General features: G+C 40.1%; 4 protein-coding genes and 1 long non-coding RNA gene across 6 annotated transcripts; all 5 read right to left on the bottom strand.

The window, feature by feature from the left end:
* Positions 1-37,543: 37,543 nt before the first annotated feature.
* LOC110017125 lies at positions 37,544-38,941 on the bottom strand. Its single transcript, XR_002292435.2, has 4 exons — positions 38,519-38,941; positions 38,297-38,442; positions 38,070-38,180; positions 37,544-37,982 (listed from the first exon to the last, which is right to left on the bottom strand). It is a non-coding gene; the product is annotated as an uncharacterized LOC110017125 (long non-coding RNA).
* A 7,074-nt stretch (positions 38,942-46,015) lies between these two features.
* LOC111946770 lies at positions 46,016-85,952 on the bottom strand. Its single transcript, XM_023951026.1, has 5 exons — positions 84,871-85,952; positions 83,248-83,363; positions 64,609-64,866; positions 46,256-46,454; positions 46,016-46,152 (listed from the first exon to the last, which is right to left on the bottom strand). The coding sequence occupies exons 1-5, from the start codon at positions 85,094-85,096 to the stop codon at positions 46,016-46,018; spliced, it is 936 nt and encodes a 311-aa protein (XP_023806794.1). The 5' UTR covers positions 85,097-85,952.
* Positions 85,953-110,125: 24,173 nt separating this feature from the next.
* slc6a5 (solute carrier family 6 member 5) lies at positions 110,126-139,035 on the bottom strand. Its single transcript, XM_011487398.3, has 16 exons — positions 138,681-139,035; positions 137,465-137,923; positions 136,197-136,347; positions 135,809-135,940; positions 135,527-135,700; positions 131,490-131,640; positions 129,916-130,048; positions 128,347-128,481; positions 128,153-128,256; positions 127,743-127,867; positions 127,484-127,596; positions 120,859-120,990; positions 120,629-120,728; positions 119,523-119,623; positions 117,860-118,027; positions 110,126-114,005 (listed from the first exon to the last, which is right to left on the bottom strand). The coding sequence occupies exons 1-16, from the start codon at positions 138,681-138,683 to the stop codon at positions 113,850-113,852; spliced, it is 2,337 nt and encodes a 778-aa protein (XP_011485700.2). The 5' UTR covers positions 138,684-139,035; the 3' UTR covers positions 110,126-113,849.
* A 4,289-nt stretch (positions 139,036-143,324) lies between these two features.
* prmt3 (protein arginine methyltransferase 3) lies at positions 143,325-226,432 on the bottom strand. The gene is made up of 16 exons (XM_004066823.4): positions 226,355-226,432; positions 226,035-226,149; positions 225,592-225,674; positions 225,468-225,517; positions 224,307-224,412; positions 220,245-220,410; positions 219,633-219,774; positions 217,688-217,753; positions 214,504-214,625; positions 205,585-205,684; positions 194,694-194,772; positions 180,550-180,737; positions 176,937-177,023; positions 164,031-164,081; positions 160,827-160,914; positions 143,325-143,576 (listed from the first exon to the last, which is right to left on the bottom strand). Exons 1-16 carry the CDS (start codon positions 226,374-226,376, stop codon positions 143,467-143,469), a joined length of 1,575 nt encoding a protein of 524 aa, XP_004066871.1. The 5' UTR covers positions 226,377-226,432; the 3' UTR covers positions 143,325-143,466.
* Positions 226,433-230,661: 4,229 nt separating this feature from the next.
* On the bottom strand, positions 230,662-238,651 carry htatip2 (HIV-1 Tat interactive protein 2). Of its 2 annotated transcripts, none has more exons than XM_004066822.4 (6): positions 238,312-238,650; positions 237,447-237,636; positions 237,263-237,370; positions 233,525-233,662; positions 233,348-233,409; positions 230,662-232,564 (listed from the first exon to the last, which is right to left on the bottom strand). In XM_004066822.4, exons 1-6 carry the CDS (start codon positions 238,431-238,433, stop codon positions 232,348-232,350), a joined length of 837 nt encoding a protein of 278 aa, XP_004066870.1. In that variant the 5' UTR covers positions 238,434-238,650; the 3' UTR covers positions 230,662-232,347. The 2 variants fall into 2 exon arrangements, with proteins under 2 accessions (XP_004066870.1, XP_011485685.1); XM_011487383.3 differs by having other exon boundaries at positions 232,326-232,564; positions 233,348-233,353; positions 238,312-238,651.
* Between the last annotated feature and the right edge of the window lie 49,707 nt (positions 238,652-288,358).

The following is a 288,358-nucleotide window of genomic DNA, read 5'->3' as shown; positions in this document are numbered from 1 at the left end:
CACCAAAAAGTTAGAGGCTGCCAAAGCTACCGAGAGCAGCCCCGGCTCGTCGGATACAGCTAAGCTAATGGATGCTATCACGAACTCGGAGAAAACAGTACTGGCTAAGATTGCTACGCTGGATATCAAAATTTAATCTAAATGCCAAATGCTAAACGAAAATATGGAGTCGCTCCGACGGGATTTCAAAGATCAACTCGAAGGTCTGAGAAGCAAATTTAATGCTAAGCTAAGTCCACTGGATGCTAGCATTGCAGAAAATCGGGCCCAGATAGCTAGCTTGGAGAATGCTACAAACAACTACTCCGACAGAGTGGTGAACATGGAGGAAGAAATGTGCCGCTTAAAAGCTACTGTGACGGCCCTGATGGAGAAGACAGAGGACCTGGAGGGAAGGCAACGCCGCTGCAATATTCGCATTCTCGGGGTAAAGGAGCAGTTTGAAGTTGGCACGCGGCCTGTTGACTCGGTGGCTAAGCTACTTCAGGATGTTTTGGGCATGGATTCGGCCCCCACGCTGGATAGAGCGCACCGCAGCCTGCAGTCTACCCCGGCCAAAGGAAAGCAACCCCGGCCACTGATAGTGAAGTTTCACTACTATCAAGAAAAGCTGGATGTGCTTCGCAGAGCTGCTAGGAAAGAGTCTCTGGAGTATGATGGCAACAAGATCCTTATTTTTCCTGATCTTCCAGCCACAGTGGCAAAGAGAAGAGGAGCCTTTAAAGAGGTTAAAGAGCTGCTGCGAGGATGCCAGGGTGTGAAATATGGGATGCTGTACCCTGCGAGGCTGAGAATTTCTTCAAGCTTGGGTGAGAAAATATTCCTAGATCCCGCTGCAGCCAAAGACTACACCCAGAAACATCTGATGCAGAACAACCAGCAGGAAGACTGAGAAAAATGAAGGAGAGTGTTCTGGAGAGGGAGGTTTGTTACATTTTAGTTTAGATTCTGTTAGACGGGAATATTTTGTATCCTAGGTATTTTCTGTAATGAGCATTGTGGTTGGTGAATATAGTGGTTGGACAGGTTTACATGGTACACCAGCTCATTGGGGGGGAGGGGGGGAGATTCGGGTTTATTGTGTTTAATATGTGTGTTAATTTTTTGGTTTGTAGATTTTGTTTTGTTTTTGTTACAGCTCCAAATATATATACCTCATCCTTGTGTGGGTGTGCACCTTTCCGAGAGGATGAAACCTAAGTAAACTTACTAATCTAAGGCAAACAGTGGGGCCCAACTCAGTGACATTTATTACATGGAACGTAAAGGGGCTTAATAATCTGGTCAAACGGAGGAGAGTCTTTACACATTTGCTGAGTTTCAAACCAGATATAGTCTTTCTCCAGGAAACGCATCTGCGTTCCGCTGATGCTCATAAGTTAACACACAGCTTTTTTTCACAGACACATCACTCTGCTTTTGACACAAAGGCAAGAGGGGTTGCCATACTTATTAGAAAAAAACTTTCATTTGTCTGTACAAATGTGATTCAGGATGCTAATGGTCGTTTTGTTATTGTGGCTGGTAAATTGTATAACACCCCTGTTCTTTTGGTTAATGTCTATGCCCCTAATTGGGACAACCCACAATTTTTCACAAGGCTTATTGCCAAGTTGACAGGTTTAGACACTCATCACCTCATTATGGGTGGAGATCTGAACTTAGTTCTTGATCCGATTCTTGACAGATCAAGCACACGTCAGTCAGCAGCGATACCTAAATCAGTTTCTGTTCTCAACACATTCATTCAAAACTATGGTGTCTCTGACCCGCTGCGTATTATTGAGCCATCAGCAAAACATTACTCTTTCTTTTCTCCAGTACATCATTCATACTCAAGGATCGATTACTTTTTGGTAGATAATATTTTTACTTCTCGGATCACTAATTGTAAATATCATGCTATTGTTATTTCGGACCATGCTCCTGTACAATTAGACCTTTCATTTCCCACGGCTCATGCCCCGCAACAACGGGTATGGAGATTTGACTCAACCTTGTTATCAGATGAAGAATTTTGCAAATATATTTCCTCCCACATTGATCTCTTTTTGGAAATAAACGACACACCCGATGTTTCTAAAACTCTAATATGGGAGTCTCTTAAAGCATATTTACGCGGGCAAATAATCTCTTTTACAGCTCAAAAGAACAAAAAGTGTGGTGAGAGACTTAGGGAATAAACCAAGCTCATAGCAAATCTGGACGTGCAGTATGCCAGCAACCCAACACCTGATTTATACAAACAAAAGCTTTTGCTGCAATCTGAATTTGAAACATTATCAATTAAAGCAACAGAGAAGTTACTACTCAGAACAAGGCAAAAAGTATATGAGCATGGGGAAAAACCAAGCAGATTGCTCTCACACCAGTTGCGACAATCAATTTCTAATCATTCAATAACAGAGATCAAAACGGACTCAACTCAAATAGTGACGGACCCCAAACAAATTAATACAGCTTTTAAGAACTACTATCAAAGTCTCTATGCCAGTCAAAGTACATGTAATTCCGATGAAATTGAAGCTTTTTTGGAAAAACTAAATATTCCTTCGATGGAATCAGATCAACAACAGACACTTGAGAGACATATTTCTGTGGCTGAAATATTGACGGCAATTGGTTCATTACAGAAGGGCAAAGCTCCAGCTCCTGATGGATTTCCATCAGACTTTTACAAGGTGTTTTCTAACAAACTTGCCTCTCTACTCTGCATGATGTTTGCAGAAATTCATGCATCGTCTAAACTGCCTCAAACATTATCCCAAGCCACGATTTCAGTAATCTTAAAAAAAGGCCGGGACCCCCAGAAGTGCGAATCATATCGACCAATTAGTCTACTTAATGTGGACTACAAGATTTTAACCAAAGTCCTAGCGCTTCGCCTGGAAAAAATAGCCCCCAGTGTTATTCACGAAGACCAGACAGGCTTTATTGCTGGCCGCCAGTCATATTTTAACACCAGGCGTTTGTTTAATATTTTATATTCCGCCCACTCAGTTGATTCTCCAGAGCTAATTGTCTCACTTGATGCTGAGAAGGCCTTCGACTGTGTGGAGTGGGGATATCTGCTGGCTGTACTGCGCAAGTTTGGCTTTGGTTCAGGGTTCATATCCTGGATTAAAACTTTGTATTCAATGCCCCTCTCATCTGTTCGCACTAATAGTACCGTCTCTGAGTATTTCGCCTTACATAGAGGCACCCGTCAGGGATGCCCGTTGAGCCCACTACTTTTTGATTTTGCAATTGAGCCGCTGGCAATAGCCCTACGAACAGACAAGGGAATTAATGGGATTAGTCGGGGTGGAGAGGTACACAAAACTTCATTGTATGCTGACGACTTACTTTTATACATTACGAACCCAGAGGAGTCTATTCCGAGGATGTTAGAATTACTTAGCTCCTTTGGATCTTTATCAGGGTACAAACTGAATTTAGGAAAAAGTATCCTTTTTCCTATTAACCAACTGGCAAGAGACTTGGATTATTCAAAATTTCCACTTACAGTGGAAAATAAATCATTGGCTTATCTTGGAATTCAAATTACTAATAATTATAATACTCTTTTTAAATACAACTTTTCCTCACTTTTGGAGAAAACAAAGGCAGATCTGGCCAGATGGTCAGCTATACCAGTTTCTCTAGCAGGGCGAATTAACACGATCAAAATGGCAGTTCTGCCTAAATTTATGTATTTTTTCCAGATGATTCCCCTTTTTCTCCCTAAGGTGTTCTTTATGAAGTTAGATGGACTCATATCTTCATTTATATGGAATAAAAAATGCCCAAGAATACGTAGGTCCACATTGCAACGTTCTAAATCTGAAGGTGGTTTTGGCTTGCCAAATTTTAAATATTATTACTGGTCAGCAAATATTATAAAACTATCAATTTGGCTCCGCACTTTTAAAGAAAACAGAGGACCCCTTTGGTCCACCATGGAAATCACCTCTGATCTCCCCGCGTCACCAGTGTCATTTATGTGTGCCTCATTGCCAATAACTGAAAAAATTAGCTTCAGAAACCCAGTGATTATAAACACCCTTAAGATCTGGTTCCAATGTCGTCGCCACTTTGGGTTTAAGCGGACTCTCATTTACTCACCAATCTCCTCTAATCCATTTTTCCCACCTGCCCTAAATGATTTTGGTTTTAAAACATAGCATAAAAAAGGAGTAGTCCTTTTTACTGATTTATTTGTTGATGGTTCATTTATGTCTTTTGAAAGCATCTGTAAAAATTTTGATATCCCCAAGTCTCATTTTTTTAGATACCTACAGGTCCGCAGTTTTGCAGGGAAACACTTTACTAGTTATCCAATACAACCACTCCCCGGTACTCTCGAAAATTGCCTGCAATCTCAACCCACCACCAGAGGTCAGATCTCGCAAATATATAACCAACTACATCACATTGACACTACATCACTAAGTCAGTTGAAAAACTCCTGGGAGCAAGACCTGAATTCTGAGATTCCAGAGGAAATCTGAAACACAAGATTTACCCTCATACATTCAACATCCATCTGCATTAGACACAGTTTGACACAATTCAAAGTTTTTCATCGCTAATACTTAACGAAGGCTAAGCTGGCAAGGATATACAACAGCAGTGACGATCGATGCCCAAGATGTAACCATTCACCTGCTACGATGAGTCACATGTTTTGGTCATGCACTGCCTTAGATAAGATCTGGGATTCTGTTTTTAAAACATTTTCAAATCTGTGTGGGAGGAAAATAGATCCCAATCCATTCACAACAGTGTTTGGTGCTCTCCCGAATACAGATGGACTAAATTCATATCAAACGAACGCAATAGCTTTTCTATCTCTCCTGGCACGTAGACTAATTCTAGTGAAGTGGAAGGATGAACAGCCCCCTTCCTTTGTCCAATGGGTGAGAGAAGCCATGATGTGTTTACAAATGGAATACCTTAGGTATAATATACAGGGCTCAACGGGCAAATATTATAAAATGTGGGCACCTTTCATAACATATATTGAGGGTCTGCCATTTACATGAGGTAAGGGGTTTTAAAGAATAGATCAGCGATTTTAAGAGGGAGCTGCAGTGTATGTGTATTTAAGTGTGTTTTTGTTCTGTTTTGTTGTTGTTTATTTTCCCTATAAGAGTATGTTTGTGTATTTATACAAATATATATATATATATATATATATATATATATGGACCATTTCTGACTTATATATGTCGTAACATTTGTTATTTTTGGTCTATTTCGTTGACTTATTTGGGTTTTTGTTGTTGTCTGTTTTATAAAAAATTTACTAAGGGAATCTATAAGCAAGCTGTGTTTCACATGCCACTGGTTGGCAGGTTTAATGTTACTCTCATTTGTATAGATCTGTATATGTACGTATATATGTATATACTTGGTTCTTACTTATTTCACCTTCTACGACTGTACAGTTTTAAAGCTGTTTTTTTTTATGTATGTGTGTTTCTATAAAAAATTGAAAATCTTTAAATAAAGAGTTAAAAAAAAAAAAGACTACACTTAACACACCTACCGCTATATTCACTAAAGGAGGCAGGATCATCACTAAACATATGGCACATGGGGCAGGAGAGAGGAGGAGAGGTGGAAAGAGTGGTGGCCATGCTAGGTTCTAAGCTAAGGCTAGCGGTGTTTAGGTAAAGAGAAGTGGTTTATTTAGCAAAAATAGAAAGTGAACAGCAAGCGGTTTAACAGTGGTGTATTCGCTAATAAAAGGTACTAGATGTGAATTTTAACCCAGATAACCCTTAGAGTAAGCAATAGTAGTCAAGCTAATGCCAAACAAGAGGACAGCAGTCAGACACGACTAGTACTGGGAATAGCTCACCCGGAAATGACGTCACAGGAAACAGCGCCACCGCTGTTTGGAAGCACACGCAGCAGCTGCTCCAGAATGATGATCTCCCCGATCTGATCCTTCGTGTGTTGCTCTGGTCGGATCCAGCGCATAGTGGCCCTCCAGTCGGTGGTACATCTCGGTTGGATTCTCCCCGGATGGCACCACAACAGACCGGAATTGCTGATGATAAGTCTCTGGCGAGATGTCAAATTGAGATGTCAAATTCACCAGGAGTGCTTCTTTCAGGTCTTTGTAGATGTGGGCTTGCTGCTCGTCCATTGCCGTGTAGGCCTCCACCACCTTCCCGGACAGCAGTGGTACCAGGCGACATGCCCCATCATCTGGCCATCTCCATGTTCTGACAATCCATTAACAGCGTAGCAGATAATCTTCTATGTCCTCACCTGTCTAATATTGAGTGACCTTTGGCTCCATGTAAGGTCTCCAATCAGGTGACTGTAGACTGGCGCCGCCCTGCGGTTGGTCTGACCAGCTGGAGTCCTACTGTGCCACTGGATGCCGTGGATGGGACGTTGCAGCTGGTGTTGGCAGATCCAACACCTCACTGTGGCTACTCACTGTGGATGAGCTTGGTACAGCGGCATGGGGACTGGCGTTCTGCCGCCAACCAGAATGGCGCTCTTACTGGGAAATAGAGGCTTGCAAACCTTGGAGTGCAGCAATGAAGCGGTCTTCTCGCTGATTCTGTCCGTGAAGAAAGTCTCTTATCATGGCGGCCAAGTTGCTTTTTGAGCCTTTGGTCGGGCCTGAAGAACCAGCAGAGGCACCAGGATCCACCTCCTCTTCCTCCGAGGATGAATGGAACGAAGGAGGGACTGTGTCTGATGTTGCATCCATCTCTTCCTTCTGGGAACGCAGACCTTTGTGTCTCACCATTTTGTGGCCGGCCATCTGCAAATCCCACTTCTGACACCAATTATGTCATGGGTCCCTCAGGGAAATAAAGGCAGAGGAGCCAAAGTGAGAGTTTCTGGGTTTTAATTTCAGGAACAGGCCAACATTAATAGAACAGAACACAAGGACACATCAGCATGTGACTTCCTCTATTCAACTCCCTGTTTCCTGTAACAGTTCCTCTTTTTAAATCATAAGCGTGGCTCTTCATTAGTCCAAAAATAAGGAGTTTTACATTGTTCTGCAAAACATAAGTAAACATACAGAAATAAAAAGTTTCATCCAAAAAAACATCATCTCTTAATTACAAAGGATCAAATCAATCTCCTTTAAAATAAAATACAAATGACCGATGCGTCAAATAAACCGGTGTGTCGGTGACTACTTCCGGGTAAACAAACGAACTCTAATGATGGTGGCGTGTGAGCTTTGTGTACGTGTATGCGTGAGGATAAACAGTCGGCAACCCAGTGTGCACCCAGGGCCACCTGTAGGGGAACAGGGATCAAAAGAAAAAGGTAAGTCAACGTAAATGAATGACGTGTTTGCAGGTCCGTGTGTCACTGTATGCGTGTCAATGCGCACATGGGTGTGTTTGCGCACGTGTGCATGTGTGTGTGCGAACGCAGCAGCTGATGGTGCTACTAGAGCTGTGACGGTGTCGAATTTTTCATCACCGCGGTGATGAACCACCAGGGGGCGCGGTGTCGCGGTTAACCGCAGCCCCCCCCAAAAAAAAAAAAACACAAAATCCCCCGGCGGCCGCATCGGAAATAAATACAGTTACAACGTACTATTCTTTGTTAACAATGACAACAAATGACAACAACTAACAACTACATATCTAACTTGTGAACTTACTATAGGTGTTGTAGATTGACTGTGTGTGAGCGCGGAGCGTCTTGTGTAGGAATAGGAGGAAGGTGCGCACACGTGTGTTGGGGGTGTGTGTTGATTCTTCTGCAGCGGACCGCTCTGGAGCTGCACACAAGTTTCACCTGTGCTCTCTGGTACAGACATCTTCTCAGAATATTATTTATTGCCCAGTAATAAACAGACTGCAGACACTTTGTCACCTCTCCGGTTGCCATGAAGCCTTACACCCATGAAGAAGGCGGGGCAGGAGGCTCCGCTTTTGTTTATATAGACACGTAACGTTACGCTGCAAAAAATAGTTCCCAAACAAAACATGTAGTGATTTTCATGGAAATCTAACAGCGCGCGTTCATGTTTGGTGTTACGGATTGAAGGAGGACAGTAACACCCCCCCCCCCAACACAAAATCCTCCGGTGGGCGGCCGTGTCGCGCACTTAGGAACGCACGCAGCTTGTAATGGAAATGAATACAATGGAAATTAATAATTAGAAAGCAGTAAATGTGTCGTATTCCCTCACGAGACGGAAACTTCTGTTGTAGAATAAGGATGTTTGCTTCTGAAAGCACGCGCCTGTTTGTGTAAACGGAGCCGCGTGCCACGTGCAGCGCGAAGGCAGACACTGAGAGCACGAGCGCCGTGGGAGAAAAGGAGACAACAGTCTGAAAGAAAGAAAGTCTGAACACAGGACTAGCAGAAAAAGGAAATTATCAGCAAAGATGAATGTGTTTATTATAGTTCCAAACACGCACCATATGCAAAACGTAAAAAAAAAAAAAAAAAAAGTGCGTAAAAAAAGTGCGGTGATGCGGTTATCGTCACAGCCCTAGGTGCTACACCGTCACAGTAGACTTTAACCACTTCTGCTTGATCAGACTGATGACATAGGATTAAGCCTCCAAGAATGATTGGTGGAGACAGTTAAAGGGGCGGGACTTTTCCGAAAACAGCTGTAGCTGCAGCTAAATCACCGTCATTCTTATCAAAATGTATTTAATAGAATCAAATAAACACAAAGAAAAAATTATTTTACGATCTTTCATATTCCTAACTACTCAGTGTTTTATCAGGACCTGTTTGGATGAACACAGAGCTGATATCCTGGAGATGGTAAATGTTTTTAGATCAGTGAAAATGGGTAATTTCCCACGGCACACCTGACCATCTCCCACGGCACACTAGTGTGCCGCGGAACACCAGTTGAAAAACACTGCTATAGAAAATGTATAGATAAAGCTGAAGGTCAGAGTTTCAAGCAGCAGCCACCAAATCTTAATGATCATTTGAAGTCATTGGCAGAGTGAGTGGACCACACTCAAACCACACCACAGAAGAGTGGACCAAAATTCCTCCTGAAATGTGCAGAAACCTGATAATCAACTACAGGAAACCTCTAACCTCGGTGTTTGCTAAAGGATTTTGCCACAAAGTACGGGTCGGTGTAAATACTTATTTCTTTCAATGAAATGCAATTAAGTTTTTTTTAAATCTTTACAGTTCTGGTTCTGCCTTTCTCTGTTAAAATTAAATTCTATCTCTCAAGCTTTCCTTTTTCACAAGATATTGTTTTTTCAAGGCAAACCCATGAAGCAATAGGGGTAAAAAATCACAGTTTTCACTATTATTATCTTCATGGTAAATCTGGTATTTGGACTGCATCCCAGTAAAATAGAATTGTTCTTAATGATGTCAGTTTCCCTTTCTTGTTTGAGGTATTTTTCTTCCCTCTCTTTCCAGCAGTCACACTGCATTGGACTCTGATAAACATGGTGACAGCTCAGTGGTTTGAACAGAAATGCACCCTTAGATTCCAACACAAGTCATGTCTGACAACCACATTTAGTTACCCAGTGTGACATCTGCGATATGACTGGCTGGCTTCTACCTGGATTAATCGTAATTAAAGGAGTGCTGCTTTCTCCCTGGGAATGACAGCTTCCCGATAAGACCCTGCCATCCTACTGGTCACACCAGCCAGTCAACTGTCATTCACAGCAGGTATGTCCTGCCCTGATATCAGAAATATCTAGGACTTCTTGAACGGGGCTTACTGAGTTTTTTCATGGAGGAAAATATGGACTTATCACCTACGCTCTTGGGATGTGTGATCTGAAAATCAAAGAGTAACAGCAGTGGTGTGGAAGAAGGAGATAAGCAATAAAATATTTCTGTAAATGTTCTGGCAGTGCTTTTTGGAATGTATTTTTAATCCATAAATATTAAAGGAAAGCCATAGTTTCTTACTTGGCCCGATGCATTATTGATCGTGCTGATGATCGTAATAATTGATCTCAATCAATCATTTCTAAAATCACTCGATCTTGCTAATAAAGTTATAGTGGTAAACAAACATTGTGGAACATCCCAAGGACCATAATTGAGAACCCATGGCCGAAACTCATCTGATTTTTACGATAACGTACCACAATAAACAATTTCTTTTTTTGGATATAGTTTTACGACCTCCCCAGTGTGTTAACTGCTGCTGGCCAAAAGTGTAAAGGCTCCAGCAGCCCCGTGCCTCCAAGACGGATTAATGACCCACTAAGCTGAAAATTGGGTAACACTTTATATTAAGTGTATAAAAGTTATTCCTTAACAAGCTTTGTTCCCACGCTAACATGCATTATAAATTAATTTATAGGGTGTTAGTAAGACATTTATTAGTACAATAAGTCTAATAAGGTTTATTAAATTACTTAGTTAACACATTTACAAGCATTATTATTAGAATGTTTTTAAGATGCTGATGATGCATTTATTGATATTATAGGTGCCTAACAAATCTGTCAGTGTTAATAAGCTTAATAAGATTTATTAACAACCTTTGTTAACAAATTAAGAAGTATTATTATTGTTTGGGGTTCCAGTAAGATATTTATTAGCATTATAGATGTCTGACACAAGCCTAAGTGTTCATATAATAAGTTATATTGACTAACTTAACAATTTAATAGGCTTTATTAATGTGTCAGATGCTAGTAAGATATTTATTAGCATTATGGATGTCTTGCAAATACCTGAAAGTGTTAATAAGATTTATTAACATCTAAAGTCAGACCATTGTCTTCAAAATCCATATTACTAAACTGCTTATAAGCTTTGCAATTGTATCAATTAACTTTGTTAACATTTTATTAATGGTTTTGCAGCAGTGAGCTCCCCCAGGGGATGGGTGCTCAGAAAACCATTTGGTGGATTAACCCCCACAATCCAACCCCTTGATGCTGAGTGTCAAGCAGGGAAGAATGGGGTCCCATTTTTAGAGTAAAAAAGTCCAAGAAATAGTTACAAACACAAGATTTAAAGCAGCTTAAATTAAGAGTCACAAATCTTGACCGAAGAACGTCCTCGCCCAGCCGGACTTCGTCCCCAGAGCCGGCTGTTCCAGTTGATGGTCAGAAATCTCTTCCGTCACATGCATCAGGACCTGCAGGCAAAAGCACCTGCCAGTACCAGAAGCTACCAAAGCTGCCATAGGCTATCCTGAGGAGCGTGGCTACACTTTCATTTACTCACACGGAAGGCAGAGCCCCCCGTCTGCCTCTGCATGTATCCAGGGTCACACACTCCTTCGCCGAGTCACTTCTGGCAGGCCTTCCTCTAACGCGCTGAGACCCCTGCATGGAAAAACCAGTCTGCCACCAGCCTTCTTACTTATTACAACCAGTCTGCAGTGTTGCTTTGCTTACTAACACAACAGGCAAGGTCCTGACCTTGAGTGTAGATTGCATTGCAGATCTGGCAACCCCAGAAGTCCAATCGCTCCCGGGACCCGCATGCCCAATAGCTCCCCGGTGCCCTGCTTCCGGAGAGGGACGTTCTGTGTTTTCTTCCTCTGGTTCCTTATATTTCCTCTTAATCAGGGTCAGGTGCTACTCATCAAAGGGGCATGTCCACTCGCATCATGCAAAAAGTTTGTGATAGAAGGGGGGGGTAGATGGCCACAGTGATGGAATAACCGATGCGTTTGGGCTCCTGCCTTAATCACTTTTACCTTTACAGGGCTCCAGACTAACTTTTTTCACTAGGAGCACAGTGGCCCCCAACTGAAAATTTTAGGGGCACAACCAGAAAATTTAGGGGCGCATACCGTAAATCAACATGCTAACCAAATCTACTAATTTCCACTGTATTACTAATAAATACTTTAATAATATATGCAAAAATTACAATGTGCTGTTTCTAATTCAGTGTCACATTTTAATCTGCACTTTTGAAGATGCAACAACAAGGTAAACTGACAAAAGCATCGCTGTCATGACAGTACAAATAAGTAAAGAAAACGGATGGAAATGTATGATGGTGACACCAAATAAGTGCAGCCAATATGCACAATAAGCGTGTTTGAGATCACCCAGGTGGACTCAACGCTGCACAGATCACCTGGTGTGTGACGTATATTTTTGTTTTTGCTCAAACATCTCCTGTCAATCAATCACAAGAAAGGGGCGGGAGCAAGGCCCCAGCCTGAGCGAACGCAGCTGGAAATTTAGTACTGCACTGACTGAAAGCTGCCCTGATGACTACAAAACAATGCATTATGGGACATGTGTCCTGATGATTTTTGTAGTTCAGTGATCAATCAAAATAATTTAAAATACCAATTGATTAAAAAAAGGCTACATACATTACAAAACATTCAAATAAGTAGCAATCAAAGCCATAAAACTAAATTGAATGGTAAGGACAACTCCAATTTCCTGTTGTCCTTCATTCGCCTTCACCCCCCACCCCCCCTGCCTGGTCTCCCCAACGATCCAGGTGCGGCGCTGGTTCATCTTAAACACGTCTATCGTTGCATTTTCCCCAACGTGTTTTCAGTGTGTCTAAGACTAAATTTTGTCATTCGCACATATTTAAAGTTCAAGCCCCGTTAGCTGTCACGCATGTGGGTGTGGGACATTTATTCTCCTCAGCTGACCCGACTCCCGCGGGAGCGGTGAGCTGCCCTAACAGCCGTGTATAAACCGTTTGTGGTCGGGGGTTACACGCCGCCGCGCGCTTAACCAAAACCCTAAACGTTCCTCCGGGTCTGTGCGACCCAGAGAAAAGTTCAGCTCTGACTGCATGTATTTATAAAATTACGAGCGAATAAATACGTTCTAAAGGAAAGTATGGAACTCCTTAATGTGGTCCGGGGAGGGGGCTGTCAGGTTTCCTGCTTTCAAACCCTGTCATTGTCACGCCCCCCAAGAGTCATATACCCCACTGTGATTGGTTGGTCAGCTCCGCGCACGACAAGGAAAAAGTGTCATTCATACAAACTGGCGGGCCGCATTAAAATTGAACTTTCATATTAAGGCGGGGGCCGCAAAATATCATCTTGGGGGCCGCGAGTTTAAGACCCCTGCTGTAGACTCTGGCCCTGGTACACTAGTCGCAGGTCGGAAGAACGAATCAATAGTTTGTTTGCTCATAGCTCAGACGTGCGCACATATCAGGTTGTGATGATATTTGTCTCTGTTTCCTTCCCATATTCCTTCGCGAATATTTCTAGGCCCCTCCCCCTACACGCATTTTAGCCACTCACAGACAGGTATCACGCGAGTGTGTGCTCGCGTTTCATGAATATGTGTGCGGGTGTGTGTGTCTGCCTGCGTGCGTGTGGGCTCGCGTCTCATTGATTATTTAATTGATCATTGACGTGCCCCTTCTACGTTTGGTGTATTAAAAATACGAAGGGTGGGGGAGGCAAATTTACTGGTAGCACATGTGCGACTGGATGTAAAATTTAGTCGCACACTCTCAAATTTTGGTTGCAAAATGTGACCATTTGGTCGCAGTCTGGAGCCCTGCTTTAAATTTCTCACTCTCCACTAAAATAAGTGCAGGGAACTGTGACTCAATATTTTCTAAACAACCTCTGACTAAAAAAAATGACAACAAGATCGCGAACAGAACAACAAAACAAGGATGATACCATCAACGATCCTGTCATGGCTATGCTAAAAGCTATACTAGAAGACCACAGAGCGTCTTTTTCAGCGGATTTCAATGACTCCATTGCATGGCTGGAATCAAAGTTTGATAACATCCAGTCTGCTATTGAAGACCACCATCAAAGACTCTCCTCGCTGGAAGACGCGGCCACCGATTCACGCAAGGATATACACGACATGGAAGCAAAGCTAGCGGTGGTGATGGAGGATAATGCTAAGCTAAAGGCGAAGCTTGTTGACTTTGAGAGCAGGAGCCGCCGCAACGTTTGAATAATCGGGATCCCTGAAAATGCAGAAGGACCTCGCCCCACTACATTCTTCTCAGAAATTATGCTGGAGGTGTTTGGTAAAGAAGTCCTGAAAACTGCTCCGGAGTTGGACAGAGCTCATCGCGTGCTGCTGCCTAAGCCGGGGCCTGCTGCTAGGCCCCGGGCCGTGGTAGCATGCTTTCACAATTACCAGACCGCGAGCTCTTGGTGCGAAAGGCTCGAGAGCAGAGAGGGAAACTGCGGTACGAGGACTCGCCTCTTCACATTGTGGAAGACTACTGCCCAGAGGTCCTTGAGGAACGTTCTGCCTATCGTGGAGTAAAGAAAGAGCTGTACAACTTGGGCCTCAGGCCCAGTCTCCACTACAGGCTTTTCCCTATGACCAAAGAGGGGGACTGGAAGCGGCTAACTTCACCCGAAGACGCCAACAACCACATTAAACTGCACCAGCCAGCTAGCTAAGAAACTTTGACTGTTTTTTCAGGAGATTTTCGGTCCCTACTTTACAAATGGTGTATTATTTCACAAGTTCTGCGTTTTGCAATTTGTTCATTTAACAGTAAAGTTTCTTGCCTTGACATATATACATAATTTACATTCTGGAGGATGTTTATTTTTTATTTATTTCTCTCTCTCTTCTCTTTTTATTGGATTGCATCTGCATACAGTAATATATCCTTAATCACTTTAGTGAGTCTTTATTGACAGGAAGCCCTTTTTCAGTTTGTCTCTTCCCTTTACTATTTTGCTATGTTTATAAGGCTGGGTGAAAGCCCCGCCCCGCAGTGCAATGGACACTGAAGATGTTTTATTTTTTTTCTAAGGTGATCCAGGTCCAGTGTCAGTGCCAGTATGTCTGGGTTTGTGTGTATGTTGCATTTTTTTCTTTTCTTTTATCTTTCATTTTCCAGTGCCGGAATATCACAGACTTGTTTAAAGGCAAGTCAACACATCATAAGGTATGGCTAACACTATGGCTAATTTATATCTTGGAATGTGAGAGGTGTCGGAACTCCAATTCAATCCAACAATGTCTTAACTCATTTGCAACAGCTGAAAGGTGACAGTATTTTTCTCCAGGAGACCCACCTGCGTAAAAAAGAAGTAATGGGTTTAAAAAGAAACTGGATTACCCAAATATATCATTCAAAATTCAATGCTAAGGCTAGAGGATCTGCTATACTTATCCGGAGTAACGTTTAATTTTGAACAACACAAAATCATAGCAGATACATATGAGGTCGACGTTTTTCCGAATTAGCATTCATAAACACATATGAAATCTCTCATACACACTAGTGAAATCTTGCACACACACCAGTGAAATGCTTGTATACATAAAACTGAAAATATTTTCATTCACATACACGTGAAATATCTCACATGCACATGTGAAATCTCTCACATACACATGTGAAAATCCTCTTACACACACTACCGAAATCCTCTCACACACACTACCGAAAATCCTCTCACACATACTATCATAAATCCTCTCACACACACTACCGAAATCCTCTCACACACACTATCGTAAACCCTCTCACACACACTATCGAAAATCCTCTCACACACACTATCGAAAATCCTCTCACACACACTACTGAAATCCTCTCACACACACACTATCGAAAATCCTCTCACACACACACTATCGAAAATCCTCTCACACATACTACTGAAAATTTGGATAGAAACGGAAGGCATTTTAGTAGAAACGGAAGTGGGCTGATTATCGCAAGATTTAACGGCAGTCAAAAGTGTTGCTCTGGTGATGTGTATAAGCAGCCTAAAACAACTCGGACCAAAGTAACAACTTTAAACTATATTAGACTGGCTAAGGCAGAGATTGTTTGCACCTGAGGGAAAACATGGTCTGGGTCTGGGTATACATTTTTATTTTCGACTTCCAGAGTCCACTCTGCGTCATCATGAGCGGGCTCAGCGGACTGCTCCACCAACACATCCATGTTCTGAGATAGATGTGCAGATGACACTTACAATGAATCGTCATACTTAAAGGCTTAGAAAAGGGTAAACAATGCGCCTGTAATTGCAGCTACAGTTGCGAAACGTCCTGGAATCTTTTCCGGATTATACCGTAACTGGAGATAGTACCCCGTTTAGTACACAGCTGTCAAAACATGGGCTGTGTCCGAATTCCTACCCTAATCCCTAACTACTAAAACCCTATATAGTGCAGCACCATATAGTACTCTATATAGTTCTGTGAATTTTAAAAGCAATTCGGACACCCATGCTCACTACTTTTTTCTTTCGGGTGTATTTCATAAGGCGCTTGACACGAAAACAAAGTGGCGCATTACTGCCACCACCTGGTCTGGAGGCGAACTACTTCTATTTAACGCGGAGAATGACACCAATTTGTTAAAGTAAAGACATAATAAATATGAACATTTTACGAAGACTATTTACAAATCTGCTGTGTTCTAAACATGGAAAACGTGGCCGATTTATAAATAATTAAATTACAAACACATTGGTGTTGATTTAATGTATTTGTTCATAAATAAACCAAGTTATTAGTCCATGCCAATATTTATTTTTTATTTTTGTGCCGCTGAACGATTTACGGGCTCTTGCGAGGAGGCATTTTTTTCTGTAGTTTTCTTACACCTTACTGAAAATGGCTTTGAATATGAATTTGCCTGTGTTCCTGGCAATAATTCAACCGTTTTTTGTGAGATCAAATAGAAAACGAGCAGATAGGTAGCATCACAGGGCGGCAAGGAGAAGCAGAGGTCTCAGAAGATTTCCTCTGGATGCCCAGGCCAGACAAGAACAACTTGTGAGCTAAACTTAATTTTTTTTTTAGTTAAACTTAATTATTTGTTACTAATCGTGCTCAAGGTTACACAGTCTGCTGGGTAAGAGTTTAACATTTTTCTAACATTGGATTATGAGTTGTATAGTCTAATTATATGAAACACTTGTGAGTTCAAAGTTTAGTATTTTTTATTTAGAGTCAAACCATATTACTTGTTTTATACAAATACTTTCATTTTTAAAAATTTAAATGAAAATCCATAAACCCAGCCAAAAAAAAAAAAAAAAACATGAGATTTTCCAGCATTCATAAATACTTCATAAACTAAAATGTAAGACATCAAAATAAATAGAAACAGTCAAAAATTAGAATTAATTTCCTCAATGAAATAATGTTGCATTTTACAGGGTCTTCCACGTCTCTACTGCTTTGCCAACATAAGGGTGTCTGTCCTGGCCCTTTACGCTAACGGTCAGTCAGACATAAGACCAGATTTTCGGTTGACCCGCAGGACCATCGAGCATCTGGTGGAGCAGCTTCGAGTTCCTCACACTCTGGGGGGTCACAGGAGACTGAGGTCCTGGTATTTTTTTTTTCTGGCTGGCGTGTGGCACATCTTACAGTGTAGTAGCCAGGGCCTTTGACATGACACGGTCCACTGTGAGGGACATTGTCCACAGGACAGCAGACCACATCCTCAAGCTGATGAGCAGGGTCATCCAGCTTCCCAGTGGGAATGAACTGCCATTAGTTACCTCTGATTTTGAGCAGCTCGCTTGGTCTTCCCCCTTCCAAAAGGTTGTGTGGAGCATCGATGGCTGCCACATAAGAATAAAGCCCCTAAAGGAAAATGCAGCTTGTTATTTTAAGAGGAAGCTTTTTTATTCCATTCAGATGCAGGCTCCATGTGACTCTAATGCCAAATTTATAGATATTTTTGTTGGGAATCCTGGATCAATCCATGATTCACGGGTTCTACGTAAAAGCCCAATTTTTGTAAATCAAACATTACCCACGGATCTTTTTGGGTGATGGTGGGTATCTCTGCATCGCACATCCCATCATGCTGCTGACACCCTACAGGGAACCCATGAGGAATGTGGTTGAGGCCCGTTACAAACAGCACCACTCCAGAAGACGCTCTGTGGTGGAGAGAGAGCATTTGGCATGATAAAGATGAGGAGGAGAGCAATATTTCTGGGGGCACTGGAAGTAAAACCAACCGTTGCAATGAAAATCATTGCCTGCAGTTCAATTCTGCACAATCTGCGCATCAGCGAAGGGGACTGCTTGGAGCCACAGATGTTGGGCCACAGCAGGACGACACCAGGAACATGCAGGACAAGCAAAGTGGCGTCTGTCTGCGAGGAAAAATCTCTGCTTTCCTTTCAGCTCCAACTGTGACACACATGACTCTGGAGGACCACAATTATTGTTAACATGTAGAAAAGTAAATGTTAACATATAAAACGAAATTGTAAATCTGTTCATTTGATATTTATGTGAAAATCCTTGTGAGATTGTTAAAAATGGCTCAGATTTAAATAATACATGTAAATAATTCCTTTTTGTTCTTGCATTTATTAAACAAATTGCAAAAACAACGATGACGTTACATTTTTTTAAACAATGTTGTCAACTTATGTAAGCTTAACAGACTCTCCTGTCGCTCTTCGTCCCTTCTTGCTCTTTCCTCCTCTCCTGTCTCCTCTCTTTCAACAAAAACATTTACCCCAACATGACAACAATTTCAGTTTAATGATAAATAAATACAAATCTGATCAAGTGTCGGCCCCCACCCTTGCCAAATAGGGGGGCCTACTAAATGAATACTGCAAAAGGTTCAGGACCAGGGGAAGAGCACCACACAGCAAACGCCAGAAAGGAATTAAGGGTTCAATTGCAATTTAATCAAGTAAAAACCATGCGAATCACAGCAAGCCCAGTAAAACACTTAAAACCACGACAAATAAAATCCTTTGTTTAAAAAGGATTAAAAAAAGCAATTAAAACCAATAAAAGAGAACCCTACAAAAATGTTTTGACAAAAATAAAAATGAATGGAAAAACTGTCCATAAAACACCAGGGGAGGCAGATCCTGCAGGTGGCCACAGTCCTCTCTTGGTCTTCCTGAGCCACCACTGTCCACTCAAAGGTGCAGCAGGTTAGTCCTTAAAACAGCCACCTGCAATATAAAAACAGATCCTGCCAGTATCCACGTACTTTGAAGAAGACCGAGCCAAACTTTATGTTGCTTTGGGGTGCCATTAGACAGGAGGGCGGTACTCACACTCCGGCAGAGCTCCTCGCCCTGCCTCTGAGTACATGTCGCTTTGTAGCACCCTTTTGCTGGGGAAAACCCATTCGGCTGGTTACACCACCGGCTCCAGTGTCGTCTGCCTCTGTTGTCACCCACAGCCGGCGTCTCTGCTCTCCCTCCTCTCACTGCCAGTTGTTAAATAGGATGGCCAATTTGCTGATTGGACACCCAGGTGCGTCCAGTCTCAGGTGTGTCCAGTCTGGGAGTTAATGTTAGTGAGGTGGAACAACAGCAAGAAAAACACACACAAAAGCATGCAACTAAAACACCTAAAAGGGTTCCACCTCACAACATCAGTGTGATCTCTTACTCCCATCCGGCACGAGCTTGCCGAGCATTTAAAAAATGTGTTAAAAACCTATGACTACGGTTAAAACTCACTGCTTTTTGATGTAATATCAACAGCGTTTGTTTGAGCCTTCGACGCTAATTCGCGTTAGCGTTAGCTTTAGCATAACCGAAATTGATGAGCTTCAAAACAATGTAGGTTGTCGATTGAGGAATATAACATATTACAAGTGTCATATTACATATTTACAAATATGTTTTACAAAAGACACTTGGTACTTTTTAATATACTTACATTTTTAAGTCCTCTTTTTTGCGCAACCGTCCGCCATCTTCAAATAATTCAACCGCAAAGCATTGTGGCTCATACGCAATGCATTCTGGTATGCCACGGGGACGTCTCCGTCCATTCAACAGGACTCAGTTGTCGTAACGCTGCGAATACGAGTGCATTAAAAATTGAAGAGGGGCCAATTTGACCACGCAAATCCGTGTTTACTGCTGTTAAACACCAAGGCGGATAGTGGCAGTGTTCTATAATGTCTGCTCGTTTGGCCCTCTTTTTTTCTTTTTTATTTGTATCAATATTTTTTACATCCAGAAGCAATGAAGAAGAGGTGGAACGTTTTTTCATTAGTGCCCTACAATTTATCGAGTCTTTCCAAAGGCAGGATCCCAACGATTTCACACGGGAGAGACTTTATAGGCAGCTTGATGAGTATACTCGAATTTTATTATCATTTCTTGTTGAGTTATCTAGATTTGACCCTAACAATAGGGAAGTCATAGATCTTCTAGAATCACTGTATTGCAGCTTTCGTTCCTTGGTGCTTGAAAATGAAGCTAGACAGGAATCCCCTGGGGGATATTCCAGGAAGCATGTTTAAACTACCCTGACTTTAAGCCTGAACTCTGGCTGAAATCCGCCTGAACTTGCTTACTCTGGGTATGTCGGTTCCAAAAGACCGGATATGAGTTGGCGTAATTACGCTCGATTTCGTAACACTGGGTTAATGGACGTGCACAGCAGGTAGATTATATTTATTATTATAGATTCTCAATGGATCGCCGATTTCTGGAGTCACCATGGAAACGAAAAAGGAAAAAGAAAGCGCTACATTTCAGTGAGACGGAATCTGAGGTTTTAATGACGGCGTATGAAGATTGTACATCCATCAAAAAAATAACACGGCTGCATCATCAAAAGAAAGAGTTTCTTCTTGTAGTAGAAGAACAGACAAAGTAAACGCACGAGTTTCTGATCTTGTTTCGATTTTCCGTGTGACTCATCCAATTTTGCCAACTTAAATGAATTACTTATTGGTAACAAGTAATTGAGTTAAATTTATTCAACTTAATTTCTTACGTCTATAAAACTCAATAATTGTTTATACAACTCAAATTTACGTATGTATCTAAATAAATGTCATATCACTCCATAGAATAGAATATCTTTATTTCTATAGCACTTTTCCCGGAACGAATCACAAAGTGCATTACAAAGAGCATAAAATCATATAAGAACACCAAAAAGTAATAAAATAAAATAATAATAATAATAATAATAATAAAACACATTAAAACGTGGTAAAACAAGGAATAAAATTAACTAAAAGCTCTCCTGAATAAAAACGTTTCTTTACCTTAGATTTAAAACACTCAACGGAGTCGATCTGACGCAACGACAGTGGGAGGGAGTTCCAAAAACGAGAACCAGCGGCTTGAGATGACAGATCTCCTCTAGTCTTAAAGCGGGTTTTTGGAATGTTTAAAATATTCTGGTTGGAAGACCTCAAGGATCTGGCCGAAGAGTATGTGGTTAAAAGGTCAGATAATTACGTCGGAGCTTTACCATGCAAGGCTCTAAAGCAGGGGTGTCCAATTCCAAGCCTCAAGAGCCGGTGTCCTATATGTTTTCCAATCAACCTGCTGTTGAAGATTCTTATTTGCTAAACACAGTTGATCCAGGTAATCAACAGCAGATGAGGCAGAGTTTCTGTAAAACCAGCAGGACGCCGGCCCTTGAGGCCTGGATTTGGACACCCCTGCTCTAAAACCTAAAAGTAGTATTTTAAATTCAATTTGAAATTTGACAAGTAACCAATCTAAAGCAGACAACAGAGGAGTGACGTGTGTCCGATTACTGGTTCCTGTTAAAAGCCTCGCTGCAGAGTTTTGGACAAGCTGAAGACGGTTTAGTGAAAGTTTGCTAAAACAGGTAAAAAGAGAGTTGCAATAATCTAAACGAGAGGAAATAAAAGCGTGGATGATTGTTTACAGGTCATATCGAAACAAAATACTTTTTAATTTTGCCACGTTCCTCAGATGATAAAAACAGTTTTTTACCATCTTTTTTGAGTGACCTTCCAGGGACATAGAACTGTCAACAACACCCAGATTGCAGTTCAGATTGCAATCAGATTTCTGAGGCTTGACTGGACGGAGGAGCTCAGAGACCCAAGGTGTTGTCTGATGGAAGGGATTTTATGTTCAGGGGCAAAAATCAGCGTCTCGGTTTTTCTGGGTATTTAGGACTAAATGATTACTGTTCAGCCATGTTTTAATGCTCGTTAAGCAATTCAGCAAATTTTGTAGTTTGTAGTAATCATTTTCCGTGAAAGAACAGTAGAGCGGGATATCGTCTGCATAGAAATGATATGAGATGTGGCTGAATTTATTAATAAGTTTCCAGAGAGGAATCATATATATAATGAATAAAATAGGACCAAATACAGAACCCTGGGGAACGCCACAAGTTATTTTTTTAATTTCAGAGCTTGAAGAAACCGACGGCCTAATCAAAAGTGCTTCCACTAAGATACAATATAAACCAATTTAAAACTGACCCAGAGAGACCGTAGTCATGTGAAGACATTCAATTAAAATGTTATGATCCACAGTGTCAAAAGCAGATTTCAAGTCTAAAAGCACGAGGACAGTATACTGGCCTGAATCAGCTGCCATAAGCACATCATTTGAAACTCTTAGGAGAGCAGTCTTTGTGGAATGGTTCTTCTTAAAGCCAGACTGAAAAGAATCTGATATATTGTGTCCTTCCAGATACATATTTAGTTGGACAGCGACCACTTTCTCCAAGATTTTAGAAAGAAAAGGAAGCTTTGAGATTGGTCTGAAATTTTTTGGATCCGACTGGTCTAAATTGGGCTTTTTCAGAACTGGATTTATTAAAGCATGCTTAAAGAGCTTAGGGACTAATCCTGAAGTCAAAGAAAGATTAATGAGGTTAACAACAGTAGAACCTATACTCTGGAACACTTTCAGAAAGACAGGTGGGAATTGTGTCAAGAGGTTAGGATGAGGGTTTGATCCTTTTCAGCAGAGAATGAACATCCTCCACTGTCACAGGAGAGAAATTAGACCAAGACTGCAAACTATGAAGGCTCTGATAGAGCCGAATACTGGCTAAAGGAGGGATGTTTGTTCCAACATCCAAAACCTTAGCAAAGAAACCTTAAAGAAATAAACTGCAGTCAGGCTGAGAAAGCTTTGGGAATTTAGAGGCACAAGGTGCAACTAGAGAATCTAGAGTGTTGAATACAACCTTAAAATTTTTCCTATTTGTAGAAATACGTTTGGAAAAGTAAGCTGATCTGGCCAGTCTTATCATTTCATTTAGAGCACAGATCAGATCTTTAAGATGCAACCTGTGTATTTCCAAATTATTTGATTTCCATTAACGCTCCACCTTGCGACAAAGCCTTCTGGAGCAGCGGATTTCTTGATTTATCCATGGAAAGCCATTTTAGAAGAGGCAATTTTCAATCTGACTGGAGCAACCTCGTTCAAAATCGACTCACAATGACAATTAAAAGAGTGCATAAAAGAATCAATATCATAAAAACTTTTAAAAGAATTCATGTCAAACAGGTCAATAAAACCATCAGCAACATTCTGACCTAGAACACGATGGTGAGATATAAGAGGAGACTGAGAGGGTGGAAGAGGGAATGTCATATTAAAAGAGATCCAACTGTGGTTACTTACATGACTGTCTTTCACACAGAGCTGATCGATATCTATGCCTAGAGAAAAGATCAGGTCCAAAGTGTGACCTTTGATATGGGTGGGACCTGTAACATGCTGAATACAATTAAATAACTCAGTTAAAATGGATAATTCTGATGCAAAAACACAAGAAGAATCATCAATATGAATATTAAAATCACCCACTAAAAGCACTTTATCAAATATGATAATACTAGATAAAAACTCAGCAAACTCATCCAAGAAAACTCGTGCAGGGCCAGGAGGTCAGTAAATTATAATGCAATAAAACAGGGGGTTAGATCCAACCTTGATGATCTGAAGTTCGAATGAGCCAAACGAGTCGTAGTTAAGTTTGGTGCTGGGGAAAAGGTCCCGATGGATGAGAGCCAGTCCAACCCCACCCTGTCCAGAGGTGGGGGGTGCTCAGCGCGGAGCAGTCGGGGGGGCACAGTTCGTTCAGGGCGATGTGGTCCGTCTCCCGCTGACATGTCTCCGTGAGGCACAGGAAGTCCAATCACTCTAATGTGAAAGTATCATTCAAATTAAACGACTTGTTTGAAATGGACCCCGAGTAGCGCAAACCTGAGTGTGTCAATGGTGATTCTTAAAGGCCCAGACCGCCGGGATCCCCTAACATCTTGGCACAGAGGTCGTAGATTGCGGGGGTTGATTCCTCGGCGGCAAAGGACAGAGGGAGCAGGCCCTGCGAGCGTTTGACAGCTCCTCGAAACCGATGACAGGTGTCAGCAAGCTGATCGCAGGCTCCAGCGAGCGGCGTGATGGGCAAAAACTTTTAAGCGCAGGAAGCTTTGCCTTTGTGTGTCCAGTAAAACGACCTAAACAAGTCTTTAGGTACACGATTTTGCCGCTTCTTTTACCGGGACGACGGTGGCGTCTTTTCCACGGTGAAGGGGCCCCGGCGGAAGAGCGGCAGAGGAATGCTGGAATTCCCTCCAGAAACAGTGGTAAAGATGTTTATCCACCGGAATGATGTGAATCCAAAACGTTCATTAAAGACTGGAAATCCAGAAGCGACTGTCGTTCATATACCAGTAGGGAGGTTGTCATATGTGTAAAGCTTATCAAAAAGATCAGAATCATACAAACACCAATAAGGGACAGAAGGCAGGCCACACACACCGGCGGCATGTTTTCACTCTCTTTAATCACTCTCTCAATCAGGATCGATTATCGCCTCATTGAGCGCCGCAGTTCTCGGTACTACAAGTCCCTACCAGCCTTCCCGAGAACCATGCCACGTCCGGCCATGCCCCCTTCCAGCCTTCCTCTGGCCGAATTTGCGGCCCATGCATTAACCCCTGAGGAGCCGATGTGGCTAGGAAGAACATGTTTAGCACCTAAGGAAAGACAGGAGCATTGGACAAGAGGAGAATGTTTCTACTGTGGAAACAAAGATCATCAAGTGGTAGTCTGCCCCCTCAAGCCAAAAGAGAGGGCCCTTCAGTGATTATGGAGACACTGAAGGGTACTGGTGCTGTTCCCCAATCCTTGTCAAGTACTGAATTTTTTGTCTCCCTTTCAGGTTCCTGGTCATGTTCAGTTGTCGCTCTCATTGACTCTGGGGCTGAGGGAAATTTCATTAATAAAGATTTAGCCATTGAAGCCGGGCTTACACTCATCCCCTGGATCCCTGCTTAAAGGCTAGTGGAGCTAATGGACAACCTCTTAAATTAATCCAGTGACTCAATGTTTTTCTGGCAACCATCATGAAACCCTCCAGTTCTATGTTTTTCAGGCCACTTCCTGCCAGATCATTTTGGGTCGCCCTTGGCTTTGTTTACACAACCCTCACATTGACTGGCAGTCTAACTGTATTCTGAGTTGGAGTCCCTATTGTCACTCTACCTGTCTGCGTTTCGCCCTTCCTGATCTGCAGACTACTAGTTTGCCACCAGACCCCCCCTGAAGGAGAGACGCTTCGGCCCTTTCACCTCACAGACCCTACAATATTGCTCCCGGGTGCAACCCTACCCTCCTCCCGGCTTTTCAGTCTTTCCAAACCCGAACTAAAAGCCATGGAACAAAATATCAAAGAGTCCCTAGCTGCCGGCATAATCAGACCATCTTCTTCTCCCCTGGCAGCTGGCTTCTTCTTTGTAGAAAAGAAGGACAAAACACTTTGTCCCTGCATTGATTACCGTCAACTCAATAACATTACTATTAAGAACAAATACCCCTTAGCGTTGTTTGCTTTTGAATATCTCCAAGGTGCTTCAATGTTTACCAAACTAGACCTCCGTAACGCCTTTCACCTCGTGCGTGTTCGGGAGGGGGATGAATGAAAGACGGGTTTCAACACCTCCTTAGGTCACTTTGAATATCTGGTTATGCCGTTTGGGTTAACCAATGCTCCAGCAGTATTTCAGGCCCTGGTAAACGATGTGTTAAGAGATTTCCCTAACCGATTTGTGTTTGTCTACTTGGATGACATTCTAGTCTACTCCCCCTCTCTGGAATCACATGTTCAGCATGTTCATCAGGTTCTCCAAAGACTCCTGGAGAATGAACTCTATATTAAGGCTGAGAAATGTGAGTTTCATGTCTTCAAAGTCTCGTTCTTGGGGTTCGTCAATGAAAAGGTTCATGTAATCATGGATCCTGCTAAGGTCTCTGCCATTAAGGAATGGCCTCGACCTAAGTCACAAAAAGACCTTCAGAGGTTTCTCGGGATTGCCAATTTTTATCGGCGTTTTACGCGTAAATATAGTACCATAGCATGTCCATTGACTAGTGTGGATGCTTTTAACCTCCTCAAGAACCGGTTCACGTCAACACCTGTATTGGCTCAGGCCGATCCTTCCCGACAGTTTGTGGTGGAAGTGGATGCCTCTGACACTGGGGCGGGAGTGGTCCTCTCCCAACGCACTTGATAATGGGAAGCTCCACCCATGCGCCTTCCTTTCCCGTAAACTGTCAGCTCCTGAACGTAATTACGATGTAGGGAATAGGGAGTTGCCGGCCATTAAATTGGCTCTAAAAGAATGGCGCCACTGGTTGATGGGTGCAGAACATCCCTTCCTAGTCTGGACAGACCACAAGAACCTTGAATACATCAGTACAGCCAAGAGACTCAATCCTCGTCAGGCTTGTTGGGCCTTGTTCTTCAGCAGAGTCAACTTCACTGTTTCCTTTCGCCCAGTGTCACGCAATATTAAACCAGACGCTCTCTCCTGTTTACATACTGTACCTCCGAAGACCCCGTCATCCCCTCTGTTCCAATCCTCTCTTCCTCTTGTGTGCTAGCTAGCCTCTCCTGGGAGATCAGGACCGTTATCCAACAAGCCCTGGCCACTGATCCGGACCCCAGACATTGACCAGCAGATCACCAATACGTTACAGCGTCGGTCTGGTCACAGGTCTTGACCTGGGTCCATGCCTCAAGGTTTTCTTGCCATCCTGGTTTCCGTTGCACTCTGCTCCAAGTCAAACGCGATTTCTGGTGGCCCTCCATGATCGCTGACACTAAGGAATTCGTTGCTGCCTGTACCATTTGCGCCACCAGTAAACCAACTCATCAGGCTCCCGCTGGTCTTTTTTCAATTCACTTCCCATCCCTTCTAGGCCTTGGACTCATATTGCATTAGACTTTGTTGCCGGACTCCCGACTTCTAAAGGCAACACCATCATCCACCGTCATTGTGGACAGGTTTTCTAAGGCTGATCACTTCATAGTTTTGCCCAAACTGCCCACAGCTACGGAGACTGCCAGATGCCTTGTAGACTATGTGTTTTGTCTCCATGGTATCCCCTCAGATATTGTTTCGGATCGAGGCCCCCAATTCACTTCCCAGGTGTGGAAATGTTTTTACCAGGGATTGGGCGCCACATCCAGCTTGTCTTCTGGTTCGAAGCCTCCTTGGGCTATCAGCCTCCTCTGTTCCCCTCTGAAAAGGCTTACTTGGCAGTTCCCTCTGTGGTGGCTCATGTCGGCCGTTGTCACAGGGTCTGGCCTGCAACTAGGCAGTCACTGCTCCATGCTTCCCAACGTGCCATGACCACTGCTGACAGGCGTCGTTCCCCAGCCCCTGTTTACTCTCCTGGACAGAAGGTTTGGCTGTCTACCCAAGACCTTCTGCTTCGCACTGAGTCACGGAAATTGACCCCCACTACATAGGACCTTTTGTTGTGGATTCGATCATCAATCCTGCCAGTGTCAGACTACACCTGCCACGCTCTATGAGGGTTCATCCTGTTTTCCACGTTTCCCGCCTCAAGCCTGTGGTACCCAGTCCTTTGTGCCCTCTTTCCTTGCCCCCTCCACCCGCCCGGTTTGTGGACGGGAATCCGGTCTTCACTGTCCGCCGCCCCCCTGATGTGCGCCGGCGGGTTATGGCCCGGGGGGATCCTGGGCGCATCATCGCACCTGCCACCACAGTTCATTCCGAACATCAAGACAAGTTCATCTCTTCTTCAGTCATCCGCCCAGGCATTCTCTTGGAGACACACAAGGCCTACATGAAGGGTCAGCTTATAAGCTTTGTTTCCAAATTGAAAAAAGAGGAGTCATCTCAAAAGACCAACTTACTAAATAATATTAAAGATATTGACAGTAAACACTCATCTAACCCAAATCCCAATCTCTATACTGAACGAGTGAAACTTCAGACCAATCTTAATTTGATAACCACCACAGCGGCTATGACTCAGCTGGTGAAGACTAGACAGAATTTTTTTGAATCCGGTGATAAAGCGGGGAAACATTTGGCCCATCAAGCTCGGGCTAAAGCAACTTTCAAATTAATATCAAGCATGATTTGGGCGAAATCATTTCCGATCGCAGGGAAATAAATGAAGCATTTGCAAACTTCTACTCTAAGCTATACACTTCCAACTCACCACCTAGCGCTCAAGAGATGTTTCAAATGACGGAATTCGCACAGATAGATGAGGAGAATGCAAAAAGCTTGGGGGAATCGATCACAATAGTTGAAATTTAACTAGCCATCAAATCTTTAAATTCAGGTAAATCACCCGGTCCAGATGGCTTCTCTGTTGAGTTTTAAAGCCGATTCAGATCTTCTGGCACCAGTCTTAAAAGAAATGTACAATGAGGCCTTTTTGAAATCATCTCTTCCAAATACTCTGTTTGAAGCAAGCATTTTCTTGATTCTACAAAAAGATAAAGATCCCCTCCTTTGCAGTAGCTACAGGCCCATCTCGCTGCTTATTGTAGTTTTTAAAATCCTTTCTAAAGTTCTTGCCTCTCGTCTTCAACAGGTGTTGCCAAAATTAATCTCTCTAGACCAGACAGGCTTCATGACTGGGCGCCACTCTTACCATAACACCAGACGGCTCTTGAACATTATCCATTCACCTTGCCGCTTAGCACCAGAAGTCATAGTGTCAGTTGATGCAGAGAAGGCTTTTGATGGCGTTGAGTGGACCTTTCTATATGAAGCAATGCACAGGTTTGGCCTGGGCAATGACTTTATTGAGTGGGTCAAGCTGCTTTACTCGTCTCCAATGGCATCAGTTTGGACAAATAACTATCACCTCCCTTTCCTCTCAGGAGGGGTACGAGACAGGGATGCCCTCTTTCGCCTGCGCTATTTGCCATCTTGATAGAGCCGCTTGCTATCTGTTTGTGTGCAGACGATGTTCTCCTTTATATTTCTGACCCACTGAACTCTCTACCCGTACTATTGGACATTTTGGATCAATGCTGATCACTTTTAGGGTTGTAAGGTTAATAACAGAAAAGTGAACAATTTCCTTTAAAGCCCCCAGCCAGAGAGATGCCTCATTCAGTAGCCCCCTTTAAACGAGTGGAAACTGGCTTTAAATATTTAGGCAGATATATATTTATTTATTTTAACTCACAATGCAAAAGATAACCTTTGCACATTTTTTTATTATCTCTTTATTTAGTTGTTTTCTATTTTGCACATTTCTTTTGCACATCTTTTTACTTGCACTGTTCTGTAAATAGCTTTTTAAATTATAATACCTTGATGTCTGTATTTATGCTACATTTTCTTGTTCTTGCTTTTTTTTAACTTAATTCTAAGTCTTTTTTCCCCTCTGCTGTCAGTTGCTATGGTGACAAACAAATTTCCCACGTGTGGGATCAATAAAGTATCTCTGATTCTCTGATACTGATTATATCTTCCTGCACGGTGGCGCAGTGGTTAGCGCTCTTGCCTCACAGCAAGAAGGCCCCCGGTTCAAGACCCGGCTGGGGGACATGAAAAACAACATCAATGGGGGACCTTTCTGTGTGGAGTTTGCATGTTCTCCCTGTGCATGCGTGGGTTCTCTCCAGGATCTCTGGCTTCCTCCCACCGTCCAAAAACATGCTTCATAGGTTGATTGGCAACTCTAAATTGACCATAGGTATGGCTCTGAGAGTGAATGGATGTGTGATTGTTGGACATTGTACCCTGCGACAGACTGGTGACCTGTCCAGGGTGTCCCCTGCCTTCGCCCACAAGTGGCCGGGATAGGCTCCGGCAGCCCCATGACCCCAGAAGGGACAAAATTGTATAGAAAAAGAATGAATGAATGAATATATCTTCTTCCACTACCGAGATGAAAAGATGCAACTTTGAATCCCTTTTGGAGATAATTGGGGAAGACATTGATCGTTGGTCAGTTTTATCTCTGTCACTGATTGGGCGGGTGAATCTCATCAAAATGACTATCCTTCCTAAATTCTTGTATCTCATCCAGCACATCCCTATACTAATTATCAAAGCTTTTTTCGACAAGCTGGAAAAACGAATCTCTCACTTCCTATGGAGTGGGAAAACACCTAGAGTCTGCAAATCTGTATTACAGTCACCTAAGAACAAAGGAGGTCTTGGCCTCTCCAACTTTGGACAATATTACTGGGCAGCAAATATACAGAAGCTCCTATACTGGATGTGTGATAATGATACCTCCCTGCCTCTCTGGGTGCAAATGGAGAAGGGATCTGGTCCTTACTCACTGCCCTCAGTTCTCTGCTCGCAATTTCCATTGACATAATCTCTTGTTAAAACAACATAATTGTAAAGGAAACGGTTGCCATCTGGACAGAAAACATCAAGTCTGCATGGTCCTTCAATACTATCTCCCCTAAAGAATTGTAATTTCACCCCCCCCCCCCCCCTCACTGATGCGGTATTTAAAATTTGGCATAGCAAAGGACTTAACAAAGTTAAGGACCTATATACTAATGATATCTTCCCAACCTTTGCTAATCTTTCAGCCAGGTATAAGTTGCCTGGCTCAGATTTTTTCCATTTCCTCTAGGCAAGAGATTTTGTAAAGAAACAATTCCCTCATTACCCTAACCACCCCCCTGAAACCTTTTTAGATACCTTATTGGAGGTGGACCTACAGCAGAAGAATTGTATTTCAGTTCTAACTGGAATGATTGATACAATAGTCAGTAAGTCAATTTCCTTCATGAAAACCACCTGGGAAGAGGAATTACAGGTGACTTTATCTGAACAACAATGGGACACAGCCTTAAAGTGAACACATTCGTCCTCTATATGTGCCCGACATGTCTTGATCCAGTGCAAAGTATTTTACATTACACAAATGCAAAACTATCCAGAATTTACACATCCGTCTCTGATTAGTGCAACCATTGTGGACACTCGCCAGCAAACCATACCCATATGTTTTGGGCCTGTTCCAAATGAAGAAGTTTCTGGGCACATGTTTTTAACACGCTCAGCCAGGCATGTGGAACAACACTACTGCCTAATCCAGTGTCTGCTATCTTTGGTTTTTGCGGTTGATATGAAGCTCTTTGTACCTTGCACATGTGCTCTGGCATTCACTACCTTGTTGGCCAGACGATTGATTCTGCTTAGATGGAAGCTCTCTGACCCCCCCTCACATGACTACTGGGTAAAGGACCTGCAGAAACCTTAAACTGGAAAAGCTGAGGTTCTCACTCAAAGGATCTCTGAGTAAGTTTAAAGAGACATGGCATCCATTTTTATCACTGGCTGGCAGATACACTTACATTACTCCCAGAGGCAGAAACTGACTGACCCCCCCCCCCCCACCCACACACACACACACACACAATTTTTATTATTGACCTTTTTTTTCTCTGTGTCTTATCTTATCTTAACATCATAATCGTATCTTATCATCTTTTTGTTTGTTCTCCCTTCAGATGTGAGCATTTCAAATTCAAATTCAACAATCATACAAATACCCCCCCCCCCCCCTTTTTTGTGTGTGTGCTTGTACATGTGAACATGAGTAGAGACTGGATCTCTATTATGTCCTGTGTGTATGTGTGCATGTGTGTGAAAGAGTGTGTATACGCATGACCTGGATATGGGAATATTCTGTGTCTGGGTTGGGAGGGAGCCCAGAGCTGTGTTGTCGTTCGAACACGCTTTCTTTTTGAAATTATGCTCTGTACGTTAATGTTTCTTAAAAACTCAATAAAAAAAAATGGAATAAAAAGTTTATGAAAGAAAATACAGCAAAGCATGCAAAAACCACTCATAAAATCATGCATTTTGGCAATCCCTGTCCCACATGCTCACATGCTGTATGTGTCATGGGATTTTTGATTGGCTGTTCTGCATAACGCACTTCTTTTTTATTTAAAATTTATTTAAATTTTTTGTTTTCTGTTTATTTATTTTTAACGGCCCGCAATATATCCAATTTCTGAACTATTGATTAACAAACAATAAAACTATAGCAAATCCTATCTCAGATAGTAAAAGCCATTTGAACACTTTTAATCCAATTTTGTCACTGAAGTTTCCCAATCTTGTTACTGTTAATATGAATTTGGCCTTCATGCTCTCAGGCAGTGGCGTGCTACACTTTTCAGGGTGTTTTATTGCAGGGAGTCATTTGCCGTTTCAGATTTTGTTTAGGGATTAAAAAGCAAGACTGGCACTGTGATTACCTCTGTGTGATTGCATTCGTGCTTTGTAATAACCTTGAAATGATTAGCAACAGTGGGTTGTAAGAAACTCAGGGAAGTGAAAAAGCTGAACTGATTTGAAAACAGGGTGAAACTGTTTGATATTTCCCTTCTTCTGCATCAACACCATCAGTGGCAACATAATGTAGTTTTGCAATGCATATTGCCTGCATCAAAAAAGAAGACATGTTGTCTATGTTTTCATGAAAAAGACTGCAATATCATAAAGGAAGTCCCTAGTTTTTTAAACCACATGTGCAAAACTAATATTAGAGCAGTTTAGGCCTGAAAATACATGTTTTTTCACTAAATCAATAGAATGGCAGCTTTTTTCAAATGTTATGTTTTTTTTCTTATAAGGCTTGGTTCAAAATCTATAGAGCCATTGACTCAATACTTTTGTCATTTAGCAATTTTTCTAGTGTTTTTAATTCCAAAACGACAACAATCATTCTGTTTTTCGACCTCACTTATCCCTTTTATTTATTTGTAATAAAAACAATGTTTTCTACTTTTCTGCTAAAGGGAGTTTTTATGAAGAATTATTTTTGAAGAAAATTATCGTAACACGTATGTTTAAACAACAGTAAACCACATTTCCGTTAATATATAAGAGCATTTTTAAAGCATTTCATTCAAAATAAACCGTGAATGATACTTACCAAATTAAATCAGGGCTGAAGACAAGACGCCGCTGAGGAAAACAACATCGATGAGGCTGATGGAAAAAAATAGAGGTTGGGAGCATCTTGAAGCGGGACGAAATCACAACGCATTGCAGAAAAATAAAATGCTCAACTTTCAATTTCAAACGTCGCATACTCGCATTCGGTAAGTCCAACATGGCCACCTGAGCTAACGTTGAGAAGACGAAAAACCCTCCCACCAGAACTTGATGACGTCAGGACGATACTTCAGGGCTCCTAAAATTTTTGAGTGATGGACACAAATAAGCTTTAAAATATTGAGCACTGTTGAGTTAAATTTGAATAAATGTTGATAGAGCTTAATACTTTATAGTTGAATCAACTACAAAATTATATTTAAGTTGTGTAACCTTAATAGTTATGAGCCAGTACAACTGTTGAAACCATGAAAACTCATCTGTCAAGATCTGAAATGGATTTATGTAGAGTAGATGCAGTCAGAGGAAATTGTGCAGTTTTTACATGTTTGTGCAACTTAAAGCTGCCTGGGACTCCTGATTGGAAGGAGCGGGAACCTTTTTGTTTACCTTTTCTGCTCCTGATCCATCATTATTTGAATAAAGAAAAATGAAGCTTTAGTCTTAAATTATTTTATAAATGTTCTCCATTTTCAGAAAAATGCTAAAGAACTTTTTAAAAACACAATTTTAATTGGAGTTGGTCATTAAAGCATCACAGCCAGTAGACTAAAAGCTAACAGAATGTTAGCATGAAAAGATTCACATTGACAGGTGGCAGGAATGTTACTTTTGGACATTAGTGTGATAAATATCTTTGAGAATCTGAACTCATCTGTGTTTTTGTTTTGCATATTCCAGAATACTAATCTAGAATAATAATCTAGAATTAAGTTCAAAATCCTCTTGCAAACCTAAAAGGCCCTACATGGTATGACCCTATCCTATATCAAAGACCTCATAGTGCCTTACCACCCAAACAGAACACTTTGCTTACAAAATGCAGGACTGCTTGTGGTTCCTAGGATTTGTAAAAGCACAGTCTAAATTAAACTTAACAATAACAATAAAGTTGTTAGTAGGCTGCTAGAAGTTTGAGGCTGGGGAAAGTATGGTGCACTGGGGTTCTGTCCTCTATTCTCTTCTACTTCTGCTCTCCAAACACCTCTATTCTTGATCATTATTTATCATTTAGTTTTCCATGCCTCTGTTTGGTGCAATGCGATTTATGTACTGTCCCTCTTTCCCACTCCCCTCCGTGGGAGTGCTTCCAGAGTCCAGTGCTCCTGTACCTGACCAAGTAGCTCGTCTCTGGCTTGCCTCTATACTGCTTCTACACTTTGCTGTTGATCCTGCCTCTGGCTCGTCTCTCGCCCCCAGCCGTCCCCCAACTTCATCTGGATGAAGCTCATATGCTGGTTTTTAAATATGTAGTTGTAGAATTAGATAAGTTAATTCTTCTCTATGAGTTCTGGTTCATCGCCGGATCCCTCCTTCATGTGCACCCCTAAGGTTTCTTCCGGAATCCATTTTTTTAGGAGTTTTTCCTTACTGCGAAAGAGGGTCTAAGAGAGGGACGCCCAGTTTAGTTTAGTCTTTTTAGTTAGTTAAGTTTAGTATTCTCCTAATGAATTCTATGCATTTATGTTCCTTTTGATTATATGTTTACTTCACAATTACCAGTACGAAGCCCATTGAGACGACTGTTGTTTTGAATTTGGGCTATGGAAATAAAATTGGATTGAATTGAATTGAATCAAGAGTCACTGGTCAGCCACATTAGCACGGAGCTGCTAGCGCTTGGAAATAAATAACATCAGTTTTATAACTTTAAAAAGTCACACTAAAACAAAAAGTCATTACTTACTTAAATGTAAACTTCTGTGCATCGGAGCACACCCTTGTGAAGAAAAGCGTTCTCTACGCCGTGCGGAACAGCCTTGCGCCAGAGGGCTTGGCAGCTCCTTAAAAAAACGTTTTCAAACAACTGTACTCCTCCAAATGCCCCTACAATTGGAGGGCTAGGGAGAAGTCGTAGGAGTAGGGGAAGACTTTTGATTAAGCCCAAGCCTTTCATGTATCGGAATCGAGCAGTGAAAGAAAAAGCCTGGAGCATGATTGGCGTGATTTTGCACCTTGCGTCTTCATATTGTTGGTGGCGGAAACAGGAAAAGAAGCCGCACCCTGCTTATTCGGTGTGAACGTCTTGTGCTAAATGTGTGTTCAAGAACCTGCATTTTTGGCCTTCATAAACACATGTCAAATGTCCATTGCTCAAGACATACATCACTGCACTTTTAAACAGATTAGACATGATTCTTAACTAACTTAGCTTTACTTGTTTTGTTTTTGTTGTGATGTTTCCATTGTTTTGTTGATCTTATTATGTGTGGCAGGATGAATTAATCAAGCTCCCAGGTGTAGCCATCCTGGTGCTGCTAATGAGCACCAGGCAACTTATAAAATGGGAATGAGCTGGCTTTCGCGCATTCCTGCCTGAGACTGCCTCCCTGGCTGGGTTCCTGCAACAGTCAGTGCAGGTATAGTGGCCGGTCTTGCTGCCTGTACATTCTCCCTCTGTTTTGCTGCATTCGTGGTGCATGATATCACCACTCCATGTCACACAGCATGTTGGCTTGTGACTGGAGTGAAGGTGAAATAGGAATGGAGCGCAATGGAGCCTTGCTTGGCGCTGAAAGGCTCGAAGCTACTGTCGTTAAACTGCACTGTTCTCTCCCCTTCATGTCTGTGGAAGGATTCGATCAAACTCTGAAGTTCTGGTGGGCAGCCAATCTTGTGAGGATTTTGAAAAGTTGGTCCACTCTTCTTCAATGGCTGTGCGAAGTTGCTGGATATTGGCAGGAACTGGAACACGCTGTCATATACACCGATCCAGAGCATCCCAAACATGCTCAATGGGTGACATGTCCGGTGAGTATGCTGGCCATGTAAGAACTGGGATGTTTTCAGCTTCCAAGAATTGTGTACAGATCCTTGCAACATGGGGCCGTGCATTATCATGCTGCAAAATGAGGTGATGTTGTTGGATGTACGGCACAACAATGGGCCCCAGGATCTCGTCACGGTATCTCTGTGCATTCAAAAGGCCATCAATGAAATGCACCTGTGTTCTTCGCCCATAACATATGCCTGCCCATACCATAACCCCACAACCACAATAGACAACCAGATCAACTCTATGTGAAGGAGATGTGTCGCACTCCATGAGGCAAATGGTGGTCACACCAGATACTGACTGGTTGTCTGGGCCCCCTGACCCCCCCCAATAAAACAAAACTGAAGATTTCAGAGTGGCCACTTCTTGTGGCCAGTCTAAGGCACACCTGTGCAATAATTATGCTGTCTAATCAGCATCTTGATATGGCACACCTGTGAGGTGGGATGGATTTTCTTGGCAAAGGAGAAGTGCTCACTATCACATATTTAGACAGATTTGTAAATATTTCAGAGAAGTGGTTATTTTGTGTATGTGGAAAATATTTCGCATCTTTGAGTTCATACCATAAAAAATGGGAGCAATAACAAAAGTATTGCGTTTATATTTTTGTTCAGTGTACTTTACCTATGATGCTAAGAAGGCAGATGCCTCTGTAGTTGTTGCAAACACTTTTCCGGCTCTTATTCTTGTAGAGGGTGATGATCTTGGCTTCCTGCATATCCTGCGGTAAAGCTGCTTCTTTCTATCACTGACAGAGCACTTCGTGAAGAGGGTGCAATAGGGAACACTTGAACTTATTGAGTAGGACTGGAGGAATCCCGTCGCTGCCTGGGGATTTTCTTGAGGCCAGTTTATCAACAGCCTTGCTGAGCTCTTTTACTGTTGGCTCTGCATCAAGTTATTCCATGGTTGGCAGGGATTCAATGGCTTCTAATGCTGTGGAGGTCACCGTGTTCCATCTGGAGTAGAGGTCGGAGTAGTATTCCACCCATCTCCCCAGCTGTTGTTGCTTGTCGGAGATTATTTCTCTAGTTGATGTCTTGAGGCGTGCTGTTTTGCTCTGATTAGGGCCCAGCACTTTCTTGATGCTGTCGTACATGCCTCTTGTGTTCCCTGATATGGATGTTTTCTGGATGTTGTTGCTGAGCTGCTGCCAATATTCGTTTGCACAGTGTCTGGCAACCGGTTGAGCCTTGCTCCAAATAGCCCTAAGAATTTGTAGGTTCCTCTGGCTTGGTGGCCAATTGTATTCTGCCAAGACGGCACACTTGGCTTATATGACTGGAATTATCACAGAGGACTTTGCTTAAAACCAGTCGTGCGTCTTTGTGGTCCTCTTTCTGAAGGTTACCAGGGCAGTGCGATGCATTGTGTTTCACAGAGTTTCCCACTTTTCTAAGGCAGTCTCCTGCACTGCAAAAAACAACCATCTTAATTCTAGAAAAATGTATTTTTTTAGTAGAAATTGTCTAGAAATAAGTCAAATTATCTGTCCATGCAGCTAGTAAATTTTACTTAACAAGATGTCTTGATTTAAGTAAAAATATATAAGCCATCTTATATATTAAAATATATAAATCTTGAAATTAGGCAAAAACACTAATATAGAGCAGTAAAGAAACTAGAATATAAGATCTTGTTTAAAATTTAGTGTCTACTGAAATGCAGAAAATAAATCTTGAAATAAGCTATGGCAGAGTTTTTTTCTCGTTTCAATACTAAAAAGAATGAAAACAAATTCACTTTCGATTCTTTTATTCAACTTACAAACTGAGATTTGTGTTACAAATTTACCCAACGGCACTAGGAATACAACTGTTTCTTTAACAACACAATTAGAATACTCATCTAGAGAGCAGACATAAACATTAAACTGCAAAAGCAGTTTATCTTCCAACAAATGCTTTACTTTAATGCTCTTTCATGTGGTGATGCTGTCCCGCTTGTGTATTGTATCCTGAAAGATCTCTGTTTGAATGACAGAAGGATGGCCACGCATTTGGTGTAGGTCAGATGTAGTGTGTTAAAATACGCCATTTAGAAAATCAAACCGTGGTGAAGCTTTTCTTTTTCAAATAGAACTGGCATCAAACCAATAGCAACGATGCATCTGCTGCATTTGAACACCAAGACTTGACTCGACAAGCCTTTATTTTGGATGAAGACGTTGGGGATCTTCTGTTGGCTATAAAGCAGACAAAACCGTTTTTACTTTAGTATCTCCAATGTAGTCATTTCTTTGTATCTGCTTAGGGCAAAAATAAAAATTTACCTCCAGAACATGCAGTAAAGCTTCACTAGCACACCCCAGTTTCTCTTGATGGAGGTGCCACCGAGGGAAAGAGAATGGAGAGGGCCTTCACCAGAGCAAAGTTGGCTTCTACTGAAACACAATAAATTAAATTTTACTTCTTGAAGAAGAAACACATAGAACCTAGTGTTTTCTGAGGAGAAGCATTCACACACCTAACTACATGTATCAAAAAGGGATAAACTTACTTTTATCCCTGTTGATTGGTGGCTTTATTGCCTTCTTTCATACTCCATAAAATGACCCTGGCGCAGCAATCCTCCCATCTCATTCTGACTTCCTCGAATAATTCATCATTGTGGGGAGCAAGGACTCTTTGCATTTTTCCAAGCACCTGCAATGACAAACCAAGTGGTGAAAAATATATATACATTTAAAATTTTACTTTATACTTTTTACATAATACTTACATGATGCAGTTCTCTGGATAAACATTCAAGATGGATGAAGCTCTGGTATCTTCTCTTATGGCTCCACAATCAATGTAAGCTTGTCTGGCCTGAAACTCCAGATCAAAAAACTGGTATACATCATCTAGGTTGGGCTTCTGCTTTATGTACATTTCCTGCATTGTTAATATGCCTGGCTTGTACTTGCATACTATCCTTATTCACTAGAAGTGATCAAAAATTGTGTTTTAATTTCTGCTAACAATAGTTACTCACAAACTTTAAAATTTTAAAGTCACAATTTTTAATACAATAACAGCCAGTTTTTATTCAAACATTAAGATCATCAAGCATACATGACAAACAGTCTTTGAAACTGGCCGATTTGGGTGGGAAACTGCCCAATCTGGCAACCCTAGCATAAAACTGGCCCTGTGTTCGAATTACCGCCCTAACCCCTATATAGTGCGGTCGCCATTTTGTAGTGCTGTCCGAATCTACAGTTCAAAAATCCAGTGCACTAGAAATTTCCCAGAAGTCTCTATGAAAAACTAGTGTGGATCGATGCTCACTCGATTGGCGAATATTGACCAGAATGGACTGCGTTCAGACCAGAATGCAATGCGTATGACCCACGATGTGTTTGAATTATTCGAAAATGGCAGCCGGTTGCGCAAGGAAAACAACCGAAACATGAAAGTATATTAAAAAGTATCTTGTATCTGTTGTAAAATATACTTGTAAATACGTAAGATGATGTGTGTAATATGTTATATTCCTCAATCGACAACCTACATTGTTTTGAAGCTCATCAATTTCGGTAATGCCAAAGCTAACGCTAGCGCGGATTAGCGCCGAAGGCTAAAAACAAATGCTATATATGATTTTACATCAAAAAGCAGTGACTTCTAAACGTAGTCATAAGTTATTAACACGTGTTTTAAATGTGTTTATATATGTAGGGACAGACGAGGATGAGGAAAATCTGATCCATCTCTGGATGGAGAAAGATAGCCTGTTTGTTTTCAGGCAAGCTCGTGCCGGATGGGTAGAGAGTAGACACTTGATCAGGATTAGATTTGTCTTCATTTGTTAATAAACGGTTAATCGTTGTCATATTGGGGTAAAGGTTTTTGTTGAAAGAGGAGAGGAGGAAAGAGCAAGAAGGGAGGAAGAGCGACAGGAGAGTCTGTTAAGCTTACTTGAGTTGAAAATATTGTTCAAAAAAGGTAATGTTGCCATAGTTTTTCCAATTTGTTTAATAAATGCATAAACAAAAATGAAAAATTTACATGTATTATTTAAATCTGACCCATTTTTAACAATCTCAAAAGGATTTTCATATAAATATTAAATGTACATATTTACAATTTTGTTTTATATGTTAACATTTATTTTTACACATGTTAACAATAATTGTGGTCCTCCAGAGTCATGTGTGTCACAGTTGGATCTGAAAGGAGAGCAGAGATTTGTCCTCGCAGACGGAAGTCACTTTGCTTGTCCTGCTGGTTCCTGGTGTTGTCCTGCTGGTTCCTGGTGTCGTCCTGGTGTGGCTCAACATCTGACGGGCCTCAACCACATTTCTCATGGGTTCCCTGTAGGTTGTCAGCAGCGTGATGGGATGTGCAATGAGGGATAACCACCATCACCCAAAAGGATCCTTCAGGTGGGTAATGTTTGATTTACATAAATTTGGCTTTTATGTAGAACCAGTGAATCATGGATTGATCCAGGATTCCCAACAAAAATATCTATAAATTTGGCATTAGAGTTACATACAGCCTCCATTTGAATGGAATAAAAAAGCTTCTTGTTAAAATAACAACCTGAATTTTCTCTTAGGGCCTTTATTCTTATGTGGCAGCCATCAGTGTTCCCCACGACCTTTTGGAAGGTGGAAGACCAAGCGAGCTGCTAAAAAACCAGGGGTGATTAATGGCAGTTCATTCCAACTGGGAAGCTGGATGACCCTGCTCATCAGCTTGAGGATGTGGTCTGCCGTCCTGTGGACAATGTCACTCACAGTGGACCGTGTCATGTCAAAGGCCCTGGCTACTACACTGTAAGATGTGCCACACGCCAGCCAGAAAAAAAAAATACCAGGACCTCAGTCTCCTGTTACCCCCCAGAGTGTGAGGAACCCGAAGCTGCTCCACCAGATGCTCGATGGTCCTGCGGGTCAACCGAAAATCTGGTCTTATGTCTGACTGACCGTTAGCGTAAAGGGCCAGGACAGACACCTTTATGTTGGCAAAGCAGTAGAGACGTGGAAGATCCTGTAAAATGGAACATTAATATATTTCATTGAGGAAATTAAATCTCATTTTTTGAATGTTTCTATTTATTTTTGATGTCTTACATTTTAGTTTATGAAGTATTTATGAATGCTGAAAAATCTCGTGTTTTTTTTTTACTGGGTGAAAAATGAAAGTATTTAAAAAATTAAAGTATTTTTGTATAAAACAAGTGATATGGTTTGACTCTGAATAAAAAATACTAAACTTTGAACTCACAAGTGTTTCATGTAGTTAGACTATACAACTCATAATCCAATGTTGAAAAAGAATGTTAAAGTCTTACCCAGCAGATTGTGTAACCTTGAGCACAATTAGTGACAAATGCTTAAGTTTGACTAAATAAAAACTTTAAGTTTGACTCACAGTTTGTTCATGTCTGGCCAGGGAATCCAGAGGAAATCTGAGACGTCTGCTTCTCCTTGCCGCCCTGTGATGCTGCAAATCTGCTCGTTTTCGGTTTGATCTCACAAAAAACCGTTGAATTATTGCCAACAGGAAAACGGACAAATTCATATTCAAAGCTATTTTCAGTAAGGTGGAAGAGAAAACTACTGAAAAATGCCTCCTCACAAGACCCCGTAAATCGTTCAGCGGCAAAAAAATAAATATTGCCATAGACTAATGACTTGAGGGTTTATTTCTGAACAAATACATTAAATCACCACCAATGTGTTTGTATTTTTATTATTTATGAATCAGCCACGTTTTCCATGATCAAAACACAGCAGATTCATAAATAGTCTTCGTAAAATGTTCATATTTATTATGTTTGTACTTTGACAAATAGGTGTCATTCTCCGCGTTAAATAGTAGTAGTTCCCCTCCAGACCAGGTAGTGGCGGTGATGCGCCACTTTGTTTTCGTGTCAAGCGCAATATAAAAACACCCGAAAGAGAAAAGTAGTGAGAATGGGTGTCTGAATTGCTATGAAAATTCAGTGAACTATATAGAGAACTATGTAGTGCCGCACTATATAGGTTTTTAGTAGTTAGGGGTTAGGGTAGGAATTTGGACACAGCCTGAGATACAGTTGAGCAGTATTGGGCTAGCAGTAACTCAAATTAGCTTACTACAATAGCATACTTCTTAAACACTGAAATACATTTTAACTAAACGAAAATTAAATTTAACATGTTTAAACAGAACCAAAATCTCATTAATTGTATTTTAAAATATATTAATGATGTATAAAGCATACTTACAAAAACGTGACGAAGCAAGTAGTGCTAGCGCAAGCTAGCTAGTTGCTCCGTTAGCCTGCTTCTCAAGATGTTTAAACCCACTTCATAATCTTTACCAGCTGCGTGGGGCGTACTGGTGATTTATTCTATGTCATATAATTTAATATTGCTTACCTCCTTATTTTATCTTGTCCACCGAATATTGTATTGCTAATTTGTTTTTCCTGTTTGTCCACGTCATGTTCTGGATCATCAGATGTACGTCGCAAATGTGACAAGATGGCGCTGGGTCGGTCAGAATATGAAAATACTCTATGGGTATCCCAAAAATGCAATAAATGGAATTCATTTTTTGTGTTACAGTTCATTATGCCATCATTATGAAAAGACATACGTTATAAAACAGCATATGACGTGTTTGCTCTACCAGTTAAGCTTAAGCGAGTCTTCTGAACATATTAATCCCCCTTCATCTGGTCACAATGGATTTTCCATTCTTGCTTGTGCCCGCCGGAATGTTCCATTGAAAAAAAATTACGCAAATACATGAAAAATACATATTTTAAAAGATCAACTATTCTACGTAAACCTTGGTTGATATAACAAGTAACTTATTTGATTAAGGAAGATAATCATTGTTTGATTTGAACAATCTTTCGATTCAAAATAGATCTTTGCACAAAATCTTGAGTAGGTATTGCCCAAACCAAGCGCGGTAGAATTATGATTGCGTCATCTGTGGATTGCAAAGTACTGTTTAATTTTAATTTAAATCAGATCACCATGCTGTTAAAATGAAGGGGCTTGTTCTCAATCTTAACAAATATGTCTGTGAAAGGTCTCTAATTATCATTTCTGCAAATAAAACAATACTTACTTTTGGACTTACAAAAAAGATTTTGTGGTAAACAATGTATTGTTGACAATACATACAACAATTTATTGAAGCCAGGTTTATGAAACACTGTTTTAACAGAGACCTTCTTGCTTATGCAATATCTATACCTAATCTTGCTTACCTTTGTCGAGGACGGACGCTTTTCTTCTCGCTCCTCCTGTATCAGCCCCCCCCCCAGCTTTTGTCTGTCTTCCCTGGAGCTGCATCTTTCTGCCTGCTGCGACTCCTGCTCTTTTTACACTCTAAAGATGGATCTGATCAGCTGGTCTTTGAATTCGATCGACAGAGTTTTTTCCACACTAAGGTACGGGAAAGCGGACCCTTCCTGCCCAGACGGCACCCACGCGGCTGGATACACCAACGATCCATGGGGCAAGTGGAGGCTGGTGTGCCTGGCCCAGCTGTCTGTGGAAGACGTTGAGGATGTGTACCTCTTTGGATTCATGATAATTGGATTCCTCATCATTGGGATCGGAGGATTTCTGATCTATCAGGCAGTCTGGGAGCAGAAGACGGAGAGAGGCGATTCGTCTGAGCTCTGGAATAGGATTCTTCGGGGAGGGGAGACTCAGTACGAGAAACTTTCACAAGTGGATCAAAAGCTCTGTGCTTGTCTTGCCCACTTAAGCAGGATGCTCTCGATCTTTGAACTTGTGCAGAAGATGGATACCAACTTGGAGCGCGTTTCTGCCCGAATTGAGGCTAGACTGGTCTAAATTGCCCACATTTTGGATCAAATCTGCCTCTTAGTGCAAGACCAGTCAAGGACACAGCCAGCAGAGCAAACAACCTGCTGGCGCCGGAAAATCTAATCTAATCGGACCCCCCCCGAGCTGAGACTCCTTGGCTCCAACCAAAACATCATTCGCTCTCAGAGTGTGAAAACTGCCGCTGTGCTGAAGGCCGATGCTGCTGCCCTGCCCCCCCCCTCGACCTCGACATTCCTCGGAACTCACCCCCCCGCCCCCGAGTGAGCACTCCTGGAGACGCGAGAGCCCGTGAGGAGCAGCTGCGACCGGAGTGGAACACGGGGGGGGGGGGGGCACCCCCCTATCCAACCTTCCCAGTGATCCTTGTGTACTGCGTTGTCGTGATAATATGTGCTTTTTGTGTTTAGACGGTGTACTTTTTTTTCTTGTATCTACACATTGTAACAACAGTGTTGAGATACGACTTTTTTTCTGTCACCAATGACCCAGACCCTCCCCATTGGTAACCCATCTACACCCATCCTAGTAAGGCAGCGCATTTATTGCTGCAGCCTCAGTCAACTCTGAACTGTATATGTGTATCTGTTGTATGTTTGATCTTGTTCAGGTTGTACTGGAACTAATTTCATATGTCGGTGTAAGCTGTGCATATGACAATAAACGAATTCTGAATTCTGAATTTATAATTTGGGGCGGCCGTGGTGCAGCGGTAGGGCGGTCGACCCATGATCGTAAGATTGCAGGTTCGATTCCCGCCTTGCATGCCCATGAGTCGAAGTGTCCTTGGGCAAGACACTGAACCCCACCTTGCCTCTGGTGGTAGGCGGGCGCCTGTGTTTGGCAGCGGAGCGGCCACCAGTGTGTAAATGTGTGAGTGAATGTGTGTGTGACTGGGTGAATGGGTCCGTGATTGTAAAGCGCTTTGTCCTTGTAGGAAGAAAGGCGCTATATAAGTATACGCCATTTACCATTTATAAATGCTAAAAACATGCTTGGTTATCATGTCATTTCAAAATCAGTGTTTTGATCAAATATACTGTTGATAATGATATTGCAGTAAAAAACAAAATATATTTATCTATTGTTTATCCTATTAATATTGTATGAGCTATTAAACATCAGTATTCAAATACATTTTTTGATATCAGGATATATGTGGTAACATCTAAAATAAACTTAAATTAAGACCTTAACCTGTGCTTAAATCAGGCCTGCAGTATTTTTTCTTGTTTTGCATGTAAAATGACTTATTTCGAGATTTATAAACTGATCAAGAAAGTGACCTTGAGACAGGGCTTCTTGAATGTAGTTCTCCATGGATACCCTTTCTGGTCCAGAGAGATTATATAATTTTCCCTTGGAGAGAGGAGCACCGTTTAACAGCTCAATGGAGCAATCGTACGGTCGGTGAGGCGGGAGTGAACTAGCCTTAGCCTTACTGAAATCAGTACGAAGATCGTGATAACAAGCAGGAACATTAGACAGATCCATTTCTTTCTCATGAGCGGGATCAGGAGGGTTAGGAATGGGCAAGGCAGATTGAAGACAATTAGCTAAGCAGTAGGTGCTCCAGTTAGCGATACGGGGCGAGCTCCACTCAATGCACGGATTATGGAGCTGGAGCCAGGAGAACCCCAGAATTATAGGGGTCTGTTGACACTGAGTAATGAAGAACTGATGATATTCCCGGTGCTTACCTGAGGTAAGAAGGAGAACGGGGCTGGTGCGCTTAGTAATGCGAGTGAGTTGTTTGCCTCCTAGGCCGGCAGCTTTGACAGGATTGACGAGAGTTTCAACAGGAAGGGAGAGTTCTTGAACGAGACGTTGGTCGATAAGATTATGTTCTGCCCCGGAGTCTATGAGGGCTTTGAGTTCGATAACCTGATTTCTGTGGCTGATCTTGACAGGAACAAATAAAAACTTGGAACTGGGAAGCAGTCCTGCAACTTCCCCCCGTGGCCTGTCATCTAACGGGGGTTCAGGAGTTTAAACGAGCGCGGAAATCGGAGACCATATGACCGGCTTGGCCACAATAGAAACATAAGCCCTCGTCCCGTCGTTTTAAACGTTCCTCGGGGTTAGTTTTGAATGACCGATCTGCATAGGTTCATCGGGGACATTGACAAGAGTTTCACGGCTAGAAGGTTGAACCAAATACACAGGGGGAGATGGATTAACCGGAGGAGGCGGAGGCTTACGTTCTTGTTCTGCGAGCCGTTCTCGTAACCTGACGTCAGACCTTAAGGCTGCGGTGACTAGGTCTTCCAATGAGTCCGCCTCTGGCTGAGAACATAAATGATCCTTGATAGGTTCGTTAAGTGACTGATAAAATATCCCTTTTAGAGCAGGGTCTGGCCAACCCGCTTCGACCGCTAAAATGCGGAAGTCAATCAGATGGTCGCTTACCGGGCGGATACCTTTTTTGAGACTCAGTAACCGCCGGACTGCTTCTTCCTGCTTTTGGGGCTGATCGAAGACGAGTCGGAATTCTCCAATGAAATGGTCGAATGGGAGGTGATTGATCGGATGGGAAGCCAGAAAAGCTTGGGCCCATTGTAGCGCCTTACTGCGGAGAGAGTTCACAATTAATGACATTTTGCTGTGGTCGGCTTGGTAATTCCTGGGAGCCTCCTGGAAAATGAGTTAGCACTGTAGTAGGAACCCTCCACAGGTTTCAACATCGCCGTAGAAAGGTTCCGGCTGGAGACGGACATTTTCCGGTGAGTAGGTGGAAACGGAAGCGGCATTGTTGCCGGAAACGGGAGCTTGAACCGCGGCTACAGGATTAGCCGATTGACCGGTTAGTTTCATGAGAGTCTGCGTGATGCTATCAAGGTGGCGGAAAAGGTCCTGTTGGGCTGAAGACATCTGGGACAGAGCGTCAGCTTGACGACTTAGGAGGGTACCTTGGAGTGAGATGGCGTGGCGAAGCCCTTCTGGGTCAGCTGGGTCAGGTGTGTGGCCAGTTCGTTCTGTCATGGTCGGACAATAGTTCAGAGTGACCCAGATGCTGTAACCCAGAAGGATACTCGGACAACAAGGTGAGTTTAGAAGTCTTTATATAGAAAGGTGAGTTTTGGCTTCTTTCCAACAGATGCGCGGCAGCTGCCTGGAGGAGAGCAGCAGCAGGATTCCAGAGGTGAGACGGCGTGAGATCTAAGGACAACGACCAGGTGAGAACCAGAGTTGATTATTCCTGAGGCAAAAACGAGAAGAGCAATTAGTAATACGAAGCTTGGCAAACAAAACAGGAACATGAGCGAGCCAGACTAAGCACCGTGGGAGGAACAACGAACTGGCGTCGAGTGGAGGTCCAGGAGCTCCTTAAGAGGCAACAGCGGTGATGAAGGTAAGGGGAGACAGCTGGTCGCGTCAGGAATAGAGCAGGCAGGGGAGGGGGAGAGTAGCTGGCAGAGGCACCATGTCAGGTAGTTTAGAGCCTAGACTATGTTAAAAATCTGCACATTTTTGTTGGAGCTTCTCCGTTTAAGAAATCCTGTAACACTGCATGGTGTTAACAATCTCTTTGGTTTGTTATTTCGCCAATACATTTTACAATATGTGAACTGTATCAGGTTAATATTAATATTTTCTAAACATATATAGATGTATTTCTATTGAAATATGTTTAAATGTGTTAACCGTGTAAATTCAAAATTGAATTGAATCAAATTGAATCAAGAGGATTGAAAGAAAAGAATGATCCAAGCTCTGTTGAATCAAAGGAAAAGATTTTTGAAATTATTGGTGATACCCAGTCTCATTGCTACAGACAGCAATAAAGAAGAAGCACCATCCAAAACAGAGAGAAGAATCTATATGTTCTCCCTCTGAACTCTTAAGATATTTTACTTGTCTAGAGACAATAATAAAAAGGTCATTTAACTTTATTCTTGTTTTTTCCCTCATTAGACTAAAGCTGGATAGCAAGTCATCTAACTGGGTCATAGAGACACAGAAAGCAGACGTCATTTAGACGCAGCCCCCGCAGCAGGAGTGAACCTCACCATAGTGGAAGAATCTCTGAATGATCTCATGAACCCAGACTTGGAGACATGATTATCGATATTTTTGTAGATCTTTTTAAAATAAATAGATAAATCTGATCTCTAAACTTCATCCGTGTCTTCCATGCATTATAAAAATAAACACAGACACTGCTCCATGAAGCAAACGGGCCAAAAACATTCATGTGTCTGAGGTGTGAAGCCTATGAACATATTTTGGACAGGTGTCGAGCAGTGAACTGGTTGCACATGGAAATAAAGGCCGCCGGGGCAAATCTGATGCGTAACTTTTTTTTTTATTTATTTATTTGTTCCTTTCATGAAAATTGATGTTCAAAATGTTTACATGTTTCTCTTACATATTGAACATTGTCATGATTGGAAGGGAGCAGAATTGAAGAACACAATTCTTATAATTATCTGCTCCCTTTTAAACATTACATTTACATTTCTCACACCATCACCTGTGCTCAGATTTCACAATGTACAGTTCCACTACACAGTAAATACATTCCATTCATTTAATACATACATTCCAAAAACTGCATTCAACAGTCAAGTTTGTACAAACTAATTTGTTTAGCTTTATACATGCGTTTAAATTTAATAATATTTTTGACAACTTTTTAACTGATTCTCCTGGGAATTCCACATTTTTCACATTTTTACCCCTGCTATAGACAAACACTTTTGCTTTAATGTTGTTCGAGCAATCTGTTGTTTGAAATCAAATTTTCTCCTATGATTTTCTTCTCCTGTGGTAAAAATAAAAAGCTTTTGTAGGTAAATCTCTGTTTCTGGCTTTAAACATAACTAATAAGGTCTGCAATTCAGTTAATTTTTTAAGTTTTAATAAGCCTGATTTAATAAAAAGTTCATTTGTGTGATCTCTAAAATTAGCTTTGTGAATAATTCGAATAGCTCTCTTCTGTAGTAGAATTAAGGGCATTATATTAGTTTCATATGTATTTCCCCACACTTCAATACAATATGTAAAATAAGGTAAAACCAAAGAGCAATATAACATGTGCATAATATGACATGGTAAAACATATTTAGATTTGTTCAGAACAAAAAGGCTCTTGGCTACTTTATTTTTCACATAAAATATATGAGATTTCAATGTTAATTTGTCGTCCAACATAACCCCTAAAAATTTAAATTCAGACACCTGTACTATTTTTATGTTGTCAATGGACAAAGTCACTTCTGTTCTGTTTTTATTACCAAATACCATAAACTTTGTTTTTGTTAGATTCAAAGATAGTTTATTGTAGTCAAACCACATTTTGAGTTTTATCATTTCCATTTCAATAATTTTAGCTAAGGTTTTCAGATTATCCCCAGAACAGAAAAAATTAGTATCATCAGCAAATATCACAAATATCATTTATATATAAAATAAAAAGTTTAGGTCCTACAATTGAGCCTTGTGGGAGTCCACAAATAATATTCATAAGATCAGACTTCTTACCTCCAAACTGCACATATTGTTGTCTGTTTTTTAAATAACTGGTGATCCAGTTCAGGGCGATTCCTCTAACCCCATATGCATATAATTTAGAAATAAAGATAGAATGATCTATGGTGTCAAAAGCCTTCTTTAAATCCATGAAAACTCCTATTGTGTATTTCTTTTTGTCAATTGCTGTTGAAATTTCTTCAACTATTTTCATTATAGCCAAACCAGTGGACCTATTAGAATGAAACCCAAACTGATTCTCACTTAACAATTTATTTTTTCAATAAAGCTGTCTAGTTTGTTAACATACAACTTTTTCTAAAACTTTAGAAAATTGAGAAAGTAATGATACTGGTCTGTAATTATTAAAAGTATGTCTGTCTCCATTTTTAAAAAAAGGAATAACTTTAGCTATTTTCATCTTTTCAGGAAAAATTCCTAATTTAAGTGAAAGATTAAAGATATGATGTAGTGGTTTTAAAACACAATCTATGGTCATTTTTATTAATTTCATGTCAATCCCGTCACTGTCCTTTGAGGTCTTGTTTTTTAGTTTGTATACTGTAGTCAAAATGCCATTTTCAGTCACATCAGATAAATACATAGATTGGGAAATCCAATTTTTATTTTTAATAATATCTTTTGATTGTATATTGCATGTAATATTTTCTGCTAAATTGTGTCCTATATTTACAAAAAATGAATTGAATTCATTTGCCATGTCCTCTTGCTTTTTGATGACCACATTGTCTTTAAGGAAGAAGTGAGGTAGTTCTATTGATCCTGACTTATTTCCTATGACCTTATTCAGAATATTCCACGTAGCCTTTAAGTTATGTTTATTTTCATACAGAATCCTATGATAATATTTCTTTTCAGCTTGTCTCAATACATTTGTTGACTTGTTTTTGTAAACCTTATAACGTTTTTCAGCTGCTGCTGTTCTTAAGTTTAAAAAGTCCTTATAGAGTTTGTTTTTCTTTTTACAAGCATTCTGTAGGCCATTTGTTATCCAGGGTTTTCTTTTATTTTTAGATTTAGGTATACTTAGAACTTCTGGACAGTGTCTATTGTAAAGATCTAAATAACATTTCAGAAAAGCCTCATATGCACCGTTTACATCATTTGTATAAATTTCATTCCAGTCTTGATTTATGAGATCATTTCTGAAAGCGTTCAGAGTTTCATCATTCCTTATTCTTTTGTATATTTGGTGGATTTCTGCTGACTTTTTTTGCAACCTGGTCAAATATAGCAAAGACAGGCAATTGGTAATTAATGATATGTCATTAATTACCAACCCACAATTTCTTTGAGTTTCCAAAATATTGGTAAAAATGTTGTCTATTAAAGTTGCACTAGTTGTTGTTATTCTGCTAGGCTTTGTAATCAAAGGATACAGTCCTTTACTGTATAATGAATCGAAAAAATCAGATGTTTGTAAATGTGAATCTAGCTTTATGAGATCTATATTGAAGTCTCCACAAATTATTAATTGTTTATGATGGTTTAGATTACTTAACATATCTTCTAAATTTTCCTTAAAAGTCTCAATTTTTGATCCTGGTTTCCTATATACACATCCAACAGTCATATTTTTGTTTTTTTGTAACTCTATTTCCACAGCAACACTTTCCATTAAATCATCAATAGTAGATGTCATGCATTTTACCGGTTTCCATTTTAAACCGTTGTCAATATAAAGGGCAACTCCCCCTCCAATCCTATTTGTTCTGCTATTGAAATACAAATCATAACCTTCAACTTTCAAATTATTTTCCTTCCCTTTAATTATCCATGTCTCTGACAGAGCAATTACTTTAAATTTTCCTTTAAATGTGTCCAAAAAAGATTTAATTTTATCAAAATTTCTTGGTAGACTTCTACAATTGAAATGAATAACAGAAAATTTTCCCTCAGTTTTAACTTCACTGAGTTGTTCCTCGCAGTAATATCTGCAGGTATCCTTGAACTTATTAAACACATGAGTCTCTGGATCCACATCATTATCAAAATCATAAAGTCCATGCTCTGTATAATCAAACTTAGAAGTGTTTTCACTCACCACTGAGTCAGTCATTTGTGCTGAAAATAAAGTCCTGCTCTCTACAGAAGAGGTCCACAGTCTGATTCTGTCAGTAGAGTCTAAACAAAATAGAACTTTAGAGTTTTTCATTTGTACTGATCCAGGTCTTTCAGTTGTCTCACTACTACCACTTTAGCTTGCTCTGGTGATCCATTCAGTTTTATGAACACTTTTCCATTCCTGGTCCAGGTGGCTTGTATTTTATGTTGCTTTTTCAGGATACGACATGTCCAAGCAATTTCTGAGTTTTTCTTGGTCAGGTGCTCATTTAAATAAACTCCAGTGCCCTTCAGTTTCTTTGCCTCCTTTAGGATTTCCACTTTGTGCTTTCTGCTTACAAATCTTATAATGATCGTAGGCTTCTTTTTTTTATCCTTACTTGGCAGAGTGTGGCATGCTGAGATGTGTCGACTATCCAGATGAATGTCTTTACTTCTCATATAGTGGATCACTTGTTGCTCCAGGGTGTGCTGCTCCTCAGATCTTCACCTTCTTGATCACTTTTTGGGCCAGCAGCCCGGCCATAACTTTGATGTCTGGTCTCTAGCCCTGTGAGCAGAAGGTCATCTGCTCTGGAATTCTGCTCCAAGTCATCCACCTTTTGCTCCAGGATTTCAATCCTTAGATCCTTTTGTTTGATGACAGCCTTTAACTCCTGGATCTCTTTTTCCATGAGACCTGTCAGTGTTTTCTGATTTTTTACCACTTCACTGATGTCCCTTGACAAGAAGTTCAGAGATTCCTTCATTTCTGCAATTTCAGCAGCTAACTTAGTATTACTGGACATCTTGCTCCGAGTCCCAATAGAGGATGACATGCACTGCACGGTAGTTCTCTTCTTTCTGGATACAATAACTACTACTTGTCAAAATTATCAAGTAGAATAAAGTGGATACATAAAGCAGAAATACCAATGTCTTGACTTTTGATGGATGTCATCATATTTTAGTGATTTTTGATGGATTGAATCAGGCCTTTAGGCTGAGAAAAGCATTGGCAGCCACTTGAATGTGGTGTGAATGTAGCTTCATACTCCAGCTTGACTTGTATATTTCTTCTTTATTATGTATTTTTTGTTGTTGTTGCGACTTATAGGACAGAAAATATGGTACATGGTTTTTAGAGAGAGAAAACAAAAACAAAGAGAGGTTTAAGAAAGTTTTTTTTCTCATTCTCACTGAACTACATTCAAGAAACATCTGCTTCTTGTCGCCACACCAAATAACAAATGTTTTCTCATACCTAATGGCTTGTAACTGCTCTTGAAACATAGTAGAGAAGATGTACATTTATAGCGGTTTAAATAAAAATTGTCTTAAAAAATTGAAAAAGTACACAATTAAAGATGTGCATATGTAGCCATTTCTTGTGAAAAGACCAAGGAAGAAATCTTTTCAAGTCAATCTTTAAGATTAACTCCCAAAAAGCAATAGTGATTCTCATTCCTTTTTACCTTCAGCACTACATACAAATACAAGCAATCTGGCTTTGTGAAGGTGGGCCAACAAACTAAACTGACTTCATTCTCACTGAAAAATATTTAGTATACAAAAATTGTAGAAACATCCGTTGAAATTTGCATTTGCATTATACAGCTTTGTTGTTGACTGAACACTCCAGCTTATCTGTAAGTGCAGGCTCGTGAGGTCTGCACCTGCAATGAGAGGCTGCTAGGGCTTCCTGCAGCTTGGGAGCTCCAATAACCCTGACCCTGCAAAAGCAAAAACTGCTTCCATTCCAATATTCACTGGCACCTCACACACACACACGCGCGCACCCACACACGCATGCACACCCACACACACACACACACACACACACACACACACACAGATTCATCCTCCCTTGTGCCAAAAGATGCACAAAGAAACATTTCTGTCTTGGTGAGTGGACCTACGTTAGTATGTTTAATTGATAAAGTGTTTTTTGAAAGTTAAATAGCCTCAAAAAGCTTGTCCAAATTGCATTAAAAACACGTGTTGAAGCTCTAGTAGTTAGTTTCTACTAATGTAGAAACCTTAGATGAATTGCCTAACATTCTGGTGGCATCATCTTTTTAACAATTATACAGTGATAAATGGGTACAACGATTACATTTGGGCCATTAAGTCTGTCTCCGGTGATCAAACTGAAGTTGTATCTCTCTCAACAGTATAATCTGCTTTTAGAGTGATTATGTATATATTATGTATATATATCCAATAAATAAACCATTAAGACCAGAGAGACCCGCCTCAATCATCTTTCCATTAACTGTAAAAGCTATCCCAGTGGTCTTTTAATTATGATCATGCCATTTTTAGCCAAAATCTAAAAACCTGTCATTTTCTAGTATATAGTTTCTCTAAAGTGGCGGGAGTCCATCAGAAATTCTCGCTAAATTAAGGGCGGGGCTATTGGCACAGAGTAAACCTGTCCTTACTTCCTGTCATCCATCAGTTTGCATGCTCTCCCGCTTGCTTACAGCCCAACAATACCAATCTAAAAAATATGACACGCAATATTGGAGCTACCCAGCCGTATAGTATGATCCAGATTCCATCTCAGACAAAGAAAACAAAGACGAACATGGATCAATTTATCTGCAAGTAGATGAATCAGGATTTAGCGAAGCAGGGGAGTTTGTTGCTTGCCGATTGTAGGTCGTATCCCTACCCATATGGTTTCTCTCTACCCCTACATTTATCCCTCCAAACGGATGACAGAAATTCGTACGACACTACCCCTCAATGACATCATGATATGTCGCCGATGAGCTACATTAGCGTGTAGCTGCCAGTGCTCAGAAAATACATAACATTGGTTTCATAATTTTTCAGTGAGCATGAATTATCAGGACAAAAAGGAGAAAGCAAAAAAGGACCTCTAGATGCTGTTAGTTTATCAGCCAGTATGTGGACATCCATTAATATGGAGGCATATCTTGAGGGTAATTGCCACTGGACAAAGAAAGCAACAAACTTCATTCAGTCTTCAGGTTGCATCATTATCCTCAGAAACACTGCAGACAAAATTAGGCAAAGTAGGACCGGTCAGGTGTAATGTTCCCGCTAATTTTTTGTGTGTTTGAGCAAACACAGATTCTCAATGAGCTCTCCCTGGACTATTGAGCACAACACTGGGGATTCACTATGTAGTCACGTCTATAGTTCACATTTCTAAAATCTGAGATCTCCTAAGAAGTCATGCAGCTTATTAAATTAATCAAACCATGCCAAGAATTTTAATCAAATTATGTTGAATGTCAGGGATTTGGAACACTAACAATGAAATGTCTAAAAGTTTGTTTTTTACAAGTTCTGTGGTCAGGGAAATAAGCCATTCTGTGAATTGGATAATTATGTGCGCCCGTTCAAAATGCGAAATAATATGGAGGAAAGACTAATTGATGTTGTGTGCTCGGTGCTAATTGTACGAGAATTGAACCAAAAGAAGAAAGAGTAGGACTTTATGTCCGAGAAGACGCCGGACTCATTCCCCGCTCTCAGGTAAAAGTCTGTTGTTCATTTGAACAACTGAGATCATGTGCATTGATATGAACTCAGCTTTGTATACTGGACACTCGTCTTTATCCTTTTCATCATTTTTGGTCACCTGTCACTCACTGAATTGCACTGAATTTGATTTTCTCCGAAAAAAGAGAGCTGACCATGGCCCGAAGAAAAACCAAGCAACAGATGACTATGATGACCTTAAAAAAATAGTTGACGACATTCAAGCTACGTTACATCCTTTCATGGAACGAGTGAACGAGATCCAGGCTACGCTAACTCCTCTCATAGAGCTAGTGGAAGAGTTCAGAAGACTCCAAGCGATGTGGAACAAGAAGCAAGAATGTCATTCTCACTGGCTTACAGATCAAACCTCTGGCAAAGCTAACTGCGGCTGGAGCTGGCACTGCTAATGCTAATAGCGCTAGCATTGCTAGCAATTCTTCTGAAACGGGGAGTGATGGAGTCTTTGGAACATCAAGTGGAATAATTTCTCACGTCTGAAGGGATTTCCCTGTATCTAAATACCATATAGACCTGCCACTTGCTTCCCAGGAGAAAGGAGACGGATAAACCAGCGATCCTCATCAGGTTTTTGAATCAGAAACACAAGCTAGCTTTGATGAATTAAAAGAAAAATCTCAAAGGATCTGCCATTTATTTGAATGACTATCTGACCAGTAGAAATGCTGAAATTGCCAAAAATGCCAGGCTTCTCAGGTATTGTAAGCAGATTCTGAACACTTGGGTTTAAGGTTGCAGGATCTTCGTTAGACCACTCGGTCCACCGGATCGGTCGAAGGTTCTGGTTGTTACCAACAAGAAGGACTTTGAGAAGTGTTTGATCACAGACTTATGAGCCAACAAATGCAGTAATAAATTAAAGAGTCAAATATAATTTCAAGAAATAAGGCGCCTGGGATCTGCGCTCTCTCTAAAAGTCTAAGTCACCCTGATTTTCAGCAGAGAGTTCTGACCTGCAGACAACCTGACCTCAATTTTCATCGGTGCTGAGAACAGCTGCTGAAGGAAAAGGACCTTAATCTAACTTTGCAGACATAACAGCGAAATTAATTTATAAACTCTGTTAAAACCAGAAGGATGGCTGTCAATCAGGCAGGAGAAGATGGAATACCAACCTTGGACCATGCAGAATATGGACCCTTTTATTTCACAGCATTACCTTATAATGATAATAAAAATGATTGATCAATTATTGACAATGGTTAAAATGATTGATCCCTAATTTTATCACTTCATTTGCTCCAAAAATTGATTCTTGATTTTTCCTAATGAAAAATAATTTGCACATATTTTTAACTTTTGATACTTGATCAATATATGCTATGAAGATTTTTGAAACAGTGTTGTCTATGCTTTCTGATATAGTGTTATTTTTAATCATATACATTATTTTTTCTAATGAATATAATCTGCATATGTTTTATATAACTCATCAGGATTTGCAATGATTTCTAAAATAGTTATGTCTATTTTTACATAATTAAGTAATCCATCTTTGTCATGTGCTTTATTGATACTAAGGATTCTTAATTCTGTCTGAAAATATATAGGAACCGGATAATGCAGACATGCTTACGGTAGAACAGGGGTGGGATTATAAATTCGCTTCCTTTTACTCCCTTTCAATCAATCTTTAATTTTATGTCTAATTATCCTAAGTTTGATACATATTTGTATGAATGTATAACTGCTGATTGTATTGTTTTGTGCATTATTCTTATTTGATTGCTTGAAATAAACTATTTTAAAATAAAAATAAAAAATTTGATATTGTGCGCAGGACAGATTTATTGTGCGCAAAGGGTGTAGGAGTAGTGTGTTCATGCACAGCTTATGGGGAACAGTGGTCAGATGTCTCATCATTGGTGCAGCACCAAACATGATGCCATGTGCTCGATTGTTGCAAGTATGGCAAACCAATTTGTATTGACCAATTTAGTTGTAAAAAGAATTATGTGATCAAGTAGCAACTGTAACAAAAATGTACAACAAAACACTGCAAATGGTGACACTTTCAATCAAGCACCATGGAAAAAGGCTGTCTCACTTAAATGCAGCAACCATTGGGAACACCATTCCACAAATTAATAGGTGCCGACACAACAGCTAGTTTGTCCTCTCAGGTTGGGTAGATTGTGCCTGTTGGTCCATTTTAGTGAAGAGAGAGGTGAGCCAGAACGCAAATTACCCAGTAAATCTTTGTTCCATTACTCACCTATGTTCATTACCTCTGAGTCATGACCGAATGTGTGAGGTCTCAAATAAAAGCTATCGAAATGAACTTCCTCCGAAGGATGGCTGGTTAATCCCGGATGAGAAGCCTGGTCACCCGGAAAAGTTCTGCTGCTCCTCCTTCCAGTTACAAAGAGAGTTGCTCAAGAGTGGTTAAGCCTGGGTAGCAACAATGTTGACCTGCATTTACCTTTGGATCGGTACATAAAAATACTGGTGCTACTGTGTGGTTTCAGTAACTTACAGTCCCTCTCATGTGAACTCCAATCCATAAGCCAACCACCTTCACAACCAAGATAATAAGAAAGTATGCATCTCTGGGGAGGCATGGCTCTCTTCTCTTAACTTTATTTAAAAAATGATAAATTGATAGAAAACAACCCCCTTTATCAGTAATTCACTCACTAGCATCTCTTTGGCTGTCAATTGGAAGTGGATCAATGTTCAAAATAAGAATCACTCTTTTATCAATAGTCAGATGTTGAATGGTGCATGTTAACATCTTGAGAATACTTAACGAAAGTTTGTAATACACCAATCAGGTTTATTACAAGCTTATTTTACACTAAAAAAGCAACTAAAAGAGTCAGGCTAAAAGCAAGTGGACTCTTACAATATTGCATTTATAAGGTTTTGATTAAGACCAGCTGTCACAGTTGATCTATGATACAGTATGGGTGAAATTCACCCCTAGGTTTTTTTTTCTTTCTCAAATTGAGAGAACATAAAAGGCACAGAAAAAATTACCAAAAGGCTGAAAGTCAAGGAAAAAGCTCAATTTGAGATCAGTGTGCCTTGATAGAGATAGTAAAAATGCAAACAACTAATCCTTTTCACAATCAGATTATCTAGGCCACATGTGTCAAACTCAAGGCCTGGGGGTCAAATGTGGCCCGCCATGTCCCTTCATGTGGCTCACGAGAGCATAAAAGTTTTTAATTTCTTAATTTTTTTCTCTTTTTGATTACATATTATTTATGTGTAGCTGCTGTTTTAATTATTTAACGTTTGCAGGTCCTATTTGTGCATGCAGACAAATTGTCATCCAACCATCAGTTGGATGCAAGACTGTGTGCAGGCTTTTTTGTAAAATGTTACACATCTAATACATGTTCTTTCTAGCTCAGTTTTATGTTATTTTTCTTTATTCACTTGAACAGTTTGATCCTTCATTAATGGAGTTATGTGGGTTTTAATAAACGGACAGAATTTAAAGGATTTATGCCAGAGTAACAAGCAAACATTTGTTTTCTATGCAACTGTTATTGTCTCTTTAAAAAGTTATTATAAATAAAGAATGAGTTATTTAACATTACTGAGTAGTTACATTTATTTTTCATTACATTTAGTTACATGTATAAGTCATGTCTGGCCCTTTGAGGACAACCCCTATGCTGATGTGGCCCACGGTGAAAATGAGTTTGACACCCCTGATCTAGGCCAAGATAACACTCACACACACTCACAACACTTAGAAGAAATCAAAAGCACAATGTTCTGTTCATAAATGTCCCTGCATGAACTGCAGCATAGTGCTGAAATTATACCGCTGATGATTGCAAATTACAGTAATCAGTTTGATAATTAATAAGACCCCATTTCTCAGGAGTTCCTGTACAGTTCAAGAGTAATGTGAAAACTTGGATGATAAAAGCAAGCGGACATATGTGACTTATTGCAAGTATTTCAGGGTCTATCAACAGGCCCTCAAATAATAGTGTTTATGTGCTTTCGCTTTTAGAGGCAAACTAAAACAGCTACACTGCCAAGAAAAAATGGATGGAGTCATATGTTTCCCACCTAAAACTCAGATATTTTGATTTCCAGAAGAAATGCAAAATAATCCAATGTGAAAAATTTCATTAACATATACACTTTGCTCTTTGGATGTCAGGACAGTCCTACAGAAACAATTGAAATGTAACCAAAGCCTGCCACAAAAACTGCATGCAATGAGAATGTTTATGGATCTAAGAAAAGCGGGCATTGCCAAAAACTAACAATTTTATTGTAGAAGGGGAAATTAAATCTGTAGGATTAGAATGGGTGTGGCACTCCCTGAAAAAAAGGAAACAGTTTGCAAGAATGAAGATATTTTTAAATGTTTGAACATCTAAATGTTACACGTGGGATCCCCCTAAGGTCGGTGTTGGGAGCCAAACTATTTATTTTTCTCCTCACTGTCAAACGGAGAAAGTGTTAAAATCTATTTAGTTTGCTGACAACACAGGTCAATTTTGCTGTTGCACTGCCTTAAATAACATTACTAGAGATGCGACTATTTAATTCAACCAAGTCATAATTAAACATGGAAAAAACCAAAAGAATGTATTTTGGATAATGAATAAGGGATGGATAGAGCAAAATCTTCTTTAGAGGCGTAAACCTTTCATAATTTTTTAACCATTTTTCAAACATATAAAATCAACAAACGACAAATCAATACAATTTGTAGCGGCTGCGGGCTTATGAGCCGCTAGAGAGGCTGCGGCAGGTCCTGTTTGCGACGCGCTCCACAAAAAACTATGACCATGAAATCCACTTTTCTTGTGTGTCGTGATTTATTCCACTTCATTATTGCCTCAGATGACACATGTGGTACGATCCATGCAGGTAATGCAAATCCTCCATAACATTGCAACAGCTTCTGAGAAAAAGACTATAATCTTGAAGAGCCTTAGTATCTTCTGTTTTAATTGAAGGCCATGAAAGAACCTTGTCCATGTAAGCTGCTGCCACCTTGTGTTCATTTCCAAAGTGTTCTTTGAGTAAGGCTTTAGCTTTGAAATAACCTCTGTCTGAACTTATGTATTGGCAGCTCCGAACCAGTTCCTTAGACAAACCTTTGGTATACTGTTCCAAGAAATAAAGTCGATCACTGTTATTATCAGTCTTTTTCTCTACGTTGTTCTCAAATGCTCTCATGAACATGTGGTACTGTAGTGGATCTCCGTCAAACATGGGTACATCTCGCTTCGGCAAAGATGAAACACGTTGCTGAGTCATCAGAAGCATTGTTATTTCATTTTGATTTCTCATTATGTCCAACATTGATTGTTGATTGTCCATCACAGTGTTTGTGTTTCTTGTGTCTTGGATATGGAAACTTGGATGGACTGAGGGAACTGTTTCTTTTCCATGTCTTTGGTCTTTAATCATTGTAGTTTCAGCCCCCACAGCTTTCTCTTTAGGCTTTGTCCCTGTAACCTGATGATCCCGTTGAGCTGTTTGATGTGAAAATGGTACGAATGGGTCAGCTTTCCAATCCAGAGTTTTTTGTTTTGTTGTTTGTCTGTCCAAATAGGAGTTCATTCCATCTGATGCTTTAGAAAGCCTTTGACTTGCAATACTTTGTGATTTCAGCACTTTCAGTTTGGCCTTGTGTGCACAGATTTCCTCTTCCAATTTAAGTTGTTCTTTTCTTTGACGAAGTCGTTCTTCTTCCTCTTCCAGTTGATGTCTTTGTTTTAAAACCTCTTGTTTTGCCATTAAAGCAGCCAGATCTGCTTCTGTTTTAATGCATGATGAAGTTGTAGAGGACGTTATTGACTTTCCAGAATGTGATCTTGTTGATTTTTGCTCCACGTTTGACACACTGTCACTGGGTTTTATGTCATCATTTTCCTCCATTTCTTGATTCGTGACTTGATGTATGTTTATGTTTGAGAGCAAATTATATGTTGCAGCAGAAACATCCTTTTGTTCCTTAACGTCACCAAGCCATTGTGTCACACCTACTATGAAAGCATTGCTGTGATCCCGAATATTAGAAAACCACTCATCTTGACTATTTTGTTCATCCTGTGGTAAAAGAGGGAGTAACGTTGCATGTGATTCACCAGCCTTTGCGCACAGTTCTGTCAAGTCCACAATGAGAGACTGAACATTTTCAGCATTCTTTTCGTTTGTCATAAGTTTCTTTATTTCTGGAATAAGGCCCTTTATTTTATTCACAGCAAATTTGCGTTCCTTTTGAAGCCTTTCAATTTTATTACTGAGAGCTTTCACAGTCAGTTTAATTTGTCTTTTTTCATTCGTTTCCATCGCAGAGCACTCATTCTCTGGTTCACCCATTCTCCCTTCGTCACTTGCGTGGTGTTGCGCAATACTTTCATTCATTCGACTCCGTTGTTTGTGCAGCTTTACAAATCCTGCAATGACTTGCTCAGCGCAGCATTCGTGCGGGGATCGCCATACAATCTTGACTTAGTTAAACATACACTGTATGATTTTTCGTTTTTCACCAGATAGCGGTTCAGAGTTTCACTAAGCTGGATTCCTGACCGAGCGCCCGTCGCTTCCGGGTGCTTACCTCCGCTTGGATGACACTGACAGAGGCGCTTTGATTGCAATCCATCCCGCGGTTGTCGCGCTGTCTTTGTGGCGTCCGGAATTCTTGCGCTGTGTGGAGTGTCCTTTTCTTTCTGTCGTTGTCTTTTTATTTTTTGTTGACAAAGTTGTAGCGGCTGCGGGCTTATGAGCCGCTAGAGAGGCTGCGGCAGGTCCTGTTTGCGACGCGCTCCACAAAAAACCATGACCATGAAATCCACTTTTCTTGTGTGTCGTGATTTATTCCACTTCATTATTGCCTCAGATGACACATGTGGTACGATCCATTTGAAAAGTATTGTACATGATCAAGTGTAAAAGCGGTCAACAAAAAATACTGGGCCCTGTGCAACCTCTCTGTGTCAAACCAACAAACCAAACTAACACAGGTGACAGGTGCGCCTAAATGAGATCTTAACTAGTCACGTGACCAAAAAAGGGAATTATATACAAACATGATAATGGTGCCTACACAATTGATGATAACAGCTGACATAAATTGATTAAATAATTTTCAGTTTAGGAAATAAAATGAAGGAGAACATAAAAAAGGGAAAGAAAAAAAGTCTCCTTTTGGCTGACCTTGAGAAAAATAAATATATTTTTGATAAGAATTTGTAGCTTATTCAAACCTACTCCTTCAGACTCATAACAATGACTAATATATTTGTATACTGTGAATATATGTGGCTGGTTAGCTCAGTTGACAAGGTGTGGGAAATAAGGGTTAAAGTCTCAGGGGGGCGAACAATGAATATGATGTTTATGCTACTGCCTACCTGATAACCAATGAGTGATAATGAAACTTGTGTCCTGCCAGCTCTCAGACATCACCCAACCAGACAAGATTTGGGTCAAGTGCTGGGGAACCATAGAACCCTGATGGAATGTGGGAACTACTGGAACGAAATGGAAATAGATTAATGTGAGAACAAGGTTCTGTTGGAGTGCTACTACTCAAGTAAACCTACTCAGAGAGGTTACATGCAGAGAATGTGGAGTGAATGGGTGCTTCGGAACTTGCAGTAAAAGCAAATAGTTGCACGATACTCCAAAATCCACAAAAGGCAACTGCTATCATAACTTGTCTTGACATTGAACAGGTACAACACAAATGCAATACCACAGGAGAGCCAGAACTCCAGGTCAGAGAGATGGCCGTATCAGACTTCGGAACATCGCTCCATTAAACACCTTTGCGCTAAGTAAGGCAGCAACTGACCTGAAAATTAAGATCATGGCTAGAGTTAACACTAAGAAATCTACTACAACACTTAAATTACCACCTGAAAGTCTCCTGGAAACTGTGAAAACGTTGAGGGGAATTCCTACCACAACAATCACAAAACCAATGAACTGTTTTACACTTCAGCAGCATTGATCCTTGAGATGCTTGGCTAAAAGAGCAACCTTGGAAGAAAACAATACCCACCGTGTAAGCAACTGTTGGAGGCTAAAATCAAGGTAGCTCGGAGGGATGTGAGTCAGCTCACTGAGGTGCAATGAAAAAGCAAGTGTCTAAGAGATACAGCCAGATGCCCATACCTGAAGCACTGGAAACTGCCAAACAAAGACTCCTGGCCTTGAGCTGCCGCCTAAAGAGACAATGAAGCCAGACAGATAATCAGGCTGTTCGCAGGTCAACCTGTGAAAATGTACGCTCAGTGGCAGGGTCAAAACAGCAGAGCAGACCCACCAAGGCTGGAAACTGAACAGTACTGGAAAAGTATATCGGGAGAAAGAAACATTCAAGAAAGAGTCTCAGGTATGATGAACTGGACAGCACCAGGCCCTGACATGATACAAGCCTACTGGCTAAAGCACTGCACTCCATAAGTGCCTGGCAGCACAAATGAACCAGCTGAACTTACCCCGGGACTCACCCCAAATGACTAACGGAAGGGCAAACAATCCTGTCTGCAAGCGAATGCATCAAAATAGAGCAGTGCAGGGAGCGTATGGCCTGTCCAGTGCATTTTCTACATGTTGGGCTTTGTGGAGAAGCTGGGCGGAGCATTTGACCTCCTGGTTTGCCTCCCTGCCTCTACCTCACCTGTAACCCATTCTCCTTCATCGGGACTCCAATTTGTAAGCCTCACCCTTTTCTTTGAAGAGCTGCCAGATTGTTTGCATACTGAAACTATCTTCAGCCTCCTGGATTCTCGGGTTCTAAAATCTCCAGCCAGGCTGCCTACTGGCCAGCCAATATAAAAGTTTGCTACAGTCATCCACCAGACCTATTCTGTCCAACACTATGGCTACGTTCAGACTGCATGGCCTCATGCTCAGTTCCGATTTTTTGAAAAAAAAATATTTGCAAGGCCATTCACATTTCCAATAAAATGCAATGTGATCTCCTGTGTGACCGTGAAATGAACCCAGAAGAGTACTCAATGGTGAATGACATCACTATTGTTTGCGGAAGTGGCTAACGTTAACAATGAATGTCAACAACAGCGTTGTCAACAGCGGAGCTCTTTTTGCATTACATTTATTTTCACAAAGGAGCCAACACAATTACAATCTTCTCATTTTAAGAAGGCATTGGAGCCAGGATCGTCTGTACCCACTGTTGTGGAATGGAGATGTGTATGTGTTGGGGCCGCACACGTGTGTGTGTGTGTAAGAGACAAGAGACAGCGCGTGCAGCGAGTTAGAGAATGAGGGGCAGTGTTAGGGAGGAAGGAGAATGGTAACAAAAGAAGGCTCCCCCCAGAATAAATGCTATGGACTCCTTATTAACCCGTTCTGGAGAATCCTGGAGAATCTAAGGGTCCGAACGGGGAAGTGAACCCCGGAGGAGGATCCGCCTTGGGTCCCCCGTGCTTCTGACCATGGTCGGAAAAAAGTAATTGTGGGGAAGGTTCAACACCACGCTCAGCCATTTCGCTGGAAAAAATTTTAAAAACCACCCGGTTGCAATAAGAGCCATCGAGTTTGGCCTGAATAGAGCTGTCACCCCAAATGTTAATCCAATTGGGGACTTCGCTTCCCTTCCACTGACTGGTCTCAGCAGCATCGTGTGCCATGGTTGATGTTTATGTTGTAGTTCCCGGCTACTTCAACGCAGAATTATGACTTTTGTTGCATATCGATGACGTAAGGGTCGGATTAATGTGGCCTGGCCGGTCAGACGGCGGTCGCATTTTAAAAGATCGGATACGTATCGGATTCAGGACCACATACCCAAGTGGCCTTGAAAAGATCTGATCTGTGTCCTTCAGACTGTCATGAAAAGATCAGATACAGGTCGCATAGGGGCAAAAAAATCTGAATAGGGTCGTTTCATCCTGCGGTGTCACAAATAAGGTCTTTTTCAAATTGCAACTTTCGTCTGCTTCTAATTCACAACAGTTTGAATAAATATTCTGAAATGCAATTTTGAGCTTACTGTGTCATGGTCGAACTCTATGGAGACCCAGATGCTGGAACCCGGAAGAAACTCAGGAGACGAGGCAGAGTCAGAAGTTTTAATCAGAGAGGGGATGAGAGTCGTGGATGAAGAGAAGCGCCGAGGACGGCGTAGATAGCCTGTGACGAGGAGGAGCGCCGAGGACGGCGAGCACAGCTTGGAGCGAGTGATGGAGCCGAGGACGGCGTAGACAGCCTGTGACGAGGAGGAACCAGCGGCACCCGTGGAGGAACGGACCTGAAGGCGTAAACAAGGCAAGGTAAGTACGTGGCTTAACTTGGCAGAAACTAGACTAAACTAGAGACCAGGCGTAGGCACCGGAGAGAGTGTAACGGACTGGCGTAGTATGCTGGGATGGATCTCCTTAAGAAGGTCTGCTAGTGATGAGGTGATGAGGTGCAGCTGGTTCCAATGAGGAGTAGGGAGGAGGGAGGCAGCTGACGGCGGACCCGTGACATACTGTTTTTTTTATATGTCCTCCATCATCAGAAGATTGTACAACAACATATTAAAAACACAAAAAACGGGGTCACAACATGTTACAAGAAACTTGGGACTTAAGAAAATTAAATTTATGTTAAGAAAAAAGGTCTATAGGAGGTGTAGTTTTCTTTTTTTAATTTTTATTTGATTGTGTTAAATATTATTTGAAGAACCCAAAAGAATCTTGATAACAAACATTTAAATTAAGTAGTGTTTGTTTCAGTGTAGCTGGTCAATGAACATCACCTTAATCAAGCATGCTACCTTTAGTAGCATTCTAGAATTAATGAAATGATTCTCAAAGGCACTGAAATGTTTTTAATATAAATGGTTCTATTGATAAAAGTATAAAGGAAACTTGGTCGGTACTCATACAGCACCTAACTCAGTCCCTAGCCCCAACGCTGCCTGTAGTCCTGTCTCCTTTGTTTTCCACTTCCTTCCTGCAGAAACTTTAGGAGCTGTGCCTGACACAACTGTATCACTTGATTGTAATAAGGTCATTGTCTTACCAATGCACATTTAAACCCCAGCATCCCTCTTCCAAACAAAGCAACGTGAAAAACACATTATTTTCTCTTGTTTCTCAACCTTAGTTATAGAAATAGATCAAAGACTGTAAACAGCCGCATGGCAAAAGACCAAACTGCAAGTATTAGTATATATTATATATTACCATCTTTCTTTTTCTTTTCAAAAACCGGGCCCTTCTACCCGGTTGAAAATCTAGTTTGTCGCAGTTAGTCTGTCACAAACCAGTCACAAACCTTCTCTAAACAAGGGGACCAAAACTGTCCACATCAAGTTTCTAAACCTTTCAATGGACTTTTACAAAAGAAGATATTCCACAGTTGTTCGAACCTAGATCATATTCAAATCAAACATGGATTTCACATGGAACAACTACAGCAGAAAACAGATCTGCAGTGATGTGCAGTATAGTTGAAACCATTCATCATCCTTCTTCAGAACGTGTTTAATTGCTTTTGGAGTCATGGGTTGCCAAAGCCTGTCCTGGCTACTGTTAGGTGAGAGTGCCAGTCTGTTGCAGGAATAGACACACTCATATTAACAACTATGGGGTAAATTAGAAACACCAATAAACATAAGAAACATGTTTCTGGACTGAGGGAGCAAGCAGGAGAGCCTGGAAAAAACCCAGGCATGCACAGAAAGAACACATCCACACAGAACGGTTCCAGACAGGATTTGGACCAGGGCCTTCTCTCTGTGAGGAAAGAGCGCTAACCACTGCACTTGATTCAATTTATGAATGAAGCCTTACAGGATAATTGAAAATGGCTGTCCTTTAACTCCTAGGTGATCAATTTAAGTTGCAAAAGGGCAATTTTTTCCTACCAGGTCTTCAAAAGAAAGAATCTTTTCACAGTTTTTAACGCTGGAGCCATAAATAACCAACATTGATCCAAAAATGCACCAATAAACAATATATTTCACATAATCAACAGACAAAAATCAAAGGCTTGCATCTATTTAGTCAGCAAGATTAAAAAGTAAAAGTAGAAAATCCTGAAATCAGAGCTTAAGTTGGTGTTCTAAAAAGGAAACATGGTGTTGCTGCAAGATGAAGAGGCCCAATTGACAAGCGAGAGCATGCAAAGTTAAAAGCAAAACTTGTTGTTTCTGAAGCAGAGATGAAATCTCTGCAGTACGAGTTTGTGGACATCTGTACTGATGGAATTAATATGACAAGTCTCAAAAATTAATGTAAAACAAGACAAGAGCAACATTTTTTGTTCAAGAAGATAGGGTAACCCAGGTATATGTTGCTGATGTTAAAAAAAGAATGACACAAAGAAAGAATTTGTTAGTGAATAACCCAACTTAAATATCCCACCAGACAGATCATAGGAACAAATCAACTCACAGTTGAGTTCAAGAAACAGATTTTTGGATAATTCAATGTTACATGTTGAATTTTTTAACAGCAAAGTGACGTTGCTCAGCTGATGGTTTTTTCAGCAAAAATTGTCAATATTGTTTGCTAGAGACCTCACGGTGTTCAATTGTGTCCCTTAAGCTACAGACACACTGACATGTAGAGCATGTTCAAGAATGCAATCAACATGCATTCTTGAATGCGCATTTGACCTATGGTGTTCACAGAGGAAAAGCTTCTTCTTCTTTTTCTACTGTGTACTAGCACATGTATTTAGGAAGCAATTATGTAGCATAATTAAAAATAAAAGTCAAAACCGGAAATGCTTTTTCATTTTCAAAATGAAGCTGCATTTTTTGACTCAAAATTAAAATGAAAAAAAATCCACCAAAATGCTTTTTTATTTTCTTCCTCAACACTGCTTATTCTGTCACTTAATTAAAATGATAATGAAAATAGTATTTGACATTTCATTTTCAAAAAGTTCTCTTGTAAATGTGTACCAAAATTAATTTAGAAATGTTGAATTTGACAAAAAAAATGGACTAATAAAAATGCTTTTAAATTTTCAAAATGAAGCTGCATCAAATGACTCAAAATTAAAATGAAAAAGCATTTCTTCAAAATGCTTTTTCATTTCTACTTAAAAACCGCTTATTCTGTGTCATAATTAAAACGAAAATGCAAAGAGGGGATTGCATTTTCGTTTTAACATCCACCCTGCGAACATTGTCGCAATATTCATTTCAAAAAAAGCATTTCCAGCGGGGAGGCGGGGCGATGACGTCAGTGCTTTCTCTGTGTGTCCGGCTGCTAACAGACACATGCTAGGAGCAGTGTAAGCTTTGTGTTAGCGGCAGAGAAAAGGGCTTTGTGATGGTTCTGAACTTCTGATGATTTTACACAGCTTCTCAGGACTACATAGCAGCATTTCCGCCTTCTGCGGTCCTCCTTCGGACGCACCGCGGACAAGCTATTTTTCTCTGGACCGGGCACCAGCAGCTGCCTTCGCATAGCGGAGCGCGAAGCTCCCGATCATGATCGCCGAAGGCGGAAATGCTGCTACAATTTGAGAAACCATCATATGAATTTGTGTTTCCAGTCGTGTCCAGAACAAAATAAAGGATAATGTAATTCCCACGTATTTACATCCGAGATTCTCATTGCCCGTTCAGAGTTTGAAGTACCTCCACAGAGTTCGGTAAAGTTAGAAAGATAGAGAGAGGAATCATAATTTAAGTGATCAATAGCTCTGAAAGTGCTTAAGCTAGAGTCACCAAACTTTCTGTACTGACTAATCACGACCTTATTGTCCAACTACAACAAAGATTTTGGTCAGATATTCACTTTGTGTATTTTTGGAGATTTTTATATTAAAATATGTGGTCAAAAATCCCCAATAGCTCTGAAGATGCTTAGATTATTGTCACCAAAATCTCTCTACTGACTAATCATGACCTTATTGTCCAACTGCAACAAAGGATCCCGCAGATCTCTAGACATTTTATTTTTACAGCTCTGTCCCTATAAATTGTCGTCTTGAAGTCATATTTATCCGGCCGGTCACAAACCGCAATTATTAAAGTCTCCTTCGCGATCAGGTTTACAACGGTTGGTACTTCTGTGTTTTAAAACGAATGCCACCTAGGAAGGAAGACATGAGACCTCTGTCAATGGTTGAAGAGGATAGATTTAAAGACATGATAGGGGTGCTCCACCACCTAAGTAAGTTTTTTGCAAACTGATGAAAGAAAAATTATTTTTGTTCATAAAAATATTTTTTGCTTACCGTTTCTGAGAGGTTTATACAGTAATTGAGTGCAGGGATAAGGAACCCTATAGCTTTCAAGCCAATTATGGCTTTTTTTTTGCTTGCATATAACTTACCTGGGACCTTAGACTTTTTATCTTTTATAAGTGGAAATCTAAATTCATCAACTATACATGTAAAATTTCAATTTTTTTGAATGCACCATACATGATGATAACCTCCGTGGACTTAGTAACAACACTATCACCTCCTGTAAAAAAATTGCCCATCACTTTATGTAAACAATAACTATTGACTAGTATACTAATCAAAAAATAATCGTTGACTAATCGACTACTAAAATAATTGTTATCTGACAGGCTCCACTAACATCTATATCTCACAGTAATGATGATAAATGTCCAGCAACTTATTGTATTATGATTTATCCCCTCCCCCAAACTTCTTTTATGATCCCCCAACTTACTTAAACTCCCTCTTTCTCCTCTTTCTCTTGTACCCTTGAAGGCCGTTGTCAGGTTTCGAGGCCGCCCTCGCACACTTGCCTTATGTTCTCGCACCTGTTCTACATCTAATTAGTCTGCCTTTATAAGTCCTTCACTCCCTCCGGCCATTGTCTGTTCGTCTGTTTTCGTCTATAGAAGAGACCACTGATCCCTGCTGGTTAAAGCCAAGCAAAGCCAAGCCAAGCCAAGCAGCACAAGACCAAGCAAAGCCAAGCCAAGCCAAGCAGCACAAATCCAAGCCTAGCAAATCAAGACCGACCTCAGCCAAGCCAAGTCAAACTCCTTAAGCCAAGCTGTCAAGCCTCGTCTTTCTAGTTCTGGATTTGTCCCCTCTTAATCATCTAAAGTTGATATCTGGATCTACTGCCAGTTGCCTCTCCTGAAGATTCCATCCTCTTTTCAATAAACAACTTGTTTCAATAAACAACTAGGATCAAATAGGGATCAGAGGATCTGCTCTCCAGTGGCTTAAATCCTATCTGTCCGATAGGTATCAGTTCGTTAATGTAAATGGCCATTCCTCTCAGTGCACTCGAGTCAACTATGGAGTCCCACAGGGCTCAGTCTTGGGACCGATCCTGTTTACGCTTTATATGCTACCCCTAGGAAACAATCAGGAAACACAGCATTAATTTTCATTGTTATGCGACGATACGCAGTTGTATTTATCCATGAAGCCTGACCAGAATGACCAGATAGAGAAACTGAACGCCTGCATCAGTGACATCAAGACCTGGATGACAATTAATTACCTCCTCTTGAACCCAGAAAAAACTGAGGTCATTATACTTGGTCCTAAAAACCTCAGAGATGCTCTGTCTGCTCAGATAGTCTCCCTGGATGGCATAAGTATAGCCCCCAATTCCACAGTTAGAAACCTTGGGGTTTTGTTTGACCAAGATTTATCATTTAAGGCTCACATATCTCAGGCGTGTAGAACTGCCTTTTTTCACCTGCGGAATATTGCTAAGATCAGAAATATACTTTCTAAGAGTGATGCTGAAAAACTCATCCATGCATTTGTTACGTCATTTACATTAGTAAAAGTACGGTTGGAGGTAGCGCGTTTAGCCACCAAGCCCCTGTCTTATGGAATAAGCTCCCAGCTCATGTAAGAGAGGCCGATTCAGTTTCTACATTCAAAGTTAGACTGAAAACATTCCTCTTTGGACAGGCTTATTATCAGACTAGTTAGTATTCAGAGATTATTTAACTTAATGTTAATTTGTTTAAATTAAACTTAATAGTAACTATTTGTTTTAAAAGGCTGCTAGAAGTTGAAGCTGGGGTAACTATGGTGCTCCGGGGTTCTGTCCTCTTTTCTCTTCTACTTCTACCCTTCCTCTCTTCTCCATTCTTGATCATTATTCATCATTTTGTTCTCCATGCCTCTGTTTGGTACAGTGCGATTCATGTATTGTCCCTCTTTTCCTCTCCCCTCCTGGGGAGTGGGAGTGCTTCCAGACTCCTGTTGGCTCATCCGTGCTCCAGTTGCTGACCGTCTACCTCGCCTTTGCTCCCGCTTCTACACCTGGCTGTGGATCCTGCGTCTGGCTCGTCTCTGGCTCGTCTCTGCTCTGTACCTGACCGAGTACCTCGTCTCTGCTCCTGCTCCTACACCTGGCTGTGGTTCCTGTCTCCGGCTCGACTCGCGCCTTTGACTGTCCCCACAACCACGGCTGGATGAAGCTCGTCTACTGGACTTTTATATATGTAGTTGTAGATTTAGATAAGTTAATTCTTCTCTAAGAGTTCTGGTAAATCGCCTGTCCGTCTTGGGGGAGGATCCCTCCTTCATGTGGGCACCCCTGAGGTTTCTTCGTTTTTTCCGGAATCCGTTTTTTTGGGGAGTTTTTCCTTACCGCGAAGGGGGGGTCTAAGGGCAGGGATGCCAGTATAGCTTAGTCAGTTTGTTAGTTCATTTTTAGTATTTTCCTACTGAACTCTTTGTATTCGTGATCCTTTTGAGTTCATGTTTTACTTCGAAGCCCATCGAGACGACTGTTGTTGTGATTTTGGGCTATACAAATAAAATTGAATTGAATTGAATTGAATTGAATTGAATAAACTGGTTCTAGTCTGCATTTGGGTCCAGCTTATTCAAAACCTGACAGCCGTGGTCTGATGGTATCTTATTTACAACAAAAATTGCTGGATCCCTCATGCAAACTCTCCAGATTACAAGACTCAGTGTCTTTTGCAGACATTTGAAATCAGAACAAAAAAAAAAAGAAAAATGGCTGATTGGAATGAAGACTGCATCAACCCCAGTCTACTTAGTCAAGTGACTACTTCGGCCCCAATGAGGTAAAACAAAGGCAACTAAATCATCCTATAAATTTGGAAACAGCCCACTAGGCTGTAGACTCCCACATGTGATTAATAGATTCACATGCAGAAAGGACCAATTCTAAGCATTAGAACAGACTGTGAAACTAATTTTATAGATGTCCATAGAGAGTATACAGATGGGATTAAATTATGAAAAATTCAAGATCTCTGATGATGTGAAATTGACCTTTAATCTTCTTTTTGAAGCACATAAATAGCGAAGTCTGGCAAAGGAAAATTAGATTACCGTAATTTAAAAGATTGTGCACTCAGTTCTGAAGCAGCAATAATTGGATAATGAAACTCTACTGTCTGTAGTACTATATGAGTTTAAGCAGTCTTGATAAATAAACAATCACATCTGTTTCTAAAATATTTCAAGGCTTTGTAGCCATTAACCAAAAAGCCTGTAAATTTGTTCAATTTGCCATTAAAATTTCTATTAATTCAAATATTTTCTTTTTGCTAAAAACTTTAGCAAGTGGAGGATTGCAGGAAAATTACTGCCAATGTGTCAAAGTGTCATTGGGCAAGGCGCTGAACCCAACATCGCTCCTGGTAGTTATACTATACGTTGGCGCCTTGTATGGCTGTGGAGCCGCCATCAGTGTGTGAATGTGTGTGTGCGCATGTACATGCATGGGTGTATGGGACTGGTTGTAAAGCACTTCTGACCTTAATTACAGTTGGAAAATTTCTATATAAGATTATGCCACTTACCAATTGCAACATTTATAGTTTAGAAAGTCAAAGGTACCTTCAACATCAGACAAACAAATTTAAAATATTTGGTAAAGGGGTAAGACATTGAAATATAAATCGTTATTGGAAAGGAATTTATGTTGAGTTATGATTTAAGATATTGCTATGGAGACATTTGGAGGTGTGTAGCTTAGCGACATTTGAGGAAACGAGGTCAAGTGGATGCGTTAACAGTGGCTGAAGATGGAATGTTTACTGGTAGTAAAAGAACACTGGTAAACTTCTTTAGTCTATAAAATTGACAATAATTTACAGGTACTATTTAAATATCTATGTGCAGAGATTACTTTTAAAAGTGCATATAATGGATTAAATCATGTTTTGTGGAAAAATACTGTTAACCAAAAAATGTTGTTCCTTTCTTTAAATCTTTGTCTGCTTAACCATCTAAAAGCCAGGTAGAGACACGCTGGAGTCTAGGATGTGCTCTTGAAGCCACACTTCAGTAAAATACAAAACCCTGTATTACCAAACTCTACTGGGTTAGAGTTCCAAACTCATTTATCTCACCACATATTATCATGAGGGATGGGAGAGAAAGTCTAAACTTCCTAATTTTCCACCTGCTCCTTCCAACCTCCCACATCCATATCTTTTTTTTAAAACTCAGTAGGAACCTCATTTAAAAACACTTTTGCACATAGAAGTTGCATCAACCTCAGCAGCAAATGTTGAGTAACCTGAAAACCTAATGCAAAAGTTTGTACATATAGAAGTAAAAGGTTTTAAAAAGGTAATCTGGATTTAGTTTATCAACTGAAAGACTTTTGCCTCATTTCTAAGAACCATTAAAGGCCCATACACACCGGGACGAATATTTGCCAGCCGTTATTCGCCAGCGTTTTTCAACAGGATTTTTGTGTTCACACCCAGGCGATTTTCACTGACGATGAGCCGAGCAAACATGCAATTTCATTCCCTGACATTAGATGGCGCTTAATGTAAAACAGAAATACCCCTGTACACAAGGTGGCGCTGCGCAACTTTATGCTTCTTAAAGTCGCTTTTCACTCAGAAGAGAAGAGCAAGTATTTACGCGCTTGTCAGAATCAAACAAAAAAAAACATGAATATTTCCAGCACCAGTAGCTCTAGCTCCAGTTCCAGCGATGAAGAAATGATTGTTCTGTTGAATGATGAAAGACGTCGGTTTTGGGTACATCCCATACTTACGAGAAGAGAAGAAAATGGGGAGTTTTATCGACTGGTACAAGAGCTGGAAATGTATCATCAGCGTTTTCGGGGATATTTTAGAATGTCCGTCAGTGAGTGCATCTTCTTCGTCTTATTTCTTCGCGGCAGTGTAGACGCTACTTGCCGTATATCTTCTTCGCCGTGACGTATGTGTGCTCAGCAAGACAGTTTTGTGTTTGAGCGCCCCCAAGTTGTGTTTTACTGTAACCTCAGAAGCTCCAGACACGTGTGCAAAAGTGCCATTCTCATTGGTCGTATAGTTTTTAACGCGGCGCGTCAAACCAAAAAAACGAACAGCGTTTTTTTAAAAATGAGGCTTTTACGAGTGGCGTTTTTCACGTCGGTGTGCACACTTAGTCACGAGGCGTTAAACGTCGGCGAATATCGCGCGCGAAATTCGCCCCGGTGTGTACGGGCCTTAAGTCATGGTAACCCGTTTGAAAACTTTTTCTGCATTGGAAATATCATGGAGGAATAAGTACCTTCACAGATATTTAGTCTACAGTACATATAGAAAATCATACATGAAGATATGCTCATTCATATACATCTTCATTTAGACCTTATGTAAGACTCCAAAGTTTTTCACAGCACAATTGGGGACATTTTTAAAAAAGGAAAAAAATACACTACATCACGAGGTGTGATTCACATAGACAGAGATGACAACGCGGGTTTTTTTGTCCCCATCTAGTAAGCAAAAAGGAAGCATGTGTTGCACAATCTTTTTGTATGTATGATTTCACACATTCACGAATTTTCGGACTAAGGTGCATGCTATGTGTTACACTGCAATCCACACAATATTATACTTTTGGTCTCAATGTGGGTAGTGCTTCATCTTTATTATTGTCCATTAGCAGCTCAATCTCGTAAAGCACTCCCTTGTTGCTATGATTACACATCATAACTCAAAAGTGACAAACTAATAACAAAACAAGTTCACATGTTCTTGGAGCATTTTTCTCATGATGGAGGATATTAGTAAAGAAAATTAAGCTTATAATTGCATTTCTCATTAGTTCTTTATGGAGCAGACATAAAAAAAAATGTAGTTTGTAAAAACGAGTTCGGTAGTTGTTACGTACAAACTACAATCAGCCATAGGCTCCACGGCCGAGCTGGCATCCAGCTCATAATTGTACAGCTGATTGCTCCAGTATTGCTCGCCATTTTTGTTGTACCAGTAATGTTAGGTTGGAGTTCTGTGGGGCTGTAAGCTAGGGGGAGAGTGTGTAAACAGATGCATGATGGGAAGACTTGCCGTGTGCAAACAATCCCGCCGACAACTCAGAAGTGAATTTCTAATGAATTTCAATTTGAATTTGGCTAAAAGCAGAGTTACTGTTCCGTTTTTAATGCATTGCTTCCAGCAGTGGCTGTTTTTCAATTTTCCCATCAAGTGTTCAACCTAATTTTTTCTTCAGGACACAGATCAACTTTTCATTATGTCAGTGGACTGCACATGGCCACACTTGCAGGCCTTACTTTTTTTTTTTAGATGTTTTAGATTCAAAAATGCGCATTTAGCATAAGATGTTTGCAATGGACTTTCACTACCCGATACAAGCGCATGCCCACCACATACAGTTGGAAGTTTCTTGGTGTAAAATGTTAAAGCAGTGCAAATCATGCTCCAGGCATTTACTTTCACAGGTATATTCTAATATATGAAAAACTTATTGTCATATAATTCTGTCTGGGCACAAAACGCTAATATTAATTTCTTCTGCTGTCAGGACCAGATCATATTTTGTTAACATGTGGGAGCAAAGATTCTCCTTTACCCGCCATCCATTTTAAACAAAAGAAAAACTGCAAAAAAATAAGGACAATTCTAAAATGTGTTCATGACTTTGTAAAAAAAATACAAAGCACAGGGGTAATAAAAGGTTAAGTCAATGCTTTGTATCCTGGATGGAGGAAAGACTTTAACCCATCCATCATTTCAGAGCATTGTTGTTCATGCTGACAGTTGATATGTTCTGAAGGGAGCAAAGTGGGCTGCTGCTGCTTGTGATTCATTTGTTGTTGTTTTGCATTAAAATTCTGCAGAGGGGTTGCAAAGCAATTGCTTTGTTTAAATATCAGCAGCTTAGATAGACAGAGACTGAAGGGCCTACAGTGCTACATACAGTATTTAGCTATGGTTATGATGGATTGTCCTTTTCAAGTGCACATCTATGAAAGCTTAGAGAACACCTTATTCAAAACAGATGTTTTGAAAGTAAGACTGTCACAAGGAACACTCCTATGTGGACAACAATCCCGCATTTTATATGTTAATTTCTATAAATATGCCCCATCATAAACAACATATTATTATTATTATTATTATTTTATTTTAACCCATTAATGAAAATGTGTAATGGGCCTAAATTATGCTTTTCTTAGGCTTCTCAGAGTAAACTATTTCCATATATATGATAATATATTACTTTTTATAAAACATTTGTTATTTTCACAGCTAATTTTCCTACCTGGAAGCGTGTGACAAAATTAGCGGTTTACAATCTGGAAATTACGGTAATTAGTGCTGTCATACAATACATTTTTTGGTGCAATTAATTAATCGTGACCTGAAATAAATCAATATTATTAATCTATTTTTAACCACCATTATTTTTAACCCAATAATTGCTGTAAAAAGCCTCACATTGAGGTATTTTAATTTAAACTTGTGACATTGTGGTGCGGTAAATATGACAGAGTTTTTGGGCCACCCTAAAAAAAAAGAAGTAAAATTACAAGATTAAAAGTCGTGAATTTACGAGAAAAAAGATGTCTTCATCAACAGGTGCAGCCCGTTGATGAAGACATCGGTATCCCTGCAGCTGACACTTCAGTCCTTTCTTTCTCCGTGAAAGACAAGATCTCTAAGGCTGCATTTACACTGCAGGTTTTGATGCCCAAATCCGATTTTCTGACCATATCTGATTTTTTTGACGACCCGCATACCTCATCTTTTAAAAGTAACCCGTATCTGATTTTTGCATTTACACTATACAATGCTGAAACTATCAAACATTGACGTTCTGAGGACTACATAAACGAAGCAGCATTTCCGCCTTCCGCGGACCTGAGCACTGACCGCACGGATTTAAAAAAATTATGTGCGACCACCCTTAATAATAATCATGACAGTAATAAAAGCACATTTAGAAGATGCGTGTTGGTCCAAACGACAAACGGCTTATGTGCTATCTCTGAGTTTTGAATGAGGAAGTGTTTGCAGAAGTTGTGCTGGACTAACAGTTTGATCCAAGGAAAGAAATAAACGGCTTCTAGCCTGTTCCAGAGCAACGGTGTCCTGCTTCATTAGTTACCGTTCACGTCCCGACCGGGACCGGACCGAAAATAACAGCGGTTTCCGACTATGGTTTGAAGCCTGAGGCTGAAAGGTAACACGCTGATGGGGCTCCAGCTGATGGGGCTCCAGCTGTCCTCGAACAGCAAAATCAGCGCACAAAAGCACCTTAATAAGTCATGTGATCTCAGTTGGTGCTGTCCTGAGATTACGTCACTGTCGTTCGACTCGCCTTTACTGGGGCATATCCGATTTGTCTGCTCACATGGCACACGCAAATGCACGTATCCGATTCGTATTCGTATTGTCAGTGTAGCCGGAATGCCGGCTACACTGACAATAATCTGATTTTAGGTCACCAAAAGGTTCAGAATTTATTGGTTTTTGAAACCTATCTGGAACTAAAACTTTACAAAAATCTCCACATCTTCTTTAAGCCAGACTCCGATAAACAGACAGCTTTGGTGTTTTTTTCTTGTTAATCTATGTCTTTTTCTTGTAAATTTTCAACTAAAAATCTCGTCATTTAACAGTATTGACTTTTTGTCTCGTAAATTTAAGACTTAAAAGTCAAAATAAAAAAAAAAATATTTGTAAACTTTCCCTAAAACTGTGCTGTACAGTAAAAGATCAAATTACAACTAAAAATTGGCTTTGTGATCTTTCCATAATATAACAGATGTTCAACCTTTAATCTAGCCACAGGGGTTGCAAGCCAGTTGCCTCTGTGGCGGTCCCAAGCCCGGATAAATAGAGAGGGTTGCGTCAGGAAGGGCATCCGGCGTAAATATTGCCAAAATAACCATGCGAATCATCCAGAACACTTTAGACATACCGGATCGGTCGAGGCCCGGGTTAACAACGACCGCCACCGATGCTGTTAACCTACAGGGTGTCGGTGGAAATTTGACTACTGTTGGTCGAAGAAAGAGGGGAGGCAGAAGGGTCCGTTGCCAGAGAGAGAAGGGAAAAGGCAGGAACATAGGTTTGAGAATAGGGACTCTTAACGTTGGCACAATGACAGGGAAAGGCAGAGAGCTGGCAGACATGATGGAGAGAAGGAAGGTAGATGTACTGTGTGTGCAGGAGACAAGGTGGAAGGGCAGCAAGGCACGTAGTATTGGAGGAGGATACAAACTGTTCTATCATGGTGTTGATAGGAAGAGAAACGGGGTAGGAGTGATTCTGAAGGGGGAGTTTGTAAACAGTGTTCTAGAGGTGAAAAGAGTCTCAGACAGGATGATGAGCTTAAAGTTAGAAATCGAAGGGGTGATGGTGAATGTAGTCAGTGGGTATGCGCCACAGGTTGGCTGTGAGTTAGAAGTGAAGGAGAGATTCTGGAGTGAGTTGGATGAGGTCATACAGAGTTTCCCCAGAGGAGAGAGAGTTGTTATTGGAGCAGACTTTAATGGGCATGTTGGTGAGGGCAATAGAGGTGATGAGGAGGTGATGGGCAGGTTTGGTGTGAAGGAAAGGAATCTGGAGGGACAGATGGTGGTGGACTTTGCGAAGAGGATGGAAATGGCTGTAGTCAACACTTACTTCCAGAAGAGAGAGGAACATAGAGTGACATACAGAAGTGGAGGTAGGAGTACCCAGGTGGACTACATCCTATGTAGACAAGGTCATTTGAGAGAGGTTATTGACTGCAAAGTGGTGGTAGGAGAGAGTGTAGCCAGACAGCACCGCATGGTGGTGTGTAAGATGACTCTGGAGGTCAGGAAGAAGAAGAGAGGGAAAACAGAAAAGAAGACCAAGTGGTGGAAGCTACAGAATGAAGAAACTTGTGAGGAATTTAGGCAGAAGTTGAGACAGGGTCTGGGTGGTCAGGATGAGCTTCCAGATGACTGGGAAACTACAGCAGAAATTATCAGGGAAACAGGTAGGAAGGTGCTAGGTGTGTCATCTGGAAAGAGGAAAGACGGTAAAGAGACTTGGTGGTGGAATGAGGAAGTACAGGAATGCGTCCAGAGGAAGAGGTTGGCTAAAAGGAAGTGGGATGTAGAAAGGACTGAGGAAGGTAGACAGGAGTACAAGGAAGCGCAGCGTAGAGTGAAGAGAGAGGTGGCAAAGGCCAAACAGAAGGCTTACGATGAGCTATATGACAGGTTAGACACAAAGGAAGGAGAGAAGGACTTGTACAGGCTAGCCAGACAGAGAGACAGAGATGGGAAGGACGTGCAACAGATAAGGGTGATTAAGGACAGAGATGGAAAGGTGCTAACAACCCAGGAGAGTGTACAGAAAAGATGGAAGGAGTATTTTGAGGAGCTGATGAACGTGGAAAATGACAGGGAAAGAAGGGAGGAAGATGTGGTTGTTGTGGAGCAGGAAGTAGCAGAGATTGGAAAGGATGAGGTTAGGAAGGCTCTGAAAAGGATGAAGAGCGGAAAGGCCGTTGGTCCTGATGACGTTCCTGTGGAGGTATGGAAGTGCCTAGGAGAGACAGCAGTGGAATTTCTAACAAGGTTGTTCAATAGGATTTTAGAGAGTGAGAAGATGCCTGAGGAATGGAGGAGAAGCGTTCTGGTTCCGATCTTTAAGAACAAGGGTGACACGCAGAACTGCAGCAACTATAGAGGAATAAAGTTGATGAGCCACACAATGAAGCTGTGGGAAAGAGTAGTGGAAGCCAGGCTTAGGAAGAAGGTGGAGATCTGTGAGCAGCAGTATGGTTTCATGCCCCGTAAGAGCACCACTGATGCCATTTTTGCTTTGAGAATGTTGATGGAAAAGTACAGAGAAGGTCAGAAGGAGCTGCATTGTGTGTTCGTAGATTTAGAGAAGGCGTATGACAGGGTGCCGAGGGAGGAGCTGTGGTACTGTATGAGGTCGTCTGGAGTGGCAGAGAAGTATGTCAGAGTAGTTCAGGACATGTATGAGAGAAGTATGACGGTGGTGAGATGTGCTGTAGGTCAGACAGAGGAGTTCAAGGTGGAGGTGGGACTACACCAAGGATCAGCTTTGAGCCCTTTTTTGTTTGCTATGCTGATGGACAGGCTGACAGACAAGGTAAGACAGGAATCTCCCTGGACAATGATGTTTGCGGATGACATTGTAATTTGCAGTGAGAGTAGAGAGCAGGTGGAGGAACAGCTAGAGAGGTGGAGGTTTGCTCTGGAAAGAAGAGGCATGAAGGTCAGTCGTAGTAAGACAGAATACATGTGTCTGAACGAGAGGGATCAAGGTAGAAGCGTTAGGTTACAGGGGGCTGAGGTGAAGAAGGTGCAGGAGTTTAAGTACTTGGGGTCAACAGTTCAGTGTGATGGGGAGTGTGGAAAAGAGGTGAAGAGGCGAGTGCAGGCAGGTTGGAGCGGTTGGAGGAAAGTGTCAGGAGTGTTGTGTGACAGAAGAGTGCCAGCAAGACTCAAAGGAAAGGTGTACAAGACAGTGGTGAGACCAGCTCTGCTCTATGGGTTAGAGACGGTAGCAGTGAGACAGAGACAAGAGGCTGATATGGAGGTAGCGGAGATGAAGATGTTGAGGTTCTCCTTAGGAGTGACCAGGTTAGACAGGATAAGGAACGAGTACATCAGAGGGACGGCTCATGTTGCCTGTGTTAGCGACAAAGTCAGAGAAGCCAGACTGAGATGGTTTGGACATGTTCAGAGGAGGGATAGTGGATATATTGGTAGAAGGATGTTGGAGATGGAGCTGCCTGGCAGGAGGGCAAGAGGACGGCCAAAGAGGAGATACATGGATGTCTTAACAGAGGACATGAAGTTGGCTAATGTTAGGGTAGAAGATGTCCATGATAGAGTGAGGTGGAAAAGGATGATTCGCTGTGGCGACCCCTGATGGGAAAAGCCGAAAGAGAAAGAAGAAGAACAGATGTTCAACCTTTACTTTTACACCAACAAGGGTTTTTTTTTTTTAATTTTTGAAAGGTAAGGAAAAACAACAACAAAAAACCAAAGAACAAAACATCCAATCCAGAGTGATTAAATTTAACACAATCTTAAGATCTAATTTAGAGACAAAACCAGACAAGAGAATCTACCCTGCAAGATTGTTTTAAGAAACGTATTCAGTAGTTTCTTACTATTTTTGAAGTGAAGAAGGAAGCTAGGGTGTCACAGAAGTGAGAGGTGTACAGGTGAGGTGGTAATAGGTTCACAGCCTGTGTAATTTTGAAAAAAAAAAGAGGGTAAAAAGGGCCTTAGAATTCTTTATTAACCCAGAGCTGGTTAATAAATAATCAATGTGGGCACATGGAGCTTATAGACAGGTGCGTATTATGTATATACAAAATTGTTTATCCTTTAAAAATATAATGGGTGCGGCTTATAATCGGGTGCGCTCTATAGTCCGGAAATTATGGTATATTGCGTTATTCCCAAATAGTTAATTGCAGTTTCCTGCCATCTTAACAAGATCACTCATTTCATAATACGTTGGTTTTGTGGAGGTCTATGGAGTGTTAACAAGATCCTCGCAGCTAACCATAGCAGCTGTTGTGTTGTAGTGTTATCATCAGAAAATAATGAGGCTTGTAAGAGAGCAGAAACTGTAATTGTAAGAAAAATTACTAGAAAGTGGAAACACAACTGCTTGAAATTGTGTCAAGCTCATTTGCAAACTAAAATTCCAGAATGTTGGCATGCTGCTATAATCCTTGAAAGGTCTTGGCACTTCTTCATGTTCCAGTAGGAACATCAACACTTTTGCCTCATACACGTAGAGGCCCATACTCAGAGAGCTTACAGCCATTATCCATTTCCAAATTCACACAGCGGAGCAAACGCAACAGCTCCTGGTCCTCGGCAAATGTGTGATGAATGAAAATGGAAGAAGACTGAAGTGTCCCTGACCTTTAGGAAATGTAAGTGCACCCTACCAGATCATTTATCATTTTCTAATTAAGTTATATAGCAAAAGCATGTCTTGTATGCCCAAAATCTGTGGTAAAAAAAAGGTCTGTATCAGTATGAAATTATTATAAAGCTATGTTTAATTAATGAAAGTGTGGTCCATTTGTCAGAGCTAATTTATCAAAGAGAATAAGTTCGTCTGTGAACTTATTCTGTGATAAAGGAGAGGGAGAAAAAGAACTGTACTCGTAAAAAAGATATATATACATAAGAGTTTTGTTTGTTTGTTTTACAATATCTTTAGAAATATCACAAGTGAATGTGTAAGATTTTTAAATTTGAATATCTGGAGATTGTTTTCATTAAAGCAATGTTTCATTTTTCTGACGGTTCAAAATCTTATTTTGTATTAACATTTTCAGATATGTGTACCTGATTAAGTAAAATAATGATGAGAAAATATAACAAGTATGTAGTTTTGTAATTTACAAAACATACCACCTGCTGTTCTGTAACCCTTGTGCTATCCTAGGCACTTTAACGTTGGGAGTTGGGTCATCTAGACCCACTAGACAGTGCGCTGAACCTTTTTTCTTCCATGATTTGTGAACCTCACTGGTGTCCACGGATTACATGAAATCTTTCCACCTTTACCCACCTTTGTCATGGTAGGGAGAACACGTCAATGCAAGGTTGGGGTCATCTAAGATAGCACAAGGGTTAAAGCAAGTGTAAAACTAAATTAAGTTTTGTTTTTATTTATTTTTTCATTTCTTTTATTATATATATATATATATATATATATATATATATATATATATATATATATATATATATATATATATATATATATATTGAAGCCAATAGGAAGCCTCTTGCACAAGTGTCCATCAAATGTGGGATATACCAAGGTGATGCTCTGTCCCCACTGCTGTTCTGCATAGGTCTGAACCCCCTCAGCCAAATAATCAACAAGACTGGCTAAAGAAAACTGTTTAGTTGGTGTGGGTCATCGAACATCTTAGGTGGGGTGCACATTCAAACACTGAACTCCCAAATCTCCACAGGCATCTTATTTATTTGGATTGAGCTGATGAGTTGTGGATGAACAGGTGTTCAATTGTATCACCCACTATCAGCTCAATAGTGAACAGGTGTTCACTATTGAGCTGATAGTGGGTGTGGCCTGCTGGTGGTGCTGGATGACAACTAGTATTTTTAACAGCCGCCCCTTCAAATGGGACATTTGAATATATTAAATACAAGTTGTCTTAAAGTCACTCAAAACTGGTAAGGACAACCAGCTTAGCCACAGGTCTCACCAGTTTCTTGCCTTTGTAAGAAATCTCTGCAGTGAGGATTCTTCCGTCAGGGCTTGGAATACAACGTGTCAGTTTGGCAACAGGCCACAATCCTCGAGGAAGTTTGGGGGTCCATTAACAGTACGACTGTTCCTTCTGTCAGACACTGAGTGTCCCTTTGCCACTTATTCCGTAACTGTAAGTCAGGAAGGTACTTTCTTATGAATGAAAACCAAAATTGATCCACTAATACCTGGCTGTGTCTCCACTTCCTCCGTCCCAGTAAGCCCGTGTCTGCATAAACAGCTTGTGGTAAAGAAGCATCTCGCCGCCCCATCAACAGGAGGTTTGGTGTAACTGGATCAGGGTCTGCAATATCAGATGATGCATAGCCAATGGGTTTAGAGTTCAAAATTCCCTCTATTTCCACTAGAACGGTATGCAATACTTCTTCCGGTAGGGTCTGGCTTCCCACTGCTACTTTGAGAGCCGCTTTAACAGATCTAATTTCTCTTTCCCACACACCTCCGAAATGAGGGGCGTTTAGAGGATTAAACTGGAAATTAATCTGGTATTCACTCAGCTGTTCTTTTAGTTGCAAGTTCATGGCTGCAAAGGCTTCTCTTAACTCCTTGTCTCCCCCTTTAAAGTTAGTGCCACAGTCAGAAAGGAGTTCATGGGGACGGCCTCGGCGCGCGATGAAACGTCTGGTTGCCAAGAGGAAGCTGTCAGTATCAAGACTGTGTAAGAGTTCAATATGAGTACATCTGGTAGTCATACATTTGAACAAAATACCCCATCTCTTCTCCACACGATGTCCAAGCTTGATTTGTAGTGGTCCAAAACAGTCCACACCAGTGGACCAAAAGGGGGGGTTTCCATAGACGTAACCGAGAGGGTGGTAGGTCAGCCATTTTAGGGATGACAGGTTTGGCTCGCCACTTTCTACAGTCAGTACATAACCACTGATGTTTTCTGACAGCTTGTCTACCTCGAAGGACCCAATATGCTCGACGTATTTCTGCAAATACTCTATGAGGCCCAGGATGTAAAAGACGCTGGTCATAATCCTTAATGAGCAGTTGTGTTAGAGGATGCTTAGGATCCAGTACAATTGGGTGAATTGTATCAAGTTCGAGGTTGTTAGTTTGTCTCAGCCTGCCACCCACTCTTATTATTTCACATTCATCATCAAACTCAGGTGACAAAGGTAGGAGACGACTGTGATGAGAGATTTCCTTTCCATTTTTCAATGCTTGGAATTCCTCTGGGAAGCTATCAGATTGTGCATGGGAAATGAGTTTGATCTCTGCTTCTCTTTTTTGTAGACTAGGGGTATTAGATTTCAAGGTTTCCTGAGTGGCATCTACAAGAGCTGACCAGGTGTTGTAGTCACGAGGATCTGGAAGTAACTGGTCATTCAGTGCTTGGCCTTGATAGGTAAAGGAGCAATTAAATACAGCACGATGTTTACCATTATGTTCCACTAGGTGATGTGGGATATACCATGACTCCTCTGATTCTGAAACTTGCTCTGGGCTGAGTTTATACGTCTCAGCCAATTCAGGGGTTTTCTCTAGCTTGCGTTCAGATCTCCGAAGAAGGGGCATCACTGATTCCATTGGTACTTTCAACTTTGGGGCATCTTTCTTCCTTAATAATGGGGTAGCAAGGCGCTTGGTTCCATCTACATCCACCCTTATGGTTTTAGTTTGTAACAGATCCATTGCCTCCTGATCCTGCTTTGACCTAGTGTGCAGCCTCTTATTTCTGAATGGAAGTGTATCGACCTGCCATAACAACTTAACATGTCTCTTTAATTCCGTAAAGGGGTTTTCTTGTGAGGTAAATAGACACTGGATAGAATCAGACTCACATGTAAAAGTAGGTCCTTGCAGTGCCCATCCTGGTCTGGTCTTTACAGCTGCTGGAGATCCCTTTGGACCATACCTGACCTGTTCAGTTGGGGTTATGAGAAATGGATTATCTGAACCGATAAGAATATGGGGTTGAACCTTAGAAAAGGAGTTCACTGGAACATCATGCAGGTATGAGTACCGTTGCTTCAGTTTATCTACCGGGTAACTCTGTTCAACTAGCATTATTTTATCTGATGTAAATGCACCTTCTATTGAGAACCTTTTCTCTGGGTTTGAAGCAGCTGAAATCTTAAGGTTTACAGCTCTGTCTCACTGTACATAACTTAAGGTTTTCTGGTTCTCCCTTCAACCCAAGATACTTAGCTGCACCTGGCAACAACATAGTACGCTCAGATCCATCATCTAAAATGGCATATGTGTCAAAGGTTCGATCCTTATTACTCAATCTCACTTTCACTACTTTTAGCAGTACTTTGGGTGATAGGCTCTGTGGATTCATATACAGAACTCTCGATGTTTGAGCCTGGTTCGCGTCATGCAATATTCCTAGATGTTGGCCATTACACTTAGGACATGGCTTTCTCAAAGTACAATCTACAGCTTTATGGGTTCTCCCACACTTCCAACATCTGTTCTGCTCCTTTAACCATTTTTTAACTTCATCTGCACTCAAACTTTTGAAATTATGACAGTTTGTGAGATTGTGTGTGGTAGATATACAATAAACATACGAAAAGCTTATTTGCTGTTGAGATTCCTTTTCCTGAGCAGGACACACACCTGAAACCTTTCCATCAGCTCCATGAAGAATGTTTGCAAATGGCATCTTTTGTCTTTGGCTCACTTCCTTCCTATGCATTTGAGGTACAACATGCAAGGTACTCGTTTGTGCTACAACAGCCTAACATTCAGCTTCAACTTCAAGCCATGCAGCAAAATCTACCAAATTATAATGAACAACGGGCATCGTTGAACGAGCATGCCGAACAAAGTTGGAAACTATCTCTGTAGGGAGTGTCATGTTTTGAGTTTGTTGTGTCTTGTTTTTCGTCTTGGTTCTTGTTCTGTCTTGTTTGGTTCTGTTTCCTGTTTTATTTTGAAAGGTTTTCTGTCTTGTCTTGTTTCTTGAGTTTTACTTCCTTTGGTGCCCATCTGCCCTGATCATTTTCACCTGTGTCTTGTCTGCCCTGTCTGTATTTAAGTCTTGTCTCTGCCTTCCTCCTGTGCTGGTCCATTACCTTTTGTCATGGTGTTCATGTCTCCATGTTTCTAGTCACGCTCACGTTCCATGTTTCTAGCCACGCCACAGTAAGTTTTGTTTTCTTTGTGATCCTGCTCGGCAGCGCCTTTTGTTTGTTTGTTATTAAACCCCCTTGTCCTTGAACCGTGTGCCTCCGCCTCTGCATCTGGGTCCTACCGGCTCTCGAGCCAACCCCTCACCGTGACAGGGAGCTTACTTAAAAGACGTACATGTGAAGCGCATGCCAACTCTGCATTACCTTCTCCTGTTCCAAGAGACTGTAACAGACCAACCAATGACCTCACTCTAACAGCAAAGTTCTGAAACCCTTCTGCATCTCCAGGAGCAACTCTAGGAAGACTCAAAATAGTTTGAATCTCTTTTAGTGCTAATTGATGCGGTTGGCCAAACTGTTGCTCCAAAGCAACTAAAGCTCTGGTATAAGGTTGGGGATGATGAGCATAAGACAGTGCAATGTGCCGTGCAGCAGGATAACGGAAATTGTTTTAACAAAATATGGTATTTGTACATTTCTGACTCGTCAGCTGGTAGTAAGTTCATAAGAGCCATTTTTAACAGTATAAATTCATAGGGGTCATCATGACTGAAATAAGGAAATGAAGGGCCCTCAACACGCATTGAATATCCAGAGCCTATCATTTGCTGCTGCATAGGATGCTGTACATATGGAGCCACATTACCTGTTGAGGAAACATTTGGTGGCAAACTAGAGGAAACTTGAGGTACTGCAATGGATGGTGGTTGCATTGCTTGCATAGGTGCAAACATCCTCTGTGGTGGTGGTTGCTGGCTGGTAAGAGCATAGTTTGCATGGACTGCATTTAATCCTTGGCTTGGAAATTGTGGCCTTTGATCCAATGTTAAATAATGCTGTGGTGCCTGAGTTGCAGGCACGTACCAAGGAGGTTGGTTTAGTGGAACATAAGGAGTGACAGCTGACGCCAAATGTACACTTGTAGATGTAGAGGTAACAATTCCATGAGGTGATACTGAAGTAGAAGAGGTGTATGGAACAGCAGCTGGATTTAATGACAGAAATTGTTGGGAGGGATGATGCGTTAACTTGAGTTTGTGTAACATGGGGAACTGCAGCCGGTTCCTTCGGTTTGTATGGTAGAAAGGCTGTGTGAGCATGGCTACAGGGATAGAGTGTTTGAGCAGACTGGGATATTTTCCCAGTATCTGGGATAGCAGCCATTTCAGATATAGTGAGCTCAGAGTGGACTTTCTCATATGGGATATCACTGGCATGACTTACTTGGTCTGATGCAGGCTGAGGTTCTTGGGGTCTGTCGCTCTCCACCTCTGATTCACTTTCAGTTGAGGTGTGCTCATACTGCTTAACCCTACCAATCAGGTCTCTGACCATGCCCTTTAACTCGGCCACTTCATTCCTCAATGCACGAGTCTCTGCGGCCTCTGCAGCAAGTTCCATCTCCTCTTTGGTTTGCTTTGAGGTTTGTCCATAGAATTCAGTTCGATAGTCTTGTAGGTACTTTGGTGGTCTCCTGACTCGTCTAGGTCTCTCTTTATGCTGCTCATCCTGCCATGGGTATTTGGAAGCCATAGTCCACCATAGATGTTACTTCCGGCTCGAAGGACCATAAAGAAAACTGTTTAGTTGGTGTGGGTCATCGAACATCTTAGGTGGGGTGCACATTCAAACACTGAACTCCCAAATCTCCACAGGCATCTTATTTATTTGGATTGAGCTGATGAGTTGTGGATGATTTTTCCTGTAATTAAATGCAGAAACAAATGAATACAATGACACATCATTCATTGTTGGTTGAAGATAATAAAACATACGTCTATGATGCATCCACTTAGCTGGACATGGACTGATCTGTGGTAGCATTTGGCTGGGACTGCTTTTTCTCCTGGTAGAGGTTGGAGGGGGGAAGGGAATGCAAGCTGGCTGAGTTAAGTAAGTTCCTGGTTGAGTCTCACAGGTGCTCACTATTGAGCTGATAGTGGGTGTGGCCTGCTGGTGGTGCTGGATGACAACTAGTATTTTTAACACTGGCTATGGATACAGACTCAGAAATGGGGCCAACATCAGTCACCTCCTCTACATGGATGACATCCAGCTATATGCTAAGAGCGAGCGTGACATTGACTCCCTGATCCACACCACCAGGAGCTACAGTACTGACATTGGGATGTCATTTGGGCTCGAGAAATGCAGCCGGCTGGTGATGAAGAGAGGCTAGGTAGTCCACACAGGAGGGGTCTCACTCCCAGAAGGAACAATAGCAGACATCGAGGACAGTTACAAGTACCTTGGAATTCCGCAGGCAAATGGCAACCTGGAGCAGGCAACAAGGAAAGCTGCAACAGCTTAATACCTCCAACGAGTAAGGCAAGTCCTGAGACGCCAGCTCAATGGCAAAAATAAGACCCGAGCAATAAACAGCCACGCACTGCCAGTTATCAGATATCCTGCAGGAATAATAAGATGGCCAAAGGAAGAGATACAGACCACGGATGTTAAAACACGAAAGATTCTCACCATGCATGTAGGGCTCCATCCCAAATCCAGCACCCTGAGACTGTATGCTAGCCGCAAGGAAGGACGCCGAGGACTAGTGAGCGTAGAAGCCACTATCCAGGATGAAACATCCAGATGCATGAATACATCAAGCTCAAGGCCCCAACTGACAGTGTGCTCAGTGAATGTCTCAGGCAATGGAGAGCAGAGGATACAGTGCTGGAGGACAGATCCTCATGGGAGGACAAACCCCTGCATGGGATGTACCACCGGACCATAACTGAAGTGGCTGATATCAAGAAGTCCTACCAATGGCTAGAAAGGGCAGGCCTACAGGACAGCTGTGAAGCGCTCATCCTGGCAGCTCAGGAACAAGCCCTGAGCACCAGAGCGATAGAAGCTCAGATCTACCACACCAGACAAGACCCAAGGTGTAGGCTGTGCAAAGAGGCGCCTGAAACAATCCAGCACATAACTGCAGGATGTAAGATGCTGGCAGGTAAAGCATACGTGGAGCGCCAAAATCAAGTGGCTGGAATAATATACAGGAACATGTGTGCAGAATATGAACTGGAAACCCCAAGGTCAAAATGGGAAACACCTCCGAAGGTAGTAGTAAATGAGAGGGCAAAGATCCTGTGGGACTTCCAGATCCAAACTGATAGGATGGTAATGGCGAACCAACCAGACATTGTAGTAGTGGATAAAGAACAGAGGAAAGCCGTTGTGGTGGATATGGCAGTGCCAAGCGATGGGAATATCAGGAAGAAGGAACCCGAGAAACTGGACAAATACCAGGGACTCAGAGAAGAACTGGAGAAAGCCTGGAAAGTGAAGGTGACAGTGGTGCCTATGGTCATTGGAGCACTCGGGGCAGTAACCCCCAAGCTGGAGGAGTGGCTACAACAGATGCTTAAATGTCTATGTTTTAAAAAAAAGTATTTTCTATGAGCAACCATTTATTTTGCACCTCAGTTTTAGACAAAGTAACAATTTTTACATTTTTGGATAAAAAAAATCTTTTTTTTTCTTTTTTTTAACTTGTCCTGTCCAACAACTGGGCAAATAGATGAGAGCTGAAGGCCTCTTGTGTTGTACATATTTTACTTTAACAAGGGGGGGGTTATGGATCTTCTGACAAACCAGAGGTATGTCTGAATAAACCCCTTTTGTAATCGAGGCCAGACTTTATTAATTTTAATAACATTTGAAAATCTTTTGTGTGTTGGACCGGACGGAAAAGAAAAGGAGGGAAGAAGAGAGAGGGATGTTAGAGAGGGGGGATAGGAGGGTGATTATAGAAGGGGGAGGGGACCATGAAGCAGTATAAAGCAACAAGTTGCTGGATGGTTACAATCACTACGGTGAGGTTCAGATGTAATACAAGTCTAGAAGGGTGGAGCCTGTCCACACACACACTCAAATGTCACAAACATAACTGTTGGCATGAGCACAATACAAATAATGTTCACACACGCATACCTATGCATTTCAACCAACTAGTGTGAAATATTTAATTCAATCACACAAAGTAATTGTGCAAAGGTGAGCTAACACCTGTGCTCGGGCAATTGTTTATGTTCTTCTAAAAGGGATGATGGAATGTAAAAAGAAGGAGGGAGAGTGCCCAGTCATCCCCACACCGAGCACCAAGGCCACCGCCACAGCAGCTAGGATCTAGCAAATAGAGAACAACCGCCCCCTGGGCTATCACACAGCCACCCAGGCCAGGGCCAGCAGGACCGCCACAGGGCCCGCCAAAGACAGAGAACAGGGAGGGATATATCGGTTGAGCATAAGTATCGGCTACAAGAGGCAGGAAAATATCGGGTATCGGTTGTAAAAAGTTATTATCGTGCATTTCTAGTTTTATCCTGGTGTAAATGAAAGGAGAATTGGAGTAGGAGTGATCCTGAAGGAAGAGTTTGCTAAGATTGTTCTGGAGGTGACAAGAGTGTCAGATAAAAGGAGGATTCTGAGACTGGAAGTTGAATGTTGTCAGAATCTGAATTCCTTCCCTAGCCCTCTGGCTCCTCCCTATTGCTCGAATTGTAGGCGTTTTTGAAGCTTAAGCGGTGTCCGAACTTGTATATTTTTTTTGATAAGCCGTTGTGGGTACCATAACCATTCGGCCTGCAACAACGTTCGGGGTCCTTCGACTAATGCTGACGTCACATTATGTGATTGGCTGTCCATTGGTCCGATGACGTATCAGATAGTGATTGGTCTGGACCAATTACGATACTACCTTAGAAGAAGATATTATGCGGTCCGTTTTAAAAAAACAGAGCTACGACATAGAGCGAGATTATCTTCTAAACGTGCTTTTATTATTGTTATGATTATTATTTAGTGCATTGCAGCCGAACGGACTGTGTTCCGAACCCTTCTCAGGACCGCACACTTTAACAAAGCACCTTTCCTGCCTGCGAACATAACCACGAGACTCCAGCTGCTATGATCAGAGACATGGTTCGCTTGTGAGGGCAGCAGGTTCATTCTAACAGCCACAGATCTTTTTACAAAGTGGGTTGTGGCAAAATCTTTCTATAAACATCACAAAGAATAATGTCAGACACAACTTATGAGCTAAAAAACTTTGGGTTTCAAAAGGAAACGTTAAAGGAAAATATGTAGAGCCCGAGCAGATCTCCACGCTATGTAGTGGGGTTACTGTAGTGTGACATTACCCTCAGTCGAAAGGACAGTTATTACAGGCCGATTGGTTATGGTACCTACTTGAGACTGGGTATTCCTCTGCCAGTAGGGTAATCCGAGTTGTTCGTACTTGTGATGTAAGTAATGACTTTTTATTTTTGCATGACCTTTTTAAGTCATGCAAAAGTAACAAAATATTTTCATTAAGTTATAAAGTTGATGTTATGTATTTTCCAAGCATCTATGGGCAATGTAGATGACTGGTGACTATTCATGATGTAATCGAGTGGCAGAAACGTCCGAATTTATTTTTTGATAACTCTCCGTTTGGAGGACTAAAGGTAGGGGTAGAGACAAGCCGTAGGGGTAGGGGAAAGATTTGGATACGGCCTAAGTCTGGAGGGAGATGGGTTAAGTCAGTGTTTTTCAACCTTTTTTGAGCCAAGGCACACTTTATCCTTGACAAAAATCCTGCGGCACACCAGCATCCAAAAATGAAAAAGAATGAGAAACTCATAGTCATAGTCTCAAATGCATTTTTGTGATAATTGTGATAAAGGCTGGAAGTTGCAGCTGTTTTTTCTAAAACTTGTAATAAAAGTTAAGTTAGTTTTCAGTAATAATGTTCAACAAAATTGTTTGAAATTTTACCCTGCTAAGTGTTTTTTCCCTCCAGTTTATTACCATGCAATTTTATGTAACCTCACAGAAAAACAAATATATTCTTTCTAAATAGTGATTTATTTTTTAAATATATTTTTAGATGTTGGTGCAAAGGCAACTATAACTTTTGAACAGTATGATCACAATATGTTTGATAAATTTTACACAAAAAAACTAACATTATCTCGGCAATGTTGTCATCTAAAATAGATCAGTGATTGCAAAGTTTTAGTTAGTGAAAATGTAGCCAGACAGGATAGAATGTTGGTGTGTAGGATAACTAAAGGCCAGCAAGATGAAGAGAAAAAGGGCAGAGGAGAGCACCAAGTGACTAAAGTTAAAAAAGGCAAAGTGCAGTGTGTTTTTTATAGGGAGGAGTTGAAAAAGACTTTGGGAGACTGGGAGGTGATCAGGAGACAGGAAGGAAGATACTTGATGTGTCAGCTGGAATGAGAAAAGCAGATAAAGAGGCTTGATGTTCAACAAATGAGCGAGTGGGAATGGTAGGACAAATAAAGTTGATGGAGTACACAAGATAAGAACAGTATAAAGCACAACTTTAGTGTTTTGACATTCAAACCTTTCCTGGACCAAACTTCCTCTTTAATGATTTACTAATTAATTGATGTTGTACCCACAGATGTTTATTAGCTTATCTTTTGTTTGTCCTACAGGAAGTCCCTGTCTTTGGATCACAGCCTGAGCGATTTGTTGTTGCGGCATTTACTGTGCGAAATCAGGAAGCGTGACTGGCCATCTGCACCAAGAACAAATCAAAGAGCTCATTATACAACAGACAGATGTTGTCCTCTGTTTGACCATACACCTCTCATATAAACATGCAGACAAATGTTGGATTTGACTCACATATTCTGCCTTTATTTACTCAGACAATGTGACAAATCACAATATAATTGGAAAATTGTATACCTTACGCACTGGACCCATAATGTTGATTTCTACAAGTTGTCCTCTAGAATATAAATGTACATATTGAATTTAATATGTACTGTGTGTATTTAATATGAAAGAATTTAATACTTAGCTTTTATACTTTTTGCTTGGTCTTAAATTAACTTTTTTAACCAAGTTAGGAACAAATTCTTAAAATATTGAGAAATTTGGTCAAGAGGTATCTTTATCCACACATACTATGAAAACAAAAATGTTTGGAGTTGCAGATATAATTCCATTTATACCACCTGGGTGATCTAAAGAATGATCCATTTTACCCACTTAATTCACTCCGTAAGGGTAATTCTGTCAGGACCAGGTCTTGAGGACCAAAAATATGACAGACCCAAGAGTAATACTTCAGAGTTTATTTGAGGATCAGAGCAGGCAGGACAATGGCTGGAACTTGACACCAGAGGGCGCTGAGGCAGACTTGTGGGTAATGAGGAATGAGAGGAGGAGGGGAACAGAGCAGAGTCCAAAGCAGGTATTGGAATGAGGAAGTCCGTGAACACAGTTTGCAGAAGAGGAAAGTCTTACTGCTTGGTATCTTGAGAGAGGACTTGGCAAAGTAAATGGAGGTCACAGGCAGGTAAGTTGATAATTGAAAACTTGGAACCACAAGTAGAGTAGAGAGGCTGGGATATCGGCTGGCTGGCGGGCTGGCGGGCTGGAGGTCTGAGATCTTGGGAGCGTGGAGCAAAAGGAAGGGCTTGCAGACAGGCTAAAGACTGAAAACACAGAGCATGAGTAAGCTCGGAATCAGGCAGAAGACTTGACGTTCCAGCAGCGAGTGGAGCTGCATGGCAGTGATATATACTCAGGCAAACAGGTGGAGTGAATCAGAGGTGACGAGCAGTCGCAGGAGGGCAGGGCGGCTGCTGTCATGACAAATTCAATTGTGTTTCCCTGTTGTTGCTTCTGAACTATGTGAGTGTGATGGCAGCATACCCTGCCACACCCACAAACAAAATGGCGGTAACCTCCCCCCAGCATTGCACATTTTATTTTTAATTTTATTATTTCAGATTCTTTATTCTTAAATAAATGCACACATTTCTTTGAGTTAAAACTATACATGTATTATCTATTTTCAATAATTTCTAGCACATGTATATTTGTTTAGTTTACTTATTTTGGTTTGTTTAATTAATGTCACCTGTTTTTTGAGTTGCCAGGGCTGAGGGTGCTACTGGTCGCTACGGATGTGGCTGAGGTTCTGCTCCTGGAGCTGTGCTGTGAGGACTGGCAAAGGAGGAGGTCAAGTCTTCAGAGCCTTTAAATACTCCAGTCAGGCAATTGGGCAGACACCATCGACAGAAGCCTCCAGGGGAGAAACTAATGGACTTATTTAATGTTTATTTGCTTTGCTTCTGTTGGTCAGTAGTCATTTTGTTCCACTTTTGATGATTTTTCTCTTCCACTAAGAGACCAAGTTTTGTGTTAAGTCTTGTCTTTATAGTCTTTGTTAAATGTTTGTGTAGTCATGTTAGTTCCCCCCCATGTTTCTTAAGTGGTCTGATCAGCCACTATATATGTTCCCCTGTTGTGTCTTTGGTTAGGTCAGTTTGTTTCTGTTACTTGGTCTGTTTAGTTGGTTAAGTTAAAGTTATTGCCTGAGTTAATGTTTCTGTTGACCTCTTTTAGAAAAGGCACTCACCCCTAAGTAAGTAAGTAAGTAAGTGAGTAAGTACATTTGAATCATAAAGCACCTTTCACAGAACAAAAGTCACAAGGTGCTTGTCATGGGTTTTTCAGGGAAAAGCTTGTCAGGCCACACAATGAATGCAGAGGAGCCAAGGTTAGTTTTCTTCTTTATTTAGAGGAAAGGGAGCATATCCACTGCTCCTCACAAAGGCCACATCATCCCAAGACGCAGCAAATCATTTCCTGTCTCACTTCCCTTTTTAAATCATATGCCCCTCCTACTGGGTATTGCTCTTCATGAGCTCAGGGTCCGGCAAAAAGTTTACAATGTCTTAAAAAAACAACAACAAACATTTTCAATTTTCTCCTCAAAGATCATAATCTGTTATTTACAAAGATTACAATGATCTACCTTAAAAATAAAATCCAAACTCAATGTCAGGTGAGTCACATGAAGGTTGGTCACTAACTTCCGGGTAAACAAACAAACTAATTATTGCGAGCTGTGTGAGTGTTTGTGTGGGGAATAAGAATCAGCAAAAAACATAAAAACATAAAGACAAAAACATGTACCACGTAAAACAATAATCCCAAGCCCAAAGAAAAACAGTTTAGTTAAAATGCTTTGCAAAATAAAGTTTTAAGTTGGCTTTGAAAATAATTCACAGAGTCCAGGGAACGCGGGGAGAACTGGAGCTCATTCCAGAGTTTAGGAGCAACAGCCTGGAAGAATCTGTCTGTTCACAAATCATTGAAGAAAAATGGTTCAGCGCACTGTCTAGTGGGTCTAGATGACCCAACTCCCAATGTTAAATTGCCAAGGATAGCACAAGGGATAAAGGAGCTTGATGGAGTGGCCTAAATGTCAGCACTAATATTTCATACTGAGAGCGTTAAGCAACCAGGAGACAATAAAGAACTCTGAGGATAGGGGAGATGTGATCTCTTCTCTTAGTGTATGTCAAGATCTCTTTTAAACCCTCTAAGACACACACATTGCACTCTCTGATGATCTTCGCAGCAGAGTTTTGGATCAACTTCAGGCGAGACAGTTCCTTCTTATTCTGACAGGAAAACAGACTATTACAGTAGTCTAACCGTGTAGACACAAAGGCATGAATAAGTGGTTCTAGATCTTCATATGACACAATTTTCAAGAGCTTAAAAATATTCCTGAACTGGCAGAAACAGTTCTTGATCAGCTGTTTGGAATGCTGCTCCAGGACTTTGTCAAAAGTTACACACAAGTTTCTAAGACTGGGTTTGACAGCCTGGCCAATAGAATCCAAATGCTGCTTAATCCCTGGTATGGCATCATAAGTTGCAATAACTAGTGTTTCTGCTTTCTTTGAGTTTTTACAGAGCCATTGTTTTATCTGCATAAGGCAGTTCATCACAGAGTCCAGTTTGTGTGTCTTAGAGGGCTTAAAAGAGAAATATAGCTGGATATCATCAGCAAAGAAGTGGTAGGAGACATCACTAAACCCCTGGATAAACTTTCTGAGGGGGATCATTTATAACAGAAATGGGACAGGACCCAAAACTGAGCCTTGAGGAACAACACACAGTTAGTCTGCTGATGTACAGTACAGACCTAAAGCTTGGACACACCTTCTCATTTAAATGAATGGGAAAGTGTGTCCAAACTTTTGGTACTGTAGATATTATGTTGTTAGCCATGGCACTGAAACGCTGACCAGATAAGAGGAAAACCAGTGGAGAACTTACTGACAAACCAATTAGATCCCTCAATCTTTCCAATCAGATCAGATGGTCAACCACGTCAAATGCTGATGAAAGATGTGGTAAAACTAGAACTTAACAGAATCAGCAGGCATTAAAATGTCCCTCAGTAAAGCTACAGGCCTTAGGGAACAAAATATAGGATGATATGGCTTAACCCTTGTTCTATCTTAGATGACCCCACCCTTGCATTGACGTGTTCTCCCTACCATGACAAAGGTGGAAAGATTTCATGTAATTGTAGCCGGGGCACAGTATGCTGCGGGGTGCATGCAGCCCCGGCTAAGATCTTCTGTGTTGTGTTTTCAGATGAATAACAAGTCTCACACAGGAATTGCCATCCAGAATGAGGGATTTTACTGCGTTAAAGCAAAACAAAACAAAAAACAGCACATGTGTTTTATTTCTGGTCTCGCACCAACACACACGTTCCCTCGGCAGTCCTCACGGAGATTCAGGTACATATGACAAAAATACATTAAATAATAATTACAGCGTGATCGTATAATTTACTTTAGCACACTCCCCTCACTAAATGCCATTTTTACATTATTTTAAATCACAAAACACTGATACAAATAACAACTCAATAATACTCAAAGCAAATAGAAATAAATAATACAATCAAAAAGTAATAAAATATTTCTGATCAAAATAAATGCTCACAAACCTGTGTTAAAGCAATAAACAAATACAGCACGTGTTTTATTTCTGGTCTCGCTCCAACACACACCTGAAGGAAGGCAGAGAAAAAAAACCACAGACACACGAGACCATACTGCTTGTTAGCTTGAGTCCTGCTAACACTAACATACTTCTGAGTGCTGCATTTACCTTTAACAACATTTTTCATACGATTGGCAAAAACAAAAAGGGTGTGAGAAGAGTTTTAACTTATAAACATAGTTTTTCTATGTTTTAAACTTTATCTAAACTCTCTTTTTACCCCAACTATTACAAGCAAAGTCCACTGCTTACCTCCTCTCGGCAGTCCTCACGGAGACAGAGGGGAATGCCGCGAAAGAACAGGAAGTAGTGAACCATCAAAATAAAAGTCTCTGCTTAGAACATTCTTTTACAAATGTCAAATTAAAGATAAAAAAAAGCAACATTTTGGTGAAATTAACACAACTAATATTACATGGGCTACATCCTCCCCACCTAGATTTTGCCAAAATCTATCTAATAGAAAACAAAACCTCAATACACGGCGATGGCTCAAAGAAAGCTCTCAGCTTCACAGTCAATTAGAAAATTACCCGCTATACAGGTTCAGAGTCAGCTTAAGGTTGATCAGACCTTAGTATCACTTAGATTTATATGATGCCGTCTACACCATACGAGTACCTTGCCACCAAAACTCGTAGATTCTGAGGGTTACTTAAATACCATGTACCAAAAAAAACAAAGCTATCCTCTGAACTTTCAGAATAATGTCAACAATGACTGAGACTTCCTACTAAGAGAATTTGCACATCCTTTTAAACCCAAAGGCCTCTGAACCATAGTTTGGATAAGTCTGTTGACCTTTTTACTAACTCTCCCTACTCGAGTCGTGACTTCACATTCCTCATTTTTCACTGGATTTGCATGAGTCAGCACTTCAGGAGTGTCCTTATCAGAGTCTGGGTGAACTAGTTGTAGGGAACCATCAAAATAAAAGTATCTGCTTAGAACATTCTTTTACAAATGTCAAATTAAAGATAATAAAAAAAGCAACATTTTGGTGAAATAAACAAAACAAATATTACATTGGCTACATAATCCATGGACACCAGTGATGTTCACAAATCATTGAAGAAAAAAGGTTTAGCGCACTGTCTAGTGGGTCTAGATGACCCAACTCCAAATGTTAAAATGCCTAAGATAGCACAAGGGTTGCGGACTCTTATTATTAAGCGTTACCATTTTATGTCACGAGGTGACAAGAAAGTGGGTCTAGATGACCCAGCTCCCAATGTTAAAGTGCCTAGGATAGCACAAGGGTTACCCTGGCTTTCAGCAAATTTTTTACTACTACTATTTATGTTTTTATTTGTTTTTATTTATTTATTTGTTTTTATTTATCCATTTTATCTTGCTTTATGAACTTACACTATATTTTAATGTGTTATTTTAAATTTAATTTACCTTATTAATGGCTTTTATCAATACGTTTCATTCATTCTGTTTTTTATTTTTCCCGGTGCTTCCTCAGTTGGGACCTCTCCCTCTGGGTTGGCTGCTGTTCAGCCACAGCGGCTCTGGATGGGTACCTGCATCACCTCTCTGCTGTGGTGGAGCGGTCCCCGCGTGTGTTGCTGCATTTGGCTGGTCATGCAGCGATTCACTGAGAGTGAAGTTCCAATTATCAGCTTTTCCAACACCTTGTTTTCGTGCTCAGCATATTTCTTATTTCTCATTGTCTTTCCCCATCAGTTGAGGGGTGGTAGATGTGAAAGAAGTGGGGGGTTGTGTAGGTACGGGGAGGGGGGGCCCTATTTTTATTTCTATTTATTTATTTATTTATTTATTTATTTATTTGTTTATTTATTTGATTGTTTATTTTAATTTTCATGCTTGTTTTTATATTATTTATTTTGTTTTGTTTTAATGTAAAGCACTTTGTGTTATACTTTTATATGAAAAATGCTTTATGAATAAAGTTTGATTGATTGATTTATTTGACATTTATTAGCATTTGTTAATCCTTTATAAAATAAGTGTTAGCTTTTGCAATTTTATACAAATGCCTTATAAGATAATACATGTACATGTAATAATTGTGTTCTTGTTAACAGTTTATTGAGTGTTTTAAAGCCCCCCAATCAAAGCGAGACCAAATATTCACAAGCCATTTATAAATTCCTTGTATGGGATTAATACATATATTAACAGTGTAGTGATCTCTTGTCCTCTATTTTTTCAATATCATTCTTCTGTGACAGACACTGCATTTTATTTCACTCCCTTAAAGAAGATTTTTTTGCATCCATTTGATCAGTTTTAAGGCTTTTCTTTTAGACTTGCCCACAAAACTGAGCCTCCGTAGTTTGGTAACCAAGGTAATTTTTTTAATGTTAATGAACGCTCCTTCCTGAGTTTCATGCAACCAGTTTGAATTTATTGCCATCAGTCTATTGCCGCCCGCGCTCAAATGTCCAGTCATTATCGATAACGTCGATCCCACCCACTACGAAACGGACAGTCATACAAATTAAATGCTACTGGATTTGTTGCTTACATTTTCTCAGTGTGCGGGCGTGATTTCTTTTCAATTGTTGCTAAGCGTAGTAAGACCCTGCTGCTCGCTATAGCTATCCACCATGTCCATCCCGCAAGTCCGAAGCCACATGAGCACCTGAGCTGGCAGGGCGGAGTCACCCGAGCCGGAGAAAAGCATGAAGAGGAAGCAAACAGACCAGGCACGTCTCCCTGGTGAGCTATAAGCAAATATTTTAAGGCCTTCTCTCTCGTGCATACTCATCAAATTATTCCAAGTGGTCTTTCCATTCCAATTTATTGTGTTTATGACAGTTATGCTGCTTCCAGAGAGACGTATTTTCACATTGGAGCAGGGGTGGCCAATAAGCATACGGCTATTAGAGTCTCATATTTTCTATATACCATGCCTCATTTTATAGTTTTTATTCTTAAATCACACTCAAATCATTTTAAAATCGCATTTTATTATTAGTCTAAACCAGGGGTGCTCATTACCTCAATCACGATCGACCGGTCGATCTTCAAGGACATGAGGGTAGATCGCGGGACAGAGAAGATTTAAAAAAAAAAAGTACTTCTAAAAAATCCACCAGCCAATCAAAATCCTCACCGAGAAGTACGGGACTTGATTGACATGCAGATTGGCAAATCGGACATCCTCTGATACATACGTCACTGCAGACGCGTGTTTAATTTCACTGAGCGCAAACTCTCTGTCATCAGAAAGTCGCTTTCTGCCCCGCGGCATGTCAAGTCCCCGGCAGGAGACCACTCCGGACAACCGGAGTGTTTATTGAAGCCGCCCCGCGTGTCTCCTCCTGGTACCGGCTCTGCAGTTCTCGGCCTATAAATGCGAGCTCACAGAGCCAGCAGCGCCTTTGAAATGCCATGCTCCCCCCACACGCGGCTGCGGTATCAAGCTTTAAGTTCTAAGAGGCGGGGCGGGGCGTTGCACACCCCCAACAACAGATAAGATGACAGAGCCCGGTCCATTAGGCGCTCTGCCGTTCACGGAGCTTCAGTACATAGAACTCCAACAGCCACACGGCCTAATTGGCTGCTATTATATATTCATGAGGGAAAAAACGCACAAATTATGCATACCATTATGCAAAGCCCTCTTTACCCGCAAATTGAGAAGCAAAACCACCCAATTGGGCGGAAAACCGCCCAATCTGGCAACACTGCTGCTAGCTTCTCTTGTAGAAAAAATGTGCTCCCTCCACAGCTCACTGTGAAGTTACTTTCTGTCAGCTAGTTAGCTGCTCAGCCCAGTGGAAATTTTAGAATAAAAGCACTGCCATTGCAGCTTTACTTCCGTTGTGAGTTAATGTGTTGTGTTGTGAGTTAATGTGATGTGTTGTGAGTTAATGTGTTGTGTTGCGACCCTTCTGGGACACCGCAATTTTGTCTTCAAATAATCAGATTTTTTTGTGAGTGAAATGATAAATATAATAAATAATTTTCCTTATTTATTGGTTGTTTTCAATGTTTTCTGCTGGGTGTAGTAGCATGAGATTTTTTTACTGTTTTGTTTATTCCGTTTATTTAGAGACATTTATTGTGACCACAGGAATTTTCAATATGCACGGCAAAGCTCGTTTCTGCATTGTAAAATGGTTAATAAGGGGTTGAGAGATTCAGAGGTAGAACGACTGAAGCCCTGGGTGTAAAGCACGGTGCACCATTGCACTATATAGTGCACTACATAGTGCACCATTTAGGGTTTAGGGTGGGAATTTGGACATAGCCGTAGATTCGGACAGCTCTACAAAATGGCAAACTATATAGTGCAGTAAGTAGTGAGTAGTGATGGAATTTGGACATGGCCACTGACATTTGAACGATACCATTTTATGTTCCCACTTTATTGACAACAGTAATGTCATTACAGCAAACCATTAATCACAACAGTGGATACAACTTAGCACATCCGTGCATTTCTGACTTTTGCAGCTTGGCTCAAGAATTGTTACAAAGTATTTACAAAACATAAAATGTATTCTTCGAAATGTTGTTTAAATGTTGACCACCAATCGTAAATAGTCTTTTAAATGGTAAACTTTTATTTTTTTCCCTCAAAGATCTGACTGAAGTGTCACCTACTGCCCAGCTTGTTACATAAGAACAGCAACAAGACATCAAAAAGGCACAATCTGTAAAGGTGAGAATATGTGTCTCTTTCGCAATGTGGTTGGTATGTGTTGAAGAGTTGTTATTTGTTATATTGAATTTGTGGCCTAGTTAAAGTTATAAAGGTCATTTTTCATATTCTGTAATTTGTGTTTCTTTGTGGCAAAACATAGCCCATACTTTAGGACGCTGCAAACACTCAAACTGTCAATGAAGGTTCTCGTTCATCCAGGTGGTGTAGTCTTGAGGTTGAGTCATATCAGCTGGACTTAAAAAAATGTAAGTCCAGCTTAACATGGAAATCCCATACAAGCAATTTATATATAAATGGCTTGTGAATATGAACCCCTATTTGGTCACGCTTTATATTGGGGGGGCTGCAAAACACTCAATAAACTGTTAAAAAGAACACAACTATTACATGTATCATTATCTTATAAGGCATTTGTATAAAATTGCAAAAGCTAACAAATATTTTATAAAGGATTAACAAATGCTAATAAATTTCTTTATAAGCAGATTAATACCACATTACTCATGCTTGTTAATGTCTTATAAGTAGTTTATTACTGAATATTTTAATGTATTTATAAACAGCTTATTTAAACTTGTAAGTCAGTTGTTTGACATTTATAAATGCTAATTAATGTACTTTTAAGCAGCTTAATAAAACATGACTAGTGCTTGTTAATGTCTAATAAATACACTGACCAAAAATATAAACACAACACTTTTGTTATTGCTCCCATTTGTTATGGTATGAACTCAAAGATGTGAAACATTTTCCACATACACAAAATAACCAGTTCTCTGAAATATTGTTCACAAATCTGTCTAAATCTGTGATAGTGAGTACTTCTTTGCCAAGACAATCCATCCCACCTCACAGGTGTGCCATATCAAGATGCTGATTAGACAGCATGATTATTGCACAGGTGTGCCTTAGACTGGCCACAAGAAAAGGCCACTTTGAAATCTTCAGTTGCATCACACAGCACAATGCAACAGATGTCGCAAGTTTTGAGGAAGCGTGCAGAGCAACCAGGGTGAATCAGCAGGCAGGACAGTCTCTGGCAACCCAGTAAATGTCTTACAACTGACTTAGTGGGTTAAAAAAATGGATGCAAACTGTTAACCTGCGCAGAGTTGTTGGTCATGTGATTCATTTAATTAGAAAAGCGTTTCCATTGCAGTTTTGCAAAATATTTCGATTTTGATACACCTCAACAACCACCTCCTCCAAGAACAAAAACTTGTTTTTGATAAAAGTGAGCTTTTTCAAAATTTACGTGTTTCCATTAAGTGAATTTACCTGTGCAAATCCACTTTGCACAATTTTGTAGTCAATGGAAACACATCTGATGTGACTGATTAAGAATGTTAGAGGTCCAAAAACCGTTAGCCAGTGTTCCAGAATATGCCTTATAACATTGACAATAATGTTAGACACTAGAGGTGTAATGATTTTTAAAACAAATTTTTTCATTTATTTTGTGCTTGACGATCTGATTCACAGCCAATATTAGTTCATTTTGAATGATCTGATTAGATCTGATTTACTGAACTAAAATTGATCCAGGATATCGTTTGCCAAAACGTCAACCAGTGTGACTCAGAGATAAAGACCTGTTACTGAACGGTGTAGTTCAAGTTTTCCAGATTCCTTGCATTTCAGTCAGACAACTCATGCAGTAAAGACATTTATTTTCACATTCTTTTAGTTTGGCATAAGGCTCCGTTCAATTACACAAGACAAGATCTCCATAAAACTTTTGGGTAACAGAGCTCACAGATGGAAGCCGGGGAGGAGGGTGAGGTGAAAAATGCAGCGCTTGCGGTAAAGGAAGAGAGGTAAAACTGCACACCTGAGCTTAACCCTGGTGCTATCTCAGACGACCCCACCCTTACTTTGACGTGTTCTCCCTACCATGACAAAGGTGAATAAAGGTGGTAAGATTTCATGTAATCCATGGACACCAGTGAAGTTCACAATTCATTGAAGAAAAAAGGTTCAGCGCACTGTCTAGTGGGTCTAGATCAGTGTTTTTCAACCAGTGTGCCGCGGCACACTAGTGTGCCGTGAGAGATGGTCAAGTGCGCCGTGGAGAAATTGCCCTCATTAACTGATCTAAAAGCAATTACCATCTCCATGATTTCAGCTCTCTGTTCATCCAAACAGGCCCTGATAAAACACTGAGGAGTTAGGAATATAAAAGATCATAAAATACTTTTTCTTTGCGTTTATTTTATTTTATTAAAGACATTTTGATAAGGTACCGCGATTCAGCTGCACCTTCGGCTGTATTTTGGAAACGTCCCGTCCCTTTAACTGTCTCCACCAATCATTCTTGAAGGCTTAATCACATGTCATCAGTCTGACCAATCAGAAGTGGTTAAAGTCTTCACTTCCTTGTCCCGATTTAGCTCGTAAAGTCACTCAGTTCTAACAAAAATACCAGCTAAAGCTTGTCTTTAGCGGTGTAGCTTCCCACAGAATCCGGTATCAGACCGTGGAACAAGTGAACAAAACAATGAAGCTCCGAAAACCGATCTCCGGCCGTTTTATGCACTACATCTCCCATGATGCATTGGGTTGTGAGAGTGACAGCGCATACGGAGATCTGTTGTTAAACGTCTTGAAACCAACGAACACACATCAAACTGTTTTTAAATCTTCTAACTTATCTTTTATTGCATCTTTTAGAAAAAAAACAGCTGCAGTTTCCAGCTTTTTCTGCAACAATTATCTCAAAAATGCACGTGAGATTGTGGAGGGGCTGTAGATCAATACAGAGTATGAGTTTCTCCTTTTTTTTTTAATTTTTGGATGCTGGTGTGCCGCGGGATTTTTTTTAAGGTTAAAGTGTGCCGTGGCTCAGAAAAGGTTGAAAAACACTGGTCTAGATGACCCACTAGACAGTTAGAGGTGGAGTACAACAAGTCTCTAAATGGAGATGCTTGTAGTCGAGTGTCATCTGCTTGAAAGCAAGTCAGATTGAGGATTGGCTTGCGGACACAAAATGTAACTCTTGGAACTGAAGCTAGAGAGCGTCAGTGATATTGTTTCTATGACCAGGGATAACATTTGCTCGTAGTGTGAAGTTATTTAAACACTAAACCATGTCAACCGATGACGCATTAAACTATTTATCATCACACTTCTTGAAACAACCTTGTAATAATCTCCACGGCTGAATTCTCTCAGAACACCATGATCCATGAATGGACCATTAGAGCTGTGGATTTGGGTTCAATTAAATTTTTTTATTTGTATAGCCCAAATTCACAGTCGTCTCGATGGGCTTCATATAGGTAATTGAAAAAGTGAAACATGAACTCAAAAGGATCATGAATACATGAAGTTCAATAGGAAAATACTAAAATTAACTCACAAACTGACTAAGCTATACTGGCATCCCTGCCCTTAGACCCCCCTTCGCGGTAAGGAAAAACTCCTGAAAAAAACAGATTCCGGAAAAACGAAGAAACCTCAGGGGTGCCCACATGAAGGAGGGATCCTCCCCCAGGACGGACAGGCAATTTACCTGAACCCTTAGAGAAGAATTGACTTATCTAAATCTACAACTACATATATAAAGTCCAGCAGACAAGCTTCATCCAGCCGGAGTTGGGGGGGAAGGTCAGGGGCGCGAATCGACCGGAGACAGGAACCACAGCCAGGTGTCAGAGCAGGAGCAGAGACGAGGTACACGGCCAGGTACAAAGCAGAGACGAGCCAGAGGCAGGATCCACAGCCAGGTGTAGGAGCAGGAGCAAAGACGAGGTACATGGTCAGGAACAGGAGCACGGATGAGCCAACTGGAATCTGGAAGCACTCCCACTCCACAGGAGGGGAGAGGGAAAGAGGGACAATACATGAATCGCACTGCACCAAACAGAGGCATGGAGAACTAAATGATGAATAATTATCAAGAATAGAGAATAGAGTAGAGAAGAGAGAAAGGGTAGAAGTAGATGAGAAAAGAGGACAAAACCCCAGTGCACCCTAGCTACCCCAGCTTCAACTTCTAGCAGCCTAATAAAAACAAATTGTTATCGTTATTAATTTTAATTTAAACACATTCACATTAAGTTAAATAATCTCTGAATACTAACTAATCTGATAATAAGCCTGTCCAAAGAGGAATGTTTTCAGTCTAACTTTCAATGTAGAAACTGAGTCGGCCTCTCTTACATGAGCTGGGAGCTTATTCCATAAAACAGGGGCTTGGTGGCTAAATACTCTACCTCCAACTGTACTTTTATTAACTCTAGGAACCACAAGCAGTCCTGCATTTTGTGAGCGAAGTGTTCTGTTTGGGTGGTAAGGGACTATGAGGTCCTTAATATAGGACGGGGCCAGTCCATGTAAGGCCTTATAGGTTAACAGGAGGATTTTGAACTTGATTCTAGAATCAACTGGGAACCAATGGAGCGAAACTAACACAGGAGTGATGTTATCTCTTCTGCTAGTTCATGCTAACAATTACTTACAGTAATCCAGCCTCGACGTAAAAAATGCATGGATGAGTTTTTCAGCATCACTCTTAGAAAGTAGATTTCTGATCTTAGCAATATTCCGCAGGTGAAAAAAGGCAGTTCTACACGCCTGAGATATGTGAGCCTTAAATGATAAATCTTGGTCAAACAAAACCCCAAGGTTTCTAACTGTGGAATTGGGGGCTATACTTATGGCATCCAGGGAGACTATCTGAGCAGACAGAGCATCTCTGAGGTTTTTAGGACCAAGTATAATGACCTCAGTTTTTTCTGGGTTCAAGAGGAGGTAATTAATTGTCATCCAGGTCTTGATGTCACTGATGCAGGCATTCAGTTTCTCTATATTGTCATTCTGGTCAGGTTTCATGGATAAATACAACTGCGTATCGTCGGCATAACAATGAAAATTAATGCTGTGTTTCCTGATTACGTTTCCTAAGGGTAGCATGTAAATCATAAACAGGAGGGGTCCTAAAACTGAGCCCTGTGGGACTCCATAGTTAACTCGAGTGCACTGAGAGGAATGTCCATTTACATTAACGAACTGATATCTATCGGATAGATAGGATTTAAACCACTGGAGAGCAGATCCTCTGATCCCTCTAATCTATGGAGTAAAATACTGTGGTCGATAGTGTCAAAGGCTGCACTGAGGTCTAACTGGACCAGAATAGAAAGTAGTCCCTTTTCTGTAACCAATAACAAGTCATTAGAGACTCTAACTAGAGCAGTTTCCGTGCTGTGGTGAGGTCTAAACCCCGACTGAAAGTCTTCAAAGTGGCTGTTGTCCTGTAGGTGGCAGTAAAGCTGCTTAACTTCAACTCTTTCTAGGATTTTAGAAATAAAGGGGAGGTTTAATATTGGTCTATAGTTGGCCAAGTTGCTAGGATCCAAACTGGGCTTTTTCAGAAGAGGTTTAACAACTGCATATTTAAAAGACTGTGGCACGTAACCCGTTTCACGAGAGGTATTTATCATCGTTAATATGGAATCATTAATTAGGGGAAAGGTTTCTTTAAAAAGTCTAGTGGGAATTGGGTCTAACAGACAGGTTGAGGATTTGGAGGACGTAATAATTGATGCTATTTCCACTTGATCCACAATAGTGAAGCACTCTAATGTTACAGAGGTTTCTATGGATGCCTCCACTTCTACCATCTCAGCCTGCTCTGGGCTGATATTAGGAATAACTTGATTCAACTTATGTCTAATATTTGAGATTTTACTATCGAAAAATGTAAGAAAATCATCAGAGCTGAGAGAAACAGGAACATGTGGTTCTACTGAGCTCTGACTGCGAGTTAATTTAGTAATAGTGCTAAAAAGAAATCTTGGATTATTTCCATTCTCTGAAATTAAGGTTTAATAGTACTGGGTTCTAGCTCTAGAGAGCTTTCAGAGCTTTTTTATAATTTAATAGGCTATGTTTCCAGGTATTCAGAGACTGCTCTGAGCCGGAGCTGCACCATTCTCTTTCCAACTTATGGGTGTCTTGTTTAAGAGAACGTGTTTCAGCATTAAACCACGGTGCTACTCGGTTTTTTCTGACTCTCTGAGGAACACAGAGCAGGGTGACTGTCCACACATCAGCTGGCCCCAAGGGAGGAAGGGTGGAGCAGAACCAGATGCTGAGCATGCGGTGGTGACGACACAAGGATCGCTGTTTCCGGACCAAGCGAATTGATAAGAGAAAGGAGCCACAGATGCTGCATAAAATAGACCAATGACAAGTAAAATGTCCACAGTTGAGACAGGTCCAACGATGAACCAATCCAAACCCTGGTTAAACTATCGAATGTACACAGCAGCCTCAACAGAAAAGAAACAAAACAGAGAGCCACCATAATAAAGCCAGCATCGAATGATGGCCAATATTCACATCTGGCTCCTAAATAACACACAGCAACAGAGAAAAACACCAAAAGCCACAAAAAATTCAGCCAGCATGAGAAACCCGTCCAGACGACAACCGCCAGCCCTCACAACCACGGAAAAGAGCCCACAATCCCCAAAAGGATACCCAAAAGATGCAGAGCCACACAGCAGAAACCGAACCAGGTGCATATCATTACATTCAAGAAAAAGAACTGCAATTTCCAAGGTCCTCAGGGGCGTGACGTCACCGATGACCGGGTGGAGCAGAGCCTCGGAAAAGCCTCAGCACAGAAAAATTACAGGAAGAGGACAGCATGGCACGCTCACCATTGGGATTCCGATGATCACAGCATTCAAGAAGGCCCAGACATCTCCCGATCGATCCCCGCTGACAACTGGAACACTACAGGACGCCCACCCCGCAGATGTACGGCAGAGACGCGTCCGCAGCGGTGCCGAAAGACGCGCAGGGAGCCGCGACACTGCCTGCTGAACAGCCGCAAAAGGAAGGGCAGACGCAGAGAAGACGGACGCCCCCACATCAGAAGAAGGGGGACCAATGAGTCTGAAAAAGAACGGGGGGAAGACATATGACGCTGAAAAAGAGAGAAGGAGAACAGCGAGCATGGAGAACCGGCGACGAACGCAAGGGAAGAGAGGAAAAACTGCACACCTGGACTTAAATAGGACGCTGAACAGGTGAGTTGATTAACTAAACCGCCCTAGGGAGGAGTAGTCGAAGTAAACACACTGCTTGAGTAGTCTGCCTGAAATGCTCCCAAGGTCGCTCACTTCTTCAAGATGATCAAGTGGAAATTAAATATGTGTGCAAACAAACAAGTAAACAGGAACTAATGTTAAATCCATTTACATTTTAGTTTCCTAAAGTTCTGCCCACTGTTGTTTGTCCACATCCAAATAATCCAAAGGAATTTAATCAATTAATTTAGAAAGGATTGTATCATGGTTTAGGGCAATTCGATTTGATTCGATTAACAACCTGCCTCAGATGGATCGGTCTGGTAGGATAAATGGATTAATCGTTACACGCCTAATAATTACAGTATTATTTGGAGGGTCGTACAGGGAACGCAGGTATTTCTTACAGTTCCCTTGAGGCTTGTGTAGCCACCTTACCATTTTTGCCCCCACTGACCTGTTTTCGACCGTGAGAGTTTAGGTAAACCCATACAGGTCTGCCTATATTTTTCTCAAAGACAACTCATTTTCACCCACAAGGGTAGCTTTGACTAAGATATTTGTGAAAGCTGTGTCACACAGCAACTTTGTACATTTTGCGCATTTTCAACGTATGAGATGAGTCTTTGTGGTACATGCGTGATACATGTTATTCATGAGTGTTTCCTGCGTTCGTCAATCTGACGTGATAAGATGTCAGTTGGGGGTTTTAGCCCACAGATCGTTATGTGAATCGGTTAGAGCTGTTCAAAATTTTTGGTCAGTTAAAAATGATACAGTTTATGCGTATTTTACTTAGTTTATACAAAATTTTAACATAAATATTAGACAAATGTACGTTATTTTTGCGAGAACCATATGCAAATTTTTGGCTCTTTAGAATCGTTCCCCTGTGTCCACCAATGTATAACATTTATATCGCCTACACGGAACACATATCGCTTTTCAATTACGTAATTGACACACGAATCAGTAATGAATTGCATATAAACAGCGCAATAATCACGCACGGTTCATGTTTTGTGTTAATTTAAGTGTTCTTTGTGTGGTTTATTCATACTTACTGTGGTTTTGACGTGGTTCATTTGTGATGCATCTGTGATATTTCCCATAAAGACAACAACTTTTCTCACTTTTTCCACGTGTATTCACATATAACCAATTTTCATCCATGCAAGATGCGCAAAATGTACGCAGTGGCTGTGTGACATGGCCTTAAGAGCCAACATTTTTGAAAAACTGCAATAGCAAGCATTCAGTCTGGAACTGTTGCATAAGTGTCTGTAGGGGTTCAAAATGCCTACATTGCTCTGATAACAGCCTTTAGATCTTCTGTGCTCCTGGTTCTGCTGTCCTACAGGAGAAACTGGATAGCAGGTTGGGTTTCTTTGCAGCAGAGAGTTCAAAAGAAAGAAACATAGAATTAACAATAACATTTATTTATTTATTGACTCATATGTTATACATTTCATGATAGAATAGCGATATATATTATTATTGGCAAAGATACTATAATCCAATTGCATTTCTATAGATAAATAGAAAAACTGAGGTAGGGCCTCAAAGATTGATGATTGTGAAAAATAAATAAATGCATTTCACATTTATGATATATTCATCTGTTCTATTGTTTTTTACACATCACTCATTTTGAAACATATTTGAAACATAATATCTACTCTCAATTTTTTTAATCAAATGACTGTCATGGGCTGTTGGAGGCACATATCTATATCCATAGGCAGCAGTGCCTCATGTAAAACACACAGAAATATATGACATTACTCAAGTAATTAGAAATTTATCCTATGCATTCATAGGTCCCACAGTAAGGTGCCAAAAAGACACAACAGACATAACAATAGGAATACTATTTTTACATGAGATAGACAGCTATGCTGTGGTGTTATTTTTGAAGTACACATAATATTCTACCATTAGAGGACATCTATAAGGCCAATGGTTACCTGAAGGTGTTTTGTAACGTATTGGCACACACTGACGTACATTTATTATATGAATGGCAGTATCTCAACCTCCTATACGCTGATGACACATTCCTGTTTTTATATAGTTTATATTTAATGTTATTACGATAAGGTCATGTAGAATACTCTTTCTTTGGTTACTACACTGTCCATAGGTTAATTGCAGACCAAGAGAAATGCAAGTTTATTTATTTTTTTCTTTTCCTCTTGTGCAAATGGACAACAGCAACCTTCTGTTTCTCAACTTTAGGAAGAACATAACGTTCTCTAAAGTAAACATGCACCAGCTTATACTATCAAGAGAAAAAATATATTTATATATGGACACTGACTGACAGCAACACAAATTGCACATGCAAGCTTTTTATCTGGTGCATTTAATGAAGCAGAAAGGTATTAATTAAACCTAGAGCTTTATTTACTTAGCTATTTCTTTCTTTAGTTTTCTCACTCCAAAAAAGGGAAATCCCGATAAATAAGGAAACACGGTGCCGTGAAACATTCAGCTTTGTAGCTGCTGCCCTAAATAAATTCTTTAAAATTATTCAGGGCATGAAGGCGTTTAGCATTTTAGTGTTCCAGCAAAGAACAATACATTTGTTTTATTATTTTAAGCTTTAAAACCACAAACTACACTCACAGCAAAAATATTTGTTTGTTTTGGAGCGGATCGTTGTTTGAAGTTTGCACTTTTTGACTTCTCAAAGAAGACAGACGACGGTGTGTTTGACGGAGACATTCGAGGAAATAGTGCTTGACGATCCTTTACATTTCATCCTACATTCTACTCTGAGACGGGCCATGCACATGTTTGATTGAATGAAATTCAGCTATACAGAGACAATCACACGCACACAAGCATACACAGACATCCATAATTATCACAATTGAACAATTACAGTGAAACATCTTTAAAGAAACACAGTGTAGCAAGCATTTAACAATTTAACATCAGGATATTTGTGCTCATAAATTGATTATGTGTTGTTTTCAAACAACCCAACACCTAAATCAGACCTGTGCTGTCTTCAGGCAAAGGTTATGAAAAGACATGGCTTTGAGAGAGAGAGAGAGATCCTTAAACGTCTGTCAGCTGTTACAATAGAAACACTCCATGATACCTGCTGAGTTAAAAGCCTAATCAGGCCAATTGGGACCTTGATAAAATACAGATGGAAGATGTCAATGAGCAGAAGAAACTTAAGGCTTCAGAGCGGATGCTTGCTGTTAAGTTGAAGATAATAGTTTTTTTAAAGTAGAGACAAGGCTGACCACCACTGGGGAAAAAAACAGCAGTTGACTTTTATAACCTAAAAAGGTTGAGTCTGAACACATCATGACTAATAAGGAAACTGTTCCCTAAATTAGAGTTAAATGCCTGGTTTTAGTGGACAGAAGAGTGTGGAGAGGGAAAGGGAAAAAATGCACATTTTGTGCCAATGAAACACATATTGCAAAAATCAAAGAAAGTTGCAAAATTCATTTTTTCACCATTAACCTTTCACATCATCCACTTGGCCCATTCACATTTCCTTTGTAAGTCACAGAGAGTTAAAACTAAGCACTTAAGCATTGAGTCCTCAGCAAGAAGTATCTACATTGTACTCCTATGCAACGCTTTACCACAGCTTTTGTTGTCATTTAGCTTCAAAGGCGGCACTGTTAAGGTCTCTTTGCAGCAGATGCTGCTGTTCTTGCAACAAGCTCAGTAGTCCGACGGAGTATACCTGAGACCCTGTTTCCAGGAGGACACACGGAGAAGCATGAGTGATGAGGATGATGAGACAAAGCAATGCCCAGAGCTCTACCACAAGCTACAAGAGACAAAACACACTTTTCGGCAGAGAGGGGAGTCATTTTGTCATCTGATCTTCATCTGCTCAAACATGGCAATGGCAGACGGAGAGTCTTCTGTACTAAAAGAGTGCATTTGACAAAAGTATAGGGTAGCAAGTAATGCTTAATTTTGATAAATACGTTACATATAAATAATTTCTTCTCTGTTCAGAACAAGAAATGACACAGAATGAGTATAGTGTTAAATATTTGAGGTTAATCTAATATGATGTCAAATGCATGTCACAGATGGCTTTAGAAGATCACAACCCCAAGGACTAGAACTATGCATCCAAAGTAAGTGCACAGGGAGTAACTACAGGGTTAATTCTAAGACTTGAAAGGGTTGGGTTAGCAGTGTCCAACACTAAAAAGACTGAACTCTACATTTTAAATAATACAACAGTAACACAAGTTAATATTTAGATGGAGCAGGTGTTGCACACTGCCCCTCAGGTTTGCAGAGGAATACAGATTTTAGTACTGTCAAGTCTTCAGAGGTTAAAAGATGTCTAGTGAAAGGGGATGTCTGAATGCATTTGAACTCTACTGGGACGTTGGAGGCACATTTCGCAGATCTTGTAATCTGTTTTTGACAAAGCAAGAGCCACTGAGTAGCAGCTGACATGACTATACATATATATACTGCAATATAGAAACAAAATTTGATAATAGAGCATACTTTAAAACTTTTTCTACGATTATCTATATAATTTATGTTGCAATAGTTGTCTCTAACAGGTGGAACTGATTTCCAACAATGTCTTAAAGCATTTTTCTCTTTTTTTATTTTTCCGGGACTCTTTTTTTTCTTCTCTTTCCTGCTTACTCCAACACAATTCATTATGTCTACACACAAATATGCAATGCACACATACGCACAGAAACACACACAACTCTACTGGGAGCAGCTATAGTGAGTCTTATATTGCAAGTGCAGTCTGAGCTGTCATTTTATGACACAATTTTTCTTTCGGAATAAGGTTCTCTGGGAAGGATTCTGGAGTAATCAGCGGACATATGTGGGAGGCAAAGAAAGCCTATTAACTGAGTACGAAGCAGCAGCAGAGAGGCAGGCTTCACTTGGTCAGCCACTCCTCCCTGAGAGAAGACAGGCAATTGCAAAAATGGAAAGGAAAAGGAAAGGGATCCTGTGTCCGCATTTGTAAGAAAAGGCAGAAGACGGGGAAGCAAACAGTGAGGCGTACAAACAAGACCAAAGAGCAAAAAGGAGTGGGGGCGACAAGGACAAAGGCATCCACCTTCTCCAAGTAATTACTGAAATGGTCAGACGTAGTGGTTAAAATGCTGGCAGGATCGCTGCTACTGGTAAGAAGTAAGATGGAAGTCCTTTGGGGGCAGCTTGAGACCCAGAGAGCTGGTACCGAGGGGATCGGTCATGTTCTTGTAGCGATCCCCTCTGTGCTTCATCAGGAAAGGACCCCAATCAGGCTGAGGGGAGCAGACCAACTTCAAGCGCTGCAGGATAAAACACACAGTAATTTGTTAGATGCCAGGCCTACATAAACGCTTAACCCTTGTGCTATCCAAGGCACTTCATGGCTACAAAAAACAAAATCCTCACTCATTAAAGTCTTTTTGCAAATTGCTTCCATCGTAACCCTTGTGCTATCCTAGGCACTTTAACATTGGGAGTTGGGTCATCTAGACCCCACAAGACAGTGCACTGAACCGTTTTTCTTCAATGATTTGTGATCTTCACTGGTGTCCATGCATTACCTGAAATCCTCTCCACCTTTATCCACCTTTGGCATGGTAGGGATAACATGTCAATGTAAGGGTGGGGTCATAGGATAGCACAAGGGTTAAACATGACTGTTCCTTGTGGGGCACACTGAACCACTCTCCAGATTTGCCTAATCATTCATGTTTGAACTACCAAGTATGACAAAGACCCACTACAATTGTCTTTAGAGCTGTTTTAAAGGGGGTATCAGAGGTTTTTTGAGTATGATTATGGTCTTTTTAGCCAAGATAAAAAAAACGTGTTGTTTTATAGGACATAGTTTCTGCAGAGCGGCAGGAGTTCATCAGAGATTTGCCTCTGAGTTGTGGAGGGGACTGTTGGGGCAGAGCAACCCTGCCCATCTTCCCCTCGCCTTGGATGAGAGCTCTCTGTTTACACGCTCTCTTAGCCTACTCAAACCCCCAACCTAACATTACTGGTACAACAAAAATGTTGAGCAATATTTGAGCTATCCAGCCGCAAGGACGAGGATCTAGTCGTCTAGAAGTGGATGCATCAGAATGGAGCAGAGCAGGGAGCTTGTGGTCTGACCAGTGAATTTTCTACATCACAAATACGCTCTTTTTCAAACTGCATTGTTTCGTTTGCTTCTGATTCACAACAATTTGAATAAACAAAATACTCAGAAATGCAATTCTGAGCTTAATTCTCTCTATATATGTCCTCCATCAGAAAATACCACAAGGACATGTTAAAAAGGTGGGTCTTTAAAACAGCTTGTCATTTGATTTCTCTCAAAATTTTTCAAGTTTTCCCCTTTTGGTCTTTTGTCACTGATTTGTGATGCCATTACAACTGTGGACTACTTTTACACTTTTGTTATATTAGCAGTTACAGTAACCCTTGTGCTATCCTAGGCACTTTAACATTGGGAGTTGGGTCATCTAGACCCACTAGACAGTACACTGAAACTTTTTTCTTTAATGATTTGTGAAGCTCACTGGTGTCCATGGATTACATGAAATTTTTCCACCTTTATCCACCTTTGTCATGGTAGGAATAACACACTAATGTAAGGGTGGGGTCATCTAAGATAGCACAATTAAGAACTTACTTATGTGTTCCTGTTGCTTTATCTCACAGAAGCACACTACAAAACAACGCTAGAAAAATAATATTAAAAATAAAACAAATTTCATCCTAAAACACTTTATATAAATTCACACACAATTACACAAAGAAAATCGACTTGAAAATAAAGACTAAAGTTTGGTTCGTTGGAAAGAGAGGCAATGAATACTGAATCCATCTGATACCTGTGGGATTAGTTAATTGACACAAAATCACAGATGACAATATGGCGTTAGGGAATTTGCTCATCGCAAACACTGTTAAGTTAATATTTACTATGTGAACTGGACTGAGTGAGGGTGGCATCATCCATAGAAAACAACTCTAACTAGACCTGCACAATAAATCGACAATTTATCGTTATCTCAATTTTAACTGTGCAATATGCATATCGCAGGTATCAGATCAGTGTAAATTGCAATAAATGGTTACCTTAGATGTGCTAAAACAATCATCTAGCAGCTTGAATTATTTAACAAATCAAATAAATCTATTATGCATTTGACCAGTCGGATGGACCCTTTACATTGTTGACCAGTCAGATAGAGCCTGTTTATGTAAGATGTTTGCCTCCTATGTACGTAGACAAGGGTCATTGGGAGTCTAATTTAAATTAAACTGTTTCAGTGAAATTACGTTTTTGGTTGGTTTGCTTTTTGTTCATGTATCGCAAGTTATATCATCATCGCAGTAATAATCACTAATATCGCAAATCACAAGTTTTCCTCATATCCTGCAGCCCTAACTCCAGCCAAATAAGTTCATTCAATTGCCAGTTTTCTGTGATATGGACATTGTCGTGTTGGAACCAGAACTCATCAGTAAATAGCGATTGGTCTGACTCAATCTATGTCAATATTTCTATGGCAACCACATTCACCAATCAGGAGTATGCTTGTTGGAAGTCCACACCCCTTTAAAGTTGGCTCACGTGAATCTGTCAACCAAACATGTTGGACGTTCAACATGAGACCACATATTTTTACTGAGGCACATGATTGGTTGGTTTATAACTTGAATAACTTGCAATACGGAAAAAAATGTGTGAAAAAATTCATATTATCAAGAACATGGTATCAACAAAAAAAAGGTATCAGATCAAGAATGGTTATTTTAACCGATAGAATGACTGAGTAATAGCTGTTTGTTACTCTAAAGAAGTCTATGGGATTTTTAGCTTTTGGGAGCAGCAGGTGTTTCCTGTTTGGAATGCCAGGGGGGCGAGGGGTCACTCAGTCCAGTTCTCTTATACAGTCATTGGGAACTAACTAAGACACAGATACTTGTCATTTTGAAGAGGAAAATAAAATAAATTAGGACGACAAAATCAGATCAACTCTACTGTTTGCAGCTCCTTTTATTTTTCAAAACAACCTCCACTTTACGTTTTTTTTCCTCTAAAGGCCTGTTCACACCGGGACGAATTTCGCCGGCGATTTTCGTCGACGTTTAACGCCTCGTGACTAAACAAAGGGCACCAATGTGAGTGTGCACACCGAGGCGAAAAAACGGCACGCGCCAAAGCGTCAAAAAAAAAAAACGCCTCGGGTTCGTTTTTTTTTTTCGACGCGTCGCGTCGAAATCTATTCGACCAATGAGAATGGCGCTTTTGCACACGTGTCTGGAGCTTATGAAGTTACAGTAAAACACAACTTGGGGGCGCTCAAACACAAAACTGCCTTGCTGAGCACACATACCAGCGAAGAAGATAGACGCCAAGTAGCGTCTACACTGCCGCAAAGAAATAATGACGGATATTCTTAAATATCCCCTTACCAAGTACCAGTTGGAGCTACTGATGCTTGAAATATTCATGTTTTCTTTGTATGATTCTGACAAGCGCGTAAATACTTGCTCTCTTCTTCTGAGTGAAAAGCGACTTTAAGAATCGTAAAGTTGCGCAGCGCCACCTTGTGTACAGGAGTATTTCTGTTTACATTAAGCGCCATCTAATGTCAGGGAAGGAAATTGCATGTTCGCTCGGCTCATCGTCAGCGAAAATCGCCTGGGTGTGAACACAAAAGACGTGGCGAAAAACGCTGGCGAATAACGCCTGGCGAATATTCGTCCCGGTGTGTACGGGCCTTAATGCCGTCTTCTCTTGTAACTTTAAAATGATATATTTTTAAAGTAGTCATTGTCTCTTATTTGAATAAAAATAAAGCTTTGATGAAAAAAAATTGTAGTCAAGTAAAAGCATAGAACTGTAATTATAGAGTCTGAGAATGATCCCTGATTGAGTGTGCTGTCTGAGACGGTAAGGAAGCAAATTTTTCTGACAAAGAGCCACAATCTTAATCAGTCATTAATCAAAGCATTTAAAGGAGCAGTAAGACCTACAGAATTGCTTCCAAGTTATTCCTCCTGCCTGTGGTCTGTCTCTCCACAATACTGAGAGACAGAACAAAAGAGGCATTTCTTATAAAGTGTAAGTCTGCGAGGACGACAGTATTGGAATTTGCGTTGCAGTGCTTTGTTTTGTAGGAAATATCACCTCGCCTATGGTGCCTGGTGCCAGGTACATCTTGATGAGGAACATGATGGGGATCCAGATCACAGAGCAGATGACCATGAGCCACCCCATAATCATGGACCAGGTGGGGTAGGTGTAGTCTTCATAAGTCATCACCTTCCACTGATACAGACTGAGTCCCAGGATGCCCTGCATACATCCAAAAGATAAAAATCAATTCAGTTATTTCTTTTCCCTTTCAAAATGCAACAAGCTGCACTTCAGTGGCATAAAAATGAGCAAAACGCCGCTGTACTTCAGGTTTAGCTCTAAATCGGTTTAGAAAGCTCATCTCTGTAAAAGTTGTTTCCTACTGTAAACAGCCACTGCTCTGAGAACAAACAGGCTCAAGGTAATGACAAAATGTACGAGGAAATGCAAACTACTGTGTTGAGTTCCATGTGACTGCAACTATAAGACTAATGAAGAAAATGTACAAAAACAACCCATAAGGCAGGCAGCGCATTATAGAATCAGATCATTCCTGAATATCCTCCAGGTATTGAAAACAGGAGTTCTGTAACTGAATACAAGCTAGTAAAATCCCTTATCTGAAATAATGAAACCATCTTCAGTTATCTCTTTACAAAAAAAAAAAAAGAATCCCACAGTAGATTTTTACAGCATGCATGTGGAACACTTTTTTTTAGAACAAAAACTGATTACTGCAAAATAATAGTTAAATTTAATTTGCAGTTGTGTGTGTACTGATTCGCAGAAAAATAATAATAGGTTTTGTGTCAATTAATAATAGCTTGTATTCACTATATATGTAATAAAATAATAAATGCTCTACTTTGGTTACAAAAAACAATTATGATGATATTGATGTGAAGAATTTAGACAAAAAGTAGGGCGGTGAATTGGCAAGAGGCAATTGCCTGAATGGGGCTTTAAGAGGTGCTTCAAATATGAAATAACTTTCTTCCACAGAGTGAAGTGGAAAACAAGAGTAAAACGCTGCACCACATGTTCGCTTATAAAAAATGAACTGAAAATCGTTTGGGCAGCTTTTGAAATCGATACAAGTATCGCCAAATGAAATATCACAATATTTCACAGAACTGATTTTTTTCCTACACACTTAACTAAAAAGAGACAAAAAGAGCACAACAGACAGTGGTTAACCCCCCCGAAAGTAGTGAGATGACCAGCAGAGCTAACTGCTGCTCCATTTATTGTGGTCACCTCTGCTCTAGAAATGCAGCCGTTTCCTTTACAACTGCAAACATAACACTGTCAAGCACTGGCATGCTGGTGGAGCTGCTGCCCTGAACGGCAAGGACAAATGAGTGTCTGTTATACAGAAATTGTGTTTCATGGGAATGCATGTGACTGCTTGAAACAGATAAAAACGATGTCACCCTCAGCCTTGGGGCCTAAATATATCTGCTTGATAATCTGGACCGACAGACTTCCATGTGTAATGCAGAGGCAACCATAAACAACTTGAAAATTGGTGGCAAGACAGAGCAAGGAAGGAGGAAATCGCTTTTGCTTTCAGAGAAAGAGGGTCAACTCTGCTCTTTCTGTACAGCAAATAAATAGACTTAAAACCAAAATAGCAAAACTGACAAATTACAAACAGCCGCAGTCACCAGCTGATGAGAAATGTAATGAGACCAGCAAAAAAATAAACACACACCGTCAGGATGGTTGGAGTCACAAAGGCCCAGCACAGTCTCCAGAATCGGTTGGGCTGAAAACCAATCATCATTTCAATGTCCGCACAAAACCTCTGCAGACCTGCACCAGTGGAAGACAGGAGAAGAGGAGGAGGAAAATAAAGAAAAGAGAAAAATGAGTGATTGAAAGAAAGTGAAGGCACAGTAAATAACCTAGCTTTAATACAGTCCCTTTAAAAAGGTATCCACAGATTGCATCCATCTCTGGATATGTGTGTGTGTGAGAGTGAGATGGGGGCGGGGGCATCGGAATCTGTCATTCCTGAGCTATTGTGAGCGAGCAGATGGCTTCATTCCTGCGCCTTTATTGACTGATAACAGTGAGTGACATGAAGAGGCAGAGTCACACAATCATTTCAATATGTCATCTGTACTCATGCTCTGACAAACTGCAGAGGAGCCGGTTGCCTTGCCTCTTGGAAACAGCGTGCTGATGTGCAGCTGAGCCCTGCCTTAATAATGCAACACAACAGAGACCCCTGCCGATCACAAAGGACATTACAAGTGAGCTCTAATTGACAATTCCAGAAAACAATTGCAGTCTTTCTTTTGTTAATGTTTATTGGTACAACCCAGTGGGTGGCAAGCATTTAAAAATGGCAAAAAAGACTAGATACATTTGTACAGAGCTTTTCTTCACCTTCTGGCTGGTAAAAGCACCATTCTCCCCAGGTTTCTTCATCCTATTTTCTCCTGTCTTTAGCTATTTTTTCCCATTAGCACTTCAGATTGTAAGGGGATTGAACCACTTACTTTTTGCAGACAGCTGCCCTGGCTCTTCAGAAACAACTTCTATAGTTATGCTTGTCAAAAAGAAGATCCATCTAAGAAATGAATAGCCTATGATTGTCTGAAACTAGTAAAAACAACAACTTTTGGGATTGGTTAGTTTTATTTCTCTTTTTAACAGATTTTTTTCTATAAATTGGTGCAAATTTTTAAGGACATGGATAATTCTGAGATCATTTTCCCTTTGCAACTCTAAATATTGATCTACATTATACGTAGTGAGTGAAAGACAAGACCATTGAGAGTGAAAAAAGGGGCTATTTGCTGAAATACTTACCATAAAGATAGGAAATTCCCAAAAGCTCAAAGATGGCAATAATGACCAGAGAATAGGAAGCAGCAAACGTGTCCACCAGCTGCAGCATGTACATCCCATTCTGCAACAGTACAACACAATAAAGACCATCTCCACCTCACTCTTTGCCTTTACCGCTGTAATGTCTATCTCTCATTTGCTGCTTTTGGAGAAGTTCCAAAGTTCATGCATGTTTAATGCTTGTGTCGTACCTCTGTGATCATAGGAAAACCCAGAATGAAAAAGGAGGCACAGCAGATCAGCGTGAAGACCGGCTTGTGTTTCCTCAAGTACTTGGGGAACTCATCTGAGACAGATGTTACGATGGTCTCAATGGTGGCAAACTGTAATAGAGCACAGCAGAGGACAGAATGAAGGAAAGCAAGAGGACTCGAATTTACTCCTAGCATATCAAAGCAACTTGATAGACTTGGTGGAACATCCAGTGAGAACTGGTGGCTTATGCTCTGCAACAGTAAATATAGATAAGGTGTCAATGAAGGTTCTCATTCTTTCAGGTGACGTTGTTATGAAGTAACTGGACTTGAAGTCTTCTTTCTTTAAAACATTTCACCACTCATCCAAGACTGATAAGGCCAAAGGACTTTCCCCCTTTTACACCGGAGCTTTAGCTCCAGTGTTGACATTCTTTTGACCACCTTAGCTCTTCCACCATTTACGCAATTAGTTCTTACATATTACTTCCAGCAGATTCTAAAGCGGGGAAGAGAAGCCTCGAGCTGATATGCAACACATTTACAAAAGTGAAGTGTTTACGCAATTAACATAAATGAGCTGATTCCGTCACAGAGAAAAGCATTCTCGTGGCTATGCATAACGACAAAAAGCCGCATTTCTCCGCATCAGAATCACTTTGTTCACGTAAACAGTTAAAAATCTATGGTACGTGAAAGAGTGTGTGTTATTCAGGTATCTTCGGCGGCAACATCTTTGGTGTTAAAGGGTTTGCTCAGATGCCATGACACGACTTCAAGAAATAGACAAAGCAAAGAAATGTAAGGTGTAAAAGAAATGCTCTCTAAAAAGGGGAGTGTTCAAGAGCCTTTGACAGAAGAGAAGGATCTCCTGCTCTGATTCCTCTACCCTGGAGGAACCCCAAATGAACAGTGGGTCTTTGCAGAGATGGCAAACTGAATATCACATCTGGTGGCAGTGCAATGGGCTATTATGCTTGCTGAATTAACTAAAGGGTTAATTCAGCAGGGTGCAGCTGATTTGCAGGTTTGATTCCTGACTTATGTGCTGAAGTGTCGAAGTGTCTTAGGGCAAGACACACAACCCCACTTTGCATCTGGTGGTTGTAGGTACGCGCCAATGTAGGGCGTGCATCAGTGTGTGAATGAGTTTGTGAAAAGTGAGTGGGACTATGGCTGTAAATCACTTTTGGCCATCGAGAAAGGTAGAAAAGCGCTATGCAAGTCTATGCCATTTATCATTTCTAGGGTTACAATTATAATAATTCATTGATACATAAAAACTAAAGAAGAGTACTGAGTAATTCACAGAACAGAAATGTGTACAAAGTGAAGGATTTTAGGGTCAAATTGTTTGGGGCGTTGTCTGTGAGTTTGACAGTGGTCATTATTCTGCTGGTGCTCTAATGGCCTCTGATACCACTGCCCTGAATGGAGAAGTGCAAACGGTTCCTGTGCTGAGTGGTAACAGTTCTTTACAGCCCTCGCTGCCCTCCAGAGGTGCTGCCGTTCCAAGGTAAAACAGATGTGTTCTGGTGTTATTCTCTCTCGGTTTTTATGTGCGTGCACTATATGAGTTTTAGGATGCTGTGTGCGTGCCCTGCAGTCACTCTGTAAGCAACCGTTGGTCACTTAAAGTTGATTCATGCAAGCATGGCTTTCCAGCAGAGTTTAGTGAACAGTGGTTTGACATGACCTTTTTAGATGATCGAATACCAGGTGCTCTGCAGAGTTATGGAGTATTTGCAGGGGTCTCTTTGTCTCCAAATAACTAATTGCAGATCTACAGGATAATGGATCATCTGAAGAAGTCCAGTGTATGTTTAGAGTACTAAAGCCTTGAAACTGCATCAGTAGAAGTTAAAAATGTCTTTCCTTTTGCTTTCTGCCTTAGTCACAACTGCCCTTACAGGTGGATATGGGCTGTCTGCTGGCAAAAAATGGGCAAACCAGTATGGGGCACGCAGGTGGTCACAAAGGAGCTGTAAGACACACCCCCTTAGGATATGGCCAATCCTGTGTCCATTGGCCCTAACAACCTAAAAGCAGTACCATGTGACTAAGGCATTAGTGAAGACAATATCAATAAACCTGTAATTGCTTTCAGACAGCCCTCAGATGTCTTCTAGTCTAATACAGGGTTTAATAAAAAATAGAAATAAAAAAATTTCAAACTCTACAACTTCACTTCGGGCATCATCCTTGCAAACAATGGCAATCTTAAATGAGATGATGTGATGATTTAGGGCAGTTAGGAAATTTGGATGGTTTTCTTGCAGTTAAAACCAAGATGGTTCTTAATATTCCTGACTGAATAAAAGAGAAAACACTTTTAAGTTTTAAGATGGGATTATCCTAAACCGTTTTATTGTGGTTTACAGATCTGCTGTGAAGGAAATTCAATAGGGATTACTCTATTTTCAGCACTAAGACACACTTAAAAGCCCTAATTTTTTTTTTTTACCAAAAATGACATTGCACCTTATAATTCTTATAATTCCGGTTGTGCTAACTGGTGTTAAAGCAATTTTGAGGGGTTGTTATTCAAAACTTTGGGTTTGGTGCTATTGTGAATATGCTAACGTGGCTAATGTGTAGCAGCGTCAGACTGTTTCTTTTTGCTTTCTAACATGCTACAGACAAGGTTAGCAGTTACCAGTACAGTGATCCCTTGCTATAACGCGGTTCACTTTTCACGGTTTTGCTACTTCACAGTTTTGCATCGTGCATTGTGTTCTGCATTCTGATTGGCTAAAAAGTCACTCCGCTTCTTCTCTACCTGTGCGTCAATAACGTTGCAGTTTAATATGTACACCTACGTAAAACAGCTTGCCGAATTTACAACACGTACGTGCAAATCATCTTGTAATTTGGAGTTTCTCTTAAACCCATAGAAAACAGAGCGACAACAACTGCAGATCACTATGTTCTTCTCCCGAACAAACACACCTGCACCGCGGGCTTCAAAAGAAGAAAACCCTGCAGAGCAGTCAGGATGCTCAGTCTGAAGAGCAGTGAAATACACCTGAGTCACTATTTGTCCCACTGTACTTTGTATTTTTTTCATAATCATTTTAAATTTTCTCCCGTTTAATCCAATTACTTGGGTCGCGGTGGGTGGGGCTAATCTCCGCGATTTGAAGCCTTCTGTTCACATTGATGATTAAAATTATTATTTGACAGTACAGTACAGACGTTATTTGATGAAAAAAAACGTTTCTAAAGTACTTTTATTTGTGAAACAAATGCTTGAGCCTGTAAAATGGCTTGTTCTTTCTTTTCAATGTATAATAGAGTATTTAATTGTATAATAATTGTAAAAAAAATAGAAGATTCTACATTACGGATTTTGCCTATCACGGGTTCTTTTTGGAACGTAACCCCTGCGAAAAACAAGGGTTTACTGTATTGTAAACACGCTAATGTGGCTAACATGTAGCGTGTTACAAACAAGTTCTATAATTTTTGTGTTAATAACCTTTGACTGACTGACTTATCTTGGACTCTTTCGTCTTGCTAATGCACCTTATAGTTTGGTGCGCCTTATCTACGATAGAATTGGAAAATTAACTTTTGAATGAGCTTGTAAAATATACACTGGCATGTCCTGGCGCGGAATATATGGTAATTATTATTTTCAGCATAGAGGGCATTTTTCTCTAAAAATTCAAATTCATCTTCAAACACTATACGCAAAACATGAATACTTTGTCCTTTACATTAATTTGTGCTATAGTGTTTCACATGATGACTAATTATTTCTCCTTCGTTTTTTCTTGTTTCCTTAAAGAAAGAATCAAAACATAAACGGCATTGAGGTAAAATCAGATTTGTACAGTAATTTAACTTTTTTATTATTATTACTCTTTCTTAAATCCTATGAAATTGTTGTTTTATTGTTTTTTATAATAAATCCCATTTGCTGGTCTTCCATGTCATCTTTTTGTTTTTAAATTGTGACTGAAAAGTAACCAACAAACCAAACTGAAGATAGATTAGTTGCAAATGCTCACAAACAGACCAGAGAAGATAGTTTTGTTCGGCCTAAAACATCACTGCAACATGAAAGTGGGAGGACTTTGGTGATGACACCCAGGATCCTGGTTGAGGATCTATACCATCCAAGGATCTCATTTTAATAAGATCACGTTCTCCCCGTAAAACTTCAACTCATTGTGAAGCATCTGTTTTCAGCTCCTCAGAAATTAGTTTGCTTCGAAAACAATTTAAAAGAGAATTTATCCAAGCATGAGGGCAAAAAAAGCAGGAAGGATTTAGTTTACAGTAATAGAAAGCTGACAGCAGAGTCAGCCTGCGGAATAACACTGATGACAAAAGTGGTTTTGAACCCAGAGATCAGTTCATGAATATACAAACAGAACTTGGTGTAGCACCAAGCTTTCTGACACCCCCCTAGCTTTCAAAACTAATTTCCTGTCAGCACCTCAGGCCACCATGCTGCTTTCTACAACAAAGCCAGCAGCCGTCCTCTCGGAGCTGCTCCTGCAGCGGCAGAGTAACATCACTTAGTGCTCCTGTTGACTTGTGTCTTAATGCACCGCTGAGGCTCTGCTCCACTGCTTGACACAGCAGCATCACAAAGCTCCACATGCTCTGTGGGGATTAGCCCGCTTAGGATCATAGCTGAGGGACTTTAAAGTTACATTAGTGAGATGTCAGCAGTGGAGGGTAAAGCATATAATTGCTGAAATGAGTGATAAAAAATCACAATCAAACCAATTTTACTTTTTTTTTTTACTTATGTTGTCTTCATTTCAAAGGCTTGCATTTCAGTATTGTAATTTAAAATAAAAATGTTGGTGTTGTGCAGCAGATATTAAGATCAAAAGCGGTTATGAATAGAGACTTGCATTAGAAAATATGAAATGATTCAAAAGAATGAAAATACACATTTAGAAATTAAAAAGCATTGCAACTAATGAGTGTGGAATGCACAAAATGAAACCAAATTTGCTGCAGAGTAGCGCTGCGTGACATTGATAAGTTTCTATCTAGTTAAAAAGTGCATCTATTCTTTCATTTTATTTTTTGCCTGTCATTTTTATACTTTATGTAAAAAAAAAAACTTATAAAATCATTTTTATCCTCTAACATGTTTTAATTAGGTTTTGCCTAACCTTTTGTAATCAAATCAAATAATGCCTTCTTTAAAAGGTGCTCCGTCATATCCACAGGGCATGGAATATTTAAATATAATAACTTCCAGAGACTTTGTGTTGGTGATTAGACTAAGTCTTGCAAAGTGCACCATTTTGTATTTTTTGGTAGGATTTTTAATGAAGAAAGGCAACAAAAAAGTTGTTTTAGTTAATTTTAAAAAATTGATGCACACTTCCAGGACAAGATGTACTTCAGTTTTGTTACTCCAGAAATTTCAGGTCAACTTTGAGCAGAGGCGGGAGCATGACTCAAGGAGTCAACCACCTGGAGAGCTGCAGGATTTCAGCTGAAATCAGTCGCAGCGGGAGCCACGTGTGGAGAATCCTGCTAATTAGGTCAGGGCCTATGCAGTGTTTATGCGTTCCTGGAAGGTGCCAGTTAAGTGTTTACTTCAGACTAATTGCGAGTCAAGAGGTTCAGGTTTCTGACAGAAATCATGAAGCATCACTCCAAAAGATTAATCACATGCTTGAAAAGAATAAAAACTTTTTCCCGTTTTACTTGTCTTGATCCTTGGTCCTCACCTTAGTAGCAAACTCCTATGCTTGTTTTTGCCTGGTGTTAAATCTGCATTGCCTTGTCATCTGTTTCCTCTGTAGAATGCCTTTCTTTTCTAGATTTTTGACTCATTTCATCTCCACATTTTGTACCTTTGGTATTTCTGTGTCGGCCTGTCAAGGGTGTACCCCCTTTCGCCCAACAGTAGCTGGGACAGGCTCCAGCAACCACATGGACCAGAAAGGGATAGAGCAGGTGAAGAAAACTTTGCATTTACCGAGTCAGAGTTTATCAACTTTCACTTTTTGTTAAATCAGTGAGTCTGTTTCTGCTTCTCAGATAAATTCAGCTCACTCATCTAAAGAAAGCAGTCAGAATTAAGTTCATCAAATATTCACTTGTGCATTTTTTTGGCGGGAATCATTTGTGTCATTTGAGCAGAAGTTTTGACAGTATTTTGTGAAGTTTTTCTGCCCTCAAGTGGTCAAAGCAGCCATAAATAAAACTGTCTTGTTTGAATGCAAAATTATAGCCAATAGGTGACTTTTTTCATGGCTACAAAAAACAAAATCCTCACTCATTAAAGTCTTTTTGCAAATTGCTTCCATCGTAACCCTTGTGCTATCCTAGGCACTTTTACCTTGGGAGTTGGGTCATCTAGACCCCACAAGACAGTGCACTGAACCTTTTTTCTTCCATGATTTGTGATCTTCAATGGTGTCCATGGATTACATGAAATCTTTCCACCTTTATCCACCTTTGTCATGGCAGGGAGAACACGTCAATGTAAGGGTGGGGTCATATAAGATAGCACAAGGGTTATGTTTCGTAGTATTTCTTCAATAATAGAACAATAAAAAAGCAAATTCAGCATTACCGGGAGATGTAGACAAGATGAAAGCTGACATAATGCAGTGCATAGTAAGACAGTAGCTGTGGTTACCATGGTATCCAGTCCAAGAGTCAGAAGCATGAGGAAGAAGATGATTGCCCAGAAAGGAGACAGGGGGAGTCTGGTCAGAGCCTCCGGATAGACAACAAATGCTATGCCTGGACCTAATACACACACACACACACACACACACACACACACACACACACACACACACATATATACAGTAGAACAGGAGTGGACTAGTTACAGCCTGTTTTATTGAGCAAAGCAGGTCTGCGGCGTCTGCCTGCTGACTCTGATTTCTTACCCTCGTCTGCCACCTTCTCTATTGGCACCTTCAGCTCATGAGCCATGAAACCAATCACGGAGAAGATGACAAACCCAGCAAAAATACTAGTGGCACTGTTAGTGCAAGTCACTATAACGGTGTCCCTGTGAACACAGAGGAGAAGGATAGAAACAAAGTGAGCAAATATCCCTCTCTGCCTACGGGAGGACTGCAATCACAACACCTGATAATTATCTGACAGGCTCTCTCGTCTGTTCAACGGACAAAGAAAGAAGGTAAACAGTGCCTTCTGGTGGCGGGAAGGAGAACAGACATTCAACACTTAACTGTGGCTGCTAAATATCAGACATACAGACACAATAACATGCATCTGCAGTGATATTTGAAATGTGGCTAACAGAAGAATAGTTTACCTTTTGAGTGTTTACCTGTAGCAGTTATTGTGGAACTTATTATAGGAGGAGAGTGTGATCAAACCTCCCCATGCAGCTGACAGAGAGAAAAATATCTGAGTCGCTGCATCTTTCCATACCTGTAGAGGAGAGTTGCAGATGAGGGCAACGGAAAAGTTTTGGCTGCCTGAAAACTATGTGGTTTGTTGAGGAACAAAAGAATCAAGCACCTTTGCATCACTCAGTTTCTCCCATTTAGGTGTGATGAAGTAAAGGATGCCATCCCCAGCACCAGGGAGGGTCACACCTCGGATCAGGAGGATGATCAGCACCACGTAAGGAAATGTTGCTGTGAAATAAACTACCTGAGGGAACAAAAACGGGGAGAAAAACATATGAAAGTGTTCTCTGTGTGCCGGTCCCCAGCCCGGATAAAATACAGGGTTGTGTCAGGAAGACCATCCAGCATAAAAATCTCTCTGCCAAACCACCTGTGCAGATCAGTGAAAGGTGATTCGCTGTGGCCACCCCTGACGGGATAAGCTGAAAAGTGAACTACATCTATTTCTTTTACTTTTAAAATGGGTTTTGGTATGTCATTTAAAAACATTGGTGTGTTCTAAAAACGGCTAACAGGGAAAGACCATGTTTTTGGCCTGTATATTCCTTTCTGCATTGGTGGATGATCATAAGCAAATTATCATCTTGATTTCAATTCAATTCAATTCAATTGTTGCACTAACATCTTCTGTCCAGAAGAGGGCAACACATGATTGTCAATATTTCTCGATCAGGGGTCTGCAACCTGAGACTCTGGTGGCTCTTGGACCCCTTTGTGGCTCTCTGGTTATAGGAAAGTAGCATGTTTTTAAATTAAAAAAAGTAAAAGTCAAGGAAATAGTAAAGCTTAAAATTAAAAAAGTAAAGTAATGTATAACTCTGCGAGGCTTTCAGACCACGGTAGCCACAATGCTCCAATAATCCATCCAGCGGTTCAAAGTCAGACTAAAACTTTTGGACAGATTTTTGATACATCAGGCGTACCAGATCATAAAGCAAATTTTCAATCTCTGCACATATGTAAATATTTTAATTGCAGCCTACGGTTTAGAAAATACATTTAAGGTCACATAATTACCGGTAACTGATTTAATTTTGGTTAGCCAGATTTAGAAACTTCTGGCTGTGATGCACCATAAAAGATAAGACTAAACAGTTGTTTTAATCACTGCTGACATTACACTTCTTATATGTACTGCAGTGAGATGATCCTATGCGACACTGTCTTTTATTTTTAAAGGAAGTCCTGTCAAAAGTTACAAATTAATTCATTATTTAGAAAAAAGGCTATTTTATCTTCACGATTATGTTTTATTTATGCCAAAAACCAATATTTCATTTATACAGTATTTATCATGGTAGTAACACAACTATATTTTTCTAAAGGGTGAAGAAAGACTTTGTGGGTCCTGCTGGATTTTGGTCAGTGAAAAATCGACCTCTCTAAGAACTGAAAGCTGCAGACCCCTGACCCCCACACGTTTTTTGTAAAGCAGACTTCTGTGTCGTAAAAGGAAGGAATCTAATTTCATGTTATTTAACATGCAAGCCACTTTTTTCATCAGCTAAATTGAAAAAAAAGATTAAATGAATCTGCAAAATGATGCTGATATACGATGAACTTTGCAGTGACTACTATATTGAAAGTGTAAACACCATAGAATTTCTGGCTCAGTTCAAGTCATAGAAGGAGAGGTTGAACTTGTATGGAGGCTCTTGATTGTGTCTGTTTTTGTTACCTTGCCTGATGACTTGATTCCTTTGGCCAGAGAAGCATAGACAATGACCCAGGCCAAAAACAGGCAGCCTGCCAGAGGCCAGCGGATGTCTCCTGGATATTCAATGCCTTTGGAAATGTGCAAAACATTGTACCTGCAGGAAGGAATCACACACAGCTTTGACACAAATATCAGAACGATATGAAAAATACACCTTAAGACCATAAATGCAGAAAAAAGAAATCTTGATTTAAATTTTTTGGACTCTTCTCCTCTTGAGACTACAAAGTCTTTTAAATATCTTGGTATTTTGTTACAACAAAATGTATTATTTTATACTCATTTACACTCAATTACAAATAAACTAACCTACCATCTCAAAATTCTTAACCAATCGGTCAACTGTTTTCATTTTCATGTTAGACACAACTGCTACTTCCAATTCTGGATGATGGAGACCTCATAGGTTTTCTTGCCACCTCTTTATGTTTACATTCTTTAGATAGAAATCATAAATCCTTCTTCATCGTCCTCATGCCACTCATCATTGTATAGTGTTTAAAAGTTTGAGTTGGTTATCACTATCAGGTGGACAGCAGTTTCATTGGTTACAATTTATTTTTAATTTTTTGTTTTTAAACTTTCCTCCTTATTTAAAACAATAATTTGTACATTATACAACACAATATAACCTATGACATTTTAATCTTTTTTTCTGTGCCAAGAATTAATAAACAATCTGGCAAATGTGCATTTTGTTGTAAGACACCAAATGATTGGAATATTCGTCCAATGTTGTTACGTTCTGTTACCAGAATTCAGGAAAGCTCTTTTGGTTATTGTTTGCTATTGTTTTTAGTTTTCTGAAGTTGGTATTGCTGTTATTTCTTTCTTTTCTTTGTGTATGTTCTGTTTTTCATTATCGTTTGGTCTGCCTCCGGTGTGAACGGTTACACGTGTGAGGGCTTTGTGTTATCTGCTGGACTTGTCTGTTTGTTTGGTTTGGTTTCTCCTCTGTCGATTGTTACTCTTCCCTGTTTTCTTGCATTTGCTTCTTTACTTCAGTAAATCAGGAGGACCTTCTTGAAAATTAGATGTTTCTTCTATTTAAGAGGTTATTCCTCCCATTTGTAATTTAAAATATCTGAATAAATAAATTTTCCTTTTAACTACGATTTAACTAAGAATTTTCCGTTGGTGTCGAGGATTAAAGAAAAAACAGGAAGCAGCCATGATATTTTAATTTCAATTAACTTGATTCAGAAAGGTTTTGAGACCAGGAGTTTAGGATGTGTTTTTTGCATTCATAACTTAATGTGATTTTCATTTGTGGCAATAAAGCTTTCACTGAATTTGCCATTTGAGGAGGATTGTTTTTTGTCTGAATGTAAAATGTGTAAAATTTTTCCTGTATTTTATGGGAATTATCTAATAGAAAGCAGGTCTGATTACTGCGCCCATGTCTTTTTAGGCCTGATCAGTGAATGAATGCAGAAGAGATTTTACAGCCACAGTGAAGACAGCTAATATTTTCTATTTTGACTCATCAATGAAGCATCAAGCTTAGTTTTCCACTGACAGAAAGCTCCACTCACTTAAAGTATTCCTCACTGGGGCTGACGTAGGTTTTGTTGGCGTCAATGCTCACATTCAGCAGCTTGGTCAGGTTTCCCACAGCGTTTGCAGACAGACAGAAAGTGGAGTTCTTCACTGAAATGGCGTTCCTGTCACGCAGGATGCATGAGTCTGTTTCAATCAGAGACCAACATATGTGAACTGGGAAAGACTAGGAGAGTCAGGGGCTAAACAGATTTTTAGAAAATAAAAAGCTGCAGACAAAAGGTCCGAGGCCTCAAGAGCAAACGCCACACTGCAAAAACAGGTCTCTGAGAAAGAAGAGATCTTATCCCATTGGTAGATTTTCTTTAAATGAGCAAAATAATAAAAACAAATCTGCCAATGGGATCAGAAAAATGCACTTACCAAAACTTAGTTTTTGAAGAAATAAATTCCAGTCAGTAAGAAATGTTTTTTTTTCAAATTAAGATTGTTTTTGCAGTGCAAACTTTATTGATAAGATTATTTTTCTTGCAAAAAACAAAAAAAGATTTTTTTTTTCTTAAAACAAGTATTTTTGCTCTCTTAACCTCTCAGAGCCCAAGCTAATATTTAATAATAATAATAATGATAATAATAATAATAGATTTTATTTATAATGCACTTTTCATTACATGAAACCTCAAAGTGCTACAAGTTATTTGAGCTAACACTCTACACAGAAAGTCATAGAGCCCCAGTTAAGATGAACAAACTACTGTGGTAATAAAACCCGATGTGGATGCCAGCTCTGAAGAGGTTCTGATTCAGTTTTTGCAGTGTATGTCTGTTTAAACCCCCTTCAAAACGTTTGTCTGAACATTAGCAACATGAAGGCTTCAGCTTCCATCCACAAATTAAGCTATTCCGTTCTTTTGTCAACAAAAATCAAGAATAACACTTCAGTTTCCCATCAGTTAGGAATTGTCACTCGTCTTTGACCAAAACACATGACCATATAAACCAGGGCCTTCCTACTAACATTCATTCCTCATACCAAAAAAAGCCAGTTTTTTTTTATATCAAGTAGATGTTGCAAAGTCATCCTATCTATACAGTCACAATTACAGTCAAATTAATCTATACTGTAAATAAACACATTTTTCAAAAAATGTCACTGAAAAAAAGTAAAACGTCTTCAGTATGAAACACATTTTGTATTATTCACCTTCAAAGACTTGCTGATAAAGAGCTCTTCAAAATAGAATTAATTAACCTTGTTGCCTAATTCCAGGTACGACTTAGAAAATTAGAAATCAGACAAACATTGCCAGTGTCTGGGATATTTTGGGTTATTCTACGCAAAATGCCTTGCTAAAAATATACCTATATAATATATTGCAGAAATGAATATGATTAAATATGTTAAGTTAAAGTACATTTTCACTTTTTTTGCATTGTATATCTTTTTTCTATGAATGTAAATATATTTTCTTTTTAAGCAGGTTTTCTTTAATTTGTTCCCTTCTATTCCTTTCTAGTTTTTGTTGATTTGGAAAAATGAAAAGAAAAAACAATGGAAAAATATTGGCCAATGATGTCATTTGCAAATCATTTTGCCATTTTTTTTTATATATATAAATAAAAATATTAAATTTTAATATTAGGGGTGTAAAACTACACGTAGTTGAACCGAACCGTTTTGGTGCGGCTGTTTTGTTTCGGTTCACTTCTGTACCGTTTCGGTAAGTTTTTTCCCCGCACATGCATTGTAACGACCCAGCTGCTTTGTCACTCACAGCGGGGAAATGAGAGCCGAGCTGCTTATGAACTAACTGCGTTGGCTGTCCTTGCCCCATACTCCACACTCCCTCAAACAGTCTCAAAGAGAGAATAGACAGAGAAATAGATAGCTCATTCTCCTTTCCGGCAATAAACTCATTTATTATGAATAAACACGAACAGCGTGACAACATGAACCTCACTTCTTTTCATAGCTTTTATAGCACCATCACCATTTGGTGATAGTGAAGGATTCAACATACAAGATTTCCCACTTCCCATGAGTCTTAGTGGCTATAGGCGGGGCTAACCCCCAGGTCGCCACTGTATTAACTTTGCGCCGAGGCGGAAGTAATGTTAGCCGTGAGTTTCCTCCGAGACACTATTAGGTGACGGACGGTAAGCATGTCACCATATGGCTAATGCAGACGTAAGGCCAGAGATGAGGACCCCCCCATCTCCTTACACTCTGATGCGTGGGAACATTTTGGCTTATTTTGGCTTTGTTGTCAGCATCCATGGCGGGAAAATAAAATTTGATAAGTCGAATGCTGTGTTTTGACATTATTACACAAAGATAGCGTATGCCACAGTAAGTTAACACATCTACTCTGTTAACAAACTTAAAACGGCATCAACCGACTGTAACAATTGGGCATTGTTACAAGGGGATTAAGAAAAAAAATGTGCAAGTTAAAATGTTTTTTTTTCAGGCCAGTGTTTAGTATCCAAAGTTTTTGGTTCCTGGCAGTTAATAGTTTTTCTTATTTTATTAAGCAGATCACCTACATAGGTCAATTTTATTTATTGTTGTGTAAAAACAATAAATGCATTTTGTTAGTAATTTTTTTCTGCCTTAGTTAATTTGTACCAAAACAATACTGAAAATAAAAAGATAGATAGATAGATAGATAGATAGATAGATAGATAGATAGATAGATAGATAGATAGATAGATAGATAGATAGATAGATAGATAGATAGATAGATAGATAGATAGATAGATAGATAGATAGATAGATAGATAGATAGATAGATAGATAGATAGATAGATAGATAGATAGATAGATAGATAGATAGATGAAGGTTTAAAACAAAGCAAAAGTTTACACGTATTAAAAAAAAACCTACAAGATGCCACTGATGGAACTTTACAAGGCAAGAAATGATAAATGAAAAAAATGTCACTTCTGCAAAGGTGCTATGCAGAATGTAATTGTGAATGTAATGGCGTTGTAAAAAAGGGGTGGGATCACACAAGATTTGTCTTCAACCCACATCTTTTCAAGCACACTCTCTTGTTTTATCTGTCTCTTTTAAACTATTGTGTTTATTTTCACGTGTGTTTGAAAAAAAGAAAATTGAATTGAATTGAATTTTTTAAAGAAATTATTGTTGAGGGCTGCATGGTGGGATAGCGGTTAGCACCTTCACTTCACAGCGAGACGTCCCCTGGGACCTTTCTGTGTGGTGTTTGCATGATGTTCTGCTCATGTTTGGGTTTTTTTCTGGCTCCATCCGTAGTCCAAAAGCAATTCATAGGTTAACTGGTGATTCTGGATTACACCTGTCGCCCTGCGGCACACTGATGACCCGTTCAGGGTGTGCCCTGCTTGCAGTTAGTGGGGGAGGCTCCACGTGACCCTGAAAAGGATTCTGAATATGGACGGACGGACTTTTTGTTGACAGTGACTGCTGTTGATATTCAAGCCACCAGGGGTCAGTAGCGGGTTAACTGCAGCACTGCAGCAGCTCAGTCTGTACAGTAAATTTGTCAAGCAAGCAGTTTTTGTGCTGAAATCACAGAATCGCTAAAGGCAAATTCTAACGCAAACAAATAGCCTACAGTTTCGATTTTTCTTCAATATAAATCTGAAGAATACGCATTGTACCCCAACTCTTATATATTATTTGTGACTGAAAGAAATTTTTATCTATAGGCTACTTTCATTTAAAAAAATGCATAAAATAAAAACGTATCACAGTTATGGCACATTTAGATTCGCATTTGCAGGTAGAATAATAAACAGTCATTTGAAAGAAGAATTAAAATGATTTATTAAAAGGTTTATTATGAATCTTTTACGCGAGCCTTCTTTGTTTGGCCTGTACCACCAGAAATGATTGGAAACAGACAGGTGAGGGTCTCCTGGTGCGTCTGGGAGTCAAATACCGCAGAGATCGCAGGTCATGATTCATTATACCGCAGGACACCTCCGCTGAGGGAGTCATGACGCATTGCGCATTGTGGGGAGTGAGGTGCTTTTAGTGTGTGTGTGTGTGAAAGAAAGAAAGAAATAAAGTGTGCTCCTTACCTAACAGCAGCATGTCTTTGTCTTTACATTCCACCGTGTTCCACTCATTCCTACAGTTAGCCCATGGTAGTGAGCCCTTCAACGAAGCGAACAGGTAGTACAGTGTCCAGCACATTATAATATTATAGTATATGGCTATCAAGACAGATATTATCAACATGGCAATCCCGCAACCTAAAATAAATAAATGAGACGAAATATATGCATTACTCTAAAGGAAAGTAGAGAAATGGTCATATTTTAAAAAAAAAACAATTCCACTGGACAGTTGCGCCAGTTTACCTTGCAGGGCTGGAATGCATTTCCAAACAGACACGGGCCCCTGGCTGGCAAACTGACCCAAGGAAACTTCCAGCAGGAAGATTGGGATTCCTGCAATGCCCAACATGGTCAGGTACGGGATGAGAAACGCTCCTGGAGGGGGGAATGATCCAACAAAACCAAACAATTATCACCTCATCTGTGTCGTCAGATTTACGTGGACAGTGCAGTATCAAACACGCAATTAGTTTAGTTTAGTTGTGCTTTCGAAATGTATTTTTTTTATGTATTGAGATTTTATCTCATTATTTTTCTGAATTTTTTTAAGCATGTTTTATATATAACAAACACATTTTAAATGCAGTCAATTTCACCAAACCTTAACACCACCAAACCTCTAAAGTCTTACCTCCACCGTTTTGGAAGGCGAGGTAAGGGAACCTCCACACGTTCCCCAGTCCAACCGCATAGCCAACCATGGACAGAATAAAGTCCAGTTTATTTGACCAGTTTCCTCTGGCCTTATTCTCATCTCCCTCCTCGTCATCATCATCTTCCGCCTAACAGGAAAAATAAGTCACTAATTCACTCTTTGACTTGAACTGGAATATATTAAAAATCTTTGCTTTCCAAAGTGAACTAAAACAGAACAATTGAGTAAATAAGTTTTCAAATCATTTATTTGAAAACTTATTTACAAAAAAGTTTTGACCAAAAAAAACAACGAAACAACGAAAAACGCGTTTGAATGTGAATCCACTAAATTAGAAAATGTATAGGAATTTTTATTTTGCAATGAAAGTTAAGATTTAACCAATTTACATCCAAATAAATGGGCCATAAATTGATCTTTTGCGCACATTTTACATTGAATATATAAAACACACTGTCGTGTGATTGTTCATCTTTTTTAAAGTGGAATCCGATTATTCCCGTAATCTACTAGAAATTAGTCACGGACTTCGATTGCAATGATTTGCTTGAAACACACGCGCACTAATGACGACGCATAATTACAAAAGCCCTGCAGGATGCCACCAAGCCGATTCATAAACACACTGCATGAAATTCCTGATTCATATAAAGCAAACAGTGTGTGTGTATGTGTGCGTTTGGGTACGTGAGGGCTGTCCTGACTGGATCAGGAAACAAGCCGCAGGAGGGGGACCTGAGTGCCTGGCCCCACGAGAGAAGGAGTCAGTCCATACCACACAAGTGCAAGAAATTATCAGAAAAAGTTTGTTTGTTTGTTTGTTTGTTTGTTTATTTATGATACTTGACATCAGTTCAATTAAAGACAACAAGAGCAGGGAAAGTCCTGTCCGGAGCAGGGACAGCGCACACACCTGCTGACCTTCTGCACAACTTCTGGCCACAAACACACAAACTCCAAACCAGCCAGCATCTGCAATAACTGATCAATTCAACCAGCAAGTAACAATGGATCTACTAGTGACTATTTCCCGAGACTAAAAGCAGCTATGCGCAGGAGGTGCGCAAACGACGGTAAACGGGTGATTTCAGGGCACCAATTCCTCCCTGCGCGCTTAATAAATGATCTGATCACATGCCGATGTTGCACCGAATTAAAAAAAACAAAAACAAAAAAAAAAACACCTCTCATCTGCTGCAGATTCACGCGTCCGCCGTGAGCACGCGGTTCATTTGCATACTTACCCCCGCCACGACTCCAGGCTGAACAGACATGTTTCCATCTGCTCCCAGTATGATGGTGGTCTGGCTCATAGCCGTCCAGTTGCCCACCGCGTTGTTCTGCTCCGTGGTTGCCCGGAGAGGGTCGCCACACAGGGCGGACCCCCCGCGGGCCGAACCGACTGAATCCTTCCTAAAATCCGAGTTAACAATCGCTGATCCCGGGACCGGCGGGGGAGCGCTTTTAAACGTCCCATATGCTTTATTGCTGTCCGGTTCTCCCGGTTTAATCTCCGTGGGGTAAAAAGTTTTGCTCTCGTTACAGGAAGGCGGCAGCTGGGGCGCTGGGTGATGGTGCGGGGCGGGTGCGGGGCACGCAGCTGCGTTGTCCGGCTTGTTGGATTGGATTCCAGCGGCTCCGTCTGGCTGCTGCGCCGGGATGAAGCCAGGAGGAGTGCTCATTTCTCTTTGCTCAGAGCAATCCTGGAACACGAGAAGAACAGATCAGTAGCATAAAGGAACCAAAGAGAGCAGAACGCACGAGGCTGTGAGAGCGCTGCAGCGCATGTCTCTCCAAGAACCCAACAGTTTCTGTCACTTTCTGCGATTTCTTCCTGCAGCCTTCGTTTGCAGGCTGCACTACGGTTTCACACCGCTGTACACAATGCAGGGCTGTGTTCAAGTATGAATGGAGAATATTTGTGTGTTGCCGGGAGGGGGTTGCTTTGCCTCCCCAATTCTATCTTTCCCTAAGATTCTTTAATTTTACGCCCCATTTGCCCTTGTGTCATTCACCCCCCCCCAAACATCCACCGCAGGTCCCGCAGTCGCTCCGCTGTCCCCGTAGGCATGCGGGATTGCCTGTGCCACAGCAGCACAGAAACCTGGGGTGGCGGGATTACAAATGACTGTCTGAAATGTAACTTCAAATTGCGCGGATGATCCTCCAGATCTAAATTCTCCACAGGTTACTGAATAGTTAAACGGGGGAATTGCCGTTATAACTTTATTTAAACGAATACTACAAAATGTGGACGGTGATTCGGTAGTTTTAACTAAAAAGTACAAAAATAAGCGCCTTATGAGAAAGTTTGTCAAAATTCCCTTTCAGCACCACGGACAGCGCAACTCCTTTAAAACAGCGTTCAAAAAGTGTCCAATCAAAGTCAAAACAGCCTAGAAAGAAAGTCACTAATAATTAATACGTAGATTGAAGGATACAACATCTTTGTGCACCTACCATTTTTGTAGAGCTCCGGTGTCAGGCTGAAAACAGCAGTAAAAAGAGAAGGCTGGAAGCAGACTGATTCAAACAGCAAGTGCTAAGCTTTTTTACAGCTCCGAGAGAAAGGCTGGAGTTTGCGTCAGTGCAGGACAGCAAGGTGCCCTTCGCATGACATTTTCTTGATAATAGGAGTTTGATAAATCAACGGCCTTGGATTGGGATTTTAAAGGGACTAGTGGAACCAAAAAGACGACTGATGCGCGTTTGCTCGTGCGCAAATTGTACGGCTTCCTATTACGCACGTTGCCTGCGTGAGCGCTGGATGGACATTCCCAAAGCTGATTAATACACTCGTCTTCAGGGATGTGTAGAAGTCTCACACACATACATGAACACGTCTCACTTGATCACGCAAAGCCTGCTTACTTGGGACAAAATGTTCCTGGTTTGGGTTGTTTCTGAACAATAAGAGTCATGCAGGAGTCTATTCTACAGTTTCAGTCAAGGAGTAAACTTCACAATCTGGCTGTATTGAAGCAAAAAACTATTGAGGCCTATTCTTAGATGTTCCTACAACTACAAATAGTCTTGTGTTATCTAATGAACACTTTTGCATTGATAGGTGAATTATTCAAAACTTGTTCCAAAACGTTTACTTCAAAGTTGAGCAAAATAACATTTGGAAGGCGAACTAAAAATGGGCTGAACTAAAAGTAGCTTTTCAGCTTCAGGGGTTTTACGCACACTTCAGCACACGCGCGTCACCAATAGCTGCATTGATCAAGAACGAAAAAGGAGTGAAATGGCTTTGGAAAGCTACTCATTTGTTTATGTCTTACGCAATAAGATTTTTTTAATTCCACAGCTGTTAAGGAACAGCCAGAGCCAACCACTGGAACTTCCACTGGAAGCTGAGAGGAGGGGGAGTGTGTGTACCACACTTAAAACACTGCATTGCGCATAGGCTACCATTTTCCTAGTCTAAGTTTACACGAACAACGCTTAAGGAAACAATAAGGGGTTTTTATGACTAAATACTTGTTTAAAATTGGTCTTTAAAAGAAAAGTGAAAACTTGAGAAGGGGCCTTCTAGCAGAAGAAAATCAAACGGAGCCTACAAGGACAAGTGCGCAGCTCTGATTCATCATGTTGTATTAAGATAGAACACGTGCCAGGAGACGCATTGTATATCTTAAAACGCAAACTAAATAATAAAAGTAATCAAACAACAAATCATTTAGATACAGCCTCTTTTCAAAAAAAGAAGAAAAAAACTTTGGTCAACAATCTTCAAATAAAACATTCACTTCCACCCATTTTGTCACATTGTTAAAAAACATGAAAACAACTAATTAAAGCAGCACTGACTTCATATTTGAAAAGCATTACTGGTCAGACTTGATAAATTAACTCGATTGACATATTTTAAAATATTATGGGTATTTTAAAATAGTATTGGCAGTTCCGTTTATTATAAACTTTATATAAGCAAAGACAAATGACTGCAGCAAAACTGAGAAAATCAGATGATCATCCACGGCGGTGATTTTCCACAGTACGTCACAGTTACGTCTTCACTGCAGGTCTCCTGAACAGTCTTTGCGCTCATTTCTCAGCAGCTGGAGGTTGGGGGCTTTCTCCTCCAGTGATCCGCGCGGAAACACGCGGAGTCCCACTCAAGGCCCTCCACTCTCCACGTGCGCCGCGCGCGCTGCCTGGAAATCAGTCGTTCCAGATAAGACGCAAAAGCGGCGGAATTAGCACTGCCTCGACTTTAATTATATTGTCAACGGAGAATAATTGTAATTGATTTTTTGCGATCATTCAGTGGCCATTGCGCACGCGCACCGACAGGGCTAACTGGTGCTTATTTTCACAAGCAGTTTTCTTAGTTTAATTTGAAGAGGGGAAAAATAAAAAGAGAAAATCCACCTCACAAAGAGACGAAACATTTCTCTCCTGCAACTGCAGCTCAAACAGCTTTTTGATTTTTTACATTTATCCCCCTGAACTCCATCAAACGGGTAAGGTCCATCCCACTGGAAAATGTATCTTTGCCCTGGTTAATTACAGGAGCTGCTCTGTAATTAATGGATCACTGCTCCGCCCTGTTGCCTTAGTGATAAGAAGATTCATCCGTTCCCAGCTCCTGCAAAGTGGAGATTTAACAGAGGGAGTCCTCCAGACCCACCTACCTCCCTGGCAGCATGGGCCCTGAATCATGAGGCCTTCACTTGACAAACCTCCATCAACTGATCTAGCATTCGTTTTTATTTTTGGCTGCTAATTTATTTTAAAAAAATCAGAATAACATGTATATTTGTCCTCATCCATAAAATTATGACTTTAATAAGTATTATCATATTTTATTTAGACTACCTCAAATGTACTGCACTTTTGATTTTAAGCTCCGTTTGGAGGCTCCACAAAATTATACATTTAAAAGTCAAAATGGCTTAAAGTGCAATTTATTTAATGCAAAAATGTTTTGTATTAAACAAAACCTTTTAACTGAAAGCTGAAATAAAAGAGTAACTGACTACTACGGCAAGTACAAAAACCTTTCATGGCTTATTTTGCAAGCCTCTAGAACCCACATGTAATTTACTATAAATACATAAATCAGACGGTACTGAGACGACTTTTAACCATGCAGCATCTCTGTTTGCTCTCCTCCTCATCACAAATTTAAACTGAGCTCAGCATTCATCATCTCAGACAGACAAGATGAAAACAAAAACTCTCCAAGGGTAAGCAGGACTGCTAAGTGAAGAACGTCTGGAGGCTTCATTCAGCCTTTTCGAAGCTAAAATTCACTTTTGCAGTCATATCCCAGTGGATGGGAGAAACTTTTGCTGTTCAGGATAATTTGTACCAGCCAGAACAAGAGGTGAGAAAGCACAGACCCTCTTTACCAGAAGCAGAAAGGTAACATTCACAAAAAAGCAAGATTTCAGGACATTTGAAAAGTTATTGTAAAGAAATAATAGTTAACTAAAACAGATGGCAGATTTGTTGGGTCTAACAGTTGCCAAACTCTTTATGATCAGTCCAAGAGAAGCACAGTGCCTTGCAAAAGTATTCACCTCCCTTTTGTTGCTTTTATAAATCACTCACATACAATAACATTTGTCTTTCCTCACACAAAAAGTTTCTAGAAAATAAAACCTTCAATGTCAATGTGAAAACAGATTTCTAGAAATTTGTGTCAATGACACAAAGATATGAAATGAAATATAATTGTTTGCATAATTTTTTGCCCCCTTTTAAATGTAAGGGTCTAATTCAATAGAAGTCCATCCAATTAGTGCCAATAGTCTCACAATTGGTGAAATGAAGATCACCTGAGTGATGTGGGTGTGTCCCCAGTGACTAAGTTATAAAACACCAGTCTATAAAGGGTCCAGATACTGGTGGAGCAGTATTCCTGGCTACCATTTCACCGTGAAGACAGAAGAACACTCCAAGCAACTCAGAGAAAGGATTGTTAAAAGGTACAAGTCAGGGGATCGAACAAATTTCCAAGGCATTGAACATCCCCCAAAGTTCGGTGAAATCAATTATCAAGAAATGGAAGGAATGTGGCACATCTGTGAATCTGCCTAGATCAGGCCGCCCTCATAACTGATTGACCGTGCAAGCAGGAGATTTGTGAGAGAAGCCACCAAGACCCCTACGACCACTTTGAAAGAGTTACAAGCTTCAGCTGCTGAGACAGGAGAGACTGTGTATGTAGCAACTGCTCCATTACCGAGTGGAAATGAGAAAGCCACTGTTGAAGAAAATATATATTAAAGCTCGACTAGAGTTCTCCAAAAGGCTTGTGAAAGACTCCATGATCATGATTTGGCCATCACACCATCCCCACTGTGAAGCACGGTGGTGGCAGCAACATGCTGTGGGGATGTTTCTCAGCAGCAGGCCCTGGAAGGCTTGTAAAGATAGAGGGCAGAATGAATGCTGCAAAATACACTGAAATCTCAGAGGACAATCTTTTTCGGTCTGCAAGAGAACTACGGCTTGGGAGGAGATTTATTTTCCAGCAAGACAATGATCCAAAGCATACTGCAAAAGCTACACAGAATGGTTTAAAAAGAACCAGGTAAATGTTCTGGAGTGGCCGAGTCAAAGCCCAGACCTAAATCCCACGGAGAATTTGTGGCTGGACTGGAAAAAGGCTGTTCATGCCCGGTATCCACTCAACCTAACAGAAATTAAGCAATTTTGCAAGAATGATTGGAGCAAAATTCCAGTGTGCAGATGTACAAGACTGACTGAGACTTATCCATACAGAGTCAGTGCTGTGATTGCAGCCAAAGGTGCATCTACCCAATACTGACTTGGAGGGGGGGGGGGGGGGGGGTAATTGTGCAAACAATTACATTTCATTTCATATTTGACATCTAACATTACTTTGTAGAATTATGTTTTCACATTGACATTGAAGGTTTTTTTCTAGTAAATTTTTGTGTGATGAAAGAAAAATGTTATTAACCATGAGTGATTTATGAAAGAAACAAAAGGGACAAACATCCAAGGGGGTGAATACTTTTGCATGGCACTGTAAATGATAGAAAACATCAGGCAGACGTGACCAAAAAAGATAACGAAATGAAATCGCAGGTACAGCAGAACATTTCTATGCAAAGATACTGACACTTCTTTATGACACAAACATTTATTGTTTCATTACAGTAAAGACAAGAAAGCAAACATGTTCATTCGGTTTACCTCTAACTTACACATCAACGGTTAATTATAAAAGGTGTTTCCATTTGTTGAGGATCTGTGACAGTTCTCATTACTGCAAGCTGTAAGTCTGTTTCCTGTCCCGAAGATCAATGGTGACCCACAATGCACGAGGGTCTTTCTTGTTTTTACGTACAAGGATTTTTCCTTGGAGTTCGTCCCCTAAAGGAAAAGAGAGAGCAAATTTTTGAAAATATTCAAAAAAAGGTATTTCCGACAAAGTCCCACTCCAATCATCTTACATTGGCAAAGCGTTCCCAGTGCTCTTTTAATTATCTTTATGCCAATTTTAGCCAAAGTAATAGAAAAAAACTGTCAGTTTTTGTAGGACATAGTTTCTGCAGAGTGGCAGTAGGATCCCCTCCTCCCCCCGTCATTGTAATCTTAGAGCGTATTTTCTATGCCACAAATAATCTCCATATTCAAACTCCTTTTTGTCCCCATTGGGATCTGATTCAAAATAAATTGAATCAAGAAATATTCAGAAATGCAATTTTGAATTTTAATTTCCTATTTATGTCCTTCATCATTAGAAAAATACCACAAGAATATGTTAAAAACAGCAAATATATGCACCATTTTTATCTTTGAGTTGATAAGGTACCGGTGTAGAATGTCAAAGAAATGTAGTAACCGACCCTTTGCTTCAAGCGAACTTGGGTTGTTGCTAACCACTCTAAGGATCATCAAATGTTAAAACTTTCAAGTAAAAAAGCAAACAGCAAAATGACAATAAGACCCCTCCAATCTGTTTATTATTAAGGAAAAACAGACATAAGGGGTGATATTCCAATGAAATTCAATATTCAGTTTATTTAAAGTTCCAATTCACAACGGAGTTTAGGGTACTATGCAAAAAAGAAAAAACATCAAACCCCACTCAATTTAAGGTAGATGTAATCTATTTTAGCCCTGATCATTCCAACAAGACCACATTTTCCTGTTTGTGTTGTGAAAATCTTGTAATACCCATTTACTTGAGCAATGGCAACTGTGAAGAGGCAAATTCCCTCTGAAGGAGTTTAGAAAAAAACACCAAATACAAAACCATGAACGGGACAGATCATTCAGATGAAAGATGTGCAGAAAAGAAAGTGAAGAGAAATCCATTATGTGTCCTAACACGACCCCAGTCGTCTCAGACTAAAGCAGCATAACTAAACGTATGGGGCTCAGGGTCAGCCGTGCCAACCTTCCATCTCAAAAAGGAAGGCTTTAGGTCTAGCCTGAAAGATAGATGGTGTCTGCCTACTAACGAAGACAGAGCGGAGTTGGTTCCACAACAGATGAGCCCGAAAGCTGAAAGCTCTGCCCCTACTGTAGTTGTGGAAATTTTAGGACCAACCAGCAACCTTTGAAACTCAAATGTTTTGCTTGAAAAATATGAAGCCATGAAGTCTTAAAGATAAGAAGAAGAAATTCTGTTTAGGCCTTATATGTTAGTAAAATAAGTTTAAACATCTGTTTTTTTCTTTTAACATGTAGTGAGCACTCTGGTTGCAGATTTCTAGTGTTTTGAAGCACCCTGATGATAAGGAGTGTAATCTTGAAGTAACAGAAGCATAAACTGATTTTTCGGCGTCATTCTGAGACAGGATGTTCCTTATTTTTGGAAAATAATGGAGATGAAAGAAGACAATTTATGTGAAGGTTCAAAGCTAAATTGATCTTTTACCAATGAGCTCATTTCTTATATTTGTATATTTTTTACTTGGCTCTGTTGAATACATCTTAACTTTAATTACTAGGAAAGGTTGCAAAGTTATCTTTGTTGGGCATCCATTTGTGAGTACTGTATGTTCCATCCAATAAGGTGCACTTAAGAGCTGAAATTGAAAAAAAAAACTGCATTTTATAATATTTGATTGAAATGCTCAAAGCCGGAGGTGAAGTTGTGAGATCGAAGCTGAGAACACTCTTCAATAAAGTGATAACTGAAGAAAAGGTACCCAACGAGTGGAAAAATGCCATTATAACACTCATATTTAAGAAGGGAGACAAGAAAGACCTTGCTAATTATAGACCAATCAGCTTACTCTCCCAAGTCTACAAACTCTTCATGAAGATCTTGAAGAATAGGATGAATAACAATCTGAGTGACCACCAGCCGCCAGAACAAGCTGCCTACAGAAGATGTCATTCAACTATCGACCATCTGCAGTCAGTCATGCAAATACTCGAGAAAACCAATGAGTATAAAATACCCATTTATATGGCGTTTGTAGACTATGAAAAAGCCTTTGATTCTATCCTGCACAAGGCTGTTTTTGAGGCGCTAAAACAACACAGCGTAGAGGAGAAGTACATCAACATCCTGAAAGAGACATATGATGGAGGCACTGCTCAGATTCGGAACGAATCACTTAGCCGAAAGATTAAGATCATGAAGGGAGTGCGACAAGGAGACACCTTGTCACCAGTGATGTTCACAGCAGCGTTGGAAGAAATATTCAGGAGAATGGAAGCTGAAGCGGGAATTAACATCAATGGAGAGAGGATGAACAACCTGAGATTGGCAGATGATATCATCTTATTTGCAGAAAAGGAAGAGGATCTCAGCAAGCTGCTCAACGATCTGAACAAGGAAGGGAGAAAAAATGGCATGAAAATGAACAAAAAGAAAACCAAAATCATGTGCAATGAAATAGCAAGGAAAAGGAGAAGGAAAGGAATAATTGTGGATGGAGAACAACTGGAGGAGGTGGATGAGTATAAGTATTTGGGAAGACTGCTAACACCAGGAAATGAGATGGCGAAAGAAATAGACGAGAGAGTAACATCCGCTTGGAAGAGATTCGGACAGTACAGCACGTTTCTGAGAGATCAAAAAATGCCCATGTGTCTCAAGAGGAAGATCATGAACACTGTCATACTGCCATCAATGACTTATGGAGCTGAGACATGGTCACTTACCAACCGCCAAAGAGAGAAACTAGCAATCACCCAGAGGAGCATGGAACGATCAATGCTGGGTGTTACGAGGAGAGATAAGGTCAGGAACGAAGACTTAAGATCAAGAACAGGGGTGAAGGATGTCATCGAGAAAGTGGTTGAAGCCAAAGGCAAGTGGGCAGGACATGTAGCCCGAATGAAGAACCACGAATGGGCTAAGAAAACAACAGAATGGATTCCGTGGGACAGGAAAAGAGGAAGGGGAAGACCGAAGAAAAGATGGAGAGATGACATCGAGCAGAAGGCAGGCAGCACGTGGACCCAGAGTGCCCAAAACCGTGATGAGTGGAGTAAGATGTGGAGGCCACCCGCCAGCAGTGGCGTGACAGGCTGATGATGATGATGATGATGATTTTATAATATGCAGCACCTTATATATATATATATTACAATATTGTCCTTGCGGTCACAGACTGCAGCTGCAGGACTTAACTAAAAGACCACTGGGCATGATTTTTTTTACAATTGATAAAGAGATAATAAGATTGGGTCTTTAGGCGGCAGTGGCTTAGGTGGTTGAGCAGGTCGGCCAAAGATCGAAGGATCGATCCTTGCTCCCTCCAGTAAACTGTTGCTGTGTCCTTGGGCAAGACACTTCACCCTTTTCCTTAAAAAATGCCAGAAGTAAAGCTTAGACTCCATTCATACAGCCTTTTGTTTAGTCTTTGTACTTTCTGCAGCACCATGGAGAGAATAGAATTTTCCCAGCTTTGTTATGCCTCTCTCCAATCAAGTCTTTGATTCAATGTGGTTCATCACAACGGAGTGATTGCTGGTCCATTGATTCTTTGACTCCAAAGAGCTTTGCTGAAATCTTTTTTCTGTCTATGAGTGTGATTTGCTAAAAGTGGACAGCAGTGTTCTGCTCAAGAAACATTTTGAGCTGAATCAGACATCAGACAATTATACCTTTCAGTTTTTTTTGTTGTTGATACATTAACTATTATACTATTTTACCAAGATCCACTTTCATAACTTTCAAGAAATTATGTGGAGAAGCTCAATTTTGTTTAAAAACTTCTGAGTTTTATTTTATTTATTTATTTAGGAAAAAACAGAGTGCTCTCTACATTCATTCCATGTCATCAAATTTCTACTCATTTTCATAACTATCCTCTTTACACCATTAACCTTAATGACCTCTGTGCTTCCGTAACACTTGAAGGGTGAAAGAAATCCATCAAAAGACAGAAACCAATTTCACTGAGTCGGTATGTTTGAGATGAAGTGGAATTCCTTCTTTTGCCCTGCAGCGTTCCAGTGCTGCTGAGCTCAGGCCTCTGCAGCAGGAGTGCGCTGATGTCTCACTAAATGAGGGTGTGCAAAGGGTTTAATGTATGTTCATACGCTAGACTGTGTGTGTGTGTGTGTGTGTGTGTGTGTGTGTGTGTGTGAATGCAGATGCTATGATTTCTCCAGATGGCAGAAAAGTGAGTGCATCTACTGTACAACGCCAGAGCGATTAGAAAGCTGGGAGAAGATGCAGCTGATTATGAGTCATTTTCACTCTGATTAACCTCAAGTTTGACTGCTGGAGGGAAACGAATGTTTACTCAAACGGCAAACGAGCATCTTCTCATCTTAGCAATTTTCACCTGAATTCCTTTCTATGCTCTCCTTACTCTGTACTGAAGGTTAGAACGGGGATGAGGAGAGAAAATGCTGACTGTAATTCCATCACCAGTGTAGCATCCACTATCACTGCTGTCACATCTCCCTCGTTACCATGCCAACGCCACAGTGACTGACTCTGTCACCAGCGCCACACTCTGGGTCTTTCATTACATTGCAGACAGACCAGGAGACGCTTTGAGCAGGAACTGAGTGTAAACTGAATGGCAGAGAATTTGATCCTAAAAACAAAAACAAATGAATGCATGAAGTGAACCAAAAGAGGGACACTTTCATGCACAGTGATGGCACAGTGATGGGTCATTTCTAGGCTGAATCTGAATTGATTCACTACGCCTATGGCTCCTGGCTATCCCTCTAATTGTAGGTCCATTGGAAGCTTTAGTGATGTCCAAAAGTGTTGTTTAAGGAGGAGTTGTAGTGACTTCGGGCTGACTATCCATCGCTAGTAGGGTGTTCAGCATTGCGCTTGTGGCACAGAGGACAAAGACAATTCTTCACGTGGGTGTGCTCTGAAACACAGAAGTTTACACCTAAATGTAAGAGTTTTTGTTTTTTGCATGACTTTTTAAAGTTACAAAACCAATGTCAAGTATTTTCTAAGTGATGGCAGCTAATATAGATGACCAGGGGCTCTTGATGATGTCATCAAGAGGTAGTAACGTCCGAATTTGAAAACACCTCACTCTTCTCGCAAGGATAAATGCTGGGATAGGGAGAAGTGATTCAGATTCAGCCCTAGAGTCTATAATGAAACTAGGCCTCTACAGCCCTTTATGCATTTGATGGACACTTTTTTTTAATCTCAGATACTCACCTATGTGGATGAGGGTCAGTTGGAGTAATATAAATAAAACTGTTGCAGTAAAATGGAAATTATGTATTAGTTGTTTTTGTTCTTCTTGTTCTTCATGCATCACATGTCATATTGTAATCGCAAAATTGATCACTTATATTGCACATCGCCACATTTCCACATATCGTGCAGCCCTATATGAAACATTAACATAGCAAGATATTGTTGGGAATTTTGCTATTAAATATTAGCTTGTTTAATTTTATTAACATTTAAAGGTTTTCAACGATAAAAGAAAATTCATAGAATCTAGCAAATAATAATTTGTTAATCATTTTAAAGATATATGTCTATGATTACTTCAGTAAAGATTGGTTTGTTAAACTGTTTTTATTTAAGTATTTTTAGGGGGCTCAAATTAGCCAACTAGTATGAATATACCCAGTTCCTTATTTACTTTATTAGTGAGACACATCTAACATTTAGGTCAGAATTTTAGGCAATTTTACACTGGGCTAGTCATGAAGATGGTTTCAAACCTCTGATTTGGTTTTAAACTAGAGGTTTCAGTTGTGTTAAGAATAATTTCTAGAATTTGAAAGGTCTAAGTTAAAATACGGGAGGTTGGTCAGCTGCACACTACGCTAAGTTCACACTGCTTTCGGCAGCATGCATTGAAGTGGCCACTTTCAATGAAAAGTCTGTGTAAATGCGAGTTTCAGGTTCCAAACTCTAATGTTCACCCATGGCTATGAATTTTATAACTGCTTTCAGGCTCTATGTACAAAATGCGCGGCCATTGAACGCAAGCTGAAAGTTAAACCAGGTCGAATTTTGACCAATCAGGGACTTGGATTTGGTGATGACCAACGGATGACGTTCCCTTTAATTCACGGAAGTGCTAACCATTTGAAAATTGATCATAAAGGAGAATCTAATAATTGTGGTTGGTGCCAGACTAGAATTATGTGACACCAAGTCTTTCATTTTTCAGAATAGAGCTGTGACAGACAAAGCTTAAAGCAAGATTCACCAGATTAGCACTGCTTTGATATTTCGCACCAAGCCTCTCCCAACTGCAGCCTGAAATACCATCACCTCATCCCCAGCTCTGAAACCCTGACTGTGCAGCCACAGGACGTGGCACGGATGTTTAGCAGGGTAAACCCCAGGAAAGCAGCTGGACCCAATGGAGTTCCCGGGAAGGTTCTGCGGGCCTGTGCCGACCAGCTCTCCCAGGTCTTCACAAAAGTCTTCAACCTGTCTCTAGCACAGGCTTCCATCCCTGCTTGCCTGAAGTCATCCATCATCATTCCAATAACCAAAAAGTCATACCCAGCCTCCCTCACGGATTACCGTCTGGTTGCACTCAGCCCTGTCATCACCAAGTGTCTGGAACGGCTACTCCTAGGACACATCAAAGACTACCTTCCTCCAACCTTTGACCCCCACCAGTTTGCTTACAAAGCAAACAGATCAACGGAGGACGCCAAATCCATCACCCTCCATACTGCGTTGAGCCACTTGGAACACAGAAACACCTACGCCAGGGTGATCTTTGTGGACTACAGCTCAGCCTTTAACACAATCATTCCTGACATTCTGGTCAGCAAACTGTCCGACCTAGGACTCCACCTCATTCAGGATGAGGTTATTAGCCTGACCAAAGAGATCATCCTGGAGTTCAGGAAGAACAAGCAGATCTGCCCCCACTCTACATAAACAGAAAATGTGTGGAGAGGGTCCACAGCTTCACTCTTTCATCCTCCTGGGCGCCACCATCTCGGCCTCACTTGGTTCGTCAACACCATGGCTGTCATCAGGAAGGCACAGCAACACCCTTACTTCCCGAGAAAGCTCAGGAAGAACAATGTGAGCCAGGAGCTGCTGGTAACCTTCTACCTCTCAACCATTGAGAGCATTCTGTCCTACTGCATTACACTGTGAGTGGACATGAGCTAGTAAACAGTAGGAAAAGAAAAAGAAGACGAAGCCCGTCCTTGCTTGCCCAGTGTGAACACCATGGGCTTAACACGCGTTCAAGAATCTGCGTTTAGTGCAGGGGTCGGGAACCTTTTTGGCCGAGAGAGCCATAAACGACACATATTTTTAATTGTAATTTCGAAAGAGCCATACAATAATGTGGTATCCCTTTCCCACACTGAGGCACGGAGACTTAACCTTATTTAAGGTTCTTTGTTCTTGTTATTGCAGACCCCAACAAACGCCGTACAATTAATTCAGCAACTCTTAATTTCTCCCGCCGAGACGAGAGCGCTTCTCCCACCTTTATATTCCCCTGTGCCCGCTCCAGCCCTCCCATTTCCCTTGTTCGGTCCATAGCTGAACCCCATTGGTCCAAATTACCTAACAACAGGCTGAGCGACAGAACTGAGAGCCAATCAGATCGCTGCATGATGCGTTTAATGAACTCCAGAACTTTTAACGCGACCCAACAGCCACCCAGTCCAAGTCAGACCGCGACAATATGTTTAAAACTAAATATACAAATGAATGTGTGCATTTGATGTAATTTCAACATTTTTAAAGTACAATAAGTCTGTGGATTCTTTTTAATAACGTTATGCTGTTGCTGATAAATGATGAGTATTTCTCGTGGTAGTTTTGCTGATGGTGGTCTAGTCTGGTTGATACGTGGCGAGTTTCTGCTTCATGCAGGCGTTGAGACTTTAAACGTGATCGTAGGTCTGAATGTTCTGTAGATGTGAGACAGACTGCTCACATGCAGACGCGGAGCCAAACACACACTCACGCTGCAGTGAAGGGCAGCGGGTTTTACGTTTTTACAATCCCTGCGCGATTCACCTGCTGCCTGTCCCCACAACCCCCACCCCCCACTCTCTGCTTTCCTCCTCACACATCCCGTCCCCGCAACTGTGCGCTCTTTCTCAGAGACGGGAGTGCGCAGTTTTAGGCACGGCAATTCACAGGTTTCCGGCTGGTACAAACTCTGTGAAATAATAGTAAACTGACCTCTGGCATCGCATCGCGCCCGAGAAGGACTGGTCTAATGAAAAAAAAAAGTATAATTATAGATTTGTCGGCGAGCCACATGTGACCATCAAAAGAGCCATATATGGCTTGCGAGCCATAGGTTCCCGACCCCTGGTTTAGTGTGTTCTTGAGTGGCTAGTGTGTATATAGAATAAAGCGATAACAACAATAAGTGCATGTTTGTTGGAGTAATCATAACGCAGTGGAACAAAAAGCAAGCATCATCATTTTTTACTGAACAAAAGTATGAGGAGGGTGACCGCTCTACAATGACTAACAGTGTGCTCATGATGGTTTGTCTTTTAAAAGCAACTGTGGTATCCCCAATGGGCCACGCTGTGAAATTGAAGCCAGCAAAGAGGGGATGAAGGCCAAGAAAATAATAGCCTGACCTTTGGTTACAAAAGAATCAAACTCGAATCAAACACTTTTGCCCTAAAAATAACTTTGCAATTATCTTTCCAACATATCCTGAGTGTGTCAGACCGAGATGTTAAAGCAGCACAACTGGTGACAGAGCGTGTTTTCAGTGTTACAACATCAGCTTTGCTGTAATCAGTCAAACTAGACTCCCCATGGAAAAAGGCCCTCGTGCCTTCACTAAACTGCCATACTCAGAAACTGGGAAAAAGAGCCAACCATGTGTGGAAATGAGTCGTGGAATGGAGCCTGGTTTTCACTGTGATACCATACATCAACATGCCAGAGTCATTAAGCACAAGCAGGGCCATGAAACCAGCTCATCTCAGCCCGATGCAGTTTGTGTGCATGAAATTACAATGGAAATAGACGCATTGAATTGGTGAATTACTTAAAGTGCTGTCATTTATGTAAGAACCAATTTGGTCACAATTTGCCAACATTTTGACGCTTTGAGTCGGACGGTTGCTTCCGCGAAGTGCGTTAAAAAGTGATAACGCACACTTTGAAGGCCATTAACCCATACATACAATGGTCAATAAATATAAATATTAACGAGTTTTTAGTCCTTAATTCTTGTTTCTTTCTGATTTGATTCGCTTTTCTCACAAAAAGCAGACTATTTGTCACGGGTGCGGCAACAAATTGTCCGCGTTGCGCCGCACCACCGCTATATATATCTCATATATATATATATATATATATATATATATATATATATATATATATATATATATATATATATATATATATATATGCTGAGATCTTTCCGATGGGTTGAATAAAGCATCAGTTCAGAGAGAAAGTTCACCTCTAACCACTTGTTTTTGTCCAAATGATGAAGCAAAACGATGTTTTAATGAAGCTGGCGCAGTGATGCAAAACATTTATGATAGGTGACCGGAACTTCTTTTTTCACCGTGCGGTTATCCTGTGGTATATCACTTTTTAACGCACACCCAACAACCAATCAGAATAGAGTATTCACCCGGACCATGGTACAAGTAAGGCTTAATGGCCGACGAAGTATGCATTATCACTTTTTAACACACGCCGTGGAAACCTGAACCATCCGACACGAAGCGAAATGCGTTAAAAAGTAATAATGCATACTTCGAATGCCATTAACCCGCTTAAACCATGGTCACTTACAAAAAAAATACATAGTAACAAGTTTTTTAGTGCTTAATTCTTGTTTTTTGCCAATTTGGAACACTTTTCTCACAAAAAGCGAACTATTTGTTACTATTTGTAACAAATAGTTCGCGTCGCGCAGCACCACCGCCGCAGTACGCTAGGTGACCGGAACTTCTTTTTTCACCGTGCGGTTATCCTGTTGTATATCACTTTTTAACGCACACCCAGCAGCCAATCAGAATCGAGTATTCACCCGGACCATGGTATAATTATATATATATATACACCGATATATAAAACCTTGATCTTCATTAAAGTATACATTTTTGTTCAGCTTTTTTGAGTGGAATAATGGAGTTTGGAGTATAACTGAGGTTGAGGACAGGTGTCGAGTTAGTATTCAGAGATTATTTAATTTAATGTCAATCTGTTTAAATTAAACTTAATAACAATAACTATGTGTTTTAAAAGGCTGCTAAAAGTTGAAGCTGGGGTAACTATGGTGCTCTGGGGTGCTGGCCTCTATTCTCATCTACTTCTACCCTTCCTCTCTTCTCTATTTCTGATCATTATTTATCATTTAGTTCCCCATGCCTCTGTTTGGTGCAGTGGAATTCATATATTGTCCCTCTCCCCTCCTAGGGAGTGGGACTGCTTCCAGACTCCAGTTGGCTCATCCGTGCTCCTGTTCCTGACTGTGTACCTCGCCTTTGCTCCCGCTCCTACACCTGGCTGTGGTTCCTGTCTCCGGCTCGACTCGCGCCCCTGACTGTCCCCCCCCAACCACGGCTGGAGGAAGCTTGTCTGCTGGACTTTATATATGTAGTTGTAGGGTTAGATAAGTTAATTCTTCTCTAAGAGTTCTGGTAAATCGCCTGTCCGTCCTGGGGGAGGATCCCCCCTTCATGTGGGCACCCCTGAGGTTTCTTCGTTTTTTCCGGAATCCGTTTTTTTTAGGAATTTTTCCTTACCGCGAGAGAGGGGTCTAAGGGCAGGGATGCCTGTATAGCTTAGTCAGTTTGTTAGTTCATTTTAGTATTTTCCTATTGAACTCTTTGTATTCATGATCCTTTTGAGTTCATGTTTTACTTCGAAGCCCAAAATCACAACAGTTGTGATTTTGGGCTATACAAACAAATAAAAAATTGAATAGATAACAAGTTCAAGCAGGGGCCATTGATAAGGTAACGAGTGGAGAACAGAGGGTTCCTCTTACAGAAGAAGTTACAGGTATGTGAGAGCCAGAAATCTTGCTTGTTGGTAGGTGAAAAATTACTTATTTTCCATGTGGGTTTCTGGATATTGTTTCTCACTTTGTCTCTCTTTTGTCTCTCTCATATATATATATATGATATATATATATATATATATATATATATATTTGCAGTACACCTATTTATGTATTTATCAAATTAATTATATAATCTAATTCAATATATTTATTCATGACTATTCATGACTTATTCATGACTTTAGACTCTGGCAAGAGTCTGGCGAGACGAGACGTATCCCGATATTTTACCGAAACATATTTCCTTTCAGTTTTTTTAAATATGACTTGGAAAAAACTCAACCTGAATTTTAATGTCTTCCACTGTAATAAAATGGTCAAATTCAGTTTATTTAATGATCATAATGTTAAACACTGCCATTGTATCTCATATATATGTTGCGTTTACCAAAGCAAATTCATAATGCTTTTATTTTGGTAAGTTAAAATATAGAAAGGGAACAGTCAACATTGTCTGATTTGCAAAAAATATATATTTTTCCGCAAAAGAAGAAAAAAAAACAAAGATTGAATGAGCCTTAATAAGTTTCTTTTGGGGAAATAAAATGCTGTTTGTTTACAGCATTGCTTAATGTAGCTTCTCCAGTGCTTTTAAACGGTTCAGGAGCGCCTGAATGGTGCTTCAGAAAAATAAAGGGGGGGGGGGGGGGGGGGCACTGATTCTTATCAGAGACAATAAAGTGTGATGTTGAGGCAGCATGACAGAACGAAGGAAAGTTGCTTTAATGTGACAAAGAAGGTGCTTTGTTTACATATCAGTCTGCTGTGCTGCAGCCACGCTTCTCACACACGGAAATGACTGGTAACGCTCCTCGCCACGATCTGACTATGTCTGACTATGTCAGGCTTTTTTCAGAGCGTTGTACACATCCCTTTGATCCAACAGGTCGCTAAACTAGAATCTGTTGCTGGGAGGTTCTGCAGAACTTTGGCCCGCTTTGCCGATAGCATTCTAGCATGTGCTAAGCGCATTAGCCGCTGCCGTGCTTGACTCGTATTTATCTGAGTCGCTAAAAAGTACAGCAATCCACGTTTTTATATGTTAATGGCAGCAACATGGCTCATAGTTTCTGTTTGGTATCCATTGCAAGGAAAAACGAAGTTGTTCATGTCTCATAACAACAGAACAAGCTGCCTCCGGCTGCAGTCTTCCTCTTGTTTTGTGCAGAATAGAGCTGCTCAAAGAGCCTCCCTGTTCTCTGCTGCCAACTAGCGGTTTGAGGGTGAAGTGGACAACAAGAGTCAGACACTAAAGGACGCTCAGAAATAATTAAATAAATATAGTCCTGGCAGCATTTTGAATCGATACAAGTATTGCCAAATGAAGTATTGCGAATCGATATTTTCTCACACCCCTAGCTGTTGCTGTTGTTTGACAACTCAAGGACCTAGAATGTTCAAACTCAAAAGGAGGAGGATGGACGAAAGAGGTGTGTGTGCGTAAGGGTGGGAGGGTAATCCTAATGGATTTTATCTCCATTCGGTACGGAAATGATGAATCATTAAAGGTAGCACAAGAACCAGCTGACCCACCATTAATGCTAAAGCCCAATTTTGTAGCTACAGATCAACTTTTGAGCATGAAACCAGTGTGATAACTCACCTTAACAAAACACAAAAAGTTTTAACAAGGTAACTATCTTCTTCTTAATCATTTAATTTCACGAATACACCCTCAATCAAAAAAGAGAAGGATCTTTTTCTCACATTAAAATGTGAAAAAAGGGTCTTCCTCCTCAATACTCGAGCAACATAAACACACTAGACCATGACAAATGATATGCTGTTTAATTTATATCCCACCAGGCAGCAGGATTTGCAGGGATGTTTTGTTCCGGGCGTGCCCTCTTTCTTTTGCGCCAGTGCAGCTTCAGAGTTAATTACTGCTGCACTCGTACTAACCCATCAAATAAGATTTGGTCTTTGCCACAATAAATCAGCTCAGCAAGAACCAAATTGAAGCGAAACCACCACTGGCCATTTCTTCTCAGGTTTCACATCCCAAGGTGCTCTTCAGTCAGTGTTCAAGAGAAGAGGGTGCTGACTCTAACAGAGTCCGTTACAGTTCCGTCATCTTCAAGGTGACTTCAAAAAGTTTTCTCTTATGACAGGGAGGGTTACTGTAAAGTTTTAGAACTCCTATAAAGGAGCAGTGTATGTCTGTGTGTGTGTGTCTGTGCGTGTGTTCTGGAGAACACTCTGAGAGCCCAGCAGGCAACCAGTTAATGTTATTAAAAACTTCTAGTTTATGGCCTCCAGGGAAGGCATGGCACATCAGTAAACAGGTTCTTATTCAAACTATCATCTATATTTAGCCACCTTTTTCTTTTAGAACTAATGTCAATCTAAAGTGTTCTATTCTGGACAGAAAAAGCTCAAGTCTTTAAGTGTCCAGGACACGAGAAGAAAACAGCTGATTTCTTAGCAACTTTTATTTTATTTTTTAATTCATAGCTTTTAAAGTGTTAAGATTTTAGACCCAGCAGGGTGTAGTTTTCCTAGGACATAGTTTCTGCAGAGTTTATTCGAAATTTGCCTCTGAGTGGAAAGTGTGGGACTCTTGGTGCCCCCGCCCCCCTTCCCATTACTGAGAGCTCGGAGCAGGGATCTTGTGGCCCAACCAGCTTATTTTCTACTTCAAGAATAAGTTCCTTTTCCCTAATGTTATTTTTTGGTCTGCTCCTGATTCACAACAAATCAGAAAATACTCAGACGCAATTTTAAGGTGTATTCTCTCTTTATATGCCCTCAGTCATCAGAAAAATGGCACATCTTAAAAAGTAAATCAGTGTGAAAAAAATAGGTTCTTTTGCAGTCTTATTTAAAGGAGATAGCAAAAGCAATTGTTTTAATGTTTAGAACATATCCTGTTTTTCAGTCTTTCTAAAATAAGCACAATCAGAAAGGCCCTCTACTGGTGTGCAGTAGAATTAACACAGTATGCTAAGAGGCTTTGGTATAAATCATTTAAAACAAAGTCAATGTCAAAATAAATTACTTCATAATGTCATACAGTGTCCTTATGTCACACTCTAGTGTTGCGAGTACTGGCTCCTTACTTACTGTGCATAGATGCGGTATGCACTGGGTGTTCAGGTGATATGCAAGTACCTAAAAGCTGTCCACACAAACTAAACTGTCTAGTTTCTCATTTCTAACAGTCTGACTGTACAGAAGGAAGGTGCAACGGGCCCACAAGGAACAAGCAATTATCACTTGAACAGCCCACATGATTGGAGGGGGGTTGTGAAAAAAACTCAAAATCCATACCGCACGCCTGCGACTCACCTACACCACCCTTAGACATAAGGATGTTCACTACTAAGAAATGTGCGTGAACATTTTTGCTCTACGGTACATGTGTCAAACTCAAGGCCCGGGGGCCACATGTGGCCTGCCATGTTTTTTTATAAAAGTTTTTAATTTATTAAAACAAAAATGTTCTTTAGTTGATTACACATCATCTATCTGTTGCTTCTGTTGTAATTATTCAATGTTTGCAGGTCTTATGTGTGTATACAGACAAATTGTTGTCATCAAACCATCAGTTGGATGCAAGGCTGTGTGCGGCCTTTTTGTGAAATGGTACACGTGTAATACATGCTTTTTCTAGCTCAGTTTTATCTTATTATTATTTATTCACTTGCTTAGTTTGATCCTTTTCTATGCAACTGTAATTCTCACTTTAAAACGTTATAATAAATAAATAGTTAGTTATTTAACATTAAGGAGTAGTTACATTTGTTTTTCATTACATTTAGTTTCATGTATAAGTTATATCTGGCCCTTTGAGGACAGCCACTATGGGGATGTGGCCCTCTGTGAAAATGAGTTTGACACCCCTGCTCATCGAGTGGTTTACAATCCTAACATTTCCAGCAGCAACCTGCGGGCCCCATATATGCTTATCCATAATTTCATATACAGCCTGTCTCTACCTGTTAGGGCAGCCGTGACAAATGCTTAAGGAAAAAAAATTCTGATTAATACCTATAAAAGTTGCTGTCGCAGTTTTCCAGTTGTGTGAACTTGTTGTTGTTTACACTAAAACACATTCATAGACTGTACACATCTTAGGGTTTCATGTTTCTTGTCCACTGTAAGCTTACAACCATCTCTTTCCACCAAACTACCCCAATAATTTGATTCTGATTTATTGTGAAAAAACCACTGGATCCTCCACCCCATCCGACTCATTCTGGACGGACGTCAAGTCACTCGGTCACGGGTCAATAATACATCCACTACTTTCTTGGACTGCTAAATTGAAACCCCCAAACAAGAAAAGCTACAGAAAGAAAAGTTTTTTTTGGAGAAAAGAGCCAGTGAGAAAAAAGAACAAGAGCCTTTGAACTTTAAAGAAAAAAAGAAATCTGCATTTACAGACAAAAACCCGGAGTCTTTATTCCAGATATGGATTTATTACTATGTTCTCACAGACCATAAGAACAATTTATAGTATTTAACAACCAGCTGTCTAATGTTATGAGAATTCTGCTAATAAAGCTACTTAAATGGTTGATTCATGTTAATTATTATATTGAGAAAAATACCAGTTGTAGAGTCAGTTGTTTTCCCCACCCTTGCACCTTAAAAGTTGGACGAGGCAGACATTGGCATCCAAATGCCTTAGCTTCCACTTAGACCCTTATGGGCTAAGAGAAAATCTGTCCCACATTTTAATGGTTCCTAAATGAAATCTAATAACAAATAAAGTTTAAACCAGCTGCAGATATTTTACAGAGGATGAAAATAAACTTTATCTTTAAAGTTAAGGGAAAGAAATTCCTCAAACAGGCTAGTTCGTGAAAATATTGTCTGACATTAAAGCGGTCCGAGGCCTGAAAAAGGTTGGGGACCACGCTATTGTGCAACAAAAGGCCGAATGAACTGCATCATGCAGAGATAGGTACAAATAAAAAAAGTAGGGTACCAACCTTCGCACCTTACCATGTACATGCATGTAACTAGCACGCACGCACAGACGCACGCACACACTGAAAGAACATTGACACTACGGTTTAGCATAAGGTCATCAGACGAAATCTGAAACTTTACCAACATTTTAGTATTCTCCTGTCCCTTGGTCTCCCTGATGGTTTTATCTGAGCCGGCAGAGACTACAGTCTGTGATAGCGTTTGTGCAGTGTCAAATTTTTGTTCAGTGTTATCGCTTTTGTGCGTAGCAGGTGGATGCTGAGCATGGCTAAGGGCCAATAACCGCCTCTGCCTAACCAGAGATCATATATTAAAGTACACAACATCTGATACACGTTCAATGAGTCAACAGCTATTCTCGGGCCTCACTCATCCTCATATTAGCAAATGTAGCCACAATTTTTTCCAACGATAACATTCAGAGGGCTTGAACTTCACTTCTGTATTACATGTAGAATATAGCACACAGCATGTGATACTGAAGCTGCTTCTCCTTTTCTAAGGCTAACTTTTAACTCTGTTAGGTTTGTATTAAAACACGGATAAGATCAACAAGATATACATTTACGTTTTTTGTCTTACCTTTATCTTATTCAAAAAACATCAACTCTATCTGTTTTTTCTATTCTGTATCTATGCATCATTTCTGTAATGAGTTTAAATCTGTGTGATTTTTTATTGTGTTGACTAAAATGCTTGAAATCAAATCAAACTAAATAAAATCAAATCAAACCAAATCAACCTACTGGTTTCTTACAAACCAAAGTCAGCTTAAAACATTTCAATAGGAAAGTCTTTTTCATAACTTCAGCAGCAATTCAAAGTGCGATTCCGACAGGGTAACAAATCATTATAATGCTTTAAAAAATGTAACAATATAAACGATTAAATCTCCTCTCATCCAACAGTTTGAAGGCCCAAACGGCCCATCAGATAAAGTTTTCCTTGTTGTCTCTGATGACTGCATGTGATCTGTTTGGATCGCTCTGTCGCCATGAGAGACAGATGATGGGTGTCAACCAGCCTGACTACATCTTCACCGCAGACAAATTACTGCCACAACTCGCTGCGATGCAAGCAAGGTGCAAAGCAGTGACACATGAGTATGTGAGCGCCACTCACCAGTTCAGGGTAAGTCAAATGAGAATGTAGACACAGATGAAAAGTCCTGATTTGTACATTTAAAACACACTTCATCTATTTTGAGGTGGGTGTCAACCTGCATACTGACCCGCTTGAACTGATATTGGCCTCTCCAGAAGGAAGACCGTCTGCTTCCAGTGAGTCTTTGTGACCTGAGGACCTGTAGAGAACATCACCTGACAAAGACAAAGAAATAATAAAACCTTCAGTGCAATGACTAAACATAAGAAATTGAACTTTTCTAAGCTGAATCCAATTACTGACATTTTTAATAGTGGGATCTGCTAATCAGATCTTTCAGGTTTCCGTTTTAAGAATTATTTATGACAGCATGAAAAAACAAACTAACAAACTTTCTTCAATACAGTTTCTTTTTTTAAGTGAAACATAAAAGACAATAATTAAGGGATGTTCCCTAAATGTTATGTTTTTGTGATGCCAAGCTAAAAAAAATGCAGCACTATGGAGCCCTCCACAGGCCAGTGGTTAATGAGAAAAACGAAAAAAAAAAGAAATAATCGGATAAACCGTCCGCATGGAATAATCAATTGTGTTTGTACTGTTGCGCAATCGTCCACAGTCCGTTCGCCTGTTCTGCGTTAGTGGGCTGCCGGACTCAGGAGAACCGCTTCTCTCGCGAGATTTGTATCTCCAAGCAGTGGAGCGACGTTGGAACGGGCGGAGGCGCTTTTTGAATGAACAGTCCTGAGAAACCATGCAAACAATCACATGAATTTGTGTTACCAATCAGGTCCAGACAAAAGAAAGCCTGATGTCATTCCAGTGTAAATTCATCCACGGCTAAATGTTGTTAGCACGTATTAACCTAATCCTAACCCTTCTCCCGGGTTAAGTACGGCCAAGTATGAAGCACTGGCCTCACGGATTTAAAAAAAACTAAAATGCACTTAGTAAAAATCATAACAATAATAAAAGCCCATTTAGAAGATCATCTCGCTCTATTTCGGAGCTTTGTTGTTTACAACGGGACCTCCAAGTTCTTCTTCTATGGTGTAACGTCATCATTAGTTGCAGGCTGTGTTCGGTGGCTGTGCTAACAACATTTAGCTGTGGAGGAATTTACACTGGAATGACATCAGGCTTTATTTTGTCTAGACCCGACTGGTAACACAAATTCACGAGATTGTTTGCACGGTTCCTCAGGACTCTTCATTCAAAAACCGACTCCGCCTGTTCCAAAGTTGCTCCACTGCTTGGAGATACAAATCTCCCGAGAGACGCGGTTCTCCTGAGTCCGGCAGCGTGACGGACTGCAATCCGAAGATTCATTCATTGCACACCGTAAGAAACCTCCCCTGCCTGCAAACATGAAGCTACGACTGAGTCCAGCTGCTCTGCTCAGAGACATGCACATGCAACGTCTGCGCACGGACGATTTCGCAACAGTATGAGCACAATTGATTAATCTGTGAGAACGGTTTACTAATCCGTGCGCACAGAGTAGTAAAGTGTGCGCCCTTTTTTTTTCTTTTGAACGGGCTCCTTACTCTGTACAGCATAACAAAGTTATAGTTAATACACTTATGCAGCTTCTCCATTTTTCCTTCTGTCTTTGTGTGTGGAAATAGGTTAAGTCTAAGTATCATGTATTTACATGATACTTAGACTTAACCAATTTCCACATCCATCTTAAAACCCACTTAAACAGATGAGAGAGGCCTTTAATTTTCACCAATGGCAAACCTCAACTACGAGACTAAATGAGAAAAAGAAATGCAGAAAATCACTTGTCTGATTTTTAAAGAATTTCTTTGTAAATTATGGTGGAAAATAAGTGTAAGCCACTTCTTCACCAGCCGGTAAGTGTATTTGGGATCGTTGTCATGCTAAAAGACCCAGCCATGTCTCATCTTCAATGCCCTTGCTACTGGAAGGAGGTTTTCACTCAAAATCTGACAATACATGACCCCATTTATTCTTTCCTTTACACGGTCACCTGGTCCTTTTGCTGAAAAACAACCCCAAAGCATGACGCTTTCCCCCCATGGTTTACAGTAGGTATGGTGTTCTTTGGATGCAACTGAGCATTCTTTCTCCTCCAAACACGACAAGTAGAGTTCTTACCAGTAAGTTCTATTTTGGTTTGATATGACCATCGGACATTCTTCCTATACTCTTCTGGATCATCCAAATGCTCTCTAGCAAACTTTACACGGGCCTGCACATGTACTTGCTTTAGCAGGGGGACACGTCTGGCACTGCAGGATTTGAGTCCCTGGCGGCGTAGTGAGTTACTGATGGTAGCCTTTGTTATCTTGATCCCAGCTCTCTGCGGTCATTCACTAGGTCCCCCATGTGGTTCTGGGATTTTTGGTCACCGTTCTTGTCATCAGTTTGACCCCACGAGGTGAGATCTTGTAGGGAGCCCAAGATGGAGGGAGATTATCAGTGGTATTGTGTGACTTCCATTTCCTAATAATTGCTTCCAAACTTGATTTCTTCACATTAAGCTGCTTACCTATGGCGGATTCAGTCTTCCTAGCCTGGTGCAGCTCAACAAGTTTGTTTTTGACAGCTCTTTGGTCTTGGCCATGGTGGAGTTTGGAGTGTGACTGCTTGGGGTTGTGGACAGGTGTGTTTTATATAGACAACCAGTTCAAACAGGTGCTATTAATGCAGGTAAAGAGTGGAGGACAGAGGACAGAAGAAGTTACAGGTCTGTGAAAGCCAGAAATCTTGCTTGTTTATAGGTGACTAAATACTTAATTTCCATGTGATTTTTCTGGATTTTTTTTCTCATTTTTTCTCTCATTTTTGAGCTTTAATGATGAAAATTACAGGCTTCTTTCATCTTTTTAAGTGGGAGAGACTTGCACAATTGTTGGCTGAATAAACACTTTTTTGCCCCACTGTATTTTCATATATATAAATGGATGTAGTTTGCTCTGAAAGGCTTAAGCTTAGCATGATATAGGCCCATTAAACAAGAAAAAAATAATTATAACAGCCCAACTTTTTTAATCATTTTATAGCAAAAAAAAACAACAAAAAAAACTTTTATGACAAATATCTCAGTCTCAGTTTGAATGTTCAAGACCACATAAAACTCAGATACATTATGAAGTTCAATAGAAACCAAGCCTGTGTTGTTCACAGAGCTTAGCATCAGCTGTTTCAAACTGGCCAGCCGCTACTGGGTAAATGCTTGGATCAGCAGGAGGCTAGGACACACGTCGATTGCCAGAGAACGCCTCCGGGAGGAGAAACACACCGGAGCGTGAGCATAATTGAGTTTACGTTAAATGGCTCGGCTATTGCAACTGCTTCTTACCTTGTTGTTGCAGTCTTTGTCAAAGAAAATGTCAAAGTAGCCGACAATTGCCTGCAATGAAAAATGAGAGCTGTGTTAAGATTGTGACAGTACAATAAACCCCTGGATTTGTTTGACCACACAGCAACTATGACGTGTGGAGCTGGAAGGCAGGTTTTAATGAGAAACACAGCATTTACACAGAACTATAGTAAATGGATGTATCAGTAGTTTTTCTACCTTTACAGTGCAGTTTCTTTACATCGGCTGTTATGAACATGATTGTAAGTACACCAATCTGTTTTCTTTGACCTTACTTTCTTGGAAAACTAACTTTGTGAACAACACACTCCCTGAGATCCATCTTTTACCATCTGAGACCTGCCAGTTGACTAAAGAAACTCACTATAGACCACCGGAAACACAACCACATTTCTTTGCTGACCAGGAAAACAATGGGGAAAAAAAACCCCAGATTTAACAGTAATTGAAATTAGATGAGTCGTCTGTGGAGAGGAGTGCTTAAGAAAAAAAGGAAACCCTTCAGTGTGTGTGAATTGGCTGAACATAAATGTGTTCATCTAGATAAGGTGATGCAGTGAAACAAAATTAGACAACTGACAAATTATTGTTCCCAGAGCATCCATTCTTAAAGTGATACCCCTTATAGAAGCCAACAAACAAGACAGAGCCGGTTTGGCAATTTATTAGTGATATCATTTGCCTTTTTAGGTCACAGACATGGCCACAAATAATGTGCATTTCATCAAAGTTAAGTATGAATGAGAACAGATTTCTTTTTGTTTGCTATATGTCACTTCATTCCTTGAAATTGTGCCGAGTAACAGAAAACATGTCTGAAGGAAAATCAAGTAACACATCGAAAAACAAACTGAATTACAGTCCAAGGCCAAACAGCTTTAGGTTACCGTGTTGGATTTGTGAGGTGAAAACCACCCCCAAGCTTGTTTTTCTCCTGATCCTACCCCCACCAGAGAAGCACAGCCACTCTATCAATCTCAGGAGCACACTTGTAGTGGCAATGATGCGCAACTAATGGCTTTTAATCCTGACGCAGCTGACAACTTGGAGGCTGGTTGTTTAAGACAAAGAACAGCCAAATCAATGCAAAGGAGAGAAAGAGATGAATGAAATTAAGAGAAGGCAGAAGGAATGAAAGTACTTTAAAAGAGAAAACAGAAAAGAGAGATCCAGAAGAATGAAATAGCATTACAACAAGCGGGGAAGCTGTAACAAAATAAGTGGTCAATATAAAACAATAGTATTGCCAACTTCTTCTTTAAATTTGACCCAAAATCCCCTTTAAAAAATCTCCATCTACTCCACATAGGCCTACAAAAAACAGAGGACAAGCATGTAATCTTGATAATTACATTGCCATCCGAAGCTGTGTTTAATACACTCTACACCAAGTCTTCAATCAGCCTTTATTGACTGAGACAGGCAGGGCCAGCACCACAAGCTCTCAGCGTAACTGCCAGAAAAGAACCCAAAGTAGATAAAAGAGCATGTGAACCCAATGCAATTATGGCTTTTAATGAACACTACAGAGAAGCTCAGTACAGAGGTAATTGGGAAATTAGCCATAATTACTCATCAGACGGAGCAGATTCACCTCTCGTAGGCAGAGATGGAGATCATCCCCAGTGTGTCTTGATGATTACATTGGCCCATAAGCGAGATTGATAGTCACTTCTCTGTTATGCAACTTTTGCAATATGGGTTGTAAATTATTGGACTATAGAATTAAACTTACAGTGGGGCAAAAAAGTATTTGACAGTCACCGATTCTGCAGTTTGTCTTACTTAAAAAGATCAGAGGTCTTTAATATTCATCATAGGTACACTTCAACTGTGAGAGACAAAATGTAAAAATAGAATCCAGGATATCACATTGTTTGTTTTCTAAAAAAATATTTGCATGATGGTGCAAAAAATAATGATTTGGTCAATAACTAAAGTTCACCTTTGTACTGTAACCTTGGTTGGCCATGAAAGAGGTTAAACATTTCCTTTTGGTCATGCTTCAATACAATGTAGCTGCTTTTTTGGTCCATTCTCCCATGCAGATCTTCTCAAGAGCTTTGATGTTTTATAGCTGTTGCTGCTCAACACAGGCTTTCACCCCTCCAGGTATTCTCTATAAAATGGAGGTCTGGAGACTAGCTAGGCAACTTAAGAACCTTGAAATGTGTGTGTGTTTTTTTAATCAATGTCATGCTGAAAGGTCCAGCCATGTTTCATCCTCAATGATCTCACTAATGGAAGGAGATTTTTGCCCAAAATCTTACCATTCATGGCCCCATTCATCCATTCCTTAATACAGATCAGTGTTCTTGTCCCCTTTACAGAAAAGCAGCCTAGAGCTTAATGTTTCCACCCAAATGTTTCACAGTGGGTATGGTATTCTTGAAATTGAACTAGCCTCCAAACACAGAGAGTGGGGGTTATACCAAAGAATTCTATTTTTGTCTCATCTGACCACATGACATACTTTCACCCCTTCTCTGGATCATCCAGATGGTCTCTGGAGAACTTTAGACAGATCTTATCATGTGCTGCCTTAAGCAGGGGGGCTTTGAAGCTCTACAGGATTTGAATCCATGGCAACGTTGTATGTGACTAATATGAAACTTTGTTACTGTGGTCCCAGCTCTCTTCAGCTCATTTACTATTTGCTCCTGTAGGGTTCTGGGCCGCTTCCTCACCATTCTTAAGATCCTTTGGGCAACACCAGGTTAGATATTTTATGGAGCTTCAGGTGGGGGGAGATTGTCAGTAATCTTGTATTTCTTCCATTTTTCAATAGTTGGTACAACCGTTGATCGCTTCTCTTTCAGGTGCTTGCTTATCTTAGATTGGTCCATTCCACTCTTGTTCAGGTCTACAATCTTGCCCCTGGTGTCTTTTGGCAGCTCTTTGGTCATGGTGAAGAGGTTGCAGTCAGACTGTTTAAGGGTATTGACACGTGTTTTTATACAGATAACCAGTTCAAACAGGTGTAATTAATACAGAGAACAAGTGGATGATAGAAGAGCTTCTTAAAAAAGAATTATATGATGGTCCGGGTGAATACTCGATTCAGATTGGCTGCTGGGTGTGCATTAAAAGGTGTTAACGCACTGTAGCTGTGTTTACATAAACAAAAGTAATAGGAATAAATGCCTGATTGGAAGAAAAATGTGTCATGTAAATACACCGTTCGGAACAGTCTGCCCTGATCAGACTCGTTCAGATCAAAATTTCTTTCCGATCGAGATAGGTGGGTTATGCCGATAGTTCATTCCGATCGTGTGTCACTACTGCTCTGGTTTTACGTCACGCATAGACGGTGCGCTGCTCCAGAGAAAGCTTTGGAGCGCAATAAGGACCGACCGGCTGCTCCGCGCGAGTAACCGTGTCTGTGTGCACAGCAGCCGGGCTTTGTTGACTCAGGAGAGTCCGGCAGCTCACCCAGCTTTTCAAAGCAGAAATGCTGCTCAGTCCTTAGAAACCGTTCAAACAATCAACGTGGATTTGTGTTTCCAGTTGTGTCCGACAAAATAAAGCCTGATGTTATTCCCACATATTTACAAGATGCAGATTGTGGCATTTCCCGCATGGATTTTATGTTCATCCAAGGCTAAATGTTGTTAGCGCGTGTTAGCCTTCTCCTAACCCTTCTTCCAGCTCTGTTCTGCCACAAAAAAAAGCACTAACCACACAAATAAAAAAAGATGATGAGCAAAACAGGCGCTTCAAAATAACCATAACAATAGTAAAAGCACGTTTAGAAGAATATCTTGTATATTACAGAGCTGCCACATAGATAAGTGATTATATCTTGTTTACAGTAGAACTCATTTCCTCTTCTGGTATTTTAGAGCAGTGTTTTTCAACCAGTGTGCTGTGGGAGATGGTCAATTGTGCTGTGAGATATGGTCAGGTGTACCGTGGGAAATTACCCGCCGCCCCTTTAACTATCCCCACCAATCATTCTTGGATGATTAATCATACGTCATCAGTCTGACCAATCAGAAGTGGTTAAAGTCTTCACTTCCTTGTTCCGATTTAGCTCGTAAAGTCTCTCAGTTCCAACAAAAATCCAATCGTCTTTAGCGGTGTAGCTTTCCACAGAATCCGGTGTCAGACCGTGGAACAAGTGAACAAAACAATGAAGCTCAGAGAAGCGAGTCTGTCTGCAATCTGTGGCAGTTTTTGCAAAGTTTTAAAGTGACAGCCTCTCAGCGTAAAATGAGTATTCCCTGTTAAACGTCTTGAAACAAATACACACAAATACACACAAATAGTTTTTAAATCGTCTTGATAAAATCAGAGGTCAACAGTTTAGTTCTCCTTCAAGGTTTGTGTTTAGTAACAGCCAAACATCAACATGGTCCAAGTCATCTTTCTAACTGAAACACTTTTCTAATAAGGTCTGGATTATTTTATATGTTAAATTTAAGAGGAAGTAATAACAACATTTAAGAAACAGGATTAAGGTGAAGTGGCCAACAAACACAATTAAACTAAATTGAAACCATGTAATCATCCAAAAAGAAACAAAACATTTTTGTTAAAGACTTCATTTTTGATTAAGACAAGAGAAAAACTGATCAAACTTCAACATGTTCACTTTTTGTACAGCTACAGAAAACAAATGTTATTTTTTTGTGTAAATTTTATCAAACATATTGTGATCATATATTTGCTCATAAATTACAGTTGCCTTTGCACTGACATCTAAAAAATTATTTAAAAAATAAATCATTATTTAGAAAGAATATATTGGATTTTTTGTGAGGTTACATAAAATTGCATGTTATTAAACTGGAGGGAAAAAAACAAATAGCAGGGTAAAATTACAAATAATTTAGGTGAAAATTATTACGGAAAACTAACTCAACTTTTATTACATCTTTTAGAAAAAACAGGTGCAACTTCCAGCTTTTTCTGCCGAAATTATCACAAAAATGCATGTAGATCAATACAGACTATGAGTTTCTCCTTCAATTTTTGGACGCCGGAGTGCCACAGGATTTTAGTCAAGGATAAAGTGTGCCTTGGCTTAAAAAAGGTTGAAAAACACAGTTTTAGAGAGTACTGCGCATGTCCAAATGATTTATTCCGACCAAAAGTGTGGCGCATGTAAACGTGTGTTATAATCGGAAAAAGGTTTTCTGGGCCCATGTACATGGTTGAATTCTAATCCGATCAAGATATTTTGCACATGTAACCGCGGCTAGGGATAACCGCATACGTAAAAAAGAAGTTCTGGTCACATAGATTAAATGTTCTGTATCACTGCGCTGGCTTCTTTAAAACAACCTTTTGTTTCAAGGTTTTATATACCGGTGTACATATATAATTATACCATGGTCCGGGTGAATACTCGATTCTGATTGACTGCTGGGTGTGCGTTAAAAAGTGATATACAACAGGATAACCGCACGGGGAAAAAAGAAGTTCCGGTCACCTAGCTTAAATGTTTTGTATCACTGCGCCGGCTTCTTTAAAACAAACTTTTGTTTCATCATCTGGACAAAAACAAGCGGTAAGAGGTGAACTTTCTCTCTGAACTGATGCTTTATTCAACCCATCATGACGATCTGCATATATATCACTTTCCTTTGCCGCTGCAGTCGAGATCGGAGTTGGCGTCGGAGGTCGGAGCGGCGCTGCACCACAACACAAGTAGTCCGTTTTTTGGTGAAAAAAGCGATCCAAACCAAAAAAAATAACAAGAATAAAGTATTAAAAACTGGTTGAATATTTCTTTCTTTTATAGGTGACCATGGTATCAGCATCAACGCACTTTGCAGAAGCAACTGTCCCCTGCTTCACATCGGACGGTTCAGGGTTTCACGTTGTGCGTTAATTTCTGATTATTTTAGATGTTCTACTATTTTCTTTTTTGTTGAACAAAATCTGGTTTGCCCTTTGATTTGTGTGATTTTACACCGAGATATCTTGAGCAAATGTAAGCAGCAAAGGGTGTAGCTTGAACATGACACAATTTGCTTAATCATGCCCTAGCGTAGACCAACGGAGACACGGGAACACAGGACAAACAGACTATATTTCATTGTCAAACATACGGATTGGTACAGTTTGCCTGGTGCTGACTATGCCCTGATAGTGATCAGTGTCCCATTCTGGCCACGTATTAGTGATCTACTTAGGATAAATAAGAAATGGGTAGTGAAACCTGACACATTATAAGATGCTTCTCATGTCTTGATCCTTTAATCTAATAAAAATGTCTTTAGTCCTTTTAGTTTTCCCACCACCTGTTCAACATTACCTGCATTTCATTGGTTATTTTTTCCACAATGCACAATCTCCTCTCTAGCTTTACTCCACTCATCAGGGGTGTATTTTATCTTGAGGTTAATTAAGTTCGACTTGGATATGACTTACTCTTTCTTATTTCTTTCTTCATTGCTACATTGTTATGTTTAAAGTGCTAAGAAATGTAGTTAGAAATTTACATTTTGGCCTGAAATTAAATAATTTAAATATATTGAAATCTGTTACAAATTTTAAATTTATGATTTTGACCCGTTACGTTTCTTTTCCCACATCTTTGGAACAATTATTCGAGTTTCTTACCTACCCAGTTAAATATTAATATTAATATAACTAGAATAAACTTGGGTGGAAGTTAAAGAATAGGATAATGCATGATAATCTATAAAAAAAACATTAAACCTCACAACCAAAACATGAAAAAACTGAATGACTGCTTTCCATTTTCAGTGTTTAGCCTTAGGCCCTGGATATGTCTGTTATAAGTGATGACTGTGGGTTTCTTGTCAGCCTATGGAGGAGTCTCCACAACACTGCAACTCTCTGGTCTCCATTCTTTGGGAAGAACGAGGGGGAAAATTAATAATTATCATCATGGATAACACCAACAGGGAGCAATTCATCATTGCTCCCTTTTCACCCGACTCTGTGTCAGCAAGCTGCATGGCCCGGCCAGATACTATTATACGACTCTGGAGGGGGAGGTTACATACAAGGGGAGTCAAGTGGAGGGAAAGGGGAGGAGGTACTGGGGTTGTGGGAGGGAAGGGGCAGAAGAATAGCGGGCTAATGCACTTTTGATGGGGTTTACCCAAGCGTGGAAGCTTCAAGCACGAACACCTCAAGATCAAGATGGTGTAAATTTCCCCATAGATCTCCTTTCAACTGTTTCCAGCCCTCACAAATGCTTGGATCTAGCATGTATCTGGTTTGGGTGCAGCATACCTCCAGGTGGTGTTCCCCACCCAATATGTTCTGATCTAAAAATAACTGAAGTGGAAGTCAGTGGAGCCCTGAGTAAAACTGTGCAGCTTATTGTTGTAATTTTTAGCAGTGTCATTTCGTGGCAAACTACTGATTAAGCACAAAGCAAAAACACTATAAGTGCAGAATAAGAAATTGCGGGCAAATCATGACATCACAACTTTAAATGCATTTTATTTTAGAATAAAATGTTATTGTGACAAATTGTTGGCAAATTAGATTTACATTAAAATGTTTTGCTTACCATTGGGTAGACCTTGTGAGAAAATCTGTCAAAAGTAAAATCACCCACTTACCGGTAATCACCCGCTTAACACCTATGAATGCCAGAGTATTTGTATGTTTCACCAGTAATGCAAACACAACAAAAGAGCTAGGCAAACAGCCACAGTGAATAACAAAGAAAGCTGGGCTCTATTTATGCTAAAAAATTGTTGCTGCAACATCCCAGACCAACAGGCCCAACAATAATGCTGCTGTTTTTCCGTGGTAACCATTGGTTGTATGTGAGAACTGGACCAAAGGAGTTTCAATTCAGTTGCCATTTTCTAGCAATACAAACGCTGCCAAGTTGGACCCAGGCATTGTCAGTAAGCAGTGATTGGATCAAGTCAGTTTGAGGAAAACATTTCTATGGCAACCACTCTCACCAATCAGGAGTGAGCTTGTCAGAAGGCCACACCCCTACCACTTGAAAGCGGACTACATGAAGTCTGCAAATTAAAAGTTTAGAACGTTCAACGTGAGACCACATACTTTTATTGAGGCATCTGATTGGCCAATTTAACTACTGACATTTTCTTCAGTAGTTTGAAAGACAGAACAGATATAAAAAAAGGATGATCAAAAACATGTAAAAAAAAAACTTGTTTTATGTTTTATGGTTTCATTTTCTTAAAATATCTTGCTTGCAATGTTTTTAATCCAAATCAACTTTTTGGCAATAAACAGATTATGGCCAAAAGCTTTACTAACTATGGCAGTACTGTATTCTTTGTCATATTTATAAACTATTGCATTTGACTCTGCTATGTGTTATACAGATATTTGATGTTGTATACATATTGATCTTATTAGGCTACTTTTACTTTGATTTATCAAGTCAGCTGCTTTTAAAAGGATAGTAGTTTGACTGTGTTGACTTTGCATTTCAACTTTCAAAGTGTATTCACTATCCTATTTTTTTACACTCTGGACCCTATATATATATATATATATATATATATATATATATATATATATATATATATATATATATATATATATATATATATATATATATATATATATATATATATATATATATATATATATATATATATATATTTTGTTTTGTGTGTCACTGAGGGAGGTAGAGATGCAACTTAAAACTTTCAAGAGCTATTAGAAAATTATTAGGACCATGATGTGAAATGTAAGTAATCTTCTTATTAATTAGCTGAAGCTGCAACTGGCAGAGACAGCCAAATTAGAGCCAAACATCCATTTTATACTTAGTTATACTTGATGAAAAAGAGAGAAGGTTTTCTGTTAAACTGATTTGTGTAAATGTAGTTTTACCATTTCAGCTCACCTCAGTTTCAAACAACAAATGTTTGCAAAAATGTCAATAAAACAAATCTAGCTAGTGAGCTAGCTAGCTCACTAGCTAGATTTGTGACTGCAAATGTAAAGTGGTTTTAGGGCCGGGAATCAATTATTTAAAAACAAGAATTTCCCAGTGGTTAATTTGAACTAATTAATGATGCATTATTCAGTATTTGTTTTTCAGTTATTTAGTCACATACCAAAAAAACATTAAAATAGTTTACCACTAACAAAAAAGAAAGTGCATCATTTGCTCATTAAGAAATTACAACTAATTTAAAATGACTGAAAGGTGCATCTATCATTAAAATCAAGAATTTCTCTTTTAAAAAACAAGCTTAATATTAAAAATACTTTAAAAAAAATCTCAAAACCCAGCGACTTTTTAAAAACATCCAAAATGTGTTATTATGGTGTACTTTTGTGTGTATTATAAAGAAAGTAACTTTAAAATAAAAAAGAACTCATGTAATAGATAATAATTCTAAGAAACTAATACTGTAAAGTAAGTGACAGATTAATAACAATCTGTATAACAGTTTGGAAGTAAGTTACACAACACTGCAAATGAAAAACATATACTGGTGCTACACGCCGCACCTGTGTGTAAGGCAACCTCTTCAATAAACGACTGTTTCCATTAAACAACAATCTGTTCACTGTTTTCCGTTTAAACAGATAAGGAATGTTAAGACTTTTATTTACGAGACATAGAAGGCCTTTCACTTTACTCTCTACAACCACATTAAATTGTTGACTGTTTTTAAATAGCTACATGGAAAAGACATTTTGCAGGATGCTACCTTTCTCCTTAACATATTTTCCATTAACAATTCCCTTTTTAATGCAGTAAAAAGCGTCCTTGAAGTTGACGAGTGACTGCCGTGTCAAAGCAGAAGGCCAACTCTTCAGACAGATAATTTAAATTTGATGGAAAGTAGGTTAAAGATGGATTGCCCAGAGATTTTTTTCGCTCTGTAGCACTACAGTAGCTACATCAGCAGGAGTGAGACGGCACTGTTAAAATTAATTACAGACAGAAACGTATTCTCTTGTGCTGTGCTATCCACATACATATCTGAAGCCTTTATAAAATAATGAGGGTTTTTTTTTTTGGTTACTGACCGGTCAAGTAATTGATCATATTAAAATGATAGAAGTAAGAAAAAAAAAGAGGATGTGAAAATGGAAGCTTTAATGAAAATAGTGTTGCAACTGTAGGCCTGAATTCAGGCCTTGTAAAAAAAAAAAAAAAAAAAAAAGGCACAGAACACGAGGCATTTGGGACAGAGGAGTGGGATATAAAAAAGAAAAAAAAAAGAGGATTTGCCTCGTGCAGGATCGGCACAGACGCATGGGTTGTGCTGTTCATTTAATGCAAGGTTAGGCAGGCTGAGCTGATGAATGGACTGTCGACAGGAGAACAAAAGCAGGCGCTCAATCACAGGAAAAGAGAGCCAGCAGCTCCCTCTCACAATCCCCGAGCACTGGTCCAGCAGCAGTTTACCCTTCACACATTTATCCCTTAACTGCTGCTGAGCAGCTACAGCCAATACTGACCACAGATCAGTATCTTTATTGAAATACTGCTCAACCCCATCTGGAAAAGCTGGAGTACTAAATGTTATACCCATGTGCAACTTTGTGCACGCAACACAGCTTTCATCGCATATTCACAAGTTTGAGGGTTATTTTAGTAATACCCTAAAAATTGTTATAAATCAAGAGGAAATAGCTAAACCAAGAAGTCATAGAGTATGTCTCTGTACTGTCTGATGCCATCAGTTATTTTGCAACAGAGCACTCCGGTGGACAGAACTGACATGCTCCAAATAGAAATTGGATGTTTTCAATTACAGAGCAGAGAAGACAGGAAAAATGAGAGGATGTTTACAAATCCCATTATATCCAGCAACCTTACCCAGAAAGCACAAGCCAGATAATAACTACGTATTGATTATCCATTAAACCAATACAGAAGACAGAGTGGTGCAAACACTGCAGCACAGCACAAGAGGCTTTGCCACAGACAGATCACTTCACACAAAACAGATCAGAGGGTCCAAGGGTCATTGCTATAGTTGGGCAAGTAGTTCAGATACTGTGGAAAGGCCACACGAAGGGAGTAGAGATGCCAACAGCCTATCTGATTCCTGAACTAGTCTGTGTTTTAGGGCACGGAAATGACACTTGGTCAGGATTCACAGCTCAATAATGCATTTGAGGGCTTTGGTTAAAATTAGAAAATAAATTTAAATCTAGAAAAAAAAAGGTATCTGAGTTATGCAACATGCAACTGAGTCATGCTTTGTCATCTGCACTCCTTGTGTTAGTATTTATACTCTCCTAAAAATCCTAAAGTAGAAATTTTCCTTAATTTGGACTTGACTTTGGATTTGTTAAAGACCCACTCTGATGAATTGTGTTCTTAACATGTTTTTATGGCATTTTTCTCATGATGAAGGACATACTTAAAAAAATCACGCTAAAAATTGCATTTCTGAGTATTTCTTTATTCAAATTGTTGTGAATCAGGAGCAGACAAAAAAAATGCTGCTTGAAAAAGATTATATTCGCAGGCCACATTTCACTCTGTTGTGAAGCATTGTAATTGACTAGATCCATGACCGTCATTGTTTTTCTCATCTGAGCTGGTATCTGACTCAAAACTATGTACAGCTGATATACATTACAGACCTAAAGTTTTGACACACCTTCCCATTCAAAGAGTTTTCTTTATTTTCATGACTATGAAAATTGTAGATTCATACTGAAGGCATCAAAAGTATGAATTAATTCATGTGGAATTATATACATAACAAAGAAGTGTGAAACAACTACTGCAAAATGTCATATTCTAGGTTCTTCATAGTAGCCACCTTTTTATTTGATTACTGCTTTGCACACTCTTGGCATTCTCTTGATGAGCTTCAAGAGGAAGCACCTGAAATGGTCTTCCAACAGTCTTGAAGGAGACTACCTCTTGAAGCTCATCAAGAGAATGCCAAGAGTGTGCAAAGCAGTAATCAAATAAAAAGGTGGCTACTTTGAAGAACCTACAATATGACATATTTTCAGTTGTTTCACACTTTTTTGTTATGTATATAATTCCACAAGTGTTGATTCACAGTTTTGATGCCTTCAGTGTGAATCTAAAATTTTCATAGTCATGAAAATAAAGAAAACTCTTTGAATGAGAAGGTGTGTCCAAACTTTTGGTCTGTACTGTAGCTCCAATATCGCTCGACATTTTGGTTGCACCACTAATGTTGAGTTGGGGCTGTGAGGCTAGCAGGAAAATGCGTAAACTCTCAGCAAAAGAAAAGGAAAAGGGGCGCAGAGGGGTTGCTCTATGCCGATGGTCGTGCCCACAACTCAGAAGGGAATTTCTAATGAATTCCTGCCGCTATGACTATGTCCTAGAAAACGACACAGGTTGTTTGATTTCAGCTAAAAACTACATGTTCCTAATTAAAAGAACACAGGAAACGCTCAAGAGTATTGGGGTCTCTAACACAATCACATAATCATCCTGATCTGTGACTCAAGAACCACAGATGAAGACTTGGACTTGAGAATTTGTTGGAGTTTTTTTACTAGACAGCTAAAAACATGAGGGTTGACTTAAAAATACAACTTCATTGTTTTGAGAGAATTCTGTTAACTACAAGATAGCTTTTAGGATGACGTCACAACAGCGTGTGCCGCGTTTTAGTCCAGTTGTTCCACTCAGAGAACGGATTTTATTCAGACTGAGGAATCTCAAAGTCAACCAAAGCTCAGTCTGATTGGAGACGAACTGAGACCACCTCCAAGGATGGGTCCAAGAGAGGCTCCTGGTCTCAGACCAGGTTCCACTTGAGTGTATTCAGACTGAAAATTTGTTCCAGATTATCGGAAGAAACAAAATCTGAATCACTTTAAGAACCAAACATTTCCAGTATGAATGCAGCCTTAGTAAAGTTATGAAAGTCTTTACCGAGGGCCTGCAGTGTTACTCACTAAGCGATGCTTTTATTTACGTGGGTATATAAATGTCCTTCTTACCGTGCAGACTGTGGTTTTGGTCATCCTCAGGCAGAAATCTGTTGTAAACTCCAGCTCTGACAGGCACACTCTGTTACAGTCAATTGTCTGGAGGGAAAAAAAAGACAAAAACAAATCATGTTTAAATTGAAATACCAATGCAGAAATTAACTATGGCCAAACTTTGCATACCCACAGAGAAAAGTTTTTGGAAGCCTCTGTTAATGAAGAAAAATCTATAATCGTAACTAAAATAACTTGAATCTGACAAAACTAGGTCAACCCAAAAATTGCTTTGAAATTGTTGATAAATAAATAATTTAACAAATAAGCCAATAAAACTTTAAAAAATGCTGTAACTTTCACTCAACATTTTAAACCAGTTTGTGCTCCTTATTTTGGGTCTTAGGAATTGAGTTCAGAGTAGTGCATAAAACAAGAACAATATATAAAAATTTCATATAAATTTAAATAAATTTAGTTCAAACCATCTACAGCCATTGTTAAAAAGTGCAGCTATAACAAGTAGTGTTGTGCTTAGTGGTACAAATGGGGGAAACTCCAAGCCTCCAAGAGCCACTTGATTACATCACAATGTGGTTGAATGTCAATATTAAAGAGTGTGGGGCCTAGGACAGGACTTTGAGGCACCCCACATGTCAGTCTGTGCCTTTTGGATAAATGGTCACATATATTTCCAAAAGATTATTTTTTAATTGTCTGAAATGTAAGATAGTTAATGTTTAAGAAACTTTAGTTGATTATTATGAAAAAGATTATGAAACTGCTTCAAAAACCGAAATTATGAATTTATTTGGAAATTAAGGACAATTTTTCTACTCAGCCATATGTTATGTACAACTTAAAAATAGGACAAAGATCCTTATGTGCTCAACTCAGAGCAGGAGTTCTCTCCCTACAGGTGGGAGTAGGGCGCTTTAAAGGCGTTCCAGAGGAGGAAAGACTGTGAGGTCTGTGATCTGCAAGTGGTGGAGAATGAATTTCAGTTTTTGTTTTATTGTCCTTTGTATGAAAAACACTGACTTTGTTTGTATGAGGTAATAGAAAAGAAATGTTTTTCTGCATTTTTTCTGTATTTTGTCTTCTAGTGTCATATAAGCCCATGCGGGCTGGGCACATTAGTGTATGACACATAAATAAAATCAAACTCAATCAAACTCAAACTCCAAAAGACTCATTATCTCTGCCAGTTTTCTGTGGGGCTACAAGCACACTATATTACCAAAAGTATTGGCTCACCCCTTCAAAAAATCAGAATCAGGTGTCCTAATCACTTGGTCTGGCCACAGGTGTATAAAATCAAGCCCTTAGGCATGCAGACCGTTTCCTGGCTCCTAAATATTCCATAGTCAACTGTCCGCTCAATCACAACAAAATGGAAGAGTTTGGGAACAACAACATCTCAGCCACCAAGTGTTAGACCACTTTAACTGAAGGAGAGGGGTCAGCAGATGCTGAAGCGCATAGTGCAAAGAGGTCACTGACTTTCTGCACAGTCAATTCCTACAGAACCCCAAACTTCATGTGACCTTCAGATTAGCACAAGCACAGCACGCAGAGAGCTTTGTGGAATGGGTTTCCAGCTGCATGCAAGACACACATCACCAAGTGCAATGCAAAGCGTGGGACACAGTGGTGTAAAGCACTGGACTCTGGAGCAGTGGAGACGCCTTCTCTGGAGTAATGAATCCCGCTTTTCCATCTGGCAACCCGATGAACAAGTCCGCATTTGAAGCTTGCCAGGAAAACGGTAGATTGAGCATTGAGCCGAGTGTGACATTTGGTGGTGGAGGAATTATGGTGTGGGGTTGTTTTCAGGACTCGAGCTTGGCCCCTTAGTTCCAGTGAAAGGAACTCTGAATGCTTCAGGATACCAAAACATTTTGGACAATTCCAAGCTCCCAATCTTCTTGGAACAGTTGAGAGTGGGCCCCTTCCTCTTCCAATAGAACTGTGCACCAGTGACCAAAGCAAGGTCCATAAAGACATGGATGACAGAGTCTGGAGTGGATGAACATGACAGGCCTGCACAGAGTCCTGACCTGAACCTGATAGAACAACTTTAGGATGAATTAGAGCGCAGACAGAGAGCCAGCCCTTCTCCACCAACATCAGTGTGTGTGTGTGTGTGTGTGTGTGTGTGTGTGTGTGAGACCTCACCAATGTGCTTTTGGAAGAATCTTCAAAAATTCCTATAAACACACTCCTCAACCTTGTGGACAGCTTTCCTAGAATATTTGAAGCTGTAATAGATGCAAAAAGTGGACCAATATCAAACTGAGCTCTATGGGTTAGGAATGAAATGGCCCTTCAGTTCATATGTGAGTCAAGGCAGGTGAGCCAATACTTTTGGTAATGTAGTGTATTCTGTAGTGACAGATTCTGAGAATTATCTGCAGTTATCTGTACCAATTTTCTGCACTACAGGGCAGTTGCCAACAGTAGAAAATACAGTATATTACAAAGGGTGAAGTTTTGTTATTGACAAAATACTTCTTTTCAGCACCATTATGCAAATAAATTCTAAAAAGAAGACAAAATAAATCCTACAGTGTGATTTCCTGTTTTTTTTTTTTTTTTTACAGTCTGTCTGTCAAAGTTGAAATGCACCCATGATGAACATTATAGGGACAACTTCCAGAATCAGTGATTGAAAAACACTTTTTTGCCTTACTATATATCCAGTAACCCTTGTGCTATCCTAGGCACTTTAACATTGGGAGTTGGGTTATCTAGACCCGCGGCTAGACAGTGCTCTGGACCATTTTTCTTCAATGATTTGTGATCTTCACTGGTGTCCATGGATTACATGAAATCTTTCCACCTTTATCCACCTTTGTCATTGTAGGGAGAACACGTCAATGTAAGGGTGGGGTCATCTAAGATAGCACAAGGATTAAAGGAATGTAACGTAAATGATTATATTCCTGCAAATTGCACAAAAAGGATAATTATTTAAACCAAATAATTACGTATTTATTTAACACTTGCAATCTTAACATCCTTAATAACCTCTTTTTGAAATGTAGTTATAACTTTCACAAAAAACAGAAAAATAAAAGAAGGTCCTCTTTTATTTGGCTTTAATCCCTGCTTTATTAATTAAACAGGTTAATTTCTGTTAAAATCTCAATTTTCCAGAACTACAGCCAGCCTTACTGGAATGTTATTGGATCGTATCAATGGGAGGCAATAGACGAGAATCCTTGTAATTCAGGCAGAGTTGTCCTATTTGTCTCTGAAGGAAAGAAACTATTGATTAGAGGATTCAAATCCCATTAAATCAAGTTCCACCCTCATTCATCACATACTCAGACATGTGGAGGGCATACTACTTAACAAAGAGGTTAACTGAAACAATCAAACGTGTACGAACTTTCTGCGAAATCCAAGTTTGTGAGGAACATGAAGAAAAAAACGTTTCTCTGTAAACCATTCTACCTGCAGACAGTTAAAATAAGAGTTTCCTTCAAATAACCGTACATGTTACACACATCACCCAGCATGTCTTCCCTAACAACCTCTGAGCCTCTTTCCAAGTGTAAAAAGGCTTAATATCCTGCCCCCAGGTGATTTGATGCATCGTTTTTAGCATTTCCGAGTAAAGCTTCACCTGTATGACTGTTGGCTCAGAGATGACAGTGTCCATCTTCACCACTTCCACCAAAGCCTCTGGTAATGCTGCCTTCTTCATGCACGACATGTTGAAGCCGTAGACGTCATCCCAGAATGCAACACGGTCGTGGTGTTTGTGTTTGTCTCCCACTGCAGCCAGGCTGATGTTACAAAGGTCTGGATAGACTGTGTAGAGAGAAACATAAACAGGAGATTTCTGGGTGCTTTTTTGGTTTATCTGACGTGTTTTGTTTCCATTTTATTACAAATATAATGAATAACAACAGTGATATAAAACAGCAAGTCTGTGTGAACACAGGATTGTCACGCAGATAGAGGAGTTACAAAATAAAATCGACACTTTTGGGAACAATTTTCTTTTCTTGTACTTAAAAAAAAAAAAAAGAATTTCATGACCATCACTCATTTGAGTAATGCATGTGAGAGCGGACTGTTTTAATCCCCCCTTAATTTAAAATAACAGAAACTTTTCCACTGCAAACACTTTTTCACTAATATTCCATTGAAAAATAAACAACTGCCAATCATTTAAACCTGAGCTGAAGGCCATGTCACACAGCTACTATGAACATTTTGCACATTGTTCATGTATGAAACTTTGCTCTTTTGTGAAACATGATATAAGTTATTCATAAGTGTTTCTTGCGTTCGGCATTCGTCGATGTGCGCAGATGTCCATCGAAGGGGCTCAGCCGATGGGTCTGTGCGTGAATTTGGTTATGAGCTGTTCAAATCTTTTGGTCCGCTGAGAATTACACAGTTTATACGTATTTTATGTATATTATTATTGTCAATCTTACGCAACTGTGAGATGCGTACGTAAATTTGTGGCTTTCCCAGACCTTTCCACGTATGTCTAATGGACTTTTACTACAGATGTGTGACTTTTATATTGTGTATACTGCCGCATATGTCGTTCAAACAATGTATTTGACACAGGAATCACTGACAAATTGCATATGAACAACGCAACAATTGCACACGGTTCATGCTCTACATTGATTTACGTGTGCTTCCGTGGTTTTAACGTGGTTCATTCGTGATAGAGCTGTAAAAATTTCAGACCACAACTTTTATCACTTTTTCAACGTATAATCATGTATGACCAATTTTCCTTCCTGCAACATGGGCAAAATGTACGTAGTGGCTGTGTGACACAGCCTTTACATAAGAAAACCATTATATTATTTATCTGCTTTATGCTACTTAGATGGGGACTGATGAATGTGGGGAATTGTTTGGTCAAAGATCAAGTTTTCCTCTCCAAGCCATCTTTTTAACTCCACCAGTGGGGAAACCATAGGATTCACAGACTGCTAATTTAAATATCTTTTCTGTGTCACATCTGCCCCAAGACATCTTACAGCTGGGAAAGACTTCTGCAGGATGATTGGTCCACAAGGATCACCGTTGGTTTTATTTTCTAAACTGCACTTCCCTCTTCTGACTGTCTGGTGATGCCTAATCCTGGAAATCAATAGAAAAAGGATATCAAGAAAACGCGTCAGAACATTGGTACTTGAGGCCTGGAGTTGCCCACTGAATGCCAGTGTGCAGTTAGATCTTTGTAATGTGTGAGACGCCAACAGTCGCACATGCTGCTTGGTAAGAAACATTTACCTTAAAAGGTCACCAAAAGGCTCAAATTTGACCACAACATAATTTTTGGGGGACAAAGCGGCAAGATTAAAGCAAACATTTCAAAACAGGTGTAGACAATCATTTATATGAGCTTTTAATGAAATTAACTTAGGGTTGTAACAATTAATCGACTGAATTAATTGATGAATCGATTCCTTCGATCCAATCAGTTCGATCTGTCTGAGGAAAGTTGTTAATCAAAACGACCTACCCCATCATTAGAAAATAAATCAATTGATATTGGAAAAAACCTTTGGTACTGTAGGTTAATTTTACTATAAAGTAAAATGGCCAAGTGCATGACAGCGGACAACACACATGTGATGTTAGCAAAAATTGATCAATCCCTCATTCCCATCCAATGTGTAGAAACACTTGGAATTAAGCAAAGACGTGACCATACAGTGTGGTAGAATGTTCTAATAAGGTTCCCTTTGGATTATTTGATGTGGAAAAACAACAGTGGGCTGAACTTTAGGAAATTAAAATATGAATGGATTTGACATTCTTTCTTGTTTACTTGTTTGTACACAAACAAGTGAAGAAACATAAGGAATCTGGAAAAATTCACCAGCACTGTTCAGTACCCAGGTATTTATCTCTGAGTCACACTGGTTGAAGTTTTGGCAAAAGATGTCCTGAATCCATTTTAGGTCAGTAAATCAGATCCAATTGAATCATTCAAAATGAACAAAGATCAACTGTGAATCCAATCGGCAACCACAAATTCTGATACAAATCAAATCATTGTTACAATGAATAGTTACACCCTTAAAGTAAATGAATGTTTGACCTGTTTGTACCAAATTGTGATCAGTCCACCAGCTGTGGCCTTCCAGTTAAAAACGTCAGCTGGTTATGTCACTAAAGATGACCATGTCATTCCATTTGCTATAATTCTTTTAAGTTTGATTCTTTTAAGCTTTACTTCAGTTTAATTATTAAAGTGTTGCTTACAAGCATAAATACAAAGAATAAAGCATAAACAGAAATATGGACAAAAATATAAGATACATTGCCACGCCACTTTCTGTGGTGTTCTCTCCCTTCTGAAAGCTGTCATCACCTTGACCAGTACCTCCAATTGTGGTAGTAACTCATTCCCTAGCTAAAGACTGCAAATAAAGCAAAAAGCAAGTATGGAACATGATTTTTGTTTGTGAAACAGGTTTGGAGCAAAACTAAGGCTGTGCAAATCACCGAGTGAAATCATGTAACCAAAGACCATTAATCATAACTAGAGGAAAGGGTGGGGGATGCTGGTCCTAAAAGCGTCTAGTCAAAGTGATGAACCTTATTTAATATCAAATAATGAAATAGGCAGCAACTTTAATCAGAGGATGGCTGAGCATCTTGTGGGCGTGGACTTTTATATCAATTTCATAATGCCGCTGTAATGACGGTATCCATCACATTTGCACAAAATGTATTATGATGACCATCTTGTCCTACTTCTAAACTTCCTACTCAAAAGTCTGCACACTGACATGGCCTGTTTTGGCTTCGGTAATGCAATCAACCTGTTAAACTCCTGTTGTTTAATGCCGTGTCTATGAGTAATTCACAGTAAAAATGTGCTTTTTGTGCACAGAAATAGGTTGTGTTAAACGAATGTTTAGAGATGGTAAAAATATCACACGGTTTGTGTTCTTTAGAGAAAAGGGGCTTTTAGAGTTAATCTGAAAAGACAATTCACTGCTTATGCAAGCAGCTCTCTCAGTTCTACCTGTAGGCGGGAAAAGCCTATTTATGTGCCGTTTGCATCCATATCCACCAATCTAAAGTGACAATCAACCCCTCAAAAACTGAAGCACTTCTGAGATATTTACCCAAATATAGCCAACTCTGTAATTCTTTCACAACAGACAAGGGAGTAGTTGTTAGAATAATTTCCACAATCTTGTTTATTGATAAACAAGATTTCACATAAATAAACTGCTTGGGCTATAGTCGATAACAGACAGGTTCCAGCAAACCTAATATTGTTATTAATTTTTGAGTACCGTACAAAAAAAATTTGGTGACTTGAATATTCTGTTACCTGATAATCAAAAGACAGTTACAAAAAAATAGGCTGACAACTGACAAAAAAACAACCTTATGGCATCTTATGGCAATGCTTTAACAAAGTGGTGAAGCCAAGATTAAGAAAATGTCTTTTAGGTACTTTGAGCACTTTTTTTTTTTTTTTGGAGTATCAAAACTACCTGAATCAACTTTACCTGAAAGCCAAGGTAGTAGCCATATGCCGTTTTTACCCATCACTCTTCACTAACACATTCTCTTTTAGAGTTTGTTGCTATAATCTCTCAGTGTTGAAAATTATCCAAAGGCCAGTAAGTAAATAGGAACAAAACATAAAGGACATATATTTCTGCATTTCTTTCATTAGCTCTGATTTCAGCTTTGCGGGCACTACTTCAGTTAACTAAAACCTTAAAGACCCACTCCAATGAAAATCGTGTTTTTGGTGTTTTTAACATGTTCTTGTAGAATTTGTCTAATGATTTAGGACATAGAGAAAGAATTTAAGTTTAAAACTGCCTTTCTGTGTATTTCTATATACAAATCGTGATAGATCCAGAGCAGATAAAAACCAGCCGCTTGAAAAAGCTAATATTAAAGACGCAGTAACTGAAATGGGCGGGCCCAACTCTCCCTGCTCTGCTACAATTCTGATGCATCCACAAATAGATCCTTGATCCTTAGATGTCTTTGTTTTCCTCGCCTGAGCTGGAATCTGGATCTAAACTGTACAGCTGGATAGCTACAATATTGTTCGCTATTTTTGTTGCTCTATAAATGTTAGCGCCAATCAAATTCTTTTCTTTTGTAAAATTGTCCCCACTGGTATTTAAATATGATTATGCAGTTGTTGTTTTTTTCAAAATCATAAAGTCTGTGTTGATTTTTAAGATATATTTTATGCCCAGCGGCAATAGCTCTTTAGAGATACAATTCTGGTAAGTGGGTGGGACTATTTGCTCAGAGTAACACCGCCTCCTCCCTCTCCCCATCGCTCCCCTCACACCCAATCAGTAACTGCGCCATTGGTCTAAACTTTCTCAAGCATCCAGTTTTCAGATCCAACACAATTTGAATCGGGAAATACTCAGAAACACAGTTTTATTTTAAATTCTGTTATCTAGATCCTGTATTATGAGAAAAATGCTACAAGAACATGTTCAAAACACAAAAAAAGAGGATTTTTATTGGAGTGGGTCTTTAAACAAAGTACACTGTATTTAGTTTCTGAGGTATGACAGTACATTGTACTCAAAACTAAAACATCATTTTGTGGTGTCTATTTAAATAAAAGTTATGAGACAGTAGGTACCGAATAACACAAAATAAAAAAGAATAAAATAAAAATAAAAAACAGGACCTACATTTATAGTTATGTATTAACAGCTTCTGGAGGAAGGAAATATTTCTTTGGAAAACTGCTGGATTCTCCCCACATCAGTCCAGACGCTTGTCAAGTCACTTGGTTATGCGTGGAAAATGCATCTGCTACTTTTTCAAAGCGGCTGCTCTGACCGGTAAATTGAAACCCCCAAGCTAGCAGAGTTGACCAAAAAAAGAAAAAATGCATTTGGAAAGGGTCTTTTTACAGAAAAGATCCAGAGAGGAAACAGAATAACCTACATCTTCAAAGAAAGAAGAAATCTGCATTTAACAGAGTAGCTCTTTGTGTCTTTACTATTTATGGATTTTGTGCAACAGTTGTTCCCACAGACCATAATATTAATGCACAATATTCAGCAACTGCCTGTCTAATGTTACGAGGATGCTGCTAATAAAGCTGTTCAACGATGGAATAACGTTTATGATTATATTTAGAAAATATCAGTTTTAGTAGTATTTTTAGTCCTTTTTTTGGATTTATCTGTCAGAGGAGGTTGAATTGCTATATTGCTAGATATTTTTTATGGGTTACGGGGAAATCTTTGACAGTTATGGGTTACAGGAAAATCCAGATAGCAATTTAATGGTTCCTCAATGAACAAATAAAGCTTAGAGCATCTACAGGAATTTTGCAGATGGTAATGATAAAATTCAGCCTCAAAGGTTTAAGGAAACTGGAAGCTAAAAAAATTTAGAACTATACTAAGGGACCCCTCCCCTGTTCCAAATAGGAAATAGCCTACTGGCTCAAATAAGCTTTTATTGAGAAATAAACAACTATTCATTGTATTTTTCAGATAACTGTTTTCAATATGTTCTGGTTAATCATATTTTTTCTGATGAGTAGTTGTCAAAGTGACTACTGAAATACCCACATTTTCTCTGTTGTCCTCCTTCGTGGTTAGCATAGTAATGTTAACTGACTCGTACCAATCAAGTCTGGCTCCAACATGGCGCCATCTGTATCGCGAAAAAATGGTGACGGAAATGACTTCATTTGGTTGGAGCTAAAAATAAATCATTTTCTGAGTGACTTCAAACTCGATAGGTCCAGTTCTCATATGCTATCAATGGGTCCTTCCCGTACAGACCGGAAAATACTGTCCAACATTAAACCGGTCCTTGCTACAGCTTTCCTCGTAGTCAAACTCATTTTCACCGAGGGCTACTTCAGCATAGTGGCTGTCCTCAAAGGGCCAGATATAACTTATACATGTAACTAAATGTAATGAAAAATAAACGTTCCTACTCCTTAACGTTAAATAACTCCTTATATATTCATTATGATTATTTAAAGTGACAATTACAGTTGCATAGAAAACATACGTTTGCTTGTTACTCTAGCATAAATTCTTCAACATTTGATTCTGTCAGGTTAGGTCATATGGACAGTGTATAAGTCCTAATGTATTTCCCAACCCAATATTTCAAAGTCAGATTCCCCCTAGATATAAATAAAAACATACCAATTTTTATTTTTTATTTTAAGAAATCAAAAACTTTTATGCTCTCGCAGGCCACATAAAATGACATGGCGGGCCACCTTTGGCCCCCGGGCCTCGAGTTTGACACATGTGCGTTAAGTCAAACAGATGTGGAACAGATTTCCTCATAGATCGTAGGAGATGGTCATAGAATATATTTATTTACCATGACACATTTTTGACACACCTCTTTAATATGGTAATATTAATGCAAGACTAAAGCTTTATGCTAGAATATTAATTCACAACGGCATGCAATCCAAATAGCTTTTTCTGTTTTATTAATAAAGTGAAAGCCTTAAACAAAACAGACACAGATGATAGAGGAGTATTATTTGTCCCTGAAAAACTGTGTTTACAGATAAACTGCTGAAAGCTCTGAAGGCTGATCACTGCGTTGCTCATTTTTCATATCTCTTCCCACCATATGAATTATCCATATTTTCAAATGAACATTAAACATGAGCCTTAATGCCTTGACAAATAATCTGATCTGGTTAATATGCTTGGTGATTAGGCTAGACTTGATATGCTTGAAGCCATTGATATTCCCACTGTGAAGTAACATTAGCAAAGATGTGGCCGTAAGGTTTAAAAGCAGAGGTCTGAATACATTCAAGAGGGTATGTAAGTGGATATACATATAATGAAAATCCCCTCTCATGTATTGTGCTGGTTCTCCTGTTACTGTAAAAACAGTCCAAGCCCACTGAGGTTTGGATCCCACTAGGCCCCTAAAAGTGTGCCATTCTTTGTGAAAGCTAACTTTCAGCAGCAGGTCCTTTAAAATGTAAGGTGGGGCCAAAATGGAGACCACCCAAAAAATACCGGGTTAAAAATACAACCCAAGCACAATCCCTAAAATTTTCCATAATTTTCATGACAGTGCATCAATCACATTTTGCTTTCCAGTTAAGCAGAAAGTTTCATTTCATAGTGTTTCTTAAGGTGTAGAATTAAAATGGTTTTTGAACAGCTGTGTCTATAAAGTCTGAACACATTGGGAAGGGCCTATTTCATGCCTTTTCTAAGCCTTTCAGAGTAAACTCAACCCAGTATATGCTAAAGAATGAAATATTAGTTATTTTCACAGCTACTCGATCTCTGAGGCTCCACCTTTAGCTCCTTGTGGATGCCGCCCATTTCATGACGTCAACCTAGAGCCGGCCTCGGCAGCGTGTCTACATTTCGCCCACGAAAACAAACAACATCTGAACTTTTGCAAAGCTGGATACATAGGATTTTCCCATACACCCTTAGTCAAAGTGGAGAAAACTTTCAACAGAGGTTGGAGTTTGAGACATGTCCTGTCTCCAACATCAAAGTAACAAGTGCCCCCACTTCTGATACACATCAAGGCCCCCCAACAATTAATAGCCACTTATTGAAATTTGGACTGGATACTTGACATTTGGAACTGTACACATAATACTTAGTTGCCTAACTTTCTTAGCCATGGTTATGAAGCAGACTGCACATAGTCTCATAATCGTCACATACATCTATTTAAATTACAAGTGTAACAGAATAGTTACCATAATTTGTTTGCTGGTGAAAAATGGGCAAAACCTGTTGTGGTCTTGCAGGTAGCCTGCCCTAGCAAGGTCATGGATCACTCAGTGAACCCATGGAGCGAAAATGTTCACCCCTAAAGATGCAGTCCGTGACCCTCCATGGGACTGGAAAACCAAAAAACCTGCAGCATGTGTACGAGTCAACACCGGTACACGTGACTAATGTTTAAACAAAATAGGAAATTGTGCCTAATATGAGGATGGATATAAAAGACAATACTGTTGTTGAAGAAAAAAGCCACAACCAAGTGTCCTCCTACAACACCCTTGAGGGAGAATTATTATCACCTCTCTATGCACTTTTAGGGAGCATTACTGCAGTGCTTGGGAACCGTGACTGGTCACTGAAATATCGTGCAGTTTTAAATCTATCAGAAAAACTATCAACTTCTTAAGCACTTTAAAAACACATACATGTAAAAAATATTAATTTGGAAAAACTATTCAACTGAATAAACCATTCATGCAGGGCATACCAAAGTTAAGCTGAGAAGTGTTTTTGGTACAGGACAATAAATTGAGGGTGTATTCAGACTAGACACATTTGGTTCTTAAAGTGAAGCAGAGTTCATTTCCCCCAATAATCCGGAACTAATTTACAACTAAGCGGACCCTGGTATGGGACCAGGAACCGCTCTTGGATCCATCTTTTGAGGTGGTCTCGGTTCGTTTCCAATCAGACTGAGCTGCGGTTCACTGAGTTTCCTCTGTTCAAGTAGGCTCTGTACTGTAAGTGGAACAACTGGACCAAATGGCCACGTAGCCGGGAAGCAAACGGCTACAGCTACAGTGAAATATAAACTTTATTCTGACAAAGGTTGTCAAAAGCAGGACATTTATTGTTCTTTCTCTTGTTGCTTTGCCCCGCCCTCATAATTCCTGCCCAATGACTGAAGAGATCTTTAGATCTGTGGTTTTGTTTACAAGCTTTGATTCGAAACAGAAACTGAAAAATACTCTGAATACAGACAAAACGCATGGATCAGTACTCGGTCCAGACCACACTAAGCTGGCCAAATGGACTTTTGTAGTCTGAATACACCCTTAATTAAACATATACTTACCTGTATGGAAACAATAGATTTAACTATCAAATCAGAGGTTTATTTTAGTCTGGTAAGTGATCCCAGTGATTAAATATGGGCACCAGGTGAAATAAGAAGTTCTGGTCAGGCATAATCAGTCTACACTGACTGAATGTCCATAAAACTCTGGAAAAAAACAAATGAAGCAAGGCTGAGATTTTTCTTTTTTTTAAAGGTACTGCAGAGAAGGAAAAGAGGAGGTGCATGCAGCCGTTCTAAGATTCATAGCTTTGACATCTGCGTCCTTCCCAATTCGACGCTCACGGCCCGTTTGTCATGCTGCCCCACACTCGCAACAACCCTCCACCCATGCTCCTTTACCCCCATCCCCCCATAGAACAAAACACAGCCTTTTCCCTAGTCACTGTGCTGTGCCAAGCACAAGGGGACATATTTTAAGGATGAAAGGGAAGTTAATGTAGTGAGGAGAATGAGGGAGCTACTGTAACTTTGTAGATTAAAAACACATATCCCAAAACTGTTCAAAGAACTATGGATTTAGACCTGCCATATGCAAATGAACTATAAACCTCAAAATAAACTTTGACATAAACATTGTTTTTGAATGAGATTTTTCTGGGTTAAAGATCAATACCTTATTTGGAATTACAACTTGGAGTTAAGACCCAATGTCTTTATTTATGCTGTGGCTAGGCTGTAAGTTTAATATCAATAGGTAATAACTGTAAAGCAGACAGCTACTGTAATTCCCTCAAAGCAATAGTGAACGAATGTTAAGACTGTCACTTAACTTCTTAATAGCGTATGAAAGAGCTGATGTCTGGCCTAAAAGTGTTTAAGGGTGTTGGCTAGCTTTCTATTTGTATATCAAACAGAAATTAAAGTAAATTAGACGAATCTGGAACGAAAATACAACATGATCCAAATCCAATTCCTGATCATTCGGTACTTTTAATTTTAGAAATTACAGTGGGGGTGGGGTTACACAAGTTCACTTCTTCCCACTCCATTTCAAGCAATAAATCAAACTCTACTGGATTTTAGTTACTAATCATATTTAATGAATCTGATGTGACCTAATTTGCATCATTGAAAAAATCTCTAGTTATGGTTATGAATTACATGTACTTACAGTTAGTTATTTTCTTCTAACTTTTACATTAATTTTTCGGTTTTTTTTAATCAGTGCATTTCATATTTCTGTATTAATTTTGATACATTTGTATGTTTTTTGTTGTATTGTCCACAATTAATGCTAACTTAACTCCAAGTCGTAATTCCAAATAAGGTATTAATCTTTAAAAAATTTCATTCAAAAACAGTGTTTATGTCAAAGTTTATTTTGAGGTTTTTAGTTCATTTGCATCAATGATGCACCACCAATTTACAGTGGTGGACAAAATTGTTGGTGCCCCTTAGTTAAAGAAAGTCCACAATGCTTACTGAAATTACTTGAAACGTTCAAAAGTAACAATAAATTAAAATGTATTGAAAATCAAATAATCAAAATCAGCCATTACTTCTGAGTCGTTGATTAACAGAATTATGTTAAAAAAAAACTAATGAAATAGGGCTGGAAAAAAATGAAAATCCCCAATATTAATATTTTGTTGCACAACCTTTGGAGGCAATCACTGCAATTAAACGGTTTCTGTATTTGTCAATGAGCCTTCTGCACCTGTCGACAGGTATTTTGGCCCTCTCCTCATGAGCAAACTGCTCCAGTTGTCTCAGGTTTGACAGGTGTCTTCTCCAAATGGTGTGTTTCAGCTCCTTCCACAGATGTTCGATGGGATTCAGATCTGGGCTCATAGAAGGCCACTTCAGAATAGTCCAACGCTTTTCTTTTAGCCATTCTTGGGTGTTTTTGGCTGTGTGTTTTGGATCGTCGTCCTGTTGGAATACCCATGACCTGCGACTGAGATCAAGCTTTCTGACACTAGGCAGAACATTTCTATCCAGAATGCTTTGATAATCTTGAGATTTCATTTTATCTTTCACAACTTCAAGACACCCTGTGACAGATGCAGCACAGTAGGGACAGCGTTTTTTTCGTTGTATGCTTCATTTTTGAGTCTACGAACATAGAGCTGATGTGCCTTACCAAAAAGCTCCAGTTTTGTTTCATCTGTCCAAAGGACATTTTTCCAGAAGCTTTGTGGCTTGTCAACATGCATTTTTGCAAATCCCAGTCTAGTTTTTTATGATTTCCTTTCAACAGTGGTGTCCTCCTTAGTCTTCTCCCATGAAGTCCTCTCTGGCTCAAACAACGACAAATGGTGCGATCTGACACTGATGTACCTTGATCTAAGAGTTCCCCTTTAATGTGTTTGGAAGTTGTTCTGGGCTCTTTGATACAGTTGGAACTATCCGTCAACTCAATTTGTCATCAGTTTTCCTCTTCCGGCCACGTCCAGGGAGGTTGGCTACTGTCCCCTTGGGTCTTAAACCTCTGAATAATATGCGCCACTGTCGTCACAGGAACTTCAAGGTGCTTAGAGATGGTTTTATAGCCTTTACCTTTACAATGTTTGTCTGTAATTCTGTTTCTAATGTCCTGGGACAATTCTCTCATTCGCTTTCTGTTGTCCATGTTCAGTGTGGTCCACACATTTTCACCAAACAGCAACCCGACTATTTGCCTCCCTTTAAATAGACAGACTGACTGATTATGGGTTTGAAAACAGGTGTGATGTCAATTAAAGGACATACCTGAGTTCATCATGAACCCCTGAGCAATTAGTTCTCACTCTTTTGTGGAGGTATCATCATTTTTGTCCAAGCCTGTTTCATTAGTTTGTTTCCCTAAATCATTCTGTTAATCAACAACTATAAATTAATGGCTGATTTTGATTATTTAATTTTTAATAAATGTTAATTTATTGTTACTTTTGAACGTTTCGAGTCATTTCATCGAGCATGGTGGACTTTCTTTAACTGAGGGGTACCAACAATTTTTAACCACCACTGTATTTGTGTTACTGAGTCTAATAATATGTCAAATTTATGTATTGCTTATAAATTTGCAACAATGCCCAAATGAACTATAAGAATTAAAAAAGCAGATTGGGAACAATAAACAAAATGCTGCCATTTTTCTTGATCTGAAATAATGAAATTGCATTATAGGACCTATATCATGCTAAATCAATTTTTTTTTTTTGTTTTTGAGTCTTTTATAATGTTTGGTATTTTGATCCGTTCACACATTTCTGAGTAGTCCTCTAAAAACTTGCTCTCTGAGCATCAGACCCTGCCCAGCCCACAAAAATGAGCAGATTCCCACATTTTTATGTCACAAAGTGAGGAACAGCCCCTTCCAAGAAGAGTCTGCACTGCCAGCACTGCCCCGAGGCTGACAAAATTTTCTTCATGGAGGTTGCGGTGATCGTCTGGATGCTTTCCTTTTCTGTGCACAATATGCAGATTCAGCTTTGCATTCATGAATGAAAAAAAAAATCTTTCTTTAGTGTGCTAAAAGTAATATATTATCATCTATATGGATATAGTTTATTTCATTTATTATATTAGTTCATTTATTTATTATATCTTTTTAAAATGACAATTACAGTTGCATAGAAGACATATGTTTGGTTGTGACTTTAGCATAAATCCTTTTAAATTGGATTCTGGCAGGTTAGGTAATATGGACAGTGTTTAAGTCCTAATGTATAGTTGCAATCCAACATTTCAAGTCCAATTCCCCCTAGATATGAATAAATACACACCAATTTTTATTTTTATTTAAAAACTTTTACTTTAAAAACTTTTATGTTCTCGCGGGCCTTGCGTTTGACACATGTGGTACAGACACTTTAAACGTACCCAACAAAATTAACACTGGATATTACTCTAAGTTGTGCAAACACAATATTTTAGATCATGAATAGTACAAATCGGAGCAATTGAGATCCGTAGACACTAAATTTTCTACAAGAGTCAGAGATAAATCAGTCAGACTTTATTAACTGCGTTCACATTAACTCTAGAACTTGTCTGTAACAAACTCCACGTTAAACCAATTAGAGTAATCACAATACCTGTAACTCCCAACCTTGTTAGCAACACGGAAAATAACACAGCCCGGTGCTCTAGCCATGTTAAAATTAATCCATATTAATTAACCAGAATTAATCCATAAATAAGACAGTTTTGAAAAGTTTAAGTGCACCTTAAAGTGCGGAAAATACTGTAAATGCTGATTTAATTTTATAAAAGGTAAAAACTTGTTAAGTTTGATTACACTTCAAGTTGTTGTTGTTTTAATTACACTCTGCTGCTCCAATAAGCAATAGATAAACAAAGACACTCAAACCATCCTCATCAAAAATATCACTTTTGGTCATGGGTTAACGTCTGACCTGTATTTGTTTGGCCCACTGGGGTCACAGTGAGGTCTGTCAAACCTCTTTCATGTACACATCTATCTCTATTCAAGCTGTCGTTCGAGTTGGTCCCTGTGTGTGATGACTGTGACCTCTAACTCCTGCTTCAATGAGCCGGTGAAAGCAGTGTGATGAAAGCCATCTTCAGCTTGATCACATCTGGTCATTAAATCGGAGGCAGAAACAGAATGACACAAAGGCTTCCATGTCCACCAGGTATTCAAAGATTAAATATTAGTCTTTTCCAAATAAACAAGTTTGTGATCAAGTTTTGTAACAACTGAGCCTTTAATATATTCATTGTGTACAAATTTTGTTTCCAATCCTTTGGCTCTGCCAAGACGATAAGTCAAGACACCAAAGAAACAGCTTAGGCCTTCCCTTTAGCACAGTGGAGATCTTCATGAACACTTTAGTATGAAAGACTTTGGTTACAAAATTCTGTTCCTCAAAATGAGTTTAGTGGTGACGTTTGAAGAAGTTTTGTGTTACCATGTGGATTGAAGAACACGTCATTTTATTCAGCACGAGGACAAAGACGCTCACACAATTATGAGTTTTTCTTGCAAAATTTGCAACCTACCTGAACCACCATCAGACAAGTAGAGGTCCCTGGCATACACAACAGAGTCCAGCATGGATTCAAACAGGAGGAAGTAACCCTGGGGAGGGAACCATGCACAACAATTGTTAGAGTTAGAATAGCATACCTTTAAAAGTTCTAGCACAGGCTAACTGCTTTATGATGAACTCCAGAATCACTGTTGTGGAAATCTGAATGAACTTCAACTGTTCCCCTGTGGTTTGGCACCCAGCATCCAAAGGTTTGACCCTGGGTTGGGTTCCGTTCTGCTCCAGTAAGCAGCACATTAACCATGGTATTATTCCATGAATGCCCAAATTGAGTTTTGTCCACATCATTGTGTTAGCATCGCGTTGACTGGCAGATAGTGTTGATAAATGTTTATTAATCTTTGAAACCCCTGAAGGAACAGAGCCAGAGATCACATGAGCCTGAACGGCACCCCTCAGAGACTTTCCCTGTCAACACAAATTGGAGTTGGTTCGAGCATATGGCATATGATCTCCATCTGGGAAAAGGAGGTGGAGCAAAATGAGCATAGACATGACTGAAAGTAGGGAGGACGCAGTACCTGACCATCAGGACCAGACGCACAAGTCACACTACTTTGTTTTTAAGTCAGAACATATTCAGATGTTCTAAATTTGTAAAAGTTGCATGCTTAATGTGGTTTCCTGTTTGAGGAATCCAAGCAGTTAAATAATAGGAATTCAGAGCTTTGTAAACTCTTCTTATCAATTACTGCAAAGTTTGAGACACTGAAAGCAGCTTCACACACTTTCAGTGGAAAGCATTATCTATGAAAGAGATGTTTACAGCTCTACAATAGGACAGTTGATTGAATTTGTAGTAGGCACTCAACAGAATGATAGGAAAGATAAAATGTGGGTCTGTGTAAGAATCCAATATCTCTCCTTCCTCTTATGTGAAGTGAAGGAAGGACAAGGAGAGGTGAGGGACAGGGCAGCAGATAAAAACTGAACGAGGGGAGGCCGCAGAAACGTGTGATTAAAGACAGAGAGGAATGGAAGAAGAGATGGTAAGGGAACGCAGTAGGCAGTCATTTGGCGAGATAAGAGCCTTATTATTCAAATGTAGACAACTGGAGGGAGAAAGGAAGAGTAAGGCAAACAAGGAAAACAGCTCAGTCTTATCTAATTCAAAATCATCAGCGCGCCTTAGCTGATGAAGATGACTGCAATGAAGCTCATTTAACCATCTTATCCTCTGCAAGGCAACAAAAGGCTAACAAAAGTCCAGCTGCTGTGGTCCAGCCCGTGTCCTTAGCACCTGAACAGATCGTTTTTTAAAACCTTCACACAGAGAGCGGCAGTCTCGTAATTTAGAGCCCAATTTCACGGGACACTGATTCACTTGAAGGAAAGAGGATATGAGACACGGACGCCTGAAAGCAGAGTCACCCCTTGTTTTTATCATCAACAATGCTCCAGGATTCCTGTCAGCCCGCCTCCTGCCTTTCACAGTCCTCATGTCCTGCCATTGTCATGTCAGGCCCCGTTTACATTTATACAACTTTATCAATAACAAGTGAAAATGTGGGTTGAAATCTCTGTTTTTTCCAGACAGCTTTAAAAAAAAAACAGAGAAGACACATCATATAACTTCTTCTTTTCACTTTTCAAGCTGACAAAATGTGCTTGAACATCTGACAATCTTTGTCAAAAAACATCATAGTGTCCTCTACCCGGCTTGTTTTGAACAGTAATGATCCACTCCGATGAAAAATTGTTTTTTTGGTATTTTTAATATGCTTCTGTGGCATTTTTCTCATGATGGAGGACATATATTAAGAACATTAAGCTCAAAATTGCATTTCTGAGCATTTCTTCATTGTGAATCAGAAGCAGACAAAAAGAAGCCGTTTGAAAAAGAGCTTATTTGTGACAGAAAAAAACGCTACCTGCTATCCAACACAATGGAGACAGGGAGGAGGGGTTTATCCTAGAAAACGACAATTTTTTTATTTTATTTTTTCTAAAAAGGGCATAATCATAATTAAAAGACCACTGGGAACCCTTTGGAAACAGATCAAAAGGTGATCGGAGTGGGACTTAAAGAGCTACCACTTAGAAGCATATATTCACTATGCATCTGAAATTAAAGCAAATCAATGGTCTGTCAAAGGCACTAAATAACACCACAGACCAGTCAGACAGCTGGGCTGGCGGGATGTTGGGCAGTAACATCACTGTGTGTTTCCATGAAAGAGACTAATGAAAACCTAATGAGAAAAGGCTGCGGCAGCTTATTCACATTACCAACATTAGCATATAAAAGACATTCCCCTGAGAGGTTCCAAAACCCACACACACAGCTACATTACTTTGTGCAGATGTAAGCAGATAAACAACACCCAAAATAAAATTGACCAGTCTTTTTTGACGGTGGTAAATTCCACTGCAAGTCATCATTTCCAGAAGTGCGTTTGACTGCGTGCTTCTTAAGATAAACTGCAGTGTCACTGAATGTAACAGGACATCTGACAGTGTCAGACCTGATCTTATACTTTTAAATCTGCAACCTGTGTGTTTCTGCTTGTCTTCTTTTTCACAGTAAAAAATTCCCCATTGGTGCAAAGTCTAAGCTGAGCTTCACAACAATTTCTTTACTTTTTTTTAACGAAGCTTAAACTGAAATTACCAAAAACAAATTCAAGTCACACTTGGGTAGAACTGAAGAATTAAGCTAATATAGAAAAGACAGAACTACTTCCTATTTAAAAAAAAACACAGCACACTTTATCCAAATTGTAAATTTGAACAGCTAAAATTATTCAGGTGGTAATAAAAAAAATCTATTTGAAGAGTTGTGTTTAATTTGGTTATGTAGTAGCATAAGTGAGAAAATCAAACATTTTTCCAAGTTTTTCTGGGTAGCTGCTATGAAGTAAAACAGACAATCAGACGGCATGTTATCATCAGAGGTATTTTTATGAAAATGTAGAGACAATCAAACAAGCTGTATACATTAGGTAAATAGTCTAGTTAAGAGTTTTTTTCTGGAAGTCATTGATATTTGATAAATAAAATCAAAGTACCAACCCAGGGGAATGATTTTTAAATGCTGTAACCAAGACAACCACATTGGATCATTTTAGATCTGAACCAAGCATATCAACACACAACAAGATAAAATGAGTCAAAAAGGCTTATTCCTGTGAGTTTATTAGTCTATGCCCCTTAAAGACTAACTCCCATGAAAATAGTGCTTTTAACATGCTTTTTTTTATATCAGAGGACATATATGAAGAAAATTAAGCTCAAAATTGCATTTCTGAGCATTTCTCAATTTGAATCGTGAATCAGGGGCAAATGCAGTTTTAATAGGATTAAAGTTATTACACCAAAAACAAACTGGGCGGACCAAAGCTCCCCGCACCGCCCCATTCTGATCATTCACTTTCGAACAAATAAATCCATGTACGTCTTTGTTTTCCTCGTCTAAACTGGAAACTGGATCTAACCTGTACGGCTGGAGAGCTCAAATATTGCTCACCATTTTTGTTGCATTGCTAATGTTAGCTTGGGGGTGTAAGGGGATATTAGTTAGTGGGAGAGCATGTAAACAGGGATCTCTCAGCAATGGGGAGAGGTAGGGGACAGGGTTGCTCCATGCCAAACGTCCAGCCCACAATTTAGAGGTGAATTCCTAATGAACAGCTGCTGCCCTGCAGAAACTACAGTACAGACCAAAAGTTTGGACACACCTTCTCATTCAAGGAGTTTTCTTTATTTTCATGACTATAAAAATTGTAGATTCACACTGAAGACATCAAAACTTGGAATTAACACATGTGGAATCACATACATAACAAAAAAGTGTGAAACAACTGAAAATATGTCATATTGTAGGTTCTTCAAAGTAGCCACCTTTTTATTTGTTATGTATATAATTCCACATGAGTTAATTCACAGTTTTCGATGCCTTCAGTGTGAATCTACAATTTTCATAGTCATGAAAATAAAGAAAACTCTTTGAATGAGAAGGTGTGTCCAAACTTTTGGTCTGTACTGTATGTCCTAAACAATGACAAAGGTTTTTGATTTTGTCTAAAAAGGGCATAATAATAATTAAAAGACCACTGGGAACACTCCTGAAAATAAATCAATAGATTATCAGAGTGGTACTTCAGGTTATGGGTTACATAATATATATAATATCTAAAATACCCAAATTTGTTATTTCTACTTTCTACTTTCTACAATAACACTGTACAATAATTCACAGGGTAGCAGATAAGCTTTGCACTTTTTTTTTTGCACATTTGTGCTGGTACTGTCTGTAAATAGCTCTTTAAATTATACAACCTGATTTGTTTACATTCATGTTACATTCTTTTGTTTTTTATATTCTATTTTCTTTTATGTCTACTAGTATTCTTTTACTGCTACGGTAACAAACAAATTTCCCACGTGTGGGATCAATAAAGTATTTCTGATTCTGATGAAATATGGTTTGGTTTAAAAAAACAAAAGACTAAATAACTTAACTTATCAACAAAGATAATGTTATGAGTCACCATGGAAAGAAAATGATTTCAATGTACATCAGTTGAATGTACATATTGAATGCACAAATTAATGATGTCAAACCTTTTAAAACACAGAAAAATCTCATTGGTATAATCCAAATTTAATATTATACATGTCCTGTCCAACAGCTGAGTACACAGATAGGAGCTGAAGGCCTCTTGTGTTGGACAGATTTTACTGTTACAACAGGGGGTTCTGAATCTTTTAACACACTAGGTGTGTATTTTTAATTTAGACTAAACTTTATTTAAATTGAATACATTTGTATCCTTTTCCATTTTTTGTTGGACCAGACGGAAAAGAAGAAGAGGAAAGGAGGGAGGGATGTTAGAAGGGGGTAAGGGCACAGAAGAAACGGGTAAAAGGGGAGTTAAGGAAATCTCGAGGATGATTACAGAGGTGGTGGTGGTGGTGGGGTACAATCATAAAGCAACAAGATGCTGGAGGACTATCATCATTACTGTCTGGTGTAGATGTTAGACAAAAGGGGCGGGGCCTGTCCACACACATACTCAAGTGTTACAAACATACCTCTTGGCTCCAAAAATCTTCACATACAATCATGTACAAAAAAGCATAATTTTAAAGGTCGAGAAACATCATAGCAACATATGAATAGACTGAATTATTGACTTCACTGAAAATAGAAAAAAAGGACAGAGGCCCTAAGTCTGACAGCTGTTGGAACAATAATGTTGATACAAAAGGCTTCAACCAAAGTGATTTCTAAATTATTTGGTTAAAATAAGCATACTTAAATGTAGGTAAAACTACAAGGCAACATCGCTAAAGAGCAATCACGTAGCCTAATGTGTGAGATGTGTGTGCAAGTGTGAACGAGTACGAAGGAAGCACGCTCTAAGCTTCATGTCAAATACTCTCTTCCATGCTAGTGTGTGTGATCAGCGTATTCCGTGTGCACCAATGCATTAGACACATCCCTTTAATAGATACAATAGATTAGTGTGGCAATTCTTAGAGAGTGGATGACGTGCAAGTTCAAGTATCAGCATAATTTACATTTCAAGAGATACAAATGAGCGATGAAGGAGAAAGATAGGCTGGCAAAGTAATTTGCTATTAAGCTGCAAAGATATTATGAACTTGATGAGGAGCTTCCCTCAAAGAAACCTAAGGGTTTTAAGAAGGTATTCAGAGGTTTTCTATGAAAAACAATATTTCAATCAAACATGCAAAATAATTATTTTACTTATAGTGAATTGTATTATGTCAAAATGTTATTTCAATGTTAAAACATTGTAACATGTTTTAATTACAGCAATTGCAAGTGTATAACAGTATTAGATTTCAGAGGAATGCTAGATAATTTAAAAAACATACTGTGAATATACTGCAGTCTTTTATTTTGAAATGACAGGCTTGTAAACTTAGCTAATTGCAAAAACAAATAAAAATGTGCTAAAATTGTTTTATCTCGTCTTTTGTAATCATGGCATTTACCCCATCACTCTGTCTAAATGTCACAAAACTTTACAGATCTGACGTCAACACCTCGTAAAGTCTGTAGATGTACGAATGCAAGATTTGCATTGATCACATGGCTGCAATGTTTCATCCTGCAGCCCACTCTAATAAACCACATTGGTGGTTCATGCTATTTATCTTGTGAGGCACCAGAGAAATGCTGTCACAGCCATGCTCCGGAAGCATTAGATAGTTTAACTTCCCAATCCAAATCTTGATGCTATAAGCAATGAAGCATTGGGTGCCAGACATTATCACTCGGCTACAGGGCTGGTGGGAATTTCCCTATTTAAACTGCATCTTCTGAAGAAAAATAAAAAATATCCAAAGCCAAGAAAATCGAAAACAGGTGCAGCAAAAGTTTCACCTTGCAACTATTTACCAGAATATTTGAAGGTCTTGGAGAGGTAAATAACCAATAAATTCTCATTAAAGCAAGGACACACTTTTGGTTCTGCCACTGTACTGGTCGCTACAAGCATGGAGTTGTTTTGCACAAGACTCTGTGTGTGTGCTTGTGTTTAGAAAAGTTTGTATGTGATTGGCAGACTGTCAGGTTGAAGGACAGGATGACTGATGACTGCCAGCCTTTCCTCAGGCAGAGGAGGCTCTTTGAACAGATAATGAGGCTAAGAGATGAACGGCTGCCATTGTTTTAGCGCTATACTCTAATGCACTTTAAGATTCACGTCTGATGTAGTTTGCGCATGAGCACATATGCTATCTACTCTAAACATGATAGTCTTTTTACTGCTAGAATTTCTTCATAACAAGGGTAGTGCGGTGCTCTTTTTCCAGTTTTGAACACCTTTCAGATTAAGTACTGGTTTCCAGTTAGGCTAAACTAAATACCTCTGAGATTATTAGGTGAACAGGAAAATTGCCCAACTCATCAAGATTGGAGAAATTCTTTAGTCTTAGGTTAATTGAGTTGAGCCTAGATTTAAGACAAGGTTCCTTGAATTTGCATACAGTATATCTTCCAATAGTACCCCGTCCTGCTTCCAGTAATCTGAATCTGATTCTCGTCCAACTCCCATTCAGAATGATCCTGCTCCTGCCCCCTTCCCTTATATTTTTGTCTTCATCATTATTAGACTCTCGTGAATTTTTTTATTACATCTGACTTCCCTACCAGCTCTCTGAACTAACCAGAAGAATTTTTCATCCTTACTCTTCGCTGGATGTCATTTTTTTCTGACATCGGACTCGCATGGGCTTTGTCCGAATTCCCTCCCTGCTCCCTAACTACTAAAAAACACATTTTAAAAGCAATTCGGACACCATGCTCACTACCTTTTATTTTTTGAACGGCAAATATGACATCACCAATTTCCCTAGCGTTTACGATGGCTATTTATGAATCCAATGATGATAGAAATGTTGATGGTTTATTAAAAAACACATTTGAACACACTTTCTGCCCGCAAAAATATTTCAAACGCAATGCATTGTGGTCTATAGTCGTCAATCTAGCGAGCATTAATGCACACTGGTTTTTGCAAAGATTTCTGGGGAATTTCTTAGGTACTTGATTTTAGAATGGTAGATTCTGACAGCACTACAAAATGGGGAACTCACAATATAGTGCACTATTTAGTGAAGCATTTCAGACATAGCCATGATCGCTGCTGCCCTTCAGATTTCAGAGGGGAAACCGTGACTAGGAACACGTCTGCCTAATTACTTTTTCAATTCAGGCATATTATCAGAAAACTACAAAATGGCTCTGCCTTAAATCTTCTTTTTTTCGTCAATCTTTTTGGTTGGTTCCCATTCCCGTCCTGCTCCCGTAAGAATATTATCCCATCCCATCGTAATGAATGGCAGTGACCCCTGGGAATCCTGAAAAAATGTCAGCCACAATGATGAAAATGTATGGTTTGTTTGGGGGTTTTCAATCATCTTGCCTTGGAACTTTTGTCACAAGAGTTTGGAGTGCTCATCTGTACATGTAATCCAAACTCTGGACGAGAAGAAGCTAATGGGCAACCAGTTTAGGGTTTGGGATAATACCGGTGCAGCTTATTTTTGGTGCACCGACAAAAGTAAACTCATCAAATATCCTAGTTTTGAGAGTGCATTTTTAGTCTGATCATACCCGATCAGTCATCATCTGTGATTAATTTTGGAGTGACATTCTTTATTTGGCCCTTGGGAAAGTTTAGGTTTCACCTTCAGACAGCTCCCCACACTGTTATCTGCTCTGAACGGTTTGTGTTTTAGGCTTGCTGTGAAAGAGGGCAGATCAAAGTCGTAAGTTATGAAATGACAGTGGTGCTGCTGAAAGGCGAACTTAAACCCTGCCACAGCAAATCTGTCCCCCTTTCCTTCCACCACATCTAAGCACATTTATCAAGTCCCCTTCTGGAATGCTGCGTTTGTCTATTTAAGTCTACATCTTCTAAATCCCCTTGCTTTATAATGATCATCGACTAAAAAGTCCCTAAAACATATCAATATCCCTTTGTGTTTTTTTTTATGATCCAGACACATCTGTTAATGTTGCTCCATAGGTCATATGCACAATTTGGCTCCATCTGTATTTTCAAAATAAGAAGTTCACCCAAAAGTATGCAGTACACTCAGTGTTTTATTTTGAAATATTACAGTCTAAAACGTAAAACAAGAATATTATGTGTGAGAATGGTAGAAATATCATTTTACTGTATTTAGTCTGCTTTCGTTCTTCCCAAACTGAATTCCTACATCATGTTATCTGGAGACGTGTGACCAGAGTCCATTTGTCACCGTTATGCACCACATCGGTGACCAACCATAAACATGTGATCATGATAAATGACAGCTAAACTGGCAGCAGAGTCCATTTAGAGATATTGAAACTAAAAGGGACAAAATATGTGTTTCATTTACAAGAAAGTACCCCAAGATTTATAAAAGTTTTCTGAACGTAGTCATTTTCTACCCATACAATTTTGTCATTGTATCATTCTAGCTCAATCTAAAACCGTTCCAGGCTAAAGCCCACGATGAGAGATGATGTTCTTGTTTTGCTTTCTATTTGTGAATGAAAGGTGGAATCTGTTGTCAGAGTAAAAGTCAATGGCTCCTTCTTGCAGCGGATGACTCTAAAGATCTATACATTCAAACTATTTCAAATTAATCACACTGTCTTGCTGATAACAAGTGAGACCAGCTGGGGGGAAGATTTCTGAAAAGCTTGCTCTTGCTGCTCTGCCAGCTCTGTTGTTTGAACAGAAGATCAACCTGGCCCCCATTCATTGGCACTCTATTCTCACTAAATCTAGATAAATAAATAAAGTCTTAATCGACTATTATGCCACTTGTCAAGGTATTGATGTGAATGATTCACCGACAGCCTCCGATCTTTAGGTGGAGTTTGTCAGGCTGTTCCTAAAATGAAGTTAAAATCTAATTTTGACCAAGCATTACTGAAATGTGAAGCTTTGTAATATAGAAACGGATTTCAGGATTTTTTAATACTACAAGCAGCCAAATTAATGATAAGCAGTCAATTATCATCGCTACGATTCCATATGATGCTGCACATTTGTTTTAATCTAACTGTTTTTAATGGATTGTAGACATTCTGCCCAAAATGTCGGTACTGTAGTGACAACTGTCATTCTTCTTTTTTATAGTGGCGTTGCTTTTCAATTCCCAGCCCATCCTTCGCCTGAAAAATGTCTGCCTTTTTATTTTCTGATGAGAAGTGACTGGAGAGTTCTTAGATTTATTAGTGCTCTGTGAGCCAGTGTCATCAGAGATTACGCCCCCTATCCTTCACTGTTCCACAAGCACGTCAGCCACCAAATTTCAATTTCCCCAGCGAAAGTATGGCAAGGCTCTCTCTGGTGACCTGTGCTCGTGACCCTGAGGTCTCACGATAAATGTGGGGGGGGGGGGGTAGAGTGTGCTCATGAATTAGGGATGACTTCACCAGTACATTCAACGTTGAGAGTCCTGCATGTACCACCAAAAGGGAATCTACCTGATAAATGGCCACCAAGGGGTGGCCGTTAAAGGATAGGAAGACTGTCCTCCTTGGAAAAAAAATTGGTAAAAGTTTAAATTACACATCACTTGATGTGTCACTTGATAAAAATAATCATCAAAGCATAATGCTTCAACTATTTAAATCGACTACTACAAACTAAAGATGTGTAACTCATGAGACTTTTTAAAGACACACTGATGAAAATTGTGTTGTTGGTGTTTTTAACATGTTATTGTGGCATTTTTCTGATGGAGGAAAATTTGTTAAGAAAATTAAGCTCAAAATTGCATTTCTGAGTACTACTTTATTCAAATTGTTGTGAATCAAGAGCCGACAAAAAAAATGCAGTTTGAAAAAGATTGTATTTGTGACGTGGAAAAAAAAAAAGGGCGGGCCACAAACTCCCTCCTTTGCTATGTCCCCCCAAGCCTGCTCTCGCTCAGATGTGCATGCAGAGTAGACAGATGACGGAAAATCAATATATAGATGTTAGCTTTCATTTTTGAGAGCTCTCAGCAACGGATAAGGGAAGGGAGGGGAGGGTGGGGTTGCTCCATGCCCACAACTCAGAGGCGAATTTCTAATGAACTCAACCTGAACTCAGGCTGCTTTGCCAAACTATGTCCAATTAAATTACATAGGATTCTTTGGGATTTAGGCTAAAACGGCATAAATGTGATTAAAAGACCACTGGGAATGTTTTTGAATATACATCAAAAGATGTTCAGAGTGGGACTTTAATGCCCAGAAATATTCAATGCAAAAATGTAGGAATACCAGCAGCAGATTGTTTAGGAGCACAGATTTATGAAACCTTATCTCAACAGACTTGTTTTTGATTTTTTTTTTTATAAATCCCTAAATATGTACTAACCATCCATTCTGAGATGATGATGTCGACCTTCGCCACAGGCAGCTTGATGTCTTCGATACGGCCTTTGATCAGTGTGATCTTGTCCTCCAGCTGGTTGGACCTGAGAGGAGCAGGAATCACATCCTTCAATGTCAATGTGGCTTGATTTAAAAAAAAAGTGACCCAAGTGCAGGATTCATATGCTCATTCAAGAAGCTTGACTTCTAATCATTTAACCAGTTGTATGGTCGTTGAAATGTTTCTAATTTTTCTCATAATTTCAGATCTCCCGTTGACTATATAAGAGAACTGGAAAGAGTGAGTGTAACGTCACCATAGTTTACTTCCTGCTGAAGCCAATTTTATCATACTGCCATGTTGGAGCCAGATGACATCAGTAAAACAGAGATTGGTCCAAGTTGGTCTGAGTAATAATTTCTATGGCAACCACTCTCACCAGTCAGTAGTGAGTTTGTTGAAAAGCCACACCCCTTCCACTGAAAGTAGGATCTGGAGAATCTGTCAATCGAATGTTTAAACATGGGGGCCAGGGGGCACCACATACTTTTATTGAGGCATCTGACTGACCAGTTCATAATGTGTATAACCTTCAGTGCAAAAAATATCAGGGAAGACAAATTGGGATTATCAGAAACATCTTTAAAAAGATATCAGAACAAGAATGGTTATTCTGTCAAAAAGAATGACTATCAAATGACTATTTCTCTAAAGAAGTGTAGAGGATTATGGCTTCTTGAAGACAGCGGGTACTTTCTGTTTGGAACACAAAGGGGGAAGGTCAGTGAGTTCAGTTCTCATATACAGTCAATGCTCTAGACTTGTATGAGCAGTTTTCCACTTTAGTAGCAACCACAAACCTGCTGTAGATCTTTACACTTGGTACTAAAAAAAGCAATCATCAGTTAACTGTTAAGACTTTTTTGAAGCACTTTGACCATGGAGAACCAGCAAAGCTTTTTGTTTGCCAGCAAATTAGGTTTGCTAGTACACATTTTAACATACACATTCACTTTCTCAGTGGAGCAAGCGGTGATCGGCTAAACACTTTCCTTTTATATGGATTCAAAGTAATATGCGATCAATTCTCAATTGACAATTCAATATGCATTCAGTCTTGGAATATGAAAATACATTTTGCAATTTAGAATTCAATATAAAAATTAACAATTCAATATGACAATTTTAAAAATAAAATGTATATAAAAAATAAATTGCATTTTAAACTGTAATGGGATTTTGATATATTTCAAATGACAATGCATTTTTTCAATTACAATTCAATATTTAAAAATGACATGGTTTGCATGGTACATTCATTTTAGAGTACCGGTAACTTAAAATCTATTGCATTTTTAAATGTCAATCCTTTTGTGTCAAAATTCAAATGAATCTGCAAACAGCGATCCCTGGTGTAATGCATTTTTGCTTGCATGGCATCGCGCTGTGTCAAAATTCACATTGAAATGCAAACTGTGAGATGCTCATCAGGGCGGGGCCTACCACCTACTAAAATTCGCTAATCCCACCTACATCTTCCTACTTGAGATCTGTCTGAGGCAGCAGTCCCCAAACCTCAGGCCCGGTACCGGTCCATGGGTCACTTGGTTCCGGGCCGTAAACAGAAAAGAAAAACTGCATACGCTAACTTTGATTATTTACGTTTGTTTATTTTCTGATATTAAAATAAGTTTTATTTTGGAAAACTACTGGATTCTGTTCACCCCATCCGTCCGCCTGTCTTGACACATCACATGACTTTAAGCAGCTGCTTGGACCGCAAAGTTAGTAGATCATCGCTTAAAAGCTAATAGAAAATAAACATTAAAACATATTTATAAAGTTTCCCCTGAGGAAACCAAAGAAGAGCCTTCGTCTTTAAAGAAACATAAAGCTACTGTTTAGTCTTCCTCCAAATACAGATATATGGATGCAGTTGTTCTCACGTACCACAAGCTAATCGCTAGCCTAATGTGCTGCGACTGAGTTAAATGTTTCGCACAAGCAGATAATAAAGTTGCAGACATGGTGGATTCATGTACATTATATTTAGAAAAAATTACAGTTTTTACGAGGGTTGTGTCATTTTATTTAATCCATTATCAGTCACATCTTAAAAAGTTGGTTGCAGCTCAAATAAGCATTCGGTTGTTAGCATCACTTTGATATCTTCATCCTCATAACAAAGTTTAAGTTTAAACCAGCAGCAAACATTTGACAGAGAATGAAGATTCAGTCAAAGTTTTTTCTGATTTGTGGAAACTTGTTAAAAGGACCATTTATGAATTTTCCTACAGGCTGTTAAGAAACTTGAGCACAGTTTATGTCTCTTTATGTTAAACATATACACAATGAAGAATCAGAACAAAATTTGAAAAAATATTTTGCTCTGAAAGATTATCTGGGTTGAGTTCTCAATGTTATTATGGAATTCTATGGGGGGGGGGAAAGTGTAATGTCGCTTTTATTGATTTTTTTTTTTTTTTTTTTTTTTTTTTACAAACCAACAACCTTATTTCATCTTTGTCATCTGTTAGCAAAAATGTACTAATGTTTTCAGATTTTTTACACAAAATATCTTGTAGTAGCATTTTTGTTTGAAAAACAGTTTTTTCAGAAACCGCAAACTTAAAAATACTAAATGCAAACTTGGGCCCGTTTGGACCGGTCTGTGAAAATCTTGTCTGACATTAAACTGGTCCGTGGCGTGAAAAAGGTTGAAGACCATTGATCTATGGGCCCGAGCGTAAATCCTAACGCAGAGGATGGAAGAGCCTTCCTCCTCTCAAAAAACATTTCTGTTGTTGAAACCAAACATTTTCCTTTTACCTACTCGTAAGATCATGAGGGAGAATTTTTAAGCATAATGGAAAAGCATATTTATACAGTATTTCCAGAATCTATTCATCTAGATCTAAACAGATGAATACATAAACATGCATATTTATACAGCATAACAAAAACATACATATGGGGGTTAGTCTAATGGTTTAAACAAGTCTAATGGTTTAAAGTTAGACTTTGTGATGAAGATTTTCACTTTGACGTCAAAGTGGATGCTAACTACCAGTCAAAAATTTCAGGCGCATCCGATTTTTAAAGGTGTGATGCATAAGTCAAGCAAAATAGAAGACACAACCTTGGTAAAACTGGTATTTTCCAAGTACAATATAAACATGAATCCATCGTGCCTGCAACTTTATTATCTGCATGTGTAAAACAATGGAGAGTCAGTCGTTACATATTACTCCACAGAGTGGTTTCTGCAATGTGGGAACAACTATCTCAATAAATCTGTATTTGGAGGAAGACTCCTAGCTTTGTCTGTAAATAGCAGCTTTATTTTTCCTTTAAGTCGAAGGTTCTGCTTCGGTTACCTTACACACTCTTTCCTCCCCAAATAAACTTTCTAAATATGCTTTCTTGTTTGGCTTTTGTTAGCTTTTTAGCTTTGGGCTGCTAACTTAGCAGAGTAGCTGCTTTAAGTCCAACTAATCTGTTATCATGTGTGTTTGTTTTTTTCGTCTGTGGCCCGGTACCAAGTGACCCACGTGACCCAGGTGTTGGGGACCACTGTCTTAAAGGACACAGCAGCCCTAAAGATGTGCTCCAAAAAATCTCTTTAAGAGCTGCAACACAGCAGTTGCAGTTGTAATCATAACACAGTTAATTCATTAGCAGATAGCGCATTCTCTTCTCTAACCAAAGACAGCAAATATTTCCATTGGTTGGTCAAGTCTTCAATATTTTTCATTGGGTGACCAAAAGAAAGTGGAGGCAGGATTTAGCAAATTTATGAAGGTGGTAGGTCCCACACTGAAGAGTGTCTCACAGTTTGCATTTCAATTTGAATTTTGACACACATAAGGTGCAATGCATTACACTAGGGGCTGACTCTAGTGTAATGCTGATGTCATGATGTCGTGATGCCCACAAGGAGAGAAAGGCGGAGCTTCATAGATCGAGTCATCTTACTTCCAGGAGGGAAAATGAGCTGCGAAAATAAGTCATATGTCATACAAAAAATGTGTTCTTTAGTGTGTCTAAGGTAACCTATTATCATACACATGGATTATAGGGAACTCTGAGATGCTTAATAAAAGAATAATACAGGCCCTTTAAGACAAAGGAACAAACTATTTTTGCAGATTAATTATCTCACAACAAAATTAAAACAATGAATTTCAAAAGTAGCTTTGTCTAGAGCCTTTGAAGTCTTGCTTTTTGTTGTATGTTAAGATGCTTTGCTGTATCAAATGTTATTTTTATCATTGTATATTTTTAAACAACCTTTTACAATATCATTGTAAAAAAAAAATTGTATATAAAACATCTAAAGTTCTTATAAAATCTATCGGATCTTGTAAATACTGGAAGTTGAATTTGTTCACCAGCCTTTTGAAACCTAATCAGAGACATTTGAGTGAAGAAAAACTAGATGAATATGAAGAAGAGAACAAAACTGTAACAGTTAGGCAGCAATACGTCTGGCTGAGGTATGGTGTGCGATCACTACTGCTGTTTCAATGATCCGTCCTTTCAGACAAGACACTTAGGGCATCAATCTCTGTGAATATTCCATTATCATGACAGCTAATGTTACAGAGGACAGAACAATTACTCACACTGACCCAGAGAGCTTTTCTGTTGCAGCGATTCTTATCCTAAGCTGTCTCTCAGCTGCTCTACTAGCGCTGCTATCGCCACCTTCCAGAATCCAGCCATCCCCACACCCCTCACCCATAAGCCACCGCCCCCTCCACCTTTCACATAAAGGAAACATTGCAATCTCATTATTGGGGTAATTTAGAGGACAATGTCAGGAGTGTGTCCAGCTCTGTAGGTGTATAAAACTACAGTTTGCAAAGTACTGCTTTTCAGTGTTTTATGTACTTTTTGTCAGACAGTTATGTCTTAATTTAAAACCTACAGAAACGAGAAAAAAAATGTGCTTCTATAAATATAAAAGAAGCTTTGCTAAATAAAATGGGCTATGTGTCATAGACAAATAAAGGCAATGCCAGCGTAAAGTTTTCAGCGTAAAGATGTAAAAAGGTTAAGATATCAGTTACATTTTGACATCTATTTATTGCAAACACAACATTTTTTTAAGTAGAGTTTTTTCTTTCTTTTTTTCATAGTTTGGCCAAGAGTGTGACATAAAATCAGTTGCGACTAAAAAATATAAGCTCATGTGTATGGGGTCTAATTAGGATAAGTGTAAAGTGAATGAAAAACCAGATTGTAAATTTGAAAAAGGAAAAAAAAAAACGGAATATTTGAAAACAGTTTTAAACTCTTATGTACACATTGTCAACTTGAAGGAATATTTTCAATTTGAAAAACCTATTTCTTAAGTTTAAAAGAAATTCAAGATTTGAAAAAAATCTGAATTTGAAACTTGAATGTAAAAACAACTTTTAAACAAAAAAATTGTTATCAAATGAAAATGACGTTTTTTTTTTTAAATAGATGATTTCTACTTTTTTTGTTTCTTTCCTTGTTTGTTTTCAGTACTCAGTTTTACAGTTTCAATTTAGACTATTCAAGTTTTCTCTGCTGAGCCTAAAGGCCCGTACACACCGGGACGAATATTCGCCAGGGTTTTTCGCCACGTTTTTTGTATTCACACCCAGGCGATTTTCGCTGACGATGAGCCGAGCGAACATGCAATTTCATTCCCTGACATTAGATGGCGCTTAATGTAAACAGAAATACTCCTGTACACAAGGTGGCGCTGTGCAACTTTACGCTTCTTAAAGTCGCCTTTCACTCAGAAGAAGAGAGCAAGTATTTACGCGCTTGTCAGAATAAAACAAAGAAAACATGAATATTTCAAGCACCAGTAGCTCCAACTGGTGCTTCGTTCGGGGATATTTTAGAATGTCCGTCATTATTTCTTCGCGGCAGTGTAGACGCTACTTGGCGTCTATCTTCTTCGCTGGTATGTGTGCTCAGCAAGGCAGTTTTGTGTTTGAGCGCCCCCAAGTTGTGTTTTACTGTAACTTCAGAAGCTCCAGACACTTGTGCAAAAGCGCCATTCTCATTGGTCGCGTCGAAATCGACGCGAGGCGTCAAAAAAAAAAAAACGAACCCGAGGCGTTTTTTTTTTTTTTTGACGCTTTGAGGCGTGGCGTTTTTTCGCGTCGGTGTGCACACTCACATTGGTGCCCTTTCTTTAGTCACGAGGCGTTAAACGTCGGCGAAAATCGCCGGCGAAATTCGTCACGGTGTGAACGGGCCTTAATTGTGTGTGGGGGTGGGGCTTTGAACTCGTCATTAAAAAAAACCAATTGAACTATCGGTATGTCCCAATTCAAGGGCTGCGTTCTTCCTGGGCCACATTTGTAGGCTGCTTACAAAATGACTCCTTCAAGTGCAGCCAACGAAAACTGCCTTCTTTTTCCCTATGTCAAGGATTGGTCTGGTGAATCCTTCTATGTGTTCCATATCCCATGATGCATTGTGTCCTAACCTGGAGATTTTCTGACAACAATGGCGGACTGTGAAGCCGGACCCGGAGTTGAAGATAATTACACCTTTTTATAATTACTCCTTCAAGATTAAAAGTTTTATCAAATAAGCCAGGAAAAATTTGAGCTCCATGCCTGGTTCAGTGTGTGAATGTGTGTGTGAATGTGTGCATGTGTGTGTGCATGGGTGAATGGGACTGTGACTGTAAAGCGCTTTGGGCCTTCGAAAGAAGGTAGAAAGCGCTATATACCTATACCCCATTACCATTTACCACTAATCCTCCCTGTTTAGGACTCACGGTTGCTAGGCGACAGGACATTAGTCGATGTAATGGCTGGAATTATCGAAAGGCTAGACTCGTCCAAATTCACAGCCATAAACATCCAGCCTACCCGCTTCAGGAAGGACCTGGCCAACATCCCCCGGGAAGGCCACGGCTATTGAAGGATGCAGCCCTCGAATTTGCACACGCCCTTTATGAGAACTGGACTGAGTGACCCCTCCCCCCTGGCATTCCAAACAGGAAGTACCAGCTGGCTCCAAAAAGCCGAAATCCCATAGACATCTATTGACAAATAATTAGCCAGTACTCAGTCAGTCATTCTATTGGACAGAATAACCATTCTTACTCTGATACCTTTTTTTACACGTTCTTGGTAATTATCTTTTTGAAGAAATTTTTTTCTTAAATGCAAGTTATTCATGTTATTCAACTGACCAATCAGATGGCTCCGTAAAAGTAGGTGGTCTCACGCCCAACAGTAAAAAGTTTGACTGACAGATTTCGTGAAGTGGTAGGAGTGTTGCCTTCCAAAAAGCTAACTTCTTATTGGTGAAAATGGTTGCCATGGAAATATTGACTCAGACCAGCTCGAACCAATGGCTGCCTAATGTCAATTTCTGGCTACAACGTGGTATCACGAATAAAAGGCGATTGAACTGACTTCATATGGCTGGAGCCAGAAGTAAACCAATTTCTATGGGTGACGTCACACTCACTAACTCCAGTTCTCAAATACAGTCAATGGTCTTATCTGCAATTTTCATGACGCTGTTAACTCAGGCAAAGAGAAGCCGGTCAATGTGCCCACCTCAGATCAGGGTTCTTTGGACATACAGAATCAAATGATAGTTAAAGGGAAGAAGTCTACCCTCCTCCTCCTCCATTTGTATCCCCAGGATTATCAGGATATTTTTAGAATTACTGCTGAAATGTGTTTTGTATGTTCAGCAAACAAAAAAGCCTGATCAATAGTCAAGAATCTGTTTTCAACTCATGCCACCTCACAAAATGAATTCCTCTCATCAATGAAAAAACAGGTCCTGTGATTCTGCAATTTGTTGTCATGCTGTAGAACACTGAGTCAGATAATCCATCAGCTGCAGACATTTTTTTCCATCTATTTAGACGTTATCTATTAAAGAAGTGGCTGCGAGGCGGGGAAACCACATCAGGATTTTCATTTAAAGTTTGCCGACAGAGCAGAGAGAAGAGATGGATGCTCCTGCCCAACCACTTTAATTACAATCCAGATATTAACATCAAGAAAAAGTGAGCAAGGCAGGCACACACACATACATGAACACACATCTACGCACACAAATACAAGTGTTAAAGTCCTAAACCAAGACACCAGTAGATGAAAAAGGAATCTAAGGAGCAGGTCTGTGCTTTTGCAAGTATTTGTGCACATAACAGGCTGGGGTCTGTTGAAGAATTATGGCATCTTTTTGTGGCTGAAGTTTCACTGTGGGAGAACCTGCGATGGAGCCTGCATGCTGACACACACTTGAGCGGCAAGCCAGTGGTCTGTAAAATTAAAACGTCCTTTTCCGTTGGTAAACCATGGAAATTTGCTTATACCCCACTATTTTACATCACAGTAATAATAGCAATCATTATGGTTCCTAACTCAAAAAAAGCATTTTAGAGACAGAGATGTGTGATGGTACTTCCAGGTAGTCATGAGAAAAGCTGGTGGAGGTAAATGGACTGAAATGTGGAGAACCAGGTGCCGGAAAACTAAAAACGCTGAACCTAAAATTGGACAGTAAGTTGAATAAGAAATGTACCAACAGGAGGTTTATCTACATGTCTGCCTGGAGGTGACTGGGGGTTTGGGACTGTGGACACTACAGGGGAGGAGAGGTGAGGGACAAATAAGTCAGACCAGAGGTGTAAATTATGTACATTAAAACCTTGCTGCTGACAGCAGCTCGACTGCAGTCAACCAGCTGCAGCAAATAAAAGTTAGCTGTAGGGCACACAGACCTTCCCCCCAACAATCATTTGCTGTAAACAAAAGGCCGGCCATCTAATTCTGATCAAAAAGGGGGAGGATCCAAGGAGAAAGGAAGAACTCATCTACCATACAATTAGCGCCACATTCAATGCTTGATCATTCATTGTTGAGAATGGCATTCTATAAACTGCATGTGTGCACTCACCGTATTATGTCCATAGCCTGATAGACTATGTCTGACTGGTCAACTCCAATAACTTGTGTGGCCCCAGCCCTGGCAGCAAACATGGATAATATGCCAGTCCCACAGCCCACATCCAGCACCACCTACAGGACATTTAAAATTGGGATGTTGTGAGAAAGACAGTACTCAGAGTGGTCCCAGAATAACAGAAAGCCGCCAAATGCAGATCAGCTAACTTGGGTTGAAACATTAGCTTTCTGGAGAAATAAAACATGTAGCTTTATTTACATTCTCACCAGTGAAGATCATACTCCTCTTCTGCTTCATCAATGAAAAGGTTCATTCATTCATTAACTAACATTGGGCGTGGGGAAAGAATTTTTTAAGTTTGTAAATCATCAGAAAATTACCACAAGAACATGTAAAGACCCACTCTAATGAAAATTGTATTTTGGGTATTTTTAACATGTTCTTGTAGAATTTTTCTCATGATGGATGACATGTATAAAATAATTTAAGATTAATGCTGCATTTTATAGTCTTTCTTTAATCAAATCGTGATGGATCAGGAACAGATACAAGCTCAGGTCTGTGATGCAACTAAGATGGACGGGCCTAAGAGTGTCTTCAGACTGGACACATTTGTTTTGCTTTAAGTGTACAAGAGTTTGTTTTCCCCCGATAATCAAAAACAAATTTTCAGTTTGAATAGACCCAAGCGGACCCTCGTCCAGGACCAGGAACCGCTCTTGAATCGATCTTTGGAGGTGGTCTCGGTTCGTTTCCAATTGGACAGAGCTTCGACATTCCTCGGTCTGAATACATCCGTCCTCGGAGCGAAGCAACTGAACCAAGATGGCCACCGTAGTAGGTGGTCAAGTGACCTAAACACAGTCAGATGAGCCGCTGACAAATATAAAGCAACGATTGTCATGTTATCAAACAAAAAAAAGGGTCCAACTATTTATTTGTTAGAACCTTTATTTCAACACCACTAAAAACGCTTCTTACATGCTTTTCTATGTTTTGTTACACGGCACGCTCTGCAGTGAAGTCATCTTAAAAGCTAGCTTGTGGTTCCTTAACAGAATTTTCTCAAAACAATGCCATAAAACCACAATGATGAGATACACCGACTCACTGATGTTTAGGTCAGTGAATTGGATCCAATCGGATCGTTCAAAATGAACCAAGATCATCTATGAATCGTTTTGTCAACCACAAATTATGATATGAATTAAATCATTAAAATGAATCGTTACACCCCTAATTATCATTCATGCTGCTCTTCAAACTACACAGTGAGAACGAACTGGAAGGAGGATTGGACTGTACTTAAACATTCCTTTTAGCATGAAAAAAATAATAAATAAGTATTTCTAGGGTGTTTCTGAGGGTCTGAAGACTTTCAGCCTTCTCAACCTTTTACATATCGTTTGATGATGGTATCAAGAAAATTACAAAGCCTTTGCAATTTGCAAATTGTACGTAAATCTTATATCAGCCACCCTTGATGTTAGATGTTCTCCCGGCAGATCTTTGCAGAATATCCTGCTTTTTCAGCCGTTTGTTTGTTGCTCTTGTCCTGTTGTTGGATGTATATATTTTCTTTTCTTTACTATCATTCTAACTGCTGTTTTTAAGACTGCTTTTTTAACTCTGTTGATTCATACATTGAAGGCTGCTGTGTTGAGATTTTTTTCTTTTACCCACATGCCATCTGGAGGAAGAGGTCTCTGAGAAAGCGGAGTGAGTTTGGGATACAAACTGATAAGCAGGAACTGTGAACCAAGACTCCCATGACTGTAGCAAGAAGTTTAAACGAGTTAACTACTGACCTTGCATCTCTTAGGGTCATTTTTCTTTTCTGTAACCAAGGAAACCAATTGTAAGTAAAATGTGAGGTCAGACAGGCAACCGCAGAGCTGTAGGAGGCAAAGGCGTTGACGGTTGTCTGTATTGGCTCTCCTCATGAGAAATCGTACTGGGCTCTTAACTGGGCTTTGAATACAGTCTTGTGTTTTCAGAAATAAACTTGACACCTATCTTATCTTGAACTCTGTGGCAGGCATCACATTTGAAAAGTAACCACTTTAGTGACCCAGAGTGTAGAATTTCTCATTTTAAACAATTCTTTTCTTCTTTTTTTTCTGTCAATAAACTATCTGAGTTTATATTTCATATTTTGTCTTAAATTTTGTTGTATCAAGATCTCCTTTGTACTTTTCCGATAGGGGTGATCTTATACTCAGACAGTACTCACATTTTTATTTCCCAAAAGATTCAAATTAAATGTAGAAAGAAGCATTTCATTCGGTTGCCAAAATCTTCACGTTATCCAGTTGCAAAGTACCGTAGCAGGCCAAGGAGCAACTGAAGGATTTTAGCAGCATAAAAACTGCATTTTTCCAACTTCAGAGTAATTGTACTTTGAGGACAGATGATAAAAATGCAGAACTCATAATAATAAAAAAGCTTTATGAATGTATTACGTTCTAGCTTCAGGGCTTCATCAGCACTAATGAACTGCATTTGTTTTATTTTCTTTTGGATTTGTCTCCTCGGCTTGAGGGAAAAGTTATTTTTATGGCAGAACTTGAGCATCAGCTCATCATAACAATGTAGTTTTGTGTCGTCCAAAAGATTGACTCCACAAAAAAAAAAGGGGGGGGTGTAAAATTTTGTTTCATTACACAACAGGACACGTATCTTCAACTATTGAGCATCTGAGACAAAAAAAAAAAAAAATTTTTTGTTTTTGTTCCGTCCGTTTACGCTGACAGAGATCCCATACTGTCTCGCCCTGACAGGGATAATGTACAGCCCCATCAACACATGCTCCCCTCCCTCTACAGCCTCATCTCAGTTCTGACCGGCAGCCACCCATATAATAGATGGTCATGATAGAGGCCAATGCTGCCTTCAACTGAAGGCAATGGGAGAAGAGGGATGGGCGTGAACTGGCAGATTTTTTTTGTGCTGCTGGTGCCTTATGGGACTGGCTGCAGATTGTGTCTGTTATCAGGACTTTGCAGTTCACACTTCAAAAAAAAAAAGCAGAAAGCTCCAGCGCACCATCAGCTCATTAATGCCTTGTCAGGAGAATGCAGTCGCCAATCCAGTTTAATGGCCTTGGCTGTACATTAAGCAGCCAGAATCACATATGTAAACAAATTAACCAGTAGAGTTGGTTTGAGTGGCTCACCTTGTCCCTGAACACATCAGGGTTCCTGTACATGAAGTCCCGGTAACTCTCTGTGCGCACTTTGTCCTGCAGAGGGAAAATTACACAAAACAACAATGCTGAAACATCACAGGATAAGCTGCAATTTAGTTAATAAAAAGGGGAAGGTAGGAGAAAATTCAAAACCAAATAGCCAGACGGTGATTTATGGAACCCTAACAAAAGGATTTAATACCTATTATTCAGAGCAGAGATGAAAATAGCTCATTCAGAATCATTTTTACTTAAAGAAAAAAATGGAAAAAAAAACTTGAAATGTGTCACAATTTGACAAAAACTGAAGTTTGTGCTCTGGTGCAAATGTGCATAAAGGAAAACCATGAGAGCACACTTTATATGACATTGTCCATCAAAATAGACTAAAGTTTTATTGATTTAAACCAACAGGAGGCTCCAGAGTCACATGCTGCTCATTCAGCCCTCCACTGTGCTCACTGATTAAAGAATAAAAGAAACATTTAAATCTGCCTTTTCTATTTTTTTTCTTTTTTTAAGAATACAAGTAGCTTAGCGAAACAAAAACAAACACGTCAAACTTTATTCAACTAATTCCTAAACAGTTGAAGCACACTCCGTATCACTCACTTTATCTATCCCACAATGGGGAAATTCTTCTCTGCATTTTGACCCATTCCCTGGGGGGAGCGGTGAGCTGCAGACTAGCCACGCTCGGGGGGCGACAGCTGGCTGGGGAGAGCGGGAATCGATCCGCCAGCCCTTTGGTTGTCGGACGACCTGCTCTACCGCCTGAGCGAAACTGCCGCCCAAAAATCCAGCAAGAGCTGTGGCTTTGTAGTTTACCAAAGTCATACTAAAACATTTTAACAAGCGTTGGAACGCCATCTACCACAAAAAATCAATTGGAGGTCAGTAGGCACAGCCAGAGTTCCTACATAGCAGGACAAATTTCCTGTTGTTGAAAAATGCATTTTAAGTGCGCCTTATGGTTCAAAAAATACGGTAGGGGCCATCGGGTTCTGATTTCTGGCTGAGGTGCACCAAAAACGGAAAAACAAACTGTGTCTGAATTCTTTAGCTGCTCACATTACACTACCAACTACTACATTTTCTGCATTATGAAGTTACAAACTATTTTATATTTCTTTATGATCATTTTTTATTTATGTTAAAAAAAGTAATTTATAAATATCATAATAGCAGCAATATTAATGCTAATCTCTGTGTTATTTATCTGAAGTAAGGGCTCCTAAAGTGTTGAAGGTAGCAGCCCCCTGATTCAAACAAAAATAAACTAATGATTATTTGACAAAAATCTGAAATTGGTGACACATTTTGCATAATGAGCCAAATATTTAATCTTTTCCAAGATCCAATGGGAAATGTCAAAATAAAATTCCTTAAAGCTGAGAGTTGGCAGCCTTACACAAACAGGCTGCTACTCCAGAATCCACAAAGCCCCACATCACATGCTCTCTATTAGCTCCTCCTGCGGCACTGATGGAGTTTTCAGACTGACGCACTTTCCACGCAAAACTTAACGGAGCTTAGCACCAATCAGGGCAACCAATGGGACTGTGTCCCAACACTGCGGTAAGCATAACATCACGACGACGAAGGAGCTGACACTGTAACCTCTCGGAGCGTGCTGACACTTTCAGGTGTCAGCACTTTAAGGTGTGTAAAATTAATTTCCACGTTGAAGTGCAATGTTTCACATGAGAGTGCAGAGCGTATTGCTGATTTCCCACTTCAGCAAATCTACCTGGCCTGAATAGGAATCTGATCACAGAAGGGATCACTTGCAGGCTTCACCCTAATCTTTTAGCCAAAATGTGCTCTGATTATCTGCAGCACACTGTTATGCACAAAATTGAATGAAGCCCTGGACTAATTAGACACAGGAGCCTAGTCAGTATGTGCTCATATGTGCTCGAGTGACTCAGACCTTCAGCATCTCCTCATGGATGCCATAATGACCATAGGAGCTAAAGTACGCCTCGTCCTCATCCTCACGGAGTTCAGCCACCGCGCACAGGTTACCAGATTTGCTGGTATCCGTGTTGAGCACCAGATTCTGAGAGAGAATCCTGAAAGAAAAGCAGATGGATCTGTGGTTAACTTCACACATTATGACCCAGAACAAAAACAAAGAGCAGACAGAGGAAAGCTCACTTTCAAGCACCACTATGCTTCACACTGTGGTGGATGAAGGAGATGAGAGGCATTCATCTTTAGAGCGCTCTTCCACATCCACCACTTCTGCACCATTCCTGTCTCCTACATTTCCTACAACCCTCCCATCCTCACTTCAGCCTCTATGCTGCAATGGAATTTTCCTTTACCCCCCCCCCCCCCTTTTTTTTTTAAATCATCCCCCTTCCTCCAAACTTTTTCCACCAATGTAAACCCGTGTCTGCAAAATGGAGTTCACTGTGTCCCCCTGCTGGGCTAAATAGGAAAATGCAGAAACATTGCACCACATGAAGAGGTGGAAATATTCTCAGGAGCAAAGAGTTACCATAGAAAAGTGATAATAAGGGTGAAAAAAGTTACTAACTTTAGTTTGTGCAAATCCTCCATTGCCCTGGAGAGTGCCTCCTCAGAAGAACACGCCCTCTCCTCTGCTGTCTGGGCTCGGAGCAGGAGCGCATTGTAAGACTCCGTCCTGGAGGAGGGACATGCTGAGATGCAGGGCACATCACTGCTGAGGAGCTCCTCTGGGTCTGAAAGAAGAACCAAGAGTCAGTGGAGATAAAAAGCCTGCTTTAATAACTACTGGTGGAAAATGTTTGAGACAAATGGCAAGTGGAGGGTTGTGTGCTGCCATCTTTATCATTCTTTTAAAGTTTAACCCTATATAACCATTTGTATCCTGTTTGCATGCATCTATGAGGTCCCCCCATCTCATTGGCATGATCCAAAATGTCCTTGGAAAGCAATTGTATAGAACTCTATGTTTTGTTAAGTGGAGAAAGGTTGCAACAAAGCTCCCTTCTCCAGGCCTGGAGGTCCACACCGTGCTTTCAAAGGCTGCCTCCATCAGCTCTGGTCCAATGGGAGCCACACCTTTTCCAGGACCTCAGCTGGAAGTAACCAACAGAGCCAAACACACAAAAACACACAAGTCCCACTCTGATACAGAAAATGAAGCACAAAAAACAAAACGACCACAGCCGTAACAGTCAAATTAGAGACAGTGAGAAAGTGCTTTTCTCCTGAACTCTCAGCTCAATATTTTAGTATCTTTAAAAACATCGTTGTGAAAAGTAACTTACCAAATCACTAAACGTAGCATAAATAGTATCTAGATCTCGCAACAACAAAAAAATTTTCTTTGTGCATTTTATCAAAGGGGTTTAAAAATATCTCTATTCCCAATTATTTACATGTTTTGTCAATTCTTTGATGTAGTGGGCTCAAGTTAAAGATGTTAAAAATCAAAGAAAATATTCACTTTGGTTTAAAAGGAACATTTTTCTTCAACTGTAACTAACTGTGTGCCCCTTCATTTCTCTGCCACAATTTTTTACTTCTCAAAATATCAAAAAAATTGTGGAAAAAGAATGATAATATGTGTAAACCTGCATTTTTCACCAATATAGCTAAGATCATAAGTACAAGATAAGTACCATCTAAAAGTGATGCTGAAAAGCTCATCTATGCTTTTGTTACGTCTAGGCTGGATTACTGTAACTCTTTGATAGGAGCGTGTCCTAAAAGTTCCTTAAGAAGTCTCCAGCTTGTTCAGAATGCAGCAGCTAATTTTTTAGCAGGAACTAGCAGAAGAGATCACATCACTCCAGTTTCAGCTTCACTTTTCTGGCTCCCAGTTAATTCTAGAATTAAGTTCAAAATCCTCCTGCAAACCTATAAGGCCCTACATGGTATGACCCTATCCTATATCAAAGACCTCATAGTGCCTTACCACCCAAACAGAACACTTTGCTTACAAAATGCAGGACTGCTTGTGGTTCCTACAATTTGTAAAAGTACGGTTGGAGGTAGCGCGTTTAGCCACCAAGCCCCTGTTTTATGGAATAAACTCCCAGCTCATGTAAGAGAGGCCGACACAGTTTCTACATTCAAAGTTAGACTGAAAACATTCCTTTTTGGACAGGCTTATTATCAGACTAGCTAGTATTTAAAGAATATTTAACTTAATGTTAATGTGTTTAAATTAAACTTAACAATAACAATTAGTTGTTAATAGGCTGCTAGTAAATTTGAAGCTGGAGAAAGTAGGGTGCACTGGGGTTCTGTCCTCTATTCTCATCTACTTCCACTCTCCTTCTCTCCTCCATTCTTCATAATTTATTTATCATTTAGTTCTCCATGCCTCTGTTTGGTGCAGTGCGTTTCATGTACTGTCCCTCTTTCCCACTGCCCTCCGAGGTAGTGCTCTTTCAAATTCCAGTTGGCTCATCCGTGCTCCTGTACCTGACCAAGTGCCTTGTCTCTGGCTCGCCTCTACTACTGCTCCCACACTTGGCTGCCTCTGCCTCTGGCTCGACTCACGCCCCAGCCATCCCCCAACTCCATCTGGATCAAGCTCATCTGCTGGACTTTGAATATGTAGTTGTAGAGTTAGATAAGTTAATTCTTCTCTAAGAGGTCTGGTACATCGCCCGTCAGTCCTGGGGGAGGATCCCTCCTTCATGTGGGCACTCCAGAGGTTTCTTCATTTTTTCCAGAATCCGTTTTTTTAGGAGTTTTTCCTTACCGCGAAGGGGGGTCTAAGGGCAGGGATGCCAGGTTTAGTACAGTTTAGTATTTTCCTTTTGAATTTTATGTATATGTGATCCTTTTGATTTTATTTTTACTTCCCAATTTCAGTACGAAGCCCATTGAAACGACTGTTGTGATTTTGGGCAATACAAAAAAATTGAATTGAATATAAACTCAATCAAGAAGCAAATAATCAGTTTCTTTCAAACTTTCTGTTGTGTTTCTACTGTTTCTATCCGTTTGTGCAGATGTAACCCAAACAATCACAAACTTGCTTCTTTAAAGTCAGCTTAGTTACAATTGGCTGACTTCAGACTAAAAGGTGCTGATTTCCATCCCAGCTGCTTCACATTCTGCTACAGAGAGAACCACACCTAAACAGCATTCAAAGTATTGGCAGTACTGGTACAGGTGTTCTTGCATGGATCCATACCTGATTCACATCAATCCCTGTACGTTGTGTTCTCTATAGATGCACAATGACAAAGTACTACTGAGGTCCCCTCGCAGTTTGAAGCACTCTGGATACTCTTGACATGCATCTTATGCAAGTCTGGATGGCAGTAAGGTCCATTACCAAACCAAAGACACAGATGTTCCTCTTTGCTACAACAATTCCAAAGTTCTGTCTATTGGGGGGGGGCATAGTCCAACACTTCCCTTTTAAAGTCCCATTCCAGTTATATTTTGCTCTATTGTCAAAATGATGATTATGTCGTTTTTAGCCTAAATAAAAAAGCCTGTGAGACGTTTGCAACGTCTCAGGGTCCCCCCAGAGGAGTTGGGGGAAATTGCCAGGGCGAGGGAAGTCTGGGCATCTTTACTTAGACTGCTGCCCCCGCGACCCGGTCCCAGACGAGCGGAAGAAAATAGATGGATTGGAAAAAAAGTCTTTGTTGTTTTCTAAAAACATAGTTTCTGCAGAGGGGCAGAAGTTCATCAGAAATTTTATCCAAGTTGTGGGCGGGACTATTGTCAAGGAGTAAGCCTCCACTTATTTCCCATGACCCCTTTGTTTACGTTCAACCCACTTGCTTATTCACTTTTGCACAAATATGGGCATGGGTATTGTTTTTACATCACTGTTCAAATACTGTATATTGGTAATGTGAACCTTGTCTGTACCTGTCTGTGTGCATAAGTCTTGTGAGATAAATCTTCCATCATAAATGTATGAATATACTTCCAAACTGCTTGTCGATGTGTGAACTAAGTCATGCAATTTACTTATGACACTCTTATGTTTTGATTTTGTATTATTGACTGCCCCCCCACCCCATCTCCTCCTATTCTAACCCCCATCTCTAACATCCCACTCTATTTCTTTCTCTCTCCTTTCCTTCCATCTAGTCAAACAAGGAATGCATACAAATATAATGATCATAAATAAAGCTTAGCCTCAAACACAAAAGGGGTTTATACAAATATACTCTCTATTTTGTCTGAAGATCCATAAACCCCTATTGTAACAGTAAAATCTGATGGTAGGCGGGCACCTGTGTTTGGCAGCGGGGCGGGCACCAGTGTGTGAATGTGTATGTGACTGGGTGAATGGGTCTGTGACTGTAAAGCGCTTTGTCCTTGTAGGTAGAAAAGCGCTATATAAGTATAAGTCATCTGTCCAACACAAGAGGCATTCAGCTCTGATCTGCTTTCTCAGCTGTTGGACAGGACAAGTTCAAAAGAAAAAAAATAGGGGAAAAAAGAAATGCATTTGGATCTAATTTTTTATGTCCTCCATTGTAAAAAAAAATAAAATGGCACCAGAACCTGTTAAAAACACCAAAAACAAAATTTTCTTTGGATTGGGCCTTTAAGTCTCAACTGGAAAACTCCAGGATGGGAAGAAGAATAAAGTCAAAGTAAACCAGCCAAAGAAGTGACACCCCCGTACCTGTTTGAAGCATCAGGTCATCCTGAAGCGCAGGTTTGAGGAAGTCCTCACTTTCCCAGGGTAAGGGACCTTCCGACAGCCCCGTCAGGCATGATGGACCACATTTCTAAGCACACAAAAAGAAGATGGAAAAAAAAGGAATGAAGCAAAATATTGGACAAAAGCCAAAAAGTGCAGTCACATTGTAAATTACACAAAACTAAATCTTAAGGCTGTGGCACATACATTTTGCGCATATTGCACAGAGGAAATTGGTCATATGTGAACATACGTGGAAAAAGTGTAAACAATTGTGGACTTTAAATAAAATGTTCACAGATGTATCACAAACGAATCACGCAAAGAACACGTAAATCAAAGTAGAACATGAACCGAGCGTAATTATTGCGTTGTATATTTGCAATTCATTAGTGATTTGAGCGTCAATTACGGAATTTTAACATAATATAAAAGTTATGGTGGTACACGCGTGAAAAGTCCGTTAGACATACGTGGAATGGTCATGAAAAGCCACCAATTGGCGTAAGCATCTCACAAGAATCACGCACAATTGCATAAGATTTACGTAATAATTGCATTTAAATGTAAAATACATGTAAACTGCATAATTCTTAACCAGCCAAAAATTTTGAACAGCTCAAAACCGAATTCACATAAAGACCCGTCGGCTGAAACCCCTTAACGGACATCTGATCACATCCACAAATGCTGAACGCAAGAAACACTTAAAAATATCATGCTTGTATTACAAAGGACGAAAATTTCATACAGGGAAAATATTCAAAATGTATATAGTGGAAGTGTGAAACACCCTTTAAGATAGATGGTAAAAAAAGACCCTTGTTTTAAAATTTTATTTTTCTGTCTTGGAAAAAATAATTCTCTTTAAGAACATTTTCACCAGCAAAATAACATTAGTTTGAGAAAACATGTCTTAGTGACTGGAATATCTTTCTTTGAAGAAGAATTCTTCGTAAGAACCATTTTTCTTACCACATTCGTAGATTAATAAAAAAATGTTTTTTTTAATTAAAGGACATATTTCAAATTTTGGGACTTTTTGACTCATGCCTGCTTTTGCTTTTTCACTAAGCAGAAGCAGACAGGAAAAAAGATCTAGAGGTCAATGTCTGAAATCTGATGGAGCAAAAAACTACTTACAGTTAACCGTATGAAGTTGATCATTTTTATGTAACCATAGTCCTCTAAACCTGAAAAAGAGCAGCCACAATTACTGCAAACTGTATTTTTGTTTTAATACATTGACGGATGTGACTGTACTCACCATGCTTCCTTATGACTTCTGTCAGGCTGACCTGGTGCTCGGCTGTGCAGTGCTGCAGGGTGGCAGGAACTGAACTCAGCTGCCTAAACACGAGGAGACAGAGAGTCAAATGGAAAGTCTAAAGCGTGCTTTTTAACTAGCCATTCTAGGATTACTCATTGATGAATGAATGAATTATGGGACTAGACAATACACTCCGCACTGTTTGTTAGCGGTATAGGGAAAAGTCAGTGGATTTAACAGTATTTGCTTCACTTCACAGATTTTCTGGATAGTGAGGTAATTGTATTGGGGTGATGGATACACGTCATGAAGTGTTTTCCACATAAAGGTCTCACTGTGTACATTGAACCATAATATAGGGGACAAAACCAACAAAATCTCAAACAACCACCTGGGGAGAAATGATCTTTTTCTGATCACACAGCAGCTTAGGATCTCACCTGTCACAGAACAGACAGGTGACAGTCTGAGCGTCCTCCTCCATCCACTGCCACTGTTCTTCATCCTCACAGTCGTCATCCTCCCCGTCAGAAAGTTCTGGCATCTCATCTCCACCTATAAATGAAGAAACAGCCGCTAAAAATGTACTCACTATCAACAATACAGCACTTGCAGCTCGACGGGAAACCACAAACACGATGAATCCGAGCAAAGACAAACCCGGCCGACAGAACAATAAACAATACTAGCCCGTAAATATGTTTGATTCTGTTCAAAGTTTCTGTTTCAGGGTTTTTTTTTCGTTATTTACATCACTCACGTGGGTCTGCGGATCCCGCCATGATGTCGCCTTAGAACTTCGCCTCTGCTGCTGGTGTTAGAAACCAGTATAACGAAGCAGTAGCGCCACCTACTGCACCGGAGAACTGGAAAAAAATCCCAGGAGGGATTGCTGCCTATTTTCCGACACAATCCTGCTGTATTTTGCGCTTATTGGCTGAACCCACCTAATCCAGGTGAGTATGAAAAAATCAACTGGATGGATGGATGGCTAAAAACACTTAAAAACACTTCTTTGTGAAAATAAAATTGACCAAGTATTAATAAAACTAAAAAAACACATTAATGTATCTCCTCTTGAGATTGCTAAAGAATTTTTCCTCATTTTCTTAAATAGGAGGCTTTGTGCAATGCCAACAGGAAAAATCCTCCCAAAAAAACTAATGAGATATATGCATTCAAAAACTAAAAAATTCATTGTACCTACATAAACATGACAGAAAGTACAGCTGTTTTCCTAAAAAACAACAACATAAAAGCGCCTTGTTTGGGTAAATAAATTAATAATTTTGAAATGAATTTTCTTTGCATTTTGGAGTAACAGGAAATGTAAGAAAATGAGAACTTAATGTTTTTTTAAACACAATTTTTGGTAAATATAGAGAACAATTTTTAGATCAATTAAATGGACAGTTGTGGATTAGAAATAGATTGACCATTAAGCAACAGAGAGGGAAGCAGCATTTGAATATTAGTTTTAATCCGGCTGCAGGTCATTCCACTATTATCAATCATTTTAACACTGAGCAAGCACCCTGGTTTAACTAATTCCTGTAAAACAAAGATTTGTTTCTATGTAAACTGTACAGACAATTCCATATAGGAGAGTTATAGGCACTAAAGTTATGCCTGAATATCAGTTTTCAATACACTGAACACAAGGAGGACAATGATATCCAGAAAACACGCAGACAGACCGGCCCTTGAGGCCTGGAGTTCTACACCCATGTGTGTCTAATTGTCTTGTCATATACAGGTCAAAGTTCTGCTCAAGTAAGAGTAGAATTGAGTTCAAAACAGTTCTGTTTTTTTTTCTTTTTTTTTTTTACATTTAGTGTGTGTGGGGAGGGAGAGGGGAAGAATGTGAGGGGAGGGTGGAAGAGAGTAAAAGGAAGAAAGGTGAAAAGGTGGGGGATACAAGCACTGATTTGACTAAGTTATTAATTTAAGCTGTAACAATTATACCAGATCTGCTGGAAAGACGAATGTTACATCAAAGGTGAAAATCTGACACTAAGATGAGCGAGAAAAAAAAAACTGTCCATCAATACACTGTAGGTAAGGAGGAGGGATGAAGCAGACAGGGAGCAGTGTGGAGTGTGCACGTGCACGTGGGGGTGGAGATACATGCATGCTGCCGACGTGAACCGTGTGTTCATAAAGGGAGCCAGATCCTACCCAGCCAGACCAGCCAGACCAGGAGAGGGGAGGAGAGCCCCCCAGGCCAGAAGCCCCCCCAGCATCCGGACCCAGGCAGCCCGGGAGGGGAGGAGGAGGGGACCGCCCACCCCACCAGCCAGGCACAGAGAGGGCCCCCCTACAGGGGCCCCCCCAATGCCCAGAGGCACAAGCGAACCCAGTGTCCGGCCCCCAGGCCACAAGACAGGAGCACTTAGCCGTACCAGGCGGCAGTCATGGGGGCCACCGGGCGCCGGACACCGAGACAAAGGCCAGGGACGAAGCCAGGGCCCCCGGAACCCAAGAGCCGGCCACCACCCGACCGGCGCCCCGTCCCCGCAAGCCAGCCCAGGCCCGCGACCTTAGCAACCCAGGGATCGCCACGCACCCACAGCCACAGCCACCCCCCTAAAACCCTACGCACTACCACACCCCCCGCCATAATATCTGACCCCCCCTCCCCAACCCTCTCAGTGCCCTCCCCTCTCTGTGATGGGGAGGGAAAGCCCCAGAGGGTCCCAGCGAGCCAGCCCCCAGGTCGGTCCTACCCATGCACTCACACACACATACTCATAATCATCTGGTTACCCTCCCTACCCCCGCCGCCAAGCAGCAACCCCCCCCCCAGCCGGCCGACCCCCAGCGCCGCATGCCCGACCCCTCCCGCAGCCGACAGGACACCCATAAGCCCGGCCGCCCTGAGAGGACCAGGCGGGTGAAGACCGGCCGCCCCCCCCCCGACCCCACCCATGTATGGAGGTGTGGGAGTGCTGTGTGTGTGCTGCAGGTAAAATAGGAGGTCACCAGTGTGGGGGGATCCACCGCTGCCAAGCCGCAAAGCCCCCCACTCCGGAGTCCCTCTGTGAGTGGTGTGTATTTGCTGTGTGTGTGCTGCTAGCATGCAGTGTGTGTGTCTACAGAGGAAGTTAAAATTGTGGGGGGGCCAGCGAAAGGTGAGCACGGATGTTTCACCGTGCCCCCCTCCACCAGACCCTCTCCACAAGGCCCTAGATGAATCAGAGTGTCTAATATGCAAGTAAAAAGCGGGGAGGAGGGCGGGTGCCAACGAGAACCCAGAGAGGGGCATCCCCAGTGAGCCCCGCCAGCATACCCCTCCCATCCAGATCCCGGGGCCCTATGTGCCTGTGTGCAATATTTGTTTGGGTGAGACCGGGGAGGAGCGGGCGGATGGGCACAACCGGGGGAGAAGGCTCCCCCGAGCGACCGGCCCCCCAGCCGGCCGCGGTAGGCGCCCCCCCTCCCAGAGCGGCCGGGCAGCCAGAAACGCCAAGCCAGCCGCAGTCGGAGGCCAGAGCCTCGCGGCGCCGAGAGACAGCCAGCAAGGAAGGGTCCCGGTGCCAGAACGGGGGGGCAGGGGGTCCAGCCCCACCATTCATACCCTGGCCCCCCTAAGGACTAGCACACTGCCCCCCCAGCCCCCCCCCCCAAAAAATAAATAAGTAATAATAATAATAATAATAATAATAATACTAATAATACTAATAATAATAATAATAAAATAATTAATATAATAATAATAATAATAATGAAATAAACCCACCCAAGTGAACCCATTAACCCCTGCTGTGACTGCGGCGCCGACCCCCGGGGGGCCAGGCCACGCGCCAACTACCGGCCACGGGCGAAACACCGGCCACGGGCAGACGACCCCAGGCCCCAGAGCCCCAAGCCCCCCCCCCAGCCCCCGCCACGGCGACCAGCCACCCAGCACGGCACCCGGCCGCCGTTCCCGGTCAGCCGCACTGCCTACCCTGCGCCCAGCAGGCACCCGCCCAGGAACCCCTGCCAAGTTGCCGGCAGAGTGTGCGCCCCCACCACCACCCCACCCAGGCAACCAGAGCCCCGAACCGGGAGAACGACAGGCCCGGCAGAGCCCAAACCCACCCCGGCCCAGCCAACCAGCCAGGACCCGGCTCAACCTATCACCATCCCACCCCCACTAGGTGATGTGACTAACCAGCTGGAGCCAGGGAGAGTCTGAAGCCGACAGGTTTTTTGTGGAGGACATTATCTCTGAACTAATATGCTCTGACATGAGGTTTCTGTAGTGGTTGATGCTAAGATTATTTTTAGATTTCCAGTTTAGGAGGATAGTTTTCTTTGCTATACATACAGCGGTGAGAACCATATAAGCCTTGTTAGATTCCATGTTGATGTTATTCAGGTCACCTAATAAGCAGAATTTGGGGCAAGCAGGAATCTTATGATTAAACCAGATTGATAAATCCTCACAAACCTTACGCCAGAATGATTGGACAGGTGGACAGACCCACAGGGCATGCAAATAGTCGTCTATGTTGTTACCTATGCACTGTGTGCATGTAGCAGACTGATTGAGACCCATTTTAAATAACCTCTGTCCGGTGTAGTGAGTTCTGTGGAGAATCTTGTATTGAATAAGTTGCAGATTAGGGCTTTTGGTCATATTAAAGGCATTCAAACAGATCTGTAGCCAAAATTGATCACTAGAATTCAATGATAGCTCAGACTCCCATTTTGTCATGGGTAAGTAAATGGTTTCATCTATGTCTGATAACATCTTATAAAAAAGAAAAAAGAAAAAAAAAAAAAAAAAAAAAAAAACAGTTCTGTTGAAGTAAAAAGAGAAATCAGCTCCTTCAACAGCTCATTGTATTTCAATGGACAGTAGATCTATTAGATCTTTTTGGGTAATTTATAATCCAGATCACTCCTCTTGCATGATGCTCTAATGTGATTTTGTGGTGAAGAAGATATACGAAGAGAACTACTAAGCGCAAGTCTTTTCATGTGGGCTATAGCCGGACTTTTCTCTGTTTCATCTGCATTGCATTTACTAAGACACGCACAAGCTGCAGCTGGAAACAGGAGATCTTAGGGACAAAATTCGACAATTTTTAATGCATTTTAATGTGTTTATGCAACAAATACATGCAGGCTCCATGGGTGGTACAGGCAGTTCCTGAGACATATATAAAGACATTTCTGCCTGCATTGTATTACTGACATGATACTTCCTCATTTATAACTTCATGTTATCTATTTGGGGTCCCAGATATGCTGAAGTCAATCCGGCTACTGTCGGGAAGGCAGGGTGCACAACAGGTCACCAACCTGTTGCAGGGCCACAGACACATATTCAGATTCAGACTCACCAATTAACCTATGAAGTAGACTGTGGCTGGACAAAACCCACAGACGCACAGGAAGAACATGCAAACTCCACAGCCGGGATTTGAACCAGGCTCTTATTGCTGTGAGGCAAGAGATCTAACCACTGCGCTGGTAAATGGTGTATACTTGCACAGCACTTTTCTATGGCCCAAAGTGCTTTTACAGTCACAGTCCTATTCACACATTCCCCAAGTAAGTTTTTACATCCATAACAACAATCCCAGTACATTCTATAACACCCCAATTTAGTTTTAACCAGTTTAGGTACAAAACAATACAAGTTATTTACAAGCTATTGTTTTTGAAATTCCATTACAATAGCTGGGATAGGCTCCAGGCTCTAGTGCAGGAGTTCTGAAGATGGATGGATAGATAATTTCAGTACAGTTCTCCTAATTTAGCTCTCCAGAAATACACGCCAACTTCACTCGTCCTACATTTAATACTTTTGTCAATTCCCTTACAAATATTTTTAGATTTGGTAATGCAAAAAAAAACAACAGTATTTTACTCAATAAACTCTTTTATTGTTTTATGACATTTATGAGATAAAACAGTGGTGCAAGTCCCAGCTTGCAGTTCCTGATGTTCATTTCCCACGCTGGCTTTCAGAAATGAACCACTAGATGTCACCAAAGATGTTTTCCCACACTTTACTATTTTAATGGAACGAAACAAGGAGAGTTCTAAAAGGAAAAAAAAAGTGCGCACAATTAAGTGCACACTTTTTTACTTAAATGTCTAGTTGGCTAAAAGTGATGTTACATCTGCCAGACTGTTGCTTTATCTCCAGGAAGTTGTGATGTGGGACAGAAAATTGTTGGAAAAGTGACATTTTTTTACACTATAGAGAGAAGCTGAGTTTTGGAGTAAAAAAAAGGGAGACCTAGTCGTGTCTGCTGCAGGACATTCAGATGGAATGCTCCATGACAATTATAAATAACTAGTCAAAGAAATTAGTTTTCCTTTAGAAGGCTTTTTTTTATTAATTTAATTTTCCTACAAAATAAAAAACAAATGCGCTACATTCCATTCAGGAGCTGTCTTTGCTTTTTGAAATGATCAAATCTGAATCATTAACTGAGATTTCATCTCTGAGAAGCAGCTACATCAGTTCTCCACCACGCCACACGGGGACAGTAATGACACACTGTTGCTGCCTCTGCTTGGTTTTGACAGCTTTCCTTAGCCACAGTTCAAACTCACAAATTGTTACTTTGAACATGTTTTTAGAGTATTTGTGAAAAATCCTTATTTGGAAAAAGAATAACCTTTTTTTTCCTCAAGTAATAAAGGTAGAAATTTTTTTCCTAAGCAAAAATATTGGAAATCTGTATTATCTGCCCAACTGATGAAGACTGGTTTGGACAAGATTTTTCTCACTTTAGAGCAGCTTTTCTTTTATTTCTTCACAGTCTTCCCCAGAGCAGCAATCGCTTTGTTCTCAAGGATCTCCGTCTTCTTCTCGGGCTGAAGCAGAGTGTTTGACACCATGGCCTTTGCCACGGCTTGAATTGGAACAGACATGGAAGAAGTGACCACTGTATTGACAGCGGCGAAGAACTTCCTGGCTAACCATTCGCCGGGCCGACTCTCCTGCCTGTCGACCAGCAGAACTCTGGAACAGAAAAAAAAGTCTGAGTTGGGTTAGCCCGATTAAGCTACAGTAAACGGCGAACGTTGGAAGTTAGTTAAAACCTTTTTAGTGCAGTTCACTTTGACACACAAATAGATTAAGTGAAATTATGTTTAAGTGACTTGAATTTGAATAAAACTTTATTCCTTAAAATATTTAGTCAGTTGCATTTAATACAGAAAACAGTTTAGTTCCAGCTCCAACCAAATGAAGTTAATTCAGTCGCCATTTTTTCAGAATACGGACGCTGCCATGTTGAAGCCAGACAACATCAGTAATTGGTCCAAATCAGTCTGAGTCAGCATTTCTACGTCCATGATAACAACTCTCGCTAATCAGGAGTTAGCTTGTTGGAAGTCCCCTCTAGACCCCACCACTTAAAAGGTGCAGTGATCCCTTGCTTTAATGTGGTTCACTCTCTGTGGTCTCACTGTTTCGCAGAGGTTCTCAGCACAATTTTTCTATTTTGCATAAACAAAATCTTTCAAACATTTTGTGGGGGCTAGATCAGTTTACAACTTGAATAACTTGCGATCAAAGACAAATATCATGAAAAAATAGAGGATTACATGTTAAAGCGTTAAAAAAAGGTATTGGATCAAGAATGGTTATTAACAGCTGTTTATTACTCTATACAAGTCTATGGGATTTTGGCATCTTGGAGCAAGCAGGCACTTCCTGTTTGGAACGCCAAAGGGGAGGGGTCACTTAGTCCAATTCTCATATGCAGTGGATGGCTTCAATCCAAAATAGGAAATGACTCACCCTGGCCTGTAAATGGAGAATCTGTCAAAATCCAGAGCCTCAATCTCTGCCTCCACTTGGCCCTTAAAGAAAAGCATACATGAATTTAGATATTCAAGTGCAAACCATTTAAAGCAAAAACATTTTCGCAAAAACATGTTTGGCTGGAAATCAACATGAAGACTACAAACAGAAGACCTTGACTTTGAGGTAAAGGAAACTGCTGTCTTTGTTGGCTCCTCTGGAGGACTCCAAGTGAAACTGTTTGCAGCCTCCCACCTTGGCGAGCTCTGCTGATTTCAGGACATAGTCATGATCGACTCGCACAAATCCATCCTGAAGACAAAAGGAATGATATTCAAATATTACAATTTACAAGCAAGATCAGACATAAAGAACTCCCTGATTTAACCCAGTTCAAGTAAAAGAGCATCAAAGAGGCACTTACCAACCTAAAGACAGAAGGGGAGTAAATACAGTCAGGACTATACATATTTGGACAGAGACACATTCTTTCTAATTCAGTTTCTGTACATTACCACAGTGAATTTTAAATAAAACAACTCAGATGCCATTGAAGTGCAGACTTTCAGCTTCCATGGGTTGAACAAAAAGATTGCACAAAAATGGGAAAAATTTAAGCATGTAAACATTTAAACACAATCCCTTCATTTCATGGGCTCGTAAGTAATTGGACAGATGAAATAACTGAAAACAAAATGCTCATTACTAATATTTGGTAGAAATCCCTTTGTTGGCAATGACAGCCTGAAGTCTAATAATAATAATAATAATAATAAATTTTATTTGTTAGGCGCCTTTCAAGGAACCCAAGGTCGCCGTACATAAAAGTGAAAATAAAAATAAAATAAAAGCAATCGAATGCACAATAAAATATACATATAAATAGGCCAGAAATAGGAAATTATCGGAGGGAATAGGCGAGTTGGAAAAGATGAGTTTTCAGTTTTTTGGCGAATTGTGAGAGAGACCCGATGTTTCTGAGGTCCGGAGGTAGAGAGTTCCAGAGTCTAGAACTCATGGACATCACCAGATGCTGGGTTTTGTAGCATCTCAAATGCACTTCAATGGCATCTGAGTTGTTTTATTTAAAATTCCCTGTGGTAATGTACAGAAACACAATTAGAAAAAATGTGTCTCTTTCCAAATATTTATGGTCCTGACTGTATCTCATTATTGATCAATATCTTATTGTTTTTGCCAAGACAACTTGTTTATGTTTATCATCCTTTTTTTTTTTTTAATAACTGCTATTGTGTCTGAAGCAATGTTCACACCAGGGATGTGACGCGCATTTAGCCTATAGTGTTCTGGTTGTGCAGCCTCTGTCAGGGAGGGGCCTCTTCTTCTTTCTACTGTTTACTAGTGCATGTCCTCCACCTACAGTTGGTAGAGTCTTGGTGTGAAATGTCAAAGCGGTGGAAATCTGATGAATGTTGCTCTAGGCTTTTTCTTTCATAGCTCTACTCTGATACATGAAAGACTTGGTGTAATATAATTCCAGCCGGGCATAGAGCGCACATACTAATTTCTCCTCAATGATGAACTTTCAAACTGTTGACAATTCTGTGATTCATCCACACATCATTAGAAAATTAGAGTCCCCGACTGGTCAAAGTTTGAGCTGGTTTAACTTTCAATGCACATTCAATGGCTGCGCGTTTTGTGCGTAGAGCACAAAAATGGCATTTGAAATGTGTGTAGCTACACATTCATGCCAAGGTTTAGAACGCAGAAGCCCAGGACACCCATTTACACTGGTTAAACGTGGACTCTTCGTTGAAAGTGGTCGCTTCAACGTGCTTTGCCGAGGGAGGTGTGAACATGGCTTCACAGTTCGTTAGAGCATGAACAAATAAAGAAACTAGACAGTGGAGAAGAAATGAGGTTTCTGCCTCTGAAAGAGCCCACCATCAGTGAAAGCAGACGATCCCCACACTCAAGTGTGAAACTAATCGCACAAACTAACAGGAGATTTCAGCTCTGCCTACTGGGTCTGACCTCCTAATAAAAAGGAGGAAATACATAAATGTTCAAATTTAACAAAGATCATTTGAGAAAACTAAATAAGTCACTCTTCTTGATGGGTTTCTTGAATGCTGCACTGTTAATGCTCACATGACAGGGGCTTGATAAATTAGACAAGGATGACAATCAATAACTGAACTGTTAGATTCATTTAAAAAAAGACCTCACTTTTCAGTCTGTTTAGTTGGCCTTTAGTCCATAGTAAAAGCAAAGATTCAGATTACAATGCTGTGCACTGCCTTCTTTTTCAACTCCAGCTGACGTTACAGACAGGAAAATAACCAATGTCTGATGTTTTTTGGCAAAAAGGTTCAACAAATGGGAGCAGTGAAACTTGATACATCCATTTCCATTTCCAATCTGTCCAAGATTACCACCAATATCGCTCCCTATTTTTGTTACACTGGTTGTGAGAGCTTGTAAGCTAACGAATGAAAACAGATGAATTATGGGAAGGGGGTAGGTTTACGCCCCGCCAACACTCCCACCCCCAACTCATAGGTGACTTTCTAATGAACCACTCTGCAGAAACTATTCATTCATCTTCGTTTATCCCCTTTTGGGGTGACGGGGCTGTTAGAAGGTCCCTGGACAAGTCGCCAGTCTGTCGCAGGGTAGAGTGTCCACAATCACACACCCACGCACTCCCACATTCACACCTAGGGATAATTTAGATTAACCAATTCACCTATAAAGCATGTTTTTCGACAGTGGGAGGAAGCCGGAGTCCCCACAGAAAACCCACGCATGCACGGGGGAGAACGGAAAGGTTGATGGGGTGGCGCTAACCACTGCTCCACCGTGCCGCTCTGCAGAAACTATGTTCTAAATAATGACAGGCTTTTTTATTTATTTTGGCAAATAACTGCCAGATCATAATTAAAAGACCACAGAGAACGCTTTTAAAGGGCCCATGCAAAACCAACTTTTTACAAACGAGCTTTTCGTTGTATTAAAAGGTTGACTCCTTTTTTTTAATGGATCTTCTGAAACAAGGTGCATTTTTGTATAAACCCATTTTGCAATTTTGGCTAAACTTTATGTATCGAGTGGGTCCTCACATTGTGAAGTCACAAAGTGAGGAACAGCCCCTTCCAGGAAGAGTCTGCAATGCCAGCACTGGCCCCAGGCTAACGCTAACACACACACACACACACACACACACCCACACACTTTCTTCGTGAAGCTAGTGCTCATCGGCAAAAACGCTTTCCTTTTATATGCACAATATGCACATGCATCTTTGCAAAAGATCAGATGTTGTTTGTTTTTATGTGTGAAACACAGACTCTACAACAGACTCTAGGATGACGTCATGAAATGGGTGGTACCCTCAAGGAGCGAAAGGCGGAGCCTCAGAGATCGAGTCATCTTACTTACGGGTAGGGAAATGAACTGCCAAAATAACTCAGATATCATTAAAAACATTTCTTTAGTGTGCCAAAGGTAATCTATTATTGTGTATATAGATATAGTTTACTCTGAAATGCTTAAGAAAAGCATATAAGCCCTTTAAAATAGACAAAAGATGATCAGAGAGGGACTTTAAGGAGGAGCAGTCAAAAAAAAGAAATCACAGAAAGCCTCAAAATATGAAAGCTTTTTCTTTCTGTGTGCAATAAGAAATAACATCCTTCAACATAGCAAAAAAAAAAAACTAACATGTCCCACATGATATAACCACAACTTTGTCATGTCTGTAACCAGTCATTGTCGTTTTCTTAGTAATGTTTGTCAGCCTGCAAGCTCTGTTAATGACCTAAACAAACTGGATGTATTCATGTTCCCCGCTCCCTGATGAAGTGTGCAGATAAAAATCGCTGAGTCATTCCTAATCACTAAAGACACTCCCAGCAGGCAGGGCTGATGGCGGCGGCATGAACTCACCGCTCCTGCTTTGGCTCTGGTTGTTCCCAGACAACAGTAGCCCACATGGTGGCCCTGGAAGGCAGCAGCATATTCGTCCAGCTTCTCAAAGTCAACCACTTCCTGTACCTGTGAGGATTCAAAATGATGACCTGTTGAAGAGAACACCCTGGATTCTGTGCAACCAGGTTCACTAACCACCAACCAGGTTCTTATAGGCTTCGCCCTCAAAGGTCAGCTTTCTCCGCCCGATCAGTGTTATCCTGGAGTAGATGTTGCGCTGGAGAAGTTCTTCCAGCAACACCTTCCCTGTTTCCCCAGAAGCACCGAGGATGAAGCAGCTTTGGTTCTGACGCCTGAAATGTTCCTCCTGGGCTTCGATGTCTTCAGACATACTGTGGACCAAAGAAGAAAAAACGGATCCAATCCTTCATGCGTTCACAGAAAGTTCTACCAGGATTGTGTCAAAATAAGTAGGGGTGTGTCCAGCCACTGCAACTTGGCATTATGTGTTAAACGACGTCCGTCTTATAATGTACACCCAGCAGCCAATCAGAATCGAGTATTTACCCTGACCATAACAGAAATGAACGCATGCTGCAGAAGCCCCCCTTTCCCAAATCTGTGCCCATATTTGCTCCCGTTAACCCTTGTGCTATCATAGGCACTTTAACATTGGGAGTTGGGTCATCTAGACCCACTAGACAGTGCGCTGAACCTTTTTTCTTCAATGATTTGTGAACCTCACTGGTGTCCATGGATTACATGAAATCTTTTCACCTTTATCCACCTTTGTCATGGTAGGTAGAACACGTCAACGTAAGGGTGGGGTCATCTAAGACAGCACAAGGGTTAAAACAATTTCTAGACACGCTGCTGAAAAAATAAGAGTGAACAGAAGAGAAATCCTAAACAATATACTTTACAACTATATGTATGAATACAAATCACTTATTGCTCTATTATTCATCAGTAGGTTTAGTTAAATCCCAATAATCTGTAGGGTTTCACAGCTGTAATCAGTCAGCGTCCAGGTGTGGAGTAAACGTGAACCCACGGACGTCATTTACCTTAAATATTTTACCGGAACGGTGTCGTCGTCAAAATACTTCAAAATGAGGGCAAACCCTACGATGAAAAGGGCTGAAATCCCGGTAGCTTTCCCCAGTGAAGAACAACACAACAATCTCATAATCAGCGAGGCGGCGACAGCGTTTCCTTAGCACTTCCTGGTTACTTGGTTTCTACATAAACATCTTCCTGTCTCCGTCAAAATCTGACTATCATGTCGGGGTTCTAGTATTAGCTTTGTCCGCTGTTTGTAAATGAATAAAAACATGAATTAAGAGACTCCAGCTTGGTATCAAACGTTAACTGTCATCTGTTATCGATGAAATTCTCCACACTACGCATGCGCACATAAAGATCTAAGGTTACCCATGACTCATCCCACGCGCTCAGTCTGTGATTCTCATTCTCACTTATTTTTTAGTTTAAGTCAGTTATCTTTTTAGTTTAAGGTTTACTGACAGTTTGTCACTAACCATCATTGAACCTGAAATAAACAGAAAAAAGCAATACAAAGCAAAATATAAAATGCATAATAGTAATCAGGGGTGTTTGTATTGGTATGGCAGACAAATTCTCACTGTTTTTTTTTATAGAGTATGAATTAGAAAAACTTTGTCAGAATATAAATTCATCTTTCACTTAAATAAAATAGTGAAATATATTTTAATTAATGATCAGAACATCAAGCATGGCAACTGTATCTCATATACAACTTAAGCAAATTCATGGAGCTATTAAATTTGGTAAAGTAATAAATATTTTTTCAATACTCAATGTCTGATTTCCACAACAAAATATATTCAATATAAGCAAAATAAAATAAAAAAATGTAATTACAAAAATTACATTTTTTAGTTTTTCCCCTATAAACATTTAAGTATGATGAAGCAGTGTGACAGGGTGAAGGAGAGCATTTAAATGTGCCTAAGATGCATTATTTCCGTGACAGTCTGCACTGCAGCGCAGCATCTCCCTTTACGCACACATGGAAGCAAACACGTATTTCACTTTTTTCTTAGCATTGTACACATCACTCTGAATTAGAATCTTTTGCTGTAAAGTACAACCAAACTTTCACTGGTTATGCCCTCTGCATTTTGACTGAATCACCACACAGGTGTGCTGTGCATCTGCATGGCCTCTTTTACCGGCCTCCCAAAATCTTTGTTTTTAAAATGGTACCAATAGCAACTTGGTACAGAGTTTTGGTACCATCCCAAGTTAAAACTAAGTTGTATATTTGACTCATTGAGTTTTGTAACAAGAACAACAACCGTGAGACTAATAATGAGTAAACCAAGGAGTTAATGGGCTAGAGACGCTGCACTGCGAGGTAAGCTATATATGCAAAGTTCGACACCATATTAAAAAAGAGCAACTTGCCGTCTCACTGCCATGCTACAATTGCAAAAACAGAGCTGGAAAAACAAAGATGTGACATTTCACAAGTAAATTGTTACTGGATGCCCTTCACAGGCCTGTATCCGGGCTGGGTACCAGAACTGGGAATAATGAGGCTGCATGGCTTTTATTCTATATAGTATTTTATTCTATAGTATTTACTGTAAAGTATATACTGTATGTGAACTGGACCAAGTGAGTGTAATATCACCTATAGAAAATGGTTTATAACTGGCTACAGCAAAATGACGTCAATTCATTTGCCATGTTCTTTGCATTATGGACGCTGCCACATTGGAGCCAGACAACGGCAGTAAGCAATATTTAGTATGAGTCTTTCTGAGTCAATAATTCTATGGCAACCACTCTCGCCAATTAAATGTGAGCTTGTTAAAGGCCACACTCTTACTGCTTGAAAGTGGATTTGGGTGAATCTGTTGAACATTTCTAATGCTTGATGTCAGATGATCTATTTTTACTAAGGCATCTGGTTATGACTTGAATAACTTGAAGTCCTTTTTTCTATGTGCAACAATATGAAATAAGAAAGAGAGAGCTCAGGTCAAGTCTGTAAATAAATGTAGTCATTCTGTCACAAAACCGGCAGACGTCTGATTTAAATTGCAGCAGGTTTTCTAAGCACAGCTGAAAGTTCACAAATCTATATCAGGGTTAGGCATGCAGGGGTCAACAATGAGCATGGAAGCATCAGAGAAGAAACTGGAGTAGTCAGGATCCAGGCGAGACTCAGAGCAGGCAAACGGAGTCAGAGACAAAACAGGGTCAGGGAATAAGGATCTTCGATTTAGAAGAACCGCCAGGAATGCAGGCAGAGCGGCATGAACACTTAGCGAGGCTCTGTGCAATTCAGATTCAGGTGTGCAGCATCCAGAAACTGCACGCTGGGGTTGCTGGGAGATGTAGTGCGTGTAGAACTCCGGAGACAGCTACCGCCCGTGACCAGGGGGGTGGGGGGAGGAGCTCTGACCTCTGACACATACATTAACTGTGTACTTTCAAATTCAAATTCAAACGTACTTTATTAATCCCTCACAAGGAAATTTAGTTCCAGTACATCTCGAACAAGATCAGACAAACAAAAAATACACATACATTTTGAGAAGTTGACTGAGGTCATGCTGCTGTGACCCAGGCCGTGATGCCCGAACCCAGCGCAACCTTGTTCAGCATGTAGATGGTCTACAATGGGGGGGGTGGGGCATTGGTGACAAAAAAAAGTCGTATCTCTACACTGCGTACAATGTTTAGGTACAAGAAAAAAACTACACGGTTCAACACAAATAGCACATATGCAGACAAAACACAATGCACAAGGCTCAGGAGGGTGGGGAAGATGGAGGGAGGAGGGGCCCCCATGAATCTGTCCTTCAGGTGAAGCTCCGTGAGCCAGGCACATTCTTCCAGACAGTGCACGGAGGAGGGAGGGGGATAGTAGGAGAGCTGAGGTCGAACGGGGAATGAGTTGCAGTTGTCAGCCCTGTGAACAGCTGCTGTAGCAGCATCCAGTGCATGGAGCAGGGACCTCTGATCTTAAACCTGATGCTTCTACACTCCCCACCTCCAAGCAGAGCTAAACTCTTCGATAGGATTGAGGAAAGGAGAGTAAGGTGGTAGGAACACTATGACCATCCTTGGATGAGGCCCTGATGAGCGGGCCACGGTGGAAATTAACATTGTCCCATACAATAACATATAGTGGTAGGTGAGGCCCTACTAGACTTTTCTCATTTTCAGGGATCAAACTTCTGAATGTAATTTCTTTTTCAAGAAATGAGCCAAACCAATGGAGAAAAACTTTAATGTATACCTTATGTATTCCTTACAGAATGAGTTACATATGTAATTGTATTGTTGTTTTACTTACAGTAACTTTACCACAATTCTAATGCATCAATGCACAGTGACTGGAATACTACTGTAAACTGTATCATCATCAATGATGATGATACAAATTCCATAGTTTATGGAATAGTTCCATAGTTTATTTTCTCCAATGTTTTTCTTATCAATTTTAGTATCATAACATCCCAGGCCTATCACACTCGCACCAAATGAATAGGTAAATGTGTAAACAAATATATTTCTTGCTTTATGCACAGTGTCCTATCCTATACAACATATAATTCCATCACTGACTGACTAAATATCTGTTTTCTCTACAAAAGGTTTGGATGATGGAGGAGACTGTAGAGCGAGGCACATTAAGATGCACTCGGCGACCTGCTTCCGCCATTGTGAGGCCATGGTTGATGACATGGTCTATAATTGTGGCCCAAATTTCATCTGGGCGGGATGATGTCTTCGTCCTACTCGGCTTCTTCCCTCTATTTCACCACCCTTACTCCTTCTCCTTCTCCTCTTCCTCCTATTCCACCACCACGCACCCTTACTCCTCCTCCTCCTCCTTCTACTCCTCCTCCTCTTCTTCTTCCTCCTCCTCCTCCTCTTCTTCCTCCTCCTCTTCTTCTTCCTCCTCCTCCTTTTCTTCTTCCTCCTCCTCCTCCTCTTCTTCCTCATCCTCCTCCTCTTCTTCCTTCTCCTTCTCCTCCTCCTCTTCCTCCTCCTCCTCCTCGAGCAGGCAGTTGCCCATGTTCATTTACCTGGCCAGGTGTCTCCATGTTTAGACATTTTACTGGTCCTGCATGGTCAAGCTCTTTACATACATTTTTGGCAGCATTCACAGTCATGGACAGCACTTGTCAGGTGACTAAACACACTGTTTGATTGGTCATCTGAGATGTGTGAAACTCCTGCTTTGTTAGTCAAGTTCTAGTTTCACCTGTCAATTGCTCTTATAAATTTATCAAATGTTCCAAAGGATTCATATATCCTATTCATGGTATTATGTTCTTGACTAATTTTGATAGTTGAACTGACTATTTTGCATGTGATGACTTACACAATGAAATGATCCTGACTCATTTTGGATCGAACAACCATTAGACTGAAAATCAACTATCAGTTTAGATCAACAAGATCTATTCACTTGGAAATTGTGCTTAATGTACGCTACATGTACTTCATAAATTGCAAAGATGTACTGAGACATTTGCAATTTGATGAAATCAATGAGAAATTCCATTCTGTTGTGAACAATTGCCAAGTGGTTTGGAGGTTTGTCCATGTTGTTTTGAGAATGTAATTTCTGTTTCAAGAAATGAGCCAAACCAATGGAGAAAAACTGTAATAGGTTGCTTGTTTGATATAATTTCATACTAAATTATTTTTAAGACATCAGTATATTCTCAGTTTGATTATAACTAGCTTTAGACCTGTACATATTTTGTAGGATCTAGATTTTGTAACAAAGTTCTCTCTTTAAAAATCAAAGTTTTATTGTTGGATATAAGGAAAATCCTTTCAATAAATAAAAAGTTTGAAAGGCTTTCAAAACAAAGTGCTCCCTTAGATGTCACATGTGCAAAATAAATAAAAAAGTTAAGGGATATGTCATTGCCACAGTAATTTAGGTAGCAAATCCAGTCAGGACAATGATTGAAGAGCTAAACCCTGAAGATACTGTTGCCTTTTATCAGGCCTTCGCAAGAGTGTTATTTACGAAACCCTCGCCACAAAGAAAGCAAGTCCAGTCACATGCAATGAATTCATCAACACCCCATGTTTTTAACACCCCTGCCATTTTGAGCACTAGGCATCGACCCAATCTAATAGAAAATGATGCAGCCAGGGATGATCCTTTAAAGATGTCAGCAGCAAAAGACAGGAAGAAAAGAGGCTGAGGTTGATGGAAGAGGCCTTTAACTGGCACACTTCTGAAATGAAATGTCGCTTCTTTGTTCCTTAGCCGCGGGTGCTAATTGGACCCAGCGGCAGGGAAGAAAGCTGCTGCTGGGCTCCTGTCTGTCACACCTGTTGAGCTATTGTTTCTGACATTGATCAGACAGGAAGTTGGATTAAGAGGGTTTATGCCTCTGTGGGTGCGTGGTAGAAACGTGGGTCAATTTCCTTTTAGAGTGCCACTGTTGGAGTTGGAAATACCAATGGTAGTTTGTGATCAATGATATTTGCCCATTGATTAGCTAAGAGTAAAAGAAGCATGGATTTGGAAAAGTTCTTTTTAGTTAATTCTTCTGTGCATCTTATTCAATTTTATAGTTAAATGTGTACTTTAGAAATTAAATTGGCTATATTTTTCTAAGAAAAACCCCCTGCACAAGTACATACTGTAAATGCCTACAGAAACTACAACAAACATAAACAGTCAAAATAAAATCAGCAAATTGCTATTATGTTAAAAGTGAACGAATAAAGGCTAATTTATAAACAAAAATAACAATTTAGAAATGTTTAAATATGAAACATTACTTTCATAATAAAAATGAAAAGTCATAAAAAAGATAAAAAACAAAATCCAAACAATAAATAAATAAAAGAATAGTGTAAATACAATATATTTAAAAGTAGTTTTGGTCATTTCGTTGCCTGTTCTTTCAACACAAATGAGAATGGTCTTCTCATAATGGTCTCATGATCAATGCAAAATGCAATGAATTCCTATTCTAAGGAATTTCCTCAAAATGAATCAAAGATAAAACAAACATTCCTGAAGGTGGTAAACACAATGCAAGTTTAATTCTAACATGCATGAGCTTCTTTGAGCCAAGCATGGCGATTGTTCTTATCTGAATTAAATAGTAGTTATATTTTCAAATATGTTTCATGTTGCAGGTCTGTTGTTAAAGAATCTGCTCCATGTCACCTTCCTGAACAGGTCCATATTATCTGTCTGATGCAAGAAATTAATACTATTGTCCCAGAGGACACACTTGTGTATAAAATGTGTTTTAATGCAATAAAATCAATTAATGTCTGTTTAAATCAGACTGCCAGAATAAAGAATCAATGTCCTGTTAAAGTCAAGGTAATGCATTCACACTTAAACATGTTCACATCCATTGATGTATGCCAACTCAGCTTAAGACCTAGCAGTCCTGCTCCACAGAATCTGGAGTGTGATGCTAATGATGGTAATTAATGGAGCCTGACAGCACAATCTGCTGCCCATTGTCTCCCAATAAACAGCTTTACAGTCCACATGAGGCATGGAGAGGACGGGGAGGGTTTAGGCTGAGACAGTGAGGGTGGAGGGTCAGACCTCAGGGGACAGCACTGATTTTGAAGTGGGGATTAGCTCAATTAGGGAGCCACTGCCCGATCCAAATGCAGCACTCCGTGTGTGTTTGTGTGTGTTATAAGACGTCTCCATCATTAAGGCAGACTGTTGCCTTTAGCTGTTGCTGTGTCTGCTGTTGCAGCTGGTGTGAACAATGGTCAAAGTGAAACCTTTTGCTTTTGTGTGACCTTACTTACGGATATCCATTTATTGTTTCCCATTTTAGTGGTAGTTAACATTTTATTGTTCAAATGATAAGAGATTCATGAATATTTTAGAGGATTTAAAGTCAGCTGGTCACTGTTGATTTTCATTCAGGTAGATTATGAATACTGGAATGGTTTTGTGGAACCCAAAACCAGTTTAAGGAGTTTTTACACAATATTTTATACAACACCGATAGATAGATAGATAGACAGACAGACAGACAGACAGACAGACAGACAGACAGACAGACAGACAGACAGACAGACAGACAGACAGACAGACAGACAGACAGACAGACAGACAGACAGACAGACAGACAGACAGACAGACAGACAGACAGACAGACAGACAGACAGACAGACAGACAGACAGACAGACAGACAGACAGACAGACAGACAGACAGACAGACAGACAGACAGACAGACAGACAGACAGACAGACAGACAGACAGACAGACAGACAGACAGACAGACAGACAGACAGACAGACAGACAGACATTTATGGTATGAACTCAAAGATGTGAAACATTTTCCATATACACAAAACAACCAGTTCTCTGAAATATTGTTCACAAATCTGTCTAAATCTGTAAAAGTGAGCACTTCTCCTTTGCCAAGACAATCCATCCCACCTCACAGGTGTGCCTTAGACTGGCCACAAGAAAAGGCCACTCTGAAATCCTCAGTTTTGTTTTATTGAGGGGGTCAGGGGACTCAGACAACCAGTCAGTATCTGGTGTGACCACCATTTGCCTCATGAGGTGCGACACATCTCCTTCGCATAGAGATGATCAGGTTGTCTATTTTGGCCTGTGGAATGTAGGTCTTCTTCAATGGCTGTGCGAAGTTGCTGGATATTGGCAGGAACTGGAATACGCTGTTGTATGCGCCAATCCAGAGCATCCCAAACATGCTCAATGGGTGACATGTCCGGTGAGTATGCTGGCCATGCAAGAACTGGGATGTTTTCAGCTTCCAAGAATTGTGTACAGATCCTTGCAACATGGGGCCGTGCATTATCATGCTGCAACATGAGGTGATCCGGGATGGATTGTCTTGGTAAAGGAGAAGTGCTCACTATCACAGATTTAGACAGATTTGTGAACAATATTTCAGAGAACTGGTTATTTTGTGTATGTGGAAAATGTTTCACATCTTTAAGTTCATACCATAAAAAATGGGAGCAATATCAAAAGTGTTGCGTTTATATTTTTGGTCAGTGTATAAACATGTATAAGCACATACATGAGCATGTCCTGTTGCAAATTTTATCTGAGTATTGATAATACAAAAGAGAAATAAAAGATTACAGTGTAGGATGTCCACACACAAAAAAACAAGCTAACTGATGTATTTTTCATTAGATCCAGCATTTTTGGGTGAGAACCACTGCAGTATCTCCACAGCAGGCCTTCTACAGTCATTCAGATCTCAGCTTTTGTTGAAGACTCAGACTTTGGATTCAGAGCTTCAGCAAGCTTTACTCAAAGCAGGACAGCACTGAGAGGACCTTTCCTGCTTAAAGAGCAACAGCTAAGATCCAATGAGACCGACTTATGTCCCCCCAAAGGAACAATGACCCCTTAAAAGAGTAAACAGATTGTCTGTGTTTCTCAATAGAAATTCCCAAATAGAGTCTGGGGGACCTAGCAGCTCCCAGCAGGTGTGGGTAGACCACATGTGAACTTTAATTAATTTCTCAAAGAAATAAAGATTTAATTTAGAATTTTGTGGGGTTTTTTTCTCAAGTACATACAGATTTCTATAAAGTAGTAAAAGATTTAGTGAAACGTTTAAAACCTCAGCAGACCTAAAGTGACTTTGCAAAAAACACACATGAAAACATTTCATCCTTATAAAATAAAATTCAAAATATTTTTAACTCATGTCACAGACATCTTTACATGGAAGCTTTTATAATTCAATTTTGGAAAAAAGAGCTTGGCAGAGATCACTTCCAAAATATGAGAATTTGAATAACTGCAGAAGAATTTACCTGTGATTTAAAGACTAAGACTTATAGATAGATAGATAGATCTTAAAATGTTGGAACTAAGTAATTTTTGTTAGTATTCTGCTAAAAAACTATATTGTACAACTTGTGTTAAATAGCTGTACTACCAATACAAACTCCCTGAGTCTAAATTAAAGTGTATTTGCCTATAATCCCATTTAATAGGCCTGGTTTTGTAAGATTCTTTAAGAATCGCATTAAAGCATTAAATTGCTATGATAAAAATGCATGCCACAAATGGCTTAAAATAAGTTTTCAAATAAAATAAAAATAGTGAAATTGGAGATTGTGTCAGCTTCAATATCTCAGTGTAGATTTAGATCAGTTAAAAAAAAAAAGTATTTTGCTGTTAGGTTGTTGGTGGGTTACAACAGGAATGTCCTCAAGAGAAAAAAAAAACGTGAAACAGTTTTCTTTGTCAGACCCTGTGTAGGATAGTAATGGAATGAGTCACAGAAAGCCTCTTAGTGGATATTTGTGTTTGGCTTTGAGTTTTCACCATCGCATCTATTTGCTGTCCTAAATCTGCCTTTTGTTGAAGGGCGGGTGAAGCTTAATGACTCCTTTTGAAACGCCGCCATCGTCAGCTGAGTGGCTTTGAGAATTTTAGGCAGCTAACCTTTAGTCTCTTTCCCACATCCCACATCGCTGTTCATCTGCTTACCTTATTTTTGTCAGGAACTTGTGCTGCATGTTTTCTGATTACTGTATTACTGAAGGACACCACTAAAGCACAGTTTACTCTTTATTAAGAAGTTTATTCTTATTAAGAATTTTGTATTTGTATGATTGAATTTGAATGTATTTTTATATTCACAAATGTTGAGATTATTTTCATATGCAGTACATCACTGTCCTGAGATGGTTGATACTGACAGACATGATGCTCTGAGAAGACTTTGATCAAATCTATATGTATCAATATTATAGTATAGATATTAATCAGACAGGTTTTCTTTCTCACATCGTGTGTGTACAACTGTAGGGGAGTTTATGTATTTAATTGTTTGGGTTTATCATTACTTTTAAGTTAGCACAGCTCAAAGACACATTTAGAAAAGGTGTTTTACATACAAACACATGTCAATGTGCCTCCTGTGTCAAATGATCAAGCACAGGGTATCAAAAGGTGCTTTCATGTTGGCAGATTTGATTCACAGCTCAAATACTTTGTTTCTTGACTTTATCTTATTTTATATTTATTACAAGACTCTGGTGCAGATCAAACCAATGAACCCTGTTCCACTTGATGTGCAAGGGTTTCAGGTCAGTCTTAAATGGATTTTGGTGCTGTCCACTTGAATGTGAATGCTCCGGGGATCTATGGGGGACTGAGGAGCCATGGAGCAAGGAGAGGAGAGGAAGCAAACCTAAGATAGCAAATGTTGTGTATTACAAGTCGCTGGCATTTGATGGCAAAAATCTGAACGCGTGTATATGATACTGAGTGAATCAGTATGACAGTTAAAAGTTTAAACATTTAGTAGCAAAGCGGTGGGGGTGCTTAATAGCATGCTATAGTATAGAGAAAGACGAGCATGGTTTCCTTTGATGGGTTTCTTGTTCTTTCCTGATCAGGACTGTGTTCTCCAAAATGAAGAGCTGTTGAAACTGCAGGATTTTTTTTAGCAATTTGTTCCACCATAATAATAAAAATACTACTACTACTACTACTACTACTACTACTACTACTACTACTACTACTACTACTACTACTAATAATAATAATAATAATCCACATTGTATAAAAGCGCCTTTCAAGAAACCTAAGAACACTGTACAAAACAAAGGTCAGAATATATGCTATACTATAGTCTTTGATTCTGTAGAGTGAGCTCTGTGTGTGAAAGCAAACACTGTTGAGTTCTTCCATGTGACGGCAATCAAAGAGACAAATACTAAATTACTGTAGCAGGATGAGTTAATTGGGCTCCCAGGTGTAGGCACTCTAGTCCTGGTGCTGCTGATAAGCACCAGGCCACCTATATAGCGGGACTGAGCTGGCTACTGCTCATTCCTGCCTGAAACTGCCTCCCTGGGTTCCTGCACCTGGAAGTGCAGTGCTGTGGATGTCACCACTCCAGGTCATACAGCCGGTGGGCGTGTGACTGGGGTGGAGGCGAAATGGGAACGGAGCGCATCGCTCCGGTTCCTTGTGATATCCCCCACTGACTGGTATGTGTGTGATGTGTGCCTCTTCACCCTGCATGTCCTCTGGTTGCAGAGGTAATGCCCTGCTGCCTGTTTTCTGGTTTGCCTCCACAGGGTGTTTGGTGGAACCCGCTGCTGCTGTACAGAGTTTTGGTCCTTTTTGCGGAAGTGTCCATAGGTATTCTCTACACGCCCCCCCCCCATCCGCTTTGGTGGTCCAACGAGGGAGTCGCTGACGGCGGCGTCTGCTTCCCCCCCCTCCCACTTTGTCTATGGCCAACCACGTGACTATGCAGGAGCTCCTGGGAGTTGGAGGCCGGTAGTGACGTGTGTGTGTGTGTGTGTGTGTGTACAACTGCCGCTTCCTGACCACCTGTAACAAAAGGACTTGGGTACACAACCTCTGGGACTTCCCTGGTTTGCTGTGTTTTGCTTGTTTGCACCTATACCCCTGCATATTACGGGGTATTGTTTGTTCTGTTCCAGTGTTGGTGGTGTACCCGTGCTATCAACAGGTGGGCTTGAGGCCCTTAATGTTATTTGTTTTACTCTGTTTTAATTATTTATGAGGCTCTTACTCTTATCTGGTTTTACCCTGTTTTTAATTATTGATATTAAAACTTTTTTTTTCTTAAGCCAGAACCACGTCTCCACCTGGTTGAGTCCTCAGTTTTGTTTGTGCCTAACCACTCGTGTTGCCACATTACGTACAGTAGTTTTCATTTGGCCCAGCAAATCTCCATAATGGAAATCTAAACCAGGATTTTAGTGTGTCACCAAGTTTACAACCTAGCAACAGATTAGTCTGTATGTTCAGGTCTTTGGCCTAGGTTCTGTCTGCCTAGCTGTTTCCAATTTGGCAACACCCTCTCTTCAGAAGAAAATCCAGAGTGCAGATAGGTTTTGCAGTGACAGAAAAGTCTTTTAGACCGGTGGTGTCAGACCTTCAGGCCAACATAGACCCGGTATGTCGTCGACAGATGGAAGACTAAACAAAAAGAATATATAACTTACATTACTGCATATTATTTGTTGGGAGATGTGAGGAAAATGAAATACAGATCATCACTAATCAACTTATCATTGATTATTTAGTTGTTTAATTCATGTAGAAATTGTGCTATGTTTGTCAGACAGAAATAACTTGTAATTTAAGAAAAAGATATGCAACCTTCAGTGATCTCCAATTAAAATAATTTTTTGAAATTCAAACTCTGGACACCATTTCTAAATCGCTTTCAGAAAGTTAAAATTATGTAGCTCTGTATTGAGACTGCATTTTTGTATTTGTTTTTTTTTTTTAATAAAAAGGAAAGATGGGGAATGTCTTCTGTTCAAAGCATCCAAAATTAAACTGTTTTTTCTTTTATGCCCTATTTGGACGGCCTGTAAATATTTATTCCTCTGACAGTCCAAACGTATGCTTCATAAGTTAATTGAAGATTCTAATTTGTCTCAAAGTGTGAATGTGTGATGTTGGTCTGCAACAGACTGGCAACTTGTTCAGGGTGTACCCGTCTTTTGCTTGCTGGGTTGTCTCCTGTGACCCTTAAAAGGATCCAGGATGTTCTGAAATTGGATGGACATACGCTGTAAGTAGTTCCTTTTCAAAAAGGTCTTTCTGCGTTACGTGGTGTGACCGGCTCTCTCAAATATTTTAAAGTTTATACACAGTGGAATCAGATTCATATTTTTAGGAAAAACACAATTTTTATTTAAACTGGTCTATGGGGCAAAAAAAGTTTGAGGTTGCTGGTGTAGGCACACCTTCCTGACTTCCTTTGGCCTTCTTAGAGGGACAACATTTTATACCATCTTTCAAGAGATTATAATTTTTTTTTAAATAGTAAAAAGATTTAGAATATGATTAGTGTTTTAATAGAAAAATAGATGAGGACCTGAAGTTGCCTTTGTTGTTTTGCGTAGCAAAATTCAGCTACAAAATAGCCAGTGGGCCAAAGTATTTTTAAAAAGTCTTACATTTAATATAAAACCACCGTACTGTTTTGCTAATGATGTAATTTACTGTGGCTGTCTGGACCGAGTCCCTGTGTGTTGGTTTCAATCGTGGAGTTGATCTGGACAAGCTCCCCGCTGTCATTTGTCCTGGAGAGAAAGTGAAAGGAGATCGTGTTGGATCATAACAGACCCACCACAGTACAGAGACCTCCCTGCCGATACCCAAACACCACTACAAATGGCAGAGCTGGCTGGACAATCAGTCTTTGAATGGAAGCTAATTAGCTGGAGTCTAATGCCAGTTTACTAACACCTGTATTAGCGTGGCGGCTCAGCAGGGAGCCGGGGCAGGCCAACATGGCTTATCCTTCATAAACCCAAAGTGCTCCTCCTTGAGAACTTGCATTAACATATTCATCTTAAGACAGCTGTTGCTTACCTAAATCCGGAGGAGAAGGCTTTACTCTGGGATGTGCTGATGGAGTAGAGGAAGGACTTTGAGGGTATATCTCTGAGTGAGGCAACAGTATTCTTAGATTCCAAAAGTAACTTGAGTACTTGTCATATTACATCTATTTGTTGGTATAAATAAGAACAAGCTTTCATAAAACAGTTTAAAACAAAACCAAGGACACCTAAAGGATACTTTATGTATTTTTTTAAAATCTGGAGCATTGTTATTTATGTTTCTTTGTAGTTATCATCCTGTCAGGTCCATGTACGTACTGAAAACATAATTTGCGCATCTACTTCCTGGGTGGTGAGGTATTACTGATGGGCTATGTGTGCATCGGGCAAGCACAAGGCCGGTGTGTGTGTGGAAGGGATTAGAGAGCTTTAGTATAACTGCACTGGTTAGATTCCCTTGCTCTGCTATAATTTAAGGGGAGGAGAAAGCACCCAGTCCATTAGCTCAGTTTGTTTGCTCTGGAGAAGCCCCACTCTGATCCTCTAATATCTCTCACCCATCCAAAAGGGTCTCAGGCTTTTGTGATAGAGGTACAGAGAGATGAAGGATGGGACAGAGGAACACGCTGATTCAGAGATCGCCAGTCTCAGGACATTCTGTACTCTTACCAAACTAATCAGTGTCTAAACATGAGAGGCGATGAGGGGTAAAAGGCCGGGGTCTTCAGGGTTGATTGGGAAAGGCTTTTTGATGGACCACACTCAGTGTCTGCGCTGATATGCAAACAGCTTGGTTCAAGCTGACCTGACCAAAACCAAAAAAACATGAAGGGTTTTTTGTAATATTTCAGAAGACAGAAGGTTAGAATGGCTCACACAGTTTGTCAAACAAACTACTAAAGTTAAGTGAAATATTAGGGTATCACATAAACAATAAAAGAAAACTATTCATAGATTCTTTTAATTACTTATTTGTATCCTGTGAAACTCTGGAAATACACGAGTCCTAATGCACACATTGGTTAAGTTATTATATGTCTAATGGACATGTTCTGATTTCTGCAATTTTTCAAAAGTTTCTTTGGAGAATGTAACAAGAAGTTACTTCGGCATGGATGAAAGGTTAACAGATCCAAATCCCAAGACACATGATTATTAAAGACTTACTCTGATCATCTTTTGGGATATTTTATTTAATTTTAATAATGATTATGTCGTTTTTAGCCTAAATAAAATAAAACTGTATTGGTTTCTAGGGTATAGTTTCTACAGAGCGGCAGTTGTACATCCAAGTTAGGACGTACAATTCATTTCTTAACATGTGCTCTACAACATGTCAATCTGTCAGCAACCAAAGCTTTTTCTGTTCCTTTTTTTCTGCTAGAAACTCTTATTACTAGTGAAAGCTATAAATTCCAAGTTAACATAGTTTTTGGAAAACTTTCCCAACCACCATTTCTGAGCTCCACCATGGGGATACAGAGACATTCCAAGGTCAGGACGGACATGTGATCTCTCTAGCATGTCCAGGATCTGCCAGGGGGCCCCTGTGCGATTCCAAAGGTCTATGACGTCTCCTAAGAAGGGATCATGGTGGCATTCTTACCAGATATTCTCACCCCTTCAACTGGTTTCTCTTAATGTGGCAAATAATAATAATAATAATAAAAATAATAGTGACAATAATAGTGACAATACCATTTATCTATGTATTTTAAAATATTTTTTAAAGTCCCCATAATCATCTTTATACATGCTAGTATTTGTCAAATATACTTGAATAAAGATATTGTTACATTATTTTTGTTCAAAATCCACAGACTATACCAAATTTTCTTTGCAAATACAGACAATTAAAATCTCCTACAGTTGGCATGCACCGTTGTTTATTTAAATGTTCTTGTTCCTCTTACATTATGGGAATTTTCTCTTTCTATAAATAATTTCCGGATGTTATTTGGCAATATACGCTTTAAAGGATAATTAGGGCAGTTTGGCATTTTATAAGATCCTGCAGTTTTATTAATTTTTATTGTTTAAAAGTTGATTAGTATGTTCCAAGTATCCTAATTTGTGGATGATACATTTGAGAATGGGCACATTAGAGTAAAAGGCATTAAAAAAGATACATTAAAAGCTAAACCTTTTAATTATCTTTAAATATTTAACAAAGGATAATTTCCAGTGTGCAATATAAATCTATACTGTAATTATTTCATCTTTCTTTTAAGAAATTCAGTCACAGCTAAACTGATTTTACAAATACACTATAAAATCAGATCTTTTATCTTTTTATGGGCTCACTTTCTTAGTTAGAAAGTCTGCAGTACACAGTTAATCTCTCCTAATATGTGTGCTTCAGGGGCAGATTAGAAAGTAAAATGTGTCTTCAAATAAGAGGCCTGTATTATAATAACCTATCAATCCTTAGATCTTAACCTAAATCCTTGGAGAATGTGGTTCTGTCTTCATTTTTAAGTGTACATCAGGTCAGATGTCACTATTAATTCCCCAAAGTCATGACCTACCTAAATACCCCTCATAGCCAATTAGGGGAAGCAATTGAAGCAAGCCTTCAATTGTAGTCCTTGTAGCATGTTGAAGCTCCACATGCTACCCTGCTAGCTGCTGTCAGGGGACGTAGGCTAATAGGCAATTACTGGGGGTTCTTATGTTGCAAGTCATTGTGGACGCAAGAAAGTCTGCTGGGGATTCCTATCCAGGGTCATCTGTGCCGGAGCTTATGATCCAGTAATGGGTGCTTTGGTGGAGATCTGAGAACATCCTGGGGGAATGTGATGTCAAACTGATACCAGCTTGATGCACAAAGTGGCTTAGAGGAGGGAACATGGAGGAACAGGTTTCAGCTGATGGGATATGTCACTACTAACTTGTACAAAGGCAGATAACCTATTGGATATTTAACAAAGTACTGTGTGATTAAATGCACATACATCTATAAACAAACACACAATTCTGCTGTACTTGCATATCTTTTTCTCTTTTAGAAAGATATATATGAACACATTTTCTTGAATTTCTTCTTTTTTTCTTCTTTTATCTTTTAATTGGCTTTTCCAGCTCACATCTGGTCCAAAATAGATATTCATCCTGAAAAATTAAACCCAAACTTTAAACAATTAGAGAAAATTGTTACAGGACATTTGAAATATAATAAGATTTTTCCACAGTTGAAAGACGCTTTTTTACTTTGTAAAATGAAGTTTGGTTATTGCAATCCTTTAAAACAGCATTACCATGGCTGTGTACACATCAAGTCTATCAATTTCTAACAACGTCTATCATCAGTGGCCCTCCTCCCATTGGACATTATTGCCAGCCAGGCCCTCTATCCATGCAGGGAAAGGGATCCCTGAGTTCTCTGGCAGGACCATGAACCGGGGATTACATCACGTCTGAGCCAGGGGGTGTCTGTGTGTGCCTGTCGTGTGGGTTTTGCTCCTTGCCCTTGAGCGCTGGCCCCTACAGAAATTCCAAATGTGGGTGAGCCTGGTCGGGCAATGTTTACTTCGCTCTCCAGGGACCGCCATCTCTCTTGGGCATCTTCCTCATGGGTGGAGGTGGGTGGCCCCTGTCTTGCTCTGTACCCAAACTCCTGGGGGGTGGGTGGGTGGTTGCCTGGAGGGTGGGGTGAGTCTCCCTTGGGAGGCCTTAGCTCGTGCCTGGGGTTGGGGAGTGGGCTGGGGCCTGCACTCTCTGTGCTCCTGTGGCTCCCTGCTCTCTGGCATTGGGAGCCCCGCGGTGGTCCTGCTAGACCTGGTCTGGGTGTCTGGCTGGATTACCAGTCGGGCGATTCCCTTTATCTGCTAGCTAAACCATGCCCGTGTCGGGAGCCCTGGGTAGCGCTGCGACTTCGACTGGGGTCTCGGGGTGAGGACAGCCGGGCAATCTCCCTCTTTTTACATTCCATCATCCACCTAAACAAAACATAAAAACCCACCTAAGCACGGGTGTCAGCTCACCTTTGCACAAATATTATGTATGACAGAATGAAATGCTTTAGATGTGTTGGTTTGTATACATACAGTCAGGACCATAAATATTTGGACAGAGACAGATTCTTTCTAATTTAGTTTCTGTACATTACCACAGTGAATTTTAAATAAAATAACTTTTTAAACACAATCCCTTCATTTCATGGGCTCGTAAGTAATTGGACAAATGAAATAACTGAAAACAAAATGGTCATTACTAATATTTGGTTGAAAACCCTTTGTTGGCAATGACAGCCTGAAGTCTTGAACTCATGGACATCACCAGATGCTGGGTTTTCTCCTTCTGAATGCTCTGCCAGGCCTTTACTGCAGCAGCTTTCAGTTGCTGTTCGTTTATGAGCCTATCTGTCTGAAGTTTAGTCTTCAACAAGTGAAATGCATGCTAAATTGGGTTAAGATCAGGTGACTGACTTGGCCATTCAAGAATATTCCACTTCTTTGCTTTAATAAACTCCTTAGTTGCTTTGGCTGTATGTTTTGGGTCGTTGTCCATCTGTATTATGAAACGCCACCCAATCAGTTTGGCTGCATTCGCCTGGATCTGCGCAGACAGTATGTCTCTGAAAACCTCAGGATCCATTGGTCTGCTTCTGTCCTGTGTCACGTCATCAATAAACACGTGTCCAGAACTGTGCTGGCCTTTTCAGATGCTATTTAGCAAAGTCCAATATAGCTTTCCTATTCTTGAGGCTTATAAGTGGCTTGCATCTTGCAGTGTACCCTCTGTATCTACTTTCATGCAGTCTTCTTTTTATGGTAGACTTGGATATTGATCCGGCTACCTCCTGGAGAGTGTTGTTCACTTGGTTGGCTGTTGTGAACGGGTTCCTCTTCACCACGGAAATGATTCTGCGATCATCCACCACTGTTGTCTTCCTTGGACGTCCAGGTCTTTTTGCGTTGCTGAGTTCACCAGTGGTCTCTTTCTTTCTTTCTCAGGATGTACCACACTGTTGATTTTGCCACTTCTAATACTGCAGCAATTTCTGGCATGGTTTTTTTCTGTTTTCTCAGCTTAATGATGGCTCCTTTCACCTGCATTGAGAGCTCCTTTGACTGCATGTTGTCTGTACACAGCAAAATCTTCCAAATTCAAGCACGAGTCCTCTAATCAACTCCAGGCCTTTTGTCTGCTTCACTCATGATGACATAACAAGGGAATTGCCCACACCTGCCCATGCAATAGCATGGAAATCAATTGTCCAATTACTTACGAGCCCATGAAATGAAGGGATTGTGTTTAAAAAATGCTTAAATTTTTCACATTTTATGCAATCTTTTTGTTTAACCCATGGAATAAAAGCTGAAAGTCTGCACTTCAATGGCATCTGAATGGTTTTATTTAAAATTCACTGTGGTAATGTACAGAAACAAAATTAGAAAAAATGTGTCTCTGTCCAAATATTTATAGTCCTGACTGGACGTGGGTGTGAACTGCAGTAGTTTTGAGTACATGGTGACACGATTATATGTGAAGATTCTTTGAGCAAACAGGTATGTTTGTAACACTTGAGTCTCCTTTGACTAACACTTACACCAGACAGTAATGATGATAGTCCTCTAGCATCTTGTTGCTTTATGATTGTACTCCCCGACCACCACCTCTGTAACCATCCTCCAGATTTCCCAAACTCCCCTTTTCCCCCTTTATTCTGTGCCCTTACCCCCTGTCTAACATCCCTCTCTTCCTTCTTTTCCGTTTGGTCCATCATAAACAGGATACAAATATAATCAATATAAATAAAGTTTAGCCTAAATTACAAAAGGGGTATATTTAAATACACACATTGTGTGTCAGAAGATCCACAACCCCATGTTTTAATAGTAGAATATGTCCAACACAAGAGGGCTTCAGCTCTTATCTGTCTGCTCAGCTGTTAGACAGGACAAATGAAAAAATGAAAAGAATCTGAATTGCTTCCCTACACCTACATTTATCCCTCCAAGCAGAGAGATATGGAATATAGTGTCTTTAAATTTGGATGTTAGTAGCTGCTGGTCATAAACGGGTTAGCGCATAGCTGCCAGCACTTGGAAAATACATAGCAACATTGGTTTTATAAATTTAAAAAGTCATGCAAGACAAAGAAGTAAATACTTACATTTAAGTGTAAGTGTCTGTGCTTCAGAGCACAACCACGTGAAGAAATGCATTTCACCTCCGCGCAACAGCGCGACACAGCCTACCAGTGGAGGAATAGTCTGCCCTAAGTTGCGACGGTTCCTCCTTAAGAAACCCTTTCGAAAGTCACTACACCTTCAAATGCCCCTACAATTAGAGCAATGGGGAGGAGCCAGAAAGGTAGGGAAGCAATTGTAATGATCAGTGTAGAGCAGGGGGGCGTGGCTGACCTTTTCCCAGGTGCCTCTCTACACTGCATACCTGATTCTCATTTCATCACTGTGTCTTTAAAAGCCTGCACCTTTCTCTTTCTCCCTGCCGGATTATTACTATTCAGTAGCTCTTAGCACCTGTCCTGTTGATCGGTCTAGCTCCGTGATTTCAGCATCCTGCCTGAGTTAGTTTTTGATCCTGAGGAATGAATTGTCAACCTGCCCTCGGCTTCAGTCTCTGTTTTGGGATCCTTCCACTCATCCTAACAGCAATTTAGATTTGGCCTTAGAATTGAGGAAATTAGGTAATTAGAGTGTACTTTGTATGGGCCTTTTACGGGTGTCCTACAGGCACTTACGTATGTATCACCTGCACACCTTCAGTATGTGGGCACCATCAATAAGGAGTCAGGTGAGCATGCCTCACTTATAACAAAAGTGTGGCAATAGCACAGCATACAACAGCATCTCTTGTATATCATTAGTGAGTGTAGCTACATTATGCTTACAAATACTTTACAATACACACGCAATGGGACATTTCATTTTCATGACTTCAAGGGAATATAAAGACACACCTACTCTCCCTTAAAGATGTGGTTACATCTCTCTATAACCATCCACAGGCCCAGACAACCCAAAAATTCCCATTCCCCCCATATGGGGGCAGGTAACTAGGGCGCAAAGTTTGCTGGATTGTATGTCCATTGTTGATTTTTGAGAAAATTAAAGGATTTTAAGTGAACCTCATGGTCCATAAAATGCAATACTCTCTCATCATTATCCATGTCTTCCAAAGAGCCTGTAAAATTAAGGTTAGTAGTAGCTCCTCCCACATTGAAATTTGCTGGATGCATGTGATTTAAAAATTGATCAAGCTTTATTTACGAGAAAAGAAAAAGATTTTCATGTATTGCACCTCAAATTGCTTTACAATTAGAAACAAGAAAACAAAGTAGAAAAAAGAGAAAATTTAAAACTAACCCACCTCTTTGCCTTTCTCCCTCCCTTCCATTCAGACATATAGCCCATGACCCAACACAGGATGCGTACAGACAAGAAAAATTGACAAGAATCATAAAAGATACGTAGCAAGGGTGAGCACTGTGGCAACAATCCCCAGACCAAACCGGCAACCCTGGCACAAAAGATCCACACCGAGGCTTAAATGATAATAAAAAGATAGTAAAAAATAGATGCCTAATATGTATTTATTTATATAAATGTGAAAGTAAGTTTAAAAAAATTACATAAAATAAATAAAATAGATACATTCAAATTGTTTTTTGTAACAAGCAGCACACTTAATATATGCACCTATTAATAAGAAAAGTTTTTAGGCATGTCAACTTAGAGGCAAAAAAGAAAATGTTCTGTGAACACAACAAGTACAGTCTACAGTGTATTACTGTAATGTTATTGCTTCTTTCTTTCTTTCAAACATTTTTGGCGTATTGTTTTTTTTAAATTTGACAAAAGTCTAAAAACGTCTGTAAGTCTCAACATATGCTGCGGTGAATAGGACTCTTTCCGGTCACGGCACCAAAAGAGGTAGTAAGGCAGTCAGAACTGAACGCTGAAGATTGACAGGGTCTATTTTATCATCCCACCATGGCTGAATTACACAAATTTATATAAATAAAATCAAGCAGTGTAGAAATCTAGCAGTGAAATAAAAGCTAAATCATTAATTTATTTTCAAACAACCGGTAAACTGCCACGTTTGTACTCATTGTGAAAGTCTTTTTTCTCTCAAATTTTGCTAAATGCAAAGGGGTGTCCTTAATGACTGGTGTCGAGTGCAAAGTTGATTTTATCATGCTACATCCAGGAACCACAAGCAGTGTGTCTGGGCCTGAGATGTGAACTCTGCATCAGTTGTACAACAACTTAACAACCTAAAGAGCTTGCGTTTATATCGTGTTTTTACTTAGTAGACCCTGTCATACTTATAGTCCTTTCCCTAAAGCATCCTCGCATAACCTGTGTTTACACGTGGGTGGCTTGGCTACACTTACAGGGGTTTTGTTTATTCCGTCTGTTCATCCTGTCACTGGACGGGTGGGTGTGTAGCAAAGACGAGTAGAAGCAGGTGGTGTGACTAAAGCAAGGCCTGGACAGAATTAGACTTTTGCTGAGGGAGGAGGAGATGGGACAGGGGTGTCACCAGTCGACAGGGCCTGTCCGAAGCAGGGCTGGGTACCACACCCACCCAACTGTTCCTCTTTCAGCACCCTTCTGCCCGTTTCTCAACATCTCCCTCACTCACTCCGTCTCGCTTTATCTCTCCCCTTTTCTTTTCAAAATGCATTGTTAACAAAACGGTTTACAAACCCTGGCTGGTACATTATCCACGACCGCCTCCTGTGAGATTGATTTAAGCAAATGGATTCAGCAAAGGAAAGAGGGGAGGGGGTTTGCATGCAAAGTGGAGCAAAATGGAGTGAAAAGGGGTGTGTTACGTCGTGCAGCAGCTTTAGAAACCACCACATGGTCCACGTTGAATATTCTCTTGCGTTTTGAGAGGCCATACATTAAACGCTCATTATACAGCTTTTATGTGAAAAAAGAAGGCTTCGTTTCTGTGATAGCAAAGCGGCTGAGGATGAACTCTGATCACGCATCTTTAGAGGCTTTCTGACATCTATGATATCATCATGACTGAAATTTGACTTTCATAAACCCTGAATCAGAAAATAGAGGGTGTGTCAAGTGCAAGGCAATATTTTATGTTGTGACTCAAGGGTTAGAGGCCTTGAGAGTTGCCTCATATGGATGAATACTATTAATTTACTTTTTTAAGCTCAAATATTATTAATTTACTTTTTAAAGATCAAGTTTGTCCAACTTGTAGACAAAAAACCCCACAGAAAATCATACATAAGAGTCTTGTCTATAAAGCGGAAAAAGGTGAAGGGCACCAGATCATTTGATTTTCTTTTACTCCTTACTTTGTTGTTTAATCTTGTGATTTTACCCTCAGTTCATTTTTTGAAGTTCTCTTTCCAACAATAGGGGCTTTTTTTCAAGGAGCTCCTAGAGGTGTGTGCCCGAAGAGGGGCAAAGGTTGAACTGGGCATCCCATCATGATAAATCACTAGTTAATGAGGAGTCCATTGTGTCCTCACACATTGTGCCCCCCTCCTCTGGTCCTCTCCCTCCTCCTCCTCCACCTCCTTGTGTCCCTTAGACCGCTACCTTTGGGTTGTTAAGCTGACACAGATAATGAACTGGCCGCTTTGAACTGTCCTCACAATATTGACTGGTTGCACACAGCAGATGTCTCCCTGGCAGAAAGCAACTGGTAAAAGCACATTAGGTTAACAAAGAGAGCTTTGCTTTCCAGGGGCGGAGACTTTAGGGGGGGTTGGCCAAGGGGTCTGTGTGGGAGTGTCGTTGGGTGGGAGGATAGGGGGGACGGGTGGGGGATGGCACCACCTTTTGAGCTGACATATCTGGATAATTATATAAATACAACACATCAGCAAAATTCTGTGTTGATTCCTCTAGAGCTTTTTGGTTTAGAAATGTTCGAACAGGTTTGTTTCCAATATTTAATTAAATATTTGAATATTAAAAAATGGATAAAGTGATTTTAACAGGCATGAAGGCCAGAGTAGTGTTAAATGATCAAACTTTTATGTTTACAGTGTACATTGTCAAAAATGCTAATATAGTGGCCGTTTTTGATTGGTTCATAAACTTATGGATAGGTTCTTTTTTTTTTTTAAAGTGAATCAGTTTGTTTTTTCGATTCCCCCTTTTTTCCTGTGCTCCGGTTAGCGCAGCGCGGCCTGTGAGCTAACTGGTTTCTCTCTGGCAGAAAGACAGATGTCTAATAGGTCAATAATAAACCGTGACTAACTGTCTCCCTCAGGAAAAGCTCAGCCAGACACTCACTGGCAGAAAGCAGCAAAAAGGTATGAGGCACCAACACTGATTACCATATAATTGCAGCTATTGTATTTGACATGGAGAATTAGCAGCACGCTAGGTGGCTAACTGGCCTTTTGTTCACTTTGGAACTGGACAGATATCACCCCCTCACAGAATGGCATGCATAGGTTGTTTTATATAGAATATGCATTTATGCATGCAAATTATTGCAATTATATTGTAGAAACCTGTATGCATATACATTCCTGGAACTAAAGGCCCTTTAATTTATTCATTTGGTGTAGTGGTGAGCCCATAAAATGACAGATTTGAGGGAAATCTTAAAAAATATTGTATTGTTCAATGAGTCTCTAGTACCTTTCTTTACGTTGTTACATGGTTTTTATCATCAAAGTTTAAGGTAAAGTGATCAAACATACTGTGTAATTTTTTTTGCCTTTCAGAGATTCCCTTGTCTTACTTAAAACCTGCACCTGTCCCCAGTTGTGGACATTATAAGTTCATCTTCATGTGTTGACATCCTTAGACTTTCAGGCTCAGAACGATTTACTGTGGAATTGGCATGCGAGTCAAAAGGGTTGACAAGACCCACCTCCACGGAGTCCCTTGAATCCACGTGTGGCTAAACGATCACTTCCCTGCACGTCTCACAACAAATCTCTTTTCATGATCACTTTTCACTCTTTCTCTTTCTTGCCTGACTGGCTCCTTTTAGACAGAGAGGGTAAGGAGAGGGAGTCACAGAGATTTTTTTTCTCTCTAAGTTTTTGTGTGAGTGAGCGTCCATTATAGAAAAGGCCCAGACCACCACTGGATGACCCTGCTAGGAGCAACAAAACCCAATTGGTCACGGCCGCCAGCAGCTAATGGGCCAGAGAGGAATAGCCCTGGGTGGGTAATGACTGTATTCGGAGCCTTTCTCGTTGTGTCCTTTTGGTGCCCTTATGCTTTCTGCCTTATTCTAGCGACCACCAGCCCCGTGCCCACCATGCACCCATCCCCATAAGCTCCTCCAGTTATCTTCTCTATTGTTTTCTACATTTCTGTCAAAATAATTCCAATGACATATGGAGCAGGCGAATCAGAGGAGCATTTGTTTAGGTCAGTAAAAGTCCTCCTACATTTATTACATGTCAGACCTTAACTATTGGGCTAAATCATTAAAAAATTGCTGTGTTTACAATTCTTAATTTTAACATTTTAGACACCCTAACAAATTCTAATAAAAACTAGAAGGAGCTGCATATCTAGAAGAAAATGCAGGGTTGAATGCTATATTGCTGAATGAAAATTAAAATTAAAGGGTAATAATTGGCACCAAAAAGATGAACTAAAGATGAACTAAAGCAATGATAAGAGTTGAGCATAAATAAAAAAGATAATTTTTTGAAAAATGCCAGCGTCAAGTATTGATCCAGCAAAGCTTTGCAACACCGCTAAAGTGTCATGTCATTGCGCTATCTGCCAAGAAGAGTTGACAGACACATAATCTAAATAATCCTGGAATATCCTGAAAAGTTCAAGGATTTGAAGGACCAAAAGTCATAACTGGAAAAAGCTGAAAGAGCTGAACATTTAAATAGTTGAATGGTTAAATTGCTGGAAAATTGTAGAAGTTAACTGCCAAAAATATGGTGGGAAATACTACAATAAACCAGAAGGTGAATGCTATATTGCTGAATGAAAATGAAACTTAAAGTGTAATTATTGGCAAAAAAAATAATGATAGTAATAAAGAAAGAAACAATCAAATTTGACCATAAATACAGTGAAAACAGCACCATCACAAAAAGATATTGTTGTGAAAAATGCCAGCGCCGGGTCTCGAACCAGCAAGCTTCTGCACCAAGGATTCCCCATGTATTTCAATGGAGGCAAAAATCCTGGAATATCTTGAAAATTCAAAGATTTCAAGGACCAAAAGTCATAGCTAGAAAAAGCTGAAAGACCTGAACATTTTAATAGTTGAGTGGTTAAAATGGCAAAAAAATTGTAGAAGGAGTTAAGCGGCAAAAAATGGTGGAAGATACTATAATAAAGAAACAGAATTGTCAACAGAATTGACAAAGCCTTTTGGATAAGAGGTGAGACGTCTTCAACTTTAAAAACCAAGTCCAGATGACAACCTTTAAACCTACTACTATGATGGAATCTACCTGGATGAATGAGAGTCTTTATAGACATATAATAAAGGAAGAAATAAAGAGAAACAGGAAAACAATGATTTGAATGGTTTATAGCATTCAATCAAAAATATTGAATATTGAATACAACTCGAGCCTTAATAAGCCTTCTAAAATTGCTTTAGACGTTGGTGAAAGACCGTCCTTTTTGAGGGCTTTGAAGATTGTGTTTTTAACGTGTGTTGTGGCCTTTTTCCAGATGAGAACATAAACTAAAAAAGTTAAGCTCAAAATTGCATTTCTGATTATTTTTTTAACCCTTGTGCTATCTTAGATGACCCCACCCTTACATTGACGTGTTCTCCCTACCATGACAAAGGTGGATAAAGGTGGAAAGATTTGATGTAATCCATGGACACCAGTGAAGATCACAAATCATTGAAGAAAAAAGGTTCAGAGCACTGTCTAGTGGGTCTAGATGACCCAACTCCCAATGTTAAAGTGCCTAGGATAGCACAAGGGTTATTCAAATCGTTGTGAATTAGGAGCAGATATTTGTGATGTAGAAAATGCAGTGGGCAGCTTTGAGCTCTATAGTCCAAAGGGAAGGGGTTGGGACTGCTTTGAGCCAGCGGTCCCGCCCAGAATCCAGAGGCAGATTTCTAATGAACTCTTGACGCTCTGCAGAAATAGTGTCCTAGAAAACGACACAGGTTATTTGATTTAGTCTAATAACAGCAAAATCATTCTTAAAAAACCACCAGGAACGCTTTGAAAATAGATCAAAAGATGATCAGAGTGGGACTTTACAAGCAGTCTTCTAGATTTTTACCTCTTTCTCGTCAGAACCATTCCGGCACAATGGAATTAAAAGAAGACCTATGAACTATAAACTCAAGCCACTGAACTGTACAACTTCTACATTTTCTACATTTTGTTTCTGACAGCCATGAGATACAGCAGTTTTTTTATATTTTCTGATGATGCAAAATTTAAAATTTGACCTTATCCCCTACTTCATTTTGTTGTGCTTCAGTAAAGAGACTGATCTTTTTTTTGATCAGTCTATATGATCATAATTGTTCATTGTGTATTGGAGTCTTTATATTGTGTACATTTGATTGCAAATTATTTAATTTTTCTAAAAACTATTTATTTGCTTATTTGATTAGATTCAGAAATAAAATGTGTAAAGTTCAGAAAAACAAACAAAAAAAGATTCTTTGAAGTAAAGATATTGGGGGGAAAGGGCTGCAAGGTGGTGCAGTGGTCAGCGCTCTTGCCTCACAGCAAGAAGTCCCACTCTGTGGAGTTTTCATATTCTAGGTGTGCATGTGTGGGCTTTCTCCAGGGACTACAGCCTCCTCCCACAGTCTGAAAACATGCTTCATAGATCAATTGGTGCCTCTAAATTGTCCCTAGGTGTGCCTAGGTAGCCAGTTTACCCTCCCTTTGCCCAACAGGGTTAGCCTCTGACAGCCCTGTGACTCTGATAGCGTTAAAACAGGTTCAGAAGAAGAATGGAAAATAATAACTTTAGAGCTTGCAAAGAAAGTGCTTTGTATTTGCTCAATGTGCAATGATATTTTTGTGTCTTTAACCTTGGTTTTCACAGGCTGAAGAAGCGCGTGCTGTGCTTTTTCCTCCCAATATTTACCATGAAACTGTACTTTCAGTTTATTCAACACGTATTAAAATAAGGAAGACACATATTTTTGCAAAAGAATTAGTGGGTCACTAATGCCATCCTAAAATTTTCTTGAAGCCTTGAAAGAGTTTCCTTTTCAGAAATGAGTGATGAACTTTTTTTCCTTTTTTTCAAACACAGACACAAAATGAAAATAAACACAAGAGTTAAAAATAGACAAATAAAACAAAACAATGCTTGAAAAGGAGTGGGAAGAAAAATCTTGTATGATCCCACCCCTTTTTACAACACCTAATGTTCAGCATATTTCTGTTTACAGTTTTCTTCTGTACAGCACCTATGCAGATGTGACATTTTTTGTTTTTATTGATCATTGCTTGCAAAGTTCCATCAGTGACATCTTGACATCCTTGTTAACGGCATTGTGCACCTGTGAGTTCCTATTTACTAAAATATTGCAACATTTTACAGCTTGGCTAATTTGAACCATTTTCTTTCTATGTCTTTTAGCCACCTGACTCAGGATGCGCAATTGTCTAGATGTTGATCTAGGATATACTTTTTGGACAAGTTTCATGCCCAGACTACAAAATCTGAAGGCAATTTGATGTTTCAGGCACTTTTATCTAAAATATTGTTCCTGCTTTTATTTTTATTTCTTTTAATTGTTATTTTTATAATGTTATTTTCATTTCAAACCAAATATTTTGGGCGTTTTTGCTGTCATGGAATCTTCTGGTCTTGGTGTGTCTTAAATAAGCTTTTCCTTTGTAAAATGTTATTCAGCCAGTGGTGTGCTTGAAGATAATTTGGTTAAACCTTAAGGTTTTCATATTTAGTTTGGGAAAACTACAATTTAAAAGAAAGACATACTAGCTTTTGATTTAAATTAAGCAAAAATAACAAACCAAACTGATGAAAGGATGTCATAACACATTGAACAATTGCACCCAATATTTATTTGACAGTTATAAAAATCTAAAAATATTTTTTTTTACTTGAAATAATAACATTAGATAACTTGAAAAGAAGTTATTTCCATTCATTCAAAAGTAGCTGTCTTTTGAAGAAAATAGCAAACTTTGTATTTGATTTTATTGGGATAAAATTACATAAATTAGTTTCTTATTTTACTAAATATCATAACAAAAATAAAAGAATTTAGAATCAAAATTGACAAGCTTTCTATTTGACGCAATTTCAAATGAACACTTTCAAGAAAACAAAACACAATCTTTTTATTTTTACTCAAATATCATGAACTCTCAACTACATCAGAATCTGAAATATTTTCTTTTAGAAACAACATTTTTAATTGTGATCTTATTTTCATACCTTTTCATTTAAGCTTCAATTTTAAACTTCTATCCCTGTCATTTTGAATTTTTTTCCTCAAATGCTATTTGAATTAAATCCTTGATAAATATGAGAGTGAAAATCTTTTACAAACACTGTTGACATTAAAGTTTCCAAACGTTTTTTGTCTGTGTTTTACTGCATGACATTCAGAATGTCTTCTTTCAAGAATTACTTTTATACGTATTCATTGTGTGTAGGGTCATGGGAAGCATGTGTTGACGGATGGGACAGTGAAGGGTTTCTATTTTAATTTCTATTTTTAATTGTAAAGTGCTTTAAGCTCCACAATGTATACGAAGAAGTTTTTATAAATATTATACCTATTCTCAAAGACTTCATGCCCATTTCATTCTTTGCTGCTCACCACAAAAAGGCATTTCTTGCAAAGGAAATATATTAAGTGTTGTTGAAAAAATGACTAACACAAATCAATTTTGGGTTACTTTTATAGTTGGTTTTGACTTTTATTTCATCGTTAAGATGTTGTTACTGTCAATTCTTGTAGATATTTTTTCCTGCTGCCATCATAAATTAAATCAGTAAATATGAAAGTTAACATCTTTTACTAACATTGTTGAAATTTTGGATATTAAAGTTCCAAAAGTTTTTTTGTCTTTGTTTTTCTGCAGGTAAAAGTTGCAGACGGGAAATTCTGAGTCTGTTCTCCATATACTTCTCCACAGAAGCTGCTCAGTTAATAAAGATAATAATATTGATGATAATAGTTAAGAAGCCTCCTCAGTTGATGAATGTCCAGATACCTGACATGAACATGAAAGAGACACCAAATTTATCACTACACTTATTACATTTTCTTTTGACTCAGGAAATAAGCAACATGGACTAAATGTTCTGCTCTAAAATCATTGGGATTTTCATTGAAGTCACTTGAAAAGAGTCCAATGGCTTGAAAATATGGCGAACTGCCGTGAAAGGGAAAGAGGATGGCAGGATGGTTGGGAATGGTGGACAGAAGGGGGACATGGAGAAGAGGAGGAGGAAGAGGTGGCGGTGCTGTGGAGGTCACAGTGGCCCCATTCAGACGCTAAGACAACACACAGAATGATAGACTCCTCATGATTGTTTGTTGCTCATTGGCCATTCCCCCTGCCCCGTCTGCCTCAATGGCACCCTCGGCTGCATATAAGAGACTCTCACAGGTAGCAGAAAGAGTGTGTGTGTGTCGCTGTGTGTGTGTGTGTGTGTGTTTGGGGGGGAAGCGGGGCTGGTATTTTAGAGATAAAGCCTTCTAGCCCTATGCTTGATTGCCCCGCTATAGACACTCACTCAGTGGCTCTGAAAGGCTTCCTCAGACACCACTGAATAAACTCTTACTCTTACGCATCCATACATCACCCTGCCCTCCACCTCCACTCTACCCTTGTCTTCTGGCAGATCCCCTTCCTCCCAGCCGCACACCCTCACCCTCTTACTTTGAATTTTCCAGGGATTTGAGCACGAACCTCTGAAAACCTCGTCCCTGCCAAAGGTTCCTGTGCTTCCACAGAAAGAGAGGCTTTGCTTTTCTCTCAACCTTTTCATGCTTACAAATGACTCAAAGAGTCGCCAACGTTTGAAAGTCAAAATTTCCGCACGGACCACTGAAGCCAAAACTTTCGATTTTGATATTCATTATCTATAACAAAGGTTCCTTAAAAACAAAATTTAAAAATCTCAAATGCAAGTGACCCATTTGTACTAAGTAGCTTGCTCCTTAAAAAAACCCCAATAACTTCAAAACATTCTTGTAAGGAACATTCAAAGTCAAAAATCTATATATTTTTGTCATAAAAAAATGGCATCCAGTTTTTTTTATCATCCCTCCTTGGTTCCTTCCTTACTTTAGGTTTATATTCTTAAATTGACTCTAGTACCTCTGAGCTCAATGCAAGAAATAAATGCTTCAAACTACTTTATATAAGACTTTTATTTTGTTTCTTTTTTTTTATTAAAAATGTAAAAACCTACAGCATTTGTTTGTGTTTTTTTTAAGCCATAGTGTTCAAAAAGTTGGCATGTGAAGTATATTTTGGTCAATAGTCCAAAGATAACTACAAATCCTTTATTTAAAAATGTTCAGGAACATTGACTGATCTGTGGTGGGTTTTTTATTGGGTTAAACAAATTAAACAAAGAATGTACCATTGCAATTTGAACTCTCTGTTAGTTATATGTTTGTTTGTTTATACTATTTCTTCTGACTAATGTCAGCATTTTCATTATCCCTGCTGAAGTACATTAACTTGCTCAGTTGGGTGTTTAAAAATAAAATCTCCTCTGGTGCTGGTGGTTGGGCATAGAGGTCATAACCTCATTGAGACTTACTTTATATAGTGACTTGTTGACATGTAATGTTGGAAATTTTAAAAAGGAAAAAAATAACTGCAACACCAAATACAAAATAAATAAGCAGTGAAGGAAAGAATTCAAAACGTAGCTTTAGTGATTGTTTTAGAATATGTCACAACAGTAACATGCCTCAAAGCAGCTTTTTCTTTGCCAGTCACAGTCTTCACTTTAATTTTTGTTAAAGATTTCATTAGTTTGTTTATTTAGTGATATTTATGGAAAATGCTTTAATTTAGGACAACTTCTAAGAAGAGTCATCTTCAGAGAAGCAGTTTGGGCGATTTGTAGTTCTAGAAGCCGTAGTGGTCGGTGTGGTAGTAAAGAAGTGAAGGATGAGATTATCTGGTTGTATTTGGTAGTGAGGAGGGTTATTTTGTGGTGGGTGAGGATGACTTTATTTGTGTAAGTATTGTGTGATGAGGAATACAAATTGTGTTTGAAGACCCACTTCAATGAAAATCATGTTGTTGGTGTTTTTAACATGTTCTTCAAGCATTTTTCTGATGATGGAGGACATATATTAACAAACTTAAGCTTAAAATAGTATTTTTGAGCATTTCTTTTTTCATCTAATTGTGAATCAGGAGCAGACTTGAAAATGCCATTTGAAAAAGCTTGTAGGCATGACGTAGAAGCTACAGTCTGAGGGCAACTAGCCCCCTCTCCTCTCCATTCTGATGTGTTCACTTGCAGGCGACTAGATCCATTAACGTGCTGACATCGGCTGGATTGCTCTGATATTGCTCACCATTTTTGTTGCACCGCTAATGTTAGGTTGGAGTTGTGAGCAGCTGTTAGCAAGCGGGAGAGAGTGTAAACAAAGGGATGATGGGAAATGGGGGCCCGAAAAGGTAAGACAACAGGTGCATGTGGTTTTAGGTCATAATCATATCAGTATATTTGCCTTATATGGACATGCAACCCATGTTTATTTGTTACATCTTTCTGGGCCTCATACTGTCTTTTCTCTTTTTATCAAACTCATAGCAGTACTTGCTATTTTTCTGTCATGAAACAGTGGTAGGCTGCATGGTGGCGTGTTGGTTAGTACTCCAGCCTAACAGGAAGTAGGCCCTGGTTTGAGTCCCAGTCTGTGTGGAGTTTACATGTTCTCCTCGTGCACATGTGGGTTTTCTCCTTGAACTCAGTTTTCCTCCCACAGTCCACAAACACTCTTCATAGGTTAATTGACGCCTCTAAATTGGCCCTCAGTGTGATGTGTGTGGGTGTGTTAGTGTGGCCCTGCAACAGACTGTGATCAGTGCTGCACCCTGCCTTGGGCTAACAGTAGCTGGGATAGGCTCCAGCAACCCGGTTACCCCAATAGGAATACAGCAGCCTTTGAAGATAGATGGATGGTTAAATTATTCTAAAGGACTTTGGTAAATGAACTTAAACCTGAAAAAAGTAAGACTTAAATTTGATTTTTTTTAAAACATGATCAACTTACAATGAGGGAAATAATGGTAAATGGCGCATACTTTTGTAGTGCTTTTCTACAAGGATAAAGCGCTTTTACAGTCACTGACACATTCACCCGGTCACACACTGGTGGCTGCTTCGCTGCCAAACACAGGCGCCTGCCTACCACCAGAGGCAAGATGGGGTTCAGTGTCTTGCCTAAGGACACTTCGACACATGGGCATGCAAGGCGGGAATTGAACCTGCAACCTTACGATCATGGGTCGCCCGCCCTACCGCTGCACCACGGCTGCCGATAAATCAAAAGTTTCTGCCAACAAACAATTGAAAACCATGAACATTGACACAGCTGTAGATAATTCATCCATTAACAATCACAAAAAAATGCTGGTTATCCTGGCACCCATTTAGAGTAATACCATAAGGTTGGATCAATACTGCTGAGCTCTCAACTACATACACACCAGGACCTTGATGCAGGTTCAAGAACATGTTAAACATGCTAACTATCGGTTGTTGAATGCCAATTTGGCATATGGTGTTTACACTGGAAAAGCAGGGACAGGCTTTTTCTTCTTTTTCTTTTTCTACTATTTAGTAGCACATGTAAGGCACCTACAGTTGGAGGAGGCTTGACGCAAAATGTGACAGCGGTGCAAATCTTTTGAACATTGCTTCAGGCTATTTCTTTCACAGCTCTATTATTATAGATAAAAGAGTTGATGTCATAAAATTCCAGCCAAGCACAAACCACAATTATTAATTTGTTCTCCATTATCATTTTCAAAAGATAGTTCAGTGAATTAAAATGGTCAAATGTCACTTCCAAATCGGAGTCCTTTATCAGTCAAATTTAGACCTGGTTTAACTTGCAATGTGCTTTGAATGGCTGCACATTTTGAACAAAAACCCTAGAAACTTGTGAGAGTTTTGAAAGCAGAAGCCCGAAATGCATGTTTACATAGAATCTTCATTGGAATTGGCAACTTGAGGGCACGTTGCCGAGGGGAGTGTGTACGTAGCTTCAGAGGTGTCAACCTGTGCAGAGAAGATGAATGGAGTCAATGCTGACTTAAAGATCTTGGCGCTCAGGCTCTCCTCTCAGCCGTTTGATTGACAGTATCCATTGCTGGCCCTTTTCCTCATTTTCACTGCAGGTTACATGTGAGAGGAGTTCAACTGTCCTACTCACAGCAGAGGCAGCATGCAAACCTTTTCAGTGTCTGTCAGCTCTCGTGTCCTCTCTGTTACACCTCCTGTGCAAAAGCCAGCAGGCCAGAGGAGCTGAATGTTGCCTCCTTATGCCACAGCCTGGTTTAAGCCATTCAAATTCAGCACCAGTGTGGAGATGCAGGGCTTTGCATATTCTTCTGTCCTCAGGGACCTCAGCACATGCAAGACCCACCTTTGTCTGCACCTCAGCTCACAGAGCTCAGGGAGTTCTTTCCTCTGATCAGACCTCCATTTAAACAAACCAAACAAAACCAGTATTTAGACCAGCCAGGTCTCCTTATTGGAGATTTATTTGAAAGCTGTTACCCTTCTGTTCCTGGTGCAAATTCTTCAGGTCCCTCCATTCTTTCCTAATCTGCTCTTTCATCCCATTAAAGCAAAACCGCAAATAAATAAATAAATAAACTGGGCACGACAATAGAGTGAGTTTTAAAAAATAAAAGCAATGCGCCGATTTCTCTCATCAAAGTGTTTGAATACCTTTTTGCCCCCGGTAATAATTTTGTTTTTAATGACACATCTATACACCACAGAGTCTTCCTCAACAATAGATCCAATATAATCAGGCCTCCAGGCCTCTCCTCCATTTCTGTTTCAATCACTTCAGCCACTTGTGAGGAACTATGGCTGAATTAGTCTGCTCGGAAACAGAGAAGAACTTGATTAAAACTTCATCCTCCGGCCCAAATCCCCCTCTTCACTTTATTCCCCTTGTCCTCTCATCTTTTTTTCTTCCTCCACAGCAGCATCTCAACCTACAGACGGAAAGGAGGGGGCATCGTTGACTTGCACTCTAAGGCTTTCAATTTTTCACCAGCCTGTATGGAGACCCCCTCTATTAGATACAATGACATTGCATATTAAAGAAATGACTGTCTAAATTAAATCAAGCAGGACAGCTTAATGCCAGCAGCTAGACTATAGGTTTGAGCTGAGGCTCTCCCCCCCACATACACACACACACTCTTAAGTCTCATAACCAGGAGCGTGGAGAGTGAAAAGAAGCCCCCCCAAATCCTTCTTGAGATGCTACTTCTTGCTAATTAACCGGTGCTCTTTGTCATCTTGTTCCTAAGTATGAAGGACCTCAGAAAACCTGAATAGGATCTCTGTCCGCTGGAAACAGCTTCCAACTGTCTCTGGGTCCCATGCGTTCTTTGTGTGATGCTGCAACACTGAGTTTACTGACTGTGTTTTTATTAATTACTTTTCAGGGTCTTTATCATTGCTTAGTGCGGATTTTGTTGGACTCTGGTCATTAGAAATACATTTTCACTTGAATGAGGGAGGAACAATCTTCAAAGTTGGTGTCTGTTTGCATGTGAATGCAGCCGTGATCCTTGGACTCAGGAGACAGCCCATCAAGATCTGTCATCTTTAATCCTTCAGATGTTTTCCGAGCTCAATGAATGGTGTAAAATTGGAACATATGTGTCATTATTCTGTAAACCTTTCATTATACTGTGATGCTCCTTTGCCTATTCATTTCAGTCTTTTCGCAGTATGCTCATAAAAGCTGCAAATTCCCCATGTTGCTGTATGTGAAAATAATCTCCTTTAAGGGAAACCTGTTTTATGCTGTATGAATAATGTCTATATGATGGCAAATGGCGTAAACAATAGTCCTTCGTTTTGGACGGGTTAGGTTCTGAAAATAACCTGTCATTGGTGAAATCTGCAATTGTTTAAGAGCTGTAAAATTCCTCACAACAAACTTTATCCACTTTTCCACATGAACATTTTCACAATTTTTCTCTCATGTTTGAACCGTCAAAGTTCAAACCTTCATGGAAAAAAAAAAATCTAATTTTAGAGAATGAAACCTCTAAAATTTGAATAAAAATTAAAAAAATCAAATTTTACAGGTTTCATTCTCTAAAATTTTCAAGAATGAAACCGACCGGTGGAACAGTGGTTAGCGCTCTTGCCTCACAACAAGAAGTCCCCTGGTTCAAGTCCAAGCTGGGGAGACCTGAAACAGAACAGCAATGGGGGACCTTTTTGTGTGGAGTTTGCATGTTCTCACCGTGCATGTGTGGGTTTTCTCCGGGACTCTGGCTTCCTCCCACTGACCAAAAACATGCTTCATGGGTTAATTGGTTACTCTAAATCACACCTTAAGTGTGAATGGGAGGGTGCATGGATGTGTGATAGACTAGACTGACCCTGCGATGGACTGGCGACCTCTCCATGGTGTCCCTTGCCTTCACCTGCAAGTGGCCAGGATAGTCTCCAGAAGCCCCTTGACCCCGAAAGGGATAAAACAGAATAGAAAAGGAATTAGAATGAAACCCCAGATCTGCTTGTGATTGTAGATTTATGTGGATTTGACTAAATGGACAGGAGACACAGAACAAGAGGACATTGATTGACAAGGTCTACAGCCAGTGAGGAAACCGAAAAGCGTGCACTTACAGAAAAAAGGATGCAAAATTGCTCTGAAAAACAAAAAAGGGAAACATCAAGACCGTGAAAGGTGAATTGCAAGGGACCACTGTGTTTATATTGCCCTTTTCTACACACTTATTAAAGGACCCACTCCAATGAAAATTGTGTTTTTAACATGTTCTTGTAGCATTTTTCTGATGATGGAGGACATGTATTTAGATCATTAAGGTTAAAACTGCATTTCTAAGTTTTTTTTTGTTCAAATTGCTGCGAATCACGAGCAGCAATTGCTGTTTGAAAAAGCTTGTAGTTGTCACGAACAAACTACAGTCGTCCAGTAGTCTACTTGTAGACAAACATATCCATGCACGTCTTTCTTTTCCTTTTCTAAGCTGGTATCTGGCTCTAAACTTTACTGTTTACTACTGCGGGAGAGAATGTGTCATGGTTTGGGTTTTTTGCCTTAGTTTTGCTTCCATTTTGTTTCTGTCCTGACTTGAGTTCTGCTTCCTGTTTTATTTTGAAGGTTTCCTGTATGTCAGGGCTATAACTTCCCTGGTCCCTATCTCCCGATCGTTTTCACCTGTGTCTTGTCAGTCTTGTCTGTATATAAGTCTTGTTTCTGCCTTCCTCTGAGCTGGTCCACACTGTCACTGTCTTCTGCCCTGGCTGCCTGTTTACCTGGTTAGCCTAAAATGAGTTTTGTTTAGGGTTCCCTGCTCAGCAGCGCTTTCTTTGAGATCATAAACCTCGTGACTTGGAACCGTGTGCCTCCCATCTCTGCATTTTGGGTCCATCATATTCATCAAGCCTTGTACTTGACAGAATGTAAACAAAGGGATCATGGTAAATGAGTGCAGACTTACTCTGAGCCAACAGTCCTGTGCACAACTTAACCCTTGTGCTATCTTAGATGACCCCACCCTTACATTGACGTGTTCTTCGTACCATGACAAAGGTGGATAAAGGTGGAAAGATTTCATGTAATCCATGGACACCAGTGAGGTTCACAAATCATTGAAGGAAAAAAAGGTTCAGAGCACTGTCTAGTGGGTCTAGATGGCCCAACTCCCAACGTTAAAGTGCCTAGGATAGCACAAGGGTTAAAGGTGAATTTCTGATGAACTCCTGCTGCTCTGCAGAAACTATACTCTGGGTTAAAATCTGCATAATCATAATGAAAAGACCAGTGGGAACGATTTGAAAATAGATCAGAAAATCATAAGGCCCAAAGCGCTTTTCAGTTACAGTCCACGCACACATTCACACACTGATGGCACCTTTGCTGCCTTAGAGCCAGTTTATACATCCAGGCAATTTGTAATCGCTTGGGTTACATTGGTCCCATTGTTTAGTGGACAAACATACCACTTACTCCTCTGCCTTTCAAGTGCCTGCGCGTTTGCACATGCAGCAAGGCTATGATCAAGATGTCTTCACGTTAAAAATGAGCGCTGGAGACAATCGTGTAGTTAATAAACGTATAAACGCCACTCAGAAGTTCATCGCAGATACTGCAGAGAGTTTCAAACAAAACCAGCCAACGTTAGGATGAACTGGACCGTGAAATGGATATGATTGATCCTATGCCTGATCGCCATGAAGTATAAACCTGCCCAAGGACACTTCAAGACAAGGCAGGAGCCTGCGATCCTTATACCTGACCGTGGACCTCTTCTTTGCCTCGTTTCGTGCCCCCAGCTGTCCCCCATCTATCTTGATGAAGCTCATCTGCTAGACCAGGGGTCGGGAACCTTTTTGGCCAAGAGAGCCATAAACGCCACATATTTTGAAATGTAATTTCGAAAGAGCCACACAATAATGTGGTGTCCCTTTCCCACACGGAAGCACGGAGACTTAACCTTTTTTAAGGTTCTTTATTCTGGTTACTGCAGACCGCGACAAACGCCGTACAAATACTTCAGCAACTCCTTTATCTCTCCCGCTAAGACGAGAGCGCTTCTCCCAACTTTATATTCCCCCCTTCCTGCTCCAGCCCTCCCATTTCCCTTATTTGGCCCATGGCTGAACACCATTGGTCCAAACTACCTAACAACAGGCTGAGCGACAGAACTGAGAGCCAATCAGATGCGTTCAATGAACTTCAGAACTTTCAACGCGGCCCAACAGCCGCTCAGTCCGCGACAATATGTTTAAAACTAAAAATACAAATGAATGTGTGCATTTTATTTAATTTCAACATTTTTAAAGGACAATAAGTCTGTGGATTCTTTTTAATAACATTGTTATGCTGTTGCTTATAAATGATGAGTATTTCTCGTGGTAGTTCTGCTGATGGTCTAGTCTGGTTGATACGTGGTGAGTTTCTGCTTCATGCAGGCGTTGAGACTTTAAACGTCATCGTAGGTCTGAATGTTCTGTAGATGTGAGACAGACTGCTCACATGCAGATACGGAGCCAAACACACACTCACACGCTACAGTGAGTGACGGGCAGCGGGTTTTACGTATTTACAATCCCTGCGCGATTCACCTGCTGCCTGTCCCCACAACACCTCAGCCCCAACCCTCTGCTTCCTTCCTCTAACATCCCGTCCCCGCATCTGCGCACTCTTTCTCAGAGACGGGAGGGCGCAGTTTTAGGCACGGCAATTCACAGGTTTCCGGGTGGTACAAACTCTGTGAAATAATAGATAATAGTAACTGATAGCGCTGGCGCAGATTTTTCTCTCTAAGCACCGCTACGACTGCGCGCTTCTGGCATCGCATCGCGCCCGAGAAGGACTGGTCTAATGAAAAAAAAAAGTATAATTAAAGATTTGTCTGCGAGCCACATGTGACCATCAAAAGAGCCATATATGGCTCGCGAGCCATAGGTTCCCGACCCCTGTGCTAGACTATTCAAACATGCAGTTGTAAAGTTAGATAAGCTAATTCTCTCTAAGAGTTCCGTTACATCACCTGTCTTTCCTGGGAGAGGATCCCTCCTTCATGTGGACACCCCTGAGGTTTCTTCTTTTTTTCCGGAATCCGTTTTTTGTGTGTGTAGTTTTTCCTGAGCGAGAAGGAGGGTCTAAGTGCAGGGTTGCCCGGTTTAGCTTAGTCTGTTTAGTTTAGTTTAGCAATTACCTATTACATTTTATGAATGATTTCATGTTATTATACAATTACCGGTATGAAGCCCATTGAGACAACTATTGTTGTAATATTGGCATATATAAATGAAATTGAATTGAATTGAATCAGAGGTGGACCACCCTACCTTTGCACCATGGCTGCCCCTGTCATTAAACCATGACAAACCATAGTGGCTGCTATGACTTGAGACAGACTTCCGTTCTCCTGAGACATCCGCAGAAAAATACCTTTGGGCAAGAGGAAACAAGTGCGGAAAGGTTCAAGAAGTTCTTTATCCATGCATGCTGGGTGGAGCCACAGTCTACGCTGTGTAAGAGGAATTGCAAAACAACTGACATCAGAAACTCTGTGTGTGGCATGGCAAACAATTGATCACTCGACACAACCAGTAATTTCTTAAAACAGGAACATAAGCATCCTTGACCTGCGTCACACTTTTAAAAGAGTTGAAGCTGTACTTTAAGAGATTGTTTTTTTCGAAGAGCAAGTAAGAGTTTCACATTCCTGGCTTGTAGTCTCTGTAGTGGACTCTCGTAGGCCTTTGTGTCCTGCTTGACCTTAAGTGTCTTATCATTTGGCCCTTCAGAGCAGAGGTCACTCTGCTATAGGTGACCCTGCCCCCCCGCCTGATCCATTCTGTTTAGGACAAGACTATAAGCCGTGCTAGACGTCTGGTGGAACATCCTTCAGCCAAAGTCGATATAAAAAGTACTTATTGGACATCTAGCTTGGAGAGATGAATGGAGAAGTTTAAGATTGGTGGATGTTATGAGTCTCACGAAGCTTATGAAAGGACTTAATGAAAAAAAATATTTTTTTCGACTACCATTTTCTGGTCGCACTTTAACTATGTGAGGTTCACCCTGCTTTTCATTTTTTTGCTCTGCTGATGTGCAAGGCTTAAAAACATCAAAGTACTTTATGTCATCAAAATAAACTTTCACTTTTTGCCTGTTAAGCCTCAACATCTCTGAACTCAACATGGTGGCTAAACCAGAGGTGAAGAAATAAAGAAGAAGAATGGGGCCAAACAGACTGCAGTGAACGGTGAAAGAAACAGATGACTGATGGTTTAGAGAGCTGACAAGCAGAAAGGAGAGTGGAGATCTGGGGGAGCAGAGGTCAGATCACCTAGCGCCTGTTAGATCCCCCATAATGCAATGATGGGATCAATTATAGGCCACAGAGAGACTGAGAACAGGCCAGTGCTTCTAAAAGGCTGTATGTGACTTTGAGATGCAGGACTTTGACTGCTCTGGGGGTCAGAAGATGGGGGGGGGGGGGCATTCTGTGTGCAAAGTCATTCAGAACATATTACTGCTTTTTTTTGGAATCCCAGATCTTGACTGGCCTGATGCTCATCATGCCTCACAGAGTTTCAACGGGGTAAATGGAGCGGCTGGCCGTCCGCATCCGGGTTGACAAGAACGTCAGTGGCCTTGTCAGCTTCTGGTGTGGCTGCTGTCACTATCAGCTTTGTGAATCAGATGTCCTTTCCGATATTTAAAGTCCACACAACTGCAATTTTAAGATATGAAAGGTACAATAAAAAGAGGCTCTATTCTCTGGATCTAGATCAGTGTTTCCCAACCCCGAACCTCGGCGAACACTGTCCTGTATTTTTTCAATCCTACCCTGCTCAAACACAACTGACTTTGATGACTGTCATTGTAAGGATTCTGCAGAGCCTGATAAAGAGCTGCTTCAGGTGTGCATGAGCAGGGCAACGTGTGCCCCGAGTACCTGGGTTAGGAAGCATTTTCTTTTTTTTTTTACCTATTCTGGCTATTGTTGAGTTCTTTCCTGCTCCCAGCTTCTCTCCTGTCAATCTAACCATAACAACTAAGTTGAAGGTGTGCACAAGGTGAACAATTTAGGACTCTGACTCTTCTGCAACAAATAAAAAATATATAGCAACAGTTTGGGTTTGCAGTGTTCTGCTAAAATTCACAAGAAATAAATGAAAAATACCTTTCAGCATACACAGTTCTACTCTAATGCATAAGCCTCTTTTACTATTTGCATTTTTGCACTTTGTGATGGCAGCATTTACCGCTGCACCCACAGCAAAATGGCAGTAAACCTCCATGCACTGCACACCCTATGTTCTTGTTCAGTTTACCATGTCAGACTGTTTCTTTTCTCAAATAAACAATATTTTAGTTGAAATATTTATACTTTTGGGTATTTTGACAATGCATTGATGTCTATTTATTGTGCACAGACTTTGACGTTTTCTCCAGTTAACTCAACTTGGTTTGTTATCTGTTTAACCAATGACATTCAGCAATGACATGTTTTGTCTTGTCCAAAGTCTTTGCCAAATGTTTGAATTTTCCTTGTGTTTGTCAGGTGATTTTATCAGCCAACAAAATAGGCTGTGTCTGAATTCCCACCCTAATCCCTAACTAATATAAAACTATATAGTACGGGACTATATAGTGCCCTGAATTTTAAATGCAATTCGGACACCATGCTCACTATTTTTTTTTTAAATGGCAGATATGACGTCATCGATTTCACAAAGTTAAAATCTGATTAATATGAGAATTTTGTGACAATTATTTAAGAGTCCACTGTCTTCTAAAGATGAAAATGTTGATGATTTATTAAAAAAAACACATTTAAATACATTTTTTTGGCAAAAATTGTTCCGACACACTGCATTGTGGTCTATATTCGCCGATCTAGTGAACATCGATGCGCAATGGTTTTTCGCAGAGACTTCTGGGAAATTTCTAGGGCACTTGATTTTGGAATTGTAGATTCGGACAACACTACAACATGGCGAAGAGAGTGCACTATATAGGGGTTAGGGTGGGAATTCTGATATAGCCATAGATTTCTCCTAATGTGTCCTCTTGTCAGGTCCGTTTATCTTGGTAACTCGGTCTGTTCGGTAGGTTAAGTTAAGTTTAGTTTATTGCCTGAGTTGATTCTGTTTACATCTTTTAGGAGCGCTAGTTTGCATACATACCATCAGAAAGGCTGGCATTTGGGCTGAATGCTGACATTTTGGAAGGTTTCCTTTCTCTTATGTGATTACCGACAAGAAATGTCACATTTGAGCTGCACATGGAACAATTCCCATTTCCTTTTATAAAAATGTCTTGTTGTAAATGGAGGCGGATGATTACTGTGGGGTCCCCTAAAGGGAGCAGCCAAAAGGCAAAGAAGAGAAAATGTCATATGTCATTGGCAGCTGAGATGGTAACTCGGGTTTACTGAAGTGGTGTGTAGATGTTTTGCTAGGCCCATTTGATAATGTCCTCATGTTGATGAATGATGTTGTGTTGTCTGAGGATCCAAAAACCTAGAACAAAGATCTTGCACCTTTTTCTTCAAGCACAGAAATGTCTTTAATTTACCAAAAAATGTTTGATTACTAGATTTACAATCTGGTGTTTTAATCCTTTAGCACCAGAGATGTCGCAGCCACCCCTCAATAACACAAGCTCTTTGACACACCGTCAATCTTTGACTGTTTACGATATCACTGTAAATCAGCTGATTCTGGCGCAAAGAAAGGCTGCACATAACAGCGCAAAGCTGCTTTTCTCTGCCTCAGAATAAGCTGATTCGCGTTGGTTGCATAAGCACTTCGCTGCTGTGCAGTGTGGCATATGAGTACATATCTTGACTTGAAGGGTATCAAGTCTGGAGCCTAAGCTCCAGTGTAAAAGGGTTAACCTTAAGACGTACGCCCAAGAGCGTCCAAGTAACATGATATGATTGTTAACCCTTGTGCTATCTTAGATGACCCCACCCTTACATTGACGTGTTCTCCCTACCATGACAAAGGTGGATAAAGGTGGAAAGATTTCATGTAACATGGACACCAGTGAAGATCACAAACCATTGAAGAAAAAAGGTTCAGAGCACTGTCTAGTGGGTCTACATGACCAAACTCCCAACGTTAAAGTGCCTAGGAGAGCACAATGGTTAAAGGTTGCTTTGGCCCATTCAAAAATGCCCAGACTGTTTGTTACTACTGATGTGATGCCTATAAAGCTTCCAAGCAAGAAATAGTTGTGTTTTTAAAAACATGGCTGAAATGTTGTCCACAGCTTTATGATAAAAGTTCAGTATAGTTCGGTTGTTGACCATAATGTGAACATGCTTGAGATGTGGTCATAGTTTTAAGCTAAAAAAATATAGTTTTCAGGAGGGCCATGGGTGATTTGTGGCTAAATTACCGTGAAATTAAAGTGAAAATATAAACCGCAAACTCAAAAATACATAAAAGCCCAGAATATTTTCCAATCTCTGCAATATATTAAAATCTCTTTTATAGTTAACCCTGCTATAGACCTGATATCAGTTAACCTAACAGGTTGTTAAATAACAAAATCTTTGAACCTGTTTTCTGTTATCAAAAAGAATTTGATTTCTCTGGTTTGTTTTGACCTCCACCTGTTACTTTGAAAGTTGTGTTTGAGTGCTGGACAGACCGAAAAAGTCTTTTCAGTAAGAAGATCCATCATCTTTTTTCCAGGAGGTTTTTATACTAAAAGCCTCTAAAGGATTGACTGTTTCTCCCCTGCAGCCCTCACCACTCATGACAGAAACACATGCATGTCTGACTTTACCCCCTTTCTCACTGTGAAAGAATAAGCTTGATGTTCAGTTGTTTTGATGTTAGGTTAATCATGAGGGGCTAAACACAAGCTCCTTGTTTGGCCTTGGTTGTGCCACTCAGACCTTTTTGGACTCGCACACATGCAGACACACACTGGTCACACACTGCAGCAGGAGTAACAACAACACTGAAAAGATCACTGCTCTCCCCCTGTTATGCAAATGCATCAAAACGCTTGAGTGACAATTATATATGAATCCAATGAGGCTTTTTCTCTCTTTTAGAAATGCTTATCCACGAGTAGTGGAAGCCCTCAATGGCAAGCGTCCGCTTCACTCCCTGGCCTTGCGTATTATTCAGCTTGACGAGACTCAAACTGACATAAGCACCCAGGCTCACTTTCACTCACTGGCAATCCGATTATATGGCTAACACCGCATCAATGCTACAGGGCCAACAGGCAGCGAAGTCCGTCAAGCATCCCCTCCTCCACCCAAGCCCCTGCTCCCTTCCATTCATACCTCCGTCATCTTCAACTGCCCTGGGCGTCTCCCCGTCCCGAACACTCACACACACTTCCTCGGGCCTCCAGCTGTATTAAACTGCACACATTTCTTGGACAAGTTATTCCTTTGATGAAAAGTGATTGTTTTAATCTCTCCTTTATGAATCTTACCCTGTGCTTGACTGAAAAGTGTTTTAAAGTTGCATTTGTACATGCATGAATATAATAAAAAAAACACATTTTCACAACATTTTTCAAAAACTTCTGGTATGTGTCCATTCTGCAGCTTTGTAAAGTTCAAAGGCAGTGTGTCGGACTGCTGCTAAAGTGGACTACCCACCTTCTCTGCTAATTTTTGCTTCCGTTTGTTTAACCTAATCATGTAACCTACACCCATATTATGTGAAATAATCATGTAATGACAGAATGATGGCTGCTGACACCATTCTGAGGCCAAACTAGTCTTAACAACCACACCACCTGGCTTTCACAATGGGTCCTCAGACAAGGCCCCCACTACAGTAGAAGGTATTGACATGGCACCACCCCAAAAAGTGCCAGGGGCTTTAAAGCAGTGTTTTTCAACCAGTGTGCCGCGGCACACTAGTGTGCCGTGGGAGATGGTCAAGTGCGCCGTGGAGAAATTACCCTCATTAATTGATCTAAAAACATTTTCCATATCCAGGAAATCAGCTCTTTGTTCATCCAAACAGGCCCTGATAAAACACTGAGTAGTTAGGTATATAAAAGATCTTAAAATTACTTTTTCTTTGTGTTTATTTAATTCTATTAAAGACATTTTGATAAAAAATCACGGTACCGCGATTTAGCTGCAGCTATAACTGTGTAAGGAAAAGTCCCGCCCCTTTAACTGTCTCCGCCAATCATTCTTGAAGGCTTAATCACATGTCATCAGTCTGACCAATCAGAAGTGCTTAAAGTCTTCACTTCCTTGTTCTTAATTCTGCTGATAAAGTCGCTCAGTTCTAACAAATATACCAGCTAAAGACGAGCTTTAGCTGTTGGTTCATCTCTTAGAAAAAAACAGCCGCAACTTCCTGCTTTTTCTGCCACAATTATCACAAAAATTCACGTGAGATTGCGGGGGGGGGGGTGGGCGCTGTCGATCAATACAGACCATGAATTTCTGCTTTTTTTTTTTGGATGCTGGTGTGCCGCAGGATTTTTTTCAGGGTTAAAGTGTGCCGTGGCTCAGAAAAGGTTGAAAAACACTGCTTTAAAGGATCCCAAGATCTGTAAAATTCACACAGAGATTAGAATAAACTTGCAGGGTGAAGGTAGGTCAAAGAGCATTTGTTATTTGGGTGTCGCCGGTGACATCTCTGTGGTTGCAGTGCCTTAATTTATTTCCAGCTATGAAAAAACAATTCACTTATGCATTTGCTTTTAAGTATCCCTTGTCGAATCTTAGATGACCCCACCCTTACACCCTTACGTTGTTACAAATACATAATGAGCATTAACAAATAAATGTTTATTTGCCCTGCAGTGCATTCTGCGGAGAACGACGCGTCACGTGACTGCTCTGTTGTGCAAGTGTAACTTCATTACAATATCAATGAATTATGTTTCATTGCTTTGATAAAATTAAAGAAATGCAATAAAGAAATCCGATTTTTGTTGTCATTTTTATTTTGAGGACTCGAAAACAAAACAATAAAATGGAAAGTGCATGCCCCATGACAGTCAGCTTGCGCTCGAATTACAGAACAGCCTCAAGCATTTGCGGCGCCTGGAGACTTTCATTCAGCTCGTTTAGGTGGCTTGTCACAGTCATATCCACCAAAAAGTGTAGCTTTTCGAGCCACTCAGGGTCTTCCAGTTGCGGGTAGTTCAACTTCAGGTCTTTGCTTTCGGGAATGTTTTCACGTGTTGGAAACACACAAAAAAGTGACGCAAAACGTCACCCCTGGACAGCCATCGGACTGTGTTGTGTAGCAGGAGATCAAAATATTTCCTTTCAACTTCATCAAGCAATGCACGGAACTGGCGGTGGTTCCATTTACATCAGCCACCTGCCTAGCGGTCCGTTAAAAGTTTAAAAAATAAAATGAAAAAGCCCTGCTGGTAAAAACGTTTGTTGCAGGCTATGACGCAAATTTTCGTTGACATAAATGTTAAAATGTAATATTGTAGTGGCGGTCATGTGCATTTTAGGTCTGTAAGCAGCAAGGGATTGTGGGATGCGGTCTCCTGATCTATTTAGGGCTCAGCATGAGCGTTTCTGTTTGCCCACGTTTCTTTTCATATGGCAATTTTGTTGTTCCACCTTAGTTTATTCTTCCTGTTATGTTGGTTCTTTATGTTGCACCATGAGTGTGGGAGGGGGAGAGGTTGATGACCCTGTGCAATGTTCAATGTGGTGTGTGTTCAAGATAAATGGGCTTAATATGCCGGAAGGGAGGCTGTGCTCTCAGCTTCTATTTGTGCCTCCTTATCTCTGAGACTATTCGGAGCCGTGCGGTGTGTGGGACACGAATGGTTCTTCAGCGCAGCAAGTTGATTGACAGCTCAACTTTTTTGACATCTCAGCTCTCGTTCTGCCCGCTGAAGGTGATGTACTTACCGGGCGTAACAATATTTTCTAACACAATCTTACAGCATTGGAAAACGTTAAGAATGTTAGTGTCTTGTTTTTCCTCCTACAGAAACCATATTAAAACAAAAAATATATTTCTCTCCCCCATCTTTTTCCATTTTCAAACATTTTTGAAAATGCTCCAGGGAGCCACTAGGGCAGCGCTAAAGAGCTGCTTGCGGCTCCTGAGCCGCGGGTTGCCAACCCCCGGTCTAGTGGGTCTAGATGACCCAAATCCCAATGTTAAAGTGCCTATAAAGTGCCTAAGATAGCACAAGGATTACAAGCTAAATTACGGTGGTTTTTGAGCTGAAGTGGTTTGATGCATATTTGCAGAGACATTCAAAGCAAAAAGGATGACCTTACAGTTAAAATTTTACATATTTTCTTTTTTCTTTTCTAAAGTTCTCACTAGGCTGCTAGAAGTTTGAGGTGGGGAAAGCATGGTGCACTGGGGTTCTGTCCTCTTTTTTCATCTACTCTCCTTCTCTCCTCTATTCTTGATCATTATTTATAATTGAGTTCTCCATGCCTCTGTTTGGTGCAGTGCGATTCATGTACTGTCCCTCTTTCCCACTCCCCTCCGAGGGAGTGCTTCCAAATTCCAGTTGGCTCATCTGTGCTCCTGTACCTGACCAAGTGCCTCGTCTCTGGCTCGCCTCTACTACTGCTCCTACACCTGATTATGGATCCTGTCCCAAGCTCGCCTCGCACCCCCAGCCGTCCCCCAAATCCAACTGGATGAAGATAATTTGCTGGACTTTGAATATGTCGCAGAGTTAGTTAAGCTAATTCTTCTCTAAGAGTTCTGGTACATTGCCTGTCCATCCTGGGGGAGGATCCCTCCTTCATGAGGACACCCCTGAGATTTCTTCCTTTTTTCCGGTATAGGTACAACAACCGTTCGGCCTACAACTACCGTTCGGGGTCCTTTCGACTGAGGATAATGTCATACTACGGTCGCCCCACTTGGACAAACTACATAGCGTCCAGATCTGCTCGGGCTCTGCATATTTTCATTTCAAGTTTCTTTTTGTAATATAAAGTTCTTTTCCCTCTAAACCCTTGTGCTATCCTAGGCACTATAATGTTGGGAGTTGGGTCATCTAGACCCACAAAACAGTGTGTTGAACCTTTTTTCTTAACCCTTGTGCTATCCTCTGACCCGATCCTTACATTGACGTGTTCTCCCTACCATGACAAAGGTGGATAAAGGTGGGGAGGATTTCATGTAATCCATGGACACCAGTGAACATCACAAATCATGGAAGAAAAAAGGTTCAGCGCACTGTCTTGTGGTGTCTAGATGACCAAACTCCCAATGTTAAAATGCCTAGGATAGCGCAAGGGTTGCGTGATTTGTGATCTTCACTGGTGTCCATGGATTACATGAAATCTTTCCACCTTTAAATGTAAGGGTGGGGTCATCTAAGATAGCATAATTGTTAAGTTGTGTCTGACATTATTCTTTATAGTGTTTATAGAAAGATTTTGCCACAACCCACTTTGTAAAAAGATCTGTGGCTGTCAGAATGAACCTGCTGCTCCACAGATTAAACCGTGTCTCTGAGCAGAGCAGCCGGACTCTCGTAGCTTCGTGTTTGCAGGCAGGGAAGGTGCTTTGTTATAGTGTGCGGTCCAGAGAAGGGTTGTGATCACAGTCCGTTCTGCTGCAAAAGCACTTAATAATAATCATAACATTAATAAAAACACGTTTAACCCTTGTGCTATCCTAGGCACTTTACCATTTGGAGTTGGATCATCTACACCCACTAGTGCGCTGAACCTTTTTTCTTCAATGATTTGTGAACCTCACTGGTGTCCATGGATTACATGAAATCTTTCCACCTTTATCCACCTTTGTCATGGTAGGGAGAACACGCCAATGTGAGGGTGGGGTCATCTAAAATAGCACAAGGGTTACAGGATAATCTCGCTCTGTCGGAGCTCTGTTTGTTTACAACAGACTTCATAGTTTCTTCTTCAATGGTAGTATCGTAATTTGTCCAGACCAATCACTATCTGATACGTCATTGGATCAACAGACAGCCAATCACATAATGTGACGTTAGCACTACTCGAAGGACCCCGAACGGTAGTTGTAGGCCGAACGGTTATTGTACCTAAACCGTTTTTCCTTACCGCGAAGGGGGGTCTAAGGGCAGTTTAGTTAGTCTGTTTAGTTAAAGTTTTAGTATTATCCTACTGATTCCAAGCATTTATGATCCTTTTTGATTGTATGTTTACCTTACAATTATCGGTAAGAAGCCCATTGAGATGACTGTTGTTGTGAATTTGGGCTATATAAATAAAATTAAATTGAGTTGAATTGAATTTATTTTCCTGTAGTTTGATTGAATAAAAGTGATTTGAACTGATTAGAGTCTAAGATCAGAGATCATTCTATTTGCAGGAAAGAAGCCTTTCAGGACCTTATGACTGTTGCGAAATGATAGAAATTTGAAATTGTTCAGTACCTTGAACTCACTAAACATGAAGTATTTTGATATTTATTGACTCGGTTAAAGGATGGCACACCTGGCTGTTCTCTCCAAAACAAGGATTTACATGCAAACTGTGCTTCCTCTGCACCCCTCGGTTTTGTCTCATATTAATGAGCAATTAACTTTGCATGCAAGGTCAGGGACAATAGTTTTGGTGTTCAGATTATGCAAATGCTTTCGGCTATGGTTGAACTGAAAGAAAGCAGGGAATCCCTGTGAATAGAGAGGGTTGTGGCCTTTCTCTAAGATTAGAAAATGATATGCAAACTGTACCAACATGTGCTTTAAGAGGATTAGGACACCACTTCACATCCATGTACCGACAACTGCTAATAAATGAACAGCAGAAAACAGGGAGGCAAGTGTCTCGATCTGAACTTTTAATAAAACAGTTCTGCTCTAAAACCTTTAGCAGCTGAAAGTGGCTTCTTGTTTTTTAACGTTTGGAGAGCTAAGATCCCAACGATTGGATTTTTATGAGTTGTAACGTTAAAGGGGGTGAAGATGAGATCAAAAACTATGACAAAAGCTCGGCTGAACGAATTCAGCCTGCAGTTTGTCAGACACAAAAAAAACCTGGTGTGAGACTAGAAAGTTGAAATCCCATGGTCGACCGAGGGGGAACAGGTGCAGCCAAGAATTCATACAGAGTGCTTTGTGCACCGATGTGGCCCCATTTGGGGAAGAGGGAGGGGC

The sequence above is a fragment of the Oryzias latipes genome, chromosome 3 (assembly GCF_002234675.1).
Source record: "Oryzias latipes chromosome 3, ASM223467v1".
Taxonomy (NCBI): Eukaryota; Metazoa; Chordata; class Actinopteri; order Beloniformes; family Adrianichthyidae; genus Oryzias; species Oryzias latipes.
Note: the sequence above shows the minus strand (reverse complement) of the source record. Positions and strands in the feature narration are given on the sequence as shown.

Coding starts and splice junctions, on each gene's coding strand:
- LOC111946770 (XM_023951026.1), bottom strand. CDS start 85,096: ATGCTAGTTGAACAGAGTTACCCGGTAGATAAACTGAAGCAACGGTAC. Junction 83,364..84,870: donor GCAAGGACCTACTTTTACAT/GTGAGTCTGATT, acceptor CTGATATTGCAG/ACCCTGATCCAGTTACACCA. Junction 46,153..46,255: donor CTACGGCGATGTTGAAACCT/GTGGAGGGTTCC, acceptor CTCTCTCCGCAG/TAAGGCGCTACAATGGGCCC.
- slc6a5 (XM_011487398.3), bottom strand. Junction 120,729..120,858: donor GTTTTCCTATGATCACAGAG/GTACGACACAAG, acceptor GTACTGTTGCAG/AATGGGATGTACATGCTGCA. Junction 119,624..120,628: donor GGGAATTTCCTATCTTTATG/GTAAGTATTTCA, acceptor CCACTGGTGCAG/GTCTGCAGAGGTTTTGTGCG.
- prmt3 (XM_004066823.4), bottom strand. CDS start 226,376: ATGGCGGGATCCGCAGACCCAC. Junction 226,150..226,354: donor GGCGGGATCCGCAGACCCAC/GTGAGTGATGTA, acceptor CTTCATTTATAG/GTGGAGATGAGATGCCAGAA. Junction 220,411..224,306: donor TGACCTGATGCTTCAAACAG/GTACGGGGGTGT, acceptor TTCTTCTTTCAG/ACCCAGAGGAGCTCCTCAGC.
- htatip2 (XM_004066822.4), bottom strand. CDS start 238,433: ATGAGATTGTTGTGTTGTTCTTCACTGGGGAAAGCTACCGGGATTTCA. Junction 237,637..238,311: donor GTTCCGGTAAAATATTTAAG/GTAAATGACGTC, acceptor TTTGGTCCACAG/TATGTCTGAAGACATCGAAG. Junction 233,663..237,262: donor CCAGAGCCAAAGCAGGAGCG/GTGAGTTCATGC, acceptor TTTTGTCTTCAG/GATGGATTTGTGCGAGTCGA.